Source organism: Geotrypetes seraphini, chromosome 2 (genome assembly GCF_902459505.1).
Source record: "Geotrypetes seraphini chromosome 2, aGeoSer1.1, whole genome shotgun sequence".
Classification (NCBI taxonomy): Eukaryota; Metazoa; Chordata; class Amphibia; order Gymnophiona; family Dermophiidae; genus Geotrypetes; species Geotrypetes seraphini.
In genome coordinates, this window is record NC_047085.1 from 165,048,610 (window position 1) to 165,336,967 (window position 288,358).

Below are 288,358 nucleotides of genomic sequence, written 5' to 3' on the forward strand. Positions count from 1 at the left end.
ATCATATATCTAGATTTCCAAAAAGCCTTTGACAAGGTGCCCCATGAACGCCTACTCTGGAAAATGAAGAACCATGGGGTGGAAGGAGACGTACATAGATGGATCAGAAATTGGTTGGCGGGTAGGACACAGAGGGTAGGAGTGAAGGGCCACTACTCGGACTGGAGGAGGGTAACGAGTGGGGTCCCGCAGGGCTCAGTGCTTGGGCCGCTGCTATTTAATATATTCATAAATGATCTAGAATCAGGGACGAAGTGTGAGATAATAAAATTTGCAGACGACACCAAACTATTTAGTCGAGCTCGGACTAAAGAGGACTGCGAAGAATTGCAAAGAGATTTGAACAAACTAGGAGAATGGGCGACAAGATGGCAGATGAAGTTCAATGTTGAGAAATGTAAAGTATTACATGTGGGAACTAGAAATCCGAGGTACAACTATACGATGGGAGGGATGTTAGTGAAAGAGAATACCCAAGAAAGGGACTTGGGGGTAATGGTAGACATGACAATGAAGCCAACGGCACAGTGCGCAGCAGCCGCTAAGAGAGCGAATAGAATGCTAGGTATAATCAAAAAGGGTATTACTACCAGAACGAAAGAAGTTATTCTGCCGTTGTATCGGGCGATGGTGCGCCCGCATCTGGAGTACTGCGTCCAATATTGGTCGCCGTAGCTTAAGAAAGACATGGCGTTACTAGAGAGGGTTCAGAGGAGGGCGACACGTCTGATAAAAGGGATGGAAAATCTTTCATACGCTGAAAGATTGGAGAAACTGGGACTCTTTTCCCTGGAGAAGAGGAGACTTAGAGGAGATATGATAGAGACTTACAAGATCTTGAAGGGCATAGAGAGAGTAGAGAGGGACAGATTCTTCAAACTTTTGAAAAATAAAAGAACAAGCGGGCATTCAGAGAAGTTGAAAGGGGACAGATTCAAAACAAATGCTAGGAAGTTCTTCTTTACTCAACGTGTGGTAGACACCTGGAATGCGCTTCCAGAGGACGTAATAGGGCAGAGTACGGTATTGGGGTTTAAGAAAGGATTGGACATTTTCCTACTAGAAAAGGGGATAGAAGGGTATAGATAGAAGAGTACTATGCAGGTCCTGGACCTGTTGGGCCACCGCGTGAGCGGACTGCTGGGCGCGATGGACCTCGGGTCTGACCCAGCGGAGGCAATGCTTATTTTCTTATGTTATGTTCTTATGAGCAGCAGGTGAAGAAGCTGATCATGCTGGTGAAGATATAGAGGTATGGTGTGGGAAAGGATGGTGCGAGTGTGGCGCAGGGACGTGGAAGGAGTAGGGAGATGGCGTGAAAGGAGCAGGGGGAAAGGAGAGCTCTGGGGGGCACCATCACCCTGGCCACCTCCCACCCTCATTACACCACTGTCTACATATGTAAGTGGGAGCCATGTGTCCCATCCATATTCTGCCATGTACACACCACTCTTGCATTTACATACTAGGTAAATATTGAACTTTTCCTGAAACCCATCTTCCCTTGGAGGTGAAGGATCCTCTCTTCTCAGGTTGTGGACTTTGAATTTAGTTATTTTTGTGGAATTTTATAATTTACTTGTTTTGTTTCCTTTTCAATTGTTTATTACCACTACATTGTTGTTTAACAATTTGTAAAAGCATATGAATAAATAATAATTTAAAAAAACTACGTAAATTAGATGCACCATTACTGAATAAAGCTTAGACATCCTCCCAGCACTTTTTGTATAAATGTGCACACACCTCTCCTAAGTGTTAATATTCTATATATTCACTTGTTCAAGTGGAACATAAACATAAATACGTAGTTGATAAAATTGCACTAATAGGCTATAATTCTATAAGAACATAAGATTTGCCACTCCTGGGTCAGTGGTCCATCGTGTCCAGCAGTCCGCTCATGTGGTGGCCCTTAGGTCAAAAACCAGTGCCCTATTTGAATCTAGCCTTACCTGCGTATGTTTTGTTCAAGTAGGAACTTATCCAATCTTGTCTTGAATCCCTGAAGGGTTCTTTCCCCTATAACAGCCTCCGGAAGAGCGTTCCAGATTTCTACCACTTTCTGGGTGAAGAACTTCCTTACGTTTGTACGGAATCTTTTCCCTTCTAACTTTAGCGAGTGCCCTCTCATTCTCTTCACCTTGGAGAGGGTAAACAATCTCTCTTTCTCTAATAAGTCAATTCCCTTCAATATCTTGAATGTTTCAATCATGTCCCCTCTCAGTCTTCTCTTTTCAAGGGAGAAGAGGCCCAGTTTCTCTAGCCTCTCATTGTACGGCAACTCCCCCAGTCCCTTAACCCTAGATTTAGGTGGCATGAATATGCATAAATGCTGCTATTCTAGTCATTTATGCATGTATATTGTGGTGGTCAAGAGAGACCTGACAGCTGTTCAAGTGCCAGTATGAGCGGTTCTTTGGAGTGGTAAATAAGTATAGCAAAAGGTTTTAATGTTCCAAAAACAGCCCTCAAATTCTGTTCTCCAAACAGGTTTATTCCTTGTATTAAAGCTTTCCTATTTATAAGCAAAAGATAGGCATCACATCATCAGTCAGAAAAAACTCAAATAAGCTTCTTCATAGCGGCAAAAAATTATTTTCCATTCAACACTTCAGCTTCCATAATGGCATAAACATTTCACTCACTACCACAGTTTAACCTCTTTTCCAGAGCTTTGTTCCCTAAAAGAAAAAAAATAAAATATTGTCCAATATAGGTGCTGATCAGGCCTCAGCCTAAGCCATGCCCTAGGCTTCCTTCAGCAAATAATACACCTTTTCTTTCTCTTATACTCTTCAGTTTGCTTTCCAAACAGATAATCTGAGTAACACCTTGAGTTATTCTTTCACTAAGCTTTCTACTATTTTAGCCCAGTGGAGAGGGAATGAACCACCCTTTAAGTTTGGTACTGCACTCCCTCCTAATTCATTTTCAAGGTTTGCTATTATCCTTTAAGTCTTAGTTTGACTTTCTCATTCAAAAGGTTCAAATGTTAAACACCTGTCTGTAGCTACTGCATTGCACAAGTCCCAAACGAGTCACAGCTTTGGCTACACAATCTCAACACATCATATAACTCTTTTAATGCTTGCAGCTTGCTTCAGTTTATCAGTAGCTCTATTAACATGGCACAAAACCCAGACTAAGCTTTAGAGGCTTGCTACTCACAGCAGTAGGTTATTTACCTTTCTTTCAGGCATTTGACTCCCAGGCCATGTCTTCTACTTCAGGTACTTCATAATTATATAATGACATGGTAACCCATTCCCACAGCTAATTGCGGGTGACCACAGTATAACTGCAAGAATGGATAACATCTATATCTGTTCACCGCCAGCACTGGGACTAACCTTTTCACTGCTCCACTGAGAGGTATAAAGCTTTGTTTCTGGGGGAAACCACAGCTTCTCGACATCCCACCATCACGAGTCTGGAGGCTCCAGGCCCTTCCCTTGTGGGTCAAGAAGCTCCAGTCCAGCCATCCCCCTTGCTTGTGAGTCCGGCGGCTCCCTCCCTGCCACTGACACACCTTGCAGAGTGAGTCAACCTCTACATAGGGCTGCTGGACAGTGCTCAAAACAGCCGTAACCTCTGTTGGGCTCCTCCTTATGATGCAACTTCCTTCTTTTGCAAAAAAATGAAGTTGCATCATAAGAAGGAGCCTGGCAGAGGGAAGTCCATGAGCATAGTCGAGCAAGCCTGTGTTCAATGGCTCACTCTGCAAGGTTTATGCCAGCAGAAGTGAGGGAGGGAAGCTGTCTGGACCTGCCAAACCTGCGAGCTAGTGCTGCCTGATTCACCTCCCGGTCTCACTTTAAAAACTAATTGAGGCCTGTGGAGGATCACTGGTGCACTTTCCCTCTGCTGCAGTCCCACTCCTCCTCTGATCTAACATCCTGTTTTGGGCTGGGGTGGACCGCAGCAGAAGAAAAGTGCATCAGTGATCCTCCACAGGCCGTAATTAGTTTTTAAAGTAAAACTGGAAGACCATGGGGATGCAGGATTATGGTGGAGAGAAGGGGGAAGCATGCTGGCCTTGGGGAGGGGTGGCTTCCTGGTGTAGTATCTATTAGAAGTGCACGGAGGGAGGGAGATCCAAAGGGAGGGACCTATACCAGACTGAGGGGGGAGGGGAAGGGGAAGAAATAATGGGTCTGAAACAGAGGAGAGGGAGAGAGATGGTGGACAATGGGATGGAAAGAGGGAAAAGAAAGGTGGTGTGCAGGGAGTGGGGATAGAGATACTGGTATGCAGGGAAAGGAGACAGAGATATTGGATAGGAGGGCAGATGGAAAGAGAAAGGGAGAGATGATAGACCCTGGGGTGGTGGGGAAGGAGGGAGAAATGCTAGATGAAAGGATAGTTGAGAAAAGGAGAGATGATGGATCTTGGGATAGTGGGATCCATTGCTGCAGCTGTTCTTTCATTCTTCGGGCTTCCGAGTGAAGGAAGTAAACACACTGACTTCAACAGCTTGAACCTTCAGAGTCTTCATTGGCTCCCGGTTTATTTTAGAATTCAATTTAAATGCGCTTGTATTTCTTTAAAAATTCTACATGGTATCTTTAATCCTCTTATTCTTTTATTTTGGAATGTTTACTGATTCTCCTTTGCAAGAGGTATACAATAATTTAAACTCTCCCTTCCTTCTAAAAAAGGGATTAAAAGGAGTCAAGATCTTCAGTCAATCTTTGGTCTTTAAATTCTCTCAACTCTGGAATGATCTCCCCTTTTTTTAAGGAGTTCCAGTTCATTTCAATTTTTCCATAAATCTTTAAAAACTACTCTATTTGCCAAACATTTTGAAAACTAATTCATTTGAAATTTTGCTATTATCTTCTATTTATCATTTGTAAATCATTCCCTGTTTATTTAATTGCTGTAAACCAAGTTGAGCCTTCTTAGAATGATGACTCAGTATACAAAGTTAAGCTTTAGTTTTGTTTAGTTTCCCTCTGCTACTGCTTCCTGGCAGCGCTTAGGTACGAAGCTTCACTCATGCTGCTGGTGGCCCAAAGAGTGCAAGAATACTGCCTTATCAATTCCCATAGAGGAGAGGAATGCGGTGGTGGTGGTGGGGTTGCCAGAAGATCGCAGGAGGGAGTGGTCATTAGAGAAATGCTGGACTGTGGGGATGGAGACTAAAAAAAAGAAAGATGCCACACATACGGGGGAGGGAAGGTAACGGGAAGGGGAAGACATAGATGGAAGATGGATGTGAGCACAGAGAAAGAAGAAAATGTCAAATGGGCAGGAGACCCTGGCAAGCGAGTTAACAGAAAACAAACAGAAACAAGAGCCTGGGACTAACATGATTTGAATAATGTAGAAAAATAATTATATTTTCTATTTTGTGAATAGAGTACATAAGAACTGAAATGCTTATCCTGCTGGTGCTGGATAGGGCCCAGACATGGATAGGGCCCAGGGCAGAAATTTGGGAGGGGACCCCAAAGCCCTCTACTAGCCCATGCCATCTTCAGCTTCCAGCAGGCTAAGGGCTTTGTCTAGCCAAGAGGCAGTTGCTCTAATTTCACTCCTTGGCCTAACACCATCCCTGTGTGATCTTTATATTTCAACAAAGAAAAATGGGGAGACCCAATGATCCACAGTGAAAACAATCCACCGATGAAAACAAAAACTGTGGATACAGATGTTCTGGAGATAATTTATTAAACACTGACTTATAAAACCATGAAAATTCAATTTAAAAAGTACAATGATAAAAAATGGATACCGGTTGGATTTTTATCACAGTATTTTTTATCATTATACTTTGTTTAATTGAATTTTCATGGTTTTATATGTCAGTTTTTAATAAATATCTCCAAAACATCTGTATCCACAGTTTTTGTGATCTTTATATTTTGACTCCAACAATACTATTACATCAGAATTTCTTACTTTTCTAAACGATCTAGAACTAAGTCCATTAATATCTGATCCAACTCACATTGACTGCCATACCTTAGATATGGCACTAATCTCTTCTTCTCAAAGTAATAATTTCCCAGCTCCTTCAATTACACCTGTTCCATGGTCTGACCATTTCTTAATTTCATTCCAACAACTCATATCAAAGCATCATAGTACTCTAAAACCAAAAACAATAACCATTAGGAAATATAATAAGTTGAAAGCTGCTGATATATCTTCCAATTTTCACCTCTCCCTCGAACAACTAGCCAATTCAACCATAGATGAAAAAGTTCAAATATGGAATCATTCTATTGTTAATCTTCTCAATTCAGTTGCCCCAGTAGTTACTTTTACTATCTCTCCACGCAAACAAAAAAACCCATGGTATTCTTCAAATTTAACTCTAATTAAAAGACAATTGCGTAGCTTAGAACGACAATGGAGACACAATAAAATACCATCCAACTATAATAAATACAAAGAACACACTCTATACTACAGATCTGAAATCAATAAATCAAAAAAAGACTACTACACCAAACAAATCAATAAAGCCAAAAACTCTTCTGCTTTATATGCAATAGTCAAATCCCTAACCACACAGAAAAAGGTAACAAATATTCTCAGTTCCTTTCCTTCAGCAAAAGCTCTCGCTGAATTTTTCATTAACAAAGTTCAAAAAATAAGAGAAAAAATTCCATTCAACGTGATCACAAGTTCTTCCGATGACTGTGCAGACTCTACTACATCAACCATTTTGTCTTTCTCTAGATGCTCACATTTCACCCTTCCTAGTTTGGAGGAAATACAAAGATGTATTAACACACTTAATATAAAAGGAACTAGCTTAGAAGTAGTTCTCATTAATCACAAATTAGAAAAATTAAATTCTGGTTGGATGTTAACAAACTTTCACTTAACATTAATAAATCTAAACTAATGACCTTTCCGTTAAAAGAAGGTACAACACTTCAAGCTCCCTTGAAATTTGAATCCTCCCCTATTAAAACTGTTCCAACTTTAAAGCTTTTGGGCGTTACCCTTGACAGTAAATTTTCATATCATTCTCTTATCAGTGCAGTCGTCCAGAAATGTTTCCATCGATTGAGAATGATTCGTTCTCTTTCTAAGTTACTGGAACCTGCCGCACTGAAAACTTTAATTCACTCATTGGTAATTTCCTGTTTAGATTACTGTAATGCCCTTTATAAGGGCATTACAAAAAAGGAGATCAGACGACTACAGATCGTCCAAAATACCACTATTAAGATCATTAGCGGGACAAAGAAATATGATCACGTCTCCCCCCTTCTAATCAACGCTCATTGGTTGCCAATCGAACACAGGATTAATTATAAAATTTTACTTTTAACATTTACAACCAGATTGAATAACCAACCCGATTTTATTAATTGCCTTTTAATCCCATATGTTACGTCAAAATCCCTCCGCTCAACTTCTCAAAATCTTTTAGTTATACCTTCATTAAAATCAATTAATACTTTGCGCACCAACAACTTTGCTGTTACTGCTCCTTCTTTCTGGAATTTATTGCCTATATATCTTCATAACGAATCAGATATAAAACAATTTAAAACAGGATTAAAGACATTTTTATTCCGAGACGCTTTTTGTTAAAATGCCTTTTTAAGGGCCAAGTTTATAATCAAATATTAATCTTTCTTAATAATTTTTTACCTAACCTATTGTTTTAGCCATTTATGTTCTGTCTATCCTATATCAATTGTAGTTCTTCCCCATCCGTCCTTTTGTTGCCGTATGTCTGTGCAAGTCACTTGTTTTCCCTGTTTTAATATACGTCTCAATGTAACTGTTTAACTTGTTTTTATGTAATTTTATTATGTTAACCACTTAGAAATTAGATTAAGCGGTCAAACAAATATTTTAATAAACTTGAAACTTGAAATGAATCGTTTTATTTATTTAGTGTTGCACTATATGGAAAGTGTGACTTTTGGGGATTTTGGTTTAATTTATGTTTATCATTTTTGGTCAGTTATTAGCTATTTGGCATTTTGTAATCTGTGTGTGTGACCAAAGTATTCTGTTAGGATGAATTTTCTATGTAGCATTCAGTTTTCCTGATATTGTAGCAGGGGGATATTGTGAGGGGAGATGGGCTTTGTTGATTTTTTTTCTTTATTTATGATTTATAAAATTACAGTTGTACAGCATATTGTTCTTTTTTATACTTTAATAAAATGATTTCAATATAAAATAGCTATTCAAGACTTAGTTAGAGTCTGCGGGGATGGAGCCAAGATGGAGACAGAGTCTGCAGGGACAGGGTGGGGATGGGAATAAAGTCCGCAGGGACGGGGCAGAGATAGGCACACATTTTTCTCCTGCATCATTCTCTATTCATAATAAATCTCTGAATAGTCCATGGGTTCTATTTGTTCCCCTATATGGGAATCTTCCCCAGAACAAATAGATAACTGTTCCTCAATATCTTCTGGTTCAATGTGGCCCAAACCTTGCTGTGAAAACTTTCTAGACTCATCTAGTTTCTTTAGTGAGTTAGACCTTGGAGCAGGAACTGGTTTGCCTCCTGTTTCCCTCACCAGCTATATGATTTGCGTAGCTTATGTTTTTATGTTCCCTTTTCTGCTTGAGTCTTAGTCTAACTACCCGCCTAGGTGTGTACTGACTCCTGATTGGTTGGAGGGTTTTCAAGTTTGAGCCTTGGGCAGAAACTATCTGCTGACTTGAACAGGGTATTCCTTTTCCTATATCTTTCCTCTTAGAACTTTCCATAAAGGTTTGGGGTTCTGAAGCCTTCTTTAGTGTCATGCTTTTGAATGGATAAATAGACTTGTGTGTCTGCAAATCTCTTTTCCTGTGGCTGCTGTATGTTACTGGGAACGTAACTATAGGTTTAGGCATTAGCTTGCTTACCCTGGGTTTTGGTGCTGGGGCAGGGACTACATCCCTCAACATGGGCTTTGCACTGGGCACCATTGTGTTTTCTGACTTTTCCCTGCCACAATATGCTTAACCATTTTCCAACTACATGATGTTCTGTACCTGCATGCCAATAGTCACTGGTGCACATTTTATAGGTAGGCATTTCCATGGGTAGAATTTGGGCCAGAATTTCATGGGTAGAACTGTCTGAATCTGAAAAAACTGCCTGAATCCCTATAGTAGGCTTTGTCTCTGGCAGTGTTCAAGTCCAAGTTAAAAGCCCATCTCTTTGAGACTGCTTTCACTCCTAACTGTTCTAATCTTGTGTTCTACATCCAAAGCCCTTTATGTCATGTCTCTCTGTCCAAGTTAGATTGTAAGCTCTTCTGAGCAGGGACTATCTATTTAATGCCAAAATGTACAGTGCTGCATACGCCTTTCAGCGCTATAGAAATGTTAAATAGTAGTAGTAATAGCTGAATCACTCTACCAAATAAGTGCATATACTATAACAAATGTAAGTGTTCAGATGCAATGAGATAACCAATGATCAGAGCACTATCACATGTATACAGTACATGTTCATGTCTTGTGCATTGATGCCATGGGCACAAGGATATAACAAAAATAGTTACCACTAGAAGGCTACCAAATTTGGGAGCATTAAACACCCTGGGGCATATTCTATGAATGGTTAGATGCTGGTAGGTGCCCTATTGGTGCCTAACTTAATTGACAAAGCCATTAAAAATGATTTTAAAATCATTAATAAATATATATCTTTTCCAGCAGTTTGCTGGCATCGGGGAGTGAGCTAGCGAGGAAACGAAAGGGGGAAGGCAGGCAGTCGGGGCAGAGTGGCCTGGGGAACTCCGAAGTTGCTCCAATCCGGGTGCTGCCCTGCGACGGCCGTTGAAGTGGGCATTAGGTTACCTTCGTGACAGTGGGAATGTGTGAGGGAGCCGTGCAACTACGGCAGTAGCGGCATAGTATTGGAGACACCGCCGTCGTAGTCAGATCATGCAGAGGAGACAGCAGGGAGACGAGAATCCACTTAGGCCGCCGCCACAGTGTTACAGGCATGCCTGTGTAGCGTAAGGAGACTCCAGGAAGCGCTGGAGTGGCGGCCTGATAATAAGTAGGCCCTTGCAGGGACCGGATAGTGATGCGGCGCTGCCTTTCCCAAAGACAAATCCAAAACCCCCCCAAATAGCAATTCTACAAGGACGGCCAGGAGGGAAAATGCTTTGCCACTGTTAATTCCTTACACCTGATCTCAACCACTCTTACTACCCAACAAAAACCTTATTTCACCAACTCCCAATACACAACCCTTTAACCTGCTCCGTCCTCCACATCTACCAATCCCAAACAATGTACTTTATTCCTTTACTTCTTCCCCAGATACAGTCCCCCACATCTTATCTTTGATACCTTTCTTAAGCCCCATCCCGCACAGACCTTATCTATCCCCAATACCTCATCCTTCTCACCTTTTTTATTTATTAATTTTTATTATACTGTACATGACAATAATCATTCAATAAAAAAAAAAGAAATTTAATAATGTAATTAGGGAAAAATAAACATGAACAAAACCAAATGTTCTTGACCTTCAAATCCATCCCCTCTCCCTTCTCTCCCCCTTTCCTAAACCCACACTAATTTTCCCCAACTTTGGATTGCATCTCTGCCAAGGTTAAAAGCCTGCTTATCAATGACCTCCCCTTAGTTGCAGGGAAATCTGAGAATCCATCCATACTCCTGATTTTTGGCACTTAGTTGGACTCTTTGGATGAAATCTGGGTGACTAACAGACAAAATTGATAAGATGGTTCCTGCGATTATGGATATTTGTACTACAAAGAAGCTGTGTCTGCATCAAGTACAGTCCTTGATTGGCAGTTGAATTTTGTTTGCTGGATAATTTTAATGGGCAGAATATTCATTAATCTCGGTTCATGTTCAGGGAAACTCATAAACATCTTTTTTTTTAGCATCCCTGTGTGCATTAAGGGGAATTTGCATATGTTTGCCTTTTTTCTTAAGAATGTTAATGGAGTTCATTTGGGGTCACGCTCTTTCAGAATCTTCTTGGGATTTAGAGTTGTTTTGTGAGTATTCAGGTGGGTTGGATTTTGGAATCTATTTGGATTCAGAGGAATTGATGCAGAAATGTGACTTTTTTAAACTTTATTATAATTTCAAATTAATTAGTTACTATCTGTTACAAGCAACTCAGAATAAAACCATCCACAATCAAAGGGAAAAATTCCCTTTACAAGTAGCAATCATTTTCTCTTCCTTATTCCACAACAGGAAAGGCTTAACATGTAAACCCATTCATTTCTTCTCAATTCCATTTCCAACCATTTCTTTACAAAAGGGGTCCTTTCATTAAGGCGTGATAACCGATTTAGCGCACACTAAAGATTAGTGTGTGCTAAATGCTAAGGCGCCCATAGAATATAATGGATGCCTTAACATTTAGTGCACACTAATCTTTAGTGTGCACTAAATCGGTTAACATGCCTTAATAAAAAGTCCCCCAAATTTTTTTAATTCAAGAAAGGTCTTCAATTGTTCTGGGGTATAAAAATGTATTTGGAATTCCCCCCTCACAAGGAACCAGGCATTTACATGGATATTTCAATAAGAAAGATGCTCCTAAATTTCTAGTGCCTTGTCTCATGGATGCCCATTCTTGGGTACTCTTAGTCACATTAGGGTAAACATAGAAACATAGAAGATGACGACAGAAAAGGGCTACAGCCCATCAAGTCTGCCCACTCTGCTTACCCACCCCCTGTCTATGCCCTAATGACCCAATTTCCTTATCTTGACCCTCGTAGGGATCCCACATGGGTATCCCATTTATTCTTAAAGTCTGGCACGCTGTCTGCCTCGATCACCTGCACTGGAAGCTTGTTCCAATGATCAACCACTCTCTCTGTGAAGAAATACTTTCTGGTGTCACCATGAAATTTTCCGCCCCTGAGTTTGAACGGGTGCCCTCTTGTGGCCGAGGGTCCCTTGAGAAAGAAAATATAATCTTCCACTTCGACACGTCCCGTGAGGTACTTAAATGTTTCGATCATGTCTCCCCTCTCCCTACGTTCCTCGAGAGTATAGAGCTGCAATTTGTTCAGTCTCTCTTCGTACGAGAGACCCTTGAGCCCCGAGATCATCCTGGTGGCCATCCGCTGAACCGATTCAATTCTGCGCACATCTTTACTGTAATGTGGCCTCCATAATTGCACACAGTACTCCAGATGAGGTCTCACCATGGCCCTGTACAATGGCATTATGACTTCAGGCTTTCGGCTGGGTAGGTAGATTTGCTGTCCCTCAGAGAGTATAAGAATATTTATAGTAGAGTCTTAAAACCATATTCAGATATCTTTCAAAGACAAAAAAGACTAAGCAGCTCATAATCAAAACTTTAAAACATCTAAAAACCCACCCAAGTCAGCACTTTGACATCCTAATAAACAAATTGTCCAAGTGCCGATAATCAGACCAACTTTCTGGATGTGTAACAGGACTTCTTATGCCTCTGAATGCCATTGTAATTGTACGCCCAGAGCTGAAAGGCTGGGGCTGGTCAGGGCAGTATTTAGGCAGGATGTGGGCTGACTTAGACCTATACACCCCTCCCACATTCAAATGGTCTTTTATTGGGTATTTGCGACTTGGACAAAATTTGGGTCAAAATGAGGTATAAAGATAGATGTCCTGGCAGTCTGGGCGATCAATGGCCTTGACGTCCAGATAGACGATTTTCAAAAAATAATGGGCATTTTCCTACTGCTGACTTTGGACATCTAATATCATACGTCCAAATTGGACTTAGACATATGTTTTGATTATGTCCCTCTAACAGTAGCATCTGCAATCAATTGATCTAGAATAACTGATATATTATTTACAACAATCTGTCTGTCCCATGCTTCCTCCTTCCCTATCTCCTTAGGTATTTGTCTAAGAAGGTAAATAATACATTTTATTTATATGGGAAATAGAGTGTAAAATAAATTTCAAATTTTCTGCTGAGTACCTCTTGAACAGATCCAAGTTTAGCAGGCAGAGAGACATCTATTAAAGTTTTCCACCTGCTCAGTTTTTCTGTGCAGAACTAAATTACACTTCCCACTCTGTATTCACGGTGGTTAGGGGCAGAGCCGGCCCGCGAATATTAAAAAACCATGAATAATATTCAGGCCAGTTCTGCCCCTAACCCTCACTTCCTCCAGCTATTTTAAGCCCTGAAAGCCCCCTACCCCTTAAGCCTTACCTGGTGGTCTAGCGGGTTTTCAGGCAGGAGCGATGTTCCCACACTCCTGCCCCGTGCAGATCGCTCACAGGAAATGGCTGCCTTGAGCTCCTGTAGTCTTTTGAGTCATTTCCTGTGAGCGATCTGCACGGGGCAGGAGCGTGGGAAAATTGTTCCTGCCCCGAAACCCACTAGACCATCAGGTAAGACATAAGGGGGGGGGGGCTTACAGGGTTTAAAATAGTCTGAAAAATGAAAATGCACTTTTTGGTTTAAAACCACGAATAAGCGAATCCGTAGATATGGAATTTGTGAATACAGAGGGGGAAGTGTATTTATAATTGTTGACACCTTAAACTGTTTGTTTAATTATTTATTCAGTTTTATATCTCATCTTACCCAGAAGCCCAGAATGGGTTGCAGCAGTACATTCACAGTGTCTGGAGGTACAGCAATAAGGGTGCATTCTATATATTGTAGGGTTACAGTGATACAATCACAGTGTTTTAGAGGTACTGGAATAAGGGGACATTCACAATAATCTGAAGGGAGATAAGGGGATGAAGGGGCATTCACAGTAAATTGGAGCAAAGCATCAGGATATATTCACTGACTATTGGGGAGGAGGAGTGGGGTTAAACTAGAGGCATGGGGTAGGTGGAAAGATATGTATACCAAACAATACAAATCTGTTATATCAGGCTCTTATATTTGACACCCCTCTAAGAGTTCAAACAATAAAGTAATAGTTAGAGAGGCTCTAAAGTCTCTTAACCCACTGACCTCAGAAATGCCTAGGGGTATGTTCATAAATCTTCAAAGAACATACGGACCAATAGCGGCACCCATAGTCGTCATAGGTCACTATATTCTTAGTTATTTTTATTTATTCAGTAGTTTATATAAATATTTATTTAATTATTTAAAGTATCAAAACAGTACTCATCTTTTGCTTTGTTTTCATCTACGCGGGTGGGGGTAGGTACCAAACAATACCCCATCACCAGCTATGAGTCTTAGGTGATCGGTTGTTTGTATGCTGTTAAGGCTTGGTCTCTAAGATTTCAATGCAGGTATGCCCTGGTTTGAGAACAAAATGATTTTTACTGCTTTCTGGAAGGGTAGTAGGTCATCTATAGCTCGAATGTCTGGGGGGGAGCTGGTTCCACAGTTTTGCCATGGTGTGGGAAAAGGATAGTTTCTGGGCAGTTTCCAGTTGGAGCTGATGCGCTGGTGGAATGTGCAGTTTGGCATTCCAGTTGCAATCTGAGTGGTCTGGTCAGGTGATAGATAAACTAAACTAAAACTTAATTTTATAGACCGGGTTTTCAATCAAAAAAGCACTCGACTTGGTTTACAATAATGTAAGTATAGTACATAAATATAGAAGAAAAATGTAATCTAGAATGGCTTAGTTTCCAAAGTGTTTAATAAACAAGAAAGTTTTCAGGGCTTTCTGAAATAAAATGAAGGGGCCTAGACTTCTAAGTGAAAACGGTAACTCATTCCAGAGCTCAGTTAGTTTGAAAATGAAAGAGTGGATGAATCTTTTGAAAGTTCTATTTTTGTCCCTAAGGGAAGGAAATGTAAGTTTTCATTTATTTGAACTCTTAGCAAGATGAGATATGTGTACATTCCAATCTAAAGGAACCAAAGTAATAAAAATGCCAAAGAGAATTTTAAATGCAATACAAATGCACTTAAATTGAATTCTAAGATACACTAGAAGCCAATATAATTCCTTGAACAATGGAGTTACGTAACCAAATTTACTCTTACCAAAAATGAGCTTGGCAGGTACTCTGAATCAACTGATGTCTCCGCAGACTGACCTTTAAGAGACCCAGGTACATTGAGTTGCAATAATCCAACCTTGTTAAGATAATTGACTGAACCAATACAGAGAAGTGTTACTGATGAAAGAGTGCTCTCACTCGTCTCAGGATATAGAGGTTAAATAAACACTTTTTAACAAGAGAATTTAGCTGATCCTTAAATGTAAGAGATGAATCAATAACAATACCCATATTAGTAACATAACAATATTAGTAAGGAAAACTCAATTTTCAGAGATTCTCCTGAGTCTAAAGACACAACTGAGGGAAGAGAATCTAACTTTAGACCGATCCATAAAAGTTTGGTCTTAGCAGCATTCAGTTTCATCTGGATCATCATCGCCCATGACCGATTAACAAGATCTGGGTCAACCTCAAGTAATATGAAGATGTCATCAGCAAACATTAATAGAGTTTCCTGAATAATCAAGTCATAGTATTCCAAAGTACTCATGTAGATGTTAAATAAGATTGGAGACAATGGGGAGCCCTGGGGAATACCACAAAAGGCTCTCCAAGATTTTGAATTAGATCCTTCCATATTAACTGAGTAAGAACAGGAAGATGGAAATTTATCGAACCAGTCCAAGACAGTCTGATCAAGGCCAATGTCTGAGAACAGGTAATGCAGAATATTAAGAACATAAGAACTGCCGCTGCTGGGTCAGACCAGTGGTCCTTTGTGCCCAGCAGTCCACTCAAGTGGCAGCCCTTAGGTCAAAGACCAGTGCCCTAACTGAGATTAGCTTTACCTGTGTATGTTCCGGTTCAGCAGGAACTTGACTAACTTTGTCTTGAATCCCTGGAGGGTGTTTTCCCCTATAACAGCCTCCAGAAGAGCGTTTCAGTTTTCTACCATTCTGGGTGAAGAAGAACTTCCTTACGTTTGTACGGAATCTATCCCCTTTTAGCTTTAGCGAGTTCCCTCTCGTTCTCTCTACCTTGGAGAGGGTGAAAAACCTGTCTTTTTCTACTAAGTCTATTCTCTTCATTATCTTGACTGTTTCGATCATGTCCCCTCTTAGTCTCCTCTTTTCAAGGGAGAAGAGGCCCAGTTTCTCTAATCTCTTGCTGTATGGCAACTCCTCCAGCCTCTTAACCATTTTATTCGCTCTTCTGTAGACCCTTTCGAGTAGTACTGTGTCCTTCTTCATGTACGGTGACCAGTGCTGGATGCAGTATTCCAGGTGAGGGCGTACCATGGCACAGTACAGCAGCATAATAACCTTCTCCGATCTGTTCGTAATCCCCTTCTTAATCATTCCTAGCATTCTGTTTGCCCTTTTTGCCACCGCCGCACATTGCGCAGATGGCTTCATTGATTTGTCGACCAGTACTCACAAGTTTCTTTCCTGGGGGGTCTCTCCAAGTACAGCACTGGACATCCTGTATTCGGGTATAAGATTTTTGTTACCGACATGCATCACCTTACACTTTTCCACATTGAACCTCATTTGCCATGTCGTGGCCCATTTTCAAGCGTGTTTATGTCACGTTGCAGGTCTTCACAATCCTCCTGAGTCTTCACTACTCTGAATAACTTCATGTTGTCTGCAAATTTAATCACCTCACTCGTCGTACTAATTTCCAGATCGTTTATAAATATGTTGAAGAGCACAGGTCCAAGCACTGAACCCTGTGGCACTCCACTACATCAAAAGCTGCAGACAAATCAAACTGAAGTAAGATAGCATGTTTCTTTTAAGATTGTAACTGCTGGATTTTAGAAAGGAGAGAGACCAAAATGGTTTCTGTGCTGAAATTCAGGCAGAACCCATGGTAGAAAGGTGAAAGAATGGAAAACTTATCCAAGTAACTTGAGAGTTGGCTGACAATAATTGATTTGCAATCGGTCTAGAGTGGGAAGTGACAGTTGGTTAAAGGTCAGTTTTTTTTCAAGAGAGGGGAAATATCCTATTTCTTTTTTTTGTTGTTGTTCAATAATGTTTATTAAACTTTTCAAGAAACATATTACAATAAAAGAAAGACAATGAGCAAAGAATAACATACACTTTCTTGCAATATTTTTTAAAATACAGATATAAGGGTATGAGAGATTACTGAGCATAAAGGCAAAAGACAAAAATATATCCCAGGTTGAATGTGAATAACAATTGAAATGATTATATCATAGTATAAGTGATGATCTATGCAGTATTCCAAAACTTTACTCCAAGTCTTATCGAAAGAAGAGATAATATTCAACGTCAGAGCAACAGATTTTTCATATTTGGAATAAAGAGATACAGTATTCTACCATTCGTTATAATTTAAGTTAGTGAAATCCTTCCAATGGGAAAGTATCAGTTTCACCGCTATCAAGAGGAGGGCTCTCAACAGTTTATCATCATATTTATTCAATTTGGAAGACAATACTGATCCACCCAAAATTATGATGTTAAGAGAAAGTGGTTCATGAATCGGCAATATTTGACAAACAGTAGACCAGATTTCACACCAAAACGGCTGCAACAGAGTAAAATGATAAAACATATGATCTAGCATGCCAGTGTGGGCTGAGCAAGACCAGCACAAATTTGAGCTATGTGAAAATAGCTTTGATAACTTGTACGGTGTCCAATATGCCCTGTGAAACAGAAAAAGAACTGTTTGTTTGTGAACAGCATCTCACAACGAGCTAAATGAATAGAGCCAAATAGATTCCCATGTTGAATATGATAATGATGTGGAGAGATCCTTTGACCACACATCATATAGAGCAGTAGGGTAGGGAAATTTATATTTCTTTAATAATTTATACCAGGCGGATGCTTCCCCTTGTTTGAGCCTGAACAGAGTGCACCAAAGTAAAATGGTTGGGATTTCATTTGAGATGAGATCTTTTTTCATAAAAGATTTAATTGATTGTTGTAATTGAATCCATTGAAAAAATTGAGTAGGAGGTATATGAAATTTATCAGCTTTGGTAGCAAAGTCCATTAACTTATTATCTTGTAGTAATTGAGATATAGTCCACAGACCATACTAGATCCACAATTTGCATTCAATGTGTTTCCCTTGGATTTGTACTTGTGGGTTAAGCCATGTGATAGAGGATGTAGTAGAGTTCCATTTATTTCTGCAAGTGCATCTAATGCTTTGAGTGCAGTTGCCGTAGAGAGTATAATAGAATTGTTTCAAACAGATTCTATAGGAAGTATAAAAGATAGCAGACGTAAAAAGTCTTTATCGTGGATCTTGTATTCCAATCACAACAAGGTAGGGAGCAGGTGATCCTCGGGGGCTAATAATTATTGGGAACCTTGTCTTCCTAAGAATGCAATGTGATAGTCGTACATACTGGGAAAGTTCACCCCTCCATTGTTTTTTGCGCACTTCAACTTCTTGAGAGCAATGCGAGGGGTTCTGTTGTTCCATAAAAAGTTTTATAGCAAGGATTCCATCTTGGAGTAGGCTTTAAGCAGCAGTAAGAAAGGTATCATAGATAGGATATAAGTGATTTTAGGAGCCAAGACCATTTTAATAGAGTCCAATCTCCCCCCACCATGAAAGCTTTAATGGGGACCATTGCAAAGCTGTAGCCTTGATTATACGGATAATATGATCTTCAACAAAAGAGGCAGTCTCCTCAATAGTATTGCCAAAGAAGATTCCTAAGTATTTCAGCTTGTTCGGTGAGTATTTAAGACCATGTTGTGAAATGATGTCTCCGCATGGAATAGCATTCAGGTGCATTACTTCCGTTTTTGTGCTGTTTAGTTTGTATCTCGATAATCGAGCATAAGAAGCAATAGTACTGAGAACATGTGAAATTGAGTCCAGAGTTGAATAAATTAATACATCATCAGCATAAGCTGAAAGTTTGATCGCTATATCTTCTATTTGTACACCAATAATGTTATTGTTAGTTCTCAATGCTATGAGAAGAGGCTCTAGTGCTATGTTGAATAGTAGTGGAGATAACGGACAACCTTGTCTTGTCCCTCTTGAAGGATTGAAGAAGGCTGAAAACACATCATTGATACAAAGCTTTGTAGAAGGATATGAGTAGAGGACTCTAACCATTTTAATGAAACCTGCCGGGACACCAAGCCATTCCATCACTTTAAAAAGGAAGGACCACTCCACATGGTCAAATGCCTTCTCCGCATCCAATGCAATAGCTACTAGTGGATCCGGTAATTGCGAAGCTTGGTTAAGCACATGAGCAAAGAGTCTAGTATTATCACTGGAAATTCTACCTTTCATAAATCCATTTTGGTCCCTGTGTATGATTTTAAGTAGGACGTTATTCAGACAGTTTGCCAATAGTTTGGCGTAGATTTTGTCATCGACATTAATTAATGAAAGTGGTCTATAGTTTTGTACTAGCAGGGGATCTTTGTCTGGTTTCTGTAATACTATGGTTAGAGCTTCGGTAAATGTTCCTCCTGCTGTTCCAGATTCAGCGAGATGAGAAAAATATCCTTTCAAAAAGGGTAGAAGGCTATCTAAAAATGCAGTATAAAATTCAACAGTCAATCCGTCTGGTCCTGGTGATTTATGTTTTGATATATTGAACAAGGCCAATTCAATTTGAGACGACATAATTGGTACATCCAGAGAGTCCATTTCCTCCTGTATCAACAAAGGGTGTGACAATTGTTGAAGAAATGGGTTGAAGAGTTCCTGATCTGATCTTTCAGTAGAATATAATTCCTTATAAAATGCATGGAATTGAGCACAGATATCAGCAGGAGATGTTACTATCATATCCGACGAGGTCTTGATAGCTGGGATCAGCGTTTTCTCTGAGCGAAGTTTCAGATAGTTTACCAGCAGGTGCCCACATTTGTTCATGCTAGAGTAGTACGTTGCGGATTTTATAAAGAGTTCTTTAGCTGCTTTCATGTTAAGTGTCAGATTATATTCATATTTTGATTTCTGAAGAGCTTTGTGTGTATCTTGATTAGTTGTGTCCAGCGAATGCAGCCTTTCCGGGTCTTGTATTCTTTGCTCCAGTTGTATGGAAGCTCTGTTAATTTTATTGGCCTTAGCAATGTAGGCTATGATGGTGCTTTGTATAAATGCCTTAAAAGCATCCCATGTGTTTTGCCAAGAGGTATCAGATACTTTATTTTGTTCAAAAAATTCCGTGATGTGAGTCTTAGTGCTGTCCACAAATTCTGGATCAGAGAGTAAGGTTGAGTTAAATCTCCACAGTCTTTTAGGCATTGGTTTAGTAAGGCCCTCAGTGGCGTACTAAGGGGGGGGGGCGGGAGGGGCGGTCCGCCCCGGGTGCCAGCCATGAGGGGGTGTTCCCGGCCTTGCCGTTCATTCCCCCCCACCACCCCCGAAGGACCGCTCGCCCCACTGACCTTCCTGCACCACCTGTGAAGCAGCCCGCAGCAGGATCGCGACTTCAGCGATACCTGAGCTGCTTGGGCGCTGCTTCCTGCGCCGCGGTCCCGCCCCTCCTCTGACGTCAGAGGAGGGGCGGGAACGCGGCGCAGGAAGCAGCGCCTAAGCAGCGCAGAGATCGCTGACGTCGGGATCCTGCTGCGGCTGCTTCATAGGTGGTGCAGGAAGGTCAGTGGGGCGAGCGGTCCTTCGGGGGGGGGGGGACTGAACGGCAAGGCCGGGAGCATAGGTAGTGCTGCTTCATAGTGGTGCGGGGAGACCAGGGGCGAGCGGTCCTTCGAGGTGGGGCGGGTGGGCAGGCAGGCTTTCAAGGAGGAGGGGGGTGACAGACAGGCAGGAAGGCCTTCAAGGGGGGACAGGCCTTCAAGGGGGGGGACAGGCAGGCCTTCAAGGGGGGGACAGGCCTTTGGGGGGGTGTGCAGACCTTCAAGGGGGAGGGACAGGCCTTCAAGGGGGGGCAGGCAGGCCTTCAATGGGGGGACAGGTCTACAAGGGGGTGGGAAAAGCCTACAAGGGGGTGGGGCAGGCCTTCAAGGGGGGAACAGGCTTTGGGGGGGTGCAGGCCTTCGGGGGGGGGGTGCAGGCCTTCAAGGGTGGGACAGGCCTTCAAGGGAGGGACAGGCCTTCAAGGGGGGGACAGGCCTACAAGGGGTGGGACAGGCCTTCAAGGGGGGTTCAGGCCTTCGGGGGGTGCAGACCTTCAAGGGGGGGACAGGCCTTCAAGGGGGGGACAGGAAGGCAGGCCTACAAGGGGGGACAGGCCTACAAGGGGGTGCAGACCTTCAAAGGGGGGGACTGGCCTTCAAGGGGGGGACAGGCAGGCAGGCCTTCAAGGGGGGGACAGGCATACAAGGGGGGGAGGACAGGCCTTCGGGGGGGTGCAGACCTTCAAGGGGGGGGACAGGCTTTCAAGGGGGGGACAGGAAGGCAGGCCTACAAGGGGGGACAGGCCTACAAGGGGGGAGGACAGGCCTTCAGGGGGGTGCAGACCTTCAAAGGGGGGGACAGGCCTTCAAGGGGGGGACAGGCAGGCAGGCCTTCAAGGGGGGGACAGGCCTACAAGGGGGGGAGGACAGGCCTTCGGGGGGGTGCAGACCTTCAAGGGGGGGACAGGCCTTCAAGGGGGGGACAGGCAGGCAGGCCTTCAAGGGGGAGACAGGCCTTCAAGGAGGTGGGACAGGCCTTCAAGGGGGGTGCAGGCCTTCAAGGGGGGACAGGCAGACCTTTAAGGGGGGCAGGCCTTTGGGGGGGGACCCTGGTTTAGAAGTACACGGAGGGAAGGGGGTGTTCAAAGAGACGTGCATATGCCAAACTTTGGGGGGAGGAAGAAATAATGGGTCTGAAAATAGAGGAGAGGGAGAGAGATGATGGACCATGGGATTTAGGGAGGGAAGGAACAGAAAGGGAGAGAAATTGGACACAAGGGATGGTGTGGAGGAGGGTAGAGATACTGGATAGGAGGGTAATTGGGAAAAGAAAGGGAGAGATGGTGGACTCGGGTGGTGGGGAAGGAGGGAGAGATGCCGGATGAAAGGGTAGTTAAGAAAAGGTGGATCTGTGGAGGGAGATGAAAAAAAGGAAAGATACCAGACTTCCTGGGGAGGGAAGGGAAATGGAAAGGGAGGACAGAGTTGGCAGATGGATGGTTAGCATGCAGAAAGAAGAAAGAAGGAGACCCCAAGTTATCAGAAGAAAACCAGAGCCTTGGACCAACAAGATTTGAAATATAACCAGACAACAAAAGGTAGAAAAATTAATTTTATTTTCTGTTTTGTGATTATAATATGTCAGATTTGAAATGTGTATCCTGCCAGAGCTGGTGTTGGACTGCAAACGTGAGCTAGGATTTAACAGAGAGAGGAAAAGTCCTTTTTGTTTCTTTATTTTATTTACACCACAGCGCCAGTGTGATTAGGAGAAGCCAAAGGGGGTGAAAAAGCTATAAAACCCACCAGGAGTTTTGAAAAAAATCACCCAACTGGGCAGGAAAATCGAATTGAAAAACCAATTCAATAGGCTGAATCGAATCGAAATTTTTTTCCTGAATCTGGCAGCATTAGTTTGCGCTACTGTCTTAGACTTTAGGACCTGGGATTGGGGAGAGATGGCATCCTCAGTACTTTATAATGCAAGTGAAACGAGGATTTGGTCAGACTTTTGAAGGGTCTGCAGAAAAAAAATATTGTATAGTCCGGGGACATTAGACAGCAGGAAATGGGAACTTTTCTTCCTTCTATTTTTGTGAATGGAAAGGCTGAGGATGTCAGAGAGTTCAGTTAAAATATGTGCTTTATAAGAAAATATAATAATGTGTTTTATAAAGTTTATAGCATAGCTGGCCTACCCAGTGAGGTGATGGTGGCAGCGTGTCAATGTGTTGAGAGGAAGAGGTGGTCTGGGAAATTCTGCTGAGCAAACTCCGGGCCCATTTCCACCCCCCAGTTAGTCCACTCCACTCAACTGGTTCACACACTGAGTGGGTCTTTGGGTGTTGTTTTGGGATCTCTTCCAGTGGTTTATCAGTATCTCATTCTGGTCCAAGGAAGGAAACTTTGTTATCCTTAGCATTGACCTACAGAATATGTTTGTAACAGCGCTGTTTGTGTGGCATTAGGCTTTGTAGTGATTGAAAGAAAAAAACAGACCTTTGCACATTTTTGCACTATATGGTGGGTGTATGAGGAGATTCACATTTCCTGCACAGCTAAGTCCATGTGAAGTTACCTTGTGCTGTATTTGACATCTAGCAAGGTCTCTGTTTGAAAGGAAAGATCTAAACTTAAAAATGAAGTGGCCAGAAGTTATGGTAAAAGCAAATAGTGTAGCTGGTTTTAAGAAAGATTTGGACAAATTCCTGGAGGAAAAGTCCATAATCTGTTATTAAGACATGGGGGAAGTGTCTGCTTGCCCTAGATCGGTAGCATGGAATGTTGCTACTCTTTGGGTTTTGACCAGGTATTAGTGTCCAGGATTGGCTACCATGAGAATGGGCTACTGGGCATGATGGACCATTGGTCTGACCCAGTTAGGCTATTCTTATGTTATGTTCTCATCTGTAGGGGCCTTTGTTTTCACTTCTTATTTTAATGTATTTTTTTTCTGGGAACTTATCAGTGTTTTTTATAATGGGAACAAAAATGGAAGAGAATTAATGTGTGTGGGATGAGGGGGTAACTAATTTCTTCAGCTAAATAATTCAATCCACTTCAAACAGACATAGGAGAACTCACGCACCATTCACACACCCTCCAACCAAAAACATTAAAAAAAAAAACTGTTTGACAACTTCCTAGCCATTCGAGCTGTAACACTCTACCCCCAACTCTACAACCAATTGACATCAACCACAGACTGCAAAACCTTCAAAAAGAAATAAAAACCCTTCTATTCAAAAAACACATAAAACCGAACTAACACAATCAGAACTGTCCCAAGCATCACCTGCAACTACTCCATATGTACTTCTGATGTCATGACAATTCAGACATAATTTATGTTATGTTATGTTTGGAATATAAGAAAATTTTCACTGCCTGTTTCTATTCTGACCATTTATTCCGTTTCATGGTCATTACAAAAAATATTTTTTTACATGGGGGGGTGTCAAAAAATGATGGGCCCCGGGTGCCACATACCCTAGGTACGCCACTGAAGGCCCTTAAAGGTAATGGTAATGTAAGCGTGATCTGAAACTGAGATAGGATGTATATCCACCGAGTCTACTATTGTAGTTAGGGAATAACTAATCAAAAAGTAATCAATTCTAGAGTACGAAGAATGTGGTGGTGAGTAGGGAATGCAGCAATCTCCATATGTCCATTAATTTCATATGAGGCATAAAATCTTGTATACTAGACCAAGTTTTAGATTGTCTATAAAGTGATTGTTATTTCCTATCCAATTCCATATCTAATATTTGATTGAAATCTCCACCATGGAGTATCTCCAGCTGATGAAACCATATCTGTTAAGGAGTGGAAAAAGGACGGATCGTCAACATTAAGGGCATATATGTTTATAACTGTGAGATTAGAAGATGCAATTGATAAGTCCACTTTAATCCATCTGCCAATTGTGTCAGTAGTATGAGATAGAATCTTGACGTCCTGTCTTTTACGAATTAGCGTGATAACACCATTTTTCTTGCCAAAAGCTGGAGAAAAAAGGGGTGGGTAGACCCAATGTGGATATGTTTTAGCAGACTCACTAGCTGACAGGTGGGATTCTTGATTTTTAAAAAACCTATATCTGGTTGATATTGCTCTGTATATTTCAATTTTTTGCATCTTTTGACAGGGTTGTTAAAACCTTTAACATTCAGAGAAAAGCATGAGAATGTCATTTGGACCAGTTGTAATATAGTACAAGATATTTCATGAATAAAGGGAGCCCACTCATGAATAATAGCATAATATTTCTCATAGGAGAGTTTGAAAAAGATATATACATATTGTGATGTACCCAGGTGAACTGAAATACAGTTGGGTATGTAATATCATAAAACCAACTCTGTCTATTATTGAAATTATAGAAAACAGAGTAAAGTAATGAATCTCTCATATATTTGTGATGTACAAAGGTGCTCCAGTACACAGATGGGTATAATATGCACAAGCAAATAACAAACAGCATATATATTTCATAGTAAATATAAGAATTGTGATGTACTCCGGTGCTCCATATTACAGTGGGTATATTACTGAATGACATCTCTTCCAAATATTTGTAAGTGGTAAAACCGGAGGGTACCCAGAGGAGATCAGATGGCAATCTTATTAGGATTAATAGGGTCAAAATATTCCCTGGGAAGAAGGCAGCATGTATTAAGACAGGTAAAGGGGTAAATATAGGTTCCATAAATGCAGCATATGGAAGTGGAAATATAATAGGAAGATAAACGTTAGGAGAGTGTAGAAGCAAAGAGGTTATGCAATTAAAGTAGTCACATATAGTATAGAGCTGAAATAAAATAAACCTGAGGAAACCCCAAAACAGAAGAAAACATTCAGCAGGGGGAATACAGGGTAACGAGTTTAGAAGAGTATATTGAGGTGAAAATTGAGAATAATGAACTCTCCTGACTGGCTCTATATAAGCAGGCAAAAGAATTGAAATGAAACCGCATGTTATAAGTAGAGTAGGAAAAGCTGTATCAAGAGAAAAAGAATATGGAGAAAAGCCAGATAGTATTAAAACCTTTTGCCAGTCAGTAGGAATAAAAAGAGTGAAATCTCGAGTACTAATACAGTATGAGATGGTGCAAATAAAGATAAACAGAAAGGGAGATAATCACTGAGTGTATTAAACCCATACCCGTACATGCTCAAAATACCTGCAAGAAAGACAAAGTGAACCAGAAAAAAACAACAATAACAATCCATGGGTCAGTGAACAGATAGAAGAGGACACAAGACTGGCCAGAACCAGCAACAATAAAGATGTTTAGTAAATGACTAAATACTCCATTATATGAGAAAGATACAAATAGTTAATTGAACTAGAGGAAATACAAATGAGTCAGACACGCCGACTGTTGTGCAGGGGCACTGAACTGCGTTCTACAAGCCCTGATACCCAATGCAGTAATCTGGTTGCCAAACCTGCCAGGATTGACCATATTCATGTTTTGTCAATAGTAGTTGGGTGAACAGATTCAATAAAGTCCGCTAATTCAGCTGGGTTGGTATAATCCTTCATTGAGTTATTGAAAGTAACACGCATACGGGCTGGATAGAGCATGCCGTGTTTGCGCCAATCGCTGTTACCTTGGGACGAAAAACAAGAAGTTGTTTTCTCTTTTTGGCAGATTCTTTAGACAAATCTGAAACTAGAAGAAGCTTGCTTCCCTCAAAGATAATCGGAGCATGAGATTTGGCCTTCTGCATGATGATTTCTACTTGCGCTTGTCGAAGAAGGGTAACCACAATTGGCCGTGGATATCGGCTATGGCGTGCCACGTGCTGTGGTACACGGAAGGCAGTATTGAAATCTATCTTCGTTTCAGCTGGGATTTTCAATAGCTCGGGCAGAAGAGCCACCAGAAAATCAGTGAGGTTGCACGCCTCTCTCCCCTCAGGTAAGCCAAGTATACGGAAACTGTTACACTTGGCTTTGTTGTTAGCATGTTCCAGTGCGATTTCAAGTTGTGCTATTCGAGAAGTCTGCTTTATAAGTACCTTTATAGAGTCCTCTGAGGATTGCATTTTCAATTCTAAAGTGTCTGTTCGTTGTTTGACACTCCCGAACTCCTCGTGTAGATTGTTAAGATCATCTCTCATGTCTGAGATGTCCTGTTTAGTATCAATTAATAAATCATGAATCGATCGCAGTTCCTCCAATATGGAGGCCTATGAAGCGTCGTCTGATTTGCCATCAGCATTTTTTTGCGGCGAGGGAGGATCGGTACTTTTACGCTTACCAGGCTTTACTGCAGACTTATGCACTTAAATGGAGTTTATATCGATTTATGAAGAATTGTTTCCGGAGCTCTAGCATCACGCGTCCTTCTCCATTGCTGCTCGCTAGCGCCCTCGAAATATCCTATTTCTAAAGCATAATTAGTAATGTAGTTAGCCAATTGATTGCTTGAGGTGGAATATTAGCAAAAAGATAAGAGGGAAAAGGATCAAGGGTGCATTTACAACTCATCAATTTTGCGCATAGTTTTAAGACTTGGGACTCAGATACCAAGTTAAATGAGTGCCAGAAACGATCTGCTGGTGTCGGCATTAAACTACCCTTGAAATTTGAGAAAAAACCAAAGTCCACTGTAGAGAAAGAATTCCTAATGGTAAAGATTTTATCTTCAATAACAGAAGCAAGAGAATCTGCAGAAGGTGGTGAAACCTGAAGAGATTTATGGTCATGACTAGTTAATGTATGCCAGAGTCTAAATAGAGTACCACTTTGGTGATTAGAATTGACAATTTAACCGCCATAGTAGTTTTTTCTTGGCTTCCTCAGCTCAAAATTATATTTTCTTATAGTGAGCCTCCAAATAAGTTTGTCTAAGTCTAAATTAGATTTCCTCCATTTAGGCTCGAGTTTCCTACATGTTTGCTTGAGTTCTCTATGAGATGGTGAAAACCAGGGAGAATTTCTAACATGAGTAATGGATTTGGTAATAAGAGGAGCGAATGTTAAATATGTGCTCTCGGAAGTTGTTCTCCAGTTAATCCAGCTACCATCTTGGAGAGCAAGGTAACGACGTTAATGCTTGAGTCCAAAATAGGTCTGAACTAATTTTCTTTCTAAAAGTCACAGTTCTGTGCTGAACTTTATCTGGTATGCTAGACATGAAGATGGGTAATGTAAATTCACCAAGGTAATGGTCTGAATAAGGGACTCTCTGCCAGCGTACATTGTCGATAGCAGAGCTCTGGGAGGTAAGATCCATGAACATGAAGGTGATGATGTCAAGAGGGTGACCTTTCTCGTGAGTGGGTGTCGTTTGAGGCACAGGGAAATCCAAAGAATGAAGCAAGAAAATGAAGTCAAGATGGGGAGGTTTTCAGTTATGTTGAAGTTGATGTACATATTCCTGTATTGCAAAGAAACCAAAATGGAATTGTTCAGATCAGAATGATGTGCACTAAAAAAGTGTCCTCCAACTCATATGATAATGTGAAGATCTTTATTCCTCCAATGTGACAATGGGACATTCAATGACTCAATGATTCAATGACTCGACATGTACATGTTTCAGTCCACAGGCCTGCCTCCGGAGTCTTAAGAATCACAAATGCTAATATTTGAAGAATACTGCCACCCATGTAGATTAAACCAAAATTCAAAAAAGGAAAGTCATGTCTCATTTAACACAACTATTGTCGACTGGAGCCGAACGTCTCGCTACCATCTTCCTGTATTTGCATAACTGCTTTAACAGATTAAACGGTCTTTGCCAAATCTTCAAATTTATTAACCCTAGATGTTACCGTTCCTATCAATTTGGCAATGGTAGGGTCAAGTCTCTGAAAAATAGACCAAATTAAAGCCAGAGTGACCTTTGCAGATGCAGCTCCTGTGCTCTGAATGCTCAGTGCTCCTACAATAAAATTGATAACTCACTGGGATCCTTACCCACTGCACTTCTGGCTGTGTGTGCCTTCCCAATTGATGCCACCGAGATTGCCACACCAAAAGGAGTGCTAGAGCTCAGGGGCAATAAAGAGATCTCATTCCCCAGTGAGGAGGATGCTCTTATACCATTCCTCACAGCAGGGCTCAGCTCTTGACATCTAAAGAATGGGTCCCAGTGATGAAGTGGGCAATATTCTGCTGTGCAGGAGTTGAAGTGGAGGCTGCTGGGGGAGCAGTCTTCAAAACTCCTTTTCTTTTGGTATATGACATTATTTTTAGGCAAATAAGGAAATTCAACAACAAAACTCCACATCTGTTCTCACTCCTGAGCTCATGCCGCCGCTATCATGGTCTCTCCCCCAGATAAGCAAACAGAAGAACATCTTGCCTTGGGCTATAAACAAACAATAGAAAGGCAAGGGAGACGTCTTTTCAACCAAATGATTGAGTCTTTATTAATGTTTAGGTGGTCCCAAGAAGGATCCCAGTTTTGGCATATGGTGGATACCTTCCTCAGGGGACACTTGGCTGGTGGACGCTGAGTACAACATTTGCTGAGTACAACAATCTGCAGCACTCTGAGCAGTTATCCAGAAATGTGACATTTTAAAAGATATTACTAGTGTATCTTTAAGTCTCTGATGAAATTGCTGATGCTCCCTCTCAATTTCAGTGGCTTCAGTTTTGAGCTTTAGCTCCCTCTGTGGAAAAACTGCCAACAGTGATGCTGGTGGCATTATGGAACATCATCTAGAAGTCAGTGGAAGCTTGTTGAGATTTTCATTGGCTGTTAATACCTGGAAGATTTCTTTCTTTTCTATGCAGGGCCTTATTTCAGTAATTGTGATTATGGAGTTCATTAAGCAGGTGTGCTTGACTGGTGGTCAAACCATGCAGTGGTTTCTGCCTTGGTACATGATCGTTTTCTGTACAGGTTTTGTGGTAAGATCGACCATACTCTTTAATTTCTGATGCTGAAGATGCTTCAGAGCTATCTGCACTTGAGTGGAGGAAGATGTGGAGGACTACCTGTTCTTCATTTTCTTCAGATGGTATTAAAATGTTGTTTGGCATCATTCCTGCTATCTGTTCTTCTGCTTTGTATGGCATGGCCTTTCCTTTTGCATGTTATGGATTTCTTGAAGAATAAGCAGATTGATGGCAGCTTCTAAGATGGATGCTAGCTTGATAGATCTTCTATGCAGTTATGTTTGTTTTATCTTTCCACTTTTTGAATACCGTTAGGTCCAGGGATGTATCACAGCAAGTAACCCATTTGGGTAAATGAAAATTAATATCTCTTTTGAACAAGGGGTTCTTGTATAGAGTTGTGTAAACTGAGGACCCTCGGTACTTAGGGCTCCTTTTATCAAGGAGCGGTAGGGGTTTAACGCGCGGAATACCGCGCATTAAACCGCCTGCCGCACTAGTCGCTAACACCTCCATTGATGAGGCGTTAGTTTTTTGGCTTGCCGCAGAGGTTAGCGTGTGATGAAATGTCCGACGCGCTAACCCCGCTAGCACACCTTGATAAAAGGAGCCCTTAGACTTAGGCCCTCTTTTACTAAGGTGTGCTAACCGATTAGCACGCGCTAAATGCTAATGCGTGCATGTTAGTCTATGGACGTGTTAGCATTTAGCGCGTGCTAATCGGTAAGCGCACCTTAGTAAAAGAGGGGCTTAATTTACACTTAATTTATTATTTAATCATTTATTTAATTTTTGATATTGAGTGTTCTATGTGAGAAAGTATTTCTTTTCTCTTTCTGCATTTGAAAGATTTTGATATACACTATTAGCCATCTTTCTTTTGGTGGGTTTGTTAGTATAAAGAGTTTTGTCTTTCAGCAATTGTTGCTTTCTATTTGATGGGAAGGAGGGGGGTAGGGGTTGGGTGGTTTTGTGGTAGACACAAGGTTGTTTTTAACAAGGCAGCCTATTGGGGAATTGATTTGCTGGGTTACTAAAAAAGGTCGCCACTGACAAGGTTTCAATTTGCTTTAGTGCAGGGGTATTCAACCTGCAGCCCGAGGGCCGCATGCGGCCCAGTGAAGTATTTTGTGCGGCCCTGGTCGAGGGCGATGCAGTGTTTTACTCTGCTGACCCTGGGTGTTTACCGTCTTGCTGGCTCCCTCCTCTGTCTTGCTGCAGCGTTTGTGCGTTTGTGCAGCCCCAGAAACATTTTTTTCGGCCAATGCGGCACAGGGAAGCCAAAAAGTTGGACACCCCTGCTTTAGTGCTTAAAAAGTGCTTGACATGAGGGGGAATGGATCCTAAGTTGTATGGGATACATTCCTTTCAAATTGATACTTTGAGTTATGCAGAAGCTTTAGGTGGCTCCCTGGCTTTGAATAAATAGGGCACTGGTAGTTCCACATGTGCATTGAGGGATGGATTCTGTAACGGATACCGACAAAAAGATAAAGCACCTAAAGTTAGTTGCCTATTGCATGCCAATCACACTTAGACACTCACTATAGAATTGTTCTTAGTGGCGCATAAATTAAAATACATACATTATAGGCACCTAAGTCCTTTAGGGAATCATGCCTAGCAGCACCTAACCCCCTCTTTTAATAAGGTGCGCTAACCGATTAGCAAGTGCTAATTGAATTAGCGCATGCTAAACACTAATGCGTCCATAGACTAACATGCGTGTGTTAGCATTTAGCACGCCCCAATTGGTTAGCGCATCTTAGTAAAAGAGGGCCTGAGTCTTTCTCTACCCCTAAACATGTCTACTTTGGTGTTAGGTGCCACGCAATAGGTGCCTATCTTTTGAAGAATCGTGCCTAAGAGGATAGACACCTAGTTACCAATTAATTTATATATTTTTTAAATTATGAGGTTAACGCTTATAATTGAAGCACACTCACTAATTAATCTCCCCCCCCCTCTTTTACTAAACCATGATAGCGATTATTAGTGCAGGGAGCAGCGCTGAATGCTCCGCGCTGCTCCTGGCGCTCATAGGAACTCTATGAGCGTCAGGAGCAGCGCAGAGCATACAGTGTGGCTCCCTGCGTTAATAAATGCTATCACTGTTTAGTAAAGCGTTGGGGGAGGGGGCTTATTTAGACACCTAACTTTAAGTGCCTCCTATAGAATTTCTGCAAAACAATACTCACAGAGAAGAACCAATGTTCCACACTGATTCTGATAAAAGCAGCGACAAGAACAGTGGAACAGAAGATCCTGAACGTACAGGAGATTTCAAGTGCAAATGTTTATTTTTCTTAAAATGTCATTTAATAACTTCACGAAAAAAACTCCCTTAAATACTGAATTTAAGGGAGCTTGTTCATGACGTTATTAAATGACATTCTTAGAATAGTAAACATTTGCACTTGAAATCTCCTTTATGTCCAGGATCTTCTGTTTCTATAGAATTTCCCCAAGGAAACTGGGGTTATTCAACTACTATTATGTTAGTTTCTATTTTAGTTCCTTTGCCTCTAGAGATCTGTGTCTGGCTTTGTGAACATTACTGTATGTTCTGGACACAGAAAATATCCACACAGTCTCACAGGGGCCTTCATATATTACAGGTGCCATTAGGAGATAGGATCAGATGACTTGGGATGCATGGAATGATATGGGAACAGTTGCTGCTGTTTTTGCTGCAGGGAAGACCTTTTTTTAATACCAGCTCTGATCTTGATTCAATTTGGGAGAAAATGTTTTTGCACCAGCAAAGGCGTGAACTTAATTTAATTTTCTTAATATACCCATTTCATTTGGTCTCATATTGTTCCTGGAAAAGTGTGTATGGATGAAAAAGATGTAAAGATTATGGAGAAACACTGATGGTGTGTGATTGCTGAGGTTTCTCATTCTGTTGGTCAGTGGGGAAGGATGCTTTTTAAAATTTATTTAAAAATTTATATACTGCATACAACATACCACATACATAAAATCTTGTTTCCCTCCGATTATCACAAATAACATAGACATGTCTAAACAACATTGTTAATTGTCTCTGTTATAATAGGGATAGAACACAAATTCAATCAATTCAGAAATGCAAGCTAGCTTTAAATCATACATTGATGTCAGAAAAATGCTAACAGATGATTATCAACTGAAATATAACTTAGCATAAAAAGGCATTGGCAAATAATTGAGTTTTCAGCATTTTCTTAAAATTCATCCTCCCTATACAAAACCTCAGGATACCAGGCAAGGCATTCCATAATTCTACGCCAGCCACAGATATCATTGATGCTCCGATCCTAGCATGCATCATTTGTTAACTATTGGTCTACCTGTCTTGCCATTGGTTCATTTTCACCCTCAATTCAAAATTGACTGGAAACCTGTATGCAGCAGGGATGACTTCAAGTCCCCCTGTCCTACTTCCCCCCCCCCCAAAAACAAAACAAAACAAAAAAAAAACCACAAGCAGATCCTGTAAGTTTTAAAAAGATGCAATCTTTTATCCTATACTAAGGCTTTCTTTTAACAAACTGTGATAGCAATTTTTAGCGCGAGGAGCCGCACTGAATGGCCTGCGCTGCTCCCGACGCTCATTGAGTCCTATGAGCTTTGGGAGAAGCGCGGCTCCCCGTGCTAAAAACCGCTATCGCAGTTTGATAGAAGAGGACCTAAGGCCCTCTTTTACTAATGTGCGCTAATCAATTTAGCATGTGCTAAATGCTAAGACGTGCATGTTAGTCTATGGATGCGTTAACGTTTAGTGCATGCTAATTCGATTAGCAAGCGCTAATCGGTTAGCATACCTTAGAAAAAGGGGATAAGTCTTGTAGCTTTCTTATGCTCTTTATTATACAAAACCTTCTTGATTTGATAGTAAGGCTTTACCATGACAAAACTAGCCTCTACTTATGGTTTTGATATAAAACTTTTTTTTTTCCCCAAAATGCACAGAATTTATCTTAAAATCGCTCACTGCAGAGCAGTCTCCTCAAATATAAATAAAACCACCCAAAACTTACTGTGCCCAATTGTACACCACAACAGTATCCCTTATGCCTGGGACTTTTAAATGTGACATTCACTGCAGTACCCCCTAGAGTGCTCTACTTTGCTATGTTCAGATGTTTGTTTGACCATCTGATGCTATAAAACAGGCTGGAATGTACTATTTTATTTTATTTTTTTACATCTTTGAGTGGTGGGAGGGGGAGTCAGTGACCACTGAGGGAGTAAAGGGAGGGGGGTGGTTCATGCCTTAATCTCTCCAGTGGTCATCTAGTCAGTTTGGTGATCTTTTTTGACCCTTATTCATTTTTAAAACAGGTCTAGCTAAATGATGCCCTGGACGTTTTGTTAAAAATTTGATTATTCCTGCAGAATGTCCAAGTCCTATGCCTGCCCTAAGCTGTGTCATTCTAACACAGCTAGAATGACATCTGGAAAGTCAGTTTAAAAATGCCTACTTGGATATTTTGACTAGTAAGATGTCCAAGTGCCAGTTTATGCTGTCTTTTGGACGTCTATCTTTTTTGAAAATAAGCCCCATAGATTGATCCAGAGGTTTGATCTATTTGTACAACATTCCATTAAATGTGGAAATAATTTTTCAGTGACAGCCACCACCATTAACTGTACTATGAATTCTGCTAGAATATACAGTGTATAAAATCTCTTTTCTTAATAACAGTGTGGCACGAATCACTTTGACATGAGAAACATTCACTTAAAATGACTCAAAGTTTGAAGTGGCTAAAAGAAAATGATCTCCTGTCAGCGGTCTATCTTTAAGTAAATATACGAGATATAATATAAGAAAAATCTTGAGAATATAAAAGAATAGAATAAATGGCTGCAACAACAAAAAATAGAGGGAGTAAATATTCAGCTGACAGAAGACAGCAAATTTTTCACCACAATCAGCATCGTGCCCAGACCATGTTGAGCACTGGCATTAAATATATGCAGTTATGTGTGGATGGATGGCCCATAACTAATTAGAAATATGAGGGATCTTTAAAAATTTTCCACACCTTTTTTTTTAAACACTATTTATTAAACAACTCAAAAGCAAATTCTGAGTACAATAGAATCTCAGTTAATTGGCACTTTCACCCAACTGGCAAAAAAAATTGACAGGAAAAAAAATGTCCCACAAAATATCAATAGCAGCGGTCCTGAGCCACAAAAACCTCTCCCTCAATCCCTGAAGCGGCAGCAGTCCTGAAATGCAAACCCCCCTCTCGTCCTCCTTCTCTTCCTTATCTGAAGCTGCAGCCGGTCAGCAGGAGGTAGTGCTCAAAACAGGCTGCTCATAGGCAGCCCAGGCAGGGCCTTTCCTCTGACATGTCCCTTCAGATGAATCAGAGGAAAGGCCATGCCAGGGCTTGCAGCAAGCAGCCGTTTTAAACACTGCCTCCTGCTGACAACCTGCTGCATCGGGTGAGGAAGGGAGGGAGAGATCGAGGGGGTTCGTAGCTCAGAGCCACCGCATGCTTCTGCTGCTTTGGGGCGTGAGGGAAGGAAGGGGTTTTGCTGCTCAGGACCACTGCCGCAATGGTGCTTCAGGGTGGGAGGGAGGGGTAGAATTGAGATGTGTTAGACAAGGTTTCTAACACACTCTCAAACAACCAGAAAAATAGTTATCTGGCATCCACTAATCCCGATGGGTGCTGGATAACTGAGATTCTATTGGACATCACTTTTCTACATAATCACCCTGTTGCCTAACTGACTAGTCACATGACATTCCATGACATGCCGTCTTACCACTTCTCCCACCCCAACAATATGAAAATGAGGAAACCTTTTGAAAAACTCACGTGTTTTTTTTTTTTAACTTTATTGAATTTTAAATAATGGCAGTGCAGAAATTATAACATGAAAAGCTTGCATAAAATGCACCTTAATACACAAAATATAATGAAACAACCATTTTTCCCCCTATCATTCCACTATTAATAACTAAAAATCATATTTTTATTACAAAAATATACTCATATATTTAAACCTTCAAAATATCCCTCCCTCCCCTCTCCCCACCCTGGATGTGTAAGGAAATCTAAGAAAGAAAAGCAACAATTACAATAACCTTATTATTTGTTAACAAATGCAGTCAATGGGCTCCATATTTTATTAAATGTATTACTCAAACCTAAGCATTCCACATTTATTCTTTCATATTTATATGTATTGCACACTCGCCCACCAGAACGTATAATTAAGTCTATCATGACATTTCCAATTTCTTGTGATCATTTAAATGGCTATTGCTGTCAAAATAAAAAAAAATACAGCTTTTATATTTATCCAACACAGGCTTTACCTGTAACAATGTGCCGCAAATTATAACTTCATACGACAAAGGAATAGATGACTCTAATGTAAGATTAATTTGTCCCCATATAGACCTCCAGAAACTAAGTATCATTGGACAAAAATATAACAGATGATCTAATGTCCCAATATTAATATGACAATGCCAGCATCTATTAGATTATGAGTTATCAATTTTTTGTAATCGAACTGGGGTCCAAAAAATCCTATGCAACAGAAATAACCATGTTTGTCTCATAGATGCTGACGCTGTGCATTTTAACCTCCAAGACCAAATTTGTGACCATCGAGATGCAGAAATATACTGTTTTATCTCGATAATCCAAATGTCTCTAAGACTATTTTTTGGCTTTTTATTTAAAAATTCCGAAATTAATTTATACCACTGAGCGGCCTAATGTCCTGTTAAATCTGTCTGATAGCAAAGGATTTGCAAGCTGTAATAAGTTTTTAAATTTTTCCATTCAGGGAACCCACCCAGAATAGCCTGCTTCAATCGCAATCTATATATATAAAATCGGAGGTATGCATGTGTGTATGTATGTGTGTGTGTATGTGTGTATGTGCCGCGATCACGCAAAAACGGCTTGACTGATTTGAACGAAACTTGGTATGCAGATCCCTCACTACCTGGGATGATATGTTCTGGGGGTCTCGCGGCCCACCTGCACACATGGGCGGAGCTACAAACATAAAATCAGATTTCACCCATTCATGTCAATGGAAAAAATGTGAAAAGCTGCCATTCTCACAGTAATTCTAAAACGGCTTGACCGATTTGAACGAACCTTGGTATGCAGATCCCTCACTACCTGGGGTGATATGTTCTGGGGGTCTCGCGGCCCACCTGCACACGTGGGCGGAGCTACAAACAGAAAATCAGATTTCACCCAGTCATGTCAATGGAAAAAACGTAAAAAGCTGCCATTCTCACAGTAATTCCAACTACCTGGGGTGATATGTTCCGGGGGTCTCTCGGCCCACCTGCACATGTGGGCGGAGTTACAAACAGAACATCAGATTTCACCCATTCATGTCAATGGGAAAAAAGTAAAAAGCTGCCATTCTCACAGTACTTCAAAAACGGCTTGACCGATTTGAACAAAACTTGGTATGCAGATCCCTCACTACCTGGGGTGCTATGTTCTGGGGGTCTCGCGGCCCACCTGCACACGTGGGCGGAGCTACAAACAGAACATCAGATTTCACCCATTCATGTCAATGGAAAAAATGTAAAAAGCTGCCATTCTCACAGTAATTCAAAAACGGCTTGACCGATTTGAACGAAACTTGGTATGCAGATCCCTCACTACCTGGGATGCTATGTTCTGGGGGTCTCTTCACCCAAGAATTTATATGTTCTTGCTCCTGGAGGTGAAACTAAAAATGTTGTTTATAATCACGTTTTGCGTTAGTTGTATTGTATTCATTTTGTCAAAAATTTCACATTATAATTTGAATATTGTATTTTTTATTAAGCTGTAAAACAATAATTTCATTCACCACTATAAAGTATCTTTATTTGAATCCATTTACAGTGTTATTGCTATAATTAAATACCCGTGCAACGCCGGGTCATCAGCTAGTGATTTATAAAATTCCAATGTAAAACCATCACTACCTGGAGTGGATCCAACTCTAAGGGACTTCAATGATGTTTGCAATTCCTTTATTGATATAGGTACTTCAAGACTACATTTTATATGCTCGGGAATTTTAGGACCTTTAATTAATTTTAAAAATTCTAATCCGTCACTTTCTTTATTTGAATAAAGCTCAGAAGAATACCAATTTTTATAAAACTTCAAAAATTGTTTTAGAATCTTTCCAGTATGTGAGTGAATGTCACCTTTTTCATCTTTAATTGGAACAATTTTTACTTTCCTTTTTTTGCTTTAAGGAAATTAGCCAGTAATTTTCCCGCTTTATTCGAGTTTCCATAATACAATGCTTATTGAGATAACAAATCTTTCCTTGCTAGCTGCGAAGAAATTTCATTATATTTATATTTAACTTTTAATAATGTTTGTAAAGTAGAATATTCCCATTTTACAGCTAATTTTGTTTCCAATTCCTTAATATCTTTTTCCAAATTATCAAATTCCATTTTTAGCTTTTTCCTAACATGTGCCGCAAATGAAATAATTTGTCCTCTTATGGTTGCTTTAAAAGCATCCCATAATGTTTCCAATGAAATTTCATTTCAATTATTAATTTGAAAGTAATCCTCCATCTTTTGTTACATTTCTTTGAGAAATTTGGGATCTGCAAGCAATGTATTATTAAATCTCCAAACAGGTCTTCCTATTTCTTCATCATCCAACCTCAATTCAATCCAAACTCCACCATGATCAGATAAAACAATTGGATCTATATCAGCTTTCATCACATTCTGCATTAATAAATCTGAAACAAAAATATAATCTATTATTGAAAATGATTTATGAACAGAACAAAATGAAAATTCCTGAGCATCAAAATGCAGTATCCTCCATATATCTTTTAAACCACATGATTGTACCATATTATCTAATTCCATTGATTTTAATATTCTGCTAGGTCTTTTATCTATCAATGGATCTATGACAGCATTAAAGTCCCCCACTACTATTATTTTATGAGCAGCCAGTGGGAGTATTAGTCTCTGTAAAGACTTAAAAAATTCAGCCTGATTAGAATTAGGTGCATAGATATTGCAAAGTGCCAAAGAATTATTCCCCAAGTTCATTTCCACATGTACCCATCTTCCTGTAGAGTCTGCAGCTATTAACTTGAAAACAGCCATACATTTCCTTTGAATTAAAATAGCTACCCACCTTTTTCCCTACAGCCGGAGCAAAAAACATTTTGTTGTTTTAGATAATTTAGAGTCTTTTTTCTTTTAATTGGATGGTTTAACCCATTGACATTTAATGATAAAAGTTTAACCTTCATTATAATTCACAAGATCTTGAACTGAAAAAAACCCCCCACATATATATTTTCCTTAAAAGTAACTGTTTTTTCCCTTACACATCCATTACCCTCTCTATATGATCCTCCCATCCCCCCCACCCACTAAAATCATATGTAAGCTTGAAAACGCTCATGTAGACACGGTAACTCCAGACTACTCCAAGGCTAGGTCTATAATTATTCTTACATTCCTATAACCTCTTAAAATAAAAAAAATTTCCATTATAATTCCATATTTCATAACATTCATTGTATTTATACTTCAAAAATTTACTAACTACAATGTATTATTCAATATATACTATTATATTATATACTATATTATTTTCTTTTCTTTATTCATTTCTTTAATTAAATATAATTTCCTCCAAACCTATTTCCACTTTCCTCTTATCAATTACAATTCCATTTAGAATTTATATTATAACCATTATTTTGAACAAATAATATCTATTGTACCAAATAAAAGGAGTGAATCAACACCCATATCAATTATAATACTACCTATATATTCAATTATTCTATCCTTATATATTCATTCCTTAAGCTATATCATCAAATGCAATTTAAATCCTCCTGTATTAAAATATTTTAAATGTTTCTATCTACCCACAAATTTCCCAACTTCCTTCCTTATTTTCTGATTACCTCAAATGTCTCACTTTAGTTATTTAAGAAAATCCTTTCCTCTGCAGAATTCTGTATTTAGAATTTTAAAATGACCAAATAACCTTAATACAAGCATATAAAAACCCAGTAAAATATATATTATCATATTCAATATTCTAAAGGAATAAATTATATTAATATACAATATTATTTCAACAATTTTTAATCCATTAAATAACCCTCACCTCTCTTAAAAAGTAATAATGAATTTTATATTATGTCTCATTTCTTTTACTATGTTCTCCAATTAATTATCAATTTCAAATTATTTAAAACATATAAAGCTAAATTCCTGAATTATGTTAATAATAATAAACTAATATTCATAAAATATCAGATAAAAGTTCATGCATAAAACTAATACCAATTCTTAAATGGCTCTAATGCTGTCTGCAGTGCTCTAATACAGCAATAAACATTACCTATGTTACATATTTATCAGATAAAAGATCATGGCTAAAACCAATACCAATTCTTTACAAAACTGTTTATGCTTTTTTTCCCCTTGAAACCAATGAACTCCATAACGATAATACCAAATTCATATCTTCTTTATGACACTGTCCTCATATGCATTCCCAGCGTTTCAGAATTACAGTGGGACCTTGGTTTATGAGCATAACTCGTTCCAGAAGCATGCTCGCAAACCAAAGTGCTTGTATATCAAAGCGAGTTTCCCCATAGAAAGTAAGGGAAACTCACTTGATTCGTTCCTGATCCCCAAAGCAGGCCTATATCTTTTTGTGGTCCAACACTTCTCCCACTCCCTGTTTCAGCATTTCTCCCTCTTCTCCTCTTTCTTTCTGTTACCACAGACAATCTTTCCTTTTTCTTATATCCCAATCATCTTTCTCTCTTCGCTTCCCCCATCCCTCCCTTTTTCGTCATCACCTCCCTCACAGGTATGTCATTGTCTCTCCAGCAAGTCAAGCAAAAAATTGTCCAAACTGGGTGAAGTCGATGAGCATCGGCATCGAGGAGCAGGAGCAGGCGCCGCAGCACACGGCCATCATAATCAAGCAGTGGCAGGGGCAACAGAGGGAGAGGCGGGGCTCGGGGGCAGGCAGCACTGAGCCATTCTCCGATGGCTCATCCTGGCATCTGTGGTCTGTGGCCATCCCGAGCTGGGTCTGCTGCGGCTTAACCCTCTCTCCTCCTGCTATGGCTTATTAATCGGTGGCAGATGAAATGGAGGAAGTGTGGCAGATTCCTCCTCCATCTCGCTCCCGAACGAGAGTGAGCACCCGACCTGCACTTTCAGAGCACGACACTGCAAAGGAAAAGCTGCACCAGGAGCCCAGTCAGGCGCGTGTCCTTGGCCAGGAAAAGTCAAGTTTCACTAGGAGAGAGAGAGTGGAGAAGCTTATGGAATAGCAGCTGATGGACTTATTCGATTCCCACTTCAAAGTTCTAAGAGTTTGTTTGGCTGTTGCAAGGAGAGAGATTATACGATTTCAGGCCTCTCGGAAGTGGAGGGAAACCTGCAGAGCAAGACAAGTGCCTTACAAGTGCCAAACCTCACAGACAAGTGCCTTACATAGCCTTAACTGGAACTGACGAACTTAGAGTATGTTCTTTGTTTCCTGATGATTAGTTTTCCATTGACAGTTAAACTGACAGCTTTAAAGTCTCGTGACTCCTCCTTCCGTTAATTAGTCAATTAATGTGAAAACAATTCACTCACCATTTAAATGACATCTTAGTAAATAAAATAAACTATTTGTAGCATAAACTAAAATCAATATCATATCCCTTTTTCAGAGTCATTTCTCCTTTAAATCATCGGTACAGTTTGTTTAGCAATGTAAATTCTTAACTTCTCCGGGTCAACATATTGAGAGGTCCTGTTCTCATGTGTTATTTTCATAATTGCTGGGTATAAAACCCAAATTTGGCTCCAATTTCTCTGAGTTGTGGCCATAAGGATAAGAATTGTTTCCTTACTGCTGCAGTCTTTTTAGCAAAATCAGGGACAAAGATCAATTTTGCTTCTTTATATTTTAAATCCTTCTTTTCTTTTGATAAACGCAAAATTTCCAAGCTTGCGGGAAACACAATACCTTAAAAATGACAGGTCTAGGGTAAGTTTGATTACTTACTCTTCTTGCAGGGATGCAGTGGGCTCTTTCAATTTCTAGAGAGTGCTTTTTTGAAAGGGGAAGCAGACTTGGAATCAGTTGTTCTAAAAAAGCAGTCATATCTGATCCCTCTGCCCCTTCCACCAAATTTAAAATTCTTATATTATATGTTCTAGATCTATTCTCAAGATCCTCAGTCTGTTTGGATAGAAATTGTACTTCCAAATGATCTTGCTGGCATTGAACCTGAATTGCTTCAGTTCTTCCCACTTGATTTTCCACACTTTCCAGCCTGCTGTTTGAAATTGCCAACTGTTTAGTTAAATTACATATCTCATTACTCATCACTTCCAGTTTGTCAGAATTACTTTGGAGCAATAATCAGATTTTTTTTTAACTCATCTCTTATATCCGTTTTGTCCGTTAAATCATAAGGTAGAGGAACTTTAAAAGGTATCTGAGGCTTCTGCTTTTGTCTCTTCGTTTTCCCTGCAGAGAATGCCATTTCCATAGTAGTTTGTTTACTAGCTGCCATAAATGAGTGAAAAAAGTCCAATTCTGAATGAAATATTAGCAATGAGCTGAATATAATCTGAATTAAAGCCTTGAATGTGAGGAGCTCAGAAATCACCGTTCATCACCAGCGCTGCCAAGCTCCGGAATCTGAAAAACCCATGTTCAATATTCAGCCTTAACTGGGAAAGTTAAAACAGTCAAAGATAGGACCAGGGCAGGATTAATTCGTCGAGGGCCCCTAGGCACACAAATACACTGGGCCCCCTGCCCCGCCCAGGCGGAAACAGGAAGCTACGTCAGAGGGAAGCTTCGGGCAAGCAGCATCGCTTGCAAAATTACAGTTCCCGTAGCCTTTCTTACCCACGTTGCTTTCTTGTCTTACTTTTCATCGATGGGGGGGCTGCGTTGTTAATCGGGGGGGCCGAGTTGCCAATCGGAGGGGGGCCCGCGTTGCTGATCGATGCTGGAGGGGCCCATTGGAAAAAACAATGTTGATGCTCTCCTTCATTGGGCCCCCCTGACCATTTCAGGCCCTAGGCACGTGCCTACTGGGCCTATTGGTTAATCCTGCCCTGGATAGGACTGCTATTTATGCAGTTTAATTTGTCCAGCTAACTTAACCAGTTAATGTGATAGCATAGTAACATAGGACTTCATTTACAATAAAAGAAAAACATCCAAAAAATGGCATAAAGATGCAGGTGGCATAAAGATGCAGGTTCTTAACAAACGCTTCCAAATAGCTATTTTTGAAACCTATTTTCTGAATGGATTCGTATGCTGTCCATCCACAGTTCGTCTAAATATCAAAGGGATGTGTTGCGGGTGGAATTAGGGCAGGCTTATGACCTGGATGTTTTTTTGCCCTAAATGAACAATTTAGGATATGTCTAGGGTTAGGGTTACCAGATTTTCTATCTGGGAAAAGAGGACACATGACCCCATCCTGCTCGACCTCTGGTTCCGCCTTATTCCACCCCCCCAGCCCTGCCCCACGAACCTAGCCCCACACAAACCTCGTCTCTTTGGGCCGGGGCTGGAGTGCATCTGTGCATTTGCAGATGCAATGTGATGATGTTGCATGCATGCACGCTTGTATGCAGCGTCATCACGTCACATCCGCGGATGCGTAGTTGCACTCCGGCCCCGATCTCACCAGCATTTCAGTACGTTTTGAGTAGGTTTTTGGAATGTTCAACATACACCTTAAGGGGGTCATGGTGAGAATTGTACCTGGGACCTTTTATGTGAAGTTCACAGCAGTGTCCCCTAAGGTGCCCCACCTCTCTGCTGGGATGTCAGTGTGGCCAGTCTACTAAAAATTCTGGCCCCTCCTACATCCCAAATGCCTGTTTTGTTTGAATTTTGCTTGCACATTTTCTTTTTTGAAAATGTTCATAAAAGAAAGACACACAAAGGGTGAACAGATTTAGAAAGGTCATTTTCAGAAAAAAAGAGGTATTTTGCGGTTTTAAAAATGACAATTTTTTCTACCCAATTTTTGGACATACTTCACAAAACATTTAAACATGGACTCAAACATTATATCAAAAATTTTCCTCCATTTCTCTTAAAAGTTCCATCATATGTAATCCACACTACTGTATTCATTATAACAATGGCACCTCCTTTATCAGCAGGTATTATTATAATTTCTGTCCTGTTTTTGAGATATCTTAATGTAGCTGTGTATTTCGCATATAAATTGTAGTTTATGTTTTCCTCTTTTCTGGTTTCTCTTCATCTTTCAAGACTGCATATTATGGGTGTAGCCATGCTCTGAGCCAGGGGGTGCAAACAATCTAAGACTGAGAGAATATGGGATTGGGACTCGTATGCCACTTTTTTGTAGTTTTACAACCGCACTCAAAGTGGTTTACATACAGATACTGTAAATATTTTTCCTATCTGTCCTGGTAGGCTCACAATCCATCTAATGTAACTGGGGCAGTGGAGGATTGTGACTTGCCTTTGGTCACAGGGAGCAGCACAGGGTTTGAACCCACGACCTCAGAGTGCCGAGGCTGTAGCTCTAACCTCTATGCCACAATACATGGGTGTAAGCTAAGAAAGCAGACTTTTGTTCAACGTTAAAGGTTGGACGACATGACAAACTAGGCTATTGAAAAAAAAAATTATTTTACACTTAGGTCCCCTTTTACAAAGGCGTGCTAGCCGTTTTAGTGCGTGCTAAACGCTAACACATCCATAGACTTATAATGGGTGTGTTAGCATTTAGTGCTTACGCATAGGTTTAGCACGAGCTAAAATGGCTAGTGCACCTTAGTAAAAGAGGGGTCTGGTCTTCAACTTACACAAAAACAATTTTTCTTCTGTCTGTGCTAAATCTTTCCAGAACTTACTTTTCTATTTCTTTCCTGAACCAGCTTTTGATGCTCACTCAACATATACAGCCCATTCAAGCAATCCTCTGCCATTGTTGAGCGCAACCAAGTTTTCACTCTGCAGAAGGTACTAAAAAAGCACTCAATAGTGCTCGTAGTACATGGTTGGGACAAATAAATGAGCATGCTTGATTTGTGGAAAAAAGGTCATCGTTTCTTTCACCAATTCTTCCATTGTCAGCTCCTTCATATTGTCATTCTTTGATTTCTTCTCTCTTGAAAACTTGTACCAGAGTTCTACCTCAAAATGTTCCAAATTATAAAAATCACAGAAACAATGCATTTTTTTCTACACTCTGAGAGGAGGAGGAAGATGGAAAGAAGGTAAATCATGGAAAGCTCTGGCATGGAAAGATCCTTGTAAGTCCTGACATTAAACCAGGTGAAGTGGGATAAGGAAAAAACCAGAAGCTCACAGAAACTTTTCTCTCTCTACAGAAACTTCTCTCTCCCCCTGCAACTGACATCTACCTTATCTATCTCTGCAGCTGATAGAAACAGTAGATTAACTGTGGAAAGATATTTCACACCATTTACAAGAAGGCATACAAGGATGGGGAAATACCCAGTCTTTAAGCTAAGTTAACTACTGTGTCAGTGAAGCTTGAGAGAAAATAACAGGTCCTAATGCTGTGGTTTGGCACCAGGGCCCACCCAGCCAGATATCATGAAAAGATAAACACAGACCATGGTCCGAAGATAGAATTCTCAGAAGATAGAATTCTCAAGAATTATCATCTAATAGCAGGTGTCAGAAATGTGTTACAGTTGGGAGGGGATTTGATGCTCGGAATTGCTTATATGGTATAGGAAAGAGGCTGTTCTGGGAAAAGGTTAGGTCTTACGGTAAACAGAGCGAACGTATAACATGACGCAGGTAAACCAGCCAATAAATGAATGTAGTTAGGCAGTAATACATAGGAAAATAGCCAATAAGGATGTATCATGTGATTTAGGCTAATGTGGTGTTGGCCACTAAGAAATGTATAAAAACAGGCCTTTAAGAGGAAGTGAACAGAACAGACATCAGAGGACCCTCAGGCCTGAGGATCACATTATTCTGTTACGCTATATGCTAAATACTTTATTGCTGTAAGCTGTTATTGTTTGATTAAATAAATATATACCTATTGAAATCAGTATATAGCGTGTGAGGTCTCCCTTGAAACAGGCCTAAACAGCGGCCTACTTCAACTCTTAGATTAACATCTCCAACATAACAGGATACAATAATAGTAAAGAAATGTGAGAATTCGTGGAAGCCAATCAAGAAGCCGCTCAGTGCCGAGCAGACGCGCCAAAGTGCACTTCTGCTTTTTGCAGATCAGCGGCATAAGAAACGCTTTTCCGCGAGTGATGACAGAGCATGACTGGGGTTGGGAGGGAAGGGGGGCTGGGGCAGTGCTTGTTGAAAAACCTGATTCCGTGGGTGAAGAGCCTGACAGGGGATGGAGGGAAGGGGGCTGGGGCAGTGCCAATTTTTGGGGCGGCCATAGCCCCTGTGGCCTCTCCCGTTCCAATGCTTATGCTATAGCCACAAGATTTAAAAACTTACCCCCAAAACATTTCCTTATATCTATTGATTCACTTGCAACGCAAAAAGCCAAGTAATTATAATAAACAGTTTTAAGTCACTTCACAAAGTTGGTTTTAGACTGACTGACTGAAAACTGAAATTGAATAACAGAAGCAGAAAGTACCAATTTTTTATGTTTCCAGAGTGTAGAAGCATCCATGTCCCCTCATCCCAACCCACCATCTCTCATGCTCGCATCTCTTCCTCCCTTCTCATCCTTCTTTCTCATCTGGGTCACTTTCTTCATCCCCCACTTATAGATCCAGTATCAATATCTGTCCCCTCCCCACTATGGGTTCACCATCCATATCCCCCTCCTTTCCCTCTAATTGCAGTTCACTATCTGTCCCCTCCCACTCCCCCCTCCTGCGGGTCTGCCCTCTCTCACACTCCAACCATGCCCTGTGGCATCTCCCTGCCATCCTGACCCAACAATCCCCTCCCTTCCCCTTGCAGTATGACCTCCAATTGATCCCCTCTTTGTGTGGAGCCGATATTTCTTACCTGCAGGCCGTTCCAAAGCAGCAATGGTGGCCGACCAGCAGAAGAAACACTGTAAAACAGGCTGCTTGCTGCCAGCCCTGTCAGGGCCTTTCCTCTGCTGTGTTGGAAGAGGAAAGGCCCTGACGGGGCTAGCAGCAAGCATTTAGCATTGCACTCATTTTTAGTTCATTCAGGACAGAATGAGACGATGCATCACGGCTGCAATGAAACAGCCTGTGATGAAACGGCCACGATGCATCGTCCCATTCCACTTTCTGAGGGGATCTGGTGATGTTTGAGGGGCCATTTTGGGGGGAGAATTGTATGTCATGGGGCAGTTGCTGGAGTGGGGCCATGATACTAGGATTGAGGCTACTTGCAGAGAGAGCACCAATTAAGAGTGCTGCTTCCATGACTATGGGCCTGTTTTACAAAGCCACACTCATGGCTGCAGCATGGTAACAGTCCCGAAGCCCATAGAGATTTAAAGGGATACGGGGCTGTTGCCATGATAGCACGGCTTTGTAAAACAGGCCCTATGTGTGTGGCTAAAATGACTGCTTCGTCATGACACGGAGGTACCTGGAAATGTTGCAACTTACCTATTGGGCCTGTTTAACCAGAGGCTCTGCATTTGCAGAGCTCTTGTAAAATAGTATGAGAATTCTTCATTTCCTGACTTAAGGTATGTGAAGTCCTCTCTTCATGTTTTATCTAAAATCTGCTTCCACATATCTGAAAGGCCAGACACATGTCAATCTATCAGTGACCAAAAGATTATGGTTTATTTATATAGTAATTTTAACATCTGTTTTAATATCCTTCTGTAATAAAACGTAATTATTTTATAGGGCTATATTTTAATTGAACACTTTTCAATGGAAAATAAATTGATCATGCATCAAACTGAAAATGTTTCAACTTGCCATTAAACTATAAAAATGAATTATAAACTTAGAAAATGTGATAACTCACTCTGCCCTGTGAATAAGCATTTTATAATTATGCAGTCTAATTTGTACAAATCTTGACTATATAATGTACTTCCCTCATAATTGCCTCACTAAACTTTTCAACTGTAGGTTAGAAGCACTTTATAGTTTTGTAGCTTACTAATTCTTCCACAGTGTGACTCAAAGTGTATAAGGCATATAAAATAAGCATATGGAATAAACTATAAATTCTACTTTTAGAATTTTTTTTTTCCTGAATAGTAGATCATAAAAGACCCAAAAGTAGCAACAGATCTACCATCCAATTACATACCCATAGCTTCAATACCATTATATGTCAAGCTAATAGAAGGCCTTGTAGCTAAATACCTCACCAACTACCTAGAAAACCATAACCTACTCCACCCTAAACAATCTGGTTTCAGAACCAACTTCAGCACAAAGACACTACTAGGATCCCTCCTGGACACAGGCACAAAAATTCTAGTTATACAATTAGATCTCACCACAGCATTTGACCTGTTAGACCATGACATCCTACTACAAATACTAGAATCAATAGGAATCACAGGAAAGGTGCACACTTGGTTTCAAGGATTCCTACAATCCAGAACCTAAAGAGTTAAAACAAACAAAGAAAAATCAGAACCATGGTCTAACCCCTGTGGCGTACCCCAAGTATCGCCTTTATCCCCAACTCTCTTCAATCTCTATACTGCATCCCTTGGCACCTACCTAGACAAATTAGGCTTAACTTCCTATAGCTATGCAGAAGACATCGCCATCCTCCTTCCTTTTCATCAACCTATATAATCCATGACAGACAAACTATACAGAACACTAGAATCAGTGGCTACATGAATGAAAGAACACAAACTAAAACTGAACCCAGACAAAACAAAATTTATACTTCTTGAAAAAAACAAAACCACAACCATAACAAACTTACTCAATCATATACCCCACCCAATCCACTCTAAGACTTCTGGAAGTGATGATAGAGAGAAGCTGTACCATGCAACCACAAATTAACAAAACAATACAGAAGTCATTTGCGGTCATGAGAAACGTAAGGCAAATCCGAAAATTCTTTAACAGAAAACAATTCCAGCTCGTGGTCCAATCCCTAGTCCTAGGTCTTCTAGACTACTGCAACATCCTCTATCTCCCCTGCCCCACAGTCATGATAAAACAACTAGAAACAGTACAAAACACAGCACTGAGACTGATTTATTCACTAAAGAAATAAGACCACGTCACCACCGCTTACCTCGACTTACACTGGCTTCAAATACAAGCAAGAATACAATTCAAATTTTATTGTCTACTATTTAAAGCAATCAACGGAGACAGCCCAGCCTACTTGAACAACTGTCTTATCCAAACTGACACAAATAGGCAAAGGAGAACACAAACACCATTCACGCACCCTCCAATCACAAACACCATTCACGCACCCTCCAATCACAAACACCATTCACGCACCCTCCAATCAGAGGCATCAAACACAATAAAATGTACAATGACCTATTGTCCACGCAGGCAGCGAAACTTGACCACCAATTATCCAATCTACTGATGACAACACCAGACTACAAAACCTTCAGAAAAGAAATTAAAACCCTGCTCTTCAAGAAATCCATCAAGAGAAATTAACTCCACAGGAAGTATCTTAATCCCCCAAAGTAAACTGCTCAACTATGTAATCTCTTCTGGAATTGTCCAGATAACCTCTAATGTAATCTGCCTTGAACCGCAAGGTAATGGGGGAATAAAAGTCATTAATGTAATAAGGTAATATTCAATTCAGTTTTCTCAAGAAAGGGGTGAAGTGATCAACATGAGCTACCTTTAAGAATGATTATAAATCACTAACTCATGGGGTTTTTTTTTTAGCATGGGTCCCAATCTATTAATAAGACCTAGTTACTAATAACTGAAGTTAATAGTGAAATTATTGCTGGCTTTTACAAAGTTGCAGCAGAGGTTTCTACTTGAGGCCAGCGAGGTAGATGCTCTGACGCTTATAGAATTCCTAAGAGCATCAGAGCATTAACTTCACCAGCCCACAGTATAAAACTTTTACTGGGGTTTAGTAAAAGGAGCCCAATAAATCTTTTTTTTAAAGTTCAATAAATTTTATTATATAATACTTATAGGTACAACCAAGTCATAACAGATTTACATTATACATAGGAACCAACAATCGTCCTATACAATAACAGTTATATAATACATCAGGAAAAAAAGTATTAATTAGCACAATTAAAACAAAGCACAAATAAAGGTAGCTCACTAGCAACTACCAATAGATAATAACAATAATCAACAGCATGGATGTGAATTAATACATTTCAACAAAATAAATCTGCTACATCACTATATTTTATGTGAGGTTTCCATATCTTACGATATGTGTGCAAACTACCTCTTTTTTTAGCAAAAGCCCTTTTGAATCTAGCTATGAGACATACAGAATTCCACAAATCAATTACTAAAGAAGTGTGAAAACCAAATGGAAACACAAGCTCACTTCTTGAATCACATGTAACAATGTAATAATTTGTTTTTATATATACCACGCCTCAGAGACCAAGTATAACAGCACACATTGGCTAAATACTTTGTTGGGTCTTGATATCTATCATTGGCAAGTGGTAAATTTAGGTATTTTTATCCTTTTAATTTTCTTCTTAACGATTTTTTGTTTTTTTATTTATTTTTTTCTTCTCACAGAATTTTTAAACTAGATGTGAACATCTTATCCACCAAATACTATGAAAGATAGCTCTAAGATAGTGCATAATATTCAAAGACAGCACTTATCTGAAAAGCAGTTCACACTGTTTGTGATCCCAACGGGGCCACCGTTTCACCTGAAGTGGCTTCGTCAGGGGAACGTCGTGAACAGTGTCTGAAATGAATAACAAAAGTTATATTTATCTCAATAGTATTCGAATATGCACAAAAACTAAATTTTAAAACATGTTCAGTTACTTAGCAAACTTACGGAACCAGCGTGGCTTCAACATATATCTTTCAAAAAATGGCGTCGGTGAAAACCAACGCTAAGCAATTTAAAGGGACTTTAATCAGCTGTCGGTACAGCGTGAACAGCGTCAAAAAACGTGACTACGTGATGACGTCTGTGAAGCTGACATCGTGGGAAAATGCACAAAAAAAATTTTTTTGTCTTCAACCAAAATAGGTCAAATGGTAAATGTCATGAGCTATGTCAGATCTATGAACAAACATATTGATTTAGTAGTATGGTGACCAATCTATTTTGTCATTCAGACCAGAAGGATATATTGATTGTAAAGTATATATCCAAAAAGTTTCTCTTCGTTTGAGCAAACTAACTCTATCACCTCCTCTCTTGTTTTTATTTATCACATCTATTATCAAACCTTTCAGATTGTGAAAAGAGTGGGAGGCTTCTATACAATGCTGAACAAGTGGCTCTTTAAGTTGACATCTCTTGATATTCGATTTGTGTTCAGCCAATCTTGTTTTAAACGGTCTCGTGGTCATGCCTACATAAATTTTCTGGCAAGGACAAATAATCACGTAAATTACATAGTCTGTTTGACAGGTACTAAAATGTTTAATTTTGTAACTGATTTTGTTACACGGATTGATGAATTCTTTTGTTATAATTGAGAAATCACAGTAAATGCAGTGACCGCACCTAAAGTGTCCTTGTATTTTGGATATGTTACTTCTTACATATTCATTATTACTGCTGAAGAATTCTTTAAGGTTTTTGCCCCTTGAATGAGCAAACCTTAATCTAATATTGCTGAAACTAGGAAGAGATTGCACAACTGCCCAATGTTTTTTTATGATTTTGGTTAACTGGAAACTATTGGATGAATGTTTTAAAACAAAAGTTGTACATGGATCTTCTGCAGTATTAATTGTCGTGTGATCATTCAATAACAAATCTCTGTTGTTATACTTGGCCCTCCTGTATGCATTCTTTATGATATATGAAGGATACCCTCTGGCTTTTAGTTTTTTACTCAGAGATTTTGCTTGGATTTTGAATTCAGATTGTAATGTGCAATTACGTCGTAGGCGAAGCATTTGTGAAAAAGGAAGACTATTCTTTAGATGTTTCGGGTGACAACTTGAATATTCCAAAAAGGTATTCTTGGTTAAAGGTTTCTCATACGTTCGGGTGATGAATGTTTGATGTTGAAGGGTAACCTCAATATCCAAGTAATGTATTTGTGTTGTTGAATGTGTATAAGTAAATTGAATATGATTATCACATGAATTTAACCATTCAACAAATGCTTTTAATTGAATTTCTGAGCCTCTCCATAGGAGAAAAACATCATCGATGTACCTCCACCAAATGAAGATGAGAGATTCAAACGGGGAATATTTGATCCACTGTTCTTCAAAAGCTATCATGAAAAGATTAGCAACTGAGGGGGCAAAAGCCGCCCCCATCGCTACACCTTGTATCTGTTTAAAAAGACTCCCTTCAAACTCAAAAAAATTTTCTCGCATAGCTAATGTAGTCAAAGAGATGAGGAAATCTGTGGGAACTACTTGTGGTTTGGGTTGTGAATCTAACACTTTTTTTATAACATCAATGGCATCTTGCTGTGGAATAGATGTGTATAATGATGATACATCCAATGTAACCATTATAAAGGGTCCTTCTTTTAAATCAATATTATCTAATTTCTGTAGAAAATCTTTAGAGTCTTTAATATATGATTTGCATTTTGGAACTTCATATTTTATAAATTGATCTACGTATCTTGATAGAGGTTCCAAGACTGACCCACGGGTCGAGGTTATGGGTCTGAAAGGTGGATCTATGGGATTCTTATGTATTTTTGGTAAGAAGTAAATAATTGCAGTCATTGGATATTTGATGTTTAAAAATCTGTAATCACGATTTGTGATATAACCTGATTTTAATGCTGCATCTGTGATTTTCCTAATTGTATTTTGAAGTCTTTTAGTGGGATCTAATTTGATTTGCACATATGCTTGAATGTCATGCAGATGTTCTAAAGCCTTAGTGATGTATGTTGACTTATCCTGAATAACAATTGCACCTCCTTTGTCAGCAGATTTGATAATAATATTTTTATTACTCTGAAGATTGATTAATGATTGGTGTTGGTCTTTCGATAAATTGGACTTAAATTTATGTATTTTGGAATTGTGAAATATTTTTTGAGAGTCTTGGCGTACTAGTTCTTTAAATACATTTAAAGTGGGATCTACGGATCCAATTGGTTTCCACGTAGATTTTGGAGCAATGGTCGTCCTATCTGCAGAATCAGTTTTATTTGCAAAAAATAGCTTAACTTCCAAGAGTCTGAAGAACCTTTCTAAGTCAATGTTAAATTGAAATTCATTGATCTTTTCACAATCTGAAAGGTTTGATAATAGATGTGATAAATAAAAACAAGAGAGGAGGTGATAGAGTTAGTTTGCTCAAACGAAGAGAAACTTTTTGGATATATACTTTACAATCAATATATCCTTCTGGTCTGAATGACAAAATAGATTGGTCACCATACTACTAAATCAATATGTTTGTTCATAGATCTGACATAGCTCATGACATTTACCATTTGACCTATTTTGGTTGAAGACAAAAAAATTTTTTTTGTGCATTTTCCCACGATGTCAGCTTCACAGACGTCATCACGTAGTCACGTTTTTTGACGCTGTTCACGCTGTACCGACAGCTGATTAAAGTCCCTTTAAATTGCTTAGCGTTGGTTTTCACCGACGCCATTTTTTGAAAGATATATGTTGAAGCCACGCTGGTTCCGTAAGTTTGCTAAGTAACTGAACATGTTTTAAAATTTAGTTTTTGTGCATATTCGAATACTATTGAGATAAATATAACTTTTGTTATGCATTTCAGACACTGTTCACGACGTTCCCCTGACGAAGCCACTTCAGGTGAAACGGTGGCCCCGTTGGGATCACAAACAGTGTGAACTGCTTTTCAGATAAGTGCTGTCTTTGAATATTATGCACTATCTTAGAGCTATCTTTCATAGTATTTGGTGGATAAGATGTTCACATCTAGTTTAAAAATTCTGTGAGAAGAAAAAAATAAATAAAAAAACAAAAAATAGTTAAGAAGAAAATTAAAAGGATAAAAATACCTAAATTTACCACTTGCCAATGATAGATATCAAGACCCAACAAAGTATTTAGCCAATGTGTGCTGTTATACTTGGTCTCTGAGGCGTGGTATATATAAAAACAAATTATTACATTGTTACATGTGATTCAAGAAGTGAGCTTGTGTTTACATACAGAATTCCACCAAGTAATATACTCTATCCTCGTAAAATCTTTCCAATAAATCTTAATGGTAGCCCAGAGTGATAACTTCCCCACTTGATAGTGATTTACCCTGAAAATCATCATCCTGTGTTCAGGTAAAAGCACTTGCGATCCATGTACAGTTAAATGGGCTAAAAGAAGCATTACTAGGAAGGAAAGGATTGTTTAGTTTGGGGGAAGAAAAAAACGCTTCCATAGTCTTCAAAACCATGCATGCTTTTTTACCCCAGTCATCTGCCTGCAAAAACACATAGATTCAAGGACTCAGGTTAATTTTAGTATAAGTAAAGCTCTATTTTATACAGAACATACCCCCCTCCCAAAAGGTTTTTAGCATCGTCCAGTGCAGTGAATGCTCTGCTCTGCTCCAACACTCATTGGAACTCTATGACCGTCGGGGCAGCGCAGAGCATTCAGCGTGCCAGCCGGCACTTAAAACCTCTTCCGCACTTTTTTAAAAGGGGGCGATAGACATCAGGACTGAGACATCCAGGTCAGGATGTGCTCAATTCCCCACTTCTGGCCAAACTTCACTGGCTCCCAGTAATTTCCAGGGTTCATTTCAAATGCACCTGCTTAGCTTTTAAGATCCTTCACGGCAACCTCCCTCCCCTAATTCCATTATCTTGTAACTCCTCGACTCCTGACACCACCAGGCCCACCCATAAACTTAAACTCTCCTTCCCCTTGCTACAAGGTATTCTCTATGTGGGGAAAATTGGGAAAATCTCTCTTCTTCAGAATCACAAGGCTTTGGAATAATCTTACTGTCCCACTACAGAATTTGGGCTCCTTCCAACTATTCCGTAAGCACTGAAAACTTGGATTTTCACAAAAATGTAATGCTATCTTCCCCCCTGTACTCAACCTCCAACCCCATTATTCTATTCTATGCCGAGCTCTAAAATTATGGAGAAGATGCGGTATATAAACTTAAGGTTTAGTTTAGTTTAGAGAAAACCCCATGTGAACCCTTTCTAGAAAAGTCTAGGACTTTCCACACCATTCAATCAGCACATGGTTGGACTGTTGAACTGGTTCTTGGAAGATGTAAACAGAATTAATATTAAAACTACATTAAAAAAATGGTTTAGATAACATTCTAAAGGGCAGATTCAATAATTTTTATTAGTCAAGTAGGGTTCAGAAATGTTGCTCATTAGCGAGAAAGAAAATCCAACGTGGTCTGCTGTAAACAACAGCAAGCAGAAAACAACGAACAGACTACAGATAATGTACAAGATGCAGGTGTAGTATATTAATGAATGCAGTAACATATACAACCTTATAGCCAACCAAGGGACCCGACATGGTCCGTGTTTCGGATAACACGCCTTCCTCAGGGGTCCATGGTGGTTAAAGTATAAAGCAAACTGCATAAAAGATAACAAACACACGCCAAAAACTATCAAATGGGGACAAGCAAGTCTTTTCTCTGAGTTCAGAGTGAGAACAGCTTGCCATAATGTTTGAGGGAATGGTAAGATGGGGGCTAAGTACTTGTTGACTGATGAAGTAAAGAGTTAGAGGATAGAGATGCCAAACTCCTCTAATCCCTTAAGTACCAATCTGGGGAGGGGGAGGGAACCCCAGTCACAGTTTCCTACTTGTATCCTGCCATTCAACTATAGACAAAGCACTTACATTTAAATATTAATTGTATTTCTGCTATGTAAATATGCTCTAAGGACTACATGTAATTCACTTCTTCTGTTTTGCTATTAAGTGTGCTACGTGCTGACATATGTCCGATAAGGTTAGAATGATGAGCTGTAAGTTCAGACCTGCCAGTGCATTTCAGGAAGAAAGCAAAGGAGTTGAAATTGAAAGACTGCTTACAAGAGAACAATAGGGATGGTGTGCATGCTGCAAAAGGTATATTTTAAGAATCAGATTAAGCACTTAAAAAAAAAAAAAATCAAGTGCTTTGATGTCCTGTAGAGAAAATGAATAATGCTCTTTAAGATTGCCTTTGATCAAAGCAAATAAAGAGGTATTTACAGCGTGGCTTTTCATTTTTCTCTCTCATGGCAAGTGATAGCAGAAAAATAGCATGGGCCATTTTAGATAAGTTTTCTATTTCTGTCACGAAAGGAAAAAGAAAAGAAATGTGCTGAAATAACTTGTATACAATATAATGAGAATTGTATGATAGTAGCAATACACCTTCAGGAAATATTCCAGCTTTATGGGGTAAATATAATATATATAATTTGTGTTTTAGGAATCTGAGGGCTATAAATGTAAGGGTGAATAACAATGTTCCCTTTCCTGTCACTGCATGTGTGTGTGTGTTTGTGTGTGTGAGGGGGGGTGTTGTTATTTCACTTTCATATGTATTTTTTATGCCCCCCCCCTTTTACAAAACCATAATCTGTTTTTTTAGCACTGGCTGTAGAGGTAAAAGCTCCTATGCTCAGTTGGGTTTTGGAGTTTTTTGGTGGGCCCATATGCCACTCTAACCATGAATGCAGTGGTTAGAGTGGCATATGGGCTGGGTCCTCCTCTCTATGGTTCACTACTTAAGCCACCTCTGTGCAGCTTCCTTATGCCAGATGCTGATGTTCTGGAGGCAGGTATGTACTTATTTTATTCCAAATTTTATGGCAGGGGGAGGGGGCTAGTGATCACTGGGGGAGTGTGTGGAGGTCTGTACTTTGTCCCTACAGTAGCCTTCTGGTCACTTTGGATACTTTCTGGGCACTTATACCTATTTTCAGATCGCCTAAGTCACAATGTATAAGTTCCGTCTAGGCAGTCTCGTTAAACTTTCAATTATCGCTCCGGGATGACTAAGGGCTCCTTTTACTAAGCTGCAGTAGCGGTTTTAGCGTGTGCTTAGCGCACGCTGCAATGCTCCGCGCGCTAGACATTAACACCTCCATTGAGCTGGCGTTAGTTTTTCTGCATAGCTTGGGAGACAGAGCACGCTAATCTGCAGCTCGTGGTAAAAACGCTACCACAGCTTAGTAAAAGGAGCTCTAAGTCTAGGTCGGCCCGTATCCCACCTTCCTCCTACCCTAACCACTCTTTCAAAAATGCCCCTTTTCATTCTGGGCATACAGCGGCAGTGAAAAGGCCTAAGCTGCTTTTAGATACGTTTAAGACCCATTTTGATTATCGGCACATGGATGACCTGTCTTTTTAATCGTCCAAGTGCCAATTTAGGCAGGTTTTTAGACATATTTCAGTTTTGATTGTGAACCATATAACTTCTAATTAGTGCCAATATTGTGCTAATTGGCAATTTTTGGCACAGATTGCCTTGTTAACTAATTAACTCCCCCTTTAATCAAGCAGTGTTAGGGGTTTTTATCGCAGGTGGTGGTAGTGGTGGTGATAAAAGCTCCGATGCTCATAGAATTCCTAAAAGCATTGGAGCTTTTACTGCCACGGCCTGCAATAAAAATCCCTAACGCAGCTTGATAAAAAGGGGGGGGGGGCGGAAGTAAGTTGTACATACAAAACTGGAATGCACACAGATTTTCGTGTGCAGCTGTAGTTGCAGTATATAGAATCTGTGGATAATGTCCAAAGTTAAGCGCCGAGATGATGTGCGCTAAACATGGATTTTATAAAGGCAGTTCAGTGAGGAAATGTTTTCACAGAATATTAGTTTAAGACATTTTCACACTTAACCTTAGGCATGAGTATTTATACCTTCCAAAGGCTGATGTCAACAATCGTGCCTAACTAGGAAATACCACTGGGATGTCTTGGTGGTTTTCATGTTGCTCTTCCAATGAACTGGGAGTCTTAATAATGATATTTTTAAATACACAGCGTGGGCCAAAAGTATGTATACAGTATTTATTCATGATTTATTTTTATTTTACAGGTATTGAATAGGTATAATGCACGACTAAATGATAAGCAAGTAAAATTGAAATGATGTAACTGATACAAAAATGTCACACAAATGTTATTTGTGACACCCGTAAAATAAAAAAGAAATCATGAATAAATATTGTGTACTTACTTTTGACTCACCCTTTATATGAGTCTACAGACATGTATTTACAAATTATGACTATTTTTAGTTTTGCAAAGCTGTTTGTTTTTCAGTTCAAAACGTTTTCTTTATTTAATATGCATAAAAAATACAATATGCAAATACAATGGACATATTACACAGCAGAGAGAAACAAGGTGTATACATCATGTTGATGAGATAAAGAAGAAAAAGAGTTTATAAACATACTGAGAAGAAAAATGGCTATACAAATATTAACTATTCAATTAATGAGTGAGCAACCGTTAAGAATAGCAAAGCTGCTTTGAAAGGTGGTTTGAAAGATAAATAAGATAAACCAAAGCCTCTCTGTCTTGAGCTGCTCTGATTTTAGACTGCTGATTGTGCACAGGCTTGGGTGTTTTTCTATGTCATGTCACCGTCCATCGGTGTTTTGCACTGTCTTTGCTGTGGTTATTTTTCTCTGTATTTGTTTCTTTGACATTTGGAGGTATAGCATTAAATCTTTTACTCTCACTAAGTTTGCACCTGAGAATAGCTGAGTGTAGGAGTGCCTACTGGCTAAATCAGCAGCATTGTAAATCAGGAAGTCAGGTTCAAATCCCAAAACTGCACTTAACTTTTCATTGCCTCAGGTGTAAAGTTAGATTATAAGCCCTCAAGGGAAAGGCAATATGTACTGTACCAGAATATAATTTGCCTTGAGCTACTGAGAAATGTATGGGCCAAATAATAATTCACTGGAATACCTAGAAAGGACAATTTTCAAAGACAATTACCTAGGTAAATTGGTGTGTCTGAAACCTGACTTCTTCTGACCAGCAAAAAAAACATGTTTGGATGTCCACAGAGTGCACATCTTTTAATCAGGTGTACATAAAATATTTTCAGATGTGGAAAAGCATGAAGGAGGGAAACAGAGTACCGTATTTTTCACTCCATTAGATGCACCTGACCATAAGATGCACCCTAAATTTAGAGGAGTAAAACAAGAAAAAAACATTCTGAACCAAATTCTCCCTGCCAAGCTCTGCACCCAGCCACACATTCCTTGCCAAGCTCTGTACCCTGTCTCCCCCTCCCTGCAAGACTCTGTACCCTGTCCCCCCTCTGGTGGTCTAGTGGTAGGCCGGGACAGGATGCTGCCTGGGTGCTACCTGGTTCCCGTTGCTTCCTGCCGGAACTGCCGGCTGATGTGGCTGCCTCCTCTTCCATTCTTTTGCGACATAGTGGCGCCCCAGATTGCCCGCGCCCTTTCAGTTCTCGCGGGAAGCGGTAAGGGACCAGGCAGGCAACCTAGTGCGCTGCTATGCTGCAAGAGAACGGGAGGCAGCCTCATCAGCCAGCAGTTCTGGGAGGAAGCAGCGGGAACCATGCAGCCAGCCAGCCTTGCCATGAACAGAAGTAAAAAAAAAAGGGTACGCACAGCGGGGAGGAGGAAGAGGGCCAGGGCCTGCCTGTCGGCTGCTAGCCAGCTGAGGTTGCCGCTTCCAGCGAGGGAGGGCGGCCACATTAAAATTAGGTAACGGAGGCTCTTTGGGTATTCACTCCATAGGATGCACCCTAATTTCCACCCACTTTTTTTGGGAAAAAAGTGTGTCTAATAGAGCAAAAAATACGGTATATATATGGAATTTTAAAATGGCTGCAAGCTATTTCATCCCCTTCTCCACAGTCAAACAGAATACGATGATATACTGTACACTGGTGGTTTTAGAGACACTTCCATACTGGAATGAACAGGGAGTGGTCTAAGTCTGTGATTGGCCAGATCCCTTAGACCACCCTCTATGAGAGTGGCCTTAGGGATCTGGCCAATAGGAATCTTAGGCCACTCCCAGTGCATCACAGAATGTACTGGGAGGGATGCTTAAGATTCTGTTGGCCCAGGCTCCTAAGGCTCCTCCTATGGATGTCCAAATCAAAGCCACTCCCATGTCATGCCTACGCCTATTTATTAAGCACAGCTTTTTCCAATGGACATCTATTTGTAGAATCATGTCCAGTGTTTAGGTGTCTAAGTTCCAATTAATCCTTGTAAAAGTCATGAATTGAACTTGTTATCCACTTTATTTGAACACCTAAGTAGATGGACGTCCACATTGTGAACACCTAAAACTAGACATCCTTTACAGAATCTGGCCCTAATTGTATCCCTCTTCTATTTCTCTTTCATTTATTTTGTTGTTTTATTTTTTCTGTTTTTGTAGATATATATGTAAGAATATTTTCAAAAGAACTTTCAAGTCAGAATAGGAAGGTCCACATTAGAAGTTCCAAATGTCATAAGTATTTTCAAAAAGGATATAACATATATATTTGAATATAAACCAACCCAAATATAAACCGAGGTAACCATTTTTCCCCCACAAAGGGAGGAAAAAAAGGTTGACTCCAATATTACTATGGAGGGTGGTGGTTAATATTCAAGTGCAGTGCCCTGCCATGCCAGGCTCTGTACCCAGCCCCTCTCCCTCCCTGCTCTGAAAGGTTCTTCACCCTGTCCCCCTCCCTCCTGTTGCCTTACAAGCCTCTACTGGGCCTGTCGTAACTCCAGGTAGTCCAGCGATGGGCTGGGCCAACTCTCAGAAGTTTTACCTCCTTCCATCCTCCCCCGAAAATCTTTCAAGTCCCTGGTGGTCCAGCAGTGAACCGTGGCAGGAGTGACTTTCCTTTACTCTTGCTCATGTTGAGCCACTAGCTGATTGGTTGCCGTGAGTTCTCACAGTCCCTGCTGACCTGAATATACACCACTTCAATAACCTTCAGGCTTGCAGGTAGCTTATATATTTAAGTACAGTAAGTATTTTCTATTCCTATAGGGATCACAATAAAAGAAAATAAAAAAGTTAAAGTGAGATTTGAATCTGGGTCTCTTGGCTTACAGTCCACTACATTAAAGACATGAAATTCACTTTCCTCACATATACAGTACATTCTTTCTAATATGGGACTACTGCATATGCTATAGTTATAATAAACTAGCTGACTTATCTGTACAGTGATTCTTACAAAGAAATCTCTCTGCTTGCATGCTATGAAACACTCAGTCTGTGGGGTGGAGGAGTAACCTAATGGGTAAAACAACAGACTGAAAACCAGGGAAGCCAGAGCTCAACTCCCACTGCCACAGAAATGCCAACAATGAAACATCCCAAAGAGTGAGATTTTGTTTCAGGTAGTGCGTCAGGGCTATATATCTAGGAAGATTTAAGTATCATTATTGCTTTGCAAATGAAAAAAAAACCCAAAGCACTATAAAATGATACTGGTTCTTTTTCAATGCCTCTGAAAGGAGATAGACAGAAAGGAGATAATATGAGACATGTACTAGCATAAATTTTCCAGACTGAAAAGTGCCCTTCACTCAGTGACTAAAAGTATGTGCATAGGTTTCAAACATAGATATATTTAGTTGCAGGACAAAAAGGATATGGCAGGGTGAAGCAAATTGCGCAAGGTGTGTTCCAGTTTCTTCTTACTGATTAGACCACTTGTCTTTCCTTCTCTCGGGCTTATCTTTCATGAAAACAGTGATTAGATCAGTGTACCAGTGCACAACTATCACATTAATAATGCAATTAATATGTTAAAATTTTAGTATGCATTCAAAATGTTAATGTGATTAATGGCTGCATCCCTTTTTTTATCTCTTCTCTTTTTCCCCCAATGATCTAGCATGTTCCAATATCTCCCACCCACTATCACTATCCTATATTGCCTTGTCTGTCTCCTTTTCTTCCCCACCCCTCCTTGTTTATTAATAGGGTCGCCGGGATGCTGCTTTGCCCAGTCTGCATGTAGGTGATGACAACATCAAATAACAGAGGCCAGGCATTGCCCTAACACTGCCAATCCCCCAAACAGGAAATGACACCATAGATCTGGTGCCAATTGTGCCTCGATTGTTGAAGAATGTTTACAAATCCTACCATCCTGCAATTTACATGTGTAATTATGCATCTGCCCATGATTCACCCAAACTCCGCCCATGTGAATGTCTTCCTGCAGTGTAAGTGTTATTGAAGATTGTTGCTTAATTACAGATCAAAACTGAGAGGGACTCTGAAGAACAAACCAACAGAAAGCACAAGGGAAAAAAGCACAAAGGGCCTTCAAGTCGCTTTTTAATTCAACCCACTTCTCTTTTCTCATATTTTTACATGCATTCGCTGTTAGTCTGTCATTTTTACTTTTTTAAATTATTTGTATATGTACGACTACATTTTTTTGCTCAATTTATCTGTACACGCCTTTTTTTTTTTTATTACCTGCCTATCATAATGTTAATATGTATGATTTTATGTAGACCCCTGATGCAGGTGGGTACGCCAATACTCTGCTCATGTCGAGTCTATCAATAAACTGAATTTGGACTGCTCAGAGCTTGAAAGCCCTTTGGAGCTGATTCTATAAATGGTGCCTAGATCAGCCAATACCTTAAAAAAGGCACCAACCATATGTCAATTATGCATAGGCACCATTTACAGAATCACGGTTAGCGGCACCTATGTAAAAATTTGGTGCATGCAATTTAGGTGAGGGTTTTAAATGCCTACATTTCAGGTGCCTAAGTTTTTGCTCTTGAGCATATCCTGTAATTAAATTCTGAAATACGAATGGAACGTACCCTTTGGAGGGATATATCCCCAATTAGAGTTTCATTGACTCCTAAATTAAGAACATTGGAGGGTCAATATTCAAAGGGGATTTAACCAAGCACAAAGACTTCTGTCTGGGTAAACTTTGCTTATCTGTCCAGCTGCTAATATTTAGTGGCACTTAACCAGGTAGTACCATTAAATATAACCGTTAGTACATGAATAAAGTGAGGAAAGCAAAATGGTTGTCTTAACTTTATCTGATTAATTTATTAGACACTGTTCTAAATATCAGCAAATGCTTAGTTAACTTCTGATCTGCCACACTAATCTGGATATTCAATGGTGAAGGCTGGACATGTCCTGTTATTGAATACCTTGGATTAATTAAGCCCACAGCTGTGAGTTGCTTATAAGTTGCTTACTTCTACAGGCTGAATATCAGGCCAGTCCAGTTGAAGGTATTCTTCTATTAAGCAGATCTTTTACTTTCTCATAATTTTCAGTAGGGAGGGCGGTTAATGTATCTACAAATATTTTGTTGATCTTGATTTTTATGATTTCTGGCTTGATATAATTAAAATATTGACTTTATCATTCCCATTGAATATTAGAATGCATAAATTTTTATGATTTTCCTTATATATATATATATATATATGTATATGTATATGTATATATCTATATCTATCTATCTATATGTATGTATATATATATATACCCCAGTTCCACCATACATACAAGTCCGAGGAATGGTGGAACTGGGGTATATTTGTTAGCTTTTTATGTAAACTCATTGAAGATCCTGAAGACATCCTTGACTACAATGAGGACACCCACTGGCTGCATGTTTTGGTTTTGTGATCACTTAAATATCAATGGATAGATAGCTGTGGGAGGGAGTATGGGTTGTACCAAGTAACACTGAACTTATAAGACTTATTAGAAACCAGTATTCAGATATACAATACTACTGTTTACTATTTCATTTTTCTAGTCATGGTAAATAACTGTTATTATATATAATCTTTGTCAATGTTCATGATTAGCAGATAGGGGTTGATAACAAACTTGGGCTTCTCTAATACTTTCCTGGACAGATGTTGCCACATCAACTTATTGGCTATACTGTACACCTTTTTGGACACAAATGTGGCATCTGTTATCCCTACTTCATCACACCTTTTATTTTATTGCCCTTTGCTCTGTAGCCTATCGTCATCCTGAGGCCTTTGCTTTATCATACTACTTCACTATGAGATTAGCAGTCATAATCACCCTGAGGTATCTCTCCTGGTTGGTATATATCTATATCTTTTTCTACTTTCTATATTGATATGTTTATGTTTATTAAAACTACTTGATCATTTACTATTTCTAAACACAAACCATAGTGTTTTACAGTAAAAGCAAATATAAAATTATGAAAATGAACGCCAATTAAAAATATAGGAAATAAGGAAGACTAGACATACCACAGAACAGGGGAAGCTAACAGTTAGCAGTCCTCACCCTATCTGCTGTGACTGTTCAGATCCATCTGATATTTGGTTCAATTAAGTAACACTGAAAGCCAGTTCAAAAATTGGATTTTTAAGAAGGCCTTGAATTTAGGGAAAGATAATTCAGATCTGAGGTAGCGTAGCAAATTGTTCTAGAAAAAAAAGGGGGATAGGGAAAAAAAACATAGGATCAAGTGGATTCATAAAGGGCTAGTTTAGAAGAGGAAAGAACCAATTGTTGTTAATGAATGTAATGGCGCATGATGGAACATAAGAACATAAGAATTACCACTGCTGGGTCAGACCAGTGGTCCATCATGCCCAGCAGTCCGCTCATGTGGCACCCTTTGGTCAAAGACCAGCACCCTAACTGAGACTAGCCCTACCTGCATACGTTCTGGTTCAGCAGGAACTTGTCTAACTTTGTCTTAAATCCCTGGAGGGTGTTTTTCCCTATTACAGACTCCGGAAGAGTGTTCTAGTTTTCTACAACTCTCTGGGCGAAGAAGAACTTAAGGAAGAGTGAGGGAAGATAAGTAAGAAGGAGAACGAAAGTGAAGAGCATTCTTTAGAGGTAGATTTTTTTTCTTCTTCTCTTTATTGTATATTTTTGATACTGATATAAAGACTATCACTGCTTTGGATTGGTCTTTGAGGATGCATCTCTTTTTATTTCCTCTCTGTTTCTTTCAGAATGTCATTCTGTTATTGCTTTTCTTGTTTTGGGATGTTCTCTCTATATATATTGACATGGACTAGAGGAAGTTCTCTGGAATTATGTCCTTATTGATAGCCTTATGTGTCTATTTGTGTACTATTCTTTATTTTCTTGTTTTATATTTTGGTAAATTATTTCCTTTGACAATTGCATCAACAACATTAAAATAAAAGAATGCCACTCCAGCAAGTTCAATAGGTCTGCATATATTCTGCTGGGAAATCATCACCTTGGCCAGCTCCTGATCTCTGCTTATATTTTTGTCTGTTTCTTTTCCTGTTGTTTTTCACATTGGAAAGTATATACTGTAGAATTAAAAACAACAGGTAGAGGGACAGCACAGCTATAAAGAACAGAAAGGAAAATAGATACAAAGTTACAAACCATAAGACAGATGGTAGTGATTTCAGGAAGCAACACTCATTCACATAAACAGCATGTGTCTTTCTTTTATATGCACCAAACAAATCCAAATCCAAACCTCAGATTCTCAAGGACTACAAAGCACAAAGACAGCTAGAAAGAACTCACATAGATAAGGCTTTTGATTTTAGGTTTTAACAGGTGAACACCAATAAAACATCCCTGAAACAAAATAAGCTAAAATAGATGTGTACTGGAAAAATAACACATCCCCTGGCACTCCACCATCTCTCCCCACTGTCTGCCTTGGATCATTCATTTGGGCTTGTCTCTTTTCTATGCTGATTACTCTTTACCTTCTTAAATGTGTACCTTTGATTCAGCTGGAAGAGGTACCCAACAATAATATCAGTGGCATGAAAAACAATACAATAAGCATGGTCTTTGTTCTTTTAAAGAACTCTTAATTACCTGGAAAATAAACACTTATATTAACAAATTGTAAACACCAAAAAACTGACGCTTTGAGATATCAATGATATTTATTTATTAAGATTTATTTAGTGCCAAATATATACTGGGTTTTACTAAATAGCACTAGAGCATCGGAGCATTTACCTTACCAGCACGCACTAGAAACCTGTAGCATTGTTTAGTAAAAGGGGCACTAATCAATAGACAATTACAGTAGTACAAATATTCAAATTACAATCAAAGTATGGTATGGTATGCTACATTACAATGCTATATCAAAAATCACTCTAAAGAGTTTCTTCAGAAGACCTAAGCAGTGCCACTGTTGGAAATTATCTTTTATCAAACAGACTGATGCATGTCTCACATTGAAAATTTGCAATTCTTCTTTTTTATTCATAACTTATTTTCTTTATCAAAATAATTATTAAATTGCTTAAAACTGTGTACTCATCTTTATGTATTTAAGTGGCAAGGGAAAATTCTCCTGACATATAAATAATAATTTTTAAAAAACACATCTAAGTCCCCTATTGGCCAAGGCCCTAAATGCTGAAAAAAGCAGCAGGGAAAATGTCCATTCACAAAAAAAGTCCAAAATGAGGTGTTTTTTTTTGGTTTTTTTTTTTTAGAATGGCCTACCTCTATGTTCAGCAGTTTAAACGCCCAGACCACCACTAAGTCTAACCTTAGAATACATTATCAACCAAAAAATAGCCTAAGTCCCAAATGCCCAAAACAAGACTTTTTAGGTGAAGGAGGGACCATTCCTTCACCTAAAACATGGATTCTGTAACCAGCGTCTGTCAAAAACAACACCAGTTAAAGAATCCACTCCCCCCCACATACACACACGATTGTGGCAGGAGAGATGGCTCATCTCCCCTGCCGCAGTGGGCAGGATACGCAGGGATCCCAGGCCCTCCTGCCCACTGCGTACCCACCCTGCAAATGCCCCCGACCCCTCACCCCCTACACCCCCCACGACTTACAGTAAGTTGGCCGGCCGGACGGGTCCCAAACCCATCCACCCGGCAGGCCCGCCGTCCTCAAAATGGTGGGGCTTAGGGCCTGATTGGGCCAGGTGCCTAAGGCCCCACCCAAAGGAAGGGCCTTAGGCATCTGGGCCAACAAATTGCCACCTAGTCTGAGTAAGCAAAGAATTAAGCTAATCCCCGGAGTTTACTAATACAGGTTAATCTGGAAAAACACAACTTTGCAATTACAAAAATACACCAGAGATCAACCTATTGTCAAGAACAGAAACTGTGTAAAATAAGAACAGTACATATATCATGGCAAAATAAGGCATAAAGTAATCTTGCTCTACCATGCTTGGAAAGTAGAGAGGAAAAATAATCCCAACAGGAATAATATAGGACAAACAGACCCTGGAAAAGTAAAACAAAAAGTGAAAGCCCCTTCCTGCTTGCATTTAACATTATATTGCAACTTAGAAAAACTGTGTAACTGCAAATACATATACTAGGTCAATCCAATCAAGAAAATACTGTATGCAAAGTGATAACAAACATAGACTGCAGACAAATAGCGCTCAAAGAATCATCCCACTTAAATTATTCATATCAACCCTAAAGGTAAAACAATCTCAGTGGAAAATAAAGGACAGCAAGTCCCTGGAAAGTTAGAAATACGTAAGTCACTGCTTGTGAACTGGAACACTACGGGTATCCATTTCTATAATGGCTTCTTGCTCCTCAATGAAGATTTGAAGTGCTCGAGGTTCCTCAAAGGTAGTTTTATTTTGATATGTTATTTTCATGCGGGCAGGTGCCTAAAGACCGTATCGGGCTTCCAAAGCTTTGAAACATGGCCAAACATTGCCTTCGCTCAGCGGTCTCCTTGATATAATCAGCTAAAATATAAACATGCTGACTTTGCCACTGCACATTTTGGATCGCACGCATTCTTGCCAAAATTTGTTCCACTTGAGGATATCGGAGAACCTTTAGTACTATTGCCTGAGGCTTTTGGTTTCCTTGAAGAGTGTGAGAAGGGACCCAATGTGTGCACACAACTTCGAAAGGACACTCGAAAATCAGATTCAAAACTTTTGGAATCCATTGTTCAAAGAATTGTACCGGGTTTTCTTCTTTGTTTTTTTTCATAAAGCCCAGAAATTCTTAAATTGTAACGTTGGCTGCCATTCTCATAATCTTCACAAGCGGCTGCCAAAATATCTAGGAGTTTGCTATCATGTTTCTACTGGGCCATAACATCATCCACCATTTTATATTTTTTCTCCATGATTGAAAAATGATTATCAACCATCAACATTTTTGCAGTGAGGTGAGATATTTCTGTCTTAATATATTTAATGTCTGTTTGGCTTTCTGTGAGAACCACTGAAATATGTTTGAGCTGCTCAACCATTTAGCTCATACTGTCCTCTGGCAGCAAAACTTGTGATCCCTTTAGCGGAGAAGGAGGATCTTGCTTCAGCCGTTTAGCGCTGGTATTTAAGCCAAAAGTTGATTCTATCTTCCTGGTCTTCATTTGAGGCTTCTTTTATCTCAATTAGCAGGTTATTCGGTAAGTGGAAAACCCCAAAATGATATAAATTCTGATCATTGGGAGCGGAGCTGAACAGCTATGCCTCTATTTTTAATGGGCTCCCTAGCGCCCCTCTTCTAGCTATACTTTAAACTAATGTTAAACACTAAATAAGAGACTTTCCTCAACTGCTATCTGTGCCCTAATCCTATCTTATGGTTTAAAATACAACCTAAGAATACTAATCTAGACAACAATTTTCATATAAAACCCTAACAGCGACTCTAAAGGCTACACTTTTGTCTAAACATATTTTGCAGAAAAAGCAGAGTACTGAACTAAAAAAGCAAAAGAGAAGGATAATGAAATAACCTACTAAAGCTCGTTTACCTTTTTCCACGTTTGAATGCCAGCAGGTAAGCTATTCCAATGGAATTTTCCCGCTTAATAGATCCTTACTCAGTACCTGTTCAGGACAAAGAACATTTGAGGTGTTGGTGAGATGGATAGGTGATCAGACTGTCTTAAAGCAGTATCATTTTATGGTATACAATGTGATAAGATACAAGATCTCTGTCAAGACCTCTTTTACTTTTACTTTGAAGATTTTATGTTCCTGGATTATTTTGAAGTTTTCTTTTGCTTAGTATTCTGAGTCTTTGATGCAATGTTCAGATCTTACAAAGTGCTCTCCCACAGAGGTGTCATCATGATTAGCTTTGTAGTGTTTATGTTCAAACATTTTATTGAAGGAACAGAAAGAAAATACAATCATATAATACAGAAAGATATTCCTTACAAATAATTTCACATATTTATATATTCCACTCCATATAATCTATCTATCTATCGATATATACTGTATATATTATCATAAAATTATTATCATTCCTCCAAACATTTAAATTATAAACCATAAACCCCCATTATCACCCCCCTCCTTTTACCCTCTCCCACCCACCCCTTCCTCCCTCCCTCCAACCCATTTCTCTTTTCCTCTATCCCATTCCCCCTTCCCCTCCCAGGATGCAAGGTGACAAAAAAAGCCAAATTTGGAATGCAATTGAGACAACCATAGCTTCAGTGTAATTCATTAAGAATAAAATTTCTTGCTTTAAGTGAAAGTTTTTGAACATATGGATTCCAAGTTTTCATAAAAAGACAAATTTGTCTAGGAGATCTACGAACCTTCCAAACCTCAAATAGCAATAAATGATGTAATTGATTCCTCCAATGCCAAAAACTTGGAGGCTCTGTCTGTAACCAATACTGCATAAGGGAGCTTACAGTTTAGCTGTAAGCTGATAACAGTGGCTGAGCAAACTCTTTATATCATAGTTACAGTGGGCTGGGGATGGAGGGGGGGGGGGTTGGAATGTGAGGGTTGGTAGTGGGAGCTAGAGGTTGGCAGGGATTGGTAGTTGGGGTGCTAGGACAGGAGGATTGGTTTTGAGGAAGGGTGAGGGGTGATTGGTGGAGGAATTGTGTGGGATTAAGGGTGAGTTTGGCGGGTTAAATCAGTTTGGGAAGGGTGGGAGTGTGGGAAGAGGTGGGTAGGCAGGGTTAAATTTGTTCCATTCCCGCCCTCCCAGTTTTTTGGATGGTTTGGTTTTGGTGGGTGGTGGTTGGGTTGGTCGCAGCTTTTGCGGAAAATGTGTTATGGGGTGAATTGTGCACAGTGTGGCTTATGAAGTTATATATTTTATATGCTTATTCTGCTCATGTGCGGAACCGCCATGGGTGGCCGGCATGATTCTGCGATACCGCGAGTCTTGCTGGGGGAAGTGGGGTTTCATGGAATGTGATGAATTTGTTGAGCTGAGCTAGTTCGACACCGAATAGCTCCAAGGTTTATGGTTGTTAAGCTACACTGAATTATTTATGTATAAAATGTTATGTTTTACAAATTCATTGATGGATAAGTTCAATAAAGCTGCGGCCCATGCTTTGCCATTACTAAGTGTTATGTGTCTTTATTCAGTGATGTAAGTATAAGGAGTGATGCGAATGCCAGAGTTATACATTTATGACCTATCATACATGCTTTCTGAAATAAAAGACCTCTCCCTTGACCATATACCACACAAGCAGCTGCCTTATCAAAAAGTACTCTCCTTGGAGATCCCACAACAGGATTATCCCATAACAAACCCAAGTATGGCAGACCTGAAAGACTTAGGGCTCCTATTACTAAGCTGCACTAGCGGTTTTAGCACACGCTTAGCGCACGCTACAATGCCGTGCACACTAGATGCTAATGCCTCCATTGAGCTGGCATTGGTTTTTCCACATAGCACGGGGGTTAGCAGGCACTAATCTGTAGCGTGCGCTAAAAACACAACCGCAGCGTAGTAAAAGGAGCTCTTAATGAAAGGACATTGCCAGAAAGCATGAGCTAAAGTGTTAAGATCTTTAACACATTTAATACAAATTGGAGAACTTACTAATCCCGCATAAAAAGCTTGTGCCTGTGTGAGAAATAGGCCCTATGTATCATTCTATAAGTACATTCCCTCCATACAAAACCCATAATAATTTTAGGTAATCTATTAATTGCTTGACTAAATTCAAAAAACAATATCTGAGTTCCTAACTTCTCACACCAATTTAGTAAAAATTTATATGTGCGATTTGGAAGTAAATCCCACCACAATTTATGTAATAAAGATACTGAAATTGGCAAATCCTCACATTGATTGAAAAAAGTAATAATTCTATCACGAACTCCATATGAAAGGCCCGAACTCCGTAATTTATTCACATAACTCACCAATTGCATATAACCATATAAAGGCCCAGGACCCTCTCCTACTGTTAAAGAAAGGTCAGGAAAACTCCTTATCTTCCCTGTCTCATCTAATACCTGTGCTAAATAATAAACACCCTTTGATTCCCAGTTTCTAAAAATCCCAGATGTCATACATTGAATAGGTAAAAAATCATTGACATGTGGATTATAAACCCATAATTTCAACAAATTACCCCACACTGACCTCATTGGTTTCATTGGCTTGGTAGTATTTAATGTGCTGCTCATGTCAGTTCATTTTTGTCGTTTTCAAAAATATTATTTACAATTTGTTCTATACTATCAGTAAGTCTGAAGGCCATCAAAACAGTGTACATTCAGGTCTTTAACATCTGTCTTGTTTCTCCAATATAGTATCCTTCTTTCCACTTTTTGTGTGAAAAGATACATGCTAAATTTTGAGAGAAAGTATGACTAGGAATCCCTTATGCTGAATGATTTTCCAATAATAGTAACTAAGGGGAGTCCTGTGATATATGCTGCAACAGTTTGTAGCCTGCAGGGATGCGTGTCATTGTTTAATTTTTGAGCTTCTTTCTGTGTATTGTGGTCTGTATTCTGAAATACACTGTGGACTTGCTTCATAAAAAGTGAGTGTAAACAAAGATATTGGTAACTCAGGACAGTGATCTAAAGTTCTGTTTCATATTCAGTTCTCATTCTGTGAGAAATGTTCTTTGTGGTCCCTGCTCATATCAAATGGACAGTGAACTACATCAATCTTCCACCTCTAAAAACTTGCAGTCTTAAATTAAATGAGGTTTCTCTCTCTCTCTCTTTTTTTTTTTAATCTCGACATAATCCCTAGTGAACAGTAGCTGTTATCTGAAAAACACTAAACATAAAACATCATCATTCATGACTAAAAAAAAAACAAACCCTCCACTTTCTGCTCTGTAAAAGATTGAAATAAAACTGATTCAGAAACTCGGTTTAGTGTTACCATTAAAATGATGGTCTGTCAGTTTGGATCTGCCAACATTTATTCATCAAAAGTAAATTAAAATATTAAAAAGGAATCACTAAACATATGTTTCTAATTATTCATTTATATTCTTAACCACAGTAAATTCATAATTTGGACCCATTCCAAAATTTACCCCATATTTATAATCATAATCTATCATATAAGAACCCTGTACCTTAAAAATATAGGGGCTCTTTTACCAAGCTATGTTAATCAGCCAGCAAGGCTTTTACCATGCAACAACTGTTAGAATGGACCTAAAGTAATGGCTTTTGCACTAGAGAGTTGTGCAGGGACAGAAATCCCACCCTTCCCTGCCCATCCCCTCCCCGCAAGAATCCCCTACATCCCCGCCTTCCTTCCTTTTTCTCCCCCCCCCGGTCTCTTCCCCTGTCCATCAGCACCTCTTTCCTGCTCCCCCGTCCAGCAGTAGGCCTCCCTTCCTTTTTCTTCCCCCCTAGCACCTCTTTCCTGTTCCCCCATCTAGCAGTAGGCCTCCCTTCCTTTTTCTCCCCCCCGTCTCTTCCCCTGTCCAGCAGCACCCTTACCTCGCGTCTGCCCTCCACCGACAGCTGCCATGGCCTGCAGACGCCGACAGCCGCCGTGACCTGCAGACGCCATGAGCCCCGCAGCCGACAGCCTGCGCGCCGCCTGAAGCCGACAAAACCCTAAGCCGCGAATGCACACTCCTATCTGCGGGGACCTACAGTGCACGGAAAATGGGAGCACGCAGGTAAGAGTGCGTATGTGCGGCTTAGGGTTTTATTATATTAGATAATCTTAAAACATAATAAAATAAACATTCAAAACAAGCCTTAAAATTCATCGCTAATTGAGTAGACATGATGAACCGTTTCTGAATGGTATAGCTCAGGGGTGCCCATATTTTTTTGGCTTGTGAGCTACTTTTAAAATGAAAAAGTCAAAATGATCTACAACAATACAATTTTTAAAAACGCAAAGCACACTGTACGCAGAGAAAATGTTAATTATCATTTGAATTTGGGTTTTTTTCAGAGGTCAAGGCAGATGACTTTAAAGTATTAAATGTCACCTCAGTAACAACTATACAAAAAAAGACAAATATACCTCCTCCCTTTTTACTAAACCACGATAGCGTTTTTTAGCGCAGGGAGCTGCGTGGAATGCCCCTCACAACTCCCAACACTCATAGGCTTCCTGTGTTAAAAACCACTATCGGAATTTAGTAAAGGGGGCCATAATGCAAAATATAGACAGCAGATAGAAATTCTCAAAACGGACACATTTTGATCACTAATTATAGAGACCACCCCCGGCAAAAGAAAAGATGTGATAGTAGTAAAGGCTGCAACATAAGCAATATCAGCAACTCATTTCTTAGTATTGCAACGGAAAGTGAAACGACACAAAAATCCATACGAAAAAGGAGATTATCGCTGAAAAATAGCTGGAAAGAGATGACCACAAATGCTCGCAGTCTAAGCAACAAAGTTCATGATCTGCAAGCCCTGATATTAGAGGCAGATCTAGATATTGTTGCTATCACAGAGACATGGTTCAGTGAATCACATGGATGGGATGCAAACATACCGGGATATAATCTTTTTAGGAAGGACAGAGATGGTCATAAAGGTGGAGGAGTAGCTCTCTATGTAAAGATCAATATCCAAGCGACCGAAATGCAAGGGACCTGGGGAGAGGAAGAAGCGATATGGATTGCTCTGAAAAGAGAAGATGGAACTTCTATCTACGTGGGTGTAGTCTACAGACCTCCGACTCAATCGCAGCAAATTGATAAGGATCTGATTGTGGATATCCAAAAGTTTGGAAGGAAAGAGGAGGTTCTGCTGTTGGGAGATTTCAACCTGCCGGATGCGGACTGGAATGTTCCGTCTGCGGAATCGGAAAGAAGTAGGGAGATTGTGGATGCCTTTCAAGAGGCTCTGCTCAGACAAATGGTGACAGAACCCACAAGGGAAAAAGCGATATTGGATCTGGTCCTCACAAATGGAGAGAGTATCTCTAATGTTCGAGTGGGTGCTCACCTGGGTAGTAACGATCATCAAACGGTTTGGTTTGATATAACGGCTAAAGTGGAGAGTGGCCGCACGATACTTAAAGTCCTAGAAGAAAGAGCTGTTAGGATGGGAGGACATAAGAGAAGTGGAAAGACAGTGGTCTAAGCTGAAAGGAGCGATAAAAATGGCTACGGACCTTTATGTGAAGAAAATCAATAAAAACAAGAGAAAAAGGAAGCCGATATGGTTCTCCAACCTAGTGGCTGAGAAAATAAAGGCGAAAGAGTTGGCGTTCATGAAATATAAAAAAACCCAAGAAGAGGAGAGCAGAAAGGACTACAGGGTGAAACTGAAAGAAGCCAAGAGAGAGATACGTTTGGCGAAGGCACAGGCGGAAGAACAAATGGCTAAAAATGTAAAACAGGAAGATAAAAATTTTTTTCAGATATATTAGTGAAAGGAGGAAGATAAAAAATGGAATTGCTAGGCTGAAAGATGCTGGGAACAAATATGTGGAGAGTGATGAGGAGAAAGCAAATGTGCTAAACAAATACTTCTGTTCTGTGTTCACAGAAGAAAATCCTGGAGAAGGACCGAGATTGTCTGGCAAAGTTACACGAGAAAATGGAGTAGATTCTGCGCCGTTCATGGAGGAGGGTGTTTATGAGCAACTTGAAAAACTGAAGGTGGACAAAGCAATGGGACCAGACGGGATCCATCCCAGGATACTAAGGGAGCTCAGAGAGGTTCTGGCGAGTCCTATTAAAGACTTGTTCAACAAATCTCTGGAGACGGGAGTGATTCCTGGGGATTGGAGGAGAGCGGATGTGGTCCCTATTCATAAAAGTGGTCACAGGGATGAAGCAGGAAACTATAGGCCGGTGAGCCTCACTTCAGTTGTTGGAAAAATAATGGAAGTGTTGCTGAAAGAAAGGATAGTGTATTTCCTTGAATCTAATGGGTTACAGGATCCGAGGCAACATGGCTTTACAAAAGGTAAATCGTGCCAAACGAACCTGATTGAATTTTTTGATTGGGTGACCAGAGAGCTGGATCGAGGACATATGCTAGATGTAATTTACTTGGATTTCAGCAAAGCCTTTGATACAGTTCCTCATAAGAGGCTGTTGAACAAACTTGAAGGGCTGAAGTTAGGACCCAAAGTGGTGAACTGGGTCAGAAACTGGCTGTCGGACAGACGCCAGAGGGTGGTGGTTAATGGAAGTCGCTCGAAGGAAGGAAAGGTGACTAGTGGAGTCCCTCAGGGTTCGGTGCTGGGGCCAATCCTGTTCAATATGTATGTAAGTGACATTGCTGAAGGGTTAGAAGGAAAAGTGTGCCTTTTTGCAGATGATACCAAGATTTGTAACAGAGTAGACACCGAAGAGGGAGTGGAAAATATGAAAAAGGATCTGCAAAAGTTAGAGGAATGGTCTAATGCCTGGCAACTAAAATTCAATGCAAAGAAATGCAGAGTAATGCATTTGGGGATTAATAATAGGAAGGAACCGTATATGCTGGGAGGAGAGAAGCTGATATGCATGGACGGGGAGAGGGACCTTGGGGTGATAGTGTCCGAAGATCTAAAGGCGAAAAAACAGTGTCACAAGGCAGTGGCTGCTGCCAGAAGGATTCTGGGCTGTATAAGGAGAGGCGTAGTCAGTAGAAGGAAGAAGGTGTTGATGCCCCTGTACAGGTCATTGGTGAGGCCCCACTTGGAGTATTGTGTTCAGTTTTGGAGACCGTATCTGGCGAAAGACGTAAGAAGACTTGAGGCGGTCCAGAGGAGGGCGACGAAAATGATAGGAGGCTTGCGCCAGAAGACGTATGAGGAGAGACTGGAAGCCCTGAATATGTATACCCTAGAGGAAAGGAGAGACAGGGGAGATATGATTCAGACGTTCAAATACTTAAAGGGTATTAACGTAGAACAAAATATTTTCCAGAGAAAGGAAAATGGTAAAACCAGAGGACATAATTTGAGGTTGAGGGGTGGTAGATTCAGGGGCACTGTTAGGAAATTCTACTTTACGGAGAGGGTGGTGGATGCCTGGAATGCGCTCCCGAGAGAGGTGGTGGAGAGTAAAACTGTGACTGAGTTCAAAGAAGCGTGGGATGAACACAGAAGATTTAGAATCAGAAAATAATATTAAAGATTGAACTAGGCCAGTTACTGGGCAGACTTGTACGGTCTGTGTCTGTGCATGGCCGTTTGGAGGAGGATGGGCAGGGGAGGACTTCAATGGCTGGGAGGGTGTAGATGGGCTGGAGTAAGTCTTAACAGAGATTTCGGCAGTTGGAACCCAAGCACAGTACCGGGTAAAGCTTTGGATTCTCTCCCAGAAATAGCTAAGAAGAAAAAAAAAATAATAATAATTTAAATTGAATCAGGTTGGGCAGACTGGATGGACCATTCGGGTCTTTATCTGCCGTCATCTACTATGTTACTATGTTACTATGTTACCTTTTAGTCTGGTGATTTCATGAGTCTCTGGTTGCACTTCTTTCTTCTGTAAATCCAATATTTCTTTATTTTTGCCTTTCTTTCTTTCTGCCCCCTCCCATTTTCTTTCTGTCTCTCTTTCTTTCTCTTTCCCCTTGCCTCCTCTTTATTTCTGTCTTTCTCTCTCCCCCTGCCTTTATGTCTTTTTTTTCTCTCCCCCCTGCCCTCCCAAGCCATTGTGCCGATTTTTCCACTTCCCCGATTCTTTTTCTCTCCCTGCCCCCCCCAAGCCTCAACACCGATTTCTCTCTGCTTCCCCGAGCCAGTCCTGGTACGAAGAGGTGCTGGGCCCACAAGCCTTCCCCCCAATGTCCAATTCTGATGTTGGAGGGGAAGATCCAGGCCATCCAGGCTGCGATTGGCTTGCCCAGAACTTCCTCTACAACGTCAGAATTGACGTCGGAAGTGAAGGCTTGTGGGTCCAGCGCTTGTACGTGCCTGGTCTGGCTCGGGGAGGCAGGAAGAACAAGGTTGCAAAGGCAACACGATCGACTCACGTTGCCTTTGGGCACCCCTGGTATAGCTGATGTCTCTGTTTACTTTCATTAGAATTTAGCAGACTGGTAACAGAATGAAATATCTCAGTTTTAAAAACAGGTTATGTAGTTTAATTTATGTTTATTAAACATGAATACACAAGAAAAGAACTCATTTTTTCAAGAATATCACTAATTTATGCAAGTGAAAAAAATTATGCTGATGTTTTAGCATGTTATAGGACAAACAGCACAATGTGATTTAAGGGCTCAATTCATCCAAGAAGAATTTCTCTTCTAATGGATGAAGAATCAAAGATTGTTGTAAAGAGTGCAGATGTAGAACACTCTTTATAAAGTTTGTCAGTTTATCAGCTATGGGGTAATAATTTAAAAAAAAAAAAAAACGTCTAAAAAGTGTCCTAAATGGCTACTTGGACGATCAAAAAGCCTGATCGTCCAAGTACCCATAACCAAAGCTGGGTTTTAGACGTATCTAAAAACAGCTTAAGCCTTTCCCCTGCCTCTAAACGCACAGAGAGAAATGAGGCGTGTTTAGAGGAGAGGAAAGGGCGGGCGGTGGGCAGGAGGTGGGCCGACCTACACCTAGGTGTACAACAGGTATAACCAAAACAGTTTAGTCAGCACTTAGACCTTTTTGACTTAGACGAAATAAAACCAGGTCTAAGTGCCGAAAAAGAGGCCGCTGAGCTGATGGCCACTGGCGCCATCAGTTCAGCGGCCCGGCAACCTAACCATCGCGGCAGGAGAGATGCCTCATCTCCCCTACCATGATGCCATCACTCCTCTACCCGAACTGCCGCGACACTTTCCCTGCTTCTGGGTTGAACGTTTAGGGACTTAGGCCAAAAGGGGACTTAGACGCTTTTTTTGATTATGCCCCTCCAAGTGTTCAGATTTTCAGAAAATTCTATTTTATATATTTCAGATTTCCTCAGATTTCCTCCATATTTACCAGGGGAAAATTTGATGGAAGTTCTTAGCAGATCAGCATAAAATCCTAAATTTCTATCACCCTCAGCCCAGACTGAAAATCCCTCTGGTTTGAGGTTGGTTATGAATTGTTCTATTCTTTATAATCTTGAGAATAGGCCAGAGTTAATATATATATACACACACACACACACACACACACATATATCTGTATAATTTTCAGTTAAGCATTTTGGCCCCGATTCTATAAACAACACCTAAAAATAGGTACTGAGGAACACAGAACATACACGTCAATCATGATTGAGATGCCTTTTATAGAATCACACCTCTCAGCACCTAAATTGGACTTACCCCCTCTTCTATAAAACTGCTGAATGGCCCGTGCTGCTCCCAATGCTCACAGAGTTCCTATGAGCATCGGGAGCAGCATGAGCCATTCAGCACGGCTCTCTGCGCTACAAACTGCTAGCACAGTTTAATAGAAGAGGGGGGGGGGGTTAGTGTTACTTGAGTGTTACCAATATTTATTACAATACCTGGGAGGGGGGCTGGAAGGCTCCAAGTGACTGCCCAGTTGTTGAGGTTGTCAGGGCCCCGAATTGCAGGTCCAGGGTTGGATCCAGCGATCACGCCGGATCCAGATTTCTTTGTGGTCATTTCCAGACTGAAGGAAGGCAGAGGAGAGAGTCAGGGGACCCAGCAGAAGAGGCAGGCCAATAATAAACTCATACACACACAGGTAGTAAGGGTCTTTTTCCCTTTATTTTTATTTAGTGTCGGGAGAAGACATCCAGAAGAAAAGAAGCCAAAGGGGTACCTGAAGAAAGAACATAAAAACATCAGATGAACTGAGGACATTTTAACCACTAGTGAAGGACACTGACAAGCATTCACTTGAACTTACCTGAAACTGAAATTAGTCTGACAATATAACAGAAAAGGAAATACTTTGTTAGAGATAAATCTTTATTGCACAGTTTAAAATAAATCTGAGAAATAAATCTGTCAGAATTCCTTGAAGTCTTAAGGCTTTGCAATTGAAGACAGTGATAGTGACCCACTTAGTAATGTAACTTAGAAACTGGGTCCAGTTAGGAACTGTTTAGGTACTGATTGTATATGCACTTTATAATTTATTGAGAATTTTAAATTACTTCTACTGGTTTTAATGGTTTTAAACAATATTTATGGGATAAATGCAATAAATATACACATGCACTTAAAAATATAATTTCCTTATTAATTTATCTCTTTAAACTTTGTGACATCAAATCCGATTTTCAATTCATTTGTTTCTAGCCAGGTTTTCCTGAGATTCCTCCTATTCTGACTTGGTGTTGAGCCAAGCCACTCGCGAACCATGACTACACCACTACTGAATAGAAGCTACGGTGCTTGACTAAAAGAAGGGGGGGGGGCTACATTAGGTGCCAGTAGGCATCAAAACCTTAGGCACTCCCTATTTATATCAGGATTTTCTTGGCCTAAGTACTGATTAAGGTATTGACATCTCTGAGAAAGGGGAATGGGGCAACCCCCCTCCCTCCCCCATGTGTGCAACACCCTTTGATACACCTGAGAAAATTAGGAGAGAAATAGAAAAGGATGCTGGGAAAGGTGAGGGAGAGAGATAGAAAGCATATTAGGGCACAATACTAAAATGAGGGACTGCTTAGTTTAGAGATTGGACACAGCCTGTTGAGTACAATTTTTTTTCTGTTAGTGAAACAAAGAGAAGTATCTGATATTTGTCAAGGTCTAATGTCTTAGAAACAGGACACTGAAGAGGTGGCAGTCATAACATAACAGTAGGCTACAGTTAACAGGCATGAACAACTTATAAATAACAGATACACATGCTAGTGGTCAAACTGATCTGATAATATCTGTTCATAAGAACTACCATATTTTTCACTTACAAAGTTCGGGGAAAATATTGATGAGCTTATAATTACAAGAAACCATGTGATTGTAACTAATAGTAGTACATTGCTGAAGTATGCAATTTGTAATTAATATTTTTTGAGCAGGTAATTTGATTGGAGATTGCATTAACCATGTATGGTTACTAATGAACAAGATGATTTCAGAATATCAATAAAAGGGATAATCCCCAGGGTCTGGGGTGGCTCTTAGTTGGAATACTGCCATTTAGCAGGTCTCTAAGAACTTCCAATAAGGCCTTGTTATTACTTTTAAATCTTAATCATATGCATTTGTTACTTTTACTCTTTCCTGGTTGGTTGGGAGAAATTCCTTGGTGTTTCTTAGAACTTGGAAGAGAAGAGACGAGGGCTTCCCTGGAGAGTTTTCCATACCAAACAGTGCCAATGCCTGTTCAATTTAGACACCTACATGCAAAATACGCCTACAATCTGCCCATGATCCATCCTTAACTACACCCACTTTCTAGAAGGCAACTTGGACTAGGCGCCTAGCTGAAAGCGGTAAGCGCCTACCAAGTTAAAAAACCTAGAAAAGCATTAATTTTAATTTAAGCTAATTATTAAGATTGTTATCCGTGCAGATTCAACTTTAAAAAAAAATTAAGTTAGGCGCCTAGATTGGTTGGGCACACTGATCTAGGCACCTAACTTTAGGCATCTTTTATAAAATTTGGGTTTTATGCCTTTTGAATGATTGTCATGATTGTTGTATCTTTCTGGGTTTTATTTTCAAAATAGTATCCTGTGACTCTAGAGCTTTCAAGTTGTCCGCAAACAACTATTATGCCTTTTATTGAGTAATATTGTGGTTATTATCTGTTTCAAATGCAATATTGGGAGTGCCTTCTTTCAATCTATATATATAAAATCGGAGGTATGTATGTGTGTATGTATGTATGTGTGTGTGTATGTGCCGCGATCACGCAAAAACGGCTTGCCCGATTTGAACGAAACTTGGTATGCTGATCCCTCACTACCTGGGGTGATATGTTTTGGGGGTCTCGTGGCCCACCTGCACACGTGGGCGGAGCTACAAACAGAAAATCAGATTTCACCCATTCATGTCAATGGAAAAAATGTAAAAAGCTGCCAACGCAAAAACGGCTTGCCCGATTTGAACGAAACTTGGTATGCAGATCCCTCACTACCTGGGGTGATATGTTCTGGGGGTCTCGCAGCCCACCTGCACACGTGTGCGGAGCTACAAACAGAATATCTGATTTCACCCATTCATGTCAATGGAAAAATTGTAAAAAGCTGCCAACGCAAAAACGGCTTGCCCGATTTGAACGAAACTTGCAACACATCTTCCTTTTCAGTTTAAGAGCTTGCAAATTCCAGTGAAACTTGCATTCTCTATCACAATCAACAAATCACAGGGACAGACTATTACATACTGTGGAGTGGATTTAATATCCCCCTGTTTTTCCCATGGACAACTCTATGTTGCTTGCTCAAGGGTGGGTTCACCCAAGAATTTATATGTTCTTGCTCCTGGAGGTGAAACTAAAAATGTTGTTTATAGTCAAGTTTTGTGTTAGTTGTATTGTATTCATTTTGTCAAATATTTCACATTATAATTTGAATATTGTACTTTTTATAAAGCTGTAAAAAAATATTTTCATTCACCACTATAAAGTATCTTTATTTGAATCCATTTATTATTATTATTATTATTATTATTATTAGGTTCTTATATCCCGCCATACCCAAAGAGTTCTAGGCGGTTTACATTCGTTACATTAGGATCCGGTCTGAACCCGGATTTACAAAAAATTTTTTATCGGAATTGCAGGTAGCGCAGAAGGAGTGTTTTTGCTATAATTAAATACCCGTGCAACGCCGGGGCATCAGCTAGTGACATGATAAAAAGCAACCATACCAAAAATCACCATCTAGCAAATTACAGCATGCATTTTCTATGACTACGGGCTCCTTTTACGAAGGTGCGCTAGGGTTTTTAGCGCACGCACAAAATTACCGTGTGCTCTAGTGCGTGGTAGCTGAAAATCTACTGCCTCCTAAAAAGGAGGCTCTAGTGGCTAGCGCGCTCGGGAATTTAATGCGCGCTATTGCGCGCATTAAGGCCCTAGCGCACCTTTGTAAAAGGAGCACTAAATGTATGCAGATACAAAGCTTAGAATGTTGTCAGCAGTGATGTTTCCCTGGGCTATGACCAACCTGTCACTTACCTGTGCTCCTCACGCTACCTAATTATTCAGCTTTTTGTGTTGATGCTTTTTTTTTTTTTTCCAATTTTTATGAATTATGCATTAAAGAACAAACAGTGCACCGAAATGTAAGGACTCAATTCATCCAATATAAATTGGACATCTGGTGCATGAAGAACAGAAGATGCTTAGGCTTTGCTGAATTTCAAATATAATAGAAAGTATGTACTATTAAAAAGAGATTTAATTAACTTGTTTGGCAGACAGAAAGAATACTCAGGTAAATAGCTATTCAGAAAGTCTATCAAATTACATATTTGGGGAAATTCTGCAACTTTGTGCTTCCATTTAGGTGCTGATGTTGCTTAATGACCCCCAAATTCTATATTGCATATGACGCCTAAAAATCAGCTCCAATCAGAATGGTGCTTAGTGTGATTCTGTAAAAGGCACCTGATATATATGGAAATCATGCTTCGCTTCATTGAAACAAAATTAATATACTATGGGCTCCTTTTACGAAGGTACGCTAGCGTTTTTAGCACACGCACCGGATTAGCACATGCTATAGTGTGCGCTAGCCAAAAAACTACCGCCTGCTCAAGAGGTGCTCAGATCTAAATACCTGCACCTAAGTTTTGAAGAAGTAGAGTTGCTTGGTCATTCTGCTGAGTGGAGCATAACATTAATGCAGTGGTACTTTACAATTCCTGCCGCCTCCTTCTCGGTGAATTTGAACAAGCATTTAAAATAAAACTGTGCTAATCCAATTGTGTTAAAAAACCAGTGTTTGAGATAAAATTCTAAAATGTTCAGACATAAAGAGCTGTCTAATCTTTCAAAATTCTCTCTTTGCCAAATATATATATATATTTCATCACAATATTTACAATACCCAGAAGCACTTAGGAATACAGATTTAGGTTTTCACTCTCACATTGGAAAATGGAGAAGTGGCCCAGTGATTAGAGCCCAGGCAAAGAACCAGTGAAGTCAGAGTTCATAACTTCTGACAAATCAATTAAACGTAATTCTGGTACCTGGCACCTAAAGGTAAACATCAATGGGGTAATTTTGCAAAATGGCACCCAAAGATGGACTACAGGTTGATGCGTGCTAAGGGCCTGATTCTACAAATGTTAATGCTCAATCTAAGACTGAGGCTGGGCAGGACAGGTGGTGATGAGGTCAAGTTCAAGAGAGATCATTTAGCAGGAGCATAGGTTATGAACAAGTTTTCTAAGTTAATGACATGGTTATCAACTAGGTGAAATATAATGACTTTTCTTCTTTATCCCTATATAAGAAAAGAATGTAATATCTTTTAGAAGAATAAAATAGAGTGAACACTGTAATACTGTCCATTGCCAAAATGTTTTAGTAAGCAATCCATTTTTAATGCAACAACTCCTCGAGTCTCCTATAATTCAATTTGGTTAATGTGGTAGGGTTTTCTTAGGGCCATAGGGTATGCGTTAAATTAGATTTGCTGTGCTGTTTCCATCTCTTCCCTTCAAATTACAATATAATATAGTTTATCAAGCATAACTAGTGCTTGATATTCCTCCAAATTTGTATTGTTACTAATATATCTACCGTAATTTGCTTGCATGCCTCCCTGGAAATATTTTAATAGTTGCCAAAAAGAACTATTGATATTCTACTTAAACAATTCTCTGTATCCAAAAGCACTTGCTTACAAATTATCACATCCAATTCTGAACTTTTGCATCTTGGAGTGAATTTAATTTGTTGTCTGTTTTCCACAGTTATAAACTTATTACTTTTTCCTTAATATTACTTTTGGACCCTGATTAGGAACATTATTACAGTATTACAGGCTATAATTTGTTATTTTTCATTTGGATGTTTTATTGTACTCCTCATAGAATTGCAGGATATGCGGAATATAAATTTATTAAATAAATCAACAGTTTCTTTTCCACATCTAAGGTCACAGTAAGTATATATGTTTCAAGAAATGCATAAAAATAACTCTGCTCTTCTGTAAAATAGTAATCTATATATATAAAATCGGAGGTATGTATGTGTGTATGTATGTATGTGTGTGTGTATGTGCCGCGATCACGCAAAAACGGCTTGACCGATTTGAACGAACCTTGGTATGCTGATCACTCACTACCTGGGATGATATGTTCTGGGGGTCTCGCGGCCCACCTGCACATGTGGGCGGAGCTACAAACAGAAATTCACATTTCACCCTTTCATGTCAATGGAAAAAAAGTAAAAAGCTGCCAATGCAAAAACGGCTTGCCTGATTTGAACAAAACTTGGTATGCAGATCCCTCACTACTTGGGGTGATATGTTCTGGGGATCTCGCTGCCCACCTGCACACATGGGCGAAGCTACAAACTGAATATCTGATTTCACCCATTCATGTCAATGGAAAAATTGTAAAAAGCTGCCAACGCAAAAACGGCTTGCCCGATTTGAACGAAACTTACAACACATCTTCCTTTTCAGTTTAAGAGCTTGCAAATTCCAGTGAGACTTGCATTCTCTATCACAATCAACAAATCACAGGGACAGACTATTACATACTGTGGAGTGGATTTAAGATCCCCCTGTTTTTCCCATGGTCAGCTCTATGTTGCTTGCTCAAAGGTGGGTTCACCCAAGAATTTATATGTTCTTGCTCCTGGAGTTGAAACTAAAAATGTTGTTTATAATCAAGTTTTGTGTTAGTTGTATTGTATTCATTTTGTCAAATATTTCACATTATAATTTGAATATTGTACTTTTTATAAAGCAGTAAAAAATAATTTCATTCACCACTATAAAGTATCTTTATTTGAATCCATTTACAGTGTTATTGCTATAATTAAATACCCGTGCAACGCCGGGGCATCAGCTAGTCTATATATATAAAATCGGAGGTATGTATGTGTGTATGTATGTATGTGTGTGTGTATCTGCCAACGCAAAAACGGCTTGCCCGATTTGAACTAAACTTGGTATGCAGAACCGTCACTATCTGGGATGATATGTTCTGGGGATCTCACGGCCCACCTGCACACGTGGGCGGAGCTACAACCTGAAAATCAGATTTCACCCATTCATGTCAGTGGCAAAAATGTAAAAATCTGCCAACGCAAAAACGGCTTGCCCGATTTGAACGAAACTTGGTATGCAGATCCCTCTCTACCTGGGGTGATATGTTCTGGGGGTCTCGTGGCCCACCTGCACACATGGGCGGAGCTACAAACAGAAAATCTGATTTCACCCATTCATGTCAATGGAAAAATTGTAAAAAGCTGCCAACGCAAAAACGGCTTGCCCGATTTGAACGAAACTTGGTATGCAGATCCCTCACTACCTGGGGTGATATGTTCTGGGGGTCTCACGGCCCAACTGCACACATGGGAGGAGCTACAAACAGAAAATCTGATTTCACCCATTCATGTCAATGGAAAAATTATAAAAAGCTGCCAACGCAAAAACGGCTTGCCCGATTTGAATGAAACTTGGTATGCAGATCCCTCACTACCTGGGGTGATATGTTCTGGGGGTCTCGCGGCCCTCCTGCACACGTTGGTGGAGCTACAAACAGAAAATCAGATTTCACCCATTCATGTCTATGGAAAAATTGTAAAAAGCTGCCAACGCAAAAACGGCTTGCCCGATTTGAACGAAACTTGCAACACATCTTCCTTTTCAGTTTAAGAGCTTGCAAATTCCAGTGAGACTTGCATTCTCTATCACAATCAACAAATCACAGGGACAGACTATTACATACTGTGGAGTGGATTTAAGATCCTCCTGTTTTTCCCATGGTCAACTCTATGTTGCTTGCTCAAGGGTGGGTTCACCCAAGAATTTATATGTTCTTGCTCCTGGAGGTGAAACTAAAAATATTGTTTGTAATCAAGTTTTGTGTTAGTTGTATTGTATTCATTTTGTCAAATATTTCACATTATAATTTGAATATTGTACTTTTTATAAAGCTGTAAAAAATATTTTCATTCACCACTATAAAGTATCTTTATTTGAATCCATTTACAGTGTTATTGCTATAATTAAATACCCATGCAACGCTGGGGCATCAGCTAGTTAGCTATATAGTTGGTTACCTAGGAGATAAAGGTGAGAAGTAGTAGCAAAGTTCTATTAACTTATAAATTCTAATATACTTTGTTTATAAAATGAAATAAATATATATACTGGTTAAATGCATTATCTTACGGTTTAAATATCCTTACTGTTTTCTATATAGAACATCAGACCCCCCCCCCCTATTCAGCTATAACAGCAATGTTTTGTTTTGATTGTTTCCTTAAAGTTTGAAAATCAGTGTGTGTGGGGTTTGGGGGTTCTGTGCCATGACCACTCAGCTGATCATGGCAGGGGAATTCCCCCTCCTCCATCATCCAAGTGACAGGGACTCCCCAAAGCCATGATTCTGTAACTGGTGCCCTAAAATGATTGACAGGTGATTGGCGGCCACTTTTAAGAGAGTACTGGTTACAGAATCCGGCCTTAATTGATTAGTACCACCTACAAACTAGGAGTTAGTAAAGATTCTTGCTCCTTTATCTTTTCTGAAACCAACCTGAACTTTGGGTAGCTCTTGCTCAACATATGATTGTAGCCTGCATTGTATTATTTTCAGCAATATTTCTCTGGCATTTGAAAGTAAGACAATCATTCTGTAGCTATTACGGTCCTTGGCATCACTTTTCTTTGGTATAGGTATGAACAGTGATTTGCTATAATCGGTTGGCCATGATTTTTCCTTCCAAATCTGTTGACACAGTAGAGTGATGGCCATGATGGCACATTCTGAAACTTTGATTCATTTAATTGGAATGCCATCAATACCAGGTGACTTGTTTTTCGATAAAGCTTTAATTGCTGCTAAGACTTCTTTTAAAATACCTGGTTCTTTTTCAAAATCAGTTTTGCTATACTATGTTCATCATGCTATGTAGCATTTAGTGCGCACTAAATATTAACGCACGCTAAATGCTAACGCGTCCATTATATTCTATGGACATGTTAGCATTTAGCACGTGCTAATATTTAGCATGTGCTAAATCAGTTAGCATACCTTAGTAAAAGAGGGGATTATGTTTTATCATGCTTTGTTAACTGGTTTTTGTCATCTTTGTCAGACAATGTCCTGCCATGTCATGTATGCCATCACTTTGTATAAATATACTTTATTATGTATGTAAACTTTTAACCCATTCTGAGCTCTTCTGGGAGGATGGGATATAAAACCAAATAAATAAATACATTTCCCCAATGTTATCCTCATTGCCTTTTTTGTATAGAATTTCAGTATATTATTTCCATCTCTCTTTTTTTTTTTTATAATTGTTTATTTATGAACAGTGAAGCATAGCACAAAAAGAGGCCAAAGACAACAAACAGGCCATCTCTTTTAATGTTTTCTAGATCATTGAATTTGCATCTTTAAGCATCTCCAATTGAGGCTGGAATTTCTGCCACAATCTTTTAACCTCCTGATATGCTAATCTGTTTATTCCGTTTAAATGTTCAGAATCATTTTTTTGCCAATTATCCTTTAGATATAATTCTTTGTCGTACGAACTTGATGCTGAAACACTCAATTCATTTGTGATACTTTTTCTCTATTACCGGAAAGTTTTGCTTGTCTTCTTTGTTCTGCTACTTTTCTGGTTTCTTCTGAGAAATGGGAATAACCAAACACATAACTCAGCTAATGAGCCTCTGTGAATGTCAAAATACCACAGTGAGAACAGAATATGGTAACACTGATTGGTTTCCAATAAAGTGTGATATCAAGCATGGATGCATCTTGTCAGCTTACCTGTTCAACCTGTAAGGTAAAGCCATCTTTATAAAAGCAAATTTGGAAGAAGATAGCTTTGGTTTCAAAGTTGGTGGCTGAAATATAAACAACCTGCACTATGTAGATGATATAATGCTCATCACCAGCAGCAAAGAAGACATGCTGTATCTACTGAGAAAAGTCAAAACCAAAGGTCATAATATGGGATTCGAACTGAACATAAAAACAAAGATCATGAACACTGAAAATGAAGATTTTGAGCTTGAAGGCAATATAATATAATTTGTAAAGGATTTCAGTCTCCTGGGCTCTTTCATAAACAAAGAAGCAATAGCAGGGAAGAAATACTTCACAAAATAGCACTGGGCCACTCTTTGATGAAGGTTCTTGACAAAGTATTCAAACGTCAAGGAAATATAACAGCGGAACCTGGAGCTGCCTGCTTCCTCAAAGCAAACACTTCCTCCCCACCCTTCATACCTCTAGCCAGTGGCATACCAAGGGGGGCGGGGGGTGGTCCGCCCCGGTTGCATGTCCCAAGGGGGTGCACAGCTGGCCACCCTCCATTGTTCTCCATAGGCCGGAAAACTGCAGCTCACGAGCCGCATGTGGTTCTTTAGCCACTTGAGTGCCACCGCTGCCATCGGGAACAGGCCGGTGCCGAGTTCTCCCTGCTCTTCCCTGCGGGGCCGACCAACTCTCGCCACCCGATATCAATTCTGATGTCGGAGAGGACGTTCTGGGCCAGCCAATCGCTGCCTGGCTTGCCCAGAACGTCCTTTCCAATGTTAGAATTGACGTCGGGCAGCGAGAGTTGGTCGGCCCCGCGGGGAAGAGAAGCAGGGTGAACTCGGCGCCGGCCTGTTCCCGATGGCGGCAGTGTCAGCCTATTCCCCAGTGGCGGTGGCAGCATTTTCCCAATGGTGGTGGCATGGGGGAGGGGATGGCAGGGAGAAAGAAAGAAGGGGTACAGGGAGCCAGAAAGAAAGAAAGGGGGCAGGGTGAAACAAAGAGAAAGAAAAAAAATGGGGCATGGAGAGAGAAAGAAAGAAGGGGGCAGGATGAAACAAAGAAAGAAAGAAATGGGGCACAGAGAGAGAGAAAGAGAGACATACAGAAAGAAAGGGGGCATGGAGAGAGAAAGAAAGAAGGGGGCAAGGTGAAACAAAGAGAAAGTTTGGGGAGGTAATGAGGTCTGGAGGAGAGGGGAAGCATGGCCTTGCATCACCGTGGGTCAAGTTTGGGGGAATGTTATAAGTTTAAAGACTTAACGGGAACTAGTTTCGACACCGAATAGCTCCCTGGGGTTGTGTGAAATATGCATTGGGGGTTTTGGTTTTTGGACAAGGATTGTATTATAATTGGAGATAATATTCAGATAGATAATAAAGCTGCGGCCAAATATTTATTACAATAAAATTGAGTTGTGTGATTATTGATTGATGGTGATTAGCTTTCAGTTGCAGGTGACAGGAATGTGAATGCTAATGTTATACATGACTGTTGATGTGGTTTCAAATATAGACATGAAAATTCTGAATGTAGTGGCCATTTTCTTTGGAGCCTATCATGATTCCAATTATCTGCCTTATCCCATCCTATGTAGTCTATTTCATGTCCATTATTGACTTCTATCTAAATCAAGATATAGCAACTAGCTAGTCGGAAAACAACTATGCATATTTAATTTAATAAAACAAATAGCAAAACAACATAAAAAGATTATCAACAAAAATGATAAATGTTACATAAAACTAAGGAAAATTAAGACCTCCTTTTATCATGCTATGTTAGAGATTTTTTATTGCCATCCTGGATGTCTTGGATGTTTGGAAAGGTTTGATTATCAATACAAGATGTCCAAATGCTAAGAACACCTGAAGCCTGCCCATAATATGCCTCCAACATGCCCCCTTGATCTTTGGATGCTCAGCAGACAAGAAGCCGAGCAAGACATCCAGAAAGTTGGTTTCAAAAGTCAGCACTTGGACGTTTTGGCAAGAAAAAGGTCCAAGTGCCAGCTTATGCCTTTTCTTATTGTTGACATTTTTGTGTTTTGAAAATGACCCACATAGTAGAATTAGAAAAGATTAAAAGAAAAACAACCAAAATGATAAAAGGGATGGAACTCCTGTCATATGTGAAAAGACTAAAGACATTAGGGATCTTCAGCTTGGAAAAGACAGTTAAGGGGGGCGGATATGATTGAGGTTTACCAAATCCTGAGCGGTGTAGAACTGGCAAGAGTGAATTGAGTTTTTACCCTTTCCAAAATAGGGAATTTCCAAAATAGGGACACTCAGTGAAATTACAAGGGAATACTTTTAAATCAAATAGGAGGAAATGTTTTTTTACACAAAGAATAGTTACGCTCTGGAACTCGTTGCCAGAGGAGGTGGCTACCATGAAGAGCATAGCTAATTTTTGTAAAAGATTTTGCCAAGTTCCTGGAGGAAAGTCTATAGTCTGCAACTGAGACAGACATGGGGTTAGCCTGGAATGTTGCAACTATTTAGATTTCTGCCAGGTACTTGTGACCTGGGTTGGCCACTGTTGGAAACAGGAAACTGGACTAGATGGACCATTGGTATGACTTTGTATGACTTTTCCTATGTTCTTTTGACTCAGTCATAACCTTGTACAATGATTTTTTTTCTGCTAAACTCAACTTTCTCCTCTATAGTTTGACACAATGCAAAAAGCATGTCCTAAGGCACCCCTTACCATTTTTATTTTTTTGCTGAATACAGTAAACAAAACAAAATATTGTAATTCATTTAAAATTCTACTTATACAGCATTTTCAATGTTTTATGTACAATTTATAACAATATTTTCCTTTAGAAACATCCACAAGTTTAATAGGAAAGCTGGGATAATGCTTAAGATGTATTTAATTAAATTGGCCGTTTGCCACATGGACAATAATGCAAAATATGTATTCTAGTTCCCTGGGAATATTAGCAAGAAAATCCTTTCTAAGGTCTTGCCTTAAGCCATTTCTACATGTGATTGGCCTCAGCTATCAGATGCTTGGTTTAATTTAATGTTTTAGAACTACTACAAATAGCAGTATGATATTCATTTGAAACTGATGAAATGTTTTGGCATTTCACAGTGGCAAATATTTAAAATTAGAAAAATAATTTACAAGAAAAAAAAAATGCAGATAATCCACACAAAGAAAATTGCATGTCAGATTTCCACCAAGTCCTGAAAAATGTGGGAATCCATAAAGGAAAAGTAAAGCTGGCAAAATAAAAATATAAAAAAATAAAATAAAATGTTAAGGCATCTGCAGAATACTGTAGCTACATTCACTAATTCAAGTCAATAACACTAATTAAACATTGCATCCTTCTTGGTGCACAGAAACTTATAAATCGCCTGCCAAAAGTAGTGACATTCTTAGCAACCAAACAAATCTCATGTCTTTAGGGTTGCAAATAATGAATCTATTACAGCACGTTTGGCATGTTGCCATAAACAGTTCTCATTTAGGAAACCATTAACTAACAAATAAGTGTGTACTAATGCTGCTCATTCAAATTTGAACCACGCAAGCCAACATTAAAAAAAAAAAAAGCTCAGACTCTCTTTGGGCAGAATATTGACCCTCATATATAATTGTGGAGTGCCCAATTCTTTCAAAAGTGTATAATTATCTTAGAGACTGATTTATTAAAGTACAGTAAAACCTGGGCTTAATGTGTTTTAATGTGGGGATTTCCCACACACTAAGCCAGTGGTCTTGAACTCACGGCTCGGGGGCCACATGAGGCCCGCCAGGTACTATTTTGAGGCCCTTGGTATGTTTATCATAATCACAAAAGTAAAATAAAAATGTTTCTTGATCATATGTCTCTTTTGCTATAAATTACAATATTATTAGTATGACTTAGCAAAAAGGAAAGATTTATAAACTACTAGCTGATGTCCCGGCGTTGCACGGGTATTTAATTATAGCAATAACACTGTAAATGGATTCAAATAAAGATACTTTATAGTGGTGAATGAAATTATTTTTTAACAGCTTTATAAAAAGTACAATATTCAAATTATAATGTGAAATATTTGACAAAATGAATACAATACAACTAACACAAAACTTGATTATAAACAACAATTTTAGTTTCACCTCCAGGAGCAAGAACATATAAATTCTTGGGTGAACCCACCCTTGATCAAGCAACATAGAGTTGTCCATGGGAAAAACAGGGGGATCTTAAATCCACTCCACAGTATGTAATAGTCTGTCCCTGTGATTTGTTGATTGTGATAGAGAATGCAAGTCTCACTGGAATTTGCAATCTCTTAAACTGAAAAGGAAGATCTGTTGGAATAAGTGGCATCCAAAAGTTTCAGTATTGATTTAAACAACTCAATATGTGGAAACTCAGGTTGAAAAGAAACTCCATGTAGTTTGTTCCTGGTTCAGAATGGAGCCTGTGTTCCTAGTTCAGGATATGTGAGTACTCATGTAATGTAATAACATTATGAACTGGGGTGCATGAAGGAAACAGTTACAAACATAGTTAGAACATACAAACTCTATATGTATGGTGTCCGTGGTAGAATAGAAACGATGTCCCTAGTGGTTATAGTGTCATAGAAAGTGTTTTATAGTTGGAATTACTGTGAGAATGGCAGCTGTTTACAATTTTACCATTGACATGAATGGGTGAAATCTGATGTTCTGTTTGTAGCTCCGCCCAGGTGTGCAGGTGGGCCACGAGACCCCCAGAACATATCACCCCAGGTAGTGAGGGATCTGCATACCAAGTTTCGTTCAAATCGGTCAAGCCGTTTTTGCGTGATCGCGGCACATACATACATACCTCCGATTTTATATAGATAGATAAAGAGTTTTACCTCATTTCTTTAATAAGACATTAACTATTTTTTCTGAGGACCTCCAAATACCTACAAATCCAAAATGTGGCCCTGCAAAGGGTTTACTTTGAGACCACTGCACTAAGCACAGATATAATGCAGCACTTATAGGGGATGTTTTTAACCTATTTTATTTTAGGTCATCTCCTAATATCACTAGCGCACAGCAACTGCATAGAAGTGATATGGGAGCAGCTGGTGACGGGACTAAATCGCTCGAGACAACGGCGCGCCGACAACTGAGCGCAGACAACTGAGCGCAAGGTTGGCGGCGCGCCAAACAAAAGCACTATTTTAAAGGGCTCCGACAGGGGGTGTGGGGGGGAACCCCCCCACTTTACTTAACAGACATTGTGCTGCCGTTGTGGGGGGTTTGGGGGGTTGTAACCCCCCACATTATACTTAAAACTGAACTTTTTCCCTAAAAAACAGGCAAAAAGTTCGGTTTCAAGTATAATGAGGGGGTTACAACCCCCCAAACCCCCCACAACGCCAGTGCGATGTCTGTTAAGTAAAATAGGGGGGTTCCCCACCAACACCCCCCATCGGAACCCTTTAAAATAGTGCTTTTCTTCGGCGCGCCATCAACCTTGCGCTCAGCTGTCTGCGCTCAGTTGTCGGCGCGCCGTTGTCTCGCGCGATTTTGTCTATGAACCGGAGCAGCTACTGCCTCCTATTTAGGAGACGCTATATCCTCCTGTTTTTAAATCTGTATTATCCAGTTAGCACACGCTAATCCTAACCCACTAACTGAATAATATGAGGGCATTCACTCTCTCCCCATGACTTGTCTCCAATGAAAACTATTTTCAGAAAATGGATAATGTGCTGGTTATCATGTGCAAACAAACACTCCATATATATAAATTTTTAAGGCATTTTGGCCATATCCTTATTTTCTTTAAGGGAGTTTTTATTTTCTCAAATTGTTGGCTGGAAACCAATACTGAAAATCTAAAATCATAGGTGGCATAACTTGCTGTCTTTTTTGAATGTGAACTGTGGAAACATCTAATCTATTTGAGACACTGCTTTTAAAATAAGACTGAACATAAGAATAGCCTTACTGGGTCAGACCAAGGTCCATCAAGCCCAGTAGTCCATTCTCACGGTGGCCAATCCAGGTCACTGGTACCTGCTAAAAACCCAAAGAGTATCAAGTTTCATGTTCCTGATCCAGGTCAAGCAGTGGCTTTCCTCATGTCTTTCTCAATAACAGACTATGGACTTTTCCTCCAGGAAATTGTCCAAACCCTCCTGGCCCCGGCGACCCCCCCCAACTGGATCTGGCCAGGAGGGACCCCAATCCCTCCTGGCCCCGGTGATCCCCTACCCCCCACCACCCACTACAATCCGGGCAGGAGGGATCTCAGGCCCTCCTGCCCTCGACACAACCTCCCTCCCCCTAACGACTGCCCCCCCAGAACTAAACTAAACTAACTAAACTAAACCTTGGGTTTATATACCGCACCATCTCCACGGATGCAGAGCTCGGCATGGTTTACAGGAAGTAGGATGAGAGAGGAACTACAGTGGAGAGATTAAGAGTTAGGTGTAAAAGGGTGGGGGAAGGGGGAGAGGCCTAAGAGGGGGGAAGTGTTACAGTTACCAGAGAGTTGTAGGAGACTGCGGGCGGGAAGGAGCGCCTTAAGATAGAGATCTTATCCTTGAAGAATTTTGCTAAGACCTCAGCTGAAGGAGATGAGGGGAGAAGGGTGGAGTCATTTATAGTGGTTAGGGAGTGCCAAATGTTGAACAGTGTGCTATTCTGGTTGTTGGATTTGGAGATCTTGTCTCCATAGAAGTTCTTCCTTGCTTTTTTTAATATTGAGTTGTAGAGCTTGATATTGACTCTCCAGGCCTGTCTGTCAGATGGGGATTTGGATTTTTTCCATTTTCGCTCTAAGGCTCGACATTTTTGTTTCAGGTCTCTGTGGAGTGGAAGGTACCAAGGGGCTTTATGGGGATAGGTGATGGATTTAGTGGTTTGGGGGGCGAGGGAGTGGTAGGTAGACTTGGAGAGGGCGATCCAGTTGTGCCCGAAACCCCCGATCGGCCTCTCCCACCGACCCGCGACCCTTCCGGCGACCCCAAGACCCCCCTACCCCAATCCCCCTTCCCCATACCTTTCAACGTTGGCCAGATGGGTTGGGCCCATGTGCTTAAGGCCCCGCCCACAGGAGGAGGCTAAGGCTCCCGGGCCTATTCTCATTGGCCCTATGCGCCCTAGGCCCCACCTGTGGGTGGGGTTTCAGCCACCTGGGCCAATCCAGTTGGGGGGGTCGCCGGGGCCAGGAGGGCTTGGGCTCCCTCCTGGCCAGATCCAGTCAGGGGGGGTCGCCGGGGCCAGGAGGGTTTGGGCTCCCTCCTGGCCCAATCGTACTCAGCGGCGGGGGTCACCGGGGCCAGGAGGGTTTGGGCTCCCTCCTGGCCCGATCGTACTCGGCGGGGGGGGGGGGGGGGGCACAATCACTGGGGCAAAAGGGCTTGGGCTCCCTCTTGCCTCGATGTCAACGGGGGGTGCCGCAGGTGCCCAGGGCAGGGGGGCTTGGTTTCCCTCCTGCCCCAATGTTGTGTGTGGAGGGGATGTTTGGGGGGATTCTGTAAATGGTATTGTTTTTGACAGACACCGGTTACAAAATCCAGCTTTTAGGCGAAGGACTGGCTCCTCCTTCACCTAAAAGTGGCGGTGTTGGATGTTTTGGGCTTATGCATTTTTTTGGTTCATTATGGGGTATAAGTGTAGACATCGTGGGGGTGTACTTGTAGACGTAGTGGTTGGCTGGGATTTAAACAGCTGAAGGTAGAGGCAGGCCATAATCAAAACAAGGACTTTTGTTTTGGTTATGGACACTTTCCCTGCTTCTGCTTTCAACGTTTAAGGCCTTAGGCCAAAAAGGGACTTAGACGTTTTTTTTGATTATGCCCCTCTAAGCGTTTTAGTGTGGATTTAGTGCACGCTAAATCAACATGTGCGCTAATATAATATATAAAGGCCAAACAGAATGCTAGGAATAATTAAGAAGGGGATCACAAACAGATCAGAGAAGATTATCATGCTGCTGTACCAGGCCATGGTATGCCCTCACCTGGAATACTGCATCCAGCACTGAAGAAGGAGACAGTACTACTCGAAAGGGTCCAGAGAAGAGTGACTAAAATGCTTAAGAGGGTGGAGGAGTTGCCGTACAGTGAGAGATTCGAGAAACTTGGCCTCTTCTCCCTTGAAAATAGGAGACTGAGAGGGGACATGATCGAAACATTCAAGATAATGAAGGGAATAGACTTAGTAGATAAAGAGAGGTTGTTCACCCTCTCCAAGGTAGAGAGAACGAGAGGACACTCTCTAAATTTAAAAGGAGTTAGATTCCGTACAAACGTAAGGAAGTTCTTGTTCACCCAGAGAGTGGTAGAAAACTGGAATGCTCTTCCAGAGGCTGTTATAGGGAAAAGCACCCTCTAGGGATTCAAGACAAAATTAGACAAGTTCCTGCTGAACCAGAATGTATGCAGGTAAGGCTAGTCTCAGTTAGGGCACTGGTCTATGACCTAAGGGCTGCCGCATGAGCTAACTGCTGGGCACGATGGACCACTTCACGAAAGACCAGCAGCGGCAATTCTTATGTTCTTATGTGTATACTGTCATTATGCATATATAATGTTTCATTTTTATGTAATCTTCTTTTACCGCATTTTTAATTGTACACCACTCAGTTTTATAATGAGCGGTATATCAAAACTTAAACTTGGAAACTTGTGGTATTTATGTTAGAGTATATCAACTTTTAACAATTAAATACAACAAAATGCCCAGACTTTAATTATTGCAGATGCACTAGGAAGAAGTAAACATACGTTCAAATCCTCAATGTATTCATTTTGCAAGATCACAAACATTAGAGTAAAAAAATGATAACTTTCTTAAATATGCTGACATTGAAGTTTTCCCCTGCAGCAACAACTCTTTCTGTAATTTACTGCAGTTCATATATCAGAGCGTTTCTGCCAATAATTTACTTTCATTTTAATCTACTGCTTTAATAAATCAAAGGTCAATCAAATTATATTTTGTACTAGCTGTAATTTACTAGTACCCGGCGTTGCACGGGTATTTAATTATAGCAATAACACTCTAAATGGATTCAAATAAAGATACTTTATAGTGGTGAATGAAAATATTTTTTTACAGCTTTATAAAAAGTACAATATTCAAATTATAATGTGAAATATTTGACAAAATGAATACAATACAACTAACACAAAACTTGATTACAAACAACATTTTTAGTTTCACCTCCAGGAGCAAGAACATATAAATTCTTGGGTGAACCCACCCTTGAGCAAGCAACATAGAGTTGACCATGGGAAAAACAGGGGGATCTTAAATCCACTCCACAGTATGTAATAGTCTGTCCCTGTGATTTGTTGATTGTGATAGAGAATGCAAGTCTCACTGGAATTTGCAAGCTCTTAAACTGAAAAGGAAGATGTGTTGCAAGTTTCGTTCAAATCGGGCAAGCCGTTTTTACGTTGGCAGCTTTTTACAATTTTTCCATTGACATGAATGGGTGAAATCTGATTTTCTGTTTTTAGCTCCGCCCACGTGTGCAGGTGGGCCGAGAGACCCCCAGAACATATCACCCCAGGTAGTGAGGGATCTGCATACCAAGTTTAGTTCAAATCGGGCAAGCCGTTTTTGCGTTGGCAGCTTTTTACAATTTTTCCATTGATATGAATGGGTGAAATCAGATTTTCTGTTTGTAGCTCCGCCCATGTGTACAGGTGGGCCGCAAGACCCCCCAAACATATCACCCCAGGTAGTAAGGGATCTGCATACCAAGTTTAGTTCAAATCGGGCAAGCCGTTTTTGCGTTGGCAGATTTTTACATTTTTGCCATTGACATGAATGGGTGAAATCTGATTTTCAGTTTGTAGCTCTGCCCACGTGTACAGGAGGGCCGCGAGACCCCCAGAACATATCATCCCAGGTAGTGAGGGATCTGCATACCAAGTTTAGTTCAAATCGGGCAAGCCGTTTTTGCATTGGCAGATTTTTACATTTTTGCCATTGACATGAATGGGTGAAATCTGATTTTCAGGTTGTAGCTCCGCCCACATATGCAGGTGGGCCGCGAGACCCCCAGAACATATCACCCCAGGTAGTGAGGGATCTGCATACCAAGTTTCGTTCAAATCGGGCAAGAAGTTTTTGCGTTGGCAGCTTTTTACATTTTTGCCATTGACATGAATGGGTGAAATCTGATTTTCAGGTTGTAGCTCCGCCCACGTGTGCTGGTGGGCCGCGAAACCCCCAGAACATATCATCCCAGGTAGTGAGTGATCAGTATACCAAGTTTCATTCAAATCGGTCAAGCCGTTTTTGCGTGATCACGGCACATACACACACACATACATACATACATACACACATACATACCTCCGATTTTATATATATAGATTAGCCCTGCAAACAAATGTTTTTCAAGACTGGGAAAATATGACAGGTTGTGAGCTAATAGCAACATGGCAATATAGAGCAATTATAATAACCGGCCAATATACAATAACCTCCCCCCCCCCTTTTTACAAAACCACAAAAGTGGTTTTTAACGCCAACTGGTGCACTGAATGCTACGTGCTGCTCCCAATGCTCATAGGAACTCTATGAGCAAGCTCTACAGGACTCTAGGAAATCTGTCTGTCCATAGTGATTTACAACCCAATATTGATGTATCATCCCCTACTGGCAGCAATGCAGTTGGAGGATTCCTATTCAGCTTAGAAGGGATAGTGCTTCCAAACAGAGGTAGTGTCAATCTTAAAACTCAATTATCTATGTTGTGCCATATCCACATGCAGCTACCCCATTTTTCAAACCTCATGTGTAAGTGCCACCCATTAAGTAGTGAGGTTGTATTTTTAATTCACTTTTAGTTTGGAGGTAGATATAAAATACATGGGATTAGTGGAGAATTACTCCCTTACTCGTTCATGTAAAACCCTGAACAAAATGAGAAGTTTTTAAAATCTTAAAACATGCCAAATGGTCTTGTTCTGGGCAATTGGACTTGGATGAAATTTTGGTTGAAAATGTGATATAAAGATAGATTTCCTAGTGGTCTGAGCGTCCCAATGGCCTGGATGTCCAGACAGAGGATTTTAAAAATATGTAAATATTTCTAGACGTATGGTGGTTTGCCTTTCAAAAATAGGCATTTTCTTACTGCCGACTTTGAACTTCTAGCACTATACATCCAAATCTATATATATACAGCCTTCAAATATCTTGAAAGCTCAACTGGCTGGCTGAGGTTCAAGTACTGGGTTGAAAACCTAGTATTAGTATTTAGTCCCCTTGCAGGAGCATTTTCAAGAAATGAATATATCAAAAAAGGGCATATATCAACACTTGGACATTTTTTTCACCAAAACATCTAAGTGTTGATTTTCAGAACCATCTTTCTGGACATCTTGCAAGACCTCCTAGCTTCTCTGTGTCTAAAATTAAAGAGGGAAGGGAGGGGAGTGTTGGAGGCATGTTCTAGATGGGCGTTTGATGGACTTTGGTGGGCTTAGACTTGGATGTCTTGTGATAATAATTGAAAGTTTCCTAAGACGTCCTGAATGGAGGTTTGACTTTCTGAGCTAGACCTGTTTTAAAAGTGTCGAAGTGCCAAAAAAGGAACCCAAACTGACCAGATGACCACTGGAGGCATTAAGTAATGAACCCCTACTCTCTCCCAGTAGTCACTGACCCTCTCACACCCCACAAAATCTAAAAGAAACAATACATACCTGTCTCTAGAACAGAAACACCAAGAATAGGAAATCCTAGTAGAGTATCACACAGGTGTCTTATGAGTGGGCTAGTGAATCAAAATCCTAATATACTGTCATATAGGTGTCTTCTGCATCCAAAATGGCTATTAGGTTGGTAGACAGGTAGGTATAGTAGGTTTTGGGGGAGTTTTGGAGGGCTCACCATATATTAGAAGAGGGTTATGGTGAGATGTACTTCTGGAACCCTTTATGTGAAGTTCACAGCAGTGCCCTATAAGGTACCCCACTTCTCTACTGGCATGTCTATGTGGCTAGTCCATTACAATGCTAGATCCTCCCACGTCCAAATGGTCTGGATTAGGACATTTTTAATTCTGACATTTTTTTAGCTGAAAATGGCAAACAAAGCTGGACATTCTGACAGCAAAGAGGTGTAAGAAGGCAATTAAGAAAAAAAAAAAATTGGACATCTTGTGGTGTTGCCAGTTTCAAAAATCACAATTTCTCCACCTCCAACTTTGGATGTTTTGTGGGAAATGTCCAAAGTCAGATTCAAAGCCAGATTCAAAAGGGCCACTTCACTTGTGGATCTTGCCAGTGGCTCTGTTTGCTGCTGTTCGGTAGTGGGGTCCCGCCCCCAATAGTGATTGGTAGCAATCGTCTTTCGTCAGGTGGGTTTTCTGTACTTTAGTTCCCTCTTTGAACGCCGCGGCCATATTGAAACTTCGACATGACTGTTATGGCATTAGATACACTCTAAAAATTAGAAATTCTAAATGTTCTGGTAAGTCCGAGAGCCATATTTTCTTAATTCTATCTTGAATCACCTTGATTGTACTAATATCTGATTTTATTTTCATAGTAATCTGTTCCCCGACCCTGAGGAAGCTATTTGAAACGCATTGGCGGGGATTCAGACAGAGCAGAAATAACTTAAAGATAAGTCGTTATTACTATTTATTACTATACACTGACATTTTATTATATAAATTATATCCAGATATAATTACTCACTATAATCGGCTCCAATAAGGATGGCTACCACACTTAGGGACTAATTATCTACTCACTTGGTGTGGCTCTCTGAGGACCGTGAAGTGAATGAACACTGGATTTTCCATAAGTGGTCACTAAAGTTACCTTAAGTTTATTGAGACAATTGAAAGCCTGTGCACATTTTTTGTGTTGCAAAGTCAGATTTAGACATCCTATTGAGATGAGATATGGGAAACTACAGACCAGTGAGTCTGACCTCGGTACCGTGAAAGATGGTAGAGGTACTTATAAAGGACCGCATCAATGATCACCTTGATGGACATGGTCTGATGAGGACCAGCCAGCATGGTTTCAGCAAAAGCAGATCTTGTTTGACGAACTTGCTGCACTTCTTCGAGAGAGTAAACAGGCAGACAGACAAGGGCGACCCAGTCGACATTGCATATTTGAATTTTCAGAAGGCGTTCGACAAGGTTCCACATGGACGACTACTTCAGAAAATTGCGAGCCATGGAATCAAGGGTGAAATACTCACGTGGATTAAAAACTGGCTAGAGCATAGGGAACAGAGAGTGGGGGTAAATGGACAATACTCGGACTGGAAGAGCATCACCAGTGGGGTGCCACAGGGCTCGATGCTTGGACCCGTGCTTTTCAACATCTTTATAAATGATCTGGACATTGGTACGACGAGTGAGGTGATTAAATTTGCAGATGATTCAAAGTTATTAAGAATAATGAAGACACAGGGGGATTGTGAAGATCTGCAACATGACATAATCAAGCTCGAAAAATAGGCATCGACATGGCAAATGAAATTCAATGTGGATAAGTGTAAAGTGATACATGTCAGTAACAAAAATTTCATTCACGAATACAGGATGTCTGGGGCGGTACTTGGAGAGTCCTCCCAGGAAAGAGATTTGGGAGTTCTGATCGACAAGTCGATGAAGCCATCCACGCAATGCGCAGCAGTGGCAAAAAGGGCAAACAGAATGCTAGGAATGATTAAAAAGGGGATCAAGAACAGATCAGAAAAGGTTATCATGCTGCTGTACCAAGCCATGGTGCGCCCTCACCTGGAGTACTGTGTCCAGCACTGGTCGCCATACATGAAGAAGGACACTGTACTACTCGAAAGGGTCCAGAGAAGAGTGACTAAAATGGTTAAGGGCTGGAGGAGTTGCCGTACAGTGAGAGATTCAAGAAACTGGGCCTCTTCTCCCTTGAAAATAGGAGACTGAGAGGGGACATGATCGAAACATTCAAAATACTGAAGGGAATAGGCTTAGCAGATAAAGACAGATTGTTCACCATCTCCAAGGTAGGGAGAATGAGAGGGCACTCTCTAAAGTTGAAAGGGGATAGATTCCGTACAAACGTAAGGAAGTTCTTCTTCACCCAGAGAGTGGTAGAAAACTGAAACGTTCTTCTGGAGTCTGTTATAGGGGAAAACACCCTCCAGGGATTCAAGACAAAGTTGGACAAGTTCCTGCTAAACTGGAACGTACGCAGGTGAGGCTTGACTCATTTAGAGCACTGGTCTTTGACCTGGGGTCCGCCGTGTGAGCGAACTGCTGGGCATGATGGACCACTGGTCTGACCCAGCAGCGGCAATTCTTATGTTCTTATGTTAAGTTCTTATGGCCCTTTGGTCTATAAAAGCATTTCATAATTGCTGCGATGTTGCCAGAAACCCTAATGAATGTGAAAAATGTGAGTTTTATATCATCATCTCCACTTGTATTACTCTTCCTAATACTTCTGTTGTGAAGCTCTATTTATCAATATCACTGTTGACTAAAAGTGTACAAGAGCTCTAAAAGAAACGGAGGCAACATTCCAAAGTTTAAACTGCCTTAGGAGAATAGCTTGATTTATTTCTCTCTTTTTACTGTCTCTCTCTCTGTAAAAAAAAAAAAAAAAAAATAACAATTTTATAGCTGCACCTGATTTTGTTCAGTCTCAGCAGGTTCTGAAACTAAATTTCTTGCAGGTAACAATTCTTTTTTATGGGTACAAGAAAAGAATTATGGAGTGAGAAATGTAAATTTGTGAAAAACTAGAGACTTAAAAAAAAAAATTATACGCCTGATGACACTCTCTCTTCCAGGAGACCATGGAGTAATTTTTTAGCCTTCACATAGGTCAAATTTAGGCATAGGTAGCATAATCAGATGCCTAAGGTGAAACATTTAGGAGGTACCAAATCCCCCGGGTGCCTGCTCCCACTTAATTTAGGACTACGTACATGTGATTTGCTGCTCTGGACTCTGGTGAGACCTCATTTAGAATATTGTGTATAATTCTGGAGACTCCACCTTCAAAAAGATATAAACAGGATCGAGATGTTCCAGAGGGCAGCTACTAAAATGGTCAGTGGTCTTCGTCACAAGGCATATTGGGACAGACTTAAAGATCTTAATATGTATACTTTGGAGGAAAAGCGGTAGAGGGGAGATATGATAGAGATGTTGGAAGGCATAGTTCATTGGCTGCTGGAAAGTGTGACTCACTGGTAAAGCTGCTACTTCTGCACCGTGAGGTTGTGAGATCAAATCCCAGTGCTGCTTCTTGCGACCTTGGACAAGTCACTTAACCCTCCAGTGCCCACAGGCTTTGAATGCAAAAGCCACAAAAAATGTGGTATATAAGTCCCTTTATCTTAAATACCTACATGGCATAAATGCGTATAAGGCAAGTCTCTTTCATTTGAAAGGAAGATCAGGAATGAGAGAGTATAGCATGAAGTTAAAAAGTGATAGGCTCAGGAGTAATCAAAGAAAATACTTTTTACAGAAAGGGTGCTATATACTTAGAATAGGTTCCCGGTAGAGGTGGTAGAGGCAAAGACTGTGGCTGAATTTTTTTTTTTTAATTAATCTTTATTCATTTTTAAAGCCCACAATAAGTGTAACATATAATACAATCATTTATACTTTAATAACACTTAATATATCATCAAATTCTAACTTGCATCAAATAACCCCCCTCCCTTATATCGAACAGTTATTCATAAGCAAAAGAAATCATAAAAAATTCCCATCTCCCCAACCCACCCTGGACGCGTATGAACCAAAAGGAAAAAAATAATATTTATTCTATACAGTAATTTCGATCTTTACAGTATCTTGTTTATGGCTCCCAAATAACCTGACTCTGGCTGAATTTAAGAAAGCATGGGATAGGCATGTGGGATCTCTTAAGGAGAGGAGAAGATAGGGGATGCTGTAGATGGGCAGACTGGATGAGCCACTTGGCCTTTAATTACCATCATATTTTTATGTTTCTATGTAAAGCAGTGGTGTAGCCATAGGTAGACCCAGTGGGTAGGGGCCTACTCTCTTTGTGCTCAGATCCATACAGCAGTAGTACACATCATAAGTGTACTGTAGCTGGCAGGGATCCTCAATCCTTGTCAGCTGAAGACCATCTTCACCCAAATCTTTGTGCAATCTGAACATTGTGACAGTTGGCAGCCACAATCCCATGCTCTCAGGCACTGATGAAAGCATTCCACAGATGTTCAGTTCATATATGAAAAGTGAGTTCTTGTGGGGTACCAGTGTCAACTGTTACAGAATTCTGAAATCCTGGGGGCTGTGAAGAAGATTGTCTTTAAACAGTATTTCTTGGAGACCTCCACCAGCCAAGATGTTAATGTTTTGCTCTTTTCATTTGGTGAGGGATGGAGAGAGCAGGGTGGCAGGGGAGCAGAGACCTACTCATTCAACCTGTGGGACCACCCAGAAATTGCCTTCTGGCTATGCAGCTGCTTTAAAGAGGCGCATTTGTGGCATTTGGCCTTCCTCCGCATCTATTCTGGCTCTGTTTTGAGTCGCTGATATTGCCTCCACCACCAAGACCTCTTGAAATCTGCTGTTTGGTCTTGCCTAAGGGCAAAAAAGATGCCATCACCTTAACAATATTCAATAGTACTTAGAAAAAGGTTGTACAGTATATCAACTTCTATGAAATCTAATCTTTCTTCATGAAATCCAGCAGTTTAAATCACTGTTACATTCCTCATCAATAATTTATTTTACTCAATCACTTTTAATTTTAATAGTTTAAAATTGGATGACAGTTTTTCTTTTCCATTTCCCAGGAAAAATGATCATTTCTCTGCTACTTTTCACTTTTTGCAGACCTTTAGAAGACGCCAATAAAATTAGTCCTTTCATGATCGCTTGATTTCTATCTGTATTCCCACTGAGCATTACACTTGGTTTTCTGTTTGTCCCCTGTGGAAGGCATTCCAGATTGTAGAAAAACATCTAAGTCGTAAGTCCACCCTAGTACCGTCCACACCATGCCTCTAACATGCCCCCTTGAGATTTAGATAAACTACTGATCAACAGCATAGCTATCCATTTAGAAAAATGTATCTCAAACTGTGTGCTGCGGCACACCAGTGTGCTTCCTGAGATTTCAGGTGTGCTGCCACACACTGGCGAGGAGGAGAGTCATCAAGGCCAGCTGACTGCCTATAAGGCGTGCCTCTCGCAGCGAGAGGCATGTCCTGTAGGAATTCAGCTGGTACAGATGATTTTTCTCCTGGCTGGTGTCTCTCCTCCTCTCCCCGCACCTCCCAGATTTCTACACCAAAGCGGGTCACGGCCAGATGTGCCTCCGTGCATTTCTAGGCGCCTTCCGGCTGGGGCACTGGATTTAATGTGCCGCCGGCCGGAAAGTTTGTGAGATATTAATCTATAATATAGGTTTCAAAAATAGCAAATTGAAAGGGTTTGGCAAGAGAAACGCCCATATGCCCCTTTATGCCACTTTTTGGGAGGTTTTCTTTTATGAAAATGAGCCCATGGCTATAAAGAGGTTGAATATGAGCATCTTTCACAAATGTATTTATATGATGATTAAGGGCTCCTTTTACTAAGGTGTGCTAGCGTTTTTAGCACGCGTACAAGATTAGCGCGCGCTAGCCAAAAAAATTACTGCCTGCTTAAAAGGAGGCGGTAGCGGCTAGCGCGTGCGGCATTTTAGCCCTAACGCACCTTTGTAAAAGGAGCCCTAAGTAACAGAGGCCCTAGTTAAAAAAATAGTGACCACTATATTATACCTTATGAACTTCAGTTCCCTCAGCTATCACATAGTATTAGCCTGCACCATACATTCTATATCTTTTGTAAATGGTTTAACTGTTCAGTTCACTAATCCAAAGTCTTTTTTTTAAGCTATTTTACAGCTATTTTTAACTATTTAACAGCTTGAACGTATGATCTGTTTTAGCCTTGTAAATACTGTCTTGCTTCTGTTCGGTAACTAATTGTTTATGCAAATTATATATTGGTTTTGTTTTTATTTCAAACCAATTCATAAATAATATCCAGCACAGATGGGGCCATGTGCAAACCCAATTTATTTTGGTCTAGTTGTTGCCTATGCAACATAATAAATACTATGAAACCTAGTTTGCGTATTAACCAAGCTGTCCTCGTGTCCATTGCATTGCTTGGGACCATGAATTAAAAGTAAGTATATCAGTGGATTACAGCTGAAATTAGATGTAATGGTATATTTCACAGAAGAATTTCAGCAGTTCTATTCAAAACCTTAAAAAATCTTATATGAATAAGGCAATGTATAGCATTAGCTGCAATCTCATGTCGGAATTTAGCTCCTTTTTTTAAAATTATAGTTAACAATCAACACTAAGGGGCCATTTTATTAAGCTGCATTGAACAGTTAATGGTGGGTTTCACTAGGCGGTAGATATAAGCATATACCTGCACTGCTTTCTTAGTCAAAAAAAAAAAAAAAAGAAGCAGCTGGCATGGTAAAAATCTCATATTAGCTGTCTAACGTGGAAGTGGGTGAGCGCTGGGTGTGAATGAAAAAGTGGTCAGCTGTGACAGCTATTGCATATGTTGGTACCACATGCTAGCCATCATTCCTGCTGATAGTGCGGCCATAGTTAAAGACACACTTGAGGAGGAACAGTAAGTGTAGTTATACTACCAGCAGTCCAGTATCGTAGACACAGACAAAATAGCAAATGATTGAAGCCCTCCCCCTTTCCTTTTTCCTCACTTTATACACCTCCCACTTTCTGGTCAGAACCTCCAGATATTACCCAATAATAATCCCAAACCTTCAATACTAGCTAATAATTATTTAACCCTCCCTCCCCCATTACAGTCCTGACCCCTTTAACACCACCTGATAACAATCCAAAACTGCTGCTCAAACACCCCACTCCAATACAACAAACCCGCCTCCTGATATAAAAACCCTGCCCCTCTGAGAGAAAAAGGTGCACCCCTCTATACTACTGCAGAACCCCCACCCCTCAGTGGGACCTACCTAGGAGCTCTGCATTGGTAGTTCAGAGGGACCCCAATGGCAGCAGTAACCTACAGTCAAATTACAATACTTACATACTTCAAGATTACTGCTTTGAGGCAGAGACTCCATTTTGGATAATGAAGATCAGGTGACAGCAGCCATCAGAGACCCCCTGAACTACTACTGCAGAATCCCAAGGAACAGGAATGAGGGGGGAAGACAGGGCTCAGGGGGAAGGATTATTTTTTTTTTTTTTAATTTTGTCAGAGAGGTGTTTTTTGTGTCAGGGCAGGATTGTTTTGTTGAAATGAGGTTGTTATGCCAGGGAGTTCAGGATGTATCATAGATTGGTTCAGGGGAATGAAGTTATGATGGGGTGATTGGATCAGAGGACCCAAGGGTGAGATCAGATCAGGAGGAGGGATGCAAGCAGTGCACCACCATGACAGTTAGTTATTTAATTTCCGTGGGCTGAAAAATACTGGCCTACATTGTAAGTAGACATGCCCACTAAGTTTATTGTGGCAAGGGATCTCCCTCCTGCGATAAGTTTAGTGGCCGCAAACGAATACGGCAGAAGGGATTCCCAATCCCTCCTGCCTAGAACCCACCCACCCGCACCCCCCTGAAGATTGCAAGCAGGAGTGTGCCCAATCCCTCATGCTGGAACACCCCCATCCCCCTAAAGATCACTGGCAAGAGGGTGCCCAATCCCTCCTGCTGGAACATCCCCCACCCCCTGAAGATTGCTGGCAGGAGGGTACCCAATCCTTTATGCTGGAACACCCCCCAAAAATGAAACCAGTAGGAGGGTGCCTAATTCCTTCTGCCAGAAACCCCCCACCATAGATATCTCGATGATCTCCACCCCTTCTAACACCCCACCCTCCCCGGACCCTCCCCCCACTAACATTTAATGATGGCCAGACAGACAGGTATTCCCACTGGCTAGCCGGCAGGCTTGCCTCCATCAAAATGAGGCAGGCCTGCCCCTTCCCGGTGCATTGTGGGATGCACTGGGGAGGGGCCTAAGGCCTGATTGGCCCAGGTGCCTAAGGCCCCACCCATAGGAGGGGTCTTAGGTGCCTGGGCCAATCAGGCCTTAGGTCCCTCCCCGATACATCCCACAATGTATCGGGAAGGAGCAGGCCCACCTAATTTTGTTGGAGAAGGGCTTGCCAGCTGGACATAGGAAGACCCAGCCAGCTGGCCATCATTAAAGGTTAGCAAGGGGGTATTTGGAGGGGTGGGATGTGTCCCCACATGAAGGGTTGTCGCAATATCTACGGTGGGGGGTGTTCCGGCAGGAGGGATTAGGCACCATACCGGTAATCTTCAGGGGTGTGTGTGGGTGTTCCAGCAGGAGGAATTGGGCACCCTCTTGCCAGCGATCTTCAGGAGGGTGTTCCGGAAGATGGGATTGGGTATCCCTCCTGCCGCACTCATTCAGGGCAGGTGAGCAGTGCTCTGGGCAGGAGGGATTGGGAATCCCTGCTGCCACGTTCGTTCGGAGGTGATCCCTTGCTGCAATACGCTTAGCGGCCATCTCTTCAATAACCCGATTCTCCAACCTGCATCTGTAACATGAACGTCGGTTAGAGAATGGGTTTACTTTAGGCGGCCTTAGGCCCGATTCTATATAGGACGCCTGTTGGCTTCTGAGACAGGGCATCCTATGCAGAATCTGGGCCGTATTGTCTATGGGTAAACATATACCAGTCATAACCCTTCTGGGTTTTTTTCAATTTTGCTCCTCTGTATAAATTCTTACTTCGTTCAGCAGTTATCCAAGTTAATAATGACCCTAGCCGCACATGCGCACTTACCTGCGTGCTTCCGTGATTTCTGATCTGTGATCAGTAGGTCCGTGGCCAGCAGGAGTGCATATGCGGCGGCCAGGCAACTCGGAGACACACAGCACAGCCGGCGACTCCCCCCTCCCGCTCTCACTCACCGCTAAAACCACCACCGCCAAAGCCTCCTCCTTCTGGCCGGCTCACCTGCGTTTAAATTAAGAGAAAAGCGCTGTACTGCGCTAACGCTGGCCTCGCCGTCTTCTGTCCACTGTGGCCCGCCCTCTTTGACTACTTCCTGTTTCCGCTAGGGTTGGCCGCAGTGGATAGAAGATACCGAAGCCAACGGTAGCGCGGTGCATCGCTTTTCTATCAATTTCAACGCAGCAGCTGGGAAGGGGACAGCGGAAAATGTTGCTGCTGCACAGGAAACTCCGGGAAATGCTGTTGCTGCACAGGGAAGTGTGTGTGTGTGTGGGGGGGAATGCTGATGCTGCACAGGGAAGTGTGTGTGTGGTGGGGAAATGCTGCTTCTGCACAGGGAAGGCTGGGAAATGCTGCTGCTGCACAGGGAAGGGTGGGAAAAGCTGCTGCTGCACAGGGAAGTGTGTGTGTGGGGGGGGGAAAGCTGCTTCTGTACAGGGAAGGCCGGGAAATGCTGCTGCTGCACAGAGTAGTGTGTTTGGGAGGGGCAGGACTGCGGGAAGGGAAGGGGGGTAAGGGAAATGCTATTGCTGCACAGGGAAGTGGTGTGGAGGGAGGGAATGCTGCTGCTGTGGATGCTGCACAGGGAAGTGGGGGAGGGGATTAAAATGCTGCTGTACAGGGAAGTAGGGTGGGGGGAAATGCTGCTGCACAGGGACATGGAGGGGCAGGGAATGCTGCTGTGGCTGCTGCACAGGGAAGTGGGGGGGGGAAGAAATACAGACAGCTGGCACCCGTTAATGTAACAGGCTAAAATACTAGTGATGATATAATAATTGATGTCATAGTATATTATTCATTAAAATATCTATGCAAATATGCTCAACCCTTGGATTCTAAATATAAGGAAAACATTGAAAAATTAGCAAACTTATATGATTAAACATAACATCAGATTTATACAGCACAGTTTATAATGCTCTACAGCAAATCACAATGATTTAATTGAAGCATCTGACATTTAAATGGTGCTGATTATATAAAGTCAGGTTGCAGTTTTTGGTTTCATAGAGATAAAAGAACAAGAGGCATTAATGGATATTAAAATAAATTCAGAACAGATGTCTGGAAGTACAGCTTAATTAACAGAGTAGACTACCAATCAAGGTCATTGGTGGAAAGATATTTTGAGGTCATATGCAATAAAATCGAATCAAGGAGAATAGAAATAAAAAAAAAATAATGAACTTTAATAGACCTGATTAACTTTCTTATGGCTCCAAAAATGACTTTGTATAAAGAAACTTCCAACAGGGACATTTTCAGTTTTATTATTTCAAAGCAGTTAGACATCTGTTTAAATCTTAAAGAATTATTAGCCTTGACAGAAATGAAAGCAATTTGTGCCACATGAAAGGCAGCACAGTTTCTGAACATTTCAAAGCACATGTAAAAGCAATTGCCAAGAAATTTGTCACCAAACTCAGTCACATAATTTTATATTTTTAATTAAAGATTCAGAAATTTCACTGAGATGTAAAAGTTCTCATTACTTCATGTAAGGTAGAATCAGATGGCAAGATAGCAAGTCTGCTTTGGATAGGACTATGGATTATGCCTGAAGACACATCTATCTTGCACAGTATCCCCCAAATTCTATATATTGTGCTAAATTGTGCATGGATATTCCAAATGAAATTTAATTGCTTAGCGCTCCTTTAACTAAACGTCAGTAGAGGTTTATACTAAGGGCCGGCAAGGTAAATGCTCTGAAGCACATATGAGTTCTTTGAACGTCGGAACATTTACCTCACCGGGCCATGGTAAAAAAAACTCTACCGCCATTTAGTAAAACCTAGCTTTTATGAGCCAATCAGCACTAATAATTGGGCATTTAGAATCAATTACTGGTGCTAATGTGGAATTATGGAATTAAGCATGCATCATTCTACATGCTATCCTACAAAATTGTGTGCAATTTTTTTTTAGTGTGCAACAAAAAAGGGGTGCAGCTATGGTAGGAACATGGGTGGGTTGGGAGCATTTACATAAAGATATGCATTGTATTATAAAAGTTGGGTGGTGATCCACACCTAATTTAGACAGAGATTTAGGCTCACCATGCGACAAACTGCTAGCGCAGTTTGATAGAAGAGGCCCTAAATCTTTCTGAGTTTTGTTTTCTGCATAAAAGACTGCTCTCATATTTTTAATGTATTTAATAAGTTGTAGGTACACTTTGATAGGTTTTGTCTTATGGGAGAATATAATGTTCCCTCTTGACCCCGATTCAAACAATTAACTAGAAGTTAGTAACTTGCTCCCTTGTCTAGATAGTTGGAGAAGCTACTCATAAAGTAGGAGTGGGGAAAGGACACAGTCAACCAACTTAAGGGACAAGCAGGTTATTAAAAATGCATAAATAAACTAATAATAAAAAATGCAGGTCTAACAAAAGGAGCCTGCTGCTCAACCTAGGCCCAAATGCATAACCGGAAAGCGCTGTGAGCTTCTGCTAAAGGACTGAAAGACTCTTTTGTTAGACCTGCATTTTTTATGCATATATTATACGTGTATTAGTTTATTTATGTACTTTTAATAAACTGTTTGTCCCTGAAGTTGGTTGACTGTGTCCTTTCCTCACTCCTTCTTGTTTTAAATTTTCACACGTAGGGCTATTTTTCTTTGTGTGGTGGGATATACTCATAAAATAGATCATGCTTTGGACTTGATCTTTTTGTCTGAAATTTTATACATGAATCTGTGTACTATTCCACTAATTACACCAGTGGGATGGTCGGATCATTTTTTATTGTCCTTTTACATTGAAGATTGAAGGACATGTAGTTGATGGTGATTTACAGTCAAGTATGATGGTTTTACGCCCATATTTTGAATCTAATGTTTAATGAGATAATTAGTTGTCTCATAGAATTTTTGATGATTTACAATCTGTAGATGATATATGGTGGAGATATGTTATTCTTCTTCAGAGAATGCTTTGGATATGATAACCCCTAAATGTAATATTGTGTTACAAAATAAGTACAAGGTGTGTCTATGGAGAACTGAATATTTGATTCAATTGCAGAATGACTTATGTAGGAGTGAAAGGTTATGGAAGAAGCCACAAGATGTTGAGGATTCGATAGCTTTCGATTACAATTGTGTGAATATGTACATGTGTGTAAGGAAGAGAGAAATAAATATTATAAGATACAAATTGACAAATCTTTGAGAGGCTAAAGGATTTATTTTAAACTGTAAAATTCCTGGTCAATGGATATGATAATATGATAAAAGAGTATATACTGAATGCTCATTTGTATGCAAATTGTTTACAGAAAATTGAAAAAAAACAACATTAATTGGAATGTGATATCTGAAGATGATAGGATTTGCATGAATTATAGATCATGTTGAGATGTAGATGTGACTGCCAAAGAACAGTCAGATATTTGTTTGAGAAATAAAGAAGTTTGTAGGGCTGTGATGATTATGAGCTATAACAGAGGTGCAATCTTTGGTGCTAGTAAATAAATCATTGAGTAATGGTCATTTCCCTACACTGTGTAAGCAGACAACTGTAAAGCCTTTGCTGAAAAATGAAAAGTTGGATAAGGGCAAGATGCCAAGTTATAGACTAATTTCTACTATACCATTTATAACAAAGGTTCTTGAGAAGATTGTTTTGACACAATTAGAACTGCATCTTGAAGATGTGAATGCCCATGATAAACACTAATATGGATTCTGTAGGGTACATGTGGATTACAGGACTGGAGGCAACATGGATTCACTAAAGGTAGGTCTTGTCAGACAAATCTGATCAATTACTTTGACTGTGTGACCAGAGAATTGGATAGCGGGAGTGCACTACATGTGGTGTATTTAGATTATAGCAAAGCCTTTGACAGTATTCAATACAGACATCTAATAAATAAACTGAGTTCCCTCAGGATGTGTCCCAAAGTGACGGGCGGGGTGAAAACTGGTTGAATGGAAGGTGACAGAGGGTAGTGATCAATGGAGATTGCTCTGAGGAAAATGATGTTACCAGTGGTGTGCCTCAAGGTTCTGTTCTTGGGCCTGTTCTTCTTAACATGTTTATAAACAATATTAATGAAGGATTGTCAGGTAAAATTTGCCTCTTTACAGATGATACCAAAATCTGCAATAGAGTAGACACCCAGGATGATATGAATAACATGAAGAAAGACCAGGCAAAGCTTGAAGAATGGTCTGAAATTTGGCAGCAAAAATTTAATGCTAAGAAATGCAAAATATGCATTTGGGCTGCAAAAATCCAAGGGGCCAAACAGGTTGAAAAGGTGATGGCAAAAGCTAGAAAGATGTTAGGGTACCTAGGAAGAGGTATGACCAGTAGGAAAAAGGAGGTATTGATGCACCTGCATAAGACTTTGGTGAGCCTCATTTAGAATATTGTGTATAATTCTGGTTGCCACACCTGCAAAAAGATATAAAAAGGATGGAGTCAGTCCATAGGAAGGCTATTAAAATGGTGCATCGTCTTTGTCATAAGGCGTATGGGGACAGACTTAAAGATCTCAATTTGTATACTTTGGAGGAAAGGCAGGAGAGGGGAGATATGATAGAGACATTTAAATACCTACATGATGTAAATGTGCATGAGTCATTGCTCTTTCATTTGAACGGAAGCTGTGGAATGAGAGGGCAGTTAGAAGAAGTTAAGAGGTGATAGGCTCATGAGTAATCTAAGAAAATTTATTTTTACAGAAAGGGTTGTAGATGCATGGAACAGTCTCCCAGAAGAGGTGGTGGAGACAGAGACTATGTCTGAATTCAAGAAAGCCTGGGATAGGCAGTGGGATCTCTTAGAGTGAGAAAAAGATAATGGTTACTGTGGATAGACAGACTTGATGGACCATCCGGCCTTTATCTGCCATCATGTTTCTATGTTACAGTGGTGGATAGTCTTACAAGGGTGGTTCGATGAAAAGAAACAGTATTGCCCAGTATTATTAGACAAATCAGCTGCTTTTGACAGTGGATGGTAATATGTTTTTGTGTAAACTAAAAGGATGTGATATATAATGGATGGATTTTCAATGGTGTACTACCTTTTTTCCACTATAGATATCACCTCAGTATTTTCCCGTTGTCTCTTATATACGATCACAATTTTTCTTGTTATGATAGCACAGTCTGCAGAATTTCAAGACTATCTTTGGCTCCTATAGTTTAACGGCCTCTTTTACAAAGCCGCGCTAGTGGCTACGCTGCGCTAACGGCCCCGAAGCCCATAGAGATTTAAAGGGCTTCGGGGCTGTCGCTGTGTGGCTTTGTAAAAGAGGCCTTAAGTTTTATTTTAGTACTCACAGTGTTTTTATTGCTTTCCCACTTTTTCAAACCAGAAGTTCCCTTTTGCACTTACTTTTTTGAGTCTAATTTTTTGAGGATCTATTTTTGCCACCGTAAATTTAATTAACTTATCTATTGTCACATCAGCAATGTGTGGAATGTCTTTTCATTCACTTTTTATGTTTTTTTCTACTTTTCCTGCCAACAGTTATGTGACGATTTGCACTCGACCTTTTTGTCCCCTTTTCATTACACCTCATCCATCTTATGGTGCAATTGGCTTGTATATTACATTACATTACATTACTGACTTCTATTCCGCTCGTACCTTGCAGCTCTGGGCGGATTACAAAAGAGACATCTGGACATTTCCAGGAGATATTACAAGAAGAAGGTGAATTACAATTTTGGGAATGGGACATAGCAAGGAAGATTGGGTTATTCCAGTAGATTTACAATTTGGGGAGATGTACAAATTGGAGATAGTGCAGTTCCAGTATATATACAGTTTGGGAAGCAGTTGACATGCTTGAGGCTTTGAAGAGTAAGGATAACTGGAGAGGGGGAGAGGTTGAGGGAATTACCCTTAGGGGAATCCAGGGTTAGAGTTAAGACATCTGGATACATTTTTTGAATAGTTGGGTTTTGATTTCTTTTCGAAAAGATTTGAAGTCGCTTGCTGTTATCAGCAGGTTGGAGATGGTATGGTCCAGTTTCGGTGCTTGCGTCGCTAGAAGACTGTCAAACATCTTCTTGCGCTAGGTACCTTTGAGTGGGGGGTAGGTAAATGGAGTCTTAGTTCTTCTTTGTCTATTGGTAAGGTTTTGGTTCAGGCAGTTGTTTAGGTAATTGGGGGCTGTGCCATTTATTGCTTTGAATAATAGACAGTATAATTTGAATTGAATTTGCGCCTGTATTGGTAACCAGTGTGAGTCTAGGTAGGCAGTGGTGACGTGGTCAAACTTTTTTAGCGAGTGGATCAATCTGAGTGCAGTGTTTTGGATTGTCTGTAGTTGTTTTATCATGGTAGCAGGGCATGGTAGATAGAGGATGTTGCAGTAGTCCAATAGACCTAGGACTAAGGATTGGACTATGAGCCTATATTGCTCTTTGTCGAAGAATTTTCAGATTTTTCATAGATTGCGCATGGTTAGAAATGCTTTCTGGGTGGTCTTGTTGATTTGGGCCTGCATTGTGCAGCATCTATCTATTGTTACTCCTAGGAGTTTAAGGGTGGGTTGTATAGGATATTTGGAGGTGTTTATTTCTAGTTCTGTGATGGAGGGGTTTTTGTCCTTTTCGAGCAGTAGAAATTTTGTTTTGTCTGTGTTCAGCTTCAATTTGTGGTCTGCCATCCATTTTTCCACTGCTTGTAGAGTTTTTTTCCATTTTTTCTGTAGAAGTGGGGTCAGGAGAATCGAAGGGTAGAAGTATGGTGATGTTATCAGTGTAGCTAAATGAAGTTACATTTAGGTTATCTAGGGTAGAACCAAGGGAAGATAAAAAGAGGTTGAAGAGAGTAGGTGAGAGTGGTGAGCCTTGAGGGACTCCACAGGGGTTGGACCAGGGTTCTGATTTAACATCGTTTGACTTTACTCTCTATGTTCTGGATTTAAGGAATCCTTGGAACCAGTTATGTACCCTGCCTGAAATCCCTATGGCTTCTGTAGTAGAATGGTGTGGTCAACCAGATCGAATGCTGCAGATAGATCAAGTTGAATTATCAGCATCCTTCTTCCTTTGCTGAGGTGCTGTCGGACTGTGTCTAGTAGGGTTACTAGTAGAGTCTCCGTGCTGTGGTTGGATCTGAACCCCGATTGAGAGGGGTGGAGAAGATTGTGGTTTTCCAGGTAATTAGTGAGGTATTGTGCAACTAGTCCTTCTATTAGTTTGACATATATTGGTATTGAAGTAATGGGTCTATAATTAGTGGGGTTACCTATTAGGCCTTTGTGATCTTTCACAATTGGAGTGATTATGATTTCTCCTAGGTGCTGCAGTAATTGACCTTCAGTGAGTGTAATTTGGATCCATTGCATGAGGCTGGCTCTAAATTTGGGGGTGGCATTGGTTATCAGATAAGTGGGACATTTGGTTATCAGATAAGTGGGACATTTGATTCCCTGGTTGATATCTTCACCCTTCCTCTGTGATATATTTTTGTATTTTCTCTTTTTTTTTTCTTCCTAAATAGTTTTGCTATAATGCTTTGATACATGGACTCAGACTTGATTGTAGTGCCTGGTTTTTAGATGTGTTTCTAACTCATTTTTTAGATAAAATTACACTAAAATGAATTTTATATTTTAACTTATCTATCCTTTTATGAAATTTGGGTATGTGTTGTTAGTCACTAATCTCTAACTATGTTAGTTCTACTCAATTTGTAGCATTTTTAATCATTGTAAACCACATAGAACTTCACAGTCGCTTGCGGAGATGGCGCGGTATACAAACCTAAGATTTAGTTTAGTTTAGTTTAGTTTATTATTATTATTATGGTCACTATCTTCACCTCTTAGAGTTCTTTTCACTCTGCATTTTTGTATTGATTATATATTTTTTCCTTTTTCACATGCTGACACTTTTTTGGAGTCCTTCTCCATTATTTTCTCTTCTTCCACTTCTGTCATAGTCTTTTTCCAACTCATTTTAGTCTCATCACTCTATCAGTCCACCTAGTGATCTCTTCGCACCACATTATCTTAGTACATGATGTCACTCACAGTCTTAGATTCAACATCACAGTTATTGCTTTTAACTGCTTACACATCATCTCAATGTACCCCATTTATTATTTATAGGACCCCTGAAGAAGACTTTTTTGTCGAAACACAGACCTTGTTGGGCCCTACACTTTCAGCGTACTAGATCCTTTAGGTTTTTATGTGGATTATTTTATCTTTATGTGGATTATTTTATTGTATTTTTGGAACTTTGATATTTTCAGTAAAGTCCATTTCAAGAACATCGTCACTCCACAGTGTTTTTTGGTTTCTCCTGATTTTTTTCTCTGTAGATTCCTTGGGGTCAATTTTCTTTGGTTTTGGTACTTCCTTTTATTCAGGGACACATGTTTCAAGTGAAAAGCAATGACACGATCTCTGATTTGATGCCAGTGCCAAAAGGTGTACCTCAAGGGTCAGCATTATCTGTTCCTTTACTTAACTTGTATCTGCTTTCTTTGGAATCTGTACTTGAAGAACTTAAAGTAGAATTTACTATGTATGCAGATTACATACAGTTTTTCTCTCCTGTGATTGAAACTTGGGATGCTTGGCAAGGCCAGTTAACAAATTATTTAGAGGTCATTATATCTTGGATGTGTACTCATGGCTTGTTTCTTAATATGAAGAACACTGAAATAATGTTTGTGGGGAGATTAGAAGAACCAGAGTTACCTCTCTCTGTGAATAAAGAAGGATTGATGTTACCAGTGAAAAAGAAAGGGCTCCTTTTACGAAGCCTCATTAGTGGCTTTATCGCATGCACCTTTTTAGCGCGCGTTAACCCCCGCACTAGCCAATAAACTACTGCATGCTCAAGAGGAGGCGGCAGCGGGGATGGCAAATTAGTGTGCGCTATTACACGCGTTAAACCGCTAATGCGGCTTCGTAAAACGAGCCCAAAATGAAATCATCGGGACTATATTTGAATTCTCCATTGACTATTGTGTGTATTATGAGTGCCATAGACTCGTGTTCAAGTCCTAGCTACTTGAGGAATTACAGATCTAAAAATAAATTGTTTTTGTGCTGGTCTAGTAAGGTCTTCCATCATCAATCCCATGGTTGTTTTCAATGTGTCCAGCCATCTGAATGCAGGTCACACTCTTTGCTTGGTTCCTTTGATCTTCCCAAACATGATGTCCTTCTCCAGTGATATTTCTCTTCTGACAGTGTGACCAAAATAAAATAGTTGTAGCTTAATCATTTGGGCTTGAGTGTCATAGTCGGTTTGATCTCTTCCAGAATTGATTTGTTAGTTCTTCTGGCGGTCCACGGCATGCATAAAATCCTTCTCCAGCACCAAAGCTCAAATAACTATGCATGATCAAATTATGCAAGTGATCCTGCGTTGTTGTTGTTTTATTCCAAATTAAACTATTATGGAGAGTGAAATGTATGTTGTCTGTCACAGACTTCAAGAGTGTGGTGCAAGTTAGGGTTATTTTGAGATTGGATTATTGCAATGCACTATATCTTGTAATTACATCCTCATGGTGCAGTACATTGCAGGTTATGCAGAACTCTGAAGTGAGAATGATTGTGGGGATTGGAAAAAGAGTGAATAACATAAGCAAAACCAATAGAGACCCACAAATTGCATAGCAACACAACCAACAAGATAGATTTCAATCTACCAAATAATAATAGAGGAAAAAGGCCTCAGAAGTCTAGAGGTGTTAATGCCCTGAAGCATTACATATAATACCACTTTTTCTTAGGACTGAATGCCTTTCATTGGCAAAAAAAAAAAAAAATCTCCATAAATTCGTATCAATACATAGAAACATAGAAACATGATGGCAGATAAAGGTCAATTGGCCCATCTAGTCTGCCCATCCGCAGTAACCATTATCTCTTTCTATCTCTGAGAGATCCCACATGCCTATCCCATGCCTTCTTGAATTCATACACAGTTTCTGTCTCTACCACTTCTTCTGGGAGTTAAATCAAAAATAAACCATCAGTTATCCTTGTGTCCCAATAGGACCTGTTTCACAAACCAACTTCTTAGTTTCCTCCTGAAGGCCGGTGTCTTTTGCAGCTTCCTTTAACAGTGCAACTCCTACATAAGATGCAGTACATGCTCCTGCGGTAATTTTTTTTAATAGCCATGTGCTAATGTTAACAGCGCACAGAAATAAAAAAGATATGATAGTAAAAAGGCTGAATTTATGATCTCAGTAGAAATGGGCTTAGCACATAGGAAAAATCTTTTAAGGAAACGCTAAGCCCATTTCTTAGTACAGCTTAATAAAAAGTTCCCATTATTCATTTTCTCCCTTTTACTAAGCCACAGTTGCAGTTGCATTGGAATAGCGTTAGAGCATTTAGCACTCCAGGCCTTGGTAGAAACCTCTACCATGGCTTAATAATAGAGGGTCTTTATTTATTTATTTATTTATTAAATATTTTTATTCAATTTAAAGCCAAAAAATAAGTGCAACATATTGTATAGACATTTTGCACTTTAACAGCACTTAAATTCTATCAAATTACACTTTATGACAAAGACATATAGTACCCCCTCTTTCTACATATCCAATAATTGCACTCAAATTGAAAGTATCTCTTCACCCACCACTCTGGACGTGTACGATCAGGTTTTGGTTTTTTTTTTCTTTTTCTTAACCTTTAATTGATTACGATGACAGAATCATTCTGGAAAGTCTGATGCTTCTCTGAAACATTTAAAAAAAAATAATATATCAAGATTACAGAAAAATAATGACCTTGATTCTATCAAAAGCTAATGAAAGAACAGTCTTAAATGAAGTGTTCTTCTGTAATGATCAATATAAATCTACTATTTCTCACATGGCAAAATATAATGTTACATGCTATCTTTCAGCAAGGTGACAGTTCTCTGGTGTAAATTGTTGCCAAGTCTTAGGTGACCTCTAGTACAAAAAAAAAAAAAAAATACATCACTTTGCAATTATGTCCACATAAATATTAATCTGGTTAGCTATGGTTTCGGAATGATTGAAGAACTCTAAAAGAGAAAGGGAGGATGAACCCATGAAAATTAATTGAACTCTGCCTTTTACCTTCACAAATTCTTAAACACCACAATTCTTAAACACTATAATTTCAAAAGTAATGAAAATCAATCAGGGATTTTATAAACTAGGTGTTGAAACTATGATGATACTGTGCACAGTATTATGGAGCTCTTAAGTAGGCCATCTGCTTTTTTCACCCTTTCTTTCTTTGCAGATGATTCTGGAATTTTACCAAGTGACAAGAAATAAGAGAAGCATATACATATGCTAATAACTGGAAACAAAAACAGTCAACATCCACATTTGTCCTTGGCACATCCTCAAGGTTACAGTATGTGTTTTTAATATTTGGCAATTTTCATCACATATAAATTAGTAAACAGATGAAAAGCAAAGACTAAAGCCTGAAAAGTAGATCAAAATATTTTGCATTCAGGTACAAACATTTTTAGTTAAATATGCAGTAGGAAATTGCTACAAATACCCTGATTCTATAAATGATGCCTACAGTTAGGTACCTAGATTGGTGGGGTTGAGGATAAAGTAGTATATTAGTTGTGCTGATAAAAATTTATAAACATTAGAGGCTCTGGTAGAAACCCGTTTACAAAGTATGTATTCTTCCCAATTAATATTTCTAAATTTATGCACAGTACAGCTTACTTTCTAGATGCTTCTATTGCTGGGTTTGTACCTGATACACAGTGGAAGTTACTTTCACTATGCTCGTGTTGAGGTTATAAGTGCAAAAGTCACTTCAAAGCTGAAGTTCTCTAGAGCTTCTTCTCATTTGGAAATAGCTCCCTTGTTCAGTAATTCCTTTAAAGTATTTAAAGGCTTAACATTGAGGAAAGGAAGAGGCACAGTAACAGAGCAAATGGAAGACACAGAGAGAAGAGAGGCAGTGGATGGAAGGAATTGAATAAGAACATGAAGAAAGCAGAAACCAGGCAATAAAGGTAGGAAAAAAATTCTTTTTTTTTTTTTGCTTAAGGATAAAGTAGTATATTAGTTGTGCTGATAAAAATTTATAAACATTAGAGGCTCTGGTAGAAACCCGTTTACAAAGTATGTATTCTTCCCAATTAATATTTCTAAATTAATGCACAGTACAGCTTATTTTCTAGATGCTTCTATTGCTGGGTTTGTACCTGATACACAGTGGAAGTTACTTTCACTATGCTCGTGTTGAGGTTATAAGTGCAAAAGTCACTTCAAAGCTGAAGTTCTCTAGAGCTTCTTCTCATTTGGAAATAGCTCCCTTGTTCAGTAATTCCTTTAAAGTATTTAAAGGCTTAACATTGAAACTCATATTTCACCATTCTCTTCCTTTATTTATCTATTTCAAATAATGACATTAACAAATCTGCTTAGGCAAAACACTGGCCGCAGCTTTATTGAACATTCTCTTAATATTATTTTCAAAAACATTCTTAAAATGCAACAAATCTCAATAAGTTTCAACCTTTTGGTGGATCTATTTCTGGGAGCCATTCGGTGATGAAACTAGCTCCATTAATTCCATGATACTTTTCTTATGATGCACCTCTCTCCCCCCCTCCCCCCCCCCCCGTCTAACTTACGGTGTCATCAAGCCACTTAACTCGCAGCATTGCTGCCCACAAGCAAGCACCTATTTCAATCTCAAATATGTCTTAAATGTCCATTTCAATTCCATTTCTGATAATTGCTCTCCTCTAGGCCCTCCCCCTACTCAGCTGTGACTGCTCTCACCCTCAAAACCCCCACAAACCAGATCCACTCTTCAGGACCCAACAGCTACCTGACCCAAACCCCACAAGGGGTGGGAAGGCGGGAAACGCCAACCCCTACCGACTTTCTTCCCATTCTGCTACCTCAGCAATAATCCTTTTCCCCACCAAAAACTTTACCTATCACTTTGCCTCTCTCTCTCTTTCACCCTCCTCCCATCTTTCCTCCAATCACTGCCTTCCCACAATTACCAATCAAAATTCTTATTTTCCCTTTGCTGACCTAACTCTTCACCCATTCCCTCTCCCCTTCATAACCTCCCCCTCTTTTCTCCAACTCCTCCCCCCCTTCCTTCTTTCCTTCTCTAGCTTAGAGAGCTGCACGGGAACGGGGATGACGGGAATCCCGCGGGTTCCCCCTTTGGGTCACGGGGATCCCATGGGGATGCCCCCTAGGGTCATGGGGATCCCGTGGGGATGCCCCCTAGGGTCACGGGGATCCCGTGGGGATGCCTCCGAGGGTCGTGGGGTTCCTGCGGGGTTGGATCGCAGTGCACTCGAGCCGCGAGGGTAGTCTCCTTCTCCTTACCTGCCCTGTTGCAGCACACAGCCGAACGGAAATCTTCCCGATGTCAGCGCTGACGTCAGAGGGAGGGCGTAAGCAAAGCCCTCCCTTCCTCCGACGTCAGCGCTGACATCAGGAAGACTTCCGGTCGGCTGTGTGCGGCAGGGCAGGTAGGGAGAAGGCAATGGCGTACGAAAGAGGGGGGAGGGGGCGGTTCGCCCCGGAGAACGTGCACAGCCGGTCAGGTCCCCCGATTGACCGACAACAGGCCAGGCCGACAAATCTCCCTGCCCTGTAGCCGCGAATCTAAATTACCTCTTACAGCAGCTTCACTACTCCAGCTGCTGTAAGAAGGTAATTTAGATTCGCGGCTACAGGACAGGGAGATTTGTCCGACCGGGCCTGTTCTGGTGTCGGTCGGGTGCAAAAGCGCCACAGAGGTGGAGGCAGGGAGGGAGAAAAGGTGGAGTGGAGAAGAAAAGACTCTTAAGGGGGGAGAAGGCCGCTGAAAGCACTGGGGAAGACAAAGGGGTGGAAAAGAACGCTGAAAGGACATGGGGTAAACGGGAGGAGGGGGGGAAGGACCCTGAAAGCACTGGGGAAGACAAAGGGGTGGAGAATGCCACTGAAAGGACATGGGGAAAACAGGGGTGGAGAAGGCCGCTGAAAGGACATGGGGAAGACAGAGGGGGGAGAAGGCCGCTGAAAGGACACGGGGAAGACAGAGGGGGGAGAAGGACGCTGAAAGGACATGGGGAAGGCAGAGGGGGGAGAAGGATGCTGCCTGACAGGACATGGGGAAGATGGTGGGGGAGAAGGACACTGAAAGGAAATGGGGAAGAGGGAATGGGAAGAAGACGCTGGCAGGGAAGAAGACAGAGGTGCCAGACTATGGGGGGAGCGGAGGGAAAAAGATGGGTGCCAGACCAATTTGGGAGGGGGAGAAAGGGAGAGGCACAGTAACAGAGCAAATGGAAGACACAGAGAGAAGAGAGGCAGTGGATGGAAGGAATTGAATAAGAACATGAAGAAAGCAGAAACCAGACAATAAAGGTAGGAAAAAAATTCTTTTTTTTTTGCTTAAGGATAAAGTAGTATATTAGTTGTGCTGATAAAAATTTATAAACATTAGAGGCTCTTGTAGAAACCCGTTTACAAAGTATGTATTCTTCCCAATTAATATTTCTAAATTAATAAAGTCTTTTTGTTTATTTTTAAATGGGTTTCTACCAGAGCCTTTAATTCAGTAGCATAATTAAATGAAATAACTATTTCTGTAGTTTATAGGGACGGGCGGGGACATAGGGGATTCCTCGCGGGGACGTAGGGGATTTCTCACGGGGAAGGGCGGGGACGGAGGGGATTCCTCACGGGGATGGGTGGGGACGGAGGGATTCCTCGCGGGGATGGGTGGGGACGGGTGGGAGTCCTCACGGGGACGGGTGGGGATGGGTGGAACTTTGGCGAGGACGGGTGGGGACGGGTGGGATTTCTGTCCCCACGCAACTCTCTACTCTGGCTCCAACTCACCCATTGTTATTGACCTCCCAGATTAAACTGTGTGACCCTCTTTATCATATCCACTTTGTTTTGCATGTCCTCTAGGGCAGTGTTCTTCAACCTTTTATACCTATGGACTGGCAGAAATAAAATAATTATTTTGTGGACCGGCATCGGTCCGCAGACCGGTGGTTGAAGAACACTGGACTAAGTCATGGGCCAGACCCTGCCCATCTCTACCCAATCTCCACCCCAGACCCTGCCCCTATTGTCCTAATTTTAACACTATTTTTCATATATACACACAATATAAACTTATTAACAATGCATCGATCGCACCGCGGACCGGCAGTTGAAGAACACAGTTTTGGACCTGATACACATGCCGGCCCTGTGGACCGGCAGGAAATTTCTGTGGACCGGCACCGGTCCATGGACCGGTGGTTGAAGAACACTGCTCTAGGGTATACATTTTTAATGCAACCATTCTCTTCTCATATATCTTCTGATGAAAATTCTTAACATTTTATTAGTGTTCCTCTGTACCAACTCTAGTCTTGTGTATGTCCTTAGAGAGATACAACCAACAAACTAAACATATTATTACATGTGAAGCCTCAGCAATGTCCTGTGTAAGAACATAAGAATTGCCATACTGAAACAGACCGAAAGTCCATCAAGCCCAGTATCATGTTTCCAATAGTGGCCAACCCAGGTCCCAAGTACATAGTTAGATCCCAAGTAGTAAACCAGATTTTATGCTGCTTATCCTAGGAATAAGCAGTGGATTTCCCCCAAGCCATCTCAATAATTTAAATATATCAAGAACACAGGCCACTTATCTTATTTGTGTGCAGCTCTCACTCTTACAACTCTGTGTGCAATTTTGTGTGCCATATCTCTCAAGCCTTATCCTACTGTTCATTCAGGAAACTAGTTAAGACCTATCTGTTTGATAAATTTATTACCTGATTTGCTGATTATATTGCTGTATCTATGTCATTTTTATACAATTGTATTTTTTCACTGATTGTCCAGTTCTCTTTTATGTAAACCACCTAGAACTGCTGGTGTTGGCGGTATAAAATAATAAAGTTATTATTATTAGTTAGTGGAGTGCCGCAGGGATCTGACCTTGTGTCAGCTCTATTTAAAATCTTTGTGAGTGATAATGCAGAAGGACTAACTGGCACAGTTTGCCTTTTTACGGATGATACCTAGCTCTGTAATAGGTTGTACACCCCATTCAGTATGGATTACATGAGGAGGGATCTGGTCAAGCTTGAAGAACGGTCAAGCAATCGGCAACTAAGATTTAATGTTAAAAAATTCAGGGCCATGCAATTGGGCTGCAAAAATCCAGGAGAAAGATATAGTATAGGAGGTGAGGAACTTTTGTGTGCGGAAGAAGAGCGGGACTTGGGGGTGATTGGGTCTGATGATTTCAAGGTGACAAAACAGGTAGAAAAGGCAATGGTCAAAGTAAGGAAGATGCTTGGTTGCATAAAGAAAGGAATGGCTAGTAGGAAAAGGGAGGTGATAATGCCACTGTATAAGTCTTTGGTGAGGCTCCATTTGGAATACTGTGTACAATTTTGGAGACCATACCTTCAAAAAGATATAAATAGAATGAGTCAGTCCAGAGGGCTGCTACAAAGTTGGTTAGTAGCCTTTGTCATAACGTATGAGGGCAGACTTAGAGAACTTAATATGTAGAGGAAAGACAGGAGAAAGGGGATATGATAGAGACATTTAAATATCTCTGTGGCATTAATGTAGGAAATGTAAGGAAAATTCTGAAAGGAGAGGACATAGGATGAAGTTAAGAGGTGTAGATTCAGGAGTAATGTAAGAAAATATTTCTTTACAGAAAGGGTGATATCCCAGTGGAGGTGGTGGAAATGAAGACTGTATCTGAATACAAGATAGTATAGGACAAGGCATGTGGGATCTTTCAAAAAGAAGAGAAGAGAATTTGCTATTATGTTTCTATGTTTCTATAAAATGCCTATCAATAATAATTTTAATAACTTTTTTTTATATACCGCAATACCACAAACAGTTCAGAGTGGTTTACAGTGGAAGAGACTGTATACAGACAGCGATGTTACATAGAACTTTTGAAATTACATTAGCATGTTAAGATTAATCAGATTTATCTGGAAGTGGTTTAAAAATACATCAAGGCAGAAGTGGAGTCAGAGAAATTTATCAAAGAAATAAGTTTTGATTGATTTCCTAAACATTTGATATGAAAGTGCATTTGAAATAAAGTTGGTTAAACATTTATTATATTTGCCTGCTTGGAATGATAATGTTCTATCAAGGAATCTCTTGTAGATGCAGTCAATCAAGAATGGGAAAGTGAACAATTATGTGCTACGTGTATAAGTTGTGCCTGGAAATTCGAAATTATGAGACAGATAGATTGGGGATGAACCTGTTATGGTTTTGAAGCAAAGGCAAGCAAACTGAAAGATGACCCTTGCTTACACAGGCAGCCAGTTTAGTTTTTTTGTAATACGAGCTTACATGATCTTGAGGCCATAAATGAGACAGACTGCAGCATTCTGAATGATTCCACTGCACAACAAAGTTTTTGCTTCCTGAACACTGCTGGGTGTTTCTTATAGAATTTTGGGTGCTGATCATGAATATTACATCAAAAATTACCCATCACGTACCATTTCAGAGAAATCTTCAATTTTGTCGTGATTTTTTCTTATATTTGGATGCAAACAATTTTTTCTCCCATAAGTGTCTTATCAACAACGGTTTGTGCCGCCTGGGTATGTCCATGCATAAAATCTAGCCAGGTTGGAAGCTGTTTTATGGAAGATGACATCCTGGGCATGTCTGGGCAGGTCTGAACGAGCTTGCGCTGTCTCACCATGCTATAATGGTGGCTTCCATACACCGATCCTGCTCATTTGGTTAATATAGATAGTCCGTGTGTGTATATAGTATCAGTATAGTAAAGTATAGTAGTATAGTAGCTGTAGCAATATAACAGTAAGTAAGCTTGATGCTATAGACGTTTTGGTGTCGGGCAATATGTCTCGTCGGTGTCGTAACAGCCGCGACACATTCTGCTATATCTGTGGGGAATATACACTTACGCCTCAGAGACGTTCGATGACTGCCCTTGTAAAGAAAGCCTATCATCTGTATTTTGGCTGCAAAATAGGTGATCAAGACAAGCAATGGGCGCCTCACATTTGCTGTGCGACATGTGCTGTTAGTCTGAGAGCCTGGCTCAGAGGTACTCGAAAGACGATGCCATTTGCTGTTCCGATGATATGGCGAGAACAGAAAGACCATGTGACGGACTGTTATTTCTGTTTGACTAATGTGTCTGGTTTCTCTGCCAAAAACAAGAAGTCAATTGAATATCCTAATCTGCCTTCAGCAATGAGACCCATGCCACATGATGACAGTCTTCCAGTTCCGAAACCACCAGAGGATTGGACCTTAGACGAACCAGATGAAGAAACTGCAGTGCAGGGTTCTAACAGTGACATTGACCCGGATTTTGAACCATCCTCATCAGGCGATCCACATCTGATAACACAGTCCGAATTGAACGATTTGGTCAGAGATTTGGGTCTGTCAAAAGCAAAAGCTGAGCTGCTAGGTTCGAGACTGCAGGAATGGTGTTTGCTATCACCAGGTACGAAAATTTCTGTGTTTCGAGATCGGCATCATGATATAACCAAATTTTTTGCACAAGTCGACAGTCTCTGTTTCTGTTGTGACATTGAAGGATTGTTCTCGGTCTTTGGTTGTGATCACAACCCGGAAGAGTGGCGTCTTTTCATTGATTCGTCAATGTTAAGCCTGAAAGCTGTTCTGTTGCACAATGGCAACGTTTATCCTTCAGTACCTGTTGGCTATGCAGCACATATGAAAGAAACATATGAGAATATGGAAATGTTACTAAAGTATGTCCAGTATACCAGGTATAACTGGAATATCTGTGGAGACCTCAAAGTCGTTGCTCTGTTACTAGGACTGCAGCTTGGCTATACAAAGTACTGCTGTTTCATCTGCGAATGGGACAGCCGAGACAGAGAGTCGCACTATTCTAGAAAGAACTGGCCACTCCGTAAAAAGTTAGTTCCAGGACAGAAAAATGTAGCACATGAATCGCTTGTTGACCCGACAAAGATATTTTTGCCTCCTCTTCACATTAAACTGGGACTCATGAAGAATTTTGTGAAAGCAATGAACAAGGAAGGGGAAGGTTTTCGTTATTTAAGACAGATGTTCCCAAGAATAACTGATGCCAAGATCAAAGAGGGTATTTTTGTTGGCCCCCAGATCAGACATGTTATGAGTGACAAGCGATTTGAAGATCTGTTAGTTGGGCCGGAAAAAATTGGCTGGAAAGCCTTGAAAGACGTTGTTGACAATTTTCTGGGCAATTACAGAGCCCCAAACTACATTCAGCTGGTAGACAAACTTCTCAAAGCATACAAGAGAATGAAGTGCAATATGTCACTCAAGATTCATTTCCTCCATTCACACTTGGACTTCTTCCCCGCAAATCTCGGTGCTGTGAGTGACGAGCACGGTGAAAGGTTTCATCAAGACATAGCTACGATGGAGAAACGATACCAGGGCAATTGGAATCCGTCAATGCTTGCCGACTATTGTTGGATGCTACAACGTGATGCACCAGACACTGAATATAAAAGAAACTCGGGAGCAAAACACTTTTAATTCTGTTTCATTTAGTCGCTTGTGCGAAACGTAAACTTGACTATATATTTTATTGTCAGTAAACATAAAAATGTCTATTTCTCATAGTTCTTACGTGATGCAGTAAAACCAAAACCATATTTGAGCATACCAAGTTGGTACCTGTCATAATCACCAAAAACTTTTCAGGAATCAAGACTTAACCAAAAAATTGTTGTGCAGTGTTCTCAGTCATTTGATGGTTTTCTTAAAAGATCCCAAGTATGTGATATTGCAATAGTCTAAGGTACTTAAGATCAAAGATTGAACCAGTGGTCGACAAGAGAAGAAATCAAAATAATGTTTAATGGTACGAAGTTTCCATAAAGTTAAGAAACATTTTTTAACCTGAGCATTAGTGTGGTCTTCAAATGTCAAGCTTCGATCCAAGATAATAATAATAACTTTATTTTTGTATACCGCCATACCCAGGGAGTTCTAGGCAGTTCACAACAGTTAGATGAAGTACAGACAATGTGGTTGGAATTGAGGAACATAATAAAGCAATCATGAGGTCAAACTAGTTATACAATTACAATTTAAGTGAGGAAAAAGATTTAGTACATTACATACAGTGAGTATATACAATGAATTTAAGAGAAGGAGACAGATGCATACTAATTATACGTTTACAATTTAAGTGAGGGAAGAGATTATGTATAGTACATACAGTAAGAATATACAATGCATTTAAGAGAAGATGCATAGAAGCTTTAAGGAGGTGGGGGAGAACCTCTTAAAGGAAAGGGAAGGGGTGGAGGGAGTTAAGGGAGGGGTTAAGGGAGTTGAGGGAGGGGTGCCTTAAGGATTTGGATTGTTGAAGAGTTGGGTTTTGATCTGCTTTTTAAAGTTGAGATATGAAGAGGCATCTAGTACAATTTGGGCGAGCCATGAGTTTAGTTTGGCTGCTTGAAAAGTGAAGGTTCTTTCAAAGAATCTTTTAAGATGACACGATTTCAATGAGGGAAAGGCGAGTAGGTTTATTCTGCGGGAGCTTTTATTATTGTAATTCAGGGTGAAGTGTGGGTAAAGGTAGTCTGGTGACATGCCAAATACTGTTTTATAGCAGATGCATGAGAACTTAAATAGAACTCTGGATTAGAACGGCAGCCAGTGCAATTTGTGGTAGAAAGGGGTTATGTGCTCCCATTTCTTCAATCCAAAGATGAGATGGACGGCGGTATTTTGGACTAACCTCAACTTCCTGGTGATTTTCTTGAAGGCGCCTAAGTATATGATGTTACAGTAATCCAGAACGCTTAGGATAGAAGACTGTACCAGCAGACGAAAGAAGGCGTCATCAAAGAATTTTTTGATTGTGCGGAGTTTCCAAAGCACCGATATACATTTCTTAAATACTAGGTCAGTGTGTTTCTCTAGTGTGAGATGCTTGTCTAAAGTGACTCCTAGTGTTTTTAGGGTTTGTTCAATGCAGTAATCCAAACCATTTACATGTAGCGTAGTTTCTTTGATTTTGTCGTTTGGAGCTGCCAAGAAAAATTTAGTTTTGTCCGAGTTTAGCTTTAATCTGAACGCTGACATCCAAAGTTCAACCTGATTTAGTATGAATGAAATTATAATTATTATTCCCATAACCTCACTGACTCAAGAGACAGAACAATTCATCTCATCTGTCCTTACCAAGGTAGAACAATGGACTATACAATTTAAACTAAAACTGAATTCGGAAAAAAATAAGGGCCTCTTCTATCAAACTGCGCTAGCAGTTTTTAGCGCAGAAAGGATTTTGATTGTAGAATTAATTGGGTAATATGACCCATTTAATCTCAAAAAGGTATTCATGATCTTGTTATTAGGACTTGCCCAAAAAAACTTAGGGCCTCTTCTATCAAACTGCACTAGCAGTTTGTAGTGCGGTGAGCCACGTTGAATGGCCCATGCTGCTCCTGATGTTCACAGAGTTCCTATGAGTGTTGGGAGCAGCGAGGACCATTCAGCACAGCTTTCTGCGCTAAAAACTACTAGCGCAGTTTGATAGAAGAGGCCCTTATTTTTTTCCAAATTCAGTTTTAGTTTAAATTGCATAGTCCATTGTTCTACCTTGGTAAGGACAGATGAGATGAATTGTTCTGTCTCTTGAGTCAGTGAGGTCATGGGAATAATAATTGTAATTTCATCTACTTATATATACAATTTCAATTTTAAATCGGATAACATATTTCCCAATGATGCCATATATCTTTATGTTAAATTAGCATTTGTTATTCTGCAGCAGCATATTATAGACCTAAGCAGTTTACAGTACATTAAAATACAAATAATGTATGAAAGGAACTCCATTAGATAGGAAAGCACTAGATAGAAAGTATTAGATCGAGAATAAAGAAATAGATATTGAAAATTGAAAGGGAGTGTGGGGAACCCTGTGGCAATCCACAGGGATTACACCAAGCCTGAGAGAAAGATCCTTCACTGTAAACCTGGTAGATACATTTTTTTAGGAAACCCATAAACCAATTTAGTACCTGTCCAGAAATGCCGATGGAATCAAGGCATCTAAGCAAAATGTCATATCAACAAAGTCAAAGGCACTGCTCAAATCAAACTGCAGTACCAATGCGCTTTTTCCCTGGGAAAACAAATGGAAAAGGTGATCAGTCATAGAAGCTAAAATTGTTTCAGTACTGTAATTTGTACAGAAGCCAGACTGAGAATCGTGTAGAATGCTGAACTTCTCTGAGTATTTCATGAGATTGATGTTAACCAGTCCTTCCATTAGTTTAAGAAAACGTGGTATGTTGGCAATAGGTCTGTAGTTGGCAATAGGTCTGTAGTTGGTAGTCAACAGTTAATTATTTTTTTCATACAATTTAATGGGAAGAAGATAGGTGTCATTGATATGTAGTACAAAATAATTGGTACTATGGACATTTTAATATCCTTCTCTACCAGCTTAGGTAAAGAAAGTACCACTATGCACACACTTCTTTAAAACAACAGTTGAGATTCATTCATCTGTAATAACTTTCTCAAGTAAGGAAGTAATATGATGCCAAGGTATTTAATCCCATTGGGCTTCCATAGAAAAATAAATTCTACAAACTATTTGATGGTGTGCATATTTCTAGGTATTATTTCTGATTTTGTCCATTTAGCTTTATAACCAGAAAAAAACCCCAAATATATCAATTAATCTCAGCAAGGTGGTTGAAGGTTGGGTGGGATATAAAAGAATGTCTTCAGCATATGCTGATAAGTTTATATCCCTGGTTCCCATATGGAATCCCAGAGATCACAGGAGATTGACAAATGGCATATAAAGGGGATTTAGAGCTAGATCAAAAAGGAAAAGAGACAGGATCAGACTTAGTACCTCTCTACTGCAGCTTAGCGAGAGAAGGCGGCACCCAGGGCTGTGATGCCAAGCAGTTGCCTGTCCTGATTACCTGATTCACCAGAAAGTATGAATCCTCACATGACCCCTGCATTCTTCCACCACTGTGCCCATACTACTGGCTCTTCCCCATGCTCTTTCCTCCCAAGTGCCTCCCCCTACACTTTCCCCACCCCCTGCACCTCCTACACCTCTTGAAATATTCACTGGAAGCAGTGAGCAGCATCTCTGACCTGCTGCTCATTGCAGCCTCAGGAAATCCTTTCCCCAAGTCAGAACTGTCCTAATTAATTTCCAGCCTCTTTCCTGCCAAAATTCATATTCATGACCAATGGACTTTACTACCTCAGTTACCTCAAGCCCTAGCCAATCAGGTTTGAAAGCCCACTAACTCATATATAAAGATAAACTGCTGACTTCACAGCACACCCCAAAGTAAGCCGCAGCATTATGACTGAAATGTTGGTTCGACCTACACAGACGCAGTGAGACCTGGACAATTGCAACAAGATAACTAGGAGTCAAATCAATAAATTGCCACCAAATAAGTTAGGGAATTTTGGCCCCAGGTCCATATCTCAAATGGACATTTACTACTGTGCAAAGAACCTATCTTTCTTGTTCTGAGTTACCTCTCATATCTAACTTCAAACACATGACATGTTCAAAACACATGCTCAAAAACTCCAGCCTGGTCAAACACTTATAAGGAAATTTGCATCTTTATTCCTTTCACAATCATTTTACTTTCAAATATGGTTCTCTGTTTAACATTAAACAAGGCACTCCACTTGGAAGTGGGCTTGAACTAGAGAATGACAAGGGGACAACTTTCTCCCCATCCCCTTGGGAACTCATTTTCCCATCCTATCCCGCAAGTTCTTTTCCTGTTCCTGCCCCATTCCTGCAAGCTCCGTCCTCATCTGCACAAGCCTCAGACACTTTAAAATCATAAGTGTTTGAGGCTTGTGCGGTTAATGCAGAGCTTGTATGAATGGGGCAGGGACAGTGAAAGTGAAAGTGACAAAACTTGAGGGGATGGGATGGTAAAATTGAGTTCCTGAGGGGACGGGGGCAAATCTGTCCCCGTGTCATTTAGCTTGAACCACAAGCTCAGAACAGAAAAAAAAACATATTCACTTTTATGAGCTAACACACTGCTCTACTTGCTAATGACTATCTATGTCAGACCCTCATAAGGGCATTACTCCCTATCAGTACAATCAATCTTATCTTTGAACTCTACCAATATCTTTGCTGTTGGTCAGTTCCCAGAGTCTGTGCAATCTGTTAATAGTACAATGGATTCTGTTTCTCATTTTCTTCACCCCCCTTTCTTCTGCAAACATCCCTTACTACACTGTTTCTTCTGTGTCCTAATTGCACCTGAGTGAACAAGCTTAGCTTTCTTGAATTGGTCTCAGCCTACTCTGCTAAAAAGAAGTCTCAACTTCTCTCTAATTTCAAGAATCCTCTTTTAACTTTCTCCTGCTAATAGACTACTGTAATTCCAGTAAAAGGCTGTTCTTTCCAGCACATGGAGACCACAGTACTACAACAGTTTTGCTTTTAATATGTTTTAGGACACACAATTTTAATTTTTGTAACATTAGTTCCCTGTACTTTTTTCTACAAGTTTAATGTTGTTTGAGTATGATGATCACATTCAGTTGATGGCTCAGCTTGTTGAGAGGCTAAAATGGGGCATGGCTGGAACAGATTAAGAATGGGATGAGGCATTACACTGCAATTCAAAATGCCTTGTGTGGGACAACACCTATGTCAGCAACAAAGGGACAATAGCAGCACTTTTTATTGCAAATATTTTTATTACATTTGTAAATAGCAAACATCAATAGTCCATCATGAATATTAAAATAACAACAATATTTTGCAAGGAGGGAGACAAAAAATGATTCTATGAAAATGAAGCAGAACACTGAAAATAAATATATTAACAGAATTTTTCAAACATGCCTCCAAACAACTTAAAGAAATGCATATAAGAGGCTTAACCTTAAACCCAACATGTACCTTGTTTTCAAATCCCAAAGAGGTTTTGAATACAGAAGGGAAGGACCAGCTGCCTCCCACCTAGTATCTCTCACTGATGATTATAAAATCCCCAACTATATAAAGCATAGCAGTGAAAACTCAATGAAGTTTCTAAGAAGGCAAATCAAAAATTAAAGACAATTGTTAAACTATGTACTAGCCGGAACATTGCTAGCAAAATGCAAGATATGTACTCATACATTGCCTATTGGATAATTCGTCTACACACAGTGCAATGCTCAGCCTTTAGTTGTGTGGCAGCCACGAGGTCAGAAACATGGACGCTTCATTGCAAGATTGCACCATCAGAAAATAACGTGGAGTAGTGTGCTTTCTTTGGGCAGAGGGAGTGAAACCTGTGGAAATCCACCATTGGATATTGACTCAGTATGGACATAGCACCATAAATCAATGAAAGGTTTATGAGTGGGTAAAAAGTTTTTAAAGTGGGAAGAATAGGTATAACTGACGAAGGTCATTTTGGTTGCCAGTCAATATCATGCACACAAGAGTATATTGACAGGGCTGATGCCTTGATTAGAGAAGACCGATGGATAACGGTGTCTCAACTGGTTACAATTTTGGATATCAGCTATGGATCTGTATTTCCCATATTGCATGATGACTTGGGATATAGGAAAGTCTGCACACAATGAGTTTTCAAACAGCTTACTGATCTGCACAAGCAAAGGTATGTGGATGCTGTGACCCAGTTCCTGACACAGTATGAAGAAGATCCAAGTATTCTGGAGAGAATTGTCACCGGCGATGAGACATGGGTGCATCACTGCGATCCAGAGAGCAAAGGACAAAACATGATGAAGTGAAGGAAGTGGTGCTCACCTGGCTTCAGGAGCAGCCCAAAAACTTATCTGCAGGAATACAGAAGCTATTTGAATGATACAACAAATGTGTCATCTTCCACGGGGACTATGTGGAAAAGTGATATGTTCAATTGTTCTTGCCAGTGGCGTACCTAGGGGGGGGCGGGGGGGGCGGGCCGCCCCGGGTACCAGCTCTAAGGGGGTGTTCACGGCCTTGCCGTTCAGTCCCCCGCCACCCCCGAAGGACCGCTCGCCCCACTGACCTTCCTGCACCATCTGTGAAGCAGCCCGCAGCAGGATCGCGAAGTCAGCGTCAGCATCCCTGCGCTGCTTCCTGCGCCGCTATCCCGCCTCACCCTGAAGGCCTGATGCCCCGACCCACCCCGAAGGACCGCTCGCCCCCCTGGCCTCCCCGCACCACCTATGAACAGCCGCAGCAGGATCGCGAAGTCAGTGTCAGCATCCCTGCGCTGCTTCCTGCGCCGCGATCCCGCCCCTCCTCTGACGTCAGAGGAGGGGCGGGACCGTGGCGCAGGAAGCAGCGCAGGGATGCTGACGCTGACTTCGCGATCCTGCTGCGGCTGTTCATAGGTGGTGCGGGGAGGCCAGGGGGGCGAGCGGTCCTTCGGGGTGGGTCGGGGCATCAGGCCTTCAGGGTGGGGCGGGCGGGCAGGCAAGCAGGCTTTCAATGGGGAGGGGGTGACAGGCAGGCAGGCAGGCCTTCAAGGGGGGACAGGCCTTCGGGGGGGGGTGCAGGCCTTCAAGGGGGGCAGGCAGGCCTTCAGGGGGGTGCAGGCCTTCGGGGGGGGGTGTAGGCCTTTGGGGGGTGCAGACCTTCAAGGGGGTGCAGGCCTTCAAGGGGGGAAAGGCCGGCAGGCCTTCAAGGGGGGGACAGGCCTACAAGGGGGGGACAGGCCTACAAGGGGGGGGACAGGCCTACAAGGGGGGGGACAGGCCTTCAAGGGGGGTGCAGGCCTTCAAGGGGGGTGCAGGCCTTCAAGGGGGGTGCAGGCCTTCAAGGGGGGGAAAGGCAGGCAGGCCTTCAAGGGGAGGACAGGCCTACAAGGGGGGGGACAGGCCTACAAGGGGGGGGACAGGCCTACAAGGGGAGGGACAGGCCTACAAGGGGGGGGGACAGGCCTTCAAGGGGGGGTGCAGGCCTTCAAGGGGGGTGCAGGCCTTCAAGGGGGAGACAGGCCTTCAAGGGGGGGAAAGGCAGGCAGGCAGGCCTTAAAGGGGGGACAGGCCTACAAGGGGGGGACAGGCCTACAAGGGGGTGGGACAGACCTTCAAGGGGGGGACAGGCAGGCAGGCCTTCAAGGGGGGGACAGGCCTACAAGGGGAAGGGACAGGCCTTCAAGGGGGGTGCAGGCCTTCAAGGTGGGACAGGCAGACCTTTAAGGGGGGACAGGCCTTTGGGGGGGGACCATGATTTAGAAGTACACAGAGGGAAGGGGGTGTTCAAAGAGACATGCATATGCCAAACTTTGGGGGGGGGGGAAGAAATAATGGGTCTGAAAATAGAGGAGAGGGAGAGAGATGATGGACCATGGGATTTAGGGAGGGAAGGAACAGAAAGGGAGAGAAATTGGACACAAGGGATGGTGTGGAGGAGGGATAGAGATACTGGATAGGAGGGTAATTAGGAAAAGAAACGGAGAGATGGTGGACTCTGGGATGGTGGGGAAGGAGGGAGAGATGCCGGATGAAAGGGTATTTAAGAAAAGGTGGATCTGTGGAGGGAGATGAAAAAAAGGAAAGATACCAGACTTCCTGGGAAGGGAAGGGAAATGGAAAGGGAGGACAGAGTTGGCAGATGGATGGTTAGCATGCAGAAAGAAGGAGACCCTGGCAAGCAAGTTATCAGAAGAAAACCAGAGCCTTGGACCAACAAAATTTGAAATATAACCAGACAACAAAAGGTAGAAAAATTAATTTTATTTTCTGTTTTGTGATTATAACATGTCAGATTTGAAATGTGTATCCTGCCAGAGCTGGTGTTGGACTGCAAACGTGAGCTAGGATTTAACAGAAAGAGGAAAAGTCCTTTTTGTTTCTTTATTTTATTTACACCACAGCGCCAGTGTGGTTAGGAGAAGCCAAAGGGGGTGAAAAAGCTATAAAACCCACCAGGAGTTTTGAAAAAAATCACCCAACTGGGCAGGAAAATCGAATTGAAAAACCAATTCAATAGGGCTGAATCGAATCAAAATTTTTTTTTCCTGTATCTGGCAGCATTAGTTTGCGCTACTGTCTTAGACTTTAGGACCTGGGATTGGGGAGAGATGGCATCCTCAGTACTTTATAATGCAAGTGAAACGAGGATTTGGTCAGACTTTTGAAGGGTCTGCAGAAAAAAAATATTGTATAGGCCGGGGACATGAGACAGCAGGAAATGGGAACTTTTCTTCCTTCTATTTTTGTGAATGGAAAGGCTGAGGATGTCAGAGAGGTCAGTTAAAATATGTGCTTTATAAGAAAATATAATAATGTGTTTTATAAAGTTTATAGCATAGCTGGCCTACCCAGTGAGGTGTTCCTAGTGGTGATGGTGGCAGCGTGTCAATGTGTTGAGAGGAAGAGGTGGTCTGGGAAATTCTGCTGAGCAAACTACGGGCCCATTTCCACCCCCCAGTTAGTCCACTCCACTCAACTGATTCACACACTGAGTGGGTCTTTGGGTGTTGTTTTGGGATCTCTTCCAGTGGTTTATCTCCTTCTGGTCCAAGGAAGGAAACTTTGTTATCCTTAGCATTGACCTACAGAATATGTTTGTAACAGCGCTGCTTGTGTGGCATTAGGCTATGTAGTGATCGAAAGAAAAAAACAGACCTTTGCACATTTTTGCACTATATGGTGGGTGTATGAGGAGATTCACATTTCCTGCACAGCTAAGTCCATGTGAAGTTACCTTGTGCTGTATTTGACATCTAGCAAGGTCTCTGTTTGAAAGGAAAGATCTAAACTTAAAAATGAAGTGGCCAGAAGTTATGGTAAAAGCAGATAGTGTAGCTGGTTTTAAGAAAGATTTGGACAAATTCCTGGAGGAAAAGTCCATAATCTGTTATTAAGACATGGGGGAAGTGTCTGCTTGCCCTGGATCGGTAGCATGGAATGTTGCTACTCTTTGGGTTTTGACCAGGTATTAGTGTCCTGGATTGGCTACCATGAGAATGGGCTACTGGGCATGATGGACCATTGGTCTGACCCAGTTAGGCTATTCTTATGTTATGTTCTCATCTGTAGGGGCCTTTGTTTTCACTTCTTATTTTAATGTATTTTTTTTCTGGGAACTTATCAGTGTTTTTTATAATGGGAACAAAAATGGAAGAGAATTAATGTGTGTGGAATGGGGGGTAACTAATTTCTTCAGCTAAATAATTCAATCCACTTCAAACAGACATAGGAGAACTTGTGCACCATTCACACACCCTCCAACCAAAAACGTCAAAAGAAAAAAACTGTTCGACAACCTCCTAGCCATTCGAGCTGCAACACTCGACCCCCAACTCTACAACCAATTGATATCAACCACAGACTGCAAAACCTTCAAAAAGAAATAAAAACCCTTCTATTCAAAAAACACATAAAACCGAACTAACACAATCAGAACTGTCCCAAGCATCACCTGCAACTACTCCATATGTACTTCTAATGTCATGACAATTTAGACATAATTTATGTTATGTTATGTTTGGAATAATGGTTACATATATGAGGTTCAATAAAAGAAAATTTTCACTGCCTGTTTCTATTCTGACCATTTATTCCATTTCATGGTTATTGCAAAAAAAAAAAAAAAAAAATTTTTTTTACATGGGGGAGGAGGGGGTGTCAAAAAATGATGGGCCCCGGGTGCCACATACCCTAGGTACGCCACTGGTTCTTGCCTTTACTTTTTGATTTACACTTGTATATAAACTCACTGACAAACATATATCCCATCAAAGGGACTATGTCACAAATTTCAAACAGTATGGGCTCCTTTTACAAAGGTGCACTAGCGTTTTTAACGCATGCACTGAATTAGCGCGTGCTAGCTGAAAATCTACTGCCTGCTCAAAAGGAGGCAGTAGCGGCTAGCACGTGTGGCAATTTAGCGCACGCTATTCCGCGCATTAAGGCTTTGTAAAAGGAGCCCTATGTATTCTTTAAAATACACAAGAGGAATTATCAGCATATTAATCAGTGCCTGTGCTCCTGCTCCAGTGTCATATGATAATCAAACTGACAAATGTAAGCCTATATGGCTCTACTTGTCTAAAATTGATATGTATCATACAATCAACCTCATGCAATAATTTTTGTCAACTGTGATAGGATACCAAATGAGTATTTAAATTTACCTAAATGCTTTTTCTTTTTTTTTTTTTATCATATAATGTGAACAAATTCAAAAAATAGTCCATGAAAAACTATTATAAAAAAAAATAGGTACTTATCTCCTGCTTCATGAGGAATATGTGCTGGCCAAAGAGATGCCCTATTTAGCTATGTTCTTCAGGGACTGATAATAATATACACATTGAATAAATTCTAGGGATTTATGTGCTAAAATTTGGAATGCACCAAAATCACACAGCATATTGAAAAGAATTGTATTTGCATTATTCCAGAAATATATGCAGGTACATTAACAATTGGTTCTGAGTAAGACCTAGCCCCTGGTCCAACATTTTTCCTGTTCATGTGAAAAGTGGTATTTATCAGTTCTGTAATGGAAATTCTATGGTTACTGCCAACCATAAAATGACCTACCTACAAGGTGCTTTTTTTTTTACATATTGCCAAATGACCATTAGGCTGGCCATTACGATTAGTTTAATGATGAATTACCAAAAGTTTGGAATATGTATTAGTTGTAATAAAGCTTATTAGCATAAACTTTTCTGCAATACCAGGCACACTGTGAAGTCATACAAAAACCTATAAAAGTTACTTAGGATCTTATAGAGCAAATCTAGCATGTTATAACAGCATGGACTTCCAGGAGCCACACAATAGAATACAACTAATTGAACCTACACAGACATTCAGGGCTCCTTTTATCAAGCCAAACTAGCAGGGTGAACGCGCATGACTTTTCATCACGCGTTAACCCCTGCACTGGCCTAAAAACTACCGCCTGCTCAAGGGAGGCGGTAGCGGCTAGCATGGCCGGCGGTTTAACGCACGGTATTACATGCGTTAAACCGCTAGTGCGGCTTGATAAAAGGAACCCTCAATGTCAAAAGAATAGCTTGCCTATCTCACACATGCATGACACAGCTAGACCCTCAGCGTGTATAGAAAAAGCACAAACTAAAAATAGAAATATATGGACTAAAATAAAATGAGAAGAAGTCAGATTTTGCATGCGGTGCAACACAGAGAAAGAGAAACACCAGATCCGCCCACAGACATAAACTATCCTTCCCCTCTCTACATGGCATCCCCCACGCAGGCAAACTGGGAAGATCCCTCCTCTCCAAAATCACGGGCCTTTGGAACGATCTCACTATCCCGCTGCGGAACCTGGGCTCCCTCCAACTGTTCCGAAAACAACTGAAAACCTGGCTTTTCTCTAATATTTAACATCCCCTTTTTCATATGCTCTTGTAAACTCTCCCTCCCCTCTCTTCTTGTATTTTTAAGCTTTGTAAACCGTGTCGAGCTCCGCTTCCGTGGAGATGATGCGGTATATAAACTTAAGGCTTAGTTTAGTTTAGTTTAGAAACAGGGACACATTTTCTTCTGTACTGTAAAACAACATAAAAGGGTTATTTTACTATTCTGCACAATTTAGGACTAGATTCAATTTTCCAAGTTGCTAAATGTATTAATTATTTGTATACCGCCTACCAATGGAGGTTGTCAAAGCGGTTTTACATTTAGGTACTCAAGAATTTTTCCCTATTTTTCACAATCTATCTGGCATACTTGGGGCAATGGAGGATTAAGTAACTTGCCCAGGGTCACAAGGAGCAATGCTGGGCTTGAACCCACAATCCTATGGTGCTGACTGAGGCTGTATCCCTAACCATTAGGCACCCGAGTTTGCGCATCCCCCCCCCAAATCTGAGCAGAGCGCTATTCTATAAATAACACTCTTTTTGTGCAGAACAGCATGAAACACTGGGATCTGCACCCGACTTTGGAGGTGAAGATTTACACAAATTGGAACCCAAGTAAATCATGGTGCATAAGTCAGGAATAGATCCCCAAATTCTATAATACTGTGTGTGAGGAGTTAAATTATTTAATTATAATATTGAAATCACATCATATGTATTATTGTATTAATAATTAAGATGAGGATGGGAGTAAATGATTGTTTAATGTAATAATTGTATAGTTAGTGCGTTTTATGCAGTATTTATGATTTACCAATCACTATCAAAGTTTGAAAATCAATAAAGATTTAAACACAGTAAAAAAAAAAATACTGTGCACATCTTTAGTTAATGCCCATGACCACCCATGCTTCTCCCATTGCTTTGCCCCTTTTCAGGCTCATGCTAAAAGATTTGCACACAGATCTTTATAGAATAGCATGCATATGCAAATCCTGATTAGAGTTATTTAACTGTCTTGATTATTGGTTAGTGCCCAATTATTGCTAGCTATCAGATTGTTACCAAATTAAAATATGTGTGTAATTTGGGTACACAATTTTGCAAAATAATAATAATAATAATTTATATTTATACACCGCCAAATTGTTAGTTCAAGGTGGTTTACAATAAGAAAAGCTGGACAAACAGCGAATAACAATGCAAATATCAAATACTTCTCAAAAAAATACAAATTGTAATTAGATCAGATATTTCTCAAAGATGGTTCACAGTAAAAAAAAAAAAAAAAGGCTACACAAGCAATAAGATAGCAATCATAAGTATCGAATGTTTCTGAAAAAATACAATTGCTAAGTCAAATATTTTTCAAACAAATAAGTTTTAAGAGTATTCCGGAATAGATAATAAGACTGGGCTTGGGGAATAAGAACATTCCAACAAGAATTCATTACATTAGCCTGAAATGCCAAAGTTTTTCCCAAGTAGCCAGCAATAAGTGCAAAACTTATACAGTAAATTCGGGGAGCTTGCTCTGTATCTACCATTCATTTACCACATAGAACACACAGCTAGGTCCAAATGTTATATATGTCATCTAAAAAAAATGGTGAGAAGTGTATGAATGGAATTTTGATCTCTACAAGATGCAAATGAAGCAAAACAAAACTAGATGGGGTAGAGATGTGTCAACTGGGATCTTTATTGATAACTTGCTGGGAACATATCAACCGACTCTACAGTACATGGCCAGTGTTTCGGTACCTAAAAGTCTTCCTCATGAGTCAAGTCACAGCCATATCGTAGTTTAATAGATGATGATGATCTGAGGTACATAAAATATTGTACCAGTGCCACAATGTAATTTTTGCCCTAAAATATCCAACTGCAACTGGCTGCTCCAAAATTTCTGCCAACTTTATATTTTGCTCTTCATCTTGAATTTCCTTCTTCTTGAATTTCCTGCTGAGGAACCGAGATACCAAGTCACATGCCAAGCATTCCTCCTCACACACATTCAGGAACCGGTCTTTCCCCTCCCCCCCATGGTTTGCACTCTCCCTCAATCTCAGTCTGCTTCTCTGTCAACTAGTACAGCATTAAGCGTGATTCTATAAGTTATGTGCACTGCATAGAATCGCATTAGCACTGTCTAAGCGCTGCTATGCGTTGCTTGACGTCCTAACATTTAGATATACCCTATTTATGCCAGGGCTTTCTTGACCTAAATGTCTACAACTAACTTGTGTTCAAAATGGTTAAGTCAAAACCATGCGCCTAACTTGAAAACATGCCCACAATCTGCCTCTAATCACACCTACTTTTAAGTTCACACTTTGAGCAAGGCTTATGCTTTTTATAGTATTGTGCTTTCCGAGTTGTGCATGTAACTTTTAATTAGTCCCGATTAGCATCAATTATGATGAGTTAGCCAATTATTGGTGCCAATTAGGTCAATTATTCAATTAGGTTGTGCATGTACCTTAGCTATAAACACCAATGTACAGTACATGCACAACTTTAGAAGCATTATATAGAATTTTCTGGTTTCTGGAGTTGAAATTCTTGCAAATCAGGTTGTAAAAAACAAGCTCTGATTCTGGATAGGGAGGAGCGATGACAAATCGGCCGAAGCCTTGGGGCCAATCAACAAGGAGTGGGGGGGGGGGGGCGAGATAGGTGGGGGTGAGCGGAAGGGAGGTCGCCCCTTTCCGATCCGGTGACCGCACGAGGTGGACGCGGCTTCCCTCCCGCCCACCCTCGACTACTGTCACAGCCAGATTGGAGGGTAAGCACAGCATATGAGTAAACAACATACACCTTTACAGTGCTTAGGAAATGGGGCATGTCACCTTGCTTGGATGGCAGAGAGGCCAGGCCATGATCTTCACAGTAACGTACTGCTGATAAGAGGACACTTCCTTGAATGGGATGGGTCCAGTGAGCAGGGGAAGCTGGTACGGCACCCCACATTGGGAGACGATAGAGAGGCATATGCTGTGCACCTGATCATGTGGTGGTTACATCTAATAAGTGTTATACATAGAGTGTTACGTTATCTTCAGATGTTCAGTTTCGATGTACGGTTGATCACAGTTCATGATTTGTTATTCGGCTGATTTGATGACATTTGTGATGTAATAGTGCTGCGGCCAAATAAAATTCCACACTAGTTGAAAACGCCTGAGTAGCATCATTGCTTCATGACAAATCATGGGAGGTAGAGCAACAAGTGCTGAGTGCACGATTTGTATGAATATAAAAGTTCCCACCACCTCAGCCTACCAGGGAGCCAACTTTACAATGTCAATTCCCCAGATTTTTATTCCTCACTGCCATTAATGATATCAAAAGGCACAGACGATGTTGATCTTATGAATTTCAGCATTTCTTCTTCCTCCGACACACATACCTAACTAGCTAGTAACCTACAATGCTACTACATAGAGTGTGGGGCCTGGGGGAGATTTCCTTCCTTTGAGACTTAAAGATATCTTCATAGCTAGAAATTAATCATAGGACTTCCAGTGACTCACCAGAAGACTCTGTTCTCATCAGAAATGTATCAGTCATCCCCTGAACATTTGGGGCTGCAGAGAGGGTCACTGACAGCATCCCCAATTTCCTTTTCTACTTCTTCATGCTAGGAATCAGGAGGCAAGAGAGTGCTAGCAAGCTGTTGCCATCTTTCTCTGGCATCCCCTATTGATTCCCCATGAGTTTCATTAGAAAGGTTAAAGAGAAAAAAATATGAGAAAATATGCAAGTAAATTGAATAGGGTTCTGATGGACATAAGCAGTAAATGATTATAAATGAGATGTCTCTTGGTGGACAGCTCTAATGAGCAGAATGCCATCAGGTCAGGATTAGATCCTCTCCTGTTTATTAGATTTAGAAATGACTTTAGGAATTCATCTTAAAATATATTCTTACTACATTTGCTGAAGCTATAAAAATAAATGGAACGTCCAGTAATAATAAGGATGAGGTTACAGGCTGACTTGAACAGAGCAGCAATAAGGGCAAGGAGATAGTAAATGAGTTTCAATATAGACAAATGTAAAGGGATTCACCTGTGCAATGGTAACAAATGTGCTGTATAAACCGGATGGCAAGGAAATTAGTCATTGGTGAACTGAGATGGAACTATGTATCACTATGGACAACCTGCTATGAATATCAATGTAAGTTAAGCCAAGGCAGATAAGGCATTGAGAATACTTGCATGCAGGAGAAATGAAAGGAATTTTATGCAGCAAGAGATGCCAGTAAAAACACATTTGTGGGGATCATTTACAAAATATGGGCTAGTGCAATATAAATTAGTATTGCACTGAACCTTGGTTAGCTTTTTTTTTTAGAAGATTTTGAATGGTCGTAGCTCTATTGGGGTGGAGGTGGGAGGTGGGGGGATTGCTAATTTTTAAGGCAATAGGAAGAGTTAAAAGGCATGCCAAATAGAGAGGATAAGAACATTTCAAAGCACAGGAACTGTCTGAAGCATTTACAACCTGATTTTTCCCTGATATAGAAGACTGGGCAGGTATAACATACATTTTTAAATTGCATTAAAGGGCAGATCTGTCTGCTTGATGCATCTTGATTAATATTAAAATCAGGGGCACCAGTACGGCACACAATAAGGCAGCAAACTGTGACCTCTAGCAAATAGCATTTTAAGCCTGGGGCTCAGTGTTGTGGTGCTGGTCTGTCAATGCTTTTCAAATTTTAGCATTCATTCCTACACTAAGGGCTCCTTTTACTAAGGTGTGCTAGTGGTTTTAGTGCGCGCTTAGCGCGAGCAACAATGTCACACGCACTAGACGCTAATGCCTCCATAGAGCTTGCGTTAGTATTTTTTATTTAGCACTTAGTAAAAGGAGCCCTAAAAGAAGGAGAGGAGAGAAAATTTTCCTGTTTTTTTTTTTTTAACTTCCTTCTTTACTACCAACATTTGCATATGTCTTAAAGCAATTATTCTTATTATTTACCTTATAGAGGGTAAGAAAAATGAACACAGTTGGGGGAAAGAAAAGTTAAGAGATGAGCAAAATTGGCAAAGATGGGAAATAGAGAAAAAAAGAGTGACAATAATATAAAGAGAGGGGGAAAGGTGGGGGATGAGGAGATGATAAACGCAGTAATACAAGAAATGGTGGAGTAATTGGTTAACCTGACTTTGGTCATAAAAGTTGCTAAGATGGCAGTTTCAGGACACCTGATCTACTGTAGACTTGAACTGGTCTCACATTAATATGAAGCTGACCTGCACACTACACTTTATAAGAACTGGGGGAACCACTAGTACCGTATTTTCACGCAAATAACGCGCACCCGTATAAAACGCGCACACGGGTATAGCGCGCAGAAATCACGATGATATGTACAAAAACCTTGGTATACCGCGCTCACGGGTATACCGCGCATGCTGCCCGACTCTCCGTTCACCCCCCCCTGACTTCCGTGCACTGCCCTGACTTTCCGTGCGCTGTCCCGACTCTCCGTTCACCCCCCCCTGACTTCCGTGCACTGCCCTGACTTTCCGTGCGCTGTCCCAACTCTCCGTTCACCCCCCCCTGACTTCCGTGCACTGCCCTGACTTTCCGTGCGCTGTCCCGACTCTCCGTTCACCCCCCCCTGACTTCCGTGCACTGCCCTGACTTTCCGTGCGCTGTCCCGACTCTCCGTTCACCCCCCCCTGACTTCCGTGCACTGCCCTGACTTTCCGTGTGCTGTCCCGACTCTCCGTTCACCCCCCCTGACTTCCGTGCACTGCCCTGACTTTCCGTGCGCTGTCCCGACTCTCCGTTCACCCCCCCCTGACTTCCATGCACTGCCCTGACTTTACGTGCGCTGTCCCGACTCTCCGTTCACCCCCCCCTGACTTCCGTGCACTGCCCTGACTTTCCGTGCGCTGTCCCGACTCTCCGTTCACCCCCCTGACTTCCGTGCACTGCCCTGACTTTCCGTGCGCTGTCCCGACTCTCCGTTCACCCCCCTGACTTCCGTGCACTGCCCTGACTTTCCGTGCGCTGTCCCGACTCTCCGTTCACCCCCCCCTGACTTCCGTGCACTGCCCTGACTTTCCGTGCGCTGTCCCGACTCTCCATTCACCCCCCCCTGACTTCCGTGCACTGCCCTGACTTTCCGTGCGCTGTCCCGACTCTCCGTTCACCCCCCCCTGACTTCCGTGCACTGCCCTGACTTTCCGTGCGCTGTCCCGACTCTCCGTTCACCCCCCCTGACTTCCGTGCACTGCCCTGACTTTCCGTGCGCTGTCCCGACTCTCCGTTCACCCCCCCTGACTTCCGTGCACTGCCCCGCCTCTCCGTGCGCTGTCCCTCTCCTTTCGCCCGCCCTGCCCTGCTCCCAGCTCTGTAAGCATGCGCAATGGTCTGAGCATGCTTGCCGCTTAGTTTTCACCAAGGCTGTTTTTCTGGTGGTGTGCTTTTCACCACGTGGCTGTGGCCCCCCTCTATCTGGCCTTGTAATTTGCCCAGTGAATACTATTTTGACTATACAACAGCATCTCAGCCTTTGGGTAAGCCTATAAAAGATTAATGCTGCATGTAGAGCCCACATTTTAATTTGATCTCTTCAGATTGGTATTCTGCATTTATCTACCTGGTAGTAGAGTTTATCAATTAAATTGAAATGTACCGCCATAATGGCAGGAATGAGACGAAAGTCATATACAGCAGACTTTAAGCTTAAAGTCGTTGCGAAAGCTGAGGAAATAGGCAACCGGGCCGCAGCGAGAGAGTTCGATGTTGGAGAAACATCGGTGCGTGAATGGAGAAAAGATAAGAAGGAACTGGAGAAATGCAATCCGCGCAAACGGGCACGTCGTGGGCCCAAACCAAAATGGCCTCAGCTGGAGGATGACTTGAAGCAGTGGATTCTGGCGAGAAGGGAGCAAAATCAATCAGTCTCTACTGTTGCGATTCAGATGAAGGCAAAACTACTTGCCAATGGAAGAGGAATACCCGACTTCAAAGCTGGCTTCACATGGATCTCAAAATTTATGAAAAGGAACGGACTATCAGTTAGAATGAGAACAACTGTTGGCCAGCGACTTCCAGATGACTGGCAGCAAAAATTTATTGATTTCCGTGACTTTGTCGCCAAAGAAATATCTGAACTTGGCATCACTGCAAAGGACGTCATCAACATGGATGAAATTCCAATGGCATTCGACATTCCAGCAACAAGAACCATAGCCCCCACAGGTACTAAATCTGTTGCCATCACCACAACTGGGCATGAAAGAACGTGTTTTACAGTCGTTCTTGGTTGCTCAGCTAGCGGGGTTAAGTTAAAGCCCATGCTCATTTTCAAAAGGGTCACTATGCCCCGTGAAAAGCTGCCCACCAGTGTGGTTGTGCACTGCAACAAGAAGGGATGGATGGACTGCGACGTAATGAGATTGTGGGTAGATAGGTAAATGCTTTAGGGCAAGACCGGGTGGATTCTTTGCAAAAAAATCCTTGTTAATTTTGGATGCCATGGCTGCCCACAAAGAAAAAAATGTTCAGGCCTACATTAATTCTACTCGTGCCCACATCGCTGTGATACCTGGAGGCCTGACGTGTAAGCTGCAACCACTTGACATCACAGTGAATCATCCATTCAAGACTTTTATTAGAAAGGAGTGGGAAGAGTGGATGCAGAGCGGCACGCACGAGTACACACCCGCGGGGCGGCAGAAGCGGGCAACTTTCACAGAAGTCTGCAAGTGGGTGGCTTCAGCATGGGACAAAATAACACCAGATACCATTCGAAACGGATTTAGAAAAGCGGGCATTGTTTATGAAACCAATGACACTACGGCTACTACCAGTGCAGCGGAAGGAGGCAACAACATGGATATCAGCGATGATGATGATGATGATGACGATGATGACGATATCACTTCGGAAATAAACGAGGATCGTCTGCAGGCCGTGCTCAGTTTATTTAATGACGATGATGACAATTCGGATTTTGATGGATTCAAGGATTCAGATGACTGTGATGATAATGTCTGAATAAACCTGTAAACTTTGTTTATTTACAACTTTACCGTAATTACGGTAACTGTATTTAGATTATTTTGTCCTCCATACTTCGTTTGATCTACCGGTTAATGTTATAGTTTATAAGAATTAACATGTTTCTGTTCTTGTTGCTGAATTCATACTCACTAACTCTAGATTAAAAGTTATAAGGTTGTTTATAAGAATGAACAGTTTTTTTCTTTTCACGTGTTTGGTTGGAGGGTGTGTGAATGGTGCGTGAGTTCTCCTATGTCTGGTTGAGGTGGATTGAATTACCGGTATTTAGCTGAAGAAATTATGGTAGTTAAACAACCCCCCCCCCCCCATTCCACACACATTACGGTAATTCTCTTCAATTTTTGTTCCCATTATAAAAAACACTGATAAGTTTCCAGAAAAAAATACATTAAAATAAGAAGTGAAAACAAAGGCCCCTACAGATGAGAACATAACATAAGAATAGCCTAACTGGGTCAGACCAATGGTCCATCATGCCCTGTAGCCCATTCTCATGGTAGCCAATCCAGGTCACTAAATACCTGGTCAAAACCCAAAGAATAACAACATTACATGCTACTGATCCAGGGCAAGCAGACGCTTCCCCCATGTCTTAATAACAGACTATGGACTTTTTCTCCAGGAATTTGTCCAAACCTTTTTAAAACCAGCAACGCTATCTGCTTTTACCATAACTTAAATCATTCCTTCCAAACAGAGACCTTGCTAGATGTCAAATACAGAAAGAACAAGGTACCGTAACTTCACAAGGACTTACGGTAGCTGTGCATGAATACCTATACCTATATACGGTACCTATACCATATACCTAGTGCAAAAATGTGCAAAGGTCTGTTTTTTTCTTTCCATCACTACATAGCCTACGGTAATGCCACACAAGCAGCGCTGTTACAAATATATTCTGAAGGTCAATGCTAAGGTTAACAAAGTTTCCTTCCTTGGACCACAAGGAGATACTGACAAACCACTGAAAGAGATCCCAGGAACAACACCCAAAGACCCACTCAGTATGTGAACCAGTTGAGTGGAGTGGACTAGGGTAACTGGGGGGTGGAAATGGACCCGGAGTTTTCTCAGCAGAATTTCCCTGACCACCTCTTCCTCTCAACACATTGACACGCTAGTGGGTTTATTTTATAGCTTTTTCACTCCCTTCGGTCTGCCTGTCCCCCCTTGAAGGTCTGCCTGTCCCCCCTTGAAGTCCTGTCCCCCCTTGAAGGTCTGCCTGTCCCCCCTTGAAGTCCTGTCCCCCCTTGAAGGTCTGCCTGTCCCCCCTTGAAGGCCTGTCCCCCCTTGAAGTCCTGTCCCCCCTTGAAGTCCTGTCCCCTCTTGAAGGTCTGCCTGTCCCCCCTTGAAGGCCTGTCCCCCCTTGAAGGTCTGCCTGTCCCCCCTTGAAGGCCTGTCCCCCCTTGAAGTCCTGTCCCCCCTTGAAGGTCTGCCTGTCCCCCCTTGAAGGCCTGTCCCCCCTTGAAGTCCTGTCCCCCCTTGAAGGTCTGCCTGTCCCCCCTTGAAGTCCTGTCCCCCCTTGAAGTCCTGTCCCCCCTTGAAGGTCTGTCCCCATCCTGAAAGCCTGATGCCCCCCCCGACGTCCGATTTATCCCCCCCCCGGCAGGACCATTCGCACCCCCACCCCGAAGGACCGCCGACTCCCCGACAATATCGGGCCAGGAGGGAGCCCAAACCCTCCTGGCCACGGCGACCCCCTACCCCCACCCCGCACTACATTACGGGCAGGAGGGATCCCAGGCCCTCCTGCCCTCGACGCAAACCCCCCTCCCCCCCAACGACCGCCCCCCCAAGAACCTCCGACCGCCCCCCCAGCCGACCCGTGACCCCCCTGGCCGACCCCCATGACACCCCCACCCCCCTTCCCCGTACCTTTGGTAGTTGGCCGGACAGACGGGAGCCAAACCCGCCTGTCCGGCAGGCAGCCAACGACGGAATGAGGCCGGATTGGCCCATCCGTCCCAAAGCTCCGCCTACTGGTGGGGCCTAAGGCGCCTGGGCCAATCAGAATAGGCCCGGGAGCCTTAGGTCCCTCCTGGGGGCGGGGCCTGAGGCACATGGTCGGGTTGGGCCCATGTGCCTCAGGCCCCGCCCCCAGGAGGGACCTAAGGCTCCCGGGCCTATTCTGATTGGCCCAGGCGCCTTAAGCCCCACCAGTAGGCGGAGCTTTGGGACGGATGGGCCAATCCGGCCTCATTCCGTCATTGGCTGCCTGCCGGACAGGCGGGTTTGGCTCCCGTCTGTCCAGCCAACTACCAAAGGTACGGGGAAGGGGGGTGGGGGTGTCGTGGGGGTCGGCCAGGGGGGTCACGGGTCGGCTGGGGGGGCGGTCGGAGGTTCTTGGGGGGGGCGGTCGTTGGGGGGAGGGGGGTTTGCGTCGAGGGCAGGAGGGCCTGGGATCCCTCCTGCCCGTAATGTAGTGCGGGGTGGGGGTAGGGGGTCGCCGTGGCCAGGAGGGTTTGGGCTCCCTCCTGGCCCGATATTGTCGGGGAGTCGGCCGGGCAAGAGGGCTTGGGCTCCCTCTTGCTCCGATCGTGGATGCGGGTACAGGTGGGAGCGCGTGCGAGCGGTCGTTCGGGGTGGGGGTGCGAGCGGTCCTGCTGGGGGAGGTGAGTCGGGCGGGGGTGGGTGTTTAAAAACTTTTGTATGCCGCGCTCACGCATATAACGCGCGAGGGGTATGCGCGGTAGGTAAAAACGCATATAACGCGTGCGTTATATGCGTGAAAATACGGTAATGACATATTTAATGGACACATTCATCAGTCAAATGCCAGTAACATTGTGGTGTGCAAGAATTGTTCTTTTTTTTTTTTACCTGGATGTTGTTTTCCTCTATACTGTAGATTGGACTGGTCCCTCTTGAAGAAGATTTTTATGTGGAAACTATTAGGTCAGTTCTGGTGGTGTCAGCCCATAACCCTAGAATGTTTCCTCTGTTTAAAATGGCTCAGTGATCTTGAAGCAATTGTTTCTCCTATATTATTCAATTTTTTTTTAATTATTATTATTCAATGATGAAGGACCGGAGTGGGGTGGTAGTGGTGTTGGGGGGCTCTAGCTATTTTTAAGGGTGACTTATGTAAGGATTAGCAACTGCCCAAAATGTAAGGTTTTTGGAGGGATATTGTTGAAGAAAACAAGCCCCAATGATATAATGTGCTGGTTCTTCATATGGGAGATCCTTGAGTCCTGAGACCATCTTAGTGGCCATTCGTTGAACCGATTCCATTCATTTGACAGAAAGGGAATTAAGGGGAGAGAAGGATAGGGGAAAATGAGAGGGAAAGGGTCAATGATGGAGAAATGGGGAAAAAAACGGAGTATCAAGCATTGACAGTCAGATGGAACAGCCATATCTTAAACAGCAATTTTAAATTGAGCCATAGGATTTTGGATAGCAGGTGCAACTCCAAACATTGATCTTTTGACATAGATGTACATTTCCCTTCTGAAATAAAGGAATGCATATTTATTATCAGGCTTGTTCTAGTTGCGCCCAAATGCACTCCGACCATGCCTCTTCCCATATGCATGCTTTTGATGTATATAGCCAGTTTTGCAAAATTGGAACTTAGATAATTATGTACCAGTTTATGACACTAAACAGAGCTCATTTTCAAAAAGAAAAAAATGTCCCAAAAAGTGGCATTTGAACATTTACCCCACCCCCTTTTTTTACAAAGCTGTGCAAGAGGTTTTGAGTGGCAAGAAAAAAGGGAGTTGGCAGAGAAGGACACATATAAGAGGCAATTACCTGATGAATGGGTTCATGGGGGGGGGGAAGAATAGGGGGAGATTTATTTATTCAGTTTTCTATACTGTTCTCCCAAGAGAGCTCAGAATGGTTTAGATGAATTTATTCAGGTACTCAAGCATTTTTCTCTGTCTGTCTTGGTGGGCTCAAAATCTATCTAATATACCTGAGGTAATAGGGGGATTAAGTGGCTTGCTCATGGTCACAAGGAGCAGCATGGGTTTGATCCCACAACTTCAGGGTGCTGAGACTGTAGCTTTCACCACTGTGCCACAGTCTCCCCTCGCCCCACGCTAGGAAAAATATTGATGGGCTACAGAGTGAATGTACTTACAAGTCAGTAAGAGGAATTTGAACTATATTTGGAAACAGATGGGGAGTCAATAAAGTGACTTGAGGAGAGGGGTGAGCTGACAAAACAGGGAGGAGGAGAGTGTTAGCCACAGAAATAGAGAACAGCAGGAGGTGGAAGGTAGGTTAAGGTAGGAAGATAAGGAGTTTGGTTTTAGCCATATTAAATTTTAGATGGCGGTGAGACATCCAAGCGACAATGTCAGACAGACAGACTGAGATTCGGCCCTGAATTCCTTCAGAGATATCTGGTGTGGAGAGGTAGATCTGGGAGTCAGCATAGAGGTGATATTGAAAAGAGAGTGGGTATATATGGAGAAAAGGAGAGGGCTTTAGGCATCTGAGCAATCGGAGCCTTAGGCCCCTCCCTGGTACATCGCAGAATGCATCAGGAAGGGGAAGGCCCGCCATTTTGGAGTGGCAGGCCTGCTGGCAGGAGGGTGTGAGCATCCCTGTGGCCGGACAGGTAAGGGGTTGGGGGGGTGGAGGTAGAGTTAGGAGTGCGGGGGGTGGGGCCTGAGCCTTGTGGGTATTGGGGTTGGGTTTGGGGGGTTGCGTATAGGGGGTGGCAGCAGGAGGAAGTTAGCTTGCTTTGGGGGGATTCTGAGGCAGGAGAGAGTGGACATATCTCCTACCTGGCTTACTTCATAGGTGGGTTTTCAAGTGGGAGGGAGTGAACATCCCTCTTGTTGACCGACTTCACAGGAGGGGGGCTTGGGGGTTTCTGGTGGGAGGGAGTGGCATCCCTCTTGCTGGCCAACTTCACGGAGGGGGGTTCCTGCCACATCCGCTCAGGAAGATTCCCTTGTCACGATCAGCTGATGGGAAGTGATCAAGCATGATTATTTAACCGGCGCCTGTGACATGGGTGCTGGTTAGAGAATTGGGTCGGTTAGACAGGGAGGGGCATCTGTCCCTTAGGGCAGATATGATTCTGTATAGGATATTGTTGTGCAATTCTCAGCCACTCCTTAGGTGGCAGCAAAAAAAGGGATACAGAATATCCCCCTAAATATGTATCCATTAGTGGTTTAATATTGTTATTTGTACATATGTGATATTGCTCTCAGACTCCTCCAAACTGCCTAATTTAAAAAAAGATAACTTTGACCATATAAATATTTTTATGTCTAAAATTAACCATTCAACTGTCACCGTTATAAAACCTAATTTATGCATTGGGTACAACTGCTGACCTCTAATTTAGCTAGGGAGTGATGTTATTGTGCAAAATAACTAGGAGGGAATCCTAGAAAAAAAAGTCAGAAGAAGGTTATAGAGAGTGGTAACGCTCATCAAACCTTTTTCAAGTGCCAATTGCTACCAGGAAACAATTTCATTTTACCAGCATTTGGGTCATAGCATTTCTATTTTAGATCTACCTCATTTAAATTCAAGAGAGAATTTAAAAAAAATGGTTTTATTTTTTTTTCTGGAATTGAAAGCATTGTTTAAAACAAGTGTTTGCTGTTTCCTGTTTTGTAAAAAATGACTAGACGATGACTGACCTTGTGAGCAGAACAGCAGCAATTGGCTTCTATTCCTACAGAGATTATGAGCCTCTTTTAGAGACAGACAGAATTTATCGGTACCTTTCTACAGAAAATAGATGGACTGCGTATGACAGGAAACCATTCTTGATCGATAGAGAGAATTTGGATGAGGTTGAACTGATGCCATTTTAAATGCATGGAGACTCACAAAGGAAGGAAAAGAGGACATGGAATAAAGGTCTCTAGTAATGCTAGAAGAACCTCTTTTTCAATAACACTGCTCTAACTTGAAAGCTTTCTTTCTAGAAATGTGTTTTTATTTTTCATTGCTGTTAAGCATAACAATAATGATCTAGAGAATTACAATAATTTTAGGTGGATGTTGGCGGATTCATTATCTATTTATTATGCATTCAATTTATTTGCTAGATTGGGTATCCAGAAGAGATCTGGAACTGTAAGAAGGATTGGCATTTGCAGTCAATAAGAGAGCAGGGTTTACTCATAAATGATTTTGTTTCCTGATAGCAAATTGTTTGTAATTCAGCTGTGCTTTAAAATCACATCAGTTTTTCAGGCAGAGGTGATAAATACATTAAAATAAAGGAACTACATAAATTTTGTTAAAAAAAAATCAATGTGGGTGACCGTTGCAATAATGTTATTTTTATATTAACTGGTTTTTAGTTTCTAGGTGGATGTCTACTAAAGGGCATGTGAAAATCCTCACATAAAATGTAACATTAGAATTCACACTCTGTCCTCTTTGAATACCACCAATAACAAGCTTCAATAAAACCAACTACAAAGTTTTTCATAGCATAAATATTTGGCCGCAGCTTTATTCCAAAAACTTTAACAAGGTTCACAATTCACTAATTAACTTTATTAACATTCACAAGTCACAATGCGCCTATCCCCTAAGCCCCCTTTCCCATGAGCTATTCAGTAATGAAAGTAGCTCATTCATCTTATCAACACCTTCCCATTTCAACCATAACATGACCTACAATATCATAAGGTCATCCCCCCACCTCATGGCGGAATCGCCCATGAGTGATCCATATCAATTCCCCCGTTAACATGCCTAAGGTACATAAAAGCCTTATAAATTCACTTGGGTGTCCTATAGTGTCAGCCAGGCATTGGTTCCATTTTGGAGCCATTGTTTGACTTTGTAGATTTCCACTTAAAAGCATAGAGGGACATAATAAAAAAACAAAAAAACATCTAAGTCCCCTTTTGGCCTAAGCCCCTAAAGGCTGAAAGTAGCAGCAGGAAAATGTCCATTCTCAAAAAAAAGGTCCAAAATTAGTTTTTTATTGAGAATGGTCTACCTCTACGTTGAGCAGTTTAATTGCCCAGACCACCACAATGTCTAACATTAAAACATATTCCCAACCAAAAAATTGCCCAAGTCCTAAACGCCCAAAACAAGACCTTTTAGGCGAAGGAGGGGGCCAGTCCTTCGTCTAAAACCTGGATTCTGTAACCGGCATCAGTTAAAAACAACACCAGTTACAGAATCCCCCATCCCCCCGCCATGAGAGATATCTAATCTCTCCTGCCAAGGTGCACCCCCGACACACCCACCGCCCCTCTAAATACCAGCAGGATGGATCCCTCCATTGCTGTCCACCCTCTCTGACAACATCCTGTTTCTGCTAAGGCAGAACGCAGTAGAGGGAAGGCGCCGTGGCCGACGTCAGGATGGCACTGCACATTTAGGAGAAATTAAAGGTATAAGCGCGTGTGTTCGGAAATAGGTCCTCCTTCCCATTGTATAACTGAGGTAAAAGAATCCTCACTTATGTGCCATATGTTTCTGTTCCTGCTGAGCCTTTTCCAGATCCCTGAAAGGTGCATTGCATTTTCACCATAAGTTATTATCACAACTAACACCAGTCAGCTTGTGTGGCTGAATTCTTTAGCTCCTTCTGAGGATGCTGAATGAAGAACAGACTCGTACCTGCAGGGGAAGTGATTATCTCAGTTGAAAATGGATTAAGAACAATTTGAACTAAGGTTCTTTGTCTTCAAATGGTGATGTTAAAAATACTGGTTTAGCTGTCTGTCAAACATTATATTACCGATATGCATCTCTGTAATGCCAAAGACCCATATAAGACGCCTCAGCCCCACCACTCCACCGCATATATTATTTCATACCGCGGGAAGCATATTGTGGTGCTTCATCATTGGCTGTCGATTTTAGAAAAATGTATTTTTAGTTTTTTAATTTTTTAAAACTTTCTTTTTTAATACTTATTTATGTGAGTTCTTTAGAAATAAATATATTTCAAAACAGTTTGAACTTGTTTCCCATTATCTTATATACTTTAAAAGTAAATAGTACTTATCCTCAGCCAAAAACCCAGGGAGCCAGACCCGACATGTTTCACACGTACTGGTGTTTTTTCAAGGGTCTCCCAAGGGTGCCGCTGTCATCCGACTCCTATCGTTTTTCTCGCAAACGATAGGAGTCGGATGACAGCAGCACCCTTGGGAGACCCTTGAAAAAACACCAGTACGTGTGAAACATGTCGGGTCTGGCTCCCTGGGTTTTTGGCTGAGGATAAGTACTATTTACTTTTAAAGTATATAAGATAATGGGAAACAAGTTCAAACTGTTTTGAAATAAATTTATTTCTAAAGAACTCACATAAATAAGTATTAAAAAAGAAAGTTTTAAAAAATTAAAAAACTAAAAATACATTTTTTCTAAAATCGACAGCCAATGATGAAGCACCACAATATGCTTCCCGCGGTATGAAATAATATATGCGGTGGAGTGGTGGGGCTGAGGCGTTGTTTTGAATGATAATAACAAGTTTACCATCCAGACACACAAATATTTTCATAACTTATAAGATTGGACTGGATATATTACATTTACAATTTTGCCGTATTCTATTTGCTTAAAGACCCATATAAGGGCACATTAAGGCCAATATTTTACCACAGCTTAGTAAAAGGACCTCTGTAATAGTAACTAAGGCCTGGATTGTCTCACCAGTGCCAATTATTTTAGGTGCCAGTAGGCACTGACATCAGAAACCTTTTTTTCCCATTTTCTCCTTATCCCTTCCTTTTGTTTCCTGTCCTATACATTTTGTAGTTCTCCCCCATTTTACCTCATGTTTATGGGTTAGTCAAGTCTGACGTGTCTGTGCGATTTTTTTTAAATGCATGTTTCTATGTTCCCCTACTTTTAATACTGTACACCGCTTAGAAATTTTTTTAATAAGCGTTTGTATCAAATTTTTAATAAAATCTGAAAAAACCTGAACCACTCAAGCTCAGTATAAATCACTGTGTAAATAACATTTTTAACTGAGTTTCAAAGCATCTACCAGTGTCTAAAAAATCAGCATCGGAATCGTGCTTACATAGGTGCTTTAGGCCGCTGCCTACCTAGGCACAATTTACAACAAAGATAGGTGCAAGAAATGTAGGCCTGGAAAACCCTTGCCCACAATTCCGGCATCTATCTTTCCCAAAAATATGATTTTCTATATTGCACTGTTGCATGATTGACACGTAATAGCCGCTTTTTAGGCAGTTGCTGATATTGATACCATATATTGAATCCAGGCCTAATTGCATAGATATAGACAGGCTACATCCCTTAATACATGGTTGAGAAATTTAGACAGCACAGGGATCAGTTATTAAACAACATTTTGTAAAATACTAGTGAGATTTGCCTTCACCGGGATTTTTTTCCAGGTTCAAGGGCTCCTTTTACTAAGGTGCGCTAGCGTTTTTTAGCGCATCCTGAAGATTAGCGCATGAAAACCACACGCTAACTGAAAAATACTAACGCAAGCTCTATGGAGGCGTTAGCGTCTAGCGCGTGTGGTATTGAAGCATGCGCTAAGCGCGTGCTAAAACCGCTAGCGCACCTTAGTAAAAGGAGCCCCAAGTAATTTCAGTGTCTATATAACATCAATGTCTGTGATTAGTTTTCCACATTTTGATGGATTCCTGAAGAAAAAAAGGTAGTTTTAATATGGACATGTACATAATCATCTATCTCTTCCTTTTTTTTTTTTTCTTTGCAAGTTTGAGAGAATAGAGTGACCTATAATATGATGTAAAAGTCTCACCAGTAGATTTATCATCATGAACAATAATTCCCTCTTGAGTCATTATGGAGTATAATAGCATATTGTTGTGCACCAATTTCATCTTATTTGCAAGTAGTTTATCATGTTTGTTACTCTCCCGTAATATTGCCTTTTAGAAAACCTAATAAGATTACTGGACTTTTCAGGCAGAGCTCTGGTAAGTGACTCTTTTTTTTTCTCTCTGCTTGTAATTTAAAAAAAAATGTTGAGATTAAAAGTTTTGGTTTCATTTTTCATATTGTAATAACATCATTTTAATTAATTTAGCATTTAAATCGTTTTTTTTTCTTTTTAATCATTGCTTTGGATAATAACAGATATGTCACTGTTATTAAATATGTTATTAATTTACCTACATACTGTATGTATATCCTTATCGTGAAGTAAACAGATATTAAACCTCTAAAGCCTGTGACATTGTGTTTTCTATTTTATATACCCCTGAAGAGTTATTTGAACTTAGAAAGACAAAGAAATAGAACTGATAATATCCACTCTCATCCCTACTGAACTTTTTCAATTAAAAGTATATTAATTCTAGAGAATTAATTATGTACTGTATAAGAAAGTAAGAAAGTATAATCTCTTTCTAAAGAATATAGGGTTCTCCATATGTCATATATTCTAAAATCTGTAATATATTTAGTGACCATGACAGCATATTTCTCTTTTTGTATGCAATCTCCATCTAGAAAACATCTTTTTGTATGTTATCTCCAGCCAGAAAACATTAAGCCCAATGTTAAGACCATGAGAGACAGCTGGCTACCCCTTGAGGGGAGTGTGTGGCTCAGTGGTTAAAGCTACAGCCTTAGCACCCTGAGGTTGTGGGTTCAAACCCACGCTGTTCCTTGTGACCCTGGGCAAGTCACTTAATCCCCCCATTGCCCTGAGTACATTAGCTAGATTGTGAGCCTGCCGGGACAGACGAAAAATGCTTGAGTACCTGAATAAATTAATGTAAACCGTTCTGAACTCCCCTGGGAGAACGGTAGTTTATCTTTATATATATATAGTGGGTCCTCAAACCTGATTAACTGGAGCTTGAAGTGGCTGAGACAGGAAAGTCTGTTGATCACAAATTTGAATTTTCGGTGAGAAAAACTAATTTGAATTTTAGCAGGAAAGTCCACTGGTCACAACTTTAAATTATGGCGAGAAAGAGGCTGGAAATTAATTGGGACAGTTCTGATTTTGGGGGAGCTCTATATAATAGTGCAGCAACTTTTTATAGTGTAACTTGGCAAAGCGGCCCTTATATCTGTTAAAGTCCTGATAGATTTATTTTTGCTTCCTTCCTGTGTACTTTTCCCTTTGTTTATCTCCCAAATAATGGATGCTAGTTATAATTGCTCTACTAAATTTTACTGGATGAAGACTGTAATAGGATATAGGCATGAGAGATATCACACAATACAGCAGCTACATTCTCCACTGGCTCGGTCTCAGACACAAAATATTCTTATTTCTTCTGTAGTAATTTTCCAAATTGTCTAGTAGCTGATATTTTAGCACAGAAGTGAGCTGTTGAATCTCTGACGAGGTGCATACGAGAGATACATTCTCTTTAAAGAGTTGAAATAAATTTTGAGATCCATAATACATAGAAGCATGAAGCAGATAAAAAGCCTATTGGCCCATCTAGTCTGCCCATCCATAGCAACCATTATCTCTTCCCCTCTCTAAGAGCTCCCACATGCCTATCCCATGCCTTTTTGAATTTAGATTCAATCTCTGTCTCCACCACTTCCTCCAGTGGACTGTTCCACACAACTACCAACCTTTCTGTAAATAAGTATTTCTTTAGATTACTCCTGAACCTATCACCTCTTAACTTCATCCTATGCCCTCTCATTCTAGAGCTTCCTTTCAATTTCAATGAAAGAGACTTGTCTCATGCAAATTTATGCCATATAGGTATTTAAATGCCTCTATCATATCTCCCTTCTCCTGCCTTACCTCTAAAGTATACATATTGAGATTTTTAAGTCTGTCCCCATACACCTTATGATGAACACCATGCACCATTTTAGTAGACTTCTTCTGGACTAATTCCATCTTTTTTTAATATCTTTTTGAAGGTGCGGTCTCCAGAATCGTACACAATATTCTAAATGAAGTTTTGCCAGAGTCTTATACAGACTCTGGCAAATACCTCCTTTTTCCTACTGGTCATACCTCTTACTATGTACCCTAGAATTCTTATAGATTACACTGTCAGCTTTTCTACCTGTTTAGAACATAAGAATTGCCACTGCTGGGTCAGACCAGTGGTCCATCATGCCCTGCAGTCCACTCAAGCGGCAGCCCCTAAGTCAAAGACCAGTGCCCTTACTAAGACTAGCCCTATCTGCGTACGTTCCGGTTTAGCAGGAATTTGTCTAACTTTGTCTTGAATCCCTGGAGGGTGTTTTCTCCTATAACAGCCTCATGAAGAGTGTTCCAGCTTTTCACTACTCTCTGGGTGAAGAAGAACTTCCTTACGTTTGTACAGAATCTATCTCCTTTTAATTTTAGAGAGTGCCCTCTCATTCTCTCTACCTTGGAGAGAGTGGACAACCTGTCTTTATCTACTAAGTCTATTCCCTTCATTATCTTGAATGTTTTGATCATGTCCCCTCTCAGTCTCCTCTTTTCAAGGGAAAAGAGGCCAAGTTTCTCTAATCGTTCACTATACGGCAACTCCTCCAGCCCCTTAACCATTTTAGTCACTCTTCTCTGGACCCTTTCGAGTAGTACCATGTCCTTCTTCATGTACGGTGACCAGTGCTGGACATAGTATTCCAGGTGAGGGCATACCATGGCCCGGTATAGCGGCATAATAACCTTCTCCGATCTGTTCGTGATCCACTTCTTAATCATTCCTAGCATTCTGTTCACCCTTTTTGCCACCGCCACGCATTGCGCGGACGGCTTCATCGACTTGTCGATTAGTACTCCCAACTCTCTTTCCTAGTTGGTCTCAAGAACACAACCTTCTGAAAATCAATCAGGGTTTACTACTTCATCCCTATTCGCATTTAAATTCTTTGATCCTGCTCCAGGCACTTCAGAACAAAAATATTTATTAAGTAATTCAGCCTTTTCTTTATCAGCTTCTACATATTCCTCCTGTTCACTTTTGAGTCTCACAATGCCACTTTTGTACTTCTTCCTATCATTGATATATCTAAAAAAAAGGTCTTGTCTCGCCGTTTTACCATGTCTGCTATTTTTTCTTCCATTTGTATCTTTGCTTTCTTGACTACTTGACCAGCCTCTCTTAACTTTTCCAAATATTGAGGAAGAATTGGCAGCCATAAGACCTCCATGAGCTTGAAGGCAGTGACCCTCATGTGACCTTAGAAGGAAAATTTAAGATGAATTAACTGTATAACAAACCTGATGAACAATGCAAAAAATCATCTCTCTCCCTGTCAGCACAGAAGTTCACCTTTAACCCAGAAATAGGCAAGCATCTGATGACTGTGACAACGTTGGTTATTTGCTGACTTTTGCAACTTTGGACACTTTTGGATTTTCCAAAGAAGAAGTGTATGTTTGGTTCATACCACATGACCTCAGGTCAAGATGGCTTACCAGAAATCCTATTGAAAAGTGCTGACAGATCTACAATCAAGCTCCAAAGAGAGGGGGACTCGCTCCCAGAGATTATTAACCTCGGCATTAATAATGCATTGTCAGGGGAAAATAGAAAAGCCATATTTGGCACTAGGTGACATAATGCTTCAATATGACCAATATGTGTGCTGTCCAATCAACAAATATGACAAACATAATAATCCAATAGAAAGTGGTTATGTGATTTGTAACTATGAAATATCTTTTTTTGGGGGCCACTAAAATAGAGTATAAAAGTAGCCCACTTGATTCATACTTTAGAACGGATTCCACATATCAGATATGTTGGCTATTCTGTATATAATCCGTTAACTCAATTTGCTGTACCTTTGGTTCATGAAAGCTGATCTTTGATTATTATTAATAAATTTACTTTATAAATACAGCAATTGAGTTGTAGTGAGGTCCTTTTTATTACTTTGAAGAGGCCTAGCAGAGGGTCTTCTTTAATATTTCTGCCTGTCTTCCTCTTTCTGCAATTTTTTGCAGTTTATAAAAGCTAACCTCTTATTCCTTACTTTCTCAGGTACTACTTTTGAGAACCAAAGTGACCTTCTTTTCCTCTTGCTTTTACTTACTTGACTCACAAAATGTTTATCACCCTTACAATAACTCCGTTCAGGTTTGTCCACTGCATTTCCACTCCTCAAGATGTTCCCACTCAGACAATTCCTTGACGTAATCCCCCATCCATTCAAAGTTATTTTTTTTTTAAGTCTAGAACATTTACGTTTGAATGAGCCCTCTGTATACCTGTCTTAATATTAAACAATACCATGTAGTGATCACTGGATGCCAGATGATCACCCACTGTAATATCAGAAACACTTTCCCCATTTATAAGAACTAAATGCAGTATGACCCCCCATCCTGCATGGGTTCCATTACCAACTGCTGGAACAGTTTTCCTTGTAGATAATCCAGGATCTCCCTACTTCTAGAAGACCCCACAATAGAGATTCCCCAATCAACATCTGGCATGTTAAAATCACCTATTAGTATAACTTCTGATTTTTTAGATATATTCTGAGGCCCGGATTCTGTATAGGACGCCGGTCCGGACGTCCTATACAGAATTGGGCCTACACCTGCCCATAGTTAACCCGATTCTGTAACCGATGTCCATGTTGCAGACTCCGGTTACAGAATCGGGTTTAACATGCCCAAACCCCCTCCCCGGACCCCCCCAATGGCTCCCCAGACAGGTCGCCGACATGAGGATGTCCAAATCCTCCTGTCGGACCCCCCAACGCTCCCCCCTAAGATCGCTGGCAGGAGGGTGCTCAACCCTTCCTGCCGACAGAACCCGCATCTCCCGACAATTGCAGCAGGAGGGGCCCCATGGCACTCCCAACAATCGCGGCAGGAGGGTACCCAACCTCTCCTGCTGACCCCCCAACAGCCTTCCCGACAATTGTGGCAGGAGGGTGCCCAACCACTCCTGACGGCCCCCCCCAACGGTCCCCCTAACATCGCTGGCAGGAGGGTGCTCAACTCCTCCTGCCAGACCCCAACAGCCCCCCTAAAATCACTGGCAGAAGGGTGCCCATCCCCTCCTGCTGGACCCCCCCAACAAACCTACCCCACCCTGTAACCCCCCCTCTTAGTCTTACTTTCCAAGTTGGACCGGATGGCTCCTCGCACATCTAGCCGTCAGGTTTGCCGCCATCCAAATGAGGCAGGCCCGCCCTCCCCTGCCCTAGTATCCTAGGGCCTGATTGGCCCAAACGCCTGACAGTCCAACTTGGAAAGTAAAACTAAGGGGGGTTACGGGGGAGGTTCATTGGGGGGTCACCATTGGGGATGGGCACCCTCCTGCCAGCGATCTTAGGGGAGCATTGGGGTGTCTGGCAGGAGGGGTTGGGCACCCTCCTGCCGGCAATCTTAAAGGGGGGCCATTGGGGGAGCTGGCTGAAGGGGTTGGGTACCCTCCTGCCGCAATTGTCGGAAGGGCCGTTGGGGGGGTCAACAGGAGGGGTTGGGCTCCCTCCTGCCGCGATCGCTGGGGGGAGGGGAGACTTGCGGCCACTATACTAATCACGGTAGGGAGAACCTTGCCATGATTAGGTACAGCGGCCACGTCTACTTACCATGTAGGCCAGCATTTTGCTAGCCTACATTGTAAGCGTCTCCCGTTCTGCTAGGGCGATGCGTAGGGCTGCCTAGGTTCGCTTAAGGCTACCGCCTAGCCTTAGGCGAGCTTAGGCGGGCTTGCGGGCCTCTCTAGGCTCCCTGGAGGTGCCTTCAATATAGGCGGCCTGCCTGGGGAGCATTTTTTTTTAGAAAACGTGCCTCCTGATTGGCTGATTAAACAGCTGTAGGACGCCTACAGCTGCCTACAATCGGGAGAACTTTGCAGAATCAGGGCCTGAATGTCTACTATTAAAGCTCTGTCCACTTCTTTCATCTGTAAAGGAGGCCTGTATATCACACCAATGTATATATTTATCATTCTCTCTTTCCAGCATTTCACAGTATTATTACAAAGAGATTTTAGGGGAATGGAGGAAATTATCAATATGGGCTACATTTAAGATTTTACCATTAAATTGTGCTATTTTTGAAAGGTCCCATTTTACATAATGAGAGTTAATTACTTATAATCTGGCTTAAAAGTTAAATAATGTATCTTAATAGTAGTCCACATTGATAATTTTTCCACCTTAATTTATTGTACCATAGCTGACAGTATTGAATCTGCTATCACCATCTCTGGATCCAGTTTTATCCTCTATGTTGTGAGGAAGGAATTTAACATTTTTTGAAGATGATATAGAATCCTGAATTCTTCAAGATATCAAGCTTTGCTTCTGCTCCATCTCTAAATGGTAAGAACATAAGAATTGCTACACTGGCCAGACCAAAAGTCCATCAAACCTAGTATCCTGTTTCCAACAGTGGCCAACCCAGATCCCAAATACTTAGCTAGATCCCAAGATTTTATGCTACTTATCCTAAGAATAAACAGGTGATTTTCCCAAGCCATCTAAAAAATGGCCTATGGATTTCTATTTTAGTTATTATCCAAACCTTTTTTTAAACCCTGCTAGGCTAAATGGTTTTACCAATTTGATATTAATTATTTAATAAAGTCTTTAGAATTCCTATGTCGGAGCATTTACTTTGCTAGCCCATGCAAAAATCTCCAGCGCCATTTAGTAAAGCCCAACGTTTATTATCACATGTATAAGTTTCCAATTCAGAATTTTTTATGTTATAAATGTAAGTCCAAATTCCCTTCAAAATTTTCAATAGGCACAATTCTATTAAACAGTATGTTCAAATAGAAAAAAAATCTTCTCTTATGCTTTAGGTAATCATATTTGAGTAATCAAAATTGATTCTGTTTAATAAGGGTAAAGGTGAGAAATTACTCTTCAGGCATCTCATCAACAATATTGAGAAAGATATAAGTCTGTAACAGTGCAAACAGGGGTTGGAATTGGGTCTGTGTGCAAACAGCCATACAAGCATAAACGGTAAAGGAAAACTATTAACTCAAAATAAATCCTGGATCCCGTTACTTCACAGGGCCATGCGTATAAGGAGCAGTCACTTTGTCCAATAAGCAAAAAGTCTTGTGTAGGCTTGTGGCTTGTGACCTCCATGCCCCAAACATAGTCTGCAAAAGTCTTCCTCAAGCCCAGACCTAAGTTCAAGGCTCACAGGTGTTCAGCAAAAGAAAGTTTGACTTACCTCAGTCAAGCAGAGTGTTTAGTGGAAAAGGTACATCCAGGAATTATCTCTTCCCTCTTCTCCCCTGGGTTCCCTTAGCTAAGCTCTGGCTCTGCCTCTTATACTTTCTGGCAGCTACTTTCCTGACTCATCCCTTCTCATGTCACTTCCCCAAAGGTTGGAGTTATATATGTTAATCTGACACTGTGAGGGAGTATCCAACATGGGGAGTGATAGCATCCTATAGATTCCCTCACATGGACCTTGTACTAAAATATATGGCCTGTGGTAAAATAACCTATCTTAACAGTAGCACACATTGATGAATTCCCCACCTCCTAAATCGCTTAACACACATTGATTAATTCCCCCCTCAAAAAACTGGTATTCTGTAAAGCAGTGTCTCACAAACTTTTTGGCCGGCAGCACACTAAACCCAGTGCCCCGGCCGGAAGGCACCCAGAAGTGTGCGGTTTTCGACGCGATGATGTCACGCATGCATGACATCATTGCGTCGATGTATGCACATTCGCAGAGGAGGAGAGTCATCTACGCCGGCTGACTGCCTACAGGACATACCTTTCGCTGCAAGAGGCACATCCTATAGGCAGTCAGCTGGCATGGATGACTCTCCTCCTCTCCAGTGTGTCACGGCACACCTGAAATCTCAGGAGGCACACTGGTATGCCGCAGCACACAGTTTGTGATACACTGCTGTAAAGGATGCAAAATACTGTACTAGCTGAATGTACAGATCATCCTGCCACCTTGTCTTTCGATGTCATTTATTGAATCTAGCCCTGGACGAATATATGATATATTATGGCTGAAGAAATTCCTTTTCATGAGTCTCTTGATGAAGACAGTGAAACGAGGTCCGTGTTGAGGCCCGGGACACCTTTGGGATATTTTTTGAGATAAGTCTTTCTGTACCACAAGTTAGATAACAAGCTTTGAATCTACAAATCACAAGTTTCTTAATTGATAGAAACATTTTCAGTAACATCTATGCAGTGATTAAGTGGTGGGTTCTCCTATAGGGCTTGTCCCTGGGAGGATTACATTTTTTCTGAGCATTTGTGAGATTGAAATCAATCTTTGAAGTATTTGATATTTTCATCTAAATACTTTGGACGCATGGTATGATTATTATATTGAAGAATAGCCTAAACATGATTGACTAAATTATGACTGATCAGTGTTTTCCTGAAAATTGAATTCTGTTTGCCCTGCAACACTCAAATATAAATATGACCATGAAATATTTTCATGCAATTCAGAACCATGTTTCTAAAGGAATAGAAAGATTTAGGTCATACCGTGAAAAATGAATTTGCACGGGTCTACTCTATTATTTTATATGACTTCACAACATAGTAGGGATATGTGATGCATCCTGATGTATAAATAAGGAGTAAATACTTTACTATTCAGATTTGTTTGGTACATAGTTCATTTGCATGGCTTTGATCTAGACATGTTCATTTTCTTCTCTAATCAAGATGAAAAGATGGACTATTTAGCCTCAGTCCTTAAAATCTTGTTCTTCTGAAAAAGAGGGTTTGTCTTCAGAAATGCAATTACATGTGCAAACAGCAGTTCTCTCATTTAATCACCCACTTAAATTCAAAGGCCTGGCATTTGCAAGACAAGTGTGCCTACATTTACTGCTTTGAGTCCAACCTACAGCTAGTTATATGCTAAAATAATAATGGCATCAGAAATAATAAGAAATTTACAAAAAGCTTTCAACTGTCAGTATTCATTATATCTCATATTGGAGGTGTTTCTGCAAATACTAAGTTCCAATAGTGTTACTAAATCTCTCTGATTATGTATATCCCCTATGTACTGTACAAGTATATGAATGCATATTTGAAATATAAATTAGGTAAGCTAATCAGAGGATTAAAGCAAATAAAAAAAAAGCATACTGGGAAACATAGAGGGTATATACTATTTATATAATTTTTTATCTTACTTGTTTCCATGTTTATGAGAAAATTTGATATACCATCTATTAATGGCAGCAATACACACAGGCCCTGATTCTTGTAGGGATACCAAAAGTTAGTTTAAAAGTTAATTAATAAAAAAATAATGCAGGTGTCTATAGACAGGATGCCGATGTCCTGTCCACAGAGGCGCCTACCAGTGCCAACGGTCAAAGTGGGCATGGTTTGTGCTGGAAGTGATCATAGGCACTGGTAGGAGCCCCTGAGGACTCAATTCTCATGTAGGTGCTGGAAATATAGGCCAGTAAAACATCTCCGACATCTGCTTTACATGTGGCCACGATTTTGCAACCGGCGCTGGTACTTGATTGACATGCGACTCACACTGGTTTTGGAGGCCCCAGCCAATACCAGCACTAGTTGCAGCATTCAGCTCATAGGTTATACCAGTTCTAAAAGAAAAACTAGGAGTAGCCTAATAGTTAAACCAGCGGCCCTAGATCTATCACAAGGGATTTCAGCCAGAAGGTGTGTACAGGGCAGGGGACTTTGATTTTTCCAAAACAACTCCATCGTGTTGCTCCCCAAGGAATAATACAGACTGTGTCGTTACATTTGCATAATAATGAGATGATTTACATGTGGAACAGCTCCTTATTATTTAATGTATTTTTGTTCTTTATGTAGTTTTGTGTTAAGCTATAAAAGGTAGGGAATGATGATTCCATTTAGGGGGAAGGGGAGGGGTTTAGTATGTTACTGACCAGATACAAATGTACATTGTTGCAAATTAACATGAGTTTTTGCCACAAGGCAGCTTCTTAATTTGTTTATTATTTAATGCCTTTTTGAAGACATTCACTTAAGGTGGTACATACAAGTATAATGCAGTCATACACATTAAATATCTTAATTAACAGCAAAAGGGGAAAAACAGAGTCACAACATATAGACAAATAAGGCAGAAGTGATGGGGATTTTGAGAGATGATAAGGATAACTAACAAGAAAAAATTGCATGTGAAGTCAGAAAAGATGCATGCAACTGATCTCTGTTAAAGAATGTATGGTAAGAAAGCCTTTTTGCATTGTGCTCGTCAATGTTAGTGTTTGTATGGCACTAGTTAATATATATACTCAAATATAAATTGAAATTTTTGAGCCCAAAAAAAGGTCCAAAAATGGGGGTCTCGGTTTATATTCGAGTCTACACTTAAATACTAGAGAATGACATGGTGACTGTTAACCGTGGCTAGCCACAGGTAGCCGCGGGTAACTCGCCACATGGGGAGGAAAAAAACCCTGAATGCCGCAGGTATGGGGACAAGGCCATGGAGCATTGGTAAGATGTAAACTCTGAATTAGAGAATGACACGGGGACCGTTTACCGCGCTAAACCGTGGTCACTGAAGTAAATCCGCAGGAATGGAGAAATTTGCAACTGGTTTACCGCAGGAATGGAGACAAGACCTTTCACCACCCCGTGGGAATGGAGACAAGACCTTTCACTGCCCTGCGAGAATGGAGACAAGACCTTTTACCGCCCCATGGGAGCGTTGAAAAATCTTGCTGCTGTGGTAAAAAATTTGCGCCTCTGTCAGATTTGGCATCTCCCCAGCTCCTCTTGCACCTATTTTACCTTCAGGAGTCAGCCATGCCACAATAAAGACAGAAGGAGCCCAAAGCCTGAGACCAATGTGATGTGAAGAATAAAATTACCAGACTACAAAAGGTAGAAAAAAAATTATTTTATATTTTGTGATTAGAATATTTCATATTTGAAATATGTGTCCTGCTAGAGCTGGTGTTAGACATAACTGGGAACCGCAAAGCCCAGGCTGTGGTTCTTTTAGCTTCCAGCTGGCTTAGGGCTCTCTCTCTCTGACCAGGGGGCAGTTGCCCTAGTTGCACTCCCCTAACACTATTCCTGCCATGTGTGACTGAAGTATTCTGTTAGCTTGATTTTTCTGTGTAGTATTCTGTAGTAATTTGGTTTGTTCAGTTTTCACAATAGTGGAGGGGATATTTGTAAAAGGGAGGGGTTTTGTTGATCCTTGCTCTATATTATTTGTGTTTATATAACGAAAATTGTACAGAATATTGTCTCTTTATACTTTAATAAAATAAGTTCAATATAAAATCATAACTATTTGAGGCTTGTGTGGATGGGATCTGATAGTTTGCAGGATGGGGACAGGGACCAAGCTTGCAGGGTGGGGACGGGGACTGAGCTCACAGGGACGGGGCGGGGACGGGGATGAGCTCATGGGGATGTGGCGGGAACGGTAATAAATTTTTCCCCTGTGTCATTCTCTACTTCTTCCCTAGAGAATTGTTTTTTATTTGTTTTTAATGTAATTTCCACCTTCGTTTGATAAAAATGTTATAGCTTGTTAAGCATTTCTTATTAGCATGAATGTATGAAATTGAGCCCAAAAAATTCAAAATTTGGGAGAAAAAAAATGCCAAATGAACAGAAAATTAACCAAAACTTGAATCCCTTAGCCCAAACTGATAAAATACAATATATGATTATCAAGTAAACTCTGAAGTTATCTCATTAGTGGTCTATATACTGTATGCTATTAGAGGAATAATTAAAAAAACTAAAATGTCCCAAAAAAAAACCTAAGTCGGCACTTGGATGTCCTAGTCGCTGGGACATTCAAGTGTCTATAATCAAAATTGTGTTCCTGGACATCTAGTGAAATGTTTCACCCACTGTGCATCCAGAGTTCCAGGGGGCATGATAGGAGGTGTGTTATGGATATGTTTTGGGTGGGTTTTACACATTCTTAACTTGTACGTCGTGTGGCGATAATCAAACCTCTCCCAAGATGTCCTGGATTGAATGTAGATGTTCAGAACTAGACCTGTTTTAGAAGCGTTTAAGTACCACAAAGGTACCCAAACTGACCAAATGCCCACTAGATGCATTAAGGTATGAAACTCCCACATTCACCCATTGCTCACTAAACCCATCCATACCCCAAAAATATGAATGAAAGACTATATACCTGTCTCTAGAACAGCAGCACTTAGTATGGAAAAGCCTAGTAAAGCGTCAAACAGATGTCTGTGTGACCAGTCCATTAGAATGCTGGCCCCTCCCACATCTAAATAGTGTTGATGTGAACGTTTCTACCATGGAAGTTTTTGTGGTCAAAAATGGCAAATAAAGTTAGATGTCCTGGTGGTCTAGACATTTTGGCAGCCAAGACATCCAAGTAGGCGATTTTAAAAAATCTATATTTTTGGACATCTTGCAGGTTGGCTATCAAAAATGGATGTTTCTGTGATTCTGACTTTAGACATTTAGGGCTGGATTCTGTACAGGATACCCGGTCTCAGAAGCTGACAGTTGTCCTATACAGAATCATGCCTAAGCCCACCTACAATGAACCCAATTCTCTAACCGATGTCCATGTTACAGACACCGGTTAGAGAATCGGATTCCCGCTGAGCTTATCACAGCAAGGGATCTCCCTGCCACGATAAGTTTAGTGGCAACCCATTCCCATTCCACCTCTGCAAAGACTACAGGCAGGAGTGATGCACAATTCCTTCTGCCCAGAACACTCCCCCCCCCCGAACGAACGTGGCAGGAGGGAAGCCCAATCCTTCCTGCCCGGAGGAATCCCCCACCCCCAAACAGAAATGGCAGGAGGGATGCCCAATCTCTCCTGCCCAGAGGAACTCCCACCCTTGAACAGAAGTCGCAGGAGGGATGCCTAATCCCTCCTGCCCGAAACATCCCCTCCACCCCCCAAGCACTCCGTACCCCCACCAAAAACCATCCTATCCCCACCTGACCACCGACCCCCCCCAGACCCCTACCAACCCCCCATTCCTCCCCACTAACCTTGTAAGTTGGCCATCCAGCCGGCAGTCAGAATGGTGGATCTTCCCCTTTATGGTGCATTGTGGAATGCACTAGGGAGGGGTCTAAGGGCCTGATTGGCCCAGATGCCTAAGGCCCCACTCATAGGAGGGCCTTAGGCACCTGGGCCAACCAGAATCTTAGGGGTGTTGGGTGGGGATCCGATGGGTGGAGGGGTAGTGTTCTGGGCAGGTGGGATTGGGCATCCCTCCTGCTCCTTTCATTCGGGGGTAGAGGGGTGTTCCAGGCAAGAGGGACTTGGCATCCCTCCTGTTACGTTTGTTTGGGGGGATGAGCGTCTGCATCCATGGCTGTTAAACTTATCACGACAGGGAGATCCCTTGCTGCGATAAGCTTAGCGGCTGTATCTACTTACATTGTATGCATCTCATGCTGGCCTAGGGAGACACCTAGGTCCACCTCAGGCTACTTCAGGGTCAAACCACGCCTGCGCCTAGCTTTAGGCGAGCTTAGGCGGGCTTGCGCACCTCCCTAAGCTGGAGGTGCTTCCAATGTAAGCAGCCTGCCTCGGGAGCTTTTTTTTTAAAAAAAATGTGTGTCCCGATTAGCTGGTTAGACAGCGGTAGAATGCCTACTGCCGCCTATAATCAAGACACCATTTATAGAATCCGGGCCCTAGCAGGAAAAGTCCAAATTGGACTTAAACATTCTCTTCGAAAATGGCCCTAAACATGTTCTGTCTAGGTCATTAATATATGGGTTTGTGCTACTTTGTTATGCATAAGCCCATTACCACTATTTCTGTTAGTGCTTGTATAAGTTAAAAAGGGCATCTGTTCCTATATCATTGCTGTTCATGGAAATGTTAATGCTTGCTTTTGTTCAGATTCCCATAGACCAAAGCATTTCAAATGCCATAAAAGTTTTTATGATTATATTCATTGCCCTAATTTTCAGTTCAGCGAGTACTTTTCTGTATTCATAGCTCATTCAATAAATCACTATTACACTGCCATCTGGGTATTTCTTTTCATTCTTGCCTTTAAAGTACTACTTTGTCTTCATTGTCATATCTTTGGAATTATTCCAAGGAAACCCATATCTCAGGATACTCCTGCTCACTTATTCATAACTTGAATTCAATAATTCAGATATACAAATCTTGGAAATATATTTTTTAGAATCTTTGTTCATATGATCTTCTGCTAGTACTGAAAACATTTAAAATAAAACTTAAATAAATATAACAGGCTGTAAACATTTTGAGGTAAATAGATACCCCTTAACAGGTGCTGCTAACTGAATAAGTGCCAGTGAGAGGGATTTTCATTGGCAATAAAACACTGATTCTATAAATGACATCTAACTCTAGATTCCATTTGGCAAGGTTGTCAATCAACTGTTAGGCACCATTTATGTTTATTAAAAAACTTTATATACCATATAACAGCCTAAAAAGGATCCAAGCGGTTTACAATATATATTTCAAATTCAATAAGAAAAGAACTCCATTTAAAAAATAGAAAAGGAAAGAATAAAAGCAAAAGTTTTTTGTTTTTGTTTTTAAATTCATAAAAAAACTATAACAATCAAAATCTCAATAATAATAATTCTAATAAAAAATTTCTATAACAATCAAAATCTCAATCATTAATCATAACTCAATTAATACAAATTAAAAATTCCTATTAAAAATTATACCTAGCGATGCCTATGCATTCTTAGGTGCCGGTAGGCATTAAAATTCTTAGATGCACTCCATTTAGGCCAGGGTTTTTTGGTCTAAATTAATGCACCTAAGGTAGGCACCTAACTCAATCCACAATCAAACTCTGCCCCAAATCAGTCCTAAATCCTCCTTTAGCTATGCTTATTTGTCAGTAGATGTCTCAGTGTAGACACCTACATCGAAGTGGTAGTTGCCTACCAAGTTAGGCCCCTACCAGGAAATTAATTTTTCTATGTTTGTTTTTTTAATTGCTTTTTAATGGCACTTTCAATTATCAGCACCGATTAAGTCAATTAAAAAAATTAAGTTAGGTGCCTAGATCAGATAGTTATGACAGATAGTGTTACTGAATATTTGCTTTCACCATTTAGAAACACAGAAACATGATGGCAGATAAAGGCCAAATGGCCCATCTAGTCTGCCCATCCTTAGGAGAATCCAGATAAGACCTGCATGAAAATGTAGGCAGAGAGACCCCTGAGACCTGGGGGAGAATCCAGACCAAGACCTGCATATATTGTAGGCAGAAGACACCCCAATGAGACCAAAAGTTATACTTCTTAGAGAGACATTGTGCTTATGAATTCATGCTTCTGGACATTCATATTTCTGTTTGACAGAAAGAGGCAGTCTGCTCTATGAGAGATTCACTTTTGCTCTAGAGACTGGCAGAGGTCTGCTGACTGTGACACCACTGATAAACTCAAGCTCCAAGATAGAACGTACTACCAAAGAACAAACAGAACTACGATTTGGCTCAGGAAAGGAGGGGTGTTCTGCTCTCAAAAATTATTGCCTTAGTATTAGGAATGCAGTGTCAGGGGAATTAGAAAGGTCAATTTTGGCACCAGATGGCGTTATGTTCCAGCATGGCTCCATGATAAGTGTATAGACCATTCAGCCAATAAAAATGACACATGTGACAAACCAATGAGAAGTGAGTAACTAGGAGGTACCCTGGGCTACTGAAATAATGTATATAAGTGACATGCCGGATGGCATAAGTAAGAGAGAGAAGAGAGAGGAGTCAGACCCCAAAAAACATCAGATTGCTATTTCGTATGTATGTTATCCGTATTTCCAATATGCTGTACTTTGCTATTCCATGTGAGTTGCCTTTTGCTTATTGCTAATAAACCTATCTTACTGTAACTGTCACTGTCATGAGGTCATTATTATGGGCTGCAGCAATCTTATTAATCCGCAGTAACCATTATCTATTTCTCTCTCCGAGCGATCCCACGCACCTGTCCCAGGCCCTTTTGAATTCAGACACAGTCTCTGTCCCTATCACCTCCACTTCATCATTCTCCAGACAGTGCTAGGATAGGGGGCAGAGCATTTCTGATTAGCAGTGATTTTCAGATCACTAATTTATTTATTTATTCCATTTGTGTGTCGCACATCCCTATACAAGTTCTAGGCGCCATTATAGAGGAAGGGGTTAGAAGAGGGTAGGGAGGACTATGAAGGGCAGGAAGAAGTGGATAGGAGAGAAACATGTAGAATATTTCTTAGAAATTCCTAACTTTACATCTATGTAAATGATATCTAAATGAATTAAAGGAATATGTAAAAAGGAATAGAAGGGATATATAAACAATATAATTCAGTTAATAAAATAATAAGAATAAGAATAAAAACAATGGAATAAAATTTAAAATAATTCATAAACTGTTAAAAAAAAACCACATCAAATAAGTCTGAAAGAAGTCCAATTTCCTGAAGCAGCTTTGTTGCCTCAGCGTATTTTAAATAATCTCAATGGCAAAAGTCAAGATGGGACAGATATCAGCTCGGGCTTTCCAGCTGCTGCAGCCCTGACTCATCGCTTCCAGGCAGAAGATGCATAGAGATAGAACAATCCAATGCCGGGCCTCACTGCATCTTCTGCCTGGAAGCGATGAGTCAGGGCTGCAGCAGCTGGAAAGCCCGAGCTGATATCTGTCCCGTCCTGACTTTTGCCGTTAGGATTATTTAAAATATGCTGAGGCAACAAAGCTGCTTCAGGAAATTGGACTTCTTTCAGACTTATTGGATTTTTTTTTTTTACAGTTTATGAATTATTTTAAATTTTATTCCATTGTTTTTATCCTTATTCTTTTTATTTTATTAACTGAATTATATTGTTTAATGGTTCCTCCCTTCTATTCCTTTTTACATATTCTTTTAACTCATTTAGATATTTACATAGATGTAAAGTTAGGAATTTCTATGAAATATTCTACATGCTTCTCTCCTATCCACTCCTTCCTGCCCTTCATAGTCCTCCCTACCCTCTTTTAACCCCTTTCTCTGTAATGGCGCCTAGAACTTGTATAGGGATGTGCGACACACAAATGGAATAAATAAATTAGTGGTCTGAAAATCACTGCTAATCAGATAAGCTCTGCCCCCTACCCTAGCACTGTCTGGAGAGTGATGAAGTGGAGGTGATAGGGACAGAGACGGTAATGCCAGGCCATGCCTCCTCTTGCCACAGTGTCGCCTGCAAGAGTTGCATTTAATTATTTATTAACTGCAGATGCCCCAAACACAACTGGGTCCAATACCACATTTTTCTTCCCCCCCCTTGTCAGCTGTGACTTCCCCCTCCCACCTAAACACTGAAAGCACCCAATTCGCCCAACCCAAAATCCCTCTAACAACAAGACAACTCAGGGGAAGGGGATAAATTTATCCTAGCCCTAATTATCCTTCCCTGTTCTCCTCACACTAACACTCCAACCCACCAAAACACCTGACCAATCATCAAACTACTCCTCCCCAATCTCCCCATTTACCTCAACCAATCACCCATTTGTTTATATCTACCTTTTAACCCTTCATCTTCTCATTCCCAACCCCTACATTCTATTCCCCTGCTCATCAGTACCAAAAGCTAACCTATTTCTTACCCCCTTCTTTAAACTTTAATTACTCCTAGCAGGTGACTAGGCTCAGCTAATGTTATCTTCCACCAGCTTACTCTGGTGTCTCCTTAATTATTATTCAGTCACTGCATAGCATTTTACTCAGCCTCTTGTTCACACTTCTCAGTCCTCCTGGAGGATAGTTAAAGTAATGCAGTTTTTCATAACTATCATCTACCAACCCCTATTCTTCTCCAATCATGACCCCAACACTGTTATTTTGTGCTACGTTTCTTACTCAGAGCCATCATTCTGTTTTGACTGCCCAACTCCCTTTTTCTAGCTGCTCCTTTTAATTCACATTTTCCCCTACTAAATGCCAGTATCCTAGTCTGAATTTCCTCAAGCATCCCTAAACAAATTACCCTTTCCTACCTTTTGGCACCCTGTCATAATGAAATATAACATATCAATCAGATGCTTATTATAACCCCTAGAGATGTTCATCTGTCATGTTGGAACATTGTGTACTCTTTGTCATGTTCAGATAGGAAAATGCAGATTCATAGAAATAAGTTGAACTGAAACAGGAGTGTATAGCTTCACTGCATCTTCTCAAGTTGAGAAATTTGTCTCTAGGCACTAGGTTCCAAAATGATTCTTGTTCAGCACGGGTCTTGAGAAAAATGTCATTTTAAGGTTTAACATTTCATTTTCAAGAGATGGCTTGTTCAATGAGTAATTTTTACTGATAGCAGCTGCAGTTTCTATAATGTCCACATCTACTTTGAATGGGTATGACAAGTACTCTACAACTGTTCCAATTTTTTGGAAGTCACAGAATCTATTTTTGAATTCCTAGATAACAGAACAGATTTCTGCCATATACTTCTCGTTCTGAAAAACAAAATTTGGATATTGTCCCAGATGGTCCTGCATATTAGGAAAATTATCAAAAGTGTTGTTTGCAAGGTCAGTCATCATTAGCTCAAATTTGCTCTTGTAGGATGAAACTGTACTCATCATCTTGCCAATGCATTTGTTTTTACCTTGTAGTTAAAGGTTCATATCACTTAGTTCGCCTGTAAAGTCAGCGAGAAATGCCATATCACATAACTACTTCTCATCTTCCAACTCTGCTTGGTCATCTCCCCTCTCCTTCAAAAAACTTCTTATTTCATTCAGCAAATCACAAAATCTTTGCAGAATACTTAGCCACCTTACATCTGTGTGCAAAATGATTTCCGCTGCCCCTTCATCAAGAGTAAGATTTAAGTGATCTTCCACGAACTGAATTTACAATTTTGAAAGTGATGTCCATGACAGTCTTTGTTTTGAGTCTCTTGCTTGCCAAAACTTGCTGGTGAATGATGCAGTGGTAAGAAAGGAAATCTGTGAAGTCATCATGCTGTCTACAGAGGGCTATGAAACCCTTAACCTCACCTGTCATTGCTCTTGCTCCATCAGTAGTGATGGAAACAAATCTATGCAATGGAAGATTACATTTTGTCACAAAAGAATGGAAATTAATAGAAAAGGGATTTCTATGGCAATATTATCCATTTTTTCACCATAGCCCCCCAAAATTCCCAGATGGGCTAAGCATAAAATTAGAATCCAATCCATGTTTAAAAATTTTACTTACTGTGAGGGGTGCATATACTGTCATCCACCACCATGGGGCTACCTGGGTGCCCCACTCATGATAGTTGATAATGGAACATACTCCCTGTCACACTTACTATTGTATGAAACCCATAAAAAAAACTAAAGAGCATAAAATAAGAATATACAGAATTATAATTTGATGCAATAACTGACATCCCATGTTACCTCCAAAGTTACCAGTGTACTTCAGCATAATGTGAATTTAAAGCCATGGGATCATAGTCACCGATGCCACTAAAGGGTGGGACTAACACCACATTTCCAAAGGTCTCACATGATTGATAGTAGTACATGATTCCAAGCACTGCGGTTCCAAGCAAGTGACAAACATGGGGAAGAGATAAAAGTCAGATGGAACACACACAAACTGGCTTAGCTAACAGGAGAGTCCTATGTTAAAAAACATGTTAAGCCAGATTCTAATAATCCTTTGTAAAAATGAACCTACAATAAGTGTAAATCAAATAGTGTCTGTTGCTGATCCATTTCTATATATAGAAATAAACATATCCAACTTTCTCACACTGTAGGTGATACCTTATTATTAGGCAGTAGAACTACCAAATTGATTCTGGAAGAGATTAAACTGGCTATGTCACACAAAGCCCAAGTTATGACTATCTTATTTTGGTCATATTGTCAGAAGAGAGAGATCACTGGAGAAGGACATCATGTTTTGGAAGATCGAAGAAACCAGGCGCAGAGGGCGACCTGCAATCAGATGGCTGGACATGTTGAAAACAATCAGGGGATGATGCTGGAGGACCTTTCCAGGCTAGCACAAAATCAATTTCTTTTTAGATCCATAATTCATGCTAGGACTCAAACACACAGCAATGGCGCCTAACAACAATAGACTTAGGGCTGTACTGAATATTCATATGCTATTCGATTTGGCCCTGAAGAGTCTCCCACATCATTATTCGTATTTAGCCAAATAGTTATATAAATTCAAATGTAAATAATATAGGACTCTATTGTGCTAAATCTTACTGCAATAAACACTTAAATCTCTGATTTCATGTTGCTTCTTCTTTGTTATGTTTAAGCTCAATGTCATTATTCATATTTAGTATTCATATTTGGCCGAATAATATTTTCTATGATTTGTATTTGAATGAATGGTAAAATATGCTATTTGGTACAGCTCTACTACCAGTATATGTGCATTCTGCACTGATTTGATAAAGTTTAGCTCTTGATCTTAGTTCACAAATGTATTTAGCCCAAAAGAAAAAGGTATTGTTTACAACTTGATGACCTTTCATTCCTAAATATCAACCTGACATTATACAGTAAAATGTAATGCTTTGAAAAGGCACAATGGGTTCAGCTCAATCTAGTGATGAACATATCTCTCTCATATAAAAGGAAGATAGGCATTAGCAGAATTAAATTATCCAATCTGACCTATTCTGTCTTAATCAATACATCTTTTCTGTCTTTGTGCTGGGAATTACCAGCATTATTAATAAGTGTTCATAGTTCAATTTAAATGTGAAGAAAAAATGGAATATCTTAAAAATAAGTTAAATAATTTCACTTATTATTCATGCTTATCTCAGATTTTTTGAAGCATTGCCTCTACAGTTCTCTATTATAGCTTAAATAATTTCTGAGGCCTATGCAAGTATGAAATAATTTCTTGTCTCTGGGGTCAGGGAAGCCTGCACTACAAGCTTTAGTTATTTATATCACATATTTCTATCCAACTGTCCTTCACATCTTTTTTTGCTGAAGAGGAAGCAAGTTCCTGGAGGAAAAATTTATTGAAAATATTATTAGCCAGGTAGACTTGGGAGAGATATTTGCTTATCCTTAAAAATGAACTATGAGAAATAGATGTACCTTTTTGTATCTGCTGATTACTTGTGAACTGAACTAGCCACTCAAACAGGATGCTAAGCTTGGTGGATCTTGGCCTGACCTAGCATAATTTTTTTTTTTAGGATTTAGATTTAGTATATACCTTCATCTGTTACATTCAGGTACTCGTATTATTTCTAAGTTACATTCAGGTACTCGTATTATTTCTCTGTCCCCAGAATGCATTGCCAGAGGTTATGGTAAGAGTGGATAGCATAGCTTGTTTTAAGAAAGGTTTGGACAATTTCCTGGAGGAAAAGTCCATAGTCTCTTATTGAGAAAGACATGGAGGAAGCCACTGCATGCCCTGAATCAGTAGCATGGAATGTTTCCACTCTGGGTTTTGGCCAGGTACTAATGACCTGGATTGGCCACCGTGAGAATGGGCTACTGGGCTTGATGGACCTTTGGTCTGACCCAGTAAGGCTATTCTAATATTCTTATGTTCCATTCTCAGACATTAATGATGCTTAGCTCTTAAAATCTAATCATAAATTTATGCAATCCAAAAATAAAGGTATAGCTTGCAGCTTATTTGTTGACCTTTTATTTTTAAATATCAAGCTGACATTATACAATAAAATTATATGTTAAAAAGGTACAATGGGTTTAACTCACTCTAGTGATGAGCATCTCTCTCACGCAGATGAATGATAGGTACTAGAAGAAGCAAATCATCCAAACTGAACTATTTTAGTCTTAAGCAGCATGTCTTCTCCCTCTTTACATTGGGAATTTGTTCCAGAACTGTTATTGAATACTTTACATCCTGTCTAAAATAATGAAAAAACACTGGAATATTTTAACACTAGCTGATTGATCATACTTATTATTCATGCTCATCTCATAGCATTTGTGAAAGATTGCCTTTACAATCCTCTATTTAATATTTACAACTTTATTAATTTCTGAGCTACATGAAAGTATGAAATAATTTCTTGTCTTTTAAGTCAAGGTTGCCCGTACATCAAGCTACATATATATTTCACAGATGCAGCTGCTGAGATGGCAGATCTGCCTCACACTTTTTCCAGTCTTTTGCCTTTTCTGTCTTTCCACATAAGCTACCTTCAGTTTTGCTCCGGGAGCTGAGGATTGGGTCCGGAGGTGGTATTCCATTTGATTAGCCTTCCATTCCCTGCTGATTGCCAGTTGCACTTGGCTGCCCCATAGACAACTTATATACGAGTACATCTACTGCTGACACTCAGAGAGGAGAAATCAATTCTTCTAGGCCTAGTGGAGATTGGGGTATAGGCATTGATGGGATGTTACACAAATTACCATACTGACAAGCTGGAACACCTTTAGAAGCAGGTTTGCAGCATGGGGACTTAGAGATATGAATAGGGATGGAATATTATGTACATAATGAATTTGATTTCTCTGTTTATGTGTCATCTAGAACATGAGGGCCTACTCTTCATGCCTATAACCTAACTCCCTTAATTTCACCTGTCCCACCTTGGATCTCTTATCATCTTGCTGAGTACTTTCATGTTTTCCTGTTTTACAAACCTACAACTTCTTTCCCTGTCCTCTTTTCCAATAATTATTTATGCTATGTTATGTTAATCAGGTATCTATTCAGTTCAAGGTTGGATTACATTACAAGAGGTTGGGTCATTTACCCAGGAAGCTACAATGGGCAGTTTGACTTGGACATTCAGTGGAGTTGTAAGTACAGGTAGATCAGTACATTTAGTAATACTGTTAAGTCATAGTTACAAATACATAGTTACAAGTTTAAGTAGGTCATATTTGGCTCATTGTTATGTCCCAGGAGTTACATTGGACAGTTTAGAAATGGACTTTTACAATTGCCATTTCATTTACTTCCAGGTAGGCTCCCTGTCTTTGTACAGAAATGCTTTAAAAAGTTTTCTGAACCTGAAATAGTGGTCACAAGATCATAGTGTAAGTGGTAGTTGGTTCCAGCATTTTGCTAATTGATATTGAACATATAAGGTGATTTGCCTGGTAGACTTTATATTGTTGCATGCTGGGAATTTTAAGTGGAAAATAGCTGCTTAAGGTGGCTTTTAAGAACCACCAAATTGTGACAGTGGTGGGGGTATATCCACTCCATAAGACACACTTTTATTTCCACCTACTTTTTTGAGGAAAAAAAGTACGTCTAATGGAGCAAAAAAATATGGCATTTTAATTCTGTCCAGGATACTGGTTGTGAACTATTTCATCTAGTGCATTCCAATGCATCCTCCTCATGTAAGACCTAGGCAATCATCTAAAAGTAAAATGAGACAGACATCCTCCTAAAGCACCCTCTAAAACAAAGTAATGCTAAAAAAATAAATAAATTAAAAAGTAATAAAAGTGAGGGGCCTCAATGACCAAAATGACACTATCCCTTAAGGTTAACAATCTCTCTATATATAAATATCAGCATTGCAAAATATGCAATATTGGTAAATATGAAGAAATAAATTTTTAAAAAATCACATGTTTTACAGAAAGAAATAGTAAAAATTATCTAAAAGTCCCATAAATTGAAAAACTTATATCAGTATAATAACCTAGTTATAGCATGTGAATTATGGGAGTTGCACATGGAAATTGCTAAAAGGCTTCTAAAAAAAAACCCTTTAGCACATGTTAACTGCATTACAGATAATATGGGCACACATAAAGCAATCTAAGGAGGTGGCATCAATGCCCAGATTCTCTAACTAATTCAGCAGCACTTATAGGTCCTCAGCGGGCCACCACATACTCAAACCTTTTCATTGTATGTGGCTTTATGCTCCAAATCCTCATCGGACCCAATAAACAATCTTATAAATCTTTCTGCGTAATATTTTTTATATTTTTTATATATATATAAATATATGCTAAGAATACTTAGCTCAATATATTCGACGCTAGTCGGGAGGGAACAGATGTCGTCAACATGTTTCGCCCGGTTAGTTCCAAGGGCTTTATCAAGACTTCCTCCCCCATTCATACAGCTCTCTCCACCATTGCGTCGGAACCGTAAGTATTCTTAGCATATATTTATATATATATAAAAAATATAAAAAATATTACTCAGAAAGATTTATAAGATTGTTTATCGGGTCCGATGAGGATTTGGAGCATAAAGCCACATACAATGAAAAGGTTTGAGTATGTGGTGGCCCGCTGAGGACCTGTAAGTGCTGCTGAATTAGACAGAATGAAGTCTGGCAAAACTGTAAGGTAACTTCTTGCTGGTTCTATATTGGTACATGAGTATAGTCTTCATTCAAAATTTACATTAATAGTGCCTATTGTTTCATTTCAGATTCTCTAACTGGCATTTATTTTATAGGTACCATTAGGAGCCCAAACTCAGTAAAAAAAAAACCAAAAAACACAGTTGAAACAATGTTTTAGCTGAGTTTCAAGGCGCCTACTTGTGCCTAAAAAATTGGTGCTGAAATTGCACCTCCATAGGCGCTTTAGGCTTCCTAATGCCATTGTGGACATGGCTTATAATGGAAGTGACATTAAGTGGGCTACGATTCATATCATAGGTATGTGCTGGAAATGTAGGCCAGGAAAACCCTACCTTTGCGGGAAGCATGATTCTGTACCCATCATCGTCACACAATTGACATGAGATTGGTGACCACTTATAATGGCATCGGTTACAGAATCTGGGCCTAACCCCCTCTTTTACAAAGGTGCACTAAGCTTTTTAGCGTGCGCTAAACATGCGCAAAATGCTAACGCGTGCATGTTATCCTATGGATGCGTTAGCCATTAGCGCACACGTTGATTTAACGAACGCTAAAATGCTTAGCGTGCCTTTGTAAAAGAGGGCCTATGTGATCTACATTGTCTGTTACATTAACAATTGACTTGTGTTAAGTCATCTTGCATTATCTGCAAGGTCCCTATTCGTTCCACTTCTCTTCTCATGCTATGCCATTAACACATCCTACGGGGGGCCTATTTTATAGGCTTAAAGAGGCTTTTATTTATTACTAGCTGATGACCAGGCGTTGCACGGGTATTTAATTATAGCAATAACACTGTAAATGGATTCAAATAAAGATACTTTATAGTGTTGAATTAAATTATTGTTTTACAGCTTAATAAAAAGTACAATATTCAAATTATAATGTGAAATATTTGACAAAATGAATACAATACAACTAACGCAAAACGTGATTATAAACAACATTTTTAGTTTCACCTACAGGAGCAAGAACGTATAAATTCTTGGGTGAAGAGACCCCCAGAACATAGCACCCCAGGTAGTGAGGGATCTGCATACCAAGTTTCTTTCAAAGCGGTCAAGCCGTTTTTGAATTACTGAGAGAATGGCAGCTTTTTACTTTTTTTCCATTGACATGAATGGGTTAAATCTGATGTTCTGTTTGTAACTCCGCCCACGTGTGCAGGTGGGCCGCGAGACCCCCAGAACATATCACCCCAGGTAGTTGGAATTACTGTGAGAATAGCAGCTTTTAACATTTTTTCCATTGACATGAATAGGTGAAATCTGATTTTCTGGTTGTAGCTCCGCCCACGTGTGCAGGTGGGCCACGAGACCCCCAGAACATATCACCCCAGGTAGTGAGGGATCTGCATACCAAGGTTCGTTCAAATCGGTCAAGCCGTTTTTCAATTACTGTGAGAATGGCAGCTTTTTACATTTTTTCCATTGACATGAATGGTTGAAATCTGATGTTATGTTTGTAGCTCCGCTCACGTGTGCAGGTGGGCAGCGAGACCCCCAGAACATATTACCCCAGGTAGTTGGAAATACTGTGAGAATGGCAGCTTTTTACATTTTTTCCATTGACATGAATGGGTGAAATCTGATTTTCTGTTTGTAGCTCCGCCCATGTGTGCAGGTGGGCCGCGAGACCCCCAGAACATATCACCCCAGGTAGTGAGGGATCTGCATACCAAGTTTCGTTCAAAGCGGTCAAGCCGTTTTTGAATTACTGAGAGAATGGCAGCTTTTTACTTTTTTTCCATTGACATGAATGGTGAAATCTGATGTTCTGTTTGTAACTCCGCCCACGTGGGCAGGTGGGCCGCGAGACACCCAGAACATATCACCCCAGGTAGTTGGAATTACTGTGAGAATGGCAGCTTTTTACATTTTTTCCATTGACATGAATGGGTGAAATCTGATTTTCTGTTTGTAGCTCCGCCCACGTGTGCAGGTGGGCCGCGAGACCCCCAGAACATATCACCCCAGGTAGTGAGGGATCTGCATACCAAGTTTCATTCAAATCGGTCAAGCCGTTTTTCAATTACTGTGAGAATGGCAGCTTTTTACATTTTTTCCATTGACATGAATGGTTGAAATCTGATGTTATGTTTGTAGCTCCGCTCACGTGTGCAGGTGGGCAGCGAGACCCCCAGAACATATTACCCCAGGTAGTTGGAATTACTGTGAGAATGGCAGCTTTTTACATTTTTTTCCATTGACATGAATGGGTGAAATCTGATTTTCTGTTTGTAGCTCCGCCCACGTGTGCAGGTGGGCCGCGAGACCCCCAGAACATATCACCCCAGGTAGTGAGGGATCTGCATACCAAGTTTCATTCAAATCGGTCAAGCCGTTTTTGAATTATGGAGAGAATGGCAGCTTTTTACTTTTTTTCCATTGACATGAATGGGTGAAATCTGATGTTCTGTTTGTAACTCCGCCCACGTGTGTAGGTGGGCCGTGAGACCCCCAGAACATATCACCCCAGGTAGTTGGAATTACTGTGAGAATGGCAGCTTTTTACATTTTTTCCATTGACATGAATGGGTGAAATCTGATTTTCTGTTTGTAGCTCCGCCCATGTGTGCAGGTGGGCCGCGAGACCCCCAGAACATATCACCCCAGGTAGTGAGGGATCTGCATACCAAGGTTCATTCAAATCGGTCAAGCCGTTTTTGAATTATGGAGAGAATGGCAGCTTTTTACATTTTTTCCATTGACATGAATGGTTGAAATCTGATGTTATGATTGTAGCTCCGCCCACGTGGGCAGGTGGGCCACGAGACACCCAGAACATATCACCCCAGGTAGTTGGAATTACTGTGAGAATGGCAGCTTTTTACTTTTTTTCTATTGACATGAATGGGTGAAATCTGATTTTCTGTTTGTAGCTCCGCCCATGTGTGCAGGTGGGCCGCGAGACCCCCAGAACATATCACCCCAGGTAGTGAGGGATCTGCATACCAAGGTTCATTCAAATCGGTCAAGCCGTTTTTGAATTACTGAGAGAATGGCAGCTTTTTACATTTTTTCCATTGACATGAATGGTTGAAATCTGATGTTATGTTTGTAGCTCCGCCCACGTGGGCAGGTGGGCCATGAGACACCCAGAACATATCACCCCAGGTAGTTGGAATTACTGTGAGAATGGCAGCCTTTTATATTTTTTCCATTGACATGAATGGGTGAAATCTGGTTTTCTGTTTGTAGCTCCGCCCACGTGTGCAGATGGGCCACGAGACCCCAGAACATAGCACCCCAGGTATTGAGGGATCTGCATACCTAGTTTCGTTCAAATCGGTCAAGCCGTTTTTGAAGTACTGTGAGAATGGCAGCTTTTTACTTTTTTTCCATTGACATGAATGGGTGAAATCTGATGTTCTGTTTGTAGCTCCGCCCACATTGCAGGTGGGCCGAGAGACCCCCGGAACATATCACCCCAGGTAGTTGGAATTACTGTGAGAATGGCAGCTTTTTACATTTTTTCCATTGACATGAATGGGTGAAATCTGATTTTCTGTTTGTAGCTCCGCCCACGTGTGCAGGTGGGCTGCGAGACCCCCAGAACATATCACCCCAGGTAGTGAGGGATCTGCATACCAAGTTTCGTTCAAATCGGTCAAGCCGTTTTTGAAGTACTGTGAGAATGGCAGCTTTTTATTTTTTTTCCATTGACATGAATGGGTGAAATCTGATTTTCTGTTTGTAGCTCCGCCCACGTGTGCAGGTGGGCCACGAGACCCCCAGAACATATCACCCCAGGTAGTGAGGGATCTGCATACCAAGTTTCGTTCAAATCGGTCAAGCCGTTTTTGCATGATCGCAGCACATACACACATACACACACACATACATACACACATACATACCTCCGATTTTATATATATAGATTCACCATTTATTTAGGTTTTTATAGTTTGAGAACAAACAAAAAAAAAGAATTAGCAAAAAAGCACATCAAACAAAATAAGGTATAAGTCCTCCATCAAGGAATCCAAAAAGAAAACAATATCTCATAATTTTTTTTAAAAAATGAATAATAATAAAACCTTGGGAGATTTAATCATTCATGTCACTTCTAATCCTGATATGGCTCAAATGTAAATCCACTTCAGGGAATGAATAGAAGTACTACAGCACCTTTCACTGGTGGTGAGATGCTATCGCTGCCTACTTCTATGCTGAGTAACAGTTTGTTTTGCATTGTTGGACATTATTTGCATTTTTATTACCATGCTTAGCTTGAGGTCCACATTTCCCATTTTTTGTGCCATACAAGGGGACGCTGAAAAGTTCTCAGCCCAACCAACAAATTTGGGGTAGTCTCCATTGAAGACTATACATTTAGTCCAGTGATTTTCCACCTTTTTTGTTCCATACGGAATGAAAAAGTCAAGATGGCTGCAGCAACCGATAATGGGAGAGAAGCCTAGAGATTTTCTCCTAATTCATACCTATTTCGTTGGATACAATGCCGAAAAGAAGGGGAAAGGATCCGGTGAAGCCTCCCGATATTCCAGGATCCTTTCTAGCGGCACGATCGATGAAATTTTAAGATGGCTCACTGGAGGATTGGAGCAGTCCGTGAATCGCCTGCTGTCGACTCCAGCAAATGACGCCGAAGCAGATGACTTGGGGCTTGATGCCACGTTGGGCCCGGACAACAGAGATCCACCCCCACCGCCACAGCAAGCAAGCTCTCCACAGGAAGTGAGCATGCCCAAAGAGACAGGGCTCACACCGCGAAAGGCTAGTTCAGCTGAGAGCTTGTTATTGGAGTCAGCGGGGAAAGTAACTTCCCTGGAGCTACCTGTGGCCGGGAAATCTATGGAGGAGTGAGTGCAAGGGACTTTGGAAGTGAAGCCATCACCTGGTAAGCCTGTTATGTCACTGCAGGACTTTTCTCTACTAACAAAACCACCAGAAGTAACGTTGGAGACTATTTGGGACTTAGTAGTGAACTTGGGTAAAACCTTGTCCCCACAAGTTAAAGAGATTGAAAGAAATTTAAAATTACAGAAAGAAGAAATTGTACAATTGAAGCAAGAAACTGAAATAGGTAAAAGTGAGATTCAAAAATTGAATATGGAATTGAAAATAATAAAAAAAAATTTCAGGAAATGCAAATTAAAGATAGTAATAATATTCGGCGAAAACTAGAATCTCTCAAAAATTACAATAGAGCTAATAATCTGCGGATTTTAAACTTTCCTAAAAATCCCACTACAACACCTCGAGATATGTTGAAGAGATATTTTCTTGAAGTCTTGAATGTTCCAGAACAATCATTACCTCCTTTTGTTAAAATTTATTACCTTCCAGTTAAGAAACGACAGGAACATTTAGATCAAGACCAAAATGATCAAGATAAGCCTCTCGATGTTTCCAAATTGTTGGAAACTTCAAAGGAAATATTAGTGAAACCAGCAACTTTATTAGTAACAGTGGCTCTTGCTTCTGATAAGGTATGGATAATGAGGTTATTTTTAAAAAATAAATCAAAAACATTTTTGGGACAAAAAATATTGATGTTTCCAGATGTCTTCAAAGATACTCAGAGAAGGAGATAATGTTTGCTAATGAGACCAGCAGTTATTTCTATGGGTGGAGTTTTCTTTTTGCTCTATCCGTGCAAGTGCATAATCAGATACAAATCCTTTAAATATGTTTTCTTTGATTCATCTCAGTTGTCTGGTTTCTTATCTCTAAAATGCCTTGATAAACTATAAGATATAACAACTTCATTTAATGTAGAATTATTCTCCTACCATTATAGGCTGTTCTTTTTCCTTGATTAACTAATTTGTTTGTATTATGTTTAGTCACTTAATGAATCTTGGAACCTCATAATTGAGGACTTGAGAATGACAGGAAATTTTCTGATCTTTTGGAAGGATATTCTTTATTTTATATTTTTCAATTTCAGTCAATCTTTCTGTTCAAGATGATTATGCTTGGAAATGTATTTGAAAATTAAACAAAGACTTAATAATGGAATGAAAAAAGTGAAAAATTGCTGGACTAAGCATATAGCCTTCGATGGAGACTGCCCCAACTTTGTTGGTTGGACTGAGAATGTTATAGCAGCTCTTGTATTTTCGTGAATATAATGGTTTAATCGAGTAATCTGGGGAGTGTGACAAGTAAGCACAAAAATTATCTGATTGAAGTGAACTAATTGCTTAACTTCAAATAAGATGGTTTCACTTGCTTATACAATCAGTCTGGTTTTCGTTCTGGGTTCAGCACTGAAACTGTCATGGCATCACTACTGGACTTCCTCCATACCTTATTCAGTCAGGGTACCAGTGCTCTTATTCTGTAACTAGACCTAAGTAGTGCCTTCGATCTAGTTGACCATGCTATTCTGATTGACTGTCTGGGGTCAATTGGTCTTTTACGTAACGTGTTAAAATGGTTTTGGGGTTTTTTGAGCAAACGGTCATATCAAGTCTACAGTGACAATAAAAAATCCTTTAGTTGGGTTAACTCTTGCGGAGTCCCGCAGGGCTCTCCTCTTTCCCCCACATTGTTCAACATCTACCTTGCCTCATTAGGGAACTTACTACAAAGCTTAAAGGTTAAATTTTATATCTATGCTGACAATATCACCATTGTTATTCCCCTTACTTCTCGGACCTCCAAGACTAAGATTCATCTATCATCCATTCTAAAGGAAATCGAACTATAGATGACCGATTTCAAATTGAAGCTCAACACCGACAAAACTAAATTTTTCCTCGCTAGCCCTAATGACAAAATCAAAGACTCATTGATCTCCTTGAATGGTCAGGACTTCCCTATTGACCACTCCAATAAAATCCTGGGAGTCACCCTGGACCACCACCTCACTCTAAATGCTCACACAGATTTATTAGTCAAAAAATGCTTTTCGGTACTATGGAAACTCAGAACCATCAGAAAATACTTTGATGCACCATCCTTCCGTTTACTGGTTCAATCTTCCATCCTGAACTTGCTCGATTATTGCAACATTATTTACTTGGGATCCTTCAAAAAAAACATTCTAAGATTCAGAGTCATTCAAAATTCAGCAGTTCGACTGATCTTTAGGCTGAAGAAATTGGAACACATAAGCCCCTACTATCAAAGTCTCCATTGGCTGCCCCTTGAGGCACGAATCCTGTTTAAGTTCTCTTGTCTGTGTTATAAATCAATATTTGGTCTGGCCCCCACTTACCTGGTTTCCCACTTCAATCTGGCAAGTTATCTTTGGCCCACATGAAGAATACATCTGTTCACCTATCGGACAATAAAAGCCTGCCACTACAAAAGATTTTTGGACAGAACTCTTGCCTTCCAGGCAGGCAAATGGAACAATTGGCTTAGTAACGTTTTCACGCTCTCATCATCCTACTTCAGTTTTAGAAAACTGGTAAAAACGAGTTTGTTCAATCGATTTGTAAACTAAGAATCCACACAGCTCTCCTTATTCAACCAGTAACCCTAAGAACTATATAGCTTTAAAATTTTTTCATTATGTAAGATTGTGTTGCTGACTTTGATTGTAACCTCTTCGATGATTGTCCAGCGCTTCTTACTGTAAACCGCCTCAAACTTCTATGGCTTTAGTGGTATATAAGAATAAAATTATTATTATTATTATCATCGATTGACCCTTGATGCAGGTGAGTTTGCTGAAATATGGGCTATATCGGGTTCATCAATAAATCAGATTTGACTACCTGAAACTTGAAGGCCCTTTGTGCTTTTTGTTTTGTTCCTTGAGTATGTTATACTTCATTTCCCACTCATCTCTCTATATATGTAATGCCACTGTAAATAATATCCACTTAAAAGTTAGAAATGCTTGTGAATGAGAATTTTTCAAGTACCTTTCCTATTTCTAATCTTAATGTATATTTTCTGTAAACCGCTTAGAACCTAACGGATGTAGCGGTATATAAGAAATAAATTACATTACATTACATTATTTTTTGCCACTGTCTGCTCATGATCTTGAAGACTGCGGGGTTTCTATACTTTAGTTTCTCTTTCTCCTTTTTTTTGTATTGTTTGAGGGCTCATGATAAACCCTCAGGAGATTTTAGCTTCTAGGTCATGGCTAAGTTATGGAATACCTATTATGTTGGCTATTTAATAGATGTTCCCTAGAACCAATATTTATATAGCCAAACAAAATCCAACCAACTCTAGATTTATTCTTATAATATATTCTGGGATCTCAGCAGTGGTATCTGTTAGCAATTTAAACTTTCATTATCACTAGGGATTAGTGCACCAAATCTTCACTAATCCACTATTGACATAGCTCATGTTTTGCAATGCAAAATATAAGAACTTAGTTCCATTCAAACATCTGCTCTTTTTCAAAACTAAAACATCCAAAATTATCTTATTAAAAAGTAAGTCAAAATGCCTTTACATTTTCATCCTTGTCATCTCTCAGTGTTCTCTAGACTCACAAAAATGGTGCCAGCATTTTTCTAAATATTTTCTATCAGCTGATTTTTCATTAACCAATCATATAGTACTCTCAAAGCAACGTTATCAATTCTATTTTTGCATTAAGTTCTAAAGGGATGACTGAATTAAGATTAAAGACCCAGTTCTGATCTTTATAGTTCAACTGTTTTTCATAATTACTACCCTTCCACCCTATTTTGATCAATAACTTTCCATTTCAATTCTGTGATCTTATGTGCCTTGTCAATCCAATGTTGAACCAGTGGAGCTTGCACTTGAGATGTCATAATTTGAGATTTATGTTCATTTAATCTCAATTTAACAGAGCGACTATAGCAACCTACATATATTAGCTCACAAGGACAGATAATTATATATATGACATTCCACACTTTTCTTGACATTTTTCGTTTGAATGATATGAAGTGAAAAAGTGTCAGGAAAAGTGTGGAATAACTTGTGTTTCATAGCTCCACATCATTCTCTTCTTGGTTGGGCAGAGAACATTTCAGTGACTCTCGTACATACTGAAAAAATGAACTATAGTATACAAACTTCTCTTCAAATTCTGCAGCATGTAAATTTGCTACTGATGAGGCTAAATTAGCCCTCATGGCTGCCCCTTGAATTTGTTGGTAAAAACAATCTTTATACCAGAAGCAATTTTCCTCTATCACTAATTTTGACAATGTCAGCAAAAACTCAGTTGAAATATGTTGAGGTTGTTCTCACTTTTCTAAAGTATTAGCAGTCACCCACAGAGCACCGTCCTGTGGAATCTTTGTATAAAAAGAAATTATATCCATAGTAACTAATAAAGTAGAATCAGGCAAATCCCTCAAAATTTCCAACAATTTAATTTAAATGTGAAGAGTCCTTCAAATAAGATTGTGCTTTCATTGCTTCAGATCTTTAAAAAAAAAAAAAAAAAAATCCAAACATTTTGAAAGGGGTTTTTAAAATTGAGTCTCTTGTGATTATCATAGAATTACCTAGTAGAGTTACTAAAGATGTACAATTTTTGCCAGAAAATAAATTTTCAGTGTCTTTGGGTGAAGTTCCTAAAGAAAAGCTGCTTCTTTCTGAGTTAATTCCTAGATCTATAACAAGGCATTGCTATTGATTAAATTATTTCTTTTAAATTTGTTACTGGATCTTCCTTTATACATTTATATGATTCAATAGAATGCTGTATAATTGACACAAAGCTTAATTTTATATATATAGCTCTCATCATAATCACAGTGGCCCATCACTTATCAACTCTAGTTATCAATATATCTTTATTTTCCTTTACACCAGGAAGGGTGTCTTTCTCCCTTTTGGGAATATTGAATTTTTGAAAATGTGTTTTAAGTTTAAGTTTAAATTTTAAGTTTATTAAAAAATTTGATTAAATCGATTAATGTGATAAAAAAAATCTAGTTCTATTTTTCTAGATCTTTCAAAACCAAAGTCTTTAAAAGTTGATACTTTAGCATCCATTACTTCTGAAGGATATCAGTGAGAAGATAATTTACAGACAGAAATATCCACATTAGGTGGATTATTCATGAAATATATCTTCAATTGTAATTTCCTTACAAATCTAAAAAAGGCTGTTCATAGCCAAAAAGGGTTGTTGTGAGTAGTGGGAACAAAACCAAAGCCTAAATTTAGAACTGTATGTTGATCATTTGTTAGCTCAATTCCTGTCAAGTTTATTATAGGTGACGTTAATTTGTCTGAGTTCTGATTATTGATTCCCCTGTTTGTTTCTCTTTGTATCTCAGAGTTTCCCCCTTTTACCAAAGTGTAGCATGGTTTTTAGCACCGGCCATGGTGGTAACGTCTCCTATGCTTATAGGAATTCTATAAGTTTGGAGCTGTTACCATTGCATGCAGTGCTAAAAACAGCGCTAGGATTTTGTAAAATGGATGGAGTATTCTTTACTTAAGGTTGATCTCCCCCTTGCTTGTTCTTTCTGGAATCTTCCCCTTAATGTTTCTTTGAAGGTCCTTCCCCTTTTCCCCTATCTGTACTTATTTCTTAAACTTCAGTAGATCCCTTAAATGCAGGCTTATTTTTCCTCCTTCTGATTCCATGATTCTATTCAGCTGATAATTGTTCTTATCCCTCTTAAATTTTCTGATTTTGGTTTGGCTTAAATTATCATGCAATTTAGAGATAATCTGTACAAGCTCAATATATTATCATATTCTTCCATATTATATCTAGACTTTAATTTTCTTTCCAAATCATTAATCATGTCCCAGCTGCATTTGTTTAAAATTGCCACTCATTTATCCATGAAAGCTTTATCTGATATAAAAATTGTTGGCTCCTTCAAGGGTGTCCTCTCGTTACCACAGCTTTTTTTTCAAATATTGAACAAGCATAATTCCATGTAACTCTGCCTATATTAACATTTTTTGACAATTTTACCACTCTGTCCATGAGCTCTCAGCTTCATCATCAACAAGATCAGGTTGCTGTAATATTTTGTAGGAACTGTTCTTCTGAATATTCTATAAATTCATTTAAAGATGCCATCATTTAATGGAAAACCTTTTATGATGGCTATTTAATAGATGCTCACTAGAGTCAATATTTATATAGCCATATAAAATCCAATCAACTCTAGATTTATTCTTATAATATCTTCTGGAATCTCAGCAATGGCATCCGTTAGTAATTTAAACTTTGATTATTGCTAGGGATTAACATACCAAATCTTCACTGATCCACTATTAACATGTCTCATACTTCACAGTGCAGCTGTTTCAAGATTAGAGACCCCCCCCCCCCAAAAAAAAAAAAAGCACATAGTTCCATTCAAACATTTGCTGTTTCTCAAAACTCAAATATCCAAAATTATCTAATTAAAAAGGTCAAAATACCTTTGCATTTTTGCCCTTGTCATCTCGCAGTGTTCTTTAGACTCACAAAGATGGTGCCAGTATTTTTTTTAATTTAAATATCTTTCATCAGCTGCTTTTTTATTAACCCATCATAAAGTTCTCTCAGAGCAACATCATCCATTCTATTTCTGCATTAAGCCCCAAAGGGGTGACTGAATTAAGTTTAAAAATCCAGTTCTGCTCTTTATAGTTCAGCTGTTCTTGTGCGGAACTGACTAGATGGGAAGGTTTCCAGCTCCTCTGCATTACCACAATGTGTGTGGGGCAGACCTGGCATTACTGCAGGTATGCTAATGGTTTGAAAATAGTTAATATGTGTAACTTCTGGAAACTAGGTCACCACTGACTAGCAGGGACAGTCTATTAATGCCAAAATGTACAGTGCTGTAGACGCCTTTCAGCGCTATATAAGTGATTAATAGTAATAGTAGTAGTAGTATAGGTGGAGTGGGTTTTGGAGGGCTTACCATACAGTATAAAGGGGGATATGGTGAGATGTATACCTGAACTTCTTATGTGAAGTTCACTGCAGTGCCCCTAGGATGTCCCTCTGCTCTTCTGGGATGTCTGTTGCTGGATTTTATTAAATAGCACTAGTAGTTTTTAGCACGGGCTGTTGAGGTAAATGCTCCGACGTTCATAGGAATTCTATGAGCAGAGGTGTTGGAACATTTACCTTGCTGGCCCACACTATAAACCTTTAGCACCATTTAGTAAAAGGAGTCTTGTGTGTCCAATCTATTAAAAATGCTGGCCCCTCCTACATTCTAATGGCTTCTGTGTTTTTATTTTGGACATGCTTTTTCAAAAAATGGTTCAAAAAGATAGATGCAATGAGCACAAATACTGTATATCCATAAAAAAACCAAGATAGATGTTTTGCAGTTTTTAAAATGGGCATGTCTGGTGCTGGACTTTTGTTCATGTTCTGCAAATTGTCTAAACTCAGATTTAGAAGTCATATTGAAAATGGCCCTCCATGTGTACTGCAGATAACTAGCAAAAGTATGTAGATTGATCCTCCATAATTCCAAACATCACTTTCCCTGTTCAACTTGAAGATAATTTTCCCTCCTCCATCCCTTTTACTAAGCCACGTTAGAGGTTTCTATTGCGGTCTGGAGCTTACAATCTAACTTGGACAGACAGACATGACATTGGGGATGTAGAACCCAAGGTGAGAGGAGTTAGGAGTCGAAAATACTCTCAAGGAGGTGGGCTTTTAACTGGACCTTGAACACTGTCAGAGATGGAGCCCACTGTAGGGATTCGGACAACTTGTTTCAAGCATACAGTCAGCAAGGTAGAAGAGACAGAGTCTGGAGTTGGCAGTTGAAGAGAAGGGCACAAATGAGCCAGCTGAGGGGAGCTCACAGGAGGGGGAGATCAATGGGGAAGATGTTCTGTTCTCAAACTTTGACAGATCTTGCTTCAATGTGTTCTTAGTCACATTCTCTATAAGTTGTATGTTATTGATTCTATAGCTTTGTGTTTTGATCCTGTAGCATGTTATTGACTCTGTAATGTATGTATCTCTGTTCCTAAAAACTTTGTGTATGTATTCTTGTAACCCATTCTGGGCTTCTGGGGAGGACGGTGTGTAAAAATGAATGAATAAATAAATAAGTGAAAAGAGATAGTGAGGGGCAGCAGAGTGAGTGCATTTGTAGGTCAGTAAGAGGAGTTTGAATTGTATTCAGAAATGGATGGGAAGCCAATGAAGTGACTTTAGGAGAGGGATAACGTGAGTATAGCGATTTTCCTGGAATATGAGTCGTGCAGCCAAATTCGGGACAGATTGGAAGGGAACAAGATGGGTAAGTGTAAGGTATAACCAAAAAATCTCTGTGGAGTGACGATGTTCCCAAATGGACTTTATTTGAAAGTGTCAAAGTTTCAAAGGTAAACTGAAATCATCCACATAAAATAATTCCATCCACATAAAAATAAATCATCCACATAAGAGCCTTAAAGGACCTAGTCCGCTAGGGATACAGGACCCAACACGGTCCGCGTTTTGACAAAAAGTCTTCTTCAGGGGTCCCTGGGGGTCCTATAAAGGTGAGTACGTGGGAAACAATTGTGTGGTGAGCCGGAACTGAGACACTGCTTGCATTTGTCGAAACGTGGACCGTGTTGGGTCCTGTATCCCTAGCGGACTAGGTCCTTTAAGGCTCTTATGTGGATGATTTATTTATTTAATTATTTTTTTAAATCTTTATTCATTTTTAAACTTATTAAAAGTGTGATAACATATCCATACAAATAACCATAAATATATCACCTAATAATCAACAATGATACATATAATATTCTCTTATCTCCCCCCTCCCCATCCTTATCTATCATATAATCAATACTTATACAACATGAAACAATAAAAATACCCTCCCACCCCATAATTGAACTTGATTCTAATCATTACAAAACTTTGTTAATGGCTCCCAAATATCTTGAAATTTCGTGAAACAACCCTGGATGATTTATTTTTATGTGGATGGAATTATTTTATGTGGATGATTTCAGTGTACCTTTGGAACTTTGACACTTTCAAATAAAGTCCATTTGGGAACATCGTCACTCCACAGAGTTTTTTTGGTTTTCTCTGGATTTTCTTCTTTGTGGATAATTTGGGATCAATTCCTTTTGTTTTAAATGTAAGGTATACCATACCAATAGCCCTTATGCCTACAGGTGACACCTATATGTATGTACAGTGGAATTAGGATAGGATTTGGAAAGCTTACAAATTCCACTGTACTGTAAGAATAGTGGTTAGAGTGTAGTATGGGCCTGAGTTCCCATCTCTGTGGTTCACTACACAACCTACCAGGCTACTGCAGTAATCTGCTTGCTACTATACTAGGACTGGCCATAACCTCTGAAGCCGCCACACAGGCAGATATATACTGTTTCATTCATATCTTTGGGAGAGGGGGGGTCAGTGACCACTGGGGGAGTATGGTGGGGTCTTGCTTACATCCCTCCAGTGATCATTTGATCAGTTTGGCCACCTTTTTGGCACCTATTCATTGATAAAACACATCTAGCCCCAGCCACTCAAATTGTTCACAGGAGATTCGATCATGGCAGAAAAATGTCCATCCAAACCATGCCTTTAACATTCCTCCTTGTGATTTAGACAAACTGCCGATGATCCGCATAGAAATGCATCTACTGTATATAATAGGTTTTGAAAATAGCGAATGGGAAGGGTTTGGTGAGAAAAACATCTTATATGCCACTTTTTGGACATTTTTATTTTTTGAAAATGAGTTCCATTGTCTGGGAAAAATAAAAACTGATAAGCAGAGAGGAAGAGGTATTATAGGAAAAACATGAATCTGTAAAATCTTTTTCTTTAAACATTTTTTCGATTTCATTCTATTATGGAGATTGTGTGAGGTGTTGATAATCTTAATGTTGGCCAAAGACTCTGTGTCTATAAAGCTTTATAAAGCTGAACATAGAGTAATAAAACAATGTTGTATAGTCATAAAATAATTATTTTACTCTGCAGACAAAACCACTCAAAGAGGACAAAAGGACAATGATATGGCAACAGAAATGCCTTGCAAAGCAATGTGCCAAGTTGACTGAGCAAGAAAGAGCTGATCAATGCAATAATGCAAATATGGTTCTAACCCCTGAATCGAGTATAGATGACAGGACTGCTGTAGTCACTAATGTTAAATGAGCCAGTGACAGATGTTAAATTATCTGATGACCATGAATTTCAATCAGAAAACTGGAAAAATTGAAAGGCTTCAGTCTTGAACAGCAGAGGTGACAGAGTTGAAAGAGGAAGGCGGATGGTGGTTGTATAGGACCCAGCAGAATAGTCCCACTTTAGAAAGGATTGAGCAGCAGCTTCAAGAGCCATTATCTTCAGCATCGGAGTGGCATATCAATGAGGCAGCTGGCAAATGAACTTGGAATCAAGAAAAAACACACCACATGCTGTGATGTAAATAATAGGGTATAGCAGGCTACCAAAAAGAAGAGCTGAATAAAAACCAAACCATTATTGGGAATCAAGGGCAGTTACTAGGATCAAAAAGTATCTGAAAGTTATAGCTTAAAAATACACTTCCCCCTCCAAATCCACAGTTTCAGCATCCACGAATTCAGTTATTCACGATTTTTAAACATTTTTTTTTTTCGGGCTATTTTAAGCCCTGTAAGGCCCCCCCCCTTAAGCCTTACCTGGTGGTCTAGCAGGTTTTCGGGGTAGGCGCGATCTTCCCATGCTCCTGCCCTGTGCACATCGCTCATAGGAAATGGCTGCTTTGATCTCCCATCGTAGCTAGAAAAGAACACTGGAAAATTCAAGAAAGGGATAAAGACTATCCTTTTCTCAAACTACTTCAACTAAAATTATGAAGTTGACAGAGAGAGGAAACTAGAACTTTCATGGATACGTGTAAATAGATTATATTTCGTTGAAATGGCCAACCTCCTTAAGAGGTGTGTAAAAAAATAAAATAAAATAGTGTATAGAGTAATTAGCTGCAATAGAAAACCTAGTATTACAAGTGTATATACATAGGACAATTGATTTGGTATAAACATGTGCATATAACTCTGTAACACCACCAGAGAGCTCCATGTATTTCAGTATGGAACTCATGTATTGTAACACTTCACAACTCCTTATGGTAACATCTCTACAGAAGCTAATGTATCATAACACCTTTACAGAAGCTCAAATATTATAGCACCATTGCAGAGGCTGATGTAGACCACTCTGAATTGACTCCCCAGTCATTAGTAGCAGTATAGAAGCTCTCAATAGACAATGTATATTTATTTATTTTAAAATTTTCTATCCCGCTTATCAACTAAGTGGGTAACAGTTAATACATACATAAAACTAACAGACTTTATATTATATGTCAAAGACACTCATTACAAAAAAAACCACATCAGCTTGTATTCCAATCAAATAGGAGTGCTATATGCTCTACTAACCTCAGAACGATAAAAAAAACCCAGACTCTTACAAATAGGCAGGTCTATAACAGTTTCTTAAATGTTAATACTTAAATAAAAGTACAGTGAAGAACACTTCAAACATATTGTTCCTCAGTTCAATTCACTTGGCGGCTCATAATAATAAAAAATGTACAGAAAGTGGCCTAAGTCGGTACTTTGACGATCAAAAAGACAGATCGTCCAAGTACCGATAATCAAAGCTGGTTTTAGACGTATCTAAAACAAGTTTAGGCCTTTACCCTGCCTCTGAATGCCTAGAGCGAAAAGGGGCATTTTTGGAGTAGTGGAAAGGGCAGATGGTGGGTGCGAAGTGGGCGAACCTAGCAGCCTGGCAGCCATAACCAAAAAGGTTTGACAGGTTGCCAGACAGAACTTATACTTTTTGACTTAGACCAAGTCAACATGTATAAGTTCTGAATAAGGGTTGCCGTGATCAGCTAAGCAGCCAAGGCAACCTGTTTCCCCTCTCCCCGCACTGGTAACAATTGCAGAAGGAGAGATGCCTAATCTCTCCTGCCACAATCCCCCTCCCGAATCCACGATGACCGGAAGGAAGGATCCCAAGACCTCCTACCGGAAGTCAAGAAACCCCCCTGAACCCCTTAACCCCCCGACCGCACACCCAACCCCCCCTGAACCCCCTGGACCCACCGGACCTCCCTCTAACCTGAAAAGTTGGACAGACGTGTCCTCCCTCCAGCCAGACAGCAGGCACGCCTTCTTCTGAATGGTGGGCCTGCCCCTTTCTGGTGCATTATGGGATGTACCAGAGAAGGGCTAAGGGCCTGATTGGCCCATGTGCCTAAGGCCTTGCCCATAGGAGGGGCCTTAGCCACTTGGGCCTACCAGAAGATTCGGTTGGCCATTGTGCCTAAGGCCTCATCCATAGGAGGGGCCTTAGACAACTGGCTCAATTCCGAATGGCCCAGTTACCTAAGGACCCTCATATGGGCGTGGTCTTAGCCACATGGGCCAATCATGACCTTAGCCCCTCCCCGGTGCATCCCACAATGTACCAGGAAGGGGCAGACCTGCCATTCAGAAGAAGGTGGGCCTGCTGGCCTACCAGAAGGAGAACCTGTCCATCCAGCCAACTTTTCAGGTTAGAGGGGAGGTCTGGGAGGGGTTCAGGGGGCCTGGGGGGGATCTGGGGGGTTTGGGTGCACGGTTAGGGGTTTAGGGGGTTCGGGTGGTGTTCTTGACGTCCAACAGTAGGGCTTGGGTTCCCTCCTGCTAGTCATCGCTGTGAGTGTTGGGGGGGTGTTCTTCGGCAGGAAAGATTGGGCATCTCTCCTGCCAATGATCGGGGGGGGGGAGGGGACGACGGTTATAGGATTCTGTAACTGTTGTTGTTTTTGACAGATGCTGGTTACAGAATTCTGAAGCTAGGTGAAGGACTGGCCCCTCCTTCACCTAAAAGGTCTTGTTTTGGGCGTTTGGGACATGGGTGATTTTTTGGTTGGGAATGTGTCTTAAGGATAGACGTAGTGGTGGTTTGGGCAATTAAACTGCTGAACGTAGAGGTAGGCCATTCTTTTTTTTTTTTTTAACCTCATTTTGGATCTTTTTTTTGAGAATGTAAATTTCCCTGCTGCCTACTTTCTGTGTCTAGGGACTTAGTGCCAAAAGACGTGACTTTTGATTATGCCCCCTCTTGGCTTTTAGTGCAGTTGTGAGTTATTCATCCAGCACAGCTAAAAAGATTTTCAATAACTACACTAGTAGAGAATGAATTGTTCATTCTGATAAAAAGTTCCTTCATATCAGGCCAGGCTGCAATGTTATTGATGTCTTCTGAATGAATCTGCAGTTATTGATCAAGAGAATCTCTGAAACAATGGGCTTCTGTATGTGAGATACTTTATTATCATCAATGTCATTGTTATCTGAATTAGATAACACTCTTTTCAGCTACAATGGCAAAATAATGTTCAGAATTTAGGAAGTTGCTGTTTGGGCTAATGATTTTTCAGCACCCCCCTCGTAGCCTACAATTTTTATACAATATAGTATGTCATGCAACGTATATGATTTGCTGTGTATAGAACACTGTGGGAAAAAAGGTCAATTTTACAGTTTGCATCGTTATGGTGTAAACTTTATAATGAAGAAAGCTGAAGATCAATATGTGAGAAATGATGAAGAAAATCATAAATGCAAATCAAATACTTCTGTTTATTATTCACAGAAGAAAACCCTGGAGATAGACCACAGTTAATTAGCAAAAGTATGCAGTAAATAGAATATAGCACACTATTAACTAAAAAAAAAAAAAAAAACTGTGAAGAATTTGCAGAACTGAAACTAGAAAAAAAAAATACAAAATAGAATACATCCAGGATATAGATGGAGTTCTGGCAGGTTCATTGAATGATGTGTTATAGGTTCTTGGAGACTGGAGTTTGATGAAGTCCAAGTATACTACATCCAGTGCCTACTCTCTGTCTAGTTCTTTAATCACTCAGTCAAAGAAATCAATCAGATTTGTTTGGCATAATCTGCCTCCAATAAAGCTAGACTATAAAAAGTTTACTGTCTTTCTGTTCAGCAACATCTCCATTACTTTTTCCCACCTCAGAGGTGAGGCTTATTGTCCTGGAATTTCCCCCTTCTTTTGTGCCACCATTTTTCTGAAGAAGGATCACATCTGGCTTTTTTTCCAGTCCAATAAAAATGAGGTATTATTTTTTTTTCCTTTATGTTCTTGTTCTATTCCAGTCAATTAGAACTTCTCCAGTCTCCAAGAATCTGTAACACTTCATTCAGTGAACCTGCCAGAACTCTAGAATCATCTGGTGTGATATAACATTAGCTGAGCAGAGGTCACCTGCTGGTAATATTTAATGGATGGTGGTGTGGGTGAAAGGGGGAGGCAGAGGGTGAGGGGAATATATGAGATGATGTCAAGGGTCTGTAAAATAAGGATTGACAAGTTTATAAGAGGAGATAAGAAAGGGTTAATAGACAGAGCTTTTAAGAAAAAAAGGATTGGAGAAGTTTTTGAAGTGATGGGGGTGGGGCAGACATGGGATTGTTTGGATGTTTGTGGCAGGTTGGAGAGAGTTCTTGAGGAAAGAGGAAGAGTAGAGTAGTCTCTTCAGGAAAAAAATTATCTCTCCCTCCTGTGTGTGCTGGTAGTATTGTATCAATGTTGGGGGTGGGGGGAGGGTTAACAGGTTTTATGTGGATTTGGGTGTGTTGGTTGAGCTTTTGGGGCTGGAGTGAGGCAGTCACAGATTTAAGCATGGTGGAAAATGGGGTTTGGCCCAGTTGAAGCTGGGAGGTGAGCAGTTAATAAATAAATAAATGTAACACTCATAGGTGATACCGCTGCAGGGGAAGAATGGCCTGGCATCACCGAGGGTCATGTTTGGAGGGATGTTATAAGTTTAAAAACTTAACAGGAGTTAGTTTCAACACCAAATAGCTCCTTGGGGGTTTGTTGGTTTTAGGCATGGATTCTATTGTAAGTGGAGATAATATTAAGTTAGATAATAAAGCTGCAGCCAAATATTTATTCCAATAAAATTGAGTTGTGTGATAATTGATTGATCGTGTTTAGCTTTCAGTTGCAGGGGATGGAGTACGAATGCTAATGTTATATGTGAGAAGAGTGGGTCTCAGAGCTACAAACACTCAGAAAAACTGAGGGCTCCTTTTATCAAGGCGCGGTACGGGGGTTAGCGCATCGGACATTTCATCACGCGGCAAGCCAAACAACTAACGCCTCGTCAATGGAGGTGTTAGCGACTAGCATGGCAGGCGGTTTAACGCGTGGTATTCTGCACGTTAAACCCCTACTGCGCCTTGATAAAAGGACCCCTGAATGTTTGTCATACAGGTTAAGCAACCATTAAGCTGAATACCAAAAAACAAAAATAGTATTCATAGCCATCACTGAGTCATCCATAGAGCATTATGTGAGCCAAACGATAATTGTGATAATCTTCAGAAAATTAACCATTCAAAAAATTGTTTAAACACTGAAACTGAAAGAATTCACTTCACTTTCATTTAAGAGCAATGCCCACATTCCAACAAAGTGTAAACCAATTCCAACTTTGCGCTGAAGTTTTGCAAATCCAAGCAGTCTCAAATGATTATAGGGAACATTCTTCTGCTCTTGAACTATAATAACATGGCAACACAGCATTTTTAAGTCTTAAAATTGGAAATGACATCACTGAAAAAAAAAGAAAAACATCAGACTCACATATCTGAATCATGTAACAATATAACAGCAAAATAACAAAATATATATGCGGTGCAATTTATTGATAAATGATGATCTAGCTGAGAAGCCTCTCAACCACATAGTCATTCCTCAAACAGTCTTTTAGTACTCCACTGGGGAAATAGGTGTAAAAATTGCAGTTCCATGCAGCTCTTGTTCAGACTTACAAATGAGCCTGGAATATGTTGTTAATCAATTTCAAATGCATTAGAATAAATTGATTAGAACCTCAGAAGTCATATACCTGAAACATATTTGAGGGGAAGTTGATAAAATTGCATAAAACATCCAGGTCCACTTTTTCAAAAGCAATTAGTGTGGTGTGCCGCAGTAATCACTCCAATGCCCATGGGGTTTCAATGGGCGCTGGGGCATTTGCTGCATGGCAGCCACTACCACACCTTTGTAAAACAGGGGCTAGTTTTTAGAAAATGGCTACCAGGGATATGCATTTGGATTACATAAGAACATAGGAATTGTCACTGCTGGATCCAGTGATCCATCGTGCCCAGCAGTCCGCTCACGTGGCGGCCCTTAGGTCAAAGACCAGTGCCCAAGAAATGTATTGAGGAATGCATCGTTAACTTTTAGAACCAATTTTTATAAATGGATTATCAGTTGGAAAAAGGACAATTTGAGCGAAATTTAGGAAGAATTATAATTACGCCTATAGTAAAAGTTCTAAAGAATCACTTAATAGTGAAAACAATTATATACCAGTAGCCAGTATCCCATTGTTTGAAATGATAATGGAGGGGTTAGTAAATGCAGAATTGGTAAGATAGCTGGATAAATGTAACATCTTGCATGATCGTCAATCAGGGTTGTGATCAGGATATAGTATAGAAACAGTAATAGCATCATTACTGAATCAGCTTACTATTTTGTTCAGTACTGGTACTAGTGCCCTGATCCTGCATTGGACCTGAGCAGCACTTTTGATTTAGTGGATCATGATCTACTGTTAAGCTGCTTGAATTCAATTGGGGTCAGGGGTAATGTAAAAAACTGGTTTAGCAGGTTCTTGAAACATAGAACATATGAAGTGTTTACTGAAGATAAATATTATTTTGCATGGAAGAATTCATGCGGAGTACCTCAGGGCTCTCCCTTATCCCCAACGTTGTTTAATATATACTTAGGCCCTGATTCTACAAAGTGCGTTCTGATTTTAGGCAGCTGTAGGCGTCCTACAGCTGTCTAATAAGCCAATCGGGATGCACATTTTTTAAAAAAAAATGCTCCCCAGGCAGGCCGCCTATATTGAAGGCGCCTCCGGGAGCCTAGGGAGGCCCGCATGATGCCTAAGCTCGCCTAAGGGTCTTAGGCGAACCTAGGCGGCCCTACGCATCTCCCTAGAAGAGGAAGAGACACTTACAATGTAGGCCAACAAAATGCTGGTCTACATTGTAAGTAGACGCGGCTGCTATACTTATTGCAGCAAGGGATCTCTCTGCCGCTATAAGTATAGCGGCCGTGGCCGCCTGTTCGATTGCCGGCAGGAGGGTTCCCAAACCCTCCTGCCGGAAGATGCCCCCCCCCCGACATTACCAATCGCCGGCAGGAGGGTGCCCAACCCCTCCTGCCGGAAGACGTCCCCCCCACCGCGCTAACATCCACCAAACCTCCCCCCCACCAAACTAACCTTTAATTGTTGGCCAGATGGGTCTTGCCTGTCCAGTCGGCAGGCCCGCCTCGTCGAAATGAGGCGGGCCCGCCCTTTTCCGGCCCATCCCGCGAAGCCTTAGGCTTGATTGGCCCAGGCTCTAGAAGCCTTATATACCTTAGGCATAGCGGGTCCGCCCATCCCCACTAAGCCTAAGGCCCCATTTACCTACCCCTCAATCAAAGGAACTCGACGCAGGAAGATGTTTGACAACCTACTAGTGACGCAGGCAGCGAAACTTGACCACTCCAACTCCAACCTCCTGACAACGAGCGACTTCAAATCATTTCGAAAGGGAATCAAAACCCTGCTATTCAAAAAATTTATCCTGATATCTTAACTCTTCCCCTGTCCTCTCCCCTCCCTTGTAAATCCCCCCCCCAAGTCTCACCCTCTCTTGTAATTTCTTCTCTCCAAAGTATCAACCATGTATTCAGCTCCCTAAATTGCAATTTTCCTGGAAATGTCCAGTTAACTTCTTTGTAATCCTAATTCCTAAACTGTAGTTTTTCCTGGAAATGTCCAGTTAGCTTCTTTTGTAATCCACCTAGAACTGCAAGGTACGAGCGGAATAGAAGTCACTAATGTAATGTAATATAATGTAAACCTTATTTGCCTTGGCGCAGCCCATTTCTCAAGTGTGCAGGTCTTCACAATCCTTCTGTGTCTTCACTACTCTGAATAACTTCGTATTGTCTGCAAATTTAATCACCTCGCTTGTCGTACCAATTTCCAGGTCATTTATAAATATGTTGAAGAGCACAGGTCCAAGCACTGAACCCTGCAGCACACCACTCGTTACACTTTTCCAGTCCGAGTATTATCCATTTATCCCCACTCTCTGTTTCCTGTTTGCCAACCAGTTTTTAATCCACATTTTAATCCTCGATTCCATGGCTCGCAATTTTTCAAAGTAGTCATTCATGCCGGACCGTGTCGAACGCCTTCTAAAAATCCAGATACACAATGTCGACCGGGTCACCCTTAGCTATCTACCTGTTAACTCCCTCGAAGAAGTGCAGCGAGTTCCTTAAGCAAGATCTTCCTTTGCTGTAGCCGCACTGGCTGGTCCTCATCAGATTGTGTCCATCAGGGTGGTCAATGATGCGGTCATTTATCAGTGCCTCTACCATCTTTCCTGGTACCGAGGTTAGACTCACTGGTCTGTAGTTTTCCGGATCTCCCACACACTTTCCTATGACAAAGGTTTTTGACCATTGTTGATTACATCTTATTCTTATGAACATTTAAGAAAACAGTTAAAAACTATCCTCTTTTCAAAACATTTGATCAAATAGATTCCAATGTACCTTTTCATTTTGTAATTTTTTTGTAAACCACATTGAACTTATGATTATGTGGTCTATAAATATGATGTTGTGTTATGTAAAGCATAGGTGTCCTCAACCGCCCCCCCCCCCCACACACACACAATAGCATGTGTGTCATATTTTCAAAAAATCATCTTCATTTTCTGTTATACATGTATACTGTTCCTATAGCTAGTTATTGATCCTGTAGCATGTAGATTCACTATAGCATGTGTGTTCTTAGTTTCCCCATATAATGTATGTTATCGAAAACCATCTCAATTTTCTTTATTGATCCCAAAACTACTCTGTACTTATCCTTGTAACCTATTCTGGGCTCCTGGGGAGGATGGACTATAAAACTAACTAACTAACCCCCTCCTTTTTTACAAAAGCGTAGCGTGGTTTTTAGCGCCGGCTGCAATGGTAACAGCTCCTAAGCTCAAAGGAATTGTTATGAGCGTTGGAGCTGTTACCACCATGGCAAGCATTACAAACTGTGCTACGTTTTTGTAAAAAGGGGTGGTGGGGGTGGTAAAAAAATAAATAAACATGCTTACTTGCCGATAGGTACCTCGGTATAGACATCTACATTGAACTGGTAGTGCCTACCAAGTTATGTGCTTGCTAGCAAATTATTCTTTGAATCATTTTTTTTTTTTTTTTATGGTACTTTCAATTATCAGCACCAATTAAGCCAATTAAAAAAATTACCCCCACCCCTCTTAGTACTAAACCAGGGTAGAGGTTTCTATCATGACCTGGAGAGCTAAATGCTCTGATGCTCCTTAAACACTCATAGAATCCCTATGAGTGTCAGAGCATTTAGGCATAGATTCTGTAAACTGCGCCTAACTTTAGGCGTGGTTTAGATGTCTGATTTAAGTGGATAATGAGCCATTTAAGGGTCTTAACAAGCGTTAATTGGAACTTAGATGGAGGTAGGCGTCAGATAGGTGTTCTCAGAACATAGACACGAGATAGATGGGAGTTCAGGGAAAACTCGCGTCTAAGTTTGTAGAAGTGGGCGTAACGTGGGCGTGGTTAAGGACAGGCACCACATAGACGCTACTTAGGCGGCAGACCGCGTCTAAAATGTAGGCAAAGGAAAAGCTGGTCTAAGTGTAGTTTTTGCTTCATTTCAATGCAGTTTCAGCTTTCGTAGCGGGAGACTTCCTATAGACGCAAGTTAGGCGTGCGCTCCGCTTCTGCAACGATATTTCCTATAGTGAGTTTGAATATGGGTTATTTTTCTTCTTTCTCCTTCCTAATAGATTTAATAAGCCACCATATCAATAGAGCACATCAATATAAACATATTGCATGCAAAATATAGTACTTTTCTGCCCAAACAGTTATTCATTACACAACCTTTGGCTTTCCTGCTTAAAAAGAACCCCCTTTTTTCTCAACAAACAGTACTGCAATCAGCTCTTTCTTGAGAGCAAAGAAAGAATACGAAAAACATATCATTATTGCACACATTACTTCATTTCCCAGCGCTTAAAAAGAGAAAAAACAGATACAGACCTTAACATGCATTTTCCCTCATTGCAAAATGGAGCTCTTCAGCTTCACAAAGCTGACCTCATTGTGAGATCATCAAGCTGCACCTTCAAGGTAGTATGTCACAATTAAAAGATGCACTGGGTGTTGAACTCACAACCTCTGTATGACAGCAGCGAACTTTAACCCATAGAGTTACATCAGCTTCTACACAGGTGGATTTCACTGCCCTTTCATATCAAAGTTGACTGACCTGCCTATGTATCATCTGATTAGCTATCATATAACAATTGCCACAAAGAAAGCATTTGTGGCTCACCAGGTTAATGTGCCTTGTCTATCTTCTCAAATACTTTGGTTCAAATACCACCTTCACTCATTTTAACAGCTTCCTATTAGCTGTCATAAGAGGGTCTAGATTAGGGTTAGGGAACTCCGATCTCGAGAGCCATATTCCAGTCAGGTTTTCAGGATTTCCCCAATGAATATGCATGAGATCTATTTGCATGCACTGCTTTCAATGCATATTCATTGGGAAAATCCTGAAAACCCGTCGAATATGGATCTCGAGGACTGGAGTTCCCTACCCCTGGTCTAGATGGTGGACTTTGCTGTTTTTATCAGCACATTTCCCTTTCTAGGCAAACTTATTTTCTCCTTCCCATGGCTAAGACATCCTAAGCTGTCATGGGAGGAAACTTCTCTTTTGACAAAATGATGCCATTTGTGGCTCACCAGGTTAATGCACCTTGTCCATTTTCTGCAATTCCCTGGTTCAAAACCCATCCTCACCTTCACTTCTTTTAACAGCTCTCATAAGTGGTGGATTTTGCTGTTTTTCATCAGCATTCTGCAGTTTGTAGGCACAGGTGCATCAGATACATTAATCTTCTCTCTGCTACAAGCCATTGTGGTAGGAATGGATTTCCTTCTATGCAATATCTGCACAGGGCAACAGATAGAAGAGTTTACTAAAACTTCAGAGGGCTTGGACAGGTATTGAAGGAAGGTACATGTTTTTGAGATATATCCTAGAGACATTCCTGTTGGTATATTCAGCTTGGCTGGTTGTGGTTTCATGCTTGAGGAGTGTGTGTTGGGGTTGGGGAGGGAGTTTAGGATGAGAGAGAACAGGCTGCTTTAGACATCTGAGAATTGCTGCGGATCATTTTAAAGATCAACTCAAATGTGTTTAAGCAAAGGAATGGCCAAAGAGTTTGAAGGTTTTCTGGTAGAAAAATGAATATTAAATATTTGCTAACCACACTCAAGACTTGAACCCCTGACGTATGGAAGATAAAAAACAGTGTTTTAAGGCATAGAGCCAACTTCGTTTAGAATTTGGTAACAGTCTAAGCAGAAGACAAATGGCTTCTAGTAAAAGCTTTGAGAAATGAAGGAATTGATTAAAAGTCAGTTCAGGTATGTTTGCCCAAACCACACCTAAAGCATGCCCAATCAGATTTGAAAGTTTTCTGGCGGGAAGTCCAAACGGTGTCTATGACATCAGATGCTACTTAGGCATCCTTAGTATAAGAAGGTCCATCAGAGCAGTGTTTTCTCTTTTACGACTCCTATTCTGTGTTATTACTTATGCTGTTTTCTGAGACCTTGCCTTTCTTAATTATCTTTTAACCTTTTCTTTCCTATATCTGCCACAACTCTATATTTCATAGGACCATTAGCAGCTATAGTAATTTACAATTTTGATGTTTGTCTAACCTTTTTCATCTTTCCCGGAACAAATCTAGGTAAGAATGATATATTGCTAGCTACTTAGCTGTCTTTATTAGATAAAAGCTCAGGCAAAACTGATTTGTTCTTTTGGACTCCCATTCTGCTTATGGTGATTCTCCATTAACTTTTTCTTCCCCTGATATCTGCCACAATTTTCTCCATTCCACAGGGTCATTAGCAGATCTGAGAATGTGATAATAAAATTTGGTTCCAGGAGTCCTGGCTGAAAAAAAACCCATGCTGTTTGAAACTTTGGTGACAGCAAAAAGGATATGCAAGTTGCATGAATATGTGGAACCCATAGCAGTGCTTTTCATCATAAAGCTAAAGGTAAATCTTTTAAGAATTCTAATTGTTAAGTATCCTTATTATAAAAAAGGAACAGTGCATTTTTTTGCTTCTGTTCATTCTAGCTGTTATTCTGAGACTGTGGTGTGACATATTCTCCCAAAGCTTCTGTTCATTTTTGCCACAGATGTCTGTCTTAACTTTTTCCCCTTTTATCTCCTGATTTCAGGCTCCCAGAGTGGACAATGACTCCCCTTTTGCTTCCCAGAGGCCAGAGCAGGTCTGTTCAAACTGGGTTCAGCACAGCTTGTACCTGAACAAAGCTCAAATCCCGAAACAGAAAGAATAGGTGAGAATGATGTACTGTAACCTTTCTTTGCCCTTGTGATGAATTATCTACATTTTCAGAATACTAACATGTTTCATACTTTTTTTCCTTCAGAAGGGTGTACTTATAGAAGATTTTCAGAGAAAACAGTCAATTGGTGAGTTTTTTACAAAGGTGCGCTAAATCCATGCATGTTAGTAGTTTGCACATGCGTGGATTTAGTGCACCTTTGTAAAAGAAAGCCTAAAACTCAACAATCAACTCTTAATTTGTCTCAATCCATCTTACTTTTTCTTCAGCCTGCCTTCTCCAACCAGGAGTAGATTCTAGGACCTTAACAATTCTACCACAGTAACAACTTGGACCTACGAGTGCCTTACTCTACATCACAGGTGTCAAAGTCGGTCCTCGAGGGCCAGAATCCAGTCGGGTTTTCAGGATTTCCCCAATGAATCTGCATGAGATCTATTTGCATGCACTGCTTTCAATGCATATTCATTGGGGAAATCCAGAAAACCCGACTGGATTCCGGCCCTCGAGGAGGGACTTTGACACCCCTGCTCTACATACTTGTCATCCATCTCATCGAACTGCAGTTGCCTGATATTATACTTGCATGCTGCTTTCCTGGACTGTGCCATAAAAATCTTATATCATTTTCACCTTGTGCTTATTTATATTGAGTAGCAGCCAGGCATTAGTGTTTCCTTAATAAACACCACTTCAGCTACTTGGTCACATTGACCTTTGTCTTATCTAGTGTTCCATGAGGCCCAGGCTGCAAAGGGGGGTGGGGGTAGCAAACAGGGTAACTAGTATGTCTTCTGCCTCACAGCCTGCAACCAGCATAATATTTGAGAACATGAGATTAGATGAGAGGTGGAGAGGATGAACTAGGTGCCTTAACTTGGGTGGATTCTTTCAGTCAGCTTCCTACCCTGACAGCTTGAGATATGCTGAACTGCAGTCATTTTGGCATGCTTCGGGTGCTCCATTATGGAGCCGCAAGCACGCCGATGCTACTGCCCAAAGGATGCCTAAACAGCACAGTATAATCCAATTAGAATTGTTATGATTTTATGGCTGATTCTGTAGCACAGCGGTTAGAATGAAGGCTGGGGTGTGAGCCTGGTCTGGGTTTGACTCTCTCATGTCTTTCAGCTGACAAAATACTCATTTTAATAAAAATGACAAGCTACACACCAATCACATCTAATTTTCATCTCAAACAGCACAACATTAGGAATACTAGAAACAATCTATTCCAAAAGTTCAGTTTGCATTTGATAAAAACAGCAGCATTTGAATCCATCTCATATTTATTGAGCCCAATTTGAGATGCTGGCTTTTGGGACAATGAAAGCAGTGCTTTAAGCCATTGAGCTACCAGTCTTTTGTCTCAGCTAACTGTGAGATGATAGCTAAGCAGATTTTACCTTAGCAGATCACTAAGCAAAATATGACAGGGGAGTCAGAGGAACTGGAGTGGCGTAAAAGCACTCTATTGATCTTTCAGAGGTTGTGAGTTCAATTCCCAGCCTGTCTTTTACTTGTAGCATTCTACTTTGCAGGTGCACCTTGATGATGTCACAATGAGGTCATCATTGTGCTGCTGCATACTTCCATTTGTAATGAACTAGAAGCCACATTCAAGATAAGTTGAATGAATAATGTAATAAATAACTTATTGTAATTTATTATGTGGAATAAGAAAAAGCAAAAGTAAATAGATTTAAAATTAAATATCCATTAGAGTGGATCCGGTGAAGATTTTGCACATAAAGCTTAACGTTATGAAAGGCTTTGAACGTGGAGTGGTGCATCTGGGGCTCTAGTAGACATTCTAAACACACTGGGTTCTAAGTGGAACTAGGTTGATAGATTGCTATTAATGAATGAATGTCTAGTATTACTTTAAAGATTGAGTGCAGAAATTCGGATTATATCCTTTTAAACATGGCATATTTTGTTACTTTTTTGGTTTTTATACTGTTGGAAGTATACAATTCTGAAATCATGAAGAAAAAAGATATAACAGGGCAGTGTTCTGTCTCCTAGCAGAATTAACTGCCATTCACTACCTATAAGGAGTAGTCTAATCAAATCAGAATTGCTATTATTGTATGGTTCATTGTCTAGCACAGCGGATTAGCATGTCACATTTTTTCAATATGCACACTGATGTTCCCAGATCAACTCCCACTGAAACTACTATATTATAAATATCCTTTTAAACATGGTATACTGTGTATTTATTATCCTTTTAATGATGGTATACTTTGGGTTAATTGTGTTAAAGCTTACAGTCCTGAAATAATGATCAGTAAAATCAGTAAAAAAATACATTTTATATATAACATTGTAGGGATGTCTATATGAGGGCATTTATATGGGGGATGTCTATATTGGGATGTGTTGGTGAGGTTTTAGGAAGCGCTGGGCGCAGTATGAATGTCTATACAATGCCTAAGTAGCACCTAAGTGACACTGATTGGCACTTGCGCTTCGAGGATGTCTAAACCATGCCTAAAGTTAGGTGCACCTTACAGAATCTAGGCCTTAGTGCTTAGAAAAAGGAGGGGGGCAAGTTAGGTACCTAGATCAGTTAGGTATGCCAATCTAGGCACCTAAATATAGGTATCTTTTATAGAATCAGAGTCAAAAAGCATTAATTTGCAATGCAAACACATAAAAAATATTATCAGAGCAGTTAAACAAATTTCAGTAGTTTTTATATTTTTTTCATAATTTCCTAAAAATTCCAGGTAGGTAAACACCATTACACAAAATTTAAAGCTAGTTGTTGATTTTCTACATGAAACTGTGCCATTTTTTCACTAGATCTTTTTAAAAATTATGACATCTTCAAAACTGACACAACCCTAGTGGCATAAGTATGAACTCCTAAATGTTAGGCATGTCAATATCCCATTCAACTAGCATTCTATAACTTAGATAAAGAGGCTCCTGGCCAGTTAAATCATATGGGTAATTCTGCAACTAAACTTGTTCTCCGGGACTGGTATTTGCATTTTGTTTATTTGGCTGACCTCTGATGCAGGCATTGTACACTGAACCACAGCTCATGTTGGGTCAATAAAGATAGTCCCTGTTCATTGAAACCTTTTGTGCTGGTTTTTTTTGTTGGATTGCGTTTGGTGTTTTTTGTCCCTCTCTGTGATCTTTGGCCCAGATTCTGTATAGGACGTCGATCTCGGGTGTCCTATACAGAATCGGGCCTACACCCGCACAAAGTTAACCCGATTCTGTAACCGACGTCCATGTTGCATGGTGCCCAACATCCCTCCCCGGACTCCCCAACGCCCCCCATAAGATCGCCAGCAGGAGGGTGCCCAACCCCTCTTGCTGGACCTTCCCCAGCGAACATCACTACCCCGGAACCCCCCCTTGACCTTACCAGCAAGTTGGACCAGATGGCTCCTCGCACGTCCAGCCAGCAGGCCCACCTCCATCCAAATGAGACGGGCCTGCCCCTACCCTGTCCAACCCATAGGATCCTAGGACCTGATTGGTCCAGGCGCCTAAGGCCCCTCCTGCTATAGGAGGGGCCTTAGGCACTTGGGCCAATCAGGCTCTAGGATCCTGTGGGTTGCACATATTTAGCATCAGCTAATTTAACAGAGTACCACAAATACCTGAGTGTGTCCCACAGTATGACATTTTAAACTGTTAGGCACATGTTAGTGCCTAATAAAGCTTAATAAATAGGCCCCTCAATGTTTCTGGGAATACTTTTAAAATAATGTCCAAAATATTCTTGAAAGAAAAATAATTCTGGTCAGAAATTCAACTGTTAATAAAATGACTGCATCAGTTTTCCTTATCTGTACCTAGAGATTATTGAGTGCAAGTCTTCTTTAGATTCTATGCTTTTTTCATGACATCTTCAGGGCATTGCTATCTTTTTATTTAGTTGCATAATCCTTCTTGTTATTTATTAAATCAAAAAGAATGTCTAATTATTTTAAACTTAATTTTTGTCTGTGAACTGCTTGTAAATAAGCCTCATTGGCAAAAATCCTAATGGGAAACTTGAAGCTAAGAAAATTAAAAGGAATTGCTTTTTCTTGTTCAAGCAGCTACTTCCCACTTTCCATTCACTCTTCTACGGTCAGACAATGTGAGATTTCCTGTTTTCGGTGAAACAGTTTTATTTCTTCCAGTCACCTACTTGCTCATTTTCTCAGTTTTCTATTTCACACTGAGAAACAACATTTTCTATTGTACAGTGAATAGTAATTCAGTATGTCACTCTCTTTCTCCGTCAAAAATCAGAATTCAATCAGGCACACAAGTGGGTCACATCATCCCATGGCACAGGGGTGGAAGAGCTCCCCCACTGCTCAGCTGTAGAAATTCTGAGCATGCATGACCCTTCCAGCGTGCAGTGGTCTCAGTACCCTCAATTTTAGTTTTTTTTTTTTACTGCTCTGACAAATATGAAATAAATATCTCCTGAAGCCTTTTCAAAAGTTTACTCCTACACTCTTCCAGTGTTGTAGGAAGAGCTTGGCAGGGGCAAAAAATCTACCTACAATTCTCAAAGTAAAAAAAATGAAACATATACATATAACTTATATATGCATAAAGACATACATATAAATTATGGGCTCCGTTTACAAAGGTGCGTTAGGGCCCTAATGCGCAGAATAGCGCACGCTAAAATGCCACATGCACAAGCCGCTACCGCCTCCTCTTGAGCAGGTGGTAGTTTTTCGGCTAGCGGGCGCTAATCCGGTGTGTGCGCTATAAACGCTAGCGCACCTTCTTAAAAGGAGCCCTATATATGCATAGAGATAGTTCACTACCCCCTTCTGTAATAAAGCGTAGCTCAGGTTTTAGCACCGACAGCGGTGGTAACTGCTATGATGCTCACTATGAGCATTGGAACAGTTACCGCCGCTGCCGGCGCTAAAACCCATGCTACACATTAGTAAAGGAGGGGGTATGTAAGGTCAAAAGCATCTATGTTCTCTATAGCTGCTGTGAAACTGTGGAATTCTCCCCCTGGGAGCCGGAGACTTTGTACGGATCGAATGACTTTGGAAGAGATTGTTGAAAGCCAAGCCATTTGTAGATGCCTTCGTGTATATAATGGGAGGACGTTGACATCGATATGGTGACATTGTTACAATAAGGACTCCTTTTACTAAGCTGCGCTAGCGGTTTTAGCGCGCGCTTAGCACGCGCTACGTTGACGCATGCGCTATATGCTAACGCCTCCATAGAGCTGGCGTTAGTATTTTCCATGTAGCGCTGGGGTTAGCACGTGGTAATCTTCAGCGTGCGCTAAAAACGCTAGCGCGGCTTATTAAAAGGAGCCCTAAGTTTATGAGAAATGCAAATAAGCAGTGTTGTTGATAAACCTGAATTGTACCTTGTTTGTCTCAGTAATATGCATGTATTTATGTAAACTGCTTAGGCGGTCTATAAATTTGTTAAAATAAATAAATAAATATATACTTCCGTAGATAGCAATTCCCCACCTACAAATAACAAAGCAATTCTATAAACTAGTCACCTGGGACCCTTCTGCCTATAAATTCATAGCATACTATCATTTATGCATTTAGGTATACACTTAAGCATTAAACTTCCCATATTCCATGAGTTTGTTTAGGTTTATTAAAATCTTTATATACCGCATATACAGTACTCCCCTGAAATTTGCGGGGGTTCCGTTCCAGGAGCACCCCCAAATTTTGAAATACCACAAATGTGGTTTAGGAGCAGATCAGAGGTGGGAGAGGGCTGCAGGGGTGGCGGCGGGTACTGAAAAAAAAAAATATTTAGGCTGGCAGGAGGCGATGTTGAGACCAGTGCCACTAAGAGCTAAGGTAAAGGTGAATGAATATTCAGGCAGTAAAATGGAGGGACTGATTGGCTGTGCAGAAAGCATTTGGGTATAGCTGAAGTGCTAGATATGAACCCAAGTGGAGAAGGTGGAAAAGGAGTACTGTGCAGGGTTAGGAAAGTAAAGCTGGGGTGCTGGATGGGGCGTCGTCAGGAACCTCCTACCCTGCTAGCTGTTCTTTTCTTGAGCAGGCAAAGAAGGGGAAAAGTTGCTTTTCCATTGGTCAGTCATTCATGGTCAGAAAATACCACGAATGACTGAGTCTGCAAATCACAAACCGCAAATTTGTGGGGGTCTACTGTATAGTCAAAAAAGGATCAAAGTGATTTACAATATAATTCAATCAACGCGCTAAAACCCGTGCTATGCATTATTACAGGAGGGGGTAAATTAATAATATTAGATTAAAAAATTAATAAATTAATCAAAAATAAATGAAAATAAAAAATATAAGAATAAAATGCAGATTGAAGTCCCAAATTCACATCCCATCAGTTTAACCTTTCCCTATCGTGTGTCCCAGATGACGGGACATTCCAAAAAATGTTATTGCCATTGTATGTCCTTCTTTTTCAAGGGTCCCACGACAACAAGAGGGCATCCGTTGAAAATCAGGGGCGGGAAACTACGAGGTGACACCAGGAAATTCTTTTTCACTGAAAGAGTGGTTGATCGCTGGAATTGTCTTCCACTACAGGTGATTGAGGCCAGCAGCGTGCCTGATTTTAAGGCAAAATGGGATCGGCACATGGGATCTATTCACAGGGCAAAGGTAGGGGAGGGACATTAAGGTGGGCAGACTAGATGGGCCGTGGGCCCTTATCTGCCGTCTATTTCTATGTTTCTATACAGTACACCTTCTACCTATCATTTGTTCCATCTACCGGGCCATTGTGTTTACAATAGCCGTAAATGATAACGGTGAATAATACAAAACTTTGCTAAAATAATTACGATTGGAACCAGCGTAACATAAAATTTATTACGATAGGAAAAGGTTAAAAAGGCCAATTGAAAATAATGTGCCTTTAGATGTCTTTTAAAATTTTCTCAATTCTACAGGCAAACTATTCTATAAAATTGGAACTAAATTTAAAAAAAATACACAATTTCTAGTTGAGGCAAGATGAGACTTTAGAAAATGTTGATTCTAACCATGCCCCACCTGTGTTCCTCCCCTGTGTCTCCCCATTGTATTTACCTATTAACTACAAGAAAGCCATATTGCTCAGTCAGTCCAACACAGGGCTGTGTTTTGCTAGATCAGCGCCTTCAGGAGCCATAAACTGTTTCAGGTCTTCACTGAGTTGTTTCACCTCTACAATAAATTTCAATTTACTAGTGTGGTTCCATCTACTTATTATCCTGATACTTTACAGTTTAACTTATATACAACTATCTCAACATATATAGATAAAATTTACCTTTTCATAGTTCATTTTAACATGTAACAACAGCAGCAGCATGACTGAGCAATATGGTTGTAGAGTCCAATGGCGATACCAGAAAATACAAACTTTGTGGTTGAGCAACATGAGACCGTGGTAACAATTTGCAATAAAGCAAGAGAATGTGGGATAAATTCAAAATCGGGACATTGTGGTTTTGAAAGGAACTGAAAAAGAAAAGGCTTTGTTCCAGTCCAGGTTTTCTGGCTCAATGGGGTATTCCATTGAGCCATTTTATAAAGAAAAAAGTGTTGTCGTGTGATATTGTTTAGAGTGTGTGGTTTGGTAATGTTATTTAAATCAGTGTGATATAATATATTTATTATGTGGTAATAAAGAATAAAAAAATAAGTGCAATAGAAGGCTTTTTTTAGTTAGTAGGTATTTATTGTTGAGTTAGCTGAAGCCATTTTAAGTGATTTAAAGCCCTGTTTGTATTACTGTATTTACTGTATGTGCTAAGTGATCGCATGCATCAGTTATAGAACAGTGCTGAGAAAGCAACTTGCACTACACATTTTCAAGAGTTAGGCCCTCTTATACTAAGGCGTGCTAATCAATTTAAGCATGTGCTAAATGCTAAGACGTGCATGTTAGTCTATGGATGTGTTAGCACTTAGCATGCGTTAATTCGATTAGCACACGCTAATCAGTTAGCACACCTTAGTATAAGAGGGTTTAGTATTCTATAATTTAAGTATACAAAAGGCAGGTAAATGTAGGTACTGTGTTATACTGTAAATTGAGAGGGAAAAGGGCTATCATCAACATATGTGTTCTAGCACATAAATGTGAGTGCTGGCATTTCAGAACAGAATGTTTATGCATTCATTTTGACCCCTTATTTCCCTATGTATGGGTATTTCAGAACAGGAACTAAAATACTAGCAGATCTCCAGACCTCACAACCTGGATATCTCAGTTCTAATGTGGTAGTACATTCTTAAAATACACTCCATGTAAGTTAAGCAGGTATATACAGACAGCACTTAAGCACAATTCTGCCAGTTATGTATATAAGTACATATATATATATTTATAAGTGCTATTATTCATAGAAACATAGGGGATGTTGATGTTAAAACACAAATAAAAATAAAGAAGGACTAAAAGCAAAGAATTTGTCTTTGAGCAGATAGCCGAGAATAACTGAAGGCAACCAGAATATCACGAAAATACCTGTTTTTTTCACGATATCTGCTTGTCTTCAGTTATTCTTGGCTATCTGCTCAAAGACAAGTTCTTTGCTTTTAGACCTTCTCTATTTTTATTTGTGTTTTAACATCAACTGGACCCCTAAGGAAGGCGTGTTCGCCGAAACATGGACCGTGTAGGGTCTGGTTGGACTATTACATTTGTATTTTTATTTTAATGATTTTATTGTGAAGAGAAATAAATCATCTTCCGAACATCTTATCCACGGTCTTTTTTGTTTTCTGTTGGATTGATTTTACTGTGGAGTTTAGGGTCTTCTTTTTTGGTTTTTGTTGTGCTTCATTTAACATCTCTATCATATTGTCCCCTTTCCTGCCTTTCCTTCAAGTATACATGCTGGGTTATTTAAGTCTTATGATGAAGACCACACACTATTTTAGTAGCCTTCCTCTAGTCTGACATCATTCTTTTTATATCTTTTTGAAAGTGTGGTCTCCAGAATTGTACACAATATTTTAAATGAGGTCTCACCAGAGTCTTATACAGGGGCATCAATACTTCCTTTTTTCCTATTGGCCTTACCCTTTCCCTATCCACCTAGGCATCCTTCTAAATTTTTCTGTCACCTCTTCAACCTGTTTGGCCATCTTAAGATCTTCACATACAATCACACCAAAGTCCCACTTTTCTATCGTGCACATATGTTCTTCACTCCCTAACTGTACCATTCCTTTGGGTTTTGCAGCCCCAAATGCATGACTTTGCATTTCTTAACTTAAATTTTAGCTGCCAAATTTCAGACCATTTTTCAAGCTTTCCTAAGTCTTTCGTCATGTTATTCACCATCCGGGATGTATAGTCTATTGCAGATTTTGGCATCATCCGCAAAGAGGCAAATCTTACCTGACAGACTTTCAGCCAATATCATTATAAAAATAACAGGACCAAGAGCAGAACCTTGAGGCACACCACTGGTAAAATTCCTTTTCTTCAGAATGATCTTGATTGACGCTACCCTCTTGTTGTCTTCCACACAACCAGTTTCCTGACCCAGCCTGTCACTTTGAGACACATCCTATGGGAGAAGCCTTAGCAGAGTTAGGGAGTCAGAGCTTTAGGACCCTTCCCCAGTGTATCCCTGAATGCACTGGGAAGGGTACGGCTACCATATTTGGTATGGTGAGCAAGCTTGCTAGGAGTGTATGAGCATACCCTCCAGCTAGACATTCAACCTGAAAGGTATGGGGGGTTGAGGGTAAAGTTAGGGGCATTGGGTGGGGAGCCTGAGCCTTGGGGGGTGTCGGGGGGATTGTGTTCAGGGAGTTATGGCAGGAGGGAGTGGGCATTCTTCCTGCCTGGGTTGCCTCGGGGGTGGGGGGAGCAGCAGCTCCTGGACATGAGGGAGTGGGCATCATCCTGCCCAGCTTACTTTGGGGGATGTGGTTTCTGGGACAGGAGGAAGTGAGCATCCATCCTGCCCAGATTACATCACAGGGATACAGGGGTTCCAGCAGAAGGGAGTGGGCCACAGCCGCTCAGCTAACCGCAGCATGGATTCCCTTGCCACGATCAGACACAATTCTCTAACCAGTGCCTGTGACATAGGGCGCTGGTTATGAGAATCAGGCTGGTTAGGCAGGGTTGAGCATCTGTCCCTTAGGGCAGATGCAATTCTGTAGAGGATGGTGGCTGCAGAAATCTGTGTCCGTATACAGAGTTCCACTTTAGCCTCTCCAGGTACTTACCTTAGATGGTCCCTGATGGTCTACAGCAGTGTTTCTCAACCTGTGGTATGCATACCCTAGGGAGTATGCAGACCACCTGTTGGGGGTACATGGCTGACCGCTGATTCCTCCCTACAAAATTGCACCAACTACTGCAACTCCGGGTAAGGGAAGGGCCAGATGCGTGCAGTGATTGCATGCCACCGGCCCACAATGCCTTCCCCCCAGCGATTGGCTGGCCTGGACCTTCTCTCCAACGTCAGAATTGATTGTCGGGGAGGAAGCTTCTGGGCCTGTAGCATGCAATTGCTGCCGCACCATGGCCCCTCCCTTCCCAGAGTTGCTGCAGTGGCGGCCCTAAATTGGTGGTTCTCTTGACTGGTACCCCGCCTTCCCATCTGCTTCCTGCAGTTTCTAATTTTAAATCTTTTGGCAGCTGCCGCACAGAGTTAATGAGCAAGCCTGCCCCAGAGCACTTCATTCTACTTTCGGGAGCAGGCCTGCTCATTGACTCTGCGCAGTGGTTGCCTGAAGATTTAAAAGTACAACACCAGGAGGAGGTGAATGGGGAGTCAGGTGCTGGGGAGAGGCCACACCATAGGATTCTGCGGAAATAGGGTGGAGCTCCTGGTCCGTCCCCACCACCCCAAACTAAGCAGTGTTCCACTGCCTATGGCTCTATGGTACAGCCACATCTTGAATACTGTGTGCAGTTCTGGTTGGCGTATCTCACAAAAGATATGGTGAAATTAGAAAAGGTACAGAGGAGGGTGACAAAAATGATAAAAGGGATGGGATGACTTCCCTTTGAGGAAAGGCTAAAGCAACTAGGACTCTTCATCTTGGAGAAGAGACAGCTCAGTGGTGATATAACAGAGATCTATAAAATACTGAGTAGGGTGGAAAGGATAGATGTGAATCACTTGTTTACTCTGTTCAAAAATACTAGGACTAGGGGTATGCAATGACGCTACTTAGTAGTAGATTTAAATAAGAACAGAGAAAATATTTATTTGCACAACGTGCAATTAAACTCTGGAATTTGTTGCCAAAGAATGTGGTGAAATCATCTTAGTGGGGTTTAAAAAAAGGTTTGGATAATTTCCTAAAAGAGAAGCCCATAGGCCATTATTAAGATGGTATGGGAAAATCCACTGTTTATTCCTAGGATAAGCAGCATAAAATCTGTTTTATTTCTTGGGATCTAGCTAGGTACTTGGGACCAGGGCTGACCGCTGTTGGAGACAGGATGCTGGGATTTATGGACCCTCAGTCTGTCCCAGTATGGCAATTCTTATGTTCTTATTGAATCAGGAAATGAGATGCATTATATGAAAATATTGTCTACAGCTATTTTGATGGCTGGTCCACAGTTATGAATCATTTTACCAGGTTCTTTAAGATTATGTAATAATTTTAAATCATTTGAAATGTTGCTAAAAACTCATTTGTTTTTATAAAACATTTTGTAGTAGATTATCTGAATTGTAAATCTCTCCTTTTTGTTTAAAGGATATTCTGGCAGCTAACAGTTTTGTAGCAATTTTTGCCACTGTAACTGGCACTTATTTTAAGTGCCAATTTGCAGAAACAAAATTCTCTGTTTTGACATTGTTTCAGATCATTGATTGAACTCTATCCACATCATTCTCTTCTTGGTTGGGCACCCCTTCGTATGTCTGTTTCGCTAAGAAATGCTACTAGCTTCAGTTTTATCTCTGCTTCAAAGAGGACCAGCATATCTCTGCTCTGTTTGGCAAGGGACCAGTAATCAGTTCAACAAATGCAACAACTTTGGTGTTCTCAAAGGCTATATTCACTGAACAGCAAAATTTGACATGAAATGATCCACTGTTTGTGTGACAAGCTTTGTAATATCAAAATTCTGTTGCAGGTTTTGCTCTTTAATTTTGTTTACTGAGGAATCGTCATTTACATTAGTGTTCTTCAACTACCGGTGCCGGTCCACAGAAATTTCCTGCTGGTCCATAGGTCCGGCACGTGCATCGGGCCTGAGACAGTGTTCTTCAGCCGCTGGTCCACGGTGTGATCGATGCTGCGTTGTCTTTGGGACGGCTCCCTCTACCTCAGTGCTGCAGTACACAAAGCTGTGGGCAGAGGCTCCTATGCGAGTCCTGCGCCTGAACTGGAAGCCTTCTCTCTGATGTCGCAACATCAGAGGGAAGGCTTCCAGAAGAGGCTTGGAACATGTGAGGAGCTGCTGCCCACGCCGCACTGAGCACTGCACTGAAGCACTGAGGAAGAGGGAGCCGACTCGATGAAACACCGGGGGGGGGGGGGAGGGGTGGCAGCATAAAATGACTAGGCAGGAGCAGGCCAGAAGGCAAGGCACAGCATGGAGGGAGGGAGACAACAATGGTAGGGAAAATTATTTTATTTTTGAATTTAGTGATTGGTTTACATCTGCTGTCTGTTCAGGAAAGAATGCATTTGTTTCTTTTCCTCTGGGGTTGTACTGCATGCAGAGTCTTGCATCTTAGGGTTTGTTTTTGGTCCCATATTTGCATGGGATTATCTGTGTTCTGGTAGGAATGAATATTGTGAAGCATACAGTGAGCTTTGTGTATTTTAATTTTGTGGTTAAGCCATTATGTGTTGTTAATATGATTATATTGTGTGTTTGTATACTATAAAAAATGAATGGAAAAAATGGTGTTACAATTAGTTATATTATGGGGGCGGGGTCTGGGCAGAGATTGGGTGGAGATAGGCGGGATTTGGCCCATGACTTAGCCCAGTGTTCTTCAACTGCCGGTCCACAAATTAATTATTTTATTTCTTCTGGTCCTGTCAAAAGGTTGAAGAACACTGATTTACATCATGTTTCCACTTTTACTTTTAACTGCAAGCATCAGATATAACTTGGTAAGAGTAGTGAAATTGTAGAAATAATTACTTCAATAAAAGTAAAAGTAGCAAATGTTATCCTGTACTTTTTTTTTTACAAGTAAAAGTAACTACGTTTACTTTGATACTATACGACACTGCTAATTGTTGTGACAAGGGCTTAATTTATAGATAAAAAGAAAATGGAACTGTGGAGCCCAGAGAGGCATGGGTGGGCCATGAGAATCAAAAAAGAGGGCTTTTATTGGTATATAGACTTTTCTCTGCTCTGTTTCAAGCTCACCACTTCCCCTCCTCTTCCTTGCAGGCTTCTTGAAAGGGGGGAATAGAGCAGAATGTCCCTGCTACATTGGGTCTTGAAATAATAGGTAGAACTGCATTCCAGATGGTTCCCCCACAAATTAAGTCTTGGATCTGCCCCCAGAACATCTTGCAGAGTGCAAGTAAAATCGGTTGTTTATTTTTGGAACCTTTTTCCCCCCTATATGGCTGCCTGTTGTTCTTAGATCTCAATATAAAGCAATAATGATTTGCCATAAATTCTTGAATGGAACCATACCTGAATTGTTTTAAAGTAAGATGTCAAACTATTTACCATCTAGGTCTCTGTGTTCTGAGAATTCAGTGTTATTAAAAACAAATGCTAATCCAAAATATGTTGAGACCAGTAAAATGGTCTTTTGCTGTGCAGGGGTCAAATTGTGGAATTCATTGTCAGTCAATTACGAAAATGTTATGACAAGGGTAATTTCAGCAAACTATTAAAAATGGTTATTTGTTAATGCATTTTTTTAGGAAAAGATCTTTGCAGTTGTTCTTTTGATGGACACGTTACGTGATTTTCCGATGATTATATATTAATGTTTGTTTGATTTTATTTGTCTTACTGAATTATGTATGTACTGATATGTAAACCGTTTAGGTTTAAATGGTATATACATTTTTTAAAATAAATAAAATACAGTGAGCAAATTACTACAACTGCAGTTTTAGTAAAGATTGAATGTGTTCATGTGCAATTGAGTTGTGCAGTTTCAACCGTTAATGCTGATATGCCTAAAATACAAAAGAAAATTAAGAGGGTAAAGGCTACAGACCCAATAGTATAGAATCAGACCCTTTAGTACTTGCTTATTTGGTGCAAATAATTTAGATTACAAAGGAAACATTTATCTTGGTGCAAAGTCTATGGTCATGTTACTTTATATGTACACATGGAGGGTCATTTTTTAAAACATACATCTAAATCAAATTTGGATATATGGCACTAGATGTCCAAAATCAGCAGTAAGAAAATGCTTATTTTTGAAAAGGCAAACCACCATATATCTAGAAACAGTTTTGGATTGTGGATTTTTTAAATCCCTTATCTGGACAACTAGGCCATTGGGATGATCAGACCACCAGGACATCTATCTTTATACCACATTTTCAACCAAGAATTTTGGCCAAGTCTCAAACAGCCAGAACAATACCATTTGGACGTGGGAAGGGCCAGTCCTGTAATGGACTGACCACCCAGACATGGCAACAGAACAGTGGGGCACCTTAGAGAGCACTGTTGTGTTAGAGAGAACTTCACATAAAGAGTACCAGATAAACATCTCATAGAACTCCCTTATAGGTTACAGTGTTCCCCCCAAACCCACTATATCAACCTGTCTACAACCCCAATAGCCCTTATGGCTGCAGGTGGCACCTATATGGCAGTAGAGTAGGATTGGGGAGGGGGGGTTGGTGGGCTCACAATTTTCCACCATAAATGAAGTGGTTAGAATGGCTTATAGGATTTGCTATTCCTCTCTATGGTTCACTAGCCCAGTGTTTCTCAACTGGGTCCTGCAGTACCCTCTTGCCAGTCAGGTTTTCAGGATATCCATAATGAATATGCATGAAAGAAATGTGCATATAATGGAAGCAGTATATGCAAATCAAGTTTATGCATATTCATTGTGGATATTCTGAAAACCTGACTGGCAAAGGGGTACTCCAGGACCGAGTTGAGAAACACTGCACTAACCCACCCACCAGGTGTGTTTCTTTGTGGTATTCTTTTGGTGGTCTTTGTGCCAGATAATACAATATTATGCAAAGAGTAAGCTTTAATTCCCTAGACATCAGTCTAACAAACAGTTCATGCGCATATACACAAATTAAACATAAAGTAAAGATACATCACCGTTGAAGCAGAGGTACACATCATCTATGCCAGTGACTGGAGATTTCCAAGTTGCAGTCAAAGATAGAGAGCTTTCAACGGGCCAAACACCCCTTTGGACGTCCACACAGAAAAGATCTCCAAAGTTTAACTGTCACTTGCCCCCTTTTATACTTTATCCAAGCCGGATAATTAGCTGATTAATCAATAACTGGCACTTTATGGCCTAAACACCCACATTTGAACACTCAAGGAACTGGCCAGGTTCTAGAGTGAACCAAAGGCAGAGAGAGTTGAGAAGGGGGAGCAGGGAAGCGGTTGTTCACTGCTCTGAGGAGGAGGCAGGCAGCGTCGGTGCCGAGCACCAAAGGAAGTAGTTAGGAGGACAGCAGGGCTCGGGGTAGTGGCGAGAGTTCGCTCCGCCCTCCCCCCACGCGTCACAAGCAACACCAGACTCCCCCTTAAAGGGGAGGAGCCAGCGCGGCAGCACGCGGTGCCGAAGAGAGAGTTGAGAAGGGGAGCAGGAAGGCGGTTGTTCACTGCTCTGAGAGGAGGCAGGCAGCGTCGGTGCCGAGCACCGAAGGAAGTAGTTAGGAGGACAGCAGGCTCGGGGTAGCGGCGAGAGTTCGATCCGCCCCCCTCACGCGTCACAGGCAGCACCGGACTCCCCCTTAAAGGGGAGGAGCCAGCGGCACCCAGCCGTTCGGCGCGCGGCAAAGGCGCTTGCCTTAGCGAGAGCGCCTTTGCGAAGGGCCTCAAGAAGGGCCAATTTACTACACCCAGGAGCACCAGGGAAAGACTGAAGGGTACAGAAGAAGCAGGCGCAGAAGGAACGAACACACACAAGCAACAGTAGGGTAAGGTAGAACAAACACAGCACACACAAGAAGTAGGCAGTAAGGCAAGAAGAACACACACAAGCAACAGTAAGGTAAGGTAGAACAAACATAGCAAACACAAGAAGTAGGCAGTAAGGCAAGAAGCAGGTGCAGAAAGAAGCAGGCTCACAAGGAACAAACGCACAAACAAAGTATAGTAAGTTAGAGCGAAGGCAACACACACAAGAAGAAGGCGCAGAAGGAAGCAGGCACACAAGGAACACGTAGTCTTAAGTGTTATATTAAAGTAGGAATGACTATGGAAGCAGAGTGAAACCAGAAGATGAGCTTTCCAGTGTTCTGCACCGACTGTCATATGTATGACTACCTCCCCTCGGGGAGAAACTCGTATGTATGCGGTCGGTGTCAGGAGCTGGAAAGCTTGAAGAAGGAAGTCAAGCGACTAGAGAACAAGATACAGGAGCTAGAAGGACTTTACACCACGGATGACCCAATCAGGACAACTGAAGACTTCATGAGCGAGAGGCACATCGAGGAGGAAGTCAGGGAACTCGAGAAATTCATTGAGGAGGCATACAGAAAGAGGGTGGAAGAGAACGAACTTCAGATGAAAGAAGAAGTTACACCAACATCGAAGGGAGAGCAAGAAACAGAAGACTACAAAGAAGACACCGCCGGAGGAAAAACGCACGAAGGCAAGAAATTGACCAGTCGATGCCCAGAGGAAGAAAGAGAGAAGCATACCGAGGACATCGACCTGAGACCGAAGCGAACATTGAAGAAGGGAAGGTCAGCGATCCTAGTGGGGGACTCGATCCTGAGGCATGTGGACAGCCACATAGCAGGAGGGAGAGAGGACCGACTGGTGACCTGCCTCCCGGGAGCGAGAGCCAAGGACATCGTGGACAAAATTGGAAAGATCCTGGAAGGAGCGGAGACGGAAGAGACTACAGTAATGATCCACATCGGGACGAACGATGTCAGCAGGAGGGACTATAGAAGAAACACACTGATAGAACAGTTCAAGATTCTGGGAAGGAAGCTGAAGATGATGACCCAGAAGATAGCGTTCTCAGAGATCCTACCGGTGCCGAGGGCAGATGTGAAAAGGCAAGAGGAACTACAATCAATAAATGCATGGATGAGGAGATGGTGTGAGGAAGAAGGATTCCACTTCGTGAGGAACTGGACGACGTTCTGGGGCAAGAGCAAGCTCTACAGGAGAGATGGACTGCACCTGAGCGCAGCGGGAACTAGACTTCTAGCAAACAACATCAAGAGAGGAATAGAACAGGCTTTAAACTAACAAGAAGGGGAAAGCCGACAGTCGACCAAACGTCGATGATTCGGAAAAAGGTATCTTGTGAAGATACTAAGGAGAAAAAAGGCTGGGATGAAACAAGGGACAAATTACAGGAATCGACTAACAAAGGAGAGGAGATTAGAAAGATCATAACCAAAGAAAAGAAATCTAATGACCGAAACACAGGGAAAGGAAATGAAGGCAACAAAAATTCCAGGAGCTAAATTGCATAATATACTAATGCAAGGAGCCTAAGAAACAAAATGGGAGAATTAGAAGCCATGGCCATTGCAGAGAACATAGACATCATTGGAATCTCCGAAACATGGTGGAATGAGGAAAGCAGATGGGATACAGCACTGCCGGGGTACAAACTCTATCGCCAAGACAGATTAGGACAGAAAGGCGGTGGAATAGCACTATACATAAAAGAAAGCATACAATTGACAAGAATGGACACAGAAGAGATGGCCAACAAGCTAGAATCGCTATGGGTTAAAATACCAGGAAGGAAAGGGCCTGAAATAAAGATAGGTCTATACTATCGCCACCCGGACAAACCGTAGAAATTGATGAAGAAATGGAAGCCGAGATGAAGCGAGAATGCAAAAGCGGTAACACAGTTATTATGGGAGACTTCAACTACCCTGGGGTAGACTGGAGTCTTGAAAGCTCAAGATGCGCTAGGGAGGCAGACTTTCTGGAGGCTGTACAAGATTGCTTCATGGAGCAGCTTGTTAGAGAACCGACGAGAGGAAATGCCACTCTGGATCTAATCCTAAATGGGCTAAGGGGACCTGCAAAGGAAGTAGAAGTAGTGGGACCGTTGGGAAACAGCGATCATAATATGATCAAGTTCAAGGTGGAAATAGGAATACTGAAAGGAAAGAGAACCATAGCGACAACTTTTAACTTCAGGAAGGGAAACTACGAAGCAATGAGAGGAATGGTAAAGAAGAAACTTAGGAACACTTCCAAAAAATGGCATACGGTAGAATATGCCTGGTCCTTTTTCAAGAATACAGTGAGCGAGGCGCAAAATCTGTATATCCCCAAATTCAGAAAAGGGTGCAACAAGAGTCGAACAAAAGACCCAGCGTGGATAACTAAAATAGTGAAGGAAGCGATAGGCAATAAGAAAAACTCATTCAGAAAATGGAAGAAGGACAAATCTGAGGGAAACTGGAAAGATCACAGAAAGTATCAAAAAGAATGTCACCGTGTGGTTCGAAAAGCCAAAAAAGAGTATGAAGAGAGGCTAGCCAGGGAAGCACGAAATTTCAAGCTGTTCTTTAGATATATTAAAGGGAAACAGCCGGCTAGGGAGGAGGTGGGACCACTGGACGACGGAGACTGGAAGGGAGCGGTGAAGGAAGAGAAAGAGGTCGCAGAAAGACTTAACATGTTCTTTTCATCGGTATTTACAAGCGAAGACACAACCAACATACCGGAACCTGAACAAATTTTCAAGGGAAATCAAGCACAAAAGTTAACATCCATGGAAGTGAGCCTTGATGAGGTGCGCAGGCAGATAGAAAAACTAAAAACTGACAAATCGCCGGGTCCGGATGGAATCCATCCAAGGGTTCTGAAGGAACTAAAGGAGGAAATAGCGGAACTACTGCAGCAAATTTGCAACCTATCTCTGAAAACAGGTGTGATTCCGGAGGATTGGAAGATAGCCAACGTTACGCCCATCTTTAAAAAGGGATCAAGAGGGGACCCGGGAAACTACAGACCGGTGAGTCTGACCTCGGTTCTGGGGAAAATGGCGGAAGCACTGATAAAAGAAAACATCGATGAACATTTTGAAAGAAACGAACTTCTGAAAACCAGCCAACATGGTTTCTGCAGGGGAAGATCGTGCCTGACTAACTTACTGCACTTCTTCGAAGGAATTAACAAACAAATGGACAGAGGAGACCCCATAGACATCATATACCTAGATTTCCAGAAAGCCTTTGACATGGTGCCTCATGAACGTCTACTCCGGAAACTGAAGAACCATGGGGTGGACGGAGACGTGCATAGATGGATCAGAAACTGGTTAGAAGGTAGGAAACAGAGGGTAGGGGTGAAGGGCCACTACTCAGACTGGAGAAAGGTCACGAGTGGTGTTCCGCAGGGCTCGGTGCTCGGGCCACTGCTTTTTAACATATTCATAAATGATCTAGAAACAGGGACGAAGTGTGAGATAATAAAATTTGCGGATGACACCAAACTATTTAGTAGAGCTCGGACAAAGGAGGACTGCGAAGAATTGCAAAGAGACTTGGACAAACTAGGGGAATGGGCAGAGAGATGGCAGATGAAATTCAATGTTGGGAAGTGTAAAGTATTGCATGTGGGAAGCAAAAAACTCGAGGTATAATTATGCGATGGGAGGGATGTTTTTGAATGAGAGTACCCAAGAAAGGGACTTGGGGGTGATGGTGGACATGACAATGAAGCCGACAGCACAGTGCGCAGCTGCCGCTAAGAGAGCGAATAGAATGCTAGGTATAATCAAGAAAGGTATTACAACCAGAACGAAAGAAGTTATCCTGCCGCTGTATCGGGCAATGGTGCGTCCACATCTTGAGTACTGCGTCCAATATTGGTCACCGTACCTTAAGAAGGATATGGCATTGCTCGAGAGAGTTCAGAGGAGAGCAACACGACTGATTAAGGGGATGGAAAGCCTTTCATACGCTGAGAGATTGGAAAAACTTGGGACTCTTTCCCTAGAAAAAAGAAGATTAAGAGGGGATATGATAGAGACTTACAAGATCATGAAGGGCATAGAGAGAGTAGAGAGGGACAGATTGTTCAAACTTTCAGAAAATAAAAAAACAAGAGGGCATTCGGAAAAGTTGAAAGGAGGCAAATTAAAAACTAATGCTAGGAAGTTCTTCTTTACACAACGTGTGGTGGACACCTGGAATACAATTCCAGAGGAAGTTATAGGGCAGAGTACAGTACTGGGGTTTAAGAAAGGTTTGGACAAATTCCTGCTGGAAAAGGGGATAGAGGGGTATAGATAGAAATTTACTGCACAGGTCCTGGACCTGTTGGGGGCCGCCGCGTGAGCGGACTGCTGGGCGCGATGGACCTCAGGTCTGACCCAGCGGAGGCATTTCTTATGTTCTTATTGCTCTTAATGTCAGTAAATTAGTTGCAAAAACTTTGCTTTTCAGGATAGGTAACGGCATTCCTGTCCCTATTTCAGTAAGTGAGATAAACACACAAAGAATAAATATTGTATATGTGTTTTTAAATAACACAAAACTGCTTTTAAGAAGGGCTTATAATTAAGGTTCAAACACTCGTAAATATACATTATCATTCAAACTCTGCTTTTAGGAGCAGCTTATAACTCATAATCAGGTACTTTTATCACCGCAAAACATCACTTAAAACTAAGAACAGTACACATAATTACTTTGCTCTTAGTTACATGAAAACGTGGACAGTCATTGTACACCTGTCTGATTGCAATTATATTTCTTGAAATATACAGTGGTACCTCGGTTTAACGAGTACAACCGGTTTGCGAGTGTTTTGCAAGACGAACAAAACACTCAGCAAACTTTTGTCTCGTAACTGAGCACTGCCCCAATAAAACGAGCACTCAGCAATGGTGGCCCAGGGGTGAGTACCTACCTGCGGGTGCTGCACAGCGATTTGAAAGTGGTGCCTTCCTTGCCTCGGGGTCCCCATGCGGCTGCCCTCCTGCTTCGGCGATGCCTCTGCCGTCCGTCAGCGCTCTCCCGGCTTCCATCTAAACTGGCTGCCATCCTGAATGAGCATGCGCAACTTCACCTCTCTCCTCTCCTAAGTCAGACGCTGCCCCGACAACACGCTCACCACGTACAAGCACGCAGGACGTATATTTAATAGTTGGAATACCTTGTAATAGCTGGTTATTCTCAATTGTTGGAATACCTTGTAATATTTAATTGTTGATAGACATCTTGCACCATCCTGTTTAAACATCCATAAACACCAAGAACAGGTCCCAGTACCCACTCACACAACTTTCTCAAAATCCCTACACGAACCCCACTTATAGGTATAGGCATAGGCCCTCCAAAAAGACAGCTAACGCCAACAGAGCAAAGAACTTCAGTACTGACACCCCATTCCACGCACAAAAAAATGGCAACACGCACACCTAGACTCATCCTGGTCCTGCTACTGCTCTCCCTTCTCATAGATAAATGGAAAACAGCAGGATACCACACACATTCTATACCTATCCTCACAACAACTCACAGACTGGTTCAACCCAATAGGAAACTCCAAACCCACAGAACCCTAATAACATGCGCATATATGAATATACGATCCATCAGCCCAAAGACAGAACTAATCAAAGACTGGCTGATCAAAGATAACCTAAGCTGCCTCTTCCTAGCCGAAACCTGGCTCACTTCCGACTCAGACCCTCTCATTACTGAATTCTGCCCAAACGGATACAAACTAGAGCTAGTATGCAGAGAAAACAGAAGAGAAGGAGGTCTAGCAATCATTGTAAAGAACAACCTCAACATTAAAGTCCTTACCAAGCACTCCACCCCTCACCTAGACCTTCTAGCCTGCCAACTCTCTGACAACACTCTCACAGGAACTCTGAACTGCCTTCTATGCTATGTCACACCAGGAAAATGGAATTCCTCTAAACAAGAACTTGAAGAATTTATCTTCCAGAATTCCCTCTCGTCCACACACAACCTGATCCTAGGAGACATTAATCTCCACTTAGAAGACAACACCTCCAAACAAGTAGTGGATATTCTTACATTCCTCAACACCCTATCTTACCAAATACTCAACCCCGAACCCACGCATGAAAAGGGCCATCAACTTGATATTGCCGCTTACACATCTCCCAACCTCAACACACAAAACATCCACATAACCAATGGCTCATGGCATCCTACCTTATGGTCTGACCACTACAAGTACACCTTCACCATCAACTGGGAGCATAATAACATCAAACCTACCCCACGCATAACAAGCTTCAAGTCCAGACAGAAAATCGAACCTAATACATTCTGGGACACAGTAGATCCAGCAATAGACTTAAACAACCCCAAATAATTCATAAACACCTGGCGTTCCACAAGTGAATCCACTTTGAACAAACTAGCGCCACTAAAAACAAAAAACAAAGTATGCAGACCATCAGACAAATGGTTTGACGCCGAACTCCTACACCTAAAAAGGCAATGCAGACAATTAGAAAGGACATGGAAAAAAACAGAAACAAGACCACAATAAAACAGAATGGAGATCCCAAATCAAACAATACAAATTCAAACTGAAAGGATAAACGCAAAGACTACTACTCCAAACTCATTGGCACCGAAAAAACCGGACACCAAAAAACTTTTCAGCATTGTAAAAAACCTCACTGATACCATAGAAACATAGAAACATAGAAATAGACGGCAGATAAGGTCCACGGCCCATCTAGTCTGCCCACCCTAATGACCCTCCCCTACCTTTGCCTAGTGAATAGAGCCCACGTGTCGATCCCATTTGGCCTTAAAATCAGGCACGCTGCTGGCCTCAATCACCTGCAGTGGAAGACTATTCCAACGATCAACCACCCTTTCAGTGAAAAAGAATTTCCTGGTGTCACCTTGTAGTTTCCCACCTCTGATTTTCCACGGATGCCCTCTTGTTGCCGAGGGTCCCTTGAAAAAGAAGATATCTTCTTCCGCTTCAATGCGGCCCGTGAGATACTTGAACGTCTCGATCATGTCCCCCCTCTCTCTGCGCTCCTCGAGCGAGTATAGCTGCAGTTTGTCTAACCGTTCTTCGTATGGGAGATCTTTGAGTCCCGAGACCATCCGGGTGGCCATTCTCTGAACCGACTCCAATCTCAGCACATCTTTGCGATAATGTGGCCTCCAGAATTGCACACAGTATTCCAGGTGGGGCCTCACCATGGATCTATACAATGGCATAATGACTTCCGTCTTACGGCTAACGAAACCCCTGCGTATGCAACCTAGGATCTGTCTTGCCTTGGATGAGGCCTGCTCTACCTGACTGGCAGCCTTCATGTCCTCACTGACGATCACCCCCAAGTCCCGCTCTGCTACCGTTCTTGTTAGGATCTCACCATTAAGGGTATAAGTCTTGTATGGATTATGGTTGCCTAGGTGCATGACTTTGCATTTTTTGGCATTGAAGCTAAGTTGCCAGGTCCTAGACCAGCGCTCCAGTAGGAGTAGGTCGTGCATCATGTTGTCGGGCATTGAATCTTCGTCCGTTGTGCATTTGCCCATTACATTACTTAGTTTGGCATCATTGGCGAATAATGCTATTTTACCTCGAAGCCCTTCTGCCAAGTCTCTTATAAAGATGTTGAATAGGGTCAGTCCCAAGACCGAGCCCTGTGGCATTCCGCTGATCACCTCCGTCATTTCTGAGGGGGTGCCGTTCACCACTACCCTTTGAAGCCTACCACCAAGCCAGTTCCTAACCCATTTCGTCAATGTGTCACCTAATCCTATAGAACTCATCTTGCTCAGCAACCTGCGGTGTGGTACGCTATCAAATGCTTTGCTAAAGTCCAGGTACACAATGTCCAGGGACTCCCCAACATCCAGCTTCCCTGTCACCCAGTCAAAGAAGCTGATCAGGTTGGATTGACATGATCTCCCCTTAGTAAATCCATGTTGACGGGGGTCCCGTAGATACCAAACCCTTCCTCGCCACCCAAGGAACCCAGACTCCAATAGCTTCTCAACTAGCAGACCACTTCAAAAATAAAATCACCACAATCAGATCCACATTCAACAACTCTCAAAACATCATAGAAGAGATACTAATAAATCCCACAATAGACGAAGCCATCTCAGCAGATAGGATCTGGAACAACTTCCCAACGACACAATGGTCAGACCTTGACCGGCTGTACAAAAAATACAGCAAATCTTCTTGTGATCTGAACAACTGTCCTCCTTATCTACTAGCTACAGCGTCCACTAAATTCATAGCTTGTCTCACGCTATGGCTGCAAACCACCCTTAGGGAAGGTCAGTTCCCTCCGGATCTTGGCAAAATCATAATCACTCCCATACTAAAAGACCCCAAAGGCCCAATAGACAACCCAACAAATTATAGACCAATCGCTTCTATCCCACTATATGTCAAACTCATAGAGGGTATAGTAGCACAATATCTCACCAATTACCTAGAAGACCACCACATTCTGCATCCAACTCAATCTGGTTTCAGAGCTAATCACAGAAACACTACTAGTATCTCTACTAGATATAGCCCGACAGCATCTCAGCAAAGGAAACAAGTTACTAATCATACAACTCGACCTTTCAGCAGCATTCGACTTAGTTGACCATCCAATACTACTCCAGATACTAGATGCCATAGGAATATCAGGCAAAGTTCACAACTGGTTCCAAGGATTCCTTTAAACAAGATCATACAGAGTTAAGTCAAAAGATCTTCTATCCGACACCTGGACAAACCCATGTGGAGTACCACAAGGATCTCCTCTTTCGCCCATACTTTTCAACCTCTTCATAGCTTCCTTAGGCACTGCCCTAGATGCCCTAAATATAACATCTTTCAGCTATGCAGATGACATAACCATCCTCCTCCCCTTCGACACCCAAGACCCCATCTCCAACAGACGCCTGAAAACAACACTGGAAACTGTAGAAAAATGGATGAAGAACCATAAGCTGAAACTGAATGCAGAGAAAACCAAATTCCTACTACTAGAGAAGGAACAAAAACCATCCCTAACAGAACTGGAAATAAACGCAACCAAATATCCAATACAGAACACTCAAAATTCTGGGAATACAATTAGACAGATCCTGCACAATGCAGACACAAATCCACAAAATCATACAAAAAGCATTCTTCACCATGTGAAACTTAAGAAAAATAAGAAAATTCTTTACCAAAGAACACTACAAAATCATTGTACAATCCCTCACACTTAGTACCTTAGATTACAGCAACAGCCTCTACCTACCATGCCCAAACAACATGATAAAACAACTACAGACCGTTAAAAACACAGCCATCAGACTCATCTACTCTCTTAGCAAATTTGACCACATCACTCCCGCCTATGTAGACTCTCACTGGCTTCCGATAAAAGCAAGATCTCAATTCAAATTCTATTGTCTACTATTTAAAGTAACCCATGGTACTGCCCCCAGCTACCTAAACAATCGCCTATACCGCTACCGCTCACCCAGATCAAGGAGAACCCAGAACCTATTCACCTTCCCTCCTCATAATGGTACACGACGTAAGAAACTTTACGACAGCCTTCTAGCAACACAGGCAGCGAAAATTGACCCCACCATCACCAAACTGATGATCAAAACAACAGACATCAAAGTGTTTCGAAAAGAAATCAAAACAGTTCTATTCAAAAAACACGTCCTTACCTACTAATCTCCTCCCGCTCGTACATGCTTTCTCCCCCGTGAATAACACATTAGTCAATCCCTCGAACCATACCTACCAAAAAATATCCAGACTCCTAAATAAGCATCTACCACATGTATCCAATAAACTTTTTCCTTCAATGTTAGGTAATCCTCTTCAGTTATCCAAATATATCGTTATTCTCCACTGTATCCTGTAAGTACTTGAATCTTTACTATGTAATTCAATCGGATAAATTCTGATATCCTTTAATTTGTAATTCTCAACTGCATCATGTAATGTACATGAATCTTTGTTATATAATTCTCCTGGTAATGTCCAGATATCTTCTAATTTGTAATCCGCTTAGAACCGCAAGGCACAAGTGGAATAGAAATCACTAATGTAATGTAATTTGGAATACCATTTATTCAAATCTTCAGGTAAAGCAAGAGATCTAAAAAGAACAATGTCAAACGATATTTGAGACGAAATAGGTAATATAGTACCTATGATTTTCCAGACTGATTTTCAAAAAGTTTGAACAATTGTGCAATCATAAATCATTTGCTTCAGGTCACCTAAATTATCCTTACAGTGCCAACATTTATTAGAATCTGATAAATGAGCTCTATGTAATTTATTTGGTGTCCAACATGCTTTATTGAATAAAAAGAATAATGATTGCGTTAGACTAATACAGGGGTAGGCAATTCCGGTCCTCGAGAGCCACAGGCAGGTCAGGTTTCCAGGATATGAATATGTGTGTAATGGATTTGCATACACTGCCTCCTTGAGATGCAAATCTATCTCATGCATATTTATTTTGGATATCCTGAAAACCTGACCTCCCTGTGTCTCTTGAAGATCGGAATTGCCTAGCCCTGGACTAGTAGATAATGTAGGAAGCTGTGAACGTTTAAAAAAATAGAACCATTGCTCCTCAGAGCCACCCAAATGGATTCAGAGGTCCATATATGTTTTGTACATGTAATTGGAGCCAAAGATGATGAATCAAAAAACTTATAATAAAGTGAGGTCATATGATCATGAGTCACTCCAAGTTGACAGATTTCCAAAAATTTTGAAATTAAGGAAGTTTTGGGGTTAAAAGGCCATTCTAATTTCTTTAAGCAATGATGCAATTGGAAACATCTATAAAATTCTGTAGAGGAGAGGCCAAATTTAGCTTGTAGTTGTTGGAAAGACATTAGAGATTTATTTTCTACAAGTTGGTTGATATACCAAATGTCCTTCCCCATCCACAAAGACCAATGTATTGGCAGTCCTCCAATAATAATATTTGAATTATGCCAAATAGGAGCGGAAAGAGAATATTTACCACAAAAATACAGAATGAGAAGAAAGCTTCAGTAGTCTGGGCATGTCCTGGTGCTTTTTGAAGCAGAAGGTGGCATTAACAACAAACAAAACAAATTATTAGTATAAGTACAAGGGGGTGCTATAAAGTTTTCAGCCCAGCCATGAAGAGAATGATGTGGATAAGGTTCAATCAATGATCTGAAACAATGTCAAAATATAGAATTTCATTTCTGCAAATTGCCACTTAACGACATTGGCAAAATAACGCTCAGAATTTAGCTGGGCTGAGAATTCCCCTCATATTAGTGATATGTGGTTAGAATTTCTCTTCCTTTATGGTGGAATTTTAAGTTATATCAAAGAACAATTCATTTGTCATTATACTGTCATTGGTTCTGAGGGAACAGATGTTCACCCTCTCCAAGGTAAAGAGAACAAGAGGGCACTCTCTAAAGTTAAAAGGGGATAGATTCCATACAAATGTAAGGAAGTTCTTCTTCACCCAGAGAGTAGTAAAAAAATGGAATGCTGTCCTGGAGGCTGTTATAGGGATAAACACCCTCCAGGGATTCAAGACAAAATTAGATAAGTTACTGCTGAACCAGAATGTAAACAGGTAAGGCTAGGCTCAGTTAGGGCACTGGTCTTTGACCTTGGGGCCGCGGTGGGAACGGACTGCTGGGCACGATGGACCACTGGTCTGACCCAGTTTTTATGTTCTTATTAATGACTTGGTAGTCAATTCAGTGCGGTCCACATAAGCTTTTATAATGGTGTTACAAAACCTGAGATTCAGAAATGGGGTTACTATACCTGAGAAGCCTTTATGAGCTTCAATATTGATATTACAGAATCCAAGACAACTTAGGGAAGTTCAACTAGGAATCTGGTTGCTAGCTCACCTGAAACTAAATACAAAGTGCCAGCCAGAAAAGGAAAAACATGCTCCTTGTGACCCTGGGCAGGTCACTTGGTCCTCTATTGCCCCAGGTATATTAGATAGATTGTGAGATGGGGAAAATGCTTGAATTAATTCATGTAAACTGTTCTGAGCTCCCCTGGGAGAACAGTATAGAAAATTGTAAAAAATAATAATAAATATATAATGATACAATGAAAGGCCATCATACATTTACATTAAATACAATAAAATATGTATTCCTCTTTTAAGATATTTCCCCACATTCAAAGCTAAATAGCTGAGCCAAAACCAAAATTTATATTTACCTCATCATTCTATAAATCATGATAGTGACTGATTAAAACCAAGCAACAGAGACTAAAGCATTTTACAAGCAAATAGCTCAGGTCAGCTAATGAATTCAGAACACTTTGCTTTTAGAGGAATTCAGAGAACTACAGGCTTCAATTACTGAGAGAAGTACAATACACTCAATGCCACAAAAGTTTAGTGCAAATGAGTATACTTTGAGTTTTTAATTATCAAATTATAATAATAAGAGGTCACCTTAATATGATATGCCATTACTTTGGTTAGTGAATCACATTACTGCATCTGTTTTCTACCTGCTATGAATTACAATACAAGAAGCTCCAGGTCCATTCTTGGTACACCATAAGATTTTACTGAAGAGACTGCCTTTAGGGAGCCATATGAACAATCCCCAACTCTGCTAGGACACACAATGTATTTCCAGGGCAACCTGTGAATTACAGCAATGCATATCATTTGAGCCTTAAAACAAAGCACGTCCCTTTCCAGATCATATTAAAGGTTACAGATATTCATACTTCATTTGTTTTACAGCACCAAGTGATATGAAGGTGAAATACTGTAAGACTTTCTTCATTAAAAAAATATGTGAAAAAAGTATGTAAAAAAGCATATATACCCTAGAGCAGGGGTCTCAAAGTCCCTCCTTGAGGGCCGCAATCCAGTCGGGTTTTCCCCAATGAATATGTATGAGATCTATGTGCATGCACTGCTTTCAGTGCATATTCATTGGGGAAATCCTGAAAACCCGACTGGATTGCAGCTCTCAAGGAGAGACTTTGAGATCCCTGCCCTAGAGGAAAGGAGGGACAGGGGAGATATGATTCAGATGTTCAAATACTTAAAAAATATTAACGTAGAACAAAATCTTTTCCATAGAAAGGAAAATGGTAAAACCAGAGGGCATAATTTGAAGTTGAGGGGTAGTAGACTCAAGAGCAGCTCCTGATTGGATAAGGCCCGACCGTGCAGGAAGAGGAGGTAGGAGCGTACCGCAAGTGATTTCCTGCACTCGCAGCGCTCCGGCTGCTCTCCTGCTGCCCTCTCCCGCTGTCCTCTTCAGGCTCCCCCATGAAAAACCGTATTCGCAGTTTTTCGAGATTCGCAGGGGTTCCTAGAAAGTAACCCCCGTGAATCTCAGGGGAGCACTGTACAAGTGGAGAAACTCGCTGCAACCCTGTCAAAAATCGATCCAATCTCAACTTTTTATGACTGCCTCACCTTGAATGAATACAGGCATATTTTGCTTTTCTGCTAGCCAAGGTGTTTCAAAATGTCAGAGTGAAGATGAACATTAGTACTGAAGCAAAACTGTTCTCCGTTATTAATCTGTTTGAAATCCTAGAAAAGTTGAAAGCCTTTTTTGTTTCAATCTAGCTACAGACACTGCTTTTAACTTCTGTAACCTTCTGAGTAGATTAATAGATAAGACAAGCTCTGCTTCAGCAATGATGTGTGAAATTTTTTTGAAAATTTTGTTTTCTGGAAACCAGTACAAAAATATCATCACTCACCTGCAAAGATGTGTTTTCTGGCAGACTGTTTGTGAAAGGGAGTTCATGAGAATACATGGGGGTTTTGAAAAGTTTCCAGCCCAATCAAGAAGAGAATGACGGATGGGAATGGAGTTTTTATATACCACTTGGACAAGGTATATTAAGTGGTTTACAGTCAGGTACTCAAGCATTTTTCCCCTATTTGTCCCAGTGGGCTCACAGTCTATCTAATGCAGGGGTGTCCAACTTTTTGGCTTCCCTGGGCCGCATTGGCTGAAAAAGATGTTTCTGGGGCCGGACAAACGTGCAAATGCTGAAGCAAAGCAAGCCAGAGGAGGGAGCCAGCAAGATGGTAAACACCTGGGGGCAGCAGAGGAAAACACTGCATCGCCCTTAAACAGGGCCACACAAAATACTTCATGCGGCCCTCAGGCCACAGTTTGGACACCCCTGATCTAATGTTTCTGGGGCAGTGGAGGATTAGATGACTTGCCCAGGATCAGAAGAAGCAGCATGAAATTTGAACCCACAAGTGCTGAGGCTGTAGCTCTGACCACTACACCATACTCTCCTCAATCAATGGCTCAATCAATGATCTGAAACAATGTCAAAGCATAGAATTTTGTTTCTGCTAATTGGCACTTAACAAAATAACACTCTTTTCAGCTAAAGCAGCAAAATAATGCTCAGAATTTAGGAAGTTGGTTGTTGGGCTGAGAACTTTTCAGAACCCCTTCATATAAACACATCATAATTTACCCATGATTTACCTACAAAGGTGTAATTGTTCATTAGGTACATTATATAGCAACTTAAAACACAAAGTTGATATTCAAAGCTATTCATTAATTAGCTTTACAGACAATTGCACAAATTATTTGTGCTCAGAATAGGTTGCAGGTTAGAAGGGGAGGGCTTGGAGGTATCTAGGAAAAGGGGGAGCTCAGTGATATTCAGGCAATATCTAGTTAAAACTATCTTCTTTAATTAGACCCTCACTCATGAAAAGTTTGTTTCCAATAGCTTCCTGTCTGCCTTTTGATGTCCTCAATCTTAGTGGTATACCAAGTAGGGGGAAGTCTGCCCCGGGTGCAGACCTTAAGGGGGTGCTCCCGGGTTCATTGTCATGATCCAGGAGCTTCACTGCTCTGCCGGCACAAGGCCTTCCTTTCTGCTGGATCCTGCCTTTGCAGAAGCAGGAGGAAGACCCAACGCTGGTAGAGCAGCGAGTTAAGGCTGCTGACAATGAGCAAACGCTCAGAACAGGCTTCTTACAGCCAGCCGGGGCTTTCTCTCTGCCGTATCACTGAAGACATGGCAGAGAGGAGCCCTGGTGGGGCAGACCGCAAAAAAATCTCATAGTGGGATGGGGAGGGGGATTGGCCGGATCCGGAAGTGCTGCAAAGGGGAATGGGAGGGAGGGATTGAAAGCTTCTGCACAAGGGGGAGGGGAGAGAAAAAGAATTGTTAGACATGGCCTGGAGAAGAGGAAAGGAGATGCAATAGAAAGGGGTGAGAGGGAGAAATCCTTCATATGGTAGAGGGGAGGGAGACATGCATGGAGAAGAGAGGAGAAATGTTGGGCATAGGGTGGAGGCCAGAGAGAGATGGTACATGGGAAGAGAAAGAAATGTTGCACATGATAATGGAGGGGAAGAAGGGAGAGATGTTGCATGGAGGGGAATAGAGAGATTTGACCTAGGGAACAAGGCAGGGATAAAGAACGAGAGAGAGAGATGGCAGACAGTGGGAAAGAAACAGAAATGTTAGATATGGCAGTGGAAAGGAAGGTAAAGAGATGGAAGATGGATGGTGAGCACGGAGAAAGAAGAAAATGTCAAATGGGCAGGAGACCCCGGCGAGCAAGTTACAGAAGATAAACCAGAAACCAGAGCTTGGGACCAACATTATTTGAATAATAAAATAACCAGACTACGAAAAGTAGAAAAAAATAATTTTATTTTCTATTTTGTGATTATAATATGTCAGATTTGAAATGTACACATGCAGCCAGACACAAACACAGAAGGTAAAGGAAAATTCCTTATTAACTCAAAAGGAAAATCCTATCTCCTGTTACTTCACAGGGCCAGGCATACAATAAACAGTCTTTTGATTCAAAAGTCATATGGACCAAAGATATAGACTGTGGTTTGTAACAGCCATGTCCCAAACATGCAGGTTCCCAAGCATTCAGCAAGAAAAGATTTGGCTTACCTCAGCTAAGCAGATTCTATAGTGGTTGTAGTTGTAGTTAAGGAGTAGTTAAGGAGTGGTTGTAGTTAAGGAGTACGCTGGGGCCCCTTCTTCCTCCTTCTCCCTCTGGGCCTCCTTACCCTAGCTCTGGCCATCTCTTATACTTACTGGTTCCTGCCTTCCAGCCTCCTCCTTCCTGTATCACTTTCCACTAAGGAGGAGTTTTATGTTAAGATGGATTTGACATTGTAAGGAAGTATTCAGTAGAAAGATTGTTAGGGTCCGGTAGACTCCCTCACAAGGACAATAGGGATTAGAAAATTTCTCACAGAGGAAATTATAAAACAGACATGGGTACTTTACAAGTGAATGGGAGTTAGGAGTTAAAAGCTGCCTTGAAAAAGTGGCCTTTTAGCCTAGATCTGAATACTTCCAGAAAAGGAGCTTGACATACTGACTCAGGCTGACTGTTCCAGGCATGTGGTGCAGCAAGATAGAAGGGACAGAGTTTGGAATTGGAAGTAGAGGAGAAATATACATATAAAAGAGATTTACCTGATGAATGGAAGCCCACTAATTAAGTAGAGGACTAATAATTATGGCTGAGCCGCTGATATAGTAGTTAAGGAAGGAATGGGAGATAGAGGGAGATGGGGTAGGGAAGAGAGTTGGAACAGGTAGGTTAGTGGCAGGTTGAGTAAAGAAGGAGACAGAGTTTGGAATATGGGATAAGTTCTGGGATTGGTAAAGTAAAAGATTGTTGTTGATGAAGGAAGAATGGGGGTTGGTAGATGTGATCAGGATTTTGATTGGTTAGGCCTGGATTTTAGTAACAGTATCACAAAGTTAGGTGGCAGTAGGTATCTTATCGCCATCTAACTTAACCAATCGGGGCACACTTTTTTTTAATAAATTGATGCAGTGAAGTAACCTTAGGAATCCTTAGGCAACCCTAGGCGCTTCTGTAGGCACAAGACAGGTGCCTTAAATGTAGGCCTGTAAAATGCTGGTCTACATTTAAGGCACCTGTTTAAAAAATAGCCATGATTCTATAAATGGTGCTGATGTGTGATTGACACCCAATCGGCGGCTGTTTTAGGTGGCCACTGATATCAGCACCATTTATAGAATCCAGGTCCTAGTGACTAGGCTGGAAGCTGGGTGGTGAAGGATATAAAAATTTATTTGGGAGGTAGTTGGGTGGAAGAAGGGTGGATGGATCAGTGTGGTTTGGGGAGGGCTTGAAGAAAGGGTTGTTGAGTTAATGATTTTGCCCACCTCTTCTTCATTTTTTTTATCAGTTGGTTATGGTTTTTGAGAACCAACTCAGAAAATGCTAACTCTGTATTGTAACAAATGTAGAAAAGCACTAGTATTGATTAAGGTTTAATAATGTCTGTATTGAAGCCATCACAGGCAATGCAAACTCTATATTGTAACACCATTACAGAAGCTCATGTATTGCAACACCATTACAAAGCTCATATTAACCACACTGAATTGACTCCCCCAGTCATTAGCAGAGGTATAGAAGCTTTCAATAAACAATAGAGAGCCAATGAAGTGACTTGAGGGGTAATGTGAGCATACATAATGGCATTGGTGAAGTATAAGTCATACAGCAGAATTTTGAATGGATTGATGGGGAGAGAGATGGTTTAATGGAAGACCTATGAGAAGCAAGTTGCAGTAATCTATGGCAGAGGTGATAAAGAGTTTGGATTACAGTTTTGGTACTGTGCTCAGAAAGGAAAAGTCAGATTTTGGTGATACTATAGAGAAAGAAGCAATAGGCTTTAGCAATCTGTTGGATTTGTGCAGAGAAAGAGAGAGAGGAGTCAAAAAATGACTCTGAGGTTGCAAGCTGACTAGACAGGGAGGATAAAAATGTTTTCCACAGATATAAAAAAATGGAGGAAGAGGACAGGTGAGTTTAGTTGGAAAGATATGAAGCTCAATATTGGCCATGTTGAGTTTCATATGGTAGTGAGACATCTAGGCAGCAATGTTGGAAAGGCAGGCTGAAACTTAGGCCTGGATTTCTATAGAAATTTCTGGTGTTGAGAGGAATATTTGGAACTTGTCAGCATAGAGGTGTTACTGAAAACCATGGGAAGAGATGAGAGCACCAATGGTCATTTTTTCTCAATGGAGGAGAGTAGACAGTGGAGTGCTGCAGGGATCTGTACTGGGACCGGTGCTATTTAACTCATTTATAAATGATGTTTCTGTGGAATAACTTATCCGGTCAATTAAGATTATGTGTTGCACATTCTACCTTAAAAAATTGCTTAAAACTAAACTATTCATCAATGCCTACTTATGATATGGCATGTGAATTAATTCTGTGAAATTGTGTTGTTCTCCCCAGTTGTAGTTGATGAGTAATTGCTGAAAGTACTTTTAAGTGTATTACTGTTATAGATATATCGTATTTTTTGCTCCCTCCAAAAGTGGGTGGAAATGTCTGTGCATCTTATGGAGCGAATATTACCTTTTTTCCGCCTTTTGAAATCCTGGTGGTCCAGCGGTGTATCTGCAGGAGCGAGCTTTTTACGCTCCTGCCTGGGCCCGTGCCGCTCCCTGAATGGCTGCTGTCATTTGTCACGGGACTCGCAAGAACTGATGGCAGCCATTCAGGGAGCAGTGCAGGGCCAGGCAGGAGCACAGAAAGTTACTCCTGCTGATACACAGCTAGACCACCAGAATTTTAAAAGGTACGGGGGGGATAAAAAAACACGGAAATACCAACAATGATGTGTATTCTTAGATGACGGGGATGGGGAGGGGTTAAAAAACATGGAAATGTTAAACAATGGAGGAAGATAAGTATTATGAAAATAACTGGAAACAGCAATGAACCCTGGAGCTGGAAAAGAGTTACTGTACTCATTTTGATGCTAGCTGTGTCATTCTGATGACAGGAAATTCTTATACCAAAAGGCACAATAAAGTGGCACATCTTCCTCTCCCACTCCTATCCTGGCCTACCACTAGACCAGCACAAGTAAAAACCCTAAAAGGATAATAGCCTATAATATCCAAAAATAATACAAGTAATATAGAATTGGCTAACACACCTGATCCTTGGGGAAAAAAGGTCTAAGGAGATGGGGCAAATCTACAGATTAATAAATAATGGACATCAGTATGAGCCCTTCATAAGTGAAAGAACGTGAACCTCTGGCTCAGGCAATATCTCAAGAGGTGACCAGCACCAGACCGCAGTCTAAGTGAGAATAGCCTCATACATCATATAGTCCATGTGTGTCTAAGAATGCATACTGCATTCCACATCCTCCCAAAACTAAATAGACTTTTTTACACCAAGGAAAAGGGGTTAAATGGGCAACACATACATACTTCCCTAAAAACACACCTTGTGAATAAGAATTTTTTCTAATACATGCAACAATAAATATGATAAAAGTAATAAATACTATAAATATGCATAGAAAAAATGTATAGTATAACAGTGTTTATATGTAAAGTGCAGATAAGAGAGATAAATAAATAAATACTTAATAAATAATCATACAACGTGCAAGGTGCTTAATACAGTACAAAATGTGTGACTGGGATAAGACATAAAGTGCAAATGCAACTTATAGCACCATAAATGAATAGATACCTACTCAATAAATATAAAGGGAGTAAAAGGTGCAAAATACTTCATGAAATGCAAAATGTATGGCAAGAATGAGACATAAAGTGCAAATGCAATCTGTAGCACCATAGAAAACACTTATGAATATAAATGTGAATATAAATATAAGGTGCAAATACCAATCCTTCCGTTTAAAGTGCAAGTGCAATTTCTCACTAACCATAAGTTATAAGCACCACAAATGCTCACACATGCGCACCAAGCAAAAATAATGAATAATAAATACGTAACTAGCAAATGCTAAACACTCACACATATACACACACTCGTACACCGGCTCAAATGGAGCCCAATCAAAAATGTCCAAGCGTATCACAACTTAAGGAATCACTAATAAATATCACCACTCTACAGAATCACCACTCGACAGAGCTCAGTTTTGCCACTTCGTCAGGAGCAGAGATTAATTAGAAAAAATATATGTATATATAAAGTGGATGAGAGACCAACATAAACTGTTAAGTTTGTCAGTGGAAAAAATCCCACAGTTCCCAAGCGTGCTGCAATCAAAAACGCTTCTACCACTAGACCACCAGAGTGGGGACAGGGTATAGGGCAGGGTGGGACAGGATACACCATTTGGTTCAGAATATTATTTTTTCTTGGTTTTTCCTCCTCTACACCTAGGTGCATCTTATGGTCAGGTGCATCTTATAGAGTAAAAAAATATGGTATGTATGATGATCTAATTGGGTCATGGTGTAAAAGTTTGTCAATAATTTTATGTGTGTTACCTTGGAAACTGTTGAGATTCCTGGTGGCATAAACATTTTAAAAATAAAAAAATAAAAATAAATGATCTGGAAATTGGAACAAGTGAGGTGATTAAATTTGCAGATGACATTAAACTGTTCAAAGTTGTTAAAATGCATGCAGATTATGAAAAAATTGCAGGCAGACCTTAAGAAATTGGAAGACTGGGCATCCAAGTGGCAAATGAAATTTAATGTGGACAAGTGCAAAGTGGTGTTCATTGGAAAGAATAACCCAAATCACAGTTACCGGATGCTAGGGTCCACCTTGGGGGTTAACACCCAAGAAAAGGGTCTGGGTGTCATTGTAGACAATACAAAGAAACCTTCTGCCCAATGTGTGATGGCGGCCAATAAAGCAAACAAGATGCTAGGAATTATTAAAAAAAGGGATGGTTAACAAGACTAAGAATGTTATAATGCCTCCTTATCGCACCTTGGTGTGACCTTATCTGGAGTATTGCATTAAATTATGGTCTCCTTATATCAAGAAAGATATAGCGGCACTAGAAAAGGCTCAAAGAAGAGTGACCAAGATGATAAAGGGGATGGAACTCCTCTCATTTGAGGAAATACTATAAAGGTTAGGGCTCTTCAGCTTGGAAAGGAGACAGCTGAGGGGAGATATGATTGAAGTCTATAAAATCCTGAGTGGAGTAGAACGGGTAGGAGTGGATCAATTTTTACCTCTGTAAAAAAATGACAAAGACTAGGGGACACTTGATGAAGTTACAGGGAAATACTTTTAAAACTAGGAGGAAATATTTTTTAACTCAGAGAATAGTTAAGCTCTGGAATGTATTGCCAGAGGTTGTGGTAAGAGTGGATAGCATAGCTGATTTTAAGAAGGGTTTGGACAATTTCCTGGAGGAAAAGTTCATAGTCTGTTATTGAGAAAGACATGGGGGAAACCACTGCTTGCCCTGGGTGGGTAGCATGGAATGTTGCTACTCTTTGGGTTTTGGCCAGGTACTAGTGACATGGATTGGCCACCATGAGAACAGGCTACTGGGCTTGATGGACCTTTGACCTGGCTATTCTTCTGTTCTTCTGTTTTTACAGAAGAAAAAATAAAAAGTCTCAAAGACAGAGCCTTGAGGTACACTGGCTGATAGTAGGATATAAAGTTTATGCTTAGGATTTCATTCAAACATTAAACTTCACTATAAATTAGCCAAAAAAGCAAAAATTATAGGGAATAGAGTCCATGCCTGATGTAGCCTGATTGATTTAGCTTTTGCAAAAAATTTCCACAGTTTTCATTAATATGTCCTGACAGAAGTACTTTCTGTTTTGCTTATATACCTTAATACGGTAAGTTGCTTCAAAATGCTGATGTTATGCACACTTCATGATGATATCATCACTTAGCGTCCCCTACAAAGTGCCCTTTTGAAAAAAGGAAATCCTTAATTTTATCTGAAAAACGCATGCATGTACACTTAAATTTAAAAGTGTGTGGGGGGGGGGAAAGACCTTAAAATTCTTATTAAAAACAAGTAAACTCATGGGGTTAAAGCATTCCTTAACAGTGAAAAAACACATGAAGGAAATCTATGCGAGTAGCCTTAGGTGCCTAGGCCAAACGGAGCCTTAGGACCCTCTCAGTGCATCCCAAGATGCATCAGAAAGGGGAAGGCCCACCATTTTGGAGAGTTGGGCCCACCTCCTGCTGTTCTCTGAATAAGGTACAGGGATGTGCAAAAGGCACATAAGGGATGACTTAATTAGACAATTATTGTAGCTCTCCTGAATAGCAGATTTTATAGGTTAAGACGAGAATTTAAACATAATGTGAAAATAAATGGGTAACCAATGAAGGCATTTAGAGCCAAATTCTATAAACCGTGTCCCGACTGTAGGCAGTGGTAGGCATCCTACCATTGTCTAACCAGCCAATTGGTACAAACATTTTTAATAATGAATTGATGATGTCATAATCTCAATAAAATAGTCAGTCACTTATAATTCAAAGAGCCTTTCTGGATTCTGTCCTACCCATTGAAGGATGATAGAAATGCACCCAAGGCCTTGAATATTCAAACTACACTTTTGTGTTTGGTAGTTTTTCCTTGGCCTCCTCTGGAGACAGAGATAAGAACTGAGGGATACGTAGCCTGATCATATAGCTAGTTAGACTAAACAGTGGCACTCTATAAGCCTAATAGATCTTTACAATTCAAAAATCAAAAGCTATTAATTCCAATAGTGTAGGAAGGTTATGCAGATATTAGAGCAATGGCTTTCTTTATTGCTGATGTTAGTGCAATAGAATGGCTGGCTGATTGAAGAGCTCCTCATACTCAGCAGTTATTTTTGAATATATTATTAGTTTATTTTAAAAAAAAAATTTAAAGAAAGTGCTGAAATGGCTTCATTAAAACAAACAAAACTAGAAAATTATTTTTCTACCGGAGTTAAAGCAAAGAGATTGAAGCCTGAGTTGGTAATAGCTGCTCAAGTTCCCTTACCGAAAGAGAGTGCAGATCCTGTATCGGTGGATATTCTGGAGGAACTTCGGGTGATTAAATCAATGTTAAAAGATAACGCAGAAAATATGGCAGCTATGAGAGAGGAGATTTCTACTGTTACTAAGCAGCTGGAGATATCTAATCGAAGGGTGGATCAGTTAGAGTCCCGCATTGAGAAAATGGAAGTGGACCAGAGGCAGTGCAAAAAAGATCACGCTGAGCTTAAGGACCTGCAAAAACATATGGAAGCTTATGAGAATTACTCTCGTAGATGTAATGTTAGGATCCTTGGGATGGCTGAAGGATCGGAAGGAAAAGACTGTGTCACCTTTTTAGAAAATTTGCTGCCAAATTTATTTTAAATTTCAACGAAGTTTCCGTTTGAAATAGAACGTGCACACAGAATTCCTGTGAGGCAGTTAAATGGGCAGCCTAGACCAAGACCTATAATATTAAAACTTCTCAGATTTCAGCATGCAATTGAAATTTTGCAGCTTGCCAAAGAAAAAAAGAAAATAGAATATAAAAATTCAGCTCTTATGTTTCTTCCTGATTTTGCCCCAAAAACAGCTGAAAAAAGAAAACAGTTTTTATTATTGAGACCCCAATTACAGCAATTAGGGGCAAGATATGGTCTCTTTTATCCTACTTACATGAGGGTAACTCATGATAATCATACTATAAAATATGATGATCCTGTTAAACTTCAACAATATATTGAAGGCTGTGAAAATCGTATGGAATAGGATACTATCCAAGATTTAAACAAAAACTGCTATGATTTGTTACTAACTTCTTCAATTTGTTTGAATCCAAACTAGTTCAATCCAAACTAGTTTGTAGCAGAAATGTTTTAACTGCTATTACAACTTCATCATATAATACAAGACTTTTAATTTGCCTGAATTGTAATTTCATTAAAGCATTTTAACATTCAAAGGAAGAGTCCTGAAGAAAGACTTTTTACAAAGTTCTATTAATTTTTTGAGCATTTTTTCTGTTGTCTTTCCTGTGGTTTTAACAAGACTGACTTTCCTGGGGATATAACAAGTCTTTGAGGTCGACTGGTTCTGTGGTTTTGCAACTTCTTATGAAACCTAATATTGATTTGACAAGCTTGTCCTGGAAATTTTGTTCTGGTCATCAATTTTTTGAAATCTAATTCTATTTTTTCTGATGTTATGGATTAACAGATGATAGATGTTTATTTGATTTATTAATTATAATTTATATATCTTTTTTAATATTATGGCAGATACTTCCATAATAACATAAATAATATAGAGATATGAGTTTTATTTTTATTTTATTTTTTTTATCCTCTAGCTGTAACATTAGTGTTTAGTAAAGATGATTTGAATCTTTTATAAGTTGAGAAATGGATTGCTTTTATCTTTAGATATGATTTTCTTCTAGTGTGACAAGTATTTAGTATTTATATATATTTATTCTTATATGTTCTTTGTTTGCTGATTTTAGGTTTTTATTTTATTATAAAATTTATAATGAGGGAATGAATGGATATGAATTTTAAAGGTTGGGAAGATTTGGAATTTTTATTATTTTAATGTTCATTTATATTCTGGATATCTAGTAATAATCACTTTATTTAATCATTTAGTCTTCATTTTTAATATTTATTAATTTTTCTAAATTTGTTATGTTTTAGTTGAATAGGATGATAATTTTATATAATAATTTCTACTGTCTCTAATTTTAGATAATATAAATTATATAATTTAATATATTAATTTTAAAATTTCATATTTCAATATTTATTATTTTAATATTTTATTGGGTATCTATTAATTATAAACATTAATTTATTTATTCATTTAGTTTTTTATATTTGGTATTTATTAATTTTTGTGATTTTTGTTTTGTTTGGATAAGTTGGAAATTTTATATAATAAGTTTTAATGTCTATAATGAAAAATGATATTAGTTATATAATATAATTTATTATTTTCAAGATTTCATTTTATGGTAATTTTAAGTAATGATTTTAATTTAATTCATTATTTTAAGATTTTATTATAGTATGAATTGATAGTTTGCTGGTTGGGGATTTCTTTCGATTTCCTGGTCTTTATGTGTGCTGTCATTCATTTATATTTGTTATGGGGGATGGGTGTGGGAGGGTATATAGGGGTTTTAAAGGAGGGTAATTGGATGTGTAATTGGGATAATTTATATATAAGAATTAAAATCTTTTCAGGTCATTTTCTTTGGTTCCTTAAAATAAATATATATATAAATGTATTTTAAAATGTATTTGTTGAATGTTAATGGACTCAATCACCCTATAAAGAAAAAGAAAGCCTTATCTTTTCTTAAAAGACAGGGGGCAGATATTTATTTCCTGCAAGAAACTCATTTATCTGCATTAGAATCAAGTAAGCTGGAAGGGGGTTGGGTTAAACAGTGTTTTGTTTGCCCCTGCTGTAGGCAAAAAAGCTGGTGTGGCTATCTTGATACATAAAAAATGTATGGCTACTTTTACTATGTTATCTATGGATCCTTTCGGAAGATGGGTCCAAGTAAAAATGAGCTCAGGGAAAGATACCTTGATACTGTTCAATATCTATGCACCTAATTTGAATCAATCTGAGTTTTTTAAAAACCTTCAACAAATAATTTTACCATCATCTTCCTCCAATTTAATTTTGGCAGGGGACTTTAATGCAGTAATGGACCCTATTTTAGATAAAAAGCCTAGTAAAATTTTAAAATCTTTAGGATTAGATAATTTGATAAATTCTTGTGGTTTAAAAGATATTTGGAGGATTTTTCATTTCAATGATTAGGAATTTTCATTTTATTCCCATGTTCACAAATCATTTTCTAGAATTGATTATTTTTTCTTTTCAGATAATTTAGTACAGAAGGTTAAGAAGGCGAATATAGATTCAATTATACTTTCAGATCATGGGGGTATTTGGATTGATTTTGAGATAGATGAACAAGAAAATAATAGACCTGTTTGGAGGTTTAATAATACATTGCTAGCAGATTCCAATTTTATAGAAAAATTTAAGTTAAAAATAAGTGAATTTTTTCAGTTTAATGAATCAGAAGAAATGTCTCAGGAAATTTTATGGGATGCCTTTAAAGCTACCTTGAGAGGACACATAATTTCGTACTCAGCATATGTTAGAAAACAACTAAATAAAGATTTTTTAATTTTAGAACAAAATATTATAAAATTGGAAATTAAATTAAAGGAAAAATGGGAACAAAGTATTTATCAGAATTTGCTAAAAGTAAAATTTAGATACAATGAGATATCATCACAATTGGCTAGAAAGGAGTTTGTGTCCTATAAGGCATTGTATTATGGAACCTCAAATAAGGCGGGAAGATTACTAGCTAACTATTTAAAAGCAAATAAAAGGAAAGCTAATATAATGGCTATTTCAGATGATAATGGAATAATTCATTCTCAAATTAAAAATATTTTACAACAATTTTTGAAATTTTATGAAAGCTTGTATTCTTCTGAGCATTATTTTAATAAAGAGAAAGATGGTTTTGAATTTTTAAAGTTGATTAATGGCCCTAAAGTTCCTGATCATATGAAAGAAAATCTCGAAGCACCTATAACACAAAAAGAAATTCAGAGGGCTTTAAAGTCCCTTAGAGTTGGATCCGCTCCAGGAAGTGATGGATATATGGTAGAATTTTTTAACTCTTTTCAAACTATTTTGTTACCCCATCTTTTCAAATTATATCAGTTTCAACTAAATAAAGGTTGTATTACAGGTACTATGGCAGAAGCTTTAACAATAGTTTTGCCTAAGCCAAACAGAGATCCCATGTTGGTTTCAAACTATAGGCCTATTTCTTTGATTAATGTTGATGGGAAATTGTTAGCTAAAATATTGGCTTTGCGTTTGAATAAGGCTCTCCCTTATATTATTGGTATGCATCAAACAGGTTTTGTTGCTCAAAGACATTCTTCAAATAACACCAGATTAGCTTTTCATATTTTACATTTAACAAAGGATATGAAAGATCCGGCTTTCTCTGTTTCTTTAGATGCAGAGAAAGCATTTGATCGGGTAGAATGGACTTTTATGTATCAAGCAATGGATTGGTTTGGTATTGATTCTCGATTTATACAAATGATTCAATCCCTGTATAGCTCCCCATCTGCTAGATTATATATAAATAATACTTTTTCAGAAAGGTTCTTTTTAGAAAGGGGAGTTAGACAGGGTTGTCCATTATCTCCTTTGTTATTTGATATTGTTTTGGAACCTCTACTTTTAGCTATTCAACAATCAAAGGAGATAGAAGGTATTCCTTATGCAGGTCGGGAATATAAAATTTCTGCTTATGCAGATGATAAGAACATAAGAACATAAGTAATTGCCTCCGCCGGGGCAGACCAGAGGTCCATCCCGCCCAGCGGTCCGCTCACGCAGTGGCCCATCAGGCATATTGCCTGAGCAGCGGTCCCTGACTAATTTTATACCTACCTCTACACTTATCTCTAAACCTTCCACTGCTCTTATCTGTACCCCTCAATCCCTTTGTCCTCCAGGAACCTATCCAGGTCTTCCTTGAAACCCTTTACTGTGCTATTTCCTATCACGGCCTCCGGAAGGGTGTTCCATGTGTCCACCACCCTCTGTGTGAAAAAGAATTTCCTTGCGTTTGTTCTAAACCTGTCCCCCTTCAATTTCATCGAGTGTCCCCTTGTTCTTGTGGTTTCTTTTAAATTGAAAAATCTGTCCTTGATATTTTGATTCATTTGAGAAATCCGGAGTCAACCATTCCACATTTATTGGATTTGATTGATAAATTTGGAAAATTTTCAGGTTATAAAATAAATCAGAAATTCTTCCACTAAATGTACTTTGTATAAAAGGCTTATTTGATTCGTTTCAGTTTAGTTGGAAGAAAGATGGAATAAAATATTTAGGAATTTGGATAAAAAGTACATTGGAAGAAAAAATGAAGGTAAATGAAAAATCCTTATTACTAAAAGTTACAGAATTGTGTGAACAATGGAATCCTTTGCATATTTCTTGGTGGGGGAGAGTGCAAACAGTAAAGATGATGATTTTGCCTATAGTTTGTTACCAAATGAGTATGTTACCAGTTTATTTTCAAGAGTCCTTTTACAAAAAATTAAATAATATTTTGACAAAATTTGTTTGGCTTGGGAAAAAAACAAGAATTGCTTTAGTATCATTGCAAAAATCAATTGTGGAGGGTGGGGTAAATTTTCCAAACTTTTATAGGTACCATCAAGCCTATATATTGCATCAAGGTATGTATTGGATCCTCCCTGAGCTTATTGATCATCAACCAGATTGGTTATATTTGGAACGGAATTTGGTGTCCCCTATGAGACTTCCACATGTATTAAGTATCAGATTTCATAAATATGCTAAGGACAATATAATTTTATTGGATACTTGGAAAACTATTAAATTTATTGATAAATTAACAGAGGTACCAATAATGAAATCTACTTTACAGTCCTTATGGTTAAACTCCAAGATTCAAATAGGCGGTGCTGGAATCGCTTGGAAGAATTGGATGCAGGCAAATATTAGGACATTAGATGATCATATTTTTAATGGTAATCTGCTTGAGTTTTCACAACTGCAGCATTCATTTGGTATTTCACTCAACAATATAGGTGCTTGCAGTTGAAGCAGGCTATTCAGATGGGGTTCCCTGAATGGAAAAATTTGAAAACTTATTTTAGCTTGCAAATCCTTTGTTACCAAACAGATTTAATAGGACATCAGGCTGCCCAGTGGTATAAATTGATTTCTGGATTTTTAAATAAAAAACCAAAAAATAGTCTTAGAGATATTTGGAGTATCGAGTTAAAACAGCATATTTCTGTTTCTCGTTGGCCACGAATCTGGACTTGGAGATTAAGATGTACAATGTCAGCATCTATGAGACAAACATGGTTGTTTTTATTACATATAATTTTTTGGACTCCAGTTAGGTTGAATAAAGTAGATAGTTCTAAATCTAATAGATGTTGGCATTGTCATATTGATATTGGGACTTTGGATCATCTTTTATTTTTTTGTCCATTGATACTTGGCTTTTGGAAGTCGATTTGGGGGCAAATTAATAATATTCTTCAATCCTCTATTCCTTTGACATATGAAGCAATAATTTTTGGAACGATTCTGCATGATAAAACCACTTTGGATAGAAATAATAGTCGCCTTTTCATGATCTTATCAGGAATAGGGGTTCAAATGATCACATCTAATTGGAAAAATCATGATAGGATTAATTTTAGTTTTTGGTGGGCAACTGTATGTGCAACATATAAATATGAAAAGATTATGGCAGAGCGTTTAGGGTTTGTTAAATCCTTTAAGGGGATTTGGGGTCCATTAACTAATTTTGTCACATTATAATTAAAGTGATTCCTTTTTCTTTATGTTAGATTCCTTTGCACATCCAGGGTGGGTGGGGGGGGTGGGGGGTGTATTATTTATTTAGAGGTATAAATTTCATAATATTCTATAATATTGATGAGTATAATATAATATCATTACTGTTATAGGTTAAGAAGGGATTTAAAATTTTTATTGTAATATTTCTGATGTTAATAGTGTATTTTCATATAGTTTTTTTTTTTTTTTTTTTTCAAATGTATACATTGTCAAGTTCAAAATATCAATAAAGAAATTAAAAAAAAATGTGGAATGACCTGGTAGACCAATTGTGACTGTGTGAAAACCAGTTTCAATTTAAGAAACAGTTAAAAACTCGGTTGTTTGTTACTGCATTTTTGTGATTTATTAGTTGGCATTTGAAGAAAATAATCTATTTAACCACGTTGGCTATTGTATTCTTGCAATTTATTAGTTGACATTTATAGAGAAAAATTTGTTTAAATATATAGATTTTATAATATGGTTTGTTTTTAACTTATGTCTGTTTTAATTAATGTAAACTGTTTAGTTTTTTTGTAAATGGTATAAAAAAGTTTCTTGGTTTTTTTGTAAATAGAGGGCACATTTCCAAATGGTGCCATGTTAAATCTGGGTTTAGTGAGTGGTAAAATCCTGTACTAGAGTGCAGTAAACCCAGATTTCAGCACAGTTTAGTAACAAAAAAACCCCTCTATTATTCAGCAAGCATGGCTCCAGAAATTTCTAAAACAACATACTGGAGTCCCAATAAGAACATAAGAACATAAGAATTGCCATCTCCGGATCAGTCCCTAAGTCCATCAAGTTCGGCGATTGGCCATGCCAGGTGTACCCTGTCATAGTTTTAGTCCCCATATCACTCTATGCTTCTCATAAGGAGATGTGCATCTAGTTTACCCTTAAATCCTAGAACGGTGGATTCCACAATTACCTCTTCAGGGAGAGCATTCCAGGTGTCCACCACTCGTTGCGTGAAACAGAACCTCCTGATATTTGACCTTGACTTGTCCCCCCTCAGCTTCAGTCCATGCCCTCTTGTCCGTGTCACATTGGACATTGTAAATATAGAAGTCTTTATCTATATAAAGTTATACTGCACCTATCATATTTCAGTAGTGCTTATACATCTAACTCAGAATTGTCCAAGTTCAGTCCTCAAGGGCTGCTAGCAGTCCAAGTTTTCAGGATATCTCTAAAGAATATGCGTACTAACTACAAGAAGCCTTCAATTGCACTTATTATTTTATTCTTTATTACCACATAATAAATATATTTATATCACACTGATTTAAATAACATGTTACCAAACTGACTGAGCAATATGGTTGTAGAGTTCAATGGCGATACAAGAAAATACAAACTATAATCATTGTGGTTGAGCAACATGAGACTGTGGTAACAATTTGCACTACAGCAAGAGAACATGAGATAAATTCAAAATCGGGACAATGTGGTTTTGAAAGGAACTGAAAAAGAAAAGGCTTTGTTCCAGTCCAGGTTTTCTGGCCCAATGGGGTATTCCCATTGAGCCATTTTATAAAGAAAAAAGTGTTGTAGTGTGATTTGTTTAGAGTGTGTGGTTTGGTAACATGTTATTTAAATCAAGTGTGATATAAATATATTTATTATGTGGTAATAAAGAATAAAAAATGATAAGTGCAATAGAAGGCTTCTTGTAGTTAGTAGGTATTTATTGTTGAGTTAGCTGAAGCCATTTTAGGTGATTTAAAGCCCTGTTTGTATTAGTAAATAAAGAATATGCATGAGCAGGATCTGCATACTATGGATATAGTAGACATGCATGTCTTTTTCATGATTATTAATAAGTGATATCTTGAAAACCTGGCCTGATTGCAGCCCTGAAGGATAGAACTACCTATATATATTTTGCTTCTACCACCACCTTGCCAAAATCCTACTGAATTTATATCACTCGGAAATGTATACAGATAACTGTTATCTGTTTTCTCAGCCATGAAATGGAAAGCTAAGTCGTTATGCAGTTGTCACCATCTACATAACTGCTTTTGAATATTAGCCACAAAATATTGGAGAAGAAACCAGTCCATACTTTCTAGAACAGGAATCTGTTGACTACCCAAGGACTAATTCTCCCTATCTGGACATCTGGATTTTGTTCTTACCTCCAAATTCTTTGTGTAAGAATAATTGCAGATAACCCTCACTTTTCGTGCATAGATTCTCTAGAGAAGAAAATCTGTATTTTTTTTTAATGTTATTATTTGACTTCCATCATGGGAGCCTTCATTTCTACCATTTTTTTCATTATCTATTCAATAGAACTGAAACGAATGCAGAATAAAAGCTTGGAGAAAGTTGTGCCTTGGGATTGTTTCCTGCTACTTTCAGTGAGAAAATGCTGCAATTACTGTTGCACATTACAGCAATTGTCTTTTGAAAGCTGGTTTTGACAGTCCTTTACCTAGCTGACAAGCATTCTTATATAATTACAGCGCTGAGGTAGGCACACTCCAGCACTCAGAGCCATTATTCACACTCATACATCACAAAACATATTTATTGACACACACGGGATACAGATGTTATACAGAATGAAACAACATTTATTAAAAATACATAAACAAAACATAAAAATTTTCTTTTCTTTTTTTTTATAAACCTTTCCTGGACTGGGGGAAGAGGAACGTGTATTATTCTGACTTCCTTTGTGGTAGCAGGTCTGAATAGGATAGACAATAGAAATAAGAGTCTGTCAGGATGCATGGCAGACAACACAGAAATCAGAAGATACAAATCAGAAAAAGAATCAGCATATATATTCATATCTACAAAAGGGGGTATTTAAAAAAAAAAATTTCTGGAGAAAATTCAATGTAATTCATTCAATTATGAATCCACTGGGGCTATACCCTATCTGCAGAACAGCCCTAAGGAGAGACTGTTGCATATTCAGAAAGGGTAAAAAGATGAAAAGAGGCAAGAAATATGCATAGATGAGAGGGTATAATTCTTTGAATAAGAATTAAGAAATATGCGTTTAATCAATTTTCCAAAAATTTCATCAATTTCTCCACGAGAAATGATAAAGCGCTACTTTCTGGAGATACTAACAATACCTGAGGATTCTTTACCACCTCTTACAAGGGTATATTATTTGCCTACAAAAAATCAGGATCCTCAAAAGAAAGAAGATGAAGGAACACCGCAGGAAGCACCCTTGGACGTTTCCACTTTATTGGAACAATCAGATAGAGAATTGGCTACTCCAGCCACCCTCTTACTGACTGTAGCTTTGGCTCCAGATAAGGACTGGATACTTAAACTTTTCTTTAAAAATAGGTCTAAGGACTTCCTGGGTCTCCATATTCAAATATTTCCTGATGTCTCTAGGGAGACTCAGAAGAGAAGAAGGGAATTCCTAATGTTGAAGCCAGGTGTGACTCAGATTGGAGCTTTTTTCTTTCTTAGATATCCATGTAAATGTGTCATCAGATATCGTTCCTTTAAATATGTTTTTGCAGAACCAGCTCATTTGATTGCTTTTCTTTCTCTGAAACGTCTTGAATGTGGAATACCAACTGTACCTAAGTGATAATGAGCTCTGCATCAGCACAGATTCAGTAAATTTTCCTTGTAAAATTATTCTTCAATTTAATTACTCTTTTCATTAATCTTGGATTCAAATTGAGGACTAGTGTGTGATTAAGATAAGGAATGTTTTCTTTTTTCCTTTTTACTTTGATCCATTATTAGGATTGGAAGTTAACCTAAATGTTATATTTTCTTGATTATACTTTCTGTACAAGTTATGCTTGATAATAATGTAAAATCTTATAAATAAATAATAAAAAAAAAAAAAGAATTAAGAAATATATACACATCAACATATAGGCAAAACAGAAAAGGATAAAAGGAAAGAGCATGCATCCAGTGGGGTAGCGAAGGATGAAAGGTACCTGGGGCAGATGCACCTTTCCCCCGCCCTCCTCTCTGCCCCCTCCGCTCCTTCTCTGATCCCCCTGCCATGCATTTGCCCCTTCCCTTCCCCCATACCTCTAGCCGTTCACCGCCGCAAGTAACAACTTCAACGTGCTCCTCGCGACCCCGGCGGCTCTCCTTCTGATATCACTTCCTACGCAGGGCACCCGGATGTGACATTAGCAGGAGAGCTGATGTGATCATAAAAAAAACAATCTCTGAAGTTAAAAGGGGATAAATTCCGTACAAACGTAAGGAAGTTCTTCTTCACCCAGAGAGTGGTGGAAAACTGGAACGCTCTTCCGGAGGCTGTTATAGGGGAAAACACCCTCCAGAGATTCAAGACAAAGTTAGACAAGTTCCTGCTGAACCAGAACATACGCAAGTAAGGCTAGTCTCAGTTAGGGCACTGGTATTTGACCTAAGGGCCGCCAGGTGAGCGGACTTCTAGGCAATGGTCTGACCCAGCAGCAGCAATTCCTATGTTCTTATTGAAGTTGCTGCTCACGGAGGCGATCAACTAGAGGTGCAGGGGAAGGGAAGGAGGGCATGCGTTTGGCGAGGGGAAGAGTGGGAACAGGTGGAGGGGGCAGAGAGGAGGAGGAGTTCTGGTACCCCCACCAACATGGCTCCCAGGGCGGACCACCCCTTGCCCCTCCCCCCTTACTACGGCACTACATGCATCCAGCGTCGGATGACCTTTCGTGGCCTGTCTCTTCTTCCCGGTTTCTTTGCTTTCTACTCTAGGGCCCAGATTGCAGCTGTCGATTCCTTCACCTCTGGCAGGGATGGTCCCACAGCCCACCATCAGTTCTCTGTGTCAATCCTTCCTTGCAGATGTGGAGCTCTATTGGACCGGATTGATGATTGGACTTAGTACCAGACTGGAATTTATTTTGCTCAATCTCCAATCTCTTTAACTTATTTGTATATTTTAATTTTATTCTTTTTATTATTTGAATTGTACCTTTCCCTCACAATTCTTGGAATTTTGTTATATCTTTTCTATTTTAATAATTGTTACTCAGGTACTTTAGCTAGATTGTGAAGTTCTAAGTACCTGTATTTTATTATAAACTGCTTAGATCTATAATATGCTTGAGTGGTTATCAAATGTTAATTAAACATAAACATCTATTAGATGTATGACTAAATAACACAAGAACAAGACGAAAAACACAGCACGTATGTTATCAGTAAGCTACACAGACAGACATGTGAAAAGATGATTCCAGAGCAATGTGCACCAGCCATTCCCTGGGTATTCATTTCTCTGAGAGGCGTCTGTCAGTTAGCAGGTTACCTTTGCCATTTCCACTCTAATTCTCAGATCAGGAGGTTGCATAGGAGTGTTGAAGCTTCAGTCTTTCACAATTAAACTCAAGCCGGTCAATGTTTAGCCAACAGCAGTCAACATTTTTGTAAACGCCGACTGCTGCAGGCAGAATTAAGCTCCGGATATTCAGTGCTGGGTCATGTCTGAGTACTGGCATATTGTATCTGGGGCTAATTTCACCTGCACTGTCCGTCAGAGCTTAAACAGAAACATAACAAAATGAAGGCAGATAAAAACCATATGGCCTATATAGTCTGCCTCTCCATGCCATCTATTGTCCCTTCCTCTCCCTTTCAGATCCAATGTTTTATTGAATTCAGATACATTTTTTGCCTCCGCTGCCTCTACTGGGAGCCCTTTCCATGCATTCACCACCTGTATTTTCTAATATTATGTCTTAGTCTATCTCTTTTCACCTTCATCATATGCTCCCTCATTCCGAAGTTTTTTTAAATGAAACTCATCTAATGCGCATTTGTGCCACATAGGTATTTAAATGTCTCTATCACATCTCCCCTCTCCTGCCCTTCCTCCAAAGTATGCATATTGATGTTTTTAAGTCTATCCCCATATGTTTTATGATGAAGACCACTGACTATTTTAGTAGCCTTTCTCTGGACTGATTCTATCCTGTTTCTATCTTTTTAAAGGTTTGGTCTCCAAAATTATGTAAAATATTCTAAATGAGGTCACTCCAAGATCTTATAAAGGGGCATCATCACCTCGTTTTTCCTATAAGTCGTTCTTTTCCCTATGCACCCAAGCATCCTTTTAGCTTTCTGCATCAATTTTTCTACCTATTTGTCCACTTTTAGATTATCACATATGCTCGAACCCAGGCACAAAAGTTCTGTGCTCTCTAAACTATACCATTCCCTCGAGTTTTTGAAACATAAATGCATGATCCTGCATTTTTATAGCATTAAATCTTAGCTGCCAAATGCTAGGTCCTTCCTCATGTTAGCCACACCATTAGGGGTGTCTATCCTATTGCAGATTTTGGCACAAAGTGGCAAACCTTATCAGACAACCTTTTAGCAATATTACTTACAAACATGTTAAAAGTACAGGCCCAAGAACTGAACCTTGTGGCACACCACTGGGAACATCCCTTTACTCAGAGTGAGCTCCATTTACTATTATCCTCTGTCACATTCCATTCAACCAGTTTCTAACCCAGACTGTCACTTTGGGGCCCATGCTGAGGGCACTCCGTTTATTTATCAGATGCCTGTATGGAGTAGTGTCAAAGGCTTTGCTAAAATCTAAATACACCACATCTAGTGTTCTCCCTCTATCCAATTCTCTGGTCTAGGGTTACCTTATGGCCCCAGAATAAAAGAGGATGGATTGAGACATCCAGATTTTACTTCCACTGAAAGCAATGAAGTAAGAGACGTAAGAACATAAGAATTACCGCTGCTGGGTCAGACCAGTGGTCCATCATGCCCAGCAGTCCACTTACGTGGTGGCCCTTAGGTCAAAGTGCTCTAAATAAGTCCAGCCTCACCTGCGTACATTCCAGTTTAGCAGGAACTTGTCCAACTTTGTCTTGAATCCCTAGAGGGTGTTTTCCACTATAACAGACTCCAGAAGAGTGTTCCAGTTTTCTACCACTTTCTGGGTGAAGAAGAACTTCCTTACGTTCGTAAGAGAGTGCCCTCTTGTTCTCCCTACCTTGGAGAGGGTGAACAACCTGTCCTAATCTACTAAGTCTATCCCCTTCAGAACCTTGAATGTTTCGATCATGTCCCCTCTCAGTCTACTTTTTTCAAGGGAGAAGAGGCCCAGTTTCTCTAGTCTCTCACTGTATGGCAACTCTTCCAGCTCCTTAACCATTTTAGTCACTCTTCTCTGGACTCTTTCGAGTAGTACCGTGTCCTTCTTCGTGTACGGCGACCAGTGCTGAATGCAGTACTCCAGATGAGGGCGTACCATGGTCCGGTACAGCGGCATGATAACCTTCTCCTATCTGTTCATGATCCTCTTCTTTATCATTCTTAGCATTCTGTTTGCCCTTTTCGCCGCCGCAGGCTTCATCGACTTGTCCAAGTTTCCAAGTTTCCAAGTTTATTGATTTTTAATATCCCGACCATCAAACAATTGTCTGGCCGGTTAACAATCAGCTTAAAAAAAAAAGAATAGATAGAAATAGGTTGTGAATGGAAATATCTTAAATTAAACATAAATGACAAAGACTTGACATACTTGAATGTGAGGAAATTGTGGTGGAAGGGAAAAAAGTTACATTGTATAGAAGAAATGGAGAGAGTGGGGAGGGGATGAACATGAGGAGGGGGGAACGTTAATGTAATGAATAATGGATACTTGTCTAATGAATGAAAAAGAGCATTTTTTTTTTTTTTTTTTTTTTTTTTAGGTTTGGTTAAACGCATCCTGAAATAAGAATGTCTTTAAATTTATTTTAAATTTAGCAAGTTGTTGTTCATCACGGAGATGTTGTGGCAGTGAGTTCCACAATGTAGGAGCGGTAACAGCGAAATTGGTTTTACGAGTATAATAAGAGTCTTTTAGGGACGGTATAAAAAGGAGCTTTTGGTCTGAAGATCTCAATGTGCGCGGGGAACTTTGGGGTATAAGAAGCTTATCAAGAAAAGTTGGTTGATGTAGAAGTTTGATTTTGAAAGTGAGAAGAATGATTTTGTAAGTAATACGGTAAGAGATGGGAAGCCAATGAGCTTCCTTTAAAAGAGGGGTGACGTGGTCATATTTGCTTTTTTTATAGATAAGTTTTATAGCGGTATTTTGTATTAGCTGGAGGCGTCGTAGTTCTTTTTGTGAGAGGCCGTTAAGAAGGGAATTGCAGTAATCTAGGTGAGAGATTACCAGAGAGTGGGTCAAGATAGTGATAGAGTCAGTGTTCAGAATGGATGTTAAAGATCTGATAATGCGGAGTTTAAAAAAACATACTTTTACTACAGAGCTGATATGCTCATGGAAGGTGAGATTGCTATCAATGATGACGCCGAGTAATTTAATTTTTGTTTCCATTTGTAATGGGGTGGATTTAATAGAAATAGTTCCGAGTAATGATTCTGATTTTTTGATGGGAAGTAGAAGTACACGAGATTTATTTATGTTGAGTGCGAGTTTGTTTGTATATAGCCAATCATGTATGGTATCCAGTTTATTATTTATGTCTTTTGTATCTGTAATATTAGTAGTATTGATAGGGTGGAGGAGTTGAATATCGTCGGCGTAGGCGAAAATGGTGAATCCGATGGATTGGGCTAGTGTAAGGAGGGGAGAGAGAAATACATTGAATAATAAAGGCGATAGTATAGAACCTTGTGGTACTCCGAAAGTTTGTGATTTGGCTGAGGAAGTTTCATTTTTTACGCTGACTATAGAGCTGCGTTCATGAAAATAAGATATGAACCAAGAGAGAGCAGAGTCAGTTATGCGGCAGTCTTTTAATCTTGAAATGAGGAGAGAATGGTCGATAGTGTCGAAGGCAGCAGAGAGGTCTAGAGAGATTAGAATAACAGATTTTTGGTGTTCATGGTAATATTGAATGGTTGAAGTGAGACCTAGTAAGGATAGTTCAGTAGAATGTGAAGAACGAAAACCTGTTTGACATGGATGTAGTGCGTGAGTTTTTTCAAGAAATTCGGTTAATTGTGAGTGGATAATTTTTTCGGTAATTTTGGAGAGTAAAGGAAGATTTGCAATGGGACGGTAGTTTTTGGGGAGAGAGGGATCTAGGTTATATTGTTTGAGTTTAGGGAATACAAGTGATGTTTTCCAAGTGGTGGGTACTAAGCTTTCTGAAATTGATTTGGAAATCATTGCCCAGATAAAAGGGCCGAAGAATGAATAGAATTTTTTGAGTAAGAACGGGGGAATGTTCTCTAGGAGGTTATTAGGAGAATTTAGAGATTGTAGTACGAGAAAAAGTTGTGCTAGAGAAGGCATTTTAAAAGTGGTACAAGAACTAAAAGACAGTTGAGTAGATATATTGGGGGTTAGAGTGGAAGGGGCGGGTATGGGCGGTCCAAGAAGGGATCTGATCTCTTTAATTTTTGATTCAAAGAACAAGGATAGTTCAACTGCGGAGGGTGAAGTTAAACTATGAGAATTTTGTTTTTTCCTGGAATATTTAGAAAGTGAGTGAGCGATAGTGAACATTGTAGAGGAATTTCGAGTAGTGGAGATAAGTTTCGAATAATATTCTTTTTTTGTCAGTTGAATAGTTGTTTTGTAATGGATAGCTTTTCCTTTGAATAGAACAAGGTGGGTGTTAAGGCGTGTTTTACGCCATTTATTTTCGGATGAACGAAGTTGTCGGCGGAGAAGAGCTAGTTTGTCATTGTACCATGGTTGTTGTTTCTTTGAGGATTGGATAGAGGTAGGTTTTTTTATTTTTTGTTCTGATTCGGGTGACAGAGAATATAATAATGATTTAGTGGATGTTTCCCATAAAGAAGTTTGTTCGTTTATGGAGAGTGAAGAAAAGTCTTCCAGATTTAAAGTAAAGGAGGTCTGGATTCCTGAAAGAGTTATGTTATCAAGATTGCGGAAGGTCTGGGAGTTTTTTGGTTGTTTTGTGTGATCAGTGTGTGTTTGAGTGTCAAGTTGCCAGGTTATGAGAGTGTGGTCTGACCAGGGAATTGGATGGTATTGGAGATTATAGAAGAGATGGTTAATAGAGGTTGGACAGAAAATCATATCGAGGATATTGCCTGCGGAGTGAGTGGGCATAGAAATGAGAGGGGATAGAGATAGATCAGATGTTAGAGTGAGGAGTTCGGATGTAATGTGATGATTAGGAGAGTTAAAATGGATATTAAAATCTCCGAGAATAATAGAATCAGAATAAGTAATAGTGAAATCTGATATAATAGTGGTTAGGGTTGATAGTGAGGCTATGGATACCGGCGGGGGAAGGTAGATGAGGAGAAAGTTAAGAGGAAAAGAGTATTTTAAAGTGAAGTGGAGAGTTTCAATCGGAGGAATAGAGAATGAGTTAGAGATATTTACTTGTAGAGGGATAGAGGAGTGATAGATAATAGCTATGCCGCCTCCTCTTTTGTTTGGGCGAGGTTGAAAAAAAGCTTTGTAGTTTAAAGGACAGGCTTGGGTAATATATGCTTCTTCTCCCTGTGTTAACCAGATTTCCGTGATACATAGGATTTGAAAATTATGTTGGGTAATGAGATCATGGACTAAATGAAATTTATTTTTTATGGAGCGTACGTTTAGTAGACCTATATTGAGTTTGAGATGAGTGTTTGGTGGATCGAGAGAAAAGTTAGACGAAGGGTATGTTGGTATAGTGATATAATGTCTAGGCCGTGTAGCATTTTGGTTGGAAGTGAATGAGTGTTTGGGAGGGCGGCGGCCCCATATGGTGGGAATGGTAGACATTGTTTTTGTATTGGTGTGTGTAGGAGGTAAAAGATTGAAAGTAGGAAAGGAAAGGATTAGAGAAGAGAAGATTGAGATGTAGAATATAAAAGGTAGGAATCTGTGTGGAGAGAGAGATTTGGAGAACGTTTTAGTGAAGAAAATATTAGAAAGAAAAGTGGTAGAGAAATGAAGTAGCTGCATGAAGGAGCGCATAAAGGAGCAGGATCTGCTCCTTAGGTGCGCTCCTTTGGCGCGCGCCAAAGGCGCGCGCCTTTGCGGCGTGCGCCGCAAAGCAGGGAAATATATGGGTAACGCTACCGGTGTTGACAAGTGGGCGGAGTCGTCGAGGCCGCCGCTTCGCGGCGGCGGTTCCCTACTGAGGCGAGAGGGCCTGTAAAAATCGAAAAGGACAGACATTAGAGAAAACAACAAGGACCTAACTGGCTTAACAGTGAAGGCAAGGTGAGCTTAAGGATATAACATATATAAAATGATAATTAGTGGTAAGAGAATTAAGAACGTGAAGTCTAGAGTCAACAGATAAAACAGATAATACAGCTAAAATAGATAGAATAAAACAGAGTTATACTTAACTGTTTGAAATAAGTATGACTGTAAAATTAAGATAAAACCAAACTAAATAAAACTCAGAAACAGTATAATGAATTTAAAATATAGTTAAAATAATAATAATATAGAAAGTCCCAGGTGAGTAGCCTGTGGAGGTCTTAAGAGGTGGTTCAATTAGTCAGCAGCAGCAGTAAGCAAATAGGTGGAGCAGTAAAGCGTGCGCCGCAAAGCAGGGAAATATATGGGTAACGCTACCGGTGTTGACAAGTGGGCGGAGTCGTCGATCAGAACTCCCAAGTCTCTTTCCTAGGAGATCTCTCCAAGTACTGCCCCAGACATCCTTTATTCGTGCATGAGATTTTTGTTACCGACATGCATCAATTTACACATATCCACATTGAACCTCTTTGCCATGTCGATGCCCATTTCTCGAGCTTGATTATGGCACATTGCAGATCTTCGCAATCCCCCTGTGTCTTCAATACTCTGAATAACTTCATATCGTCCGAAAATTTAATCACCTCACTCATCGTACCAATGTTCAGATCATTTATAAAGATGTTGAAGAGCACGGGTCCAAGCACTGAGCCCTGCGGCACCTCACTGGTGATGCTCTTCCAGTCTGAGTATTGTCCATTTACCCCACTCTCTGTTTCCTATGCTCCAGCCAGTTTTTAATCCATGTGAGTATTTCACCCTTGATTCCATGGCTTGCAATTTTCCAAAGTAGTCATTCATGTGGAACCTTGTCGAACGCCTTCTGAAAATCCAGATATACAATGTCGATTGAGTCACCCTTGTCTATTTTCCTGTTACTCCTTTTTTGATTAAATCTCATTGGCTGCCCATTAATCATCATATCTATATATATAAAATCGGAGGTATGTGTGTATGTATGTGTGTATGTGCCGCGATCACGCAAAAACGGCTTGACCGATTTGAACGAAACTTGGTATGAAGATCCCTCACTACCTGGGATGATATGTTCTGGGGGTCTCGCGGCCCACCTGCACACATGGGCGGAGCTACAAACAGAAAATCAGATTTCACCCATTCAAGTCAATGGAAAAAATGTAAAAAGCTGTGGGACTGATTTGAACGAAAATTGGTATGCAGATCCCTCACTACCGGGGGTGATATGTTCTGGGGGTCTCGCGGCCCACCTGCACACATGGGCGGAGCTACAAACAGAAAATCAGATTTCACCCATTCAAGTCAATGGAAAAAATGTAAAAAGCTGTGGGACCGATTTGAACGAAACTTGGTATGCAGATCCCTCACTACCTGGGGTGATATGTTCTGGGGGTCTCATGGCCCACCTGCATACGTGGGCAGAGCTACAAACAGAAAATCTGATTTCACCCATTCAAGTCAATGGAAAAAATGTAAAAAGCTGCGGGACCGCTTTGAACGTAAATTGGTATGCAGATCCCTCACTACCTGGGGTGATATGTTCTGGGGGTCTTGAGGCCCACCTGCACACATGGGTGGAGCTACAAACAGATAATCAGATTTCACCTATTCAAGTCAATGGAAAAAATGTAAAAAGCTGTGGGACCGATTTGAACGAAACTTGGTATGCAGATCCCTCACTACCGGGGGTGATATGTTCTGGGGGTCTCGCGGCCCACCTGCACATGTGGGCGGAGCTACAAACAGATAATCAGATTTCACCCATTCAAGTCAATGGAAAAAATGTAAAAAGCTGTGGGACCGATTTGAACGAAACTTGGTATGCAGATTCCTCACTACCTGGGGTGATATGTTCTGGGGGTCTCGCGGCCCACCTGCACACGTGGGCAGAGCTACAAACAGAAAATCAGATTTCACCCATTCAAGTCAATGGAAAAAATGTAAGAAGCTGTGGGACCGATTTGAACGAAACTTGGTATGCAGATCCCTCACTACCTGGGGTGATATGTTCTGGGGGTCTCGCGGCCCACCTGCACACGTGGGAAGGGTGGGTTCACCCAATAATGTATATGTTCTTGCTCGTGGAGTTGAAACTAAAAATGTTGTTTATAATCAAGTTTTGTGTTAGTTGTATTGTATTCATTTTGTCAAATATTTCACATTATAATTTGAATATTGTACTTTTTATAAAGCTGTAAAAAAATATTTTCATTCACCACTATAAAGTATCTTTATTTGAATCCATTTACAGTGTTATTGCTATAATTAAATACCCGTGCAACGCCGGGCCATCAGCTAGTTACTTATAAAATTTTATTATTAACATTCAAAACTCAAAGTTCTTATCCCATATAATACTTCATGTTCCCTTCGTTCAACTAATCAAAAATTACTAGTAATTCCATCTCTAAAAATCATTGGAACCCGTCGTCAAGATATATTTTCAGTAACAGCTCCACAACTTTGGAATTCCTTACCTTTACAACTGAGAGATGAAAGTAATCTTGACAATTTTAAAAAGAACTTAAAGAGCTTTTTATTCACAGATGCTTTTAACCTGTAAATTGCTTCTTTAGACCTTTTTCCTTTAACCTTCTTCCCGATATTATCTATTGTTCTTTTATGCATTTTTTATTTAGTTTTTTTGTTTTGCTTGCCTGTTTTGTTTTATGTTTTAATATTTTGTTAAATTACATATTTTTAATACTTTGTTAAAATTACATGTTATTTTATTTATTGTAATTCGCTTAGAAAAAACTTTAATTAAGCGTTTAATCAAGAATAAATAAAAGTTGAAACTTGAAACTTTACTTCCTTGAAGAAGTGCAGCAAGTTCATCAAACAAGATCTGCTTTTGCTGAAACTGTGCTGGATGGTCCTCATCAGACCGTGTCCGTCAAGGTGATCAATGATGCAGTCCTTTATCAGCGCCTCTACCATCTTTCCCGGTACCGAGGTCAGACTCACCGGTATACACTTAATATTACACCAGATGAAGGTTTGCAGTTTGCATGCATATCTGCCTTACCCATAGATAGCGAACTTCATTAAAATATTCCCAACTGGGGGCTAGATGCACAAAACACAGTCATTATGACCATGTTAGTCGCTGTTGGCTAATTTTTTGGTTTACTGTGGAACAGCGACTGATGTTCCAACAAGATTGCATGGAGGTTCACTGTCTGATCAGTTGCTGTGAGAGCGACCGACATGCACAGAGCCGGTTTGGGGAAGCCCAAACATCTGAGTGGCAAGGGAAGCCCCAAAGCAGCTGCCTACCACAGATTGGCTATTAGTTGAAGCAGTTCAGCTATAGTCCCTTTCAGTTCCTTGATGACCCTCGGATGGATGCCATCCGGTCCCGGGGATTTATTGCTCTTAAGCCTATCAATCAGCCTACATACCTCTTCTAGACTGACCATCAACCCTGTCAGTTTCCTGTCTTTGTTTTCAGCATATAGCCTGATGGCTTCCGGTATGCTGTGTATATCCTCTTCAGTTGATAAAGACACAAAAAATGTGTTCAGTTTTGTTGGTTATTGCTTTGTCCTCCTTTAGCACTCCATTTATTCCATGATCATCCAATGGTCCCACTGCTTTCTTTGCGGGTCATTTCCCCTTAATATATCAAAAGAACAGCTTGAAGTTTTTTGCCTCCTTGGCTATTTTTTAAAATCGTAGTCTCTTTTGGCCCCCTTTACCACCTTGTGGCACCTGCATTGATGTTTGTGCTTATTCCAGTTTTCATCCGTTTTTTACCTTTTCCATTCCTTAAACAAAGTTTTCTTGCCTCTGATCGCTTCCTTCACCTCTACAGTGAGCCACACCGGTTCTTTGTTCTTTTTCCTCTTGGATCCCTGGGGGTTTACTTCCATTGAAATGATCTCTTTGGCTAACTGAAGCCTGAGATAGAATATTCCGTAGAAAGGAATAAACTGCTTCCTGAATGTGTTTATTTGTTTCCCTTGAGGAACTACTACTAGCTAGCTCTTACTTAAAAGCTGGATTGTTAGAGAAATTCTGTTATTCTCTATATACACTTGATCTTAACCAAGAGGCCGAGATGATGACTAATTTTGAGATTTGCAATGAAGTCACTTTTTTCTTTAAAATGAGCTGAGGGAAAATAATTTAAACTGAAGAACTATATGACATCAACACATGAATTAGATTACTCAATTCTGCCAACAAGTAAATTGTTGTGTACAGAGCTGAGAAGCTGTTGTATTTTGTTTTTGTGTGTAAGGATCTCTGAAAGCTCTTCAAATTTTAGATTTTGGTTTCGAAAACCAGGAAACTTCAGTTTCTTAGGTATCTTGATAGGAAAGTACTTACTAGCAACTTACATAGGGAGGAAGCCTCTCTTCTTTATTTTAAGTCAAGTTTAAGGAGAAGAACAAAGAAGCAGAATTCAAGAGCCAAGACAGATGAAACAAAGATTACAGATCCTCAAGAAAAGTAAAGCCTCAGAATTGCAGAACTCTCAATTTAAAGGACTAAGACTATCTGACAACCTGATCTTGACTGTAAACAGCCTGATGATTTATCAATACAAGAATGATATTTACCTAGATATTATTACTATTTGGGAAAATTAGTTATATTCTGAGATTTTGCACATATTAAACTGTAAAACCAGAGCTGACCAGTAAGGACACAATTAAATTGTATGAAATGTTAAATGTCATTGGCACTTTGAAGTGTTAGATTGTTTTCTCTAAACTTCTAATAATAAATCCTTCTGTTTTACATCTTATATGTGGAATATATTAATTCTCTGGATAATTAACATATTTTCTAAAATTCTAAAAGGTGCTCTAGTGTTTTTAATGCACACACCAGATTAACGTGCACTATAGTGAGCTCTAGCCAAAAATCTACCGCCTGCTCAAAAGGAGGCGGTAGCGGCTAGCGCACGTGGCAATTTAGCGCACGCTGTTCTGCGCATTAAGGCCCTAGCGCGCCTTTGTAAAAGGAGCCCTCAGTGTTGTTATTGCATTTGAGGGTGAAGATTTATTATTAATTGTGTTCTTCACTTCTGAGGGTAAGTCCTGTTGCGTCAAATTGAATAGAGCAGGATCTTTTGCAAAGGGTGAGGTTACACAACCTTTTATTTACTACCAAACAAACAATACACTGAAACCTTCCACCTAATGTGCGGTGGCAGCCCAGAAAGCAAACAAGATGCTAGGAATTATTACAAAAGGGATGGTAAACAAGACTAAGAATGTTATAATGCCTCTGTATTGCTCAATGGTGTGACCTCGGTTTGAATATTGCATTCAATTCTGGTCTCATCTCAAAAAAGATATAGAGGCACTAGAAAAGGTTCAAAGAAGAGCGATCAAGATGATAAAGGGGATGGAATTCCTCTCTTACGAGGAAAGCCTAAATAGGTTATGGCTCTTCAGCTTGGAAAAGAGACAGCTGAGGGGATATATGATTGAAGTCTACAAAATCCTGAGTGGTGTAGAAAGGGTACAAGTGGATCAATTTTATACTGCATCAAGATTTACAAAGACTAGGGGACACTCGATGAAGTTACAAAGTAATACTTTTAAAACCAATAGGAAGAAATATTTTTTTCACTCAGATAACAGTTAAGCTCTGGAATGCATTACCAGAGGTTGTGGTAAGAGTGGATAGCGTAGCTGGTTTTTGCAGACTCTTCCTTAGAGGATTAAAAAAAAACAGTCAGATTCAAATTATCTCTATATCCAACCCACTCTCCACTGAATTTTTTTTAAAAAATTTTAACATTAGTAAATAGAAACGCCTAGAAACAGGTGGCAAAGTTTGTACCAGAACATTTAGAAAATATCAAATCCAGAAATACCAGAGATACTAGGAAAGTTAACTAATCTGTTGATGACACTATTGCAAGTTTGCAGTGCTGTATTATCACTGTAAAGTTATAGAAGTCTTCAAACCAACTGATACTAAACAACAAGAAAATTGATATATTTTTGTAGGTCTCCTGATGCTTTCCTATGTTAAAATTTCCCTATATTCTGCAATATCTCCAAAAGATCCAATGTAGATTACAGCAAAAACACTGAAATTGCATTCATGAGCAGAAAGCTCTTAGGGCTCCTTTTACGAAGCCACGTTAGCGGTTTAATGCACGTAATAGTGAGCGCTAAACTGCCGGATGTGCTAGCCGCTACCGCCTTCTCTTGAGCAGGCAGTAGTTTTTTGGCTAGCGCGGGGGTTAACGCGTGATTATAAGTTGCATGTGCTAAAGCCACTAACGCGGCTTTGTAAAAGGAGCCCTTAGTTACTGTATATAATCTTCACAACCCATTTATCAAATAATAAGTTTTATGAAAAAATCAATATGATCTAGAGCAGTGATTCCCAACCCTGTCCTGGAGGAACACCAGGCCAATCGGGTTTTCAGGCTATCCCTAATGAATATGCATGAGAGAGATTTGCATATGATGGAAGTGATAGGCATGCAAATTTGCTTCATGCATATTCATTAGGGCTAGCCTGAAAACCCAATTGGCCTGGTGTTCCTCCAGGACAGGGATGGGAACCACTGATCTAGATCATTGTTCTTCAACTGACCGTCCCAGGACAAGTGCGGATCCACAGGAAATTTCTGCCGGTCCGCGCAGGGCAGGCGAGATTGATTAAGTTCAATTTCCTGCCGGTCCGCGCAGGGCCAGCAAGATCGACGAGTTATTTTCAGCTGGGCCGGAAAGATCAATGGGCACATCCAATAGTGGCTTTCTCCCCTTTCTGAAGCCCCTCCTTCTTACCAGCGCAGTGATTCAGGAAGTCAGCCTTGGGGCTTTTGCTGGGTCTCGGCCGCCTCTGATGATGCAACTTCCTCTTTCCTCAGAGGCGGCGTGATCCAACAAAGGACCCAAGGCTGCCTTCCTGAATCGCTGTGCTGGCAAGTAAGGAGAGCTGCTGGGAGGGGAGAAAGCCACTGTTGAAGGCTGGGAAGCTGCTGGGCAAGGGGAAAAAGAGACAGCTGCTACTGGACCTGGAGAGGGAGGAGGACAGATACTGCTGGGAGGGGAGGAGGGAAAGGAGTCTGGGAAGCTGCTGGGCAAGGGAAAAAAAGGAACAGCTGCTATTGGACCTGGAGGGAAGGATAAGAAGAGTTGCTGCTGGGAGGAGAGAAGGAAAAGGAGTCTAGGAAGCTTCTGGACAAAGAAAAAAAAGGGACAGCTGCTATTGGACCTGGAGGGAAGGAGAAGGAGAGATGTTGCTGGGAGGGGAGGAAGGGAAGAGGGTTACTGCTGGACAGGAGGAAGAGGGAAGGGAAGGAAAAAAGGAAGGAAACAGCTGGCAGGGAGATTAGAGGAGGGAAAGGGGAGAGACAGGAATGAGAAAGTAGAGAAATTGATGATGGGAAGGGGTCAGCAGAGAAATAAGCAGAGAGGGACAACGATGCTAGATCTGGTGTAGGAGAGATAAAAATGAAGAGAGCAGTGAAGCTGGAATGAATCATGTAAAAAGGAGAAAGGGGGCACAGGCTGGATGGAAAGGGGAGAGGGGCATAGAAAGAATACAGATACAATATGGAAGGGGGAGAGGGCAGACAGTGGATGGAAGGAGCAGATGCTAGATTGAAGAGACAGAGAGGACAGATGCTGGAGGGAAGAGAGTGTAAAGAAGATGAAAGCAGAAACCAGAGACGACAAAAGGCAGAAAAAATAAATTTATTTCTATTTTGTGATTAGAATATATCAGATTTGAAATATATATCCTGCTAGAGCTGGTGTTAGACATAACTGGGGATTGTAAAGCCCAGGTAGTGCTTCTTTAGCTTCCAGCTGGCTTAGGGTGTTCTCTGACCAGGGGGCAGTTGCCCTAGTTGCTTTCCCTAACACTATTCCTGTCATGTGTGACTGCGGTATTCTGTTAGCATGATATTTCTGTGTAGCATTCTGTAATAATTTGGCTTGTTCAGTTTTCTTGATAGTAGAGGGGATATATGTGAAGGGGAGGGGAGACAGGGGTTTTGTTGATCCTTGCTCTGTATTATTTGTATTTATAAAATGACAATCGTAAAGAATATTGTTACTTTTTATACTTTAATAAAATATATTCAATATAAAATCACAACTGAGGCTTGTGCGGATGGGATCAGATGACTTGTGGGGACCGAGCTCGCGGAGATGGGGCGGAAACGGTTTTTTTAAAAATTTTAGTCCTAGTAGTTTGCCGGTCCACAAAATAATTATTTTATTTCTGCCGGTCCACAGGTATAAAAAGGTTGAAAAACACTGATCTAGATGTTCTAATTCCCCCCCCCCCACACACACACACACACACTTTTACAAAGCCACATTAGTGGCTGCCATGTGGTAAAACCCCTGAAGTCCTTTAAATCCTTATGGGCTTTGGGGTAATTACCGCAGCAGCAGCCACTAGCATGCTTTGTAAAAGGGTGTGTGTGTGTGGGGGGGGGATGAGGGGTAAATAGGTAAACTATTATAGACCTTTCTACTTTGCTAGCTAATAATATTTTTTTAATTTTTACTTAACTCCCTTCAAAGATGGATAAGAGAGTAAATTACTCTTAGCTGGCTGTAAATTTTTATAGCTTTGCAGAATTTGACAATAACTGACTAACAGGCTCATTTTCAAAGAAGAAAAATGTCCAAAAAGTGGCATAAAGAGGCAGATTGACATATTTTCTTGCCATAGCCTTCCAATTTGCTATTTTTACCATTTCATAGATGAATTTTGTGATAGACTGCCTATGCCTGCTATCAGGTATCCTGAGTCACTAGAGTTCTGTGATGCAAAGTTAAACCAGTTCCCTGAAAGAAAGGCACACATTTTCTCAAACTGAAGACATTTTTCCCAGACCCACTAGAGGGAATAAGAGTGCAGGTTCTCTGCCAGACAAGTGCACTTGTCCCTCTAGGAGTTATTCCACTCTCCACTAGGGAGGGAGAAGAAGAGCACAGAAAACATTCCCTTTACCTGGGAGTTTGGGGCATGGCAGCCAGCTCTTAAATGCAAAGGCAAACTGGCTAGAAGGGGGAGAGAAAAAATTGGGAGCAGGGCATGGGCAAGGCTGGGCATGAGCTTAGTTTCACCTGGAAGTGACCTTAGGTGAGCATCTCCCTAGGGCTGTGATAGGCACGGATGTTAAACTAATCGTGGCAAGAAAATCTCCCTGCCGCAATCAGCTGAGCAGCCATTGCAGGGAACTCTTGAACCTCATCGCAAGTAGGCCTGCAGGAGAGATGCCCACTCCCTTTCACCTCTACTCCCGACCCCTCCCCACACACACACACACACGCACACACACAGTGTGTGGCAAGAAGGATCCCCACTCTATCCTGATGCAAACCACAAAACAATCCCCAGCAGGAGGGATGCCCATTCCTCCTGTCAGTACACCCCTTTACAACATCACTGGCAGAAGGGATGCCCACGTCCTCCAGCCAGCACCCCCCCCACACACACACAACATCCTAGCAGGAGGGATGCCCACTCCCTCCTTCTGGCACCCCCCCCCCCCCCCCCGAACCTCCAAAGCCCCCACAGAACCCTCCTGTACCTTTAAAAGCAAGGCTGGCCAGAGGAATGCCTACTCCCTCTGGCTAGCAGGCCCACCTCTTCAGAATAGCAGGCCTTCCCTTTCCCGGACCTAAAGCCCTAATTGGGCCTTCGGGGTGGCGGAGGGGAGGAGGGGGGAGGTCTGAGAATCCCGAGCTCAAGAGCCCTGCTCTTTTTTTTTCTGGATTACTTTTCTTTGACACAGAACAAAAGTGGAATTGTCCCAATCAGACTCATCTGATAAATCCAAATGCCTTTATTCATCCAAAATTCATAAAATGACTCAGCGACCCGACATATGTGTATGTGTACGTCCGTTTGTCCATTGTTTTTGTTTACAATATGGCTGACTCTATGATGTCAGCACGCATACATCCTGTTTTTTTATTCCCCGTGATCTTTCTCCCTTTTCTTTTATTTTGCAGCAAGGTCGCAGTGTTTGGCAACGCTACATGTCGTTCCAGTAAGTTTGCCCTTGTATTATTGTTGATTGGGCTTCTCTTTTTCTGTTATTTTTTGCTATTTAGTTCACCCTGTTTGTTCTTCCATTATTCTTAGAAGATAGTGCCTCTTTGTGTCCTGTTTTAAGTTCAGGTCATGTTTCTTTGGTGCTGTAACTGACTTGTGCCACCCTTACTTTCCTGGCCTATTACGTTTTTTCCCTCCGTGGTTTTTAAAAGTTATCAACAGCATTTAGCTTGGATCTGTTCATGTTGCTTTTTTTGCCCTCCGTATGTTTTGTATAGCTTTTCCTTTGTTTTTTCATATGCTTTAGTCCAGGTTTCTTTTTAGTTTTCGATAGCGTATAGTTTTGTACCCCTCCCCCTCATTTTCGTCCTATCGTGTTCTCGTTGTTTGATTTGTTTTTACAGTTCTGGTTCTTTTTTATCCATTTTGTTTCATCCCTTATATAGAAGCAACATTTAGAGAGATTGTGCATCTTTGTTATACACCCGAAGACTCATAAGGTATGATCCTTTTCTCCATATGTTTTTAAATATTTAGCGCTTTGACAATGACCTCCTTTCTCCACCTTTAAAGGCATTTTTGCACTCTTGTTTTATTTAATAATGTTCATCTACAGTTTTATTAAATGATACATTGTTTTTATTTGTCATTATATTTTTTAATGAAATATTTTTTTAAGGTTTTAATATCTGTTTTTAAGATATTATCATATTTTGATATGTTTTAGAATACATGTGATTGTTTGTTTGACATTTACATTGTCAAACAAACAGCCCATTATGTATTGTTTACATTTTTGATAGGTGTATAACAAAAGTTTAGTGACTCATTAACAAATATATAATTCCTAGCAGTAGTATATGATATATTGGGTATTTATATAAATTGTCAATTATAATTCTCAATGTTTTAATATTTGTTTCATTTGATGAATTTGATTCGTATGATGAATTTCTATATCTATGTTTTGATCATATATTTGACGTATGATGAATTTTCTTGTCTCAATTATAATGTTGACATATAGTTTTTATTCCTTGCTGTTTTTAAATGCATTTTTATATGAACACTATGTATGTTATTGATTTATTTATGCCTGTGTATGTATTTGTAGATTCCTGAGGCAGGCCGCATAGGCCGAAACATGTGCATGTCAGGTCGCTGAGTCATTTTATGAATTTTGGATGAATAATGGCATTTGGATTTATCAGATGAGTTGAAAGACCCTTTTTGTTGTGCACCATTCTGATTGGGACAATTCCACTTTTGTTCTGTGCTTTTGAGGTTGTGGTTTTGTTTCCCCTGTTTCGTTTTTGTTACTTTTCTTTGATGCAGGTTGACTGGTTAAGCAGGTTGCCTACTCAACAAATCAAACTGCATCAAGCAAAAAAGTAAACAAAAAATAAATTTTATAAAAGGGCTGTACAGTATAGATGGGAATTCACTGAATCCCCTGAAAGTGCTCATCACATGCCACTGCTTTCTATTTATGCTTTACCTTTTTTGTGCTGTTTCACAAGGTGTTACAATCTGCTGCCTCTTATTATTAAATGTCCAACTCGTTGATGTCTGCTATTTATAAGACCAACTGGTGTGGAAATATGTGGTTTATTAAATCAAGCAGCCAATATGGCCAAGTTTTGCCCTAAGGCTGTGTCAGGGGTTAGAGCTTAAAGGGATCTCAAACACATTTTCTTCTAAAAGCAGAATTCTTTCCAAACAAAAAACCCAACCAAACAGCACTTCCTCAGAGCAGCAGCATTTCCTCTCACTAGGCAGGAACAATGAATTCACAGGAACATTCCGCATGACAATGTGCTAAGCTCATATTTTAGTGTGTTTTAGTAAAAGTATCCCTCAGTAAATTATTTATTTCTTAAACTGCTCTGTGCTCTGACTTTTGATTGTCTGGTGTCAACAAACCTAAGCAAAATCCAGTAGCATCTGTTTTTAGCTAATATCAGACAACTCTGCAATTATATTTAATATGCAAACAGACGTAGGATTAGCTTGAGGCAACCATATTAATATTTTATTTTATCCGCAGGCTTGCATTAAGTACTAAAGAAAATATTTCTAGGAATGAAAGAAATTTACAATTTACCTAAAATGTCAGGTCAATTGCTTTCCATTAGTATTACAGCTATCAGTGTTCCCAAGGGAGAAGAAAATCAGTTATTTTAGGAAGCAAGATTAATCTGGTGTTTTGAAGAATTGTATATTTTTAAGCCACAATAGAGTGACCATGGCAGCTTTCATGCTACTCTGATGCTCCTATAATTCCTATGAACTTTGAAGCAGTGTCAGAGCATTTAGCGATCCGTGCCGCGGTATAAACCTCTACCGCAGCTTAGTAATAGAAGGCCTTATTTATTTATATGGGAGAGGGAGTTTGATATTTTCAGACTGCTTCATTAGGCTTCTAGCTCAGATAGAGCCTGAGCTGTGATCTAGTACCAAGAGATCTCCTTCACAAATTAGCTGGAGATTCTTCTTTTCCAGTTTTGTACCCCCTCTCATACTTAGTCCAGTAACTGAAGTGCTAAAACGTGGTTATTTCTTTAACCCTGCAATCATATACCCTAATTCTGGTTACTATTGCATAATGAATTGATTCCTTTACCCCCAAGAAATGTAATCTCTACCTCAGCAACATCTTCAGCGCCAGCAGGAGAGCAGATCTTAACTGAGCATTAAATCCAAGGCCAAGATTCACTAAAGATAGCGACTCAATCACTGTTGGATGATTCTCTGGCTAATTTGTAAACAGCGATTGATTCACTATCCCCACAATACCACCCCCCCCTACACATACACACCTTAAGGCTTAAAAAAAAAAAAATCACCGGAGCCTATCACCTATGAGTGTCAAAGATAATACCGCCATGGTCAGCAATAAAAAAGCCTAATGTGGCTTTTTAAAAGTGTGTGTGTGTGTGTGTGGGGGTGGGGTGGGGGGGGGCAGAGGGGGGGGGGGGGGTTGGGAGGGGGAATGGTAAAGTAGAAGAGACTGAAAATCATGGGTTAAATAAATCACATGGACTTTAACCATTCTTTACTTTTCTAAGGCCAAAAAGATAGGGAATCAAAACCCTGAGTTTTTAGCCTTATTTTGCCTGAGATCCTGGTGAATATTCAGACAACTGCTTGCATTGTGACTTTCTAAATAGGTCATAATTTTTCACTGTTTTGAAAGTGCTGAACTGGGCACTGAGGGAGCTCCTTCTAATTACTAGAGTTAATGGTAGTGGAAAGTACAGGATTTAAAATCTGTTTTGAACAGCTGACTACAAATGCAACACACTGTCCCATATGACTTCAAGAATCAACTGACAGAAGCTGGAAGCAATGGTGAATTTACTTCAATTCCCAAGTTTCAAAGCAGAGATAAGTGCTCTCTCTTTTCAATATATAAGGTGATGCCAGCATGTCAATATAGATACTGAGCTTTTATTTAAATGTATACATTTTAGAACAGGGGTGTCCAACCTTTTGGCTTCCTTGGGCCGCATTGGCTGAAAAAATGTTTCAGGGGCCACACAAATGCGCAAACGCTGCAGCAAGACAGAGGAGGGAGCCGGCAAGACGGTAAACACCCGGGAGCAACAGAGGAAAACACTGCATCGCCCTCAATCGGGGCTGCACAAAATACTTCACGGGGCAGCATGCGACCCTCGTGCCGCAGGTTGCACACCCCTGTTTTAGAAGATTTGACTATACTTGTTGCTTTATTTTTGCTCTTGTTAAGACATATCTATAAATGTAATCTAGGTTCCTCTGAAGAAGACTGCAGTTCAGTGATGGATCTTTAAAAAAAAAAAAAGAAGAAGAAGAAGAAGAACCTATACATGTTTCTGTAATAAAAATAATAAAATTCAGCTGATGAACTGATTATACCTGCAGCATGTGCTATATAGTCCCTTTAGATTTTATTCTGTTACCTGATGGAAATAGCACTTTTAGATTTTAAAAAAAAGTGCTTTGCAGTAGAACAAAGAAAAAACATTGCAGGTATATGATAGACCTTTTTTTCTATTTGCATGCAACAAATACAACAAGTAAACTGCTGAAGTGGCATCTTTTTTGCCAGGCAAAATATAGGGTTTCAGATTATATGCTATTAATGAAAAGGAGAAGATGATGATAAGGTGCTGGTCGCCTATGTATTTTATGGTACGCATTACTTGTTTTGTATTGCATGGGTATGTACTGTTGGTGGTGTATGTATTTTTGATGTAATGTTATCGTTCTGTATGTAAGCTTGCAACCCGCCCTGGGTAAGGGCGGGATATAAATGAATAAACAAAAAGCAAAACAAATGTTGAAATTATATTTTTAATCATTGTTTTGATAGCCTGTTCTCCAAATGCTTCATACACCAAAATTCAAGACTTGGAAAAATTTCCAGTAGGAAAATGTTAATTAGCAAAAGAAAAAAAAATTATAATATTCCCCTAAAAATGCAGATCTGAAAATCTGCACTTGTTTATTACAAAAAAAAAAAAAAATAGACATTTATTATATTCTGATTTCCATACTGGTTCCTACTCTGACTTGCATAATATACCATCAGCATCATTACAATATGTATGAGTCTCATTATTCTCTACTGGATATGCATTTCCACTCTCTTGACATCTTTGCCTTCTTAATTTAAGTGAAAGAAACTCTCTGCAGCATGCTTCTTCTGCCAGTTCAAATGAAAGGCATGACATGAACATCACTTGCTCTCATTTCAATCACTATACTGTCTCATTTAAATATGCACAAAAACATCTATTTTTATCTAAACCCTTGGAAGTCAGCTGGGAAAGTAAAAGTAAGAGAAAATCAAAATGATTCATTCATGCTGCAAATATACTGGAGCTGATGTTAAAAGAAAGAATGTTGAATGGAATGTTATAAGAGAAGTGAGGAGGGAAAAGATAAATGTTTTGGGGGCTAGAATGTCTACTGAATTTTCCATGATCCCTGTCAAGATTCTCAGTAGATGTGGGAGGAGTTTCTAAGTAGGAGGCAGAAGGTGTTGGCCCTAGGGGCCTCTCCTTCCTTATAAAAATTTCCTTGTAAATTTATTTATTTTAAAAAATGTCTACACCGCCTAAGACCTAAGCGGTTTACAAAGTAAACATACGTAATCATATATACATACATAATCAGTAAAACATTATCTACTCACTCCTCCCAAGTTGTCTAACTTACTAAAACTAGCACATGGCTACTAAGACTTCAATAAAACAGATTGTCAAAATCTGAAACATCACTACCTAGTAAAAGTATTTGGGTAACAGATACATTTTTTTAATGAATCCAGTAATTGGAACACTTTTCTTCAACAGACAGTTTCCACTAATACTGGTCAGGCTATGTGACTATTCAAGTATTACATGAGGCCAGATTGTTTAGTCCCTCTTTTACTATGCCGTGGTAGAGGTTTCAACTGCTCCGATGTTGCTCTAATACTTACAGGAATTCTATGAGTGTCAGAAAAGCTTCAGAGCATTTAGCACTCCAGTACACAGCAGAAACTTCTACTATGGCTTAATAAAAGGTGTGGGGGAAGGGGGGTAGTCATTTTTCTATATTACTGTGATATAACTTTATTTTCTTTTTGATAGCTTGACCAATTAGCCCCGTTATTGTGATCTGGTTTATCTTTTTAATCTAATCCGATTTACTCAGTTCTATCTTTATTTTTCTTGACCAAGCTAGTGATTTCTATTATAAGATTTGTATTATAAGCGTACACGGATGATCTATTGTTTTTCTTAAAGACTTCCTCTTTGGATTCTTTATTTGAATTGTTAGAAAGATTTTCTGCTCTACCAGGTTATAAGATTAATTGAGCTATGCCTCTCAAAGTCCATACTCATAGAAGTCACTTTGGGGATCTTCCTCTAGTATGGGCTGCAGATAAGCTGAAAAGTTTGAGAGTTTGGTATGGCACATTGTTAAAGAGTACTATAGAGCTTAACAAGAATGCATTGATTACAATTGTTGATGAAATGGTCACTAATTGGTCTCCTTTATACTTGTTGTGGTGGGGTAGATTAGAAGTGATTAAAATGGTATTTACCCCACAAATTAAATCATGTTCTAAGTATGATACCAATACCCTTCTTGGTGTCCTTTTCTAAAAGTTTGGAAGCTAAGATCATCCATTTTCTCTGGTGTAATAAAACTCCACATATCACTTTACGTAAACAAAAGCAGCTTAAGGATAAAGGGGGTGTCAACTTTTCAGACTTTAAATTATATCATTATGATTATATGATGGCTGCTACTGTGGCTTGGTATACAGTATGGCAGAGGAGATTGTACAAAGACCTCAGTAGTTGCAATTGGACCAGACTTTAGTGTCCCCATTTCCTCTAAAAAGTGTATGTACTTTGCAGGTTTTGAGGTTGGTGTCTTCTTTAGTTATACAGGAAGTGTCACGGATATTAAGATTCTTGGCTGATAATTTATTTCTCTTTTGGCCAGATGCTAATTTTGTATCTACAGTATATGACATAATTCCGACATAAGAAGTAAGGGAAATACAATAAATTGGGCTGATTGGCAAGATAAAGGCATATGGTACGTCAATCAGCTCATGAATAGTGACAAGTTCAAATCTTTTGTGGATCTGAGCAGAGAATTTGAGTTAGAACTTTCATATTATTCCCAGTGTTTGCAGCTTCAGTATTGCCTATAAAATTCCAAATTGTTTGGTTTGATGCAGAAAGCTGATACAACTATGCATGATTTCTGTGTAGGATTATATGGACAGAAAAAAAGACATCTTCAGTGTACAGAAAGTTTAAGTTCAATACTGTTGCTATTGAGGGGTGGATGGGGGAAATGGTTGTTTTCTTTTCTATTTGTGTAATATGGTACTGTCAGTTTCAGTTAGTGCTCCCCCCCCCCAATGTATGGTGGTAGGGGTTAAGTGAAATGCGCACTGACCAACGCCAGGTCCCAGGTTCAGTTCCCTCACAGATGACTCACCAGGAAGTAGAATAAACGAGCACAGCCAGAGGTGATTATATAAAGAATATATTATAGAAATAGGCTTACAGAAAAGCAATATTTATAAACATTACAATTAAGCACAGAGCATTACACTTAAGCAGAGAGCAAAGTAGTTTCCTGCCTTACAGAGTCCAGAAGAAAGCGTGAAGTTCTAGGGAAAGGCAGAGAGAGAGAAAGAAAGAGAGAGAGGGCCAAGACCCCTCTCCTCCAGAGATAGATAGATAGATTGATAGCTCCATTGATAGATAGATTGATAGAGCAGAGAGGAGGCCTTTATACCTTGGCTGAACATAGAAACCTTTATGCCCCAGTATCTTTCTGTTTAGAACTTGCAAACTGTTTGAAACAATGGTTAATTTAATTGACAAAGGAGGGTGTGATACCTGCAAGCATGGAAGATGGGATTAAGTCTCTGGCTTCTTTGTTTCATGATCTGTGCACTTGGACCTAAGCACCCTCTTAATCAGACATTAACACCTTTTAGATAGTCATGATTCAATCAGGGCTACTTAAAACCATATCAGGGATTCTTAAAACAGTTTCCCTGTCCTCAGGGTCTATCTGCATTCCCATGTCAGATTGATATAATTTTCCCATAGGCATCGCTGACATAAGTAATGCCAACTAAAAATGCTGAATGGTAGCGATAGCTAGGCTGACAGGTACATTTTATGTAATCTTTTAATGTCATATTATTTGTAATGTACTGCTAAAGTCTGGAAAATTAATAAAGAATTACAAAAAAATATATATAAAATTGAATATAGCATAGAGGACTCCTCAATGACAGACATCATTATGCCAAATAGAACAGACCGGACCATCAAGCACCTCCGAGACCAGCACTCAGCACTCAGCAGTCACCATTCCTTCTCCCTCAGCCAAACTCAGACCCTATATTTCATCTTACAGAACAGGTATCTTTTCAACATCTTCCTAAAGTTCTGCAAATTTTACTGTTGGCAAATATATCCTGGAAGGTTGTTCCACTCCTTGGGGCCAATACAATGAAAGACACTGTTCCTGGAAGAGGAAAGCCTTAAGTCCCACACAGATGGAACAAACAGATCGCAATGCTCAATTGAGCGAAGCAGTCGAGCCGGCTCACGCAGCAAGATGCTCTGGACCAGGTGTTTGGGGGCCAACTTATGAAAGCACCTGAAAACATTTACCAATAGCTTGTAACGTATCTTGTCCCTTACCTTTAGCCAATACAACCTTATAAAATATTCCATCACATGCTCACATCTGTCCAATTTAAATAGAGAGTGTGCCACTGAATTCTGGGCCACCTGAAGCGCACCCAAAACTGAGTCAGGCACTCCCAAGAACACCAGACTGCAGTAATCGAAAACAGATAATACCGTCACCTGCAGCATCATCCTAAACAATGGACCTAACAAATAAGGTCTATGTTAATTGACTAACCGAAGATGAAAGTACAGATATTATACTTAACTATCAAATTGAATCCATGATGGATATTGGAGTCAGCTTAGGTTTCTGGTAAAATCCATTGATTTAGAACCAATCTGTACAGAGAAAGCCAACTGACTAATGCTTGGAGTGCAGTCTGTAAGGGACTTAGGTCAGGGAAAAAGGAGATGTTGGGAAAATTATAAACATATCTTCTGTATAAAAACTGAATATTGTGATCTTACTGTAATGTTACTAAGGGGACTCCAAAATATATTAAAAAAACAAAGCAAACAGGATTGACCCTTGATTAACTCCACAATGAAGTGGAAATTCCACGGATGTAGCAGTAAAAGATACTGAAAACGAATGACCAGGTAACAAATAAGTAAACCATGCCAAAGTACTATCAATTAAACCTACAGCTTAAAAACAAGATTGAATGGTTGACTAGATCAAAAGCTGCAGAATGATCTAATGACACAAAAGGGGAAATTCTGTAAGGATGCCTGTTTCTGCAGCTGCCTAAGAAGCGGCTGAGAATCACACACCACGCCCTATACAGAATCACATCAGCCCTAATGGAGAGACACCAACCCCTTCTAACTGGCCCGATTTTGTAACCAGCGCCAATGTCACAGCCACCAGTTAGAGAATTGTAGCTGATCCCTTCCCATAAGATGATCGTGGTGAGGGAACCCACCCTCCCACCATGATCAGCTGATTGACTGTGGCAGGAAACCCCCCAAGCCCCCCTCGCAAACTTGGCCAGCAGGAGGGATGCTTAATTTCTCCTGCCGCCACCCCTGAACCACAACCCCCCTCGAAGTCCTGCTGGCCCCATCAATCCTTCAAACTCTCGAAACTCCCTAACACCCACCCAACATTTACCTGACATTTCCCAACACTCCCCAACAACCTCTCAACACTCTCCAACACACCCCAACATCCCCCGTCACCTCCCAAACCCCCTCCTGTAAATTTAGGAAATGGAAGGCAAGAGGGATACCCACTCCCCCTGGCTGGCAAGCCCACCTCTTCCAAAAAGGTGGGCCTTTCCTTCCTGGTACATTCTGATTGGCCCAGGTGCCTAAGGCTCCTCACATAGGAGGGGCCTTAGGCACAGGGGCTAACTGGAGTCTTAGGTATCCTTCCTAGTGCATTCTGGGATGCACTTGGATGGTCTAAGATTCCAATTGGCCAAATTCCAAAGGCCCCCTCCAATAGGAGTGTTTGGGGGGGTACTGTTGTGTGTTGGGAAATATTGGGTGGGTGTTGTGATATGTCAGAGAATGTTGGGTGGATGTTGGGGGATGTCCGGGGTTTGGAGGATTGACGGGTCTGGCGGCAGGAGGGAGAGGGCTGTAGGTGGCTGTGTCAGGAGTGTCAGGGGTTTAGGGGACTGGGGGATCAACGAGGTTGGTATCAGGAAGGAATGGGCATCCATCCTGCCACAGGCAGTGTTGGGTGGGGGTTCAGGGGTGGAGGCAGGAAGGAGTGGCCATCCTTCCTGATGGTCGACTTCATAGAGGGGCAAGTTCCCTGCTATAGCTGCTCAGCTGATCGCAGCAGTGAGATTTCTTTGCCACCATCAGCATAGCAACTGCATCTTTTTGAAATGTAGACCAGCTTTTTGTTGGCCTACATTTCAGGTGCCTATTGCAGCCCTAGAGAGATGCTTTTGGCCACTTAAGCTCACCCAATGCTACTTCCGGGTAAAACCGTGCCCATGGCCAACCTTGGGCAAGCTTAAGCATCCCCTGCACCCAATACAGACGCCTATTGTGTAGGTGGCCTGCCTTGGTTTTTTTTTTTTAAATGTGCGTTCCGATTAGCTGGTTAGACAGCGGTAGGACACCTATCACTGCCTATAATCGGGACACCATTTATAGAATTTGCCCCAAAGAGTGCATTTCCTTTATCTAAGATATTATGCAGTTCGCTAATGAACACTGCAACTATAGTTTCAGTGCTATGGTTGGTTACATCCAATCATGTTGAGCATGAAGTACTGAGAATTTATCTACATAAGTGAGAAGCTTCTCAAAAACTATTTTTCTGTTATTTTTGAAATAATGCTAAAATTAGATATGGAATTATAGCTGGGTCAAGAGATGAATTCTGAAGTATGGGTTTGACTATAGCTTTCTTCCAGGATGAAGGTATTAACTATCTGTAAAGAAAGAATAGTTGACATTAAATTAAAGAGCAAAGACCATAAGATCATGATGTGGAATTTTTAATCAACTGGAATGAAGCTGGTCAAAAAGTCATGTTGTAAGACACATAAGGACAATAGTGTTAGATTTAGTAGTAAGAGAGGGTAAGGTAAAAGAACTCCAAATTAAAGAAAGAATATTAGAACTAACTGCTATAAAAGGTACATTGGATTATAAGAATTAGTCTGGGAAACTGAATCTCGAAGAGTTGTTTTAGTAGTAAAGGAAGGACCCAGAGAGTTAACCAAAAGAGCTAAGGTTCAAGAGAAGGAAGAGTTGTGATCAGTAAGCTGCTCTATAATTTGAACCAGTTCTTAGAGTATGCAATGAATCTAGAGTATGAGTCTTTTGTTAGAGGCATTCTGCCCTATGAACTTGATTTCTCAAAAGAATTAGCCCATTATGAAACCATAGAAGCTTTTTAGTCTTTAAAAAAAGAATTAATTAATTTTTGCAGGAACTGCATGCTAATGCAAACATTAGCAAATGGTCTGTTAAAAAAAAAAAAATCCTAAAAGATATGCCGCGTTAAATCGAGAATTAGAGCCCCTATTACAAAGCTGTGATAGTGATTCTCCCATGGCAAATACACTGAAGCCCATAGGAATTGAATGGCTTCAGTGCATTGGTCACAGGGGAATCGCTACTGTGACTTTGTAAAAGTACTGTAGTCCTTAATTTGTGTAAAATTCCTGCATTAGAATATGCTAAACCCAGATTTTTACTGCGTTTTGGTAAAATGACCCCTTAGATTATAAGCCCTCTGGGGACAAGGAAATATCTATTCTCCCTTCAATGTAACTTGCCTTGAGATAAATGTTAGAAAAAAAAAATGAGGATAGATGACAACACAGAAATGTTATCAGGAGAATATAAAATTCTAGAAATTTATTAGTAACAGAATAGAGAATAAATATTAAAATATCCATAAATCGGCATAAATCAGCTCTTAGACATCATAATCGCTAGGACATCCAAGTGCCAAATTTTGAAACAGTCTTTCTGTACTTTTTGCGAGGCATTAGTTGGAGGCAAGTTCTGGGTAGACTTTGGGCATGCTTAGGCTTGTAAAAAAAATTGTCCAGTTTGTGCCCACTAAAAAAAACCTGGAATTATTCAACTCAGAACCAAAACATGTTCAACCTAAAAGCAAATCTTCATAATAAAATCTTTATCTGCTTTCAATACAAAGATTCTCAAAGTGTAGCATGAGGATTCCTGTCTTCCTGATGAGATCCCTCCAAGAGTACATCCCCAATAGTCCCTTGAAATATTTTTAAATCATAAATAAAAGATCTTATTCCAGGGGAATTAGCCGCTTCTGGGATTTGAAGCGACAATTATTTCTCGTGGAGCAATATAGGAGACTTGGGATAAAATGAAACCTCCCTCCCCCATTCAAATGCCTTCTCTTGTTCTCATAGCTACCAGTTTTTGATGTAAAAAATGTATCATCCAAAGAAGTTGATATTTGTGGGCAGAATTATCTTTATCAATTGCCTGCAACTTCCCTGTATGTCTTCATTTGTGATCTGATGAACACTCTAGGGTTTATGAGTCAGGAGCAGCTCCAAATGATAGAACCATTTAATACATGGGGGTAGCTACTATTATAAAGTATACTTCTAACATGCATAGCTGCTGCCAACACACAAGCCTTAAGGTTTATGGTTTATAATTTATTGAATTTTATATATCACGTTTCCTGACCATATGACAAGGTGGTATACAAACTAAAATTAGAATAGAAAGGAACACCATACATAGGTGTTGGAGCGGGGGAGGCCACAGGGGCTATGGCCTCCCCCAAAATTGGCAGTCAACGGTTGGTGTCCACCCTTCCACCCATTTCCCAATGTTGTATTTTATATCTTCAGGGCAGCCACCACGCAACATTAATGAGCA